Below are 284,018 nucleotides of genomic sequence, written 5' to 3'. Positions count from 1 at the left end.
CTCAGTACCGCCGATCAGGGTGCCTGAACAGCAGACGTGTTTTCTCGCACAGATCCAGAGGCCAGAATTGATGGTCAAGGCGTGCTGACAGCGCTGGGCCCCCCAGGCCTCTGCCCTCAGCCTACAGGAGGCTGCCTGCCTGCCCAGCCGCCACACACACACACTCTGGTGACCGTCCCTCTTCTTATCGGGACACCAGTCAGGTTGGATTAGGGCCCCACCCTAATGGCTTCATTTTAGCCCTTTAAAGGCCATGTCTCCAGATCTATTCTGTCCTGACGTACTGGGGCTCAGGGCTTCAACATGTCAATTTAGGGGGACACAATTCCAGGAGCAAGCCCAGCCCAGGCAAGGTTTGTGGAACTCTGAACTGGTCGTTTTGGAGAACCTGCCTGAGAAAAATAGAAGGCTCAGTTCCTGTCCAGTTCAGCCTCTTTGTCTGCACGTATGAGTGGAGTGGGGGCCACAGACCTCATCCCTGCCCAGCGCTATCTGTCATGTCCACTGGGTTCAAGCAGCTGGGAACCACCGATGGGCCTGCGTCGATTCCTGAGCTGGTCCAGGAGCTCCTTCTACTTGATGCTGGTCAGCACCTCCTGACACTCAAGCGTTGTTTATCTTGGGTCCCTTCCAAGGACCAGAGCCAGGCTCCTAGCACTGGAGCTGTGCAGGGGGCAGCCTGCCCTGGGGAGATCAGAGCCTGGCTTACTCAGCCCAGATGCCCCGAGTGCCCCTCAGGCCCCTGGAGCATGGAAACCCTGCTCACAGGGTCAGGGAAGGTTGTTGTAACCTAACACCCTTTGAGGGTTTCCTCGAATCAATAGCTGCCCAGTGGGCCCAGCTGACTCTGATGAAGTTGGAGTCTCTGGAGGTCCAGAGCCCGGGAGCAGCCCTGGGGACCTGCGCCTGACTTTTGCAGCCAGTTATGCTCAGCCCTCTCCAGTGGACGGGGAACCACGGGCAGCCCCACACCTGAGCTGGGCCCTGAATGCTGAGTGGTCCAGCAGGTTCTCTCCACTGGGTGGTGGGGCTCTCCGTGGGCAGCGCGGGGCTGGAGGAGCAGCCGGCTCTGGGCTCTTCCTGACGAGGTGTGGCTGGTGGAGGAGAAGGTGCACCAGCCTAACCTGTGATCAGCGGAGGGACTTGGAGGGGAGCTTCCAGCGGTGGCCTGGACTCCTCGGCCTGACGTCCAGGGCCGTCACCGTGCGACCCCATCTCCCTGATGTCCCGGCCTCCCGCCCTCTCCACAGATCTCCCTGGCTCCCTTCACACACTGTGTCCCCCTGAGGCTCTTGGGCGTGTTTCTCTCCAGTGGTCCTTGCTCCCTCCTCCCAGGCTACCACTCATTCTTCAGACCTCTCCACTTGTCCAGCGAGCGGGTGCTGAGGGAGACCTTGCGGGAAGTAGGCTGTTTCTAGAAGGAGCGCAGATCTCTCCTCAAATCCTGCAACAACCACCACCCCCCCCCACCATGCTTTCTCTCAAGGGTCCCTTCGTGATTGAGGCAGTTAATCTCAGCAGCTCTTCCCTCTTGCTCTTATTAGCTGAGCATTTGCTGATGACATTACCGTTCTCCTGGCAGTTCCCAAACCAGACCTAGATGCATACGTGTTTCTAAGAGTGAAAGAGCGACAAGAAAACATCCTGGTGGAACCAGAAACAGACGAGCAGAGGTGAGTGACGCCTGCGCTGCGGACAGTGGGAAACCGTCCCACCAGGGTTGCCGCCCAACTGGGCGGGTACAGAGTTCCCTTCCTTTTCCAGGGACTACGTGATCGACCTGGAGGAGGGCTCACAGCACTTGATCCGATACAGAACCATCGCACCCCTGGTCGCTTCTGGGGCCGTACAGCTAATTTAAAGCCGGAAGCAACTAACCGAGAAATGAGGCCGTGAGACCTTAGAAGACCCGTTTTTGGAAACCCTGCATGCTACCTCGTGCCGAGGACAGCAGCGATCTCAGCGGTGCCACGGGTCCCTGGAGCGTGGAGATCTGCTCAGAGCAGCCCCCTTACTTGTCCTCAGCTCTGCCCCTCCAGCCACAATCAGCAGATGATGCTGTGGCTGTGCTGATCTTGCTGCCAGAATCACTGAAACCCCCTTGGTGGTGATGTTTGAACTGAGGAAAGTAAGGCCGGGGCAGTTCGCAAAAAGCCATCACTGTCTGTGATGAGGGGACCCGTGGGCCCGACCTGACAGCGGCAGGAGCCTGCGCTCAACCCTCCTGGTAGGAGGAGTGTAAATAGCTTCAACCGCCTGGCCGCTCTTTGTGGAAGTCACTGACGTGTATAAACTTACCTTCTGGAACCTCTCCTCTTGGACTTGGAGCTAACCTGTGTCATGCTTAGCTGAGCCTCACAACCCAACCAATAAACTATTATTCGGTCTGGGTTTCATGGCAGAAGGAGCTGTGGGCAGTTCCCAGCATGTGGTCTGATGAGGTGCATCCTCCCCACAGCGCACCGCAGCCTCAGCAGGCCAGCCTGCGGGCCGTCTGCCGGCCTGGACCCAGTCAGAGCACCAGCAGCGCTCCTGTGACCAGCGTTCACTTTCTCCAGGGAAATGGACGGAATGAAACTCAGCGAATGGGCAGTGTCACCCAGGAAGGGATGTACAGACAGCAGATGAATTGTCTTCCCTTGAAACGTGATGCAGAGGAACTGGGTTCCAGCCTTTCTTGCTCCCCGAGAAGGCAGGTTTCCAGCTACGTGATGTAGCCTCGTCGAGTAACCAGTGCGATGTTGCTGCCATTTCCAAGAGAAGACGTTCAGTGAAAGGAGGGGAGAGTGTTTTTTATTCGTTAGTAAAAGCATTTTCTATCTCATGCAGTACTTTATTTTCTCCAGAGCATTCTCACCCTGCTCAGCCACTCATTGAACAAACCAGTGAGCAGAGTGTGCCGGGTACAGTCCAGTGCACTGGGGTTCTGCCCAGAACGAGAGGGTCGCTGTGACCCTGCTCAGGTGGGAACAGCGCCTCGTGGAGAATCAGAATAGGGGCTCACCAGCATGCTTCGATGGGGTACTCTGAGGGGCTGTCACTAATTTCAGCTGGTCTCACTCAGTCAGGCTGAGGTTTGAATAACAAGAAGGGGCCAGAGAGAGCTCAGAGGGAAGTGCTTTCCAGGCAAAGAAAAGGCAGCTTGTGCAAAGGCCCTGTGGCAGAAATGAATTCTGCCACAGTCAGTGAGGCTGGAAGGCAGTGGGCACAGTGGAAAGGGTGCAGGTGAGGTCTGAGAGGCGGCCTGGGCCCGGATCACTTCCCGCTTTGTGAGCACGGACCCCCTGGTCCTCCAGCATCCTAAGCAGGCAGGGCTGCTGGTGCGGTGCTGGGCTATGCTTAGTCGCTCAATCATGTCTGACTCTTTGCAACCCCATGGACTGTAGCCTGCCAGGCTCCTCTGTCCGTGGGGATTCTCTAGGCAAGAATACTGGAGTGGGCTGCCATGCCCTCCTCCAGGGGCTCTTCCCGATCCAAGGCTTGAGCCACGTCTCCCGCATTGCAGGCAGATTCTTTACCGTCTGAGCCCACAGGGAATACGTGGAAAAGAGGGTGAGCATCTGGCAGTGAGTCTGCACCCGAGTCTCCTTCCTCGGGGTCGCCTGCGCGCTCCTGCCCCACCAGTTCCGCTGCTGTGGAGAGGAGAGGATGGAGCTGTGTCGTGTTGTCCACTCCTTCCTGCGGGTGCCAGGCACACGGGAGGGGTACAGCGTGTGTTGCTTCACTTCCTAGGTCACCTCTTCAAAGGAAGACTGGTTTAGATAAGTCATTTCAAAATAAAGGGGAAGTTGAATTTCAAAACCAAGTATATGGAATCAGTGTGATTTAGTCTCTGATTTTTTCAACGTGTGGGGAGCATTTTGCTTTATAGGAAAAAGCGCATCACTGGAAGCGTGACAGAACACTGATTCAGGTGATGGCGTCACACTCTATTACAAGCTTGTTGCCAGCAAGGTTCCTGAGAAGTGCTTGCAGGTCCCTGTGTGAGTTTTCCAGCTGCAGCAAAAGCATGTATCAGCTGTGACCTTGCAGCAAGACCCCAGCTGTGTTCACTCTGCCCAACCACAGGCTTCCGCATCACCCTGCACACCCCCGCTGCCTCTGCGAGGGACACAAGTTGACCGTGAAGCTCTCAGGGGGATCTTCACCAGTACTTCAGCAAGCGCGTTATTCACCAGTACTTCAGAAAGACATCATATGGTGTCACTTATATGTGAGATTAAAAAAGAAAAAAAGAACTTATTTCCAAAACAGAAATAGACCCACAGGCATAGAAAACACAGGCCACCAAAGGGGAAAGCAGGATTGGAGGAGTGATAAATTAGGAGGCTGGTATTAACATATGCTTATTACTGTATATAAAATAGATAACCAACAAGGACTGACTATACAGCACAGGGAACTATACTCAGTATTTTGTAATAGCCTATTAGGGAAGAGAATCTGAAGAAATGGGTACATATGTAATATATAAATATACACACACACACATATATATATAACTGAATTGCTATGCCTGTACACCTGAAACTATCACAGTATAAAATACTTCATGTAATATTAAGTAGTTTATCATGGGAGGCTAAACATTCCAAACATTTGGAATTGTTGAAAATTGATTTTTTTTTTTGTATTGTGACAAGATACATGTAACATAGTTGCCATCTTAACCATTTTTAAGTGCACAGTTCAGGGATGTTAAATACATTTGCCTTGTTGGTATCTTATCACCTTCCTCCATGCCTGTGACTTTTCATCTTGCAAAACTGAAACTCTACGCCCGTCAAATAGTGACTCTTTGCCCCCAGTACTCTTGCCTGGAAAATCCCATGGACGGAGGAGCCTGGTGGGCTGCAGTCCATGGGGTCGCTAAGAGTTGGACATGACTGAGCGACTTCACTTTCGCTTTTCACTCTAATGCATTGGAGAAGGAAATGGCAACCACTCCTGTGTTCTTGCCTGGAAAATCCCAGGGATGGGGGAGCGTGTTGGGCTAACGTCTATGGGGTCGCACAGAGTCGGACACGACTGAAGCAACTTAGCAGCAGCAGCAGCAGCAGCAGCAGCCCCCAGTCCTTGAAAAACCACCATGCTGCCTTGTCTTTATGGTTTTGACTACTCTAAGTACCACCTTAAGTGGAAGCAAATAGTTTGTCTTTTTGCAACAAGTTTGTCTTTTTGTCTTGGGTTATTTCCCTTAGCATAATTTCCCCAAGGTTCATCCAGTTTGTGGCACGTGTTGGAAGTTCTTTCCTTTTTAAGGCTGGATAATATTCCCTTGTATGTGTAGACCATATATCTGTCAGTGGACCCTTGGGTTGCTTCCACATTTCAGCAGTTGTGAGTAATGCTGCTGAGAGCACAGATGTGCAAATACCAAGATCCTGCTTATCATTTTTTGGCTATACACCCAGAAGTAGAATTCCTGAGTCATAATGTAATTCTATTTTTAATTTTGTGAGACACCACCACACGCTTCCACAGCAGCTCTACTATTTTACAGGGTCTCCAGTTTCTCTGCATCCTTGCTATGCTTGTTTTCTACTTTTTTTTTAAATAGTAACCATCCTAATGAATAGGAAATTATATCACTGTAATTTTGATTTGCATTTCTCTAGTGATTCAACATCTTCTATGTGCTTATTGGCTCTTCCTATATCTTCTTTGGAGAAATGTCAAGTGCTTTGTGGCTTTTTTAATTGGGCTGTTTTCACTGAGTTTTAGGAGCTCAGTATATGTTCTGGATATTAATCCCTTATCAGATATATGATTTACCAATGCTTTCTCTCATTCTGTGGGTTGCCTTTTTACTCTGTGGATCGTATCTTTTATGCACAATCCTTTAAATTTTGCTCCTCTTTTTCAAGATTCTTTGGTTATGTGGGCTCTTTGAGATTCCATATGAATCTTAAAAGGAGAGATTTTAGGATGGGTTTTTTTCTCTTTCTACAAAAAAAAAATTGTTATAGAGATTGCTTTGAATCTGTAGATCTCTTTGGGTAGTATTAACATTTTGGCAACATTATGTCTTCTGGCCCATGAATATGCGATGTGTTTTCATTGATTTTGTCTTCTTTCTTTCAGCAGTGTCTTGCCATTTTCAATGTACAAGTTTTTTACCCTCTCAGTTGATTCCTAGATATTTTAGTCTTTTTGATGCTATTGTAAATAGAACTGTTTTTGTAATTTCCTTTTCAGATTGTTCATATATAGAAATGCAATTGGATTTTGTGTGTTGACTTTCTGTCTTGCTACTTTGCTGAATTCATGTTTCAGTTCTAACAAATTTTTTGTGGAGTCTCTAGGGTTTTCTATATATGAGGTCATATCATCTGCAAACGTAATTTTATTTGGTGGTAGCGGTGGTGGTTTAGTCGCTAAGTCATGTCCAACTCTTAACAACTCCATGAACTGTAGCCCACTCGTCTCCTCTGTCCGTGGGATTTCCCAGGCAAGAATACTGGAGTGGGTTGCCATTCCCTCCTCCAGGAGATCTTCCAGACCCAGGGGTTGAACCCTGGTCTGCTGCATTGCAGGCGGATTCTGTACTGATTGAGCCACCAGGGAAGCCTAATTTTACTTAGTCCTTTTAATTTGGATGCCCTTTCTTTTCCTTGCCTAAAGGCTCTGGCTAGAACTTCCAGTACTATGTTGAAGGAGTGAAGCCAGGCGTTCTGATCTTAGATGAAAAGCTTTCAGTCTTTCACTGTTGAATGTGGTGTTTGGTGTGGGTTTTTACATATGGCTTTTATTATATGGGGCTAGTTTCCTTCTCTTCTCATTTTATTGTGTGATTTTACTACGAGTGTTGATTTTTGCCAAATGCTTTTTCTGCATCAGTTGATAAGATGTTTTGTTTTTTCCTTCACTTGCTATTATAGTAATTGTAAAGTTATTGCATTGATAGTTTTCATATGTTGAGCCATCCTTGCATTCTAAGAATAAATCTCACTTAATTGTGGTGTTTAATCCTTTTAATATGCTGTTGAGTTCAGTTTGCTAGTATTTTTTTGAGACTTTTTGCATCAGTGTTCATCAGGGGTGTTGGTCTGTTGTTTCCTTTTATTATTATAGTTCGTTTACAGTGTTGTGTTAGTTTCTGCCGTACAGCAGTGTGACGCAGTTGTGCACATATATACATCCTTCTTTATATTTTTTTCCGTTATGGTTTATCCCAGGATATTGAGTACAGATCTCTGCTATGGTTTTCTTGTTGTGTCTTTGTCTGGCTTTGGCATACGGTTATGCTGGCCTCATAGAATGCGTTAAGAAGTGTTCTCTTCAGTTTTTTGGAAAAGTTTGAGAAGGATTGGCATTGGTTCTTTATGTGTTTGGTAGAATTCACAGTGAAACCATCAAGTCCATGGCTTTATTTGGTTGGGAGATGCTTGATTCAATCCCCTTAGTCCGTATAAAATCTATTCGTATTTTCTGTTTCTTTGTGATTTAGTCTTGTGGTTTGTGTTTCTAGGATTTTGTTCATTTCATCTAGATCATCAGTTTTAGGCACTCAATTATTCATAGAACTCTTAAGATTCTTTTGATTTCTGTAGAGTCTGTAGTCATGTCCCCACTTTCATTTCTGATTTTAATAATTTGAGTCCTCGGTCTTTTTTTCTTAGTCTATCAAGGTGCAGGTTTGTCAATTTTTTTATCTTCCTGAAGAACTGATTTTGGGGTTCATTGATTTTTCTCTGTCATTTTTCTATTCTCTATTCCGTTTTTCTCTGCTCTAGACCTAATCATTTCCTTCTTTCTGCTGACTTTGGGTTTAGTTTGTCCTCTTTTTTCTAGTTCCTTCGGTTGTAAAGTTACTTTGCTGATTCTCTTTCTTGTTTTAATGGAAGCATTTATAGCTATAAATTGCCCCCTTAGTACTGCTTTTTGTACCACAAGTTTTGGTGTGCTGTGTTTTTCTTTTCATTTGTGTCTAAGTATTTTTTTTTTAATTTTCCTTGTGATTTCTTCTCTGAGCTATTGTTTGTTGGAAGGTGTATTATTTAACTTCCATAATTTTGTGAGCTTTTTAAGTTTACTTTTGCTATTGATTTCCAACTTTATCCTGTTGTGGCCAGAGGAGATACTTTGTGTGTTATTTATCTTTTAAAATTCATTGACACTTATTAACTTGTGGCCTAACATGTGGTCTGTTCTAGAGAATGCCCCTGTGCATCTGAGAAGAAAGCGTATCCTGTTGTTGGGTGTCTTCTGTAGACGTCTATAGATCTAGTTGGTTTTCTATAAGTCTTCCATTTTTTATTTTCTGTTTGTTCTGTCCATTGTGAGTGGTTATTGGTGTCTTTGGGCTTCCCTGGTAGCTTAGCTGGTAAAGAATACTTCTACAATGCAGGAGACCCCAATTCAATTCCTGGGTCAGAAAGATCCCCTGGAGAAGGGATAGGCTACCCATTCCAGTATTCATGGGCTTCCGTGGTGGCTCAGCTGGTAAAGAATCCACCTGCAATGCAGGAGACCTGGGTTCAATCCCTGGGCTGGGAAGATCCCCTGGAGGAAGACATGGCAACCCACTCCAGTATTCTTGCCTAGGGTCCATGGGGTTGCAAATAGTCGGACCCAACTGAGTGACTGGGCAGAGCACAGCACCTTGGTGTCTTTACCACTGAGTTTGCTATTTAGCACGCACGCACATCCTAATGCCATACCGTCAGAATATATAAACCAAAACCCGACAGAGCTGAAGAGAGAAATAGACAAAAAATAGTTAAAGACATGGGTGTGCACGTGTGCTAAGTTACTTCAGTCGTGGCCAACTGCAACCCCATGGACTGTAGCCTGCCAGGCTCCTCTGTCTGTGGAATTCTCCAGGCATGAATACTGGAAGTGAAGTGACGTGAAAGTCGCTCAGTTGTGTTCAACTCTTTGCAACCCCATGTACTATACATGTCCATGGAATTCTCCAGGCCAGAATACTGGAGTGGGTAGCCTTTCCCTTCTTCAGGCATCTTCCCAACCCAGGGATCAAACCCAGGTCTCCCGCATTGCAGGCGGATTCTTTACCAGCTGAGCCCCCAGGGAAGCCCAGAATACTAGAGTGGGTAGGTAAGCCCTTCTCCAGGGAGTCTTTACAACCCAGAGATCAAACCCATGTCTCTTATGTCTCCCGCATTGCAGGTGGGTTCCTTACCACTCGCGCCGCGTGGGAAGCCGTTCGTCAGGGCAGTAAATGTTTATAATTGTTGTATCTTATTGCTGATAGCCATACCTTCTTTTACTAACTCATAATGTCCTTTGTCTTGTAAACCTTTCTGATTTAAAGGCTGTTTCGTCTGATGTTGCTGTAGTCCCCCCTGCTCTCTTTTGGTTGCTATTTCCATGGAATGTCTTTTCCGTCTTTCCCCTTTCATCCTCTTGTGTTTTGCATCTCAAACGAGTCTCTTGTAGACAGCATATAGTTGGATTATGTGTTTTTATCCACTCGGCTAGTCTCTGCCTTTTGATTAGAGTGTTTAATTCATTTACGTTAATTGCAGATAAGAAGGGACAGACTTTGGCCGTCGTGTTGTTTTCTCTATGTCCTATAGCCCTTTCCCCCCTCATTTCCTACATTCCTGTCTTTTCTTTCTTGTTGATTTTTTGTTGGGAAGTGTTTAAATTCCTTTTTCATTTTCTTTTGTGTGTCCTCTAGCCATTCTCTTTGTGGTTATCGTGAGGATAACATGGTAAAGTTTTAACACTTCAGTTTGAATTTATATCAGTTTAACTTCAATAAGTTTTTTCTAATGAAACTGCTCCTTGGAATGTCCTTGGTGGTCCAGTGGTTAGGACTCTGTGTTTCCAATGCTGGGGACTCTGGTTCCATCCCTGGTTGGGGAACTAAGATCCCCACAACCTGCAGCAAAGCCATAACAAACAAACAAACAAAAAAATACTACAATTCTGTCACCACCCCTTTCAGTGGTTGATATTGTAAAATTGCATCTTCATGCACTGCATGCCCAAAAGCATAAATTAAAAAGTCATTTAAATGTGTTAGTCTAGATTTAGAGTTACAAACTAAAGTTACAGTAGTCTTAGTTTTACACTTGTAAGTGATGTGATTTTTTTTCTTAAAAATGTATAGTCTCTTAAATCATGTAGAAAATAAAAAGTATAGTTACAAACCATTGTTACAATGATACTAGCTTTTGTAATTGCCCATGTGTTTGCCTTTATTGAGATCTATATTTCTTCATGGGACTTTAAATTACCGTCCGCTGGCCTTTCATTTCACCTCAGAGAGCTCCCCTGAGCATTTCTGCTGTTGTGATTGCTGTCTGGGTGGAGAGACGGATTCCTGGTGCTTCCTGCTCTGCCATCTCACAGAATCCTCTGAGAACTGATTTTTTAATGTATCTAGTCAACTAGACCTGAAAGTACACTCATCTTGTCAAAAAAATAAAATACTTCAGTTTCTTCAAAAACAATATTGCTATTCTTTAATATTTAACAGATTTGAATTCAAATAACTTTGCCCTTTAAAAAAAAAATTGAATCTCCCTTCCACAGCAGAAAAACAAATACTAAGATTTTCAAAATAATGCACTATAGATATGAAGACAATAATAATAGTAATATCTAATGTTTATCACTTATTTACTGTGAATCAGATTCTCATATTCTTTAAGTAGATAACCCTGTAAATCTTTACAACAACCTATGCAAGCAAAAACTGAACAAAAGAGATTACCGGATATCCTTTCAATGGGATGCTTGATCCTTGTAAGGTGTGTCCGTGTATTTGAATAGGCTATTTTACAACTCTGTAGAGGTAGAAGTTAATTCATAGAAAACCGATAGTAATGTGAATATTTCCTAACAATTGCTATGCAAGTGATTCCTATCCATGGCAATGCAATTGAATTTTGTTCTGCAGAGAATAAAGCCAAATCCTTCTTTGAACTGGTTCTAACATTTTCCTGGTTCTCTCATTAAATAATAAGTTAAATGAAATCATTGGCATGTGTTCATTTTATATGTCCGAGAGTCAACAGTTTCTACTATTAAGTACATTTTTAAATATTTTGTATATTTGTAAGGTAGGTAATATTGACATCCCCATTTTATAGATGAGAAAGCAGACTGATCCACTGAAGGCCACATCCAGCTACTTCATAAAGGAGGTGCATTCAAACCCCAGTGAGCCCAGAGTTCCAGATTCCATCCTCTTCATTCCCTCCACAAAAAGAAAGAAGATCCAAATATATGCGAGCACTGGTAACTTCACTGGAGTGAATGCAAGTCTTCCAAAAAGACTCCTTGAGGGAATGACTCATACTGATCGGGGTTCTTGGCCTTCTCCAATCAACTGAAATTGACCAGAGGCCAGACAAGGAATTCTGACAAGACTTTATTGGAGCCCCCTGATGCAGTGGAAGGTGGGGGAGCCAAAGCGAGTAACAGGTTCCTTTGCTTGTTTCCAGAGTAGGGCACAAGCTTGTTCCTTAAATGGGGTGAGGGTAGGGGTACGTCTGGGCTTCCCTGGTGGCTCAGTGGTAAAGAATCTGCCTGCAAATACAGGAGACAAGAGTTCACTCCCTGGTCCGGGAAGATCCTCTTGAGAAGGAAATGCAACCCCATTCTGTATTCTTGCCTGGGAAATCCCATGCACAGGGGAGCTGGCAGGCCACAGGCCACAGGCTGGTAAAGAGTCCTGCAAGACTCAGCGACTGAACAACAGCAACCACACTGGGTACGTCCACAGGTCAGGCTGGGGGGCGGCTTGGGTGGTTTCCCACCCCTTTGTGGTGCTGAGTGCAGGGGCAGGCACAGTACCCTCCCTTTGCTCCCAGGACTCAGTTTTCGCTCCCGGCTCTTCAGAAATGGCAGTTGGGTTTTGTTTTTTTTGTATCTTTTGGTCCAGAATTTGCCCCAGCTTCTCATGCATCTTGTTGTTTAGTCCCATCATTTCTTCGCACTTTGTAGCTCGAGGAGAGGTATGTTCAGCTGCACACATTTGCAGCACTGCAGCAAAGGGCCCAGACCTGTCTCATAACCACTACCGTTCGCATTCCTTTAGAGGAGATGGCATGTTCTTAACATGGGAGTATTTTCTGCTTTAAGCAGAGCATGTTCTACACATCACGATGCTTACATATTCTCCTGGCTTGTTAAGGAAAAATATCCAATATCAATTCAGCACACGTTTACCCAAGCCTGGCTTCTTGTTCAGTTCTATTAGGTTCTGTGAGAATGATGACAAAAGTAAACGACTATTTCTGCCCCCAAGGAGTTTGCCTAAGAAGGCTTCCTAAGTGAATCTGAAAATACAAGATAGGCTCAGAAAAAAATTTGTCTTAACAGCCACGACTACAAAGATTGAAAGGAAATTATTTTCTTAGATTCAAAGCTTTTATGAGAGACTGTTGTCAGCCTTTTAAGTGAGGTACTGCTCGAGATCCGAAGTTTTTCCAAAGCTCAAATGTAAATGTTTTAAAAGTTCAAACAACTGCTTCTGTTATCTCTGAACCTACGATTTTCCTCAAGTGTAATTCTAACCATGTCATTGCCTCTCTAAAAACTTCTGTGGCTACGCGTTGCCTGCAGATGAAGTAGGTAAAGGAGACTTAACTTTTATTTTTTAGGCTGTGGGATCTTAGTTCCCTGACCAGGGATCGAACCTGCCCCCTCTGCAGTGGAAGTGTGTATTCTTAATCACTGGACCACTAGGGAAGTCCTAGGAGATTAATATTTTTGAGCATTTGTGTCCTGGACAGTGAACTGATTGCCCTCCATAAGTTAATTTGTTTAATCCTCGTAACCTATAAAGTAAGCTCTAGTCTTAGCATTGTACTCCAGCTTCCTGCTTAAACTGTCCTTTCTCATTCCCTGCTGCTGCTAAGTCACTTCTGTCGTGTCCGACTCTGTGTGACCCCATAGATGGCAGCCCACCAGGCTCCCACGTCCCTGGGATTCTCCAGGCAAGAACACTGGAGTGGGTTGCCATTTCCTTCTCCAATGCATGAAAGTGAAAAGTGAAAGTGAAGTCGCTCAGTCGTGTCCGATTCCTAGCGACCCCACGGACTGCAGACTACCAGGCTCCTCAGTCCATGGGATTTGCCAGGCAAGAGTACTGGAGTGGGTTGCCATTGCCTTCTCCTAAACGGTTCCTAATTTCTTTTTCATACTTGCATGTTTACTGGTTAATCTTTATTCAAGTTCCACCAGAATTCTTTGGGCAAATTAAGTAAGATATAAATAATTCCACAGTAATTGTGTTGCAGAGAAGAAGCCAGTTCTGACCCCATGTTGGAACTGTTTCTTTGACTTGCTTTTCATTGCTTCTGTTATTATAATCATACAGAAGGGCCTGCCTCGGAGAATCCTGCCCCTCTGCCTGACTGTTAAAGTGCCTTTGTTCAGAACCCTGTCCACCTGTAGATGGCAGGAAGGAAGGGATTAACACATACTCCTGCCTGAGGCCTGCCATTCTAGGAGACGTTTGCAAGACGAATGGAAACTTTACTTTGCTTCTTTACCTGCCCCCCCATCTCTGATCTATAAAAGAACCTGGCATCCAGACCCCTCTAAGATGGTTGTTTTGAGGCACTAGCCTGACGTCTTCTAGGTCGGCTGGCTCATATTTAAGTCTCTTCCTTCCTTCAACCCCTTGTCTCTTGACTTCATTGGCCAGTTGTGTGGTGAGCAGAGTAAGTCTGGACTTGGTAACAATAGCGCTGGTGCCAACAAGATGATTTGGGCATGTTGTTGTTCAGTCCATCAGTTGTATCCGACTCTTTGTGACCTCACGGACTGCAGCATGCCAGGCCTCCCTGTCCTTCACTGTCTCCCTGAGTTTGCTCAAACTCATGTCCATTGAGTCGGTGATGCCATCCAGCCATCTCATCCTCTGTCGTCCCCTTCTCCTCCCGCCTTCAATCTTTCCCAGCATCAGGGTCTTTTCCAAGGAGTCAGTTCTTCTCATCAGGTGGCCAAAGCATTGGAGTTTCAGCTTCAGCATCAGTCCTTCCAATGAATAACCTAAATGAAAAATGGCATATGCTTCACCTGACTTCATTTGTTAACAAACAGCAATAGCTTAGCTCTGTGTGCAGCCTCTCTTGAGGCTGCCCTCAAGACGGAGTTGTTGGTCTTCGGTCTGAATGAGACTGTAGCCTCCCTCCTTTATTTTAATAAAAGATCGTAAAATCTATCATCTTCTAGTATCTAAGACTTTTCAATCTCCAATCAACCACTTCAAGTCTGCATTTTGTGGACTCAAGTCATGAACAGGCTGCTAGCCACGGCATATCCACAGTTTAATAAAGGAAACCAGAAACATATTAAGGGCAGTGCCATCCGTCCATCTCTCTTGCTTCTCAAGTTTTATTTCTGTATCTAACTAGATCCCAGAAAGCAATGGTTGTTGTTTAGTCACTTAGTTGTATTATTTCTGGCCAAAGTCTTGGCTTTCTCTGCCCACCGAAGCCAAATAAAAAATTGCGGAGACAGGGTTTGGAGGAAATAGAAAGGTAGCTTTTATTCTCAGCTGGCAGAGAGTGGAACACAGAAGGTTCATGCCTCAAGAACGTGTGCCCATCTCCATGAAAAATCTAGGGGCTCATATAAGCAAGGGCTGGCTGTCAGGAGTTGGTGATGAAGAACAAAGGTGATAAGATCTTGATTTCTTGCTCTTGTGCTGTTTCAAAGATAGTCATAAACATTCGTTAGTCAACATTTCATGTTGCTAATGAAAACATGCATTTGCAGGTGACATGCCCCCCATTTGGAAAGCTCAGCAGTGGCCACAGGACTGGAAAGGTCAGTTTTCATTCCAATCCCAAAGAAAGATAATGGCAAAGAATGCTCAAACTACTGCACGATTGCCCTCATGTCACATGTTAGTAAAGTAATGCTCAAAATTCTCCAAGCCAGACTTCAATAGTACGTGAACCGTGAACTTCCAGATGTTCAAACTGGATTTAGAAAAGGCAGAGGAACCAGAGATCAAATCGCAAGCATCCATTGGAGCATCGAAAAAGCAAGAGAGTTCCAGAAAAACATCTGCTTTATTGATTACACCAAAGCCTTTGACCATGAGGATCACAACAAACTGTGGAAAATTCTTAAAAAGATGGAAATACCAGACCATCTGACCTGCCTCTTGAGAAATCTGTATACAGGTCAAGAAGTAACAGAACCGGACATGAAACAACAGACTGGTTCCAAATTGGGAAAGGAGTATGTCAAGGCTGTATATTGTAACCCTGCTTATTTAACTTATATGCACAGTATATCATGCAAAATGCCAGGCTGAATGAAGCACAAGCTGGAATCAGGATTGCTGGGAAAAATATCAATAACCTCAGATATACAGATGACACCACCCTTATGGCAGAAAGCGAAGAACTAAAGAGCCTCTTGATGAAAGTGAAAGAGGAGAGTGAAAAAGTTGGCTTAAAGCTCAACATTCAGAAAACTAAGATCATGGGATCTGGTCCCATCACTTCATGGCAAATAGATGGGGAAATAGTGGAAACAGTGGTTGACTTTATTTGGGGGGGGGGCTCCAAAATCACTGCAGATGGTGACTGCAGCCATGAAATTAAAAGACACTTGCTCCTTGGAAGAAACGTGATGACCAACCTAGACAGCATATTAAAAAGCAGAGACATTACTTTGCCAACAAAGGTCCATCTAGTCAAGGCTATGGTTTTTCCAGTGGTCATGTATGGATGTGAGAGTTGAACTGTGAAGAAAGCTGATCACCGAAGAATTGATGCTTTTGAACTGTGGTGTTGGAGAAGACTCTTGAGAGTCCCTTGGACTGCAAGGAGATCCAACCAGTCCATTCTAAAGAAGATCAGTCCTGGGTGTTCATTGGAAGGACTGATGCTGAAACTCCAATGCTTTGGCCATCTGATGTGAAGAACTGACTCACTGGAAAAGACCCTGATTCTGGGAAAGATTGAAGGCGGGAGAAGAGGACAACAGAGGATGAGATGGTTGGATGGCATCACCGACTCAATGGACATACGTTTGGGTGAACTCCGGGAGTTGGTGATGGACAGGGAGGCCTGGCGCTACAGTCCATGGGGTCGCAAAGAGTCAGACACAACTGAACGACTGAACTGAACTGAACTGCCCACTATGGGGTCTCTCCCAGATAAGCCTGGCCTGAAAGTGGGGGCAGAAGGCCTGAGCCTCAGTGTCCCCTTGTATAAAATGGAGGACCAGGTACCCCCTCAAGTGAGCACCTGCTGTGTGCCAGGCAGGCCTCTCTAGCACTCAGGACCCAGCAGGGGACAAGAGATGACCTGGCCTGGAGGAGTAACCGGTGGGTGCTAGTCGCCAAGATCCCCCACCCTCCACAGTCTGGTAAAGGGAGTGGTTACTGTCTGGCATCAGTAATTGAGTGTGGCAGTTGGGTGGCTCCGTGGCCTTCTTTCTGATATGTAACTACAAGGGGAAGGGTGTTGTAAGTGTAAACACCAGATAGGGGATATATTTAGCATAGAGTCAAAGGCAAAAATGTGAATTGTATTTCCTGCAGAGTTAGGGGGCAGAAAACCAAACTTACAGACATGCAAGTTTTACACATTTTACAGTTAAAATAAAAACTAGGAAAATTCAGCCCTGCTCACTCTTCTCTTTATCTTCTTTGTTCTCAGGAAAGAGAAAGAGAAAAACTCATTCCTCTTTTTTCCTTTTCACTGCCAGAGTGTCTGACTCTTTGCAACCCCATGGACTGCATGGAGCCCTCTAGGCTCCTCTGTCCATGGGATTTCCCAGGCAAGAGTACTAGAGTGGGTTGCCATACCCTCCTCCAGGGTATCTTCCCCACCCAGGGATCAAACCCGTATTTCCTGCATTGGCAGGTGAATTCTTTATCACTGAACCACCAGGGAAACCCAGAGAGCAACATCCCTGAGCTAATGTATAAGTTCCTTGCTTTCAGCAAAGATGCAGCCCTGTGGACAACATCTTCCTGTCTTCCGAAACTTACAATTGAAGACACTGTCAATCACATGCAGAAGGACATGGCAACCCACTCCAGTATTCTTACCTGGAGAAAACTCCATGGACAGAGGAGCCTGGCGGGCTATAGTCATGGGCTTGCAAAAAGCTGGACGCAACCGAGCGACTCTCACTCAGTCACATGACCCTTTCTTTTCTTTATGAGGATCCATGTGATACATTTTTCTTAGAATTTAGTGCCATAAACGTTTGCCTCTTCAAACGGATATGTTTCTTTTGTTAATCACACAGATAAGTCCTATCACTTCCCCTTTCAGCCTTCCTAACACGGAACTCAGAGGCAATTCCTGTTTCACTGTCTTACCTCAGCTTCCTGTAACAGTGGCCTGGATATTTCCCTAAACACTGATCTCCTTTTCATACCTCCAGCTTTTCTATTTTATTTTGTCTTAATTTAAAAAGCGACCCCAGGGAGAATTAAGTAGAGGATAAATAAGTGCAGCGTAGTCATTTGGCCATACATGAGCAACCTCAAGTTCCTAATTTTCAAAATACCTCTGTGAGGGGGCTTCCCTGGTGGCTCAGTGGTAAAGAATTCTCCTGCCAATGCAGGAGACACAGGTTTGATCCTTGATCTGGGCAGATCCCACTTGCCGCAGAGCGACTAAGCCCATGAGCCATAACTACTGAGCCTGTGCTCTGGAGCTGAGGAGCCGAAACTGCTGAGCCCACTTGCCGTAACTACTGAAGCCTGTGTGCTCTGGAGCCCATTGTCCACAATGAGAGAAGCCACCGCAATGAGAAGCCTATGCACCGCAGCTAGGGAGTAGCCCCTTTTCTAGAGAAAAGCTCTCTCAGCAATGCACAGCCATTAAAAAAAAAATACCGTATGAGAGTGAGCCGTTTCACAGAACACAAACCCCTAAGCGAGGCACAGGAAAGTGGTGATAAAGACAGAGTTGCCAAGTCCTGTCTCTAGAACTCTGCTGCCGAGTCACCTCAGTCGTGTCCGACCCTGTGTGACCCCATAGACTGCAGCCCACCAGGCTCCCCCGTCCCTGGGACTCTCCAGGCAAGAACACTGGAGTGGGTTGCCATTTCCTTCTCCAATGTGTGAAAGTGAAAGTGAAGTCACTCAGTCATGTCTGACTCGTAGCAACCCCATGGACTGCAGCCCACCAGGCTCCTCCGTCCATGGGATTTTCTAGGCAAGAGTACTGGAGTGGCTTGCCATTGCCTTCTCCGCTCTAGAACTCTAGAAAGAGGGAATAGGTCAGGTCAAGGAGGCAACACATATAGTAGTTGCCAAGTGTAACTCCGTTCAGTCAGTTCATGAACCCACAGGGCCAGACGCTGGGGTGTGTAACCCACTTGTACCCTTGTGCATTCAGAGCAAGGACGCCCCATGACCTGATATAGCCTATGGTCTAGTGAGACAGACCAACCAGAGTGAAAATCACAGCTGATACGCTTTTACAAACACAAGAACGGGCAAGCAGCGTTAAGAAAGAGCATAGGAAGACCTCCAAAGATGAAGAAATAGCAAAAGTTTCCCAGAAAGGGGTGATGCCTGAGCCAGGACTTGAAACACTCAAGGAGTTAGCCAGGCCAAGGGGGGACGAGGTGATGGCTGTTTCGGGTGGAACTGCCATGTTTAGAGGCACAGGAGCCTCTAAGCACACAGATCATTCTGGGCCCCAGAGGAGTGGGGCTCAGCAAGAGCATAGGATGAGAGCAGGGGTGCAGCAGGAGAGCGTTCGTCTTACAGGGTCTCCTAGGAGACCTGTAAGACTTATGTGACATAGGAATCTTACAGGGGTCTGGTTTACTGTTCTCAAAAAAAACCTGAATTTTTGTACTGAAACATCTGGAAGCCTTTGAAGTACTTTAAGAACTGATATGATCAGATTTACATTTTTAGAAATCTGATCTGCATTTAGAAAAATCCCCCTGGTGACTGCAGAGAATGGAGACCAGACTACAGGGTTAGAAGCCAGTGGCCGTGCTGGCCATCCCGGTGAGGAGACTAAGGACCCAGCAGCCCGTAAAGGTGGAGACACATGGCGATGGGCCAGCATCTCTAGGGTCACCTCTCATGCTGAAGACAATTTACAGATTAGACAAAATAGAGAAAGCATTTTTCTCAAGACATCAAATGGCTAATGAGCTAGTGAGGAATTGTTGCACAAGATTGGTCAGGGCGGGGGGAGAAGCAGGTCAGGACAGGTGAGTCCAGTGTTAACAAGGCAATGCGGTAGCTGTCAGACAGCAGTGCTTCTGACAGCAGAGGCAGGGACCCTAAATCTGGGGTTCATGAACAGGTAGCTCAGGGGTCCATGAACCTGGTTAAGAAGAAAATTTCGACTTTCTTTTCACTCATCTCTAAATGAGACTCGGATTTTCCTTCTACTGTGAGTCCAGGCCGCAAGCCTCATGAACGTTTGTATTCCTGCAATTTTGTCACCAACAGAAATCAGCTATTTTCACACTATATTTATAGCTGCCCGTATCACAAAATGTCATTTACATTCATCACTATTTCTAAATTGTAGTCACTTTTAGACCCGCTGCTTGAACTTGCTGTTTAATGCTTTAAGAAAGAAACCCATGTATGACTGTCACAAGGTTTTTTTTAAATGTTTTGATAACTCTATTCAGTGTAATGGGCTTCCTTTGTAATGTCATATATTTTAATTTTCCCCCCTTTGATTTTTTTCTTTTTTTATATTTTGTTCTCTACATAATTCAGGTTTTTAAAAACATTTTTTTGAGAAGGTGTCCACAGTTTCATCAAATTGCCCAGGGGACAGAAAAGGTTAAGCAGCCCTGGCCTGGTAGAACCAGGGTGAAAAATTGGGCCTGTGAAGACAGAGTTCTGGTAAACCACCCTGGGCTCAGGATCAGTCTCTAGAAGCACAGGTGAATTAGGACACCAGCCCCTGACACGGAGACTTTAGCAGCTTGGAATCCAGTAGATGGTCCTGAAAATTTCAAAACTGTAAATTATATTAAAGCAATCCAGGCACCTGACTGCACTAAAATAATCTCCGAGGAAAGAGAATATTCTAGGCCTTAAATAATTTCTATGCATGTATGTGTCACTAAGTCACGTCCAACTCTGCAATCTCGTGAGTTCTAGCCTGCCAGGGCCCTTTGTCCATGGGATTTCCCTGGCAAGAATAGTGGAGTGGGTTGCCATTTCCTTCTCCAGGGATATTCCAGATCCAGGAATCAAACCTGCATCTCCTGCATTGGCAGGCAGATTCTTTACCACTCTGCCTCCAGGGAAGCTGATTTCTTTGCATGATTTTTATTTAAAAACATTTATTGATTTATTTGGCTGTGTTAGGTCTTACATGTGGCATGCAGGATCTTTCATTACAGCCTACAAACTCTTAGCTGTTCCCTGACCAGGGACTGAACCCAGGCCCCCTCCATTGGAAGCATGAAGTCTTAGCCACTGGACCATCAGGGACGTCCCTATGCACAATCTGTCAAATACAGTATCTAGCAGAGATAACTGGGCATGTAAGGATGAAACGAATAGAGGGAACAGGTAACAGAGATTCACATCCTCCAGATGGTGGAATTAATAGACTGGAAACCAACCATCCTCATGGGGATAAGAAAAGATGAATGCAAACCGTCCAGAGAGGATCTAGAAGGAATAGAGAGTAATGTTGGAGATTTGAAAAAGAACATTAGCAAATGGCAAGTCTAAGGCAGGGGGATGAGCACTTAGATTGGAAGTGGGCGGAACTAGAGTGAAAAAAAGAGGTTGGCTACCCATCTGATCTGGGTAACTGTGAAAACAATGCCATTCAGTGATACAGGATGGATAACATTGGACAGATTTGTAAGGCGGAAGTGAGTAAAGAAAGTGATGCCGTGAACATCAGGAGCTTGATGATTTCATGGGATATGAAAGGGGAAGATGCTGTAGGAGCCTGAGTGTCTGGGATGGGATTCAGGAAAGAGATCTGATCTGGAGTAGGATATGGAATTCATCAGCACTCAGGTGAGGCTGACGTTCTGGGATGGATGAGCTAACCATGAGACAAGGGTAGAGAATAGGGATTCTTGTTGTAAGTGATAAAAGTCACCCTGAATTAGCTTGAGGAAAAATGAGATTTGCTGGCTCCTACAACTGAAAATGGCAGCTGGCTTCCAATGACCAGCAAGGTCCACAGATTCCAACACTACATTGAGAGGTGTGCGCATATGTGTTTCCCTCTGACTTCTAAGACTGTCAGATTCCAACCGTGTGTGTGTTTCTTGCTTGCCTGTCCTTTCCTGTTAGTCTGTAAATTTGTTTCAGTCCTAAAATCATACTGATAAAATCGGTATCAAAATGATAAAATCATATGAATAGCTTTTAGTTTTTAAGTTTAATTATTTAAATTACTAAACTAGATCTGATGACCCAATTTGATCCTGGGTTTTAAGGGGCAAATTAGTTTTGTGGCATAAAAATTCAGGAGGAAGTGGTTAGGAAACGAACTGAAAAGAGAAGGAAGGAATTAAGCAAGGTTTTTTTGTTTTGTTTTGTCTTTTTAATGAATGTTAAATTTTCTAATAGTATGACCGTAGGAGGAAAACAATGGAGTCTGGTAAAAATCAAACTGCTTGTCTAAAGCATGAGGTAGCATGCTTGGAACATATATAGAGCTGAGTCAGGACAATAATATAAGCCCAACCTAGGTCTTTCATGAAAAGGAAAGAGACCTATATCGTGTCCTGAAGAAATGACCTTTTCTCATACAGTTAACTGGAGCGGTCTGGAAGGTCACAGAAGCTATGATCTGGGAGATGCCAATGAATAGATGTTTTTCTGTCCTGAAAGGTATAAATATTTGCTCACCTAACACTTGCAAAAGACCAGACTGGAAAATATGAGTTGCCTTCCAGTTTTCCATCTGCCTGCAGCCCAACAGTCCTCTGCAGGTTTTGTGTCCCATACATACCTCTTTCAGAAAAGCAATATAATTCCTTACATCTGCAAGGTGCCTTTTGGTTTTCAAAAATGATCCTGGGCAGAGAGTCAGAGGCAAGATGGCAACGTAGGAGGACCCTGAGCTCACATCTTCTCACGAGCACACCAAAATTACAATTAACTGCTGAACCACCATCGATTAAAAAGAAAAGTCTGGAATCGACAAAACAAACAAAAAGATATTCTACATCCAGAGGCATACAGAAGAAACCACAAGATGGTAGGAGGTGTACACTTGCAATATAATCAAATCCCATGCCACCTGGATGGGCCATCAAGCTAGAAGCATTAGCATGGAATTTGCAGTTAGAAAACTAAGCTCAAGCCCTACATACGCACTTTTATTAGCTCCGGGATGTTGGAGAAATGACTTCCTTATCTGTAAAATAGGGATAACAAAATAACACCATAACGAGGTTGTTGTAAGGAAAAAGTAAGATGAAGTACGGAAGGGGTTTTGAGAATTCCAAATATGGTTGCACGTAGAAATGGTTAATCAGTTATTGCTTTCTTGTTTTAAATTTATTTATTTATTTTTGGCTATGCTGGGTCTTCGTTGCTGCTCTGACTTTTCTCTAGTTGTGGCAAGTGGGGGCTCCTCTTCATTGCAGTGTGCAGGCTTTTCATTGTGCTGGCTTCTCTTGTTTCGGAGCACGGGCTCTAGGGTGCATGGCTTCAGTAGTTGAGACACACGGGCTCAGTAGTTGAGGCTCCCAGGCTCCAGAGCACAGGCTCAACAGTTGCGACACACAGGCTTAGTTGCTCCGAGACATATGGGATCTTCCCAGACCAGGGGTTGAATCCGTGTCTCCTGGGTTGACAGGTAGATTCGTAACCTCTGAGTCACAAGGGAAGCCCTGCCTTCTTCCTGTACATTGTCACAGGTGTCACTGCCCCATTGGAAGATGTATCGTGGTTTTTCCATAATCAACAGGAGGAGGTTTGGCCAAGACTGGAATCCAGCCCTTCGACTCAGAATTTCTCTTCCCGACTGATCCCGTGCTGCTTGTCCACTGGGTTTCTGCTCTGGCCTCCTGCTCTTCAGGCAGCTCACACACAGGCTGTGCTTCCCCGCTGCCCCGAGGAAAACCTGTGTTGAACAGTGAGGTCGCTTAGTGTGTAGGGCTCTTTTCCAGTTCTCACTCTGGTTGAGTATCTCCCTCCAAGTCAGGGTCTCTTTGTGGGTGAAGGATTTTTAGAATCGTTAAGACTTTGGTATAATCGTGTATGTGCAGGTGTGTTTCTGTGTTGAACAGATATAAGAGGTCTAAGGCATGCAGGATAAATGCACGCAATCCTGATAAAAGAGGTCTGTATAATTGCCTGTGAAACTGCTCTTGCAATCTAACTGAGCTCTGATAGCAGTGCCAGGATCATGCTGAGCTAGATGCTTGGCATCAGCCAATATAAACAGAGAAAAACAAACTTACACAATATAGGTCAACCAAAAACAGAGCTTTCTGAAAGTGCAAGAGAAAAAGAGGTCAAATCTAGAAAAGCACAGTCCGACTGCTTTCTGTTCCCTCCAAATAACTCAACATTTAACACAGTGGAAAAGTGGATAATAGAGAAACAAAGCTGTAACAGACTGATACTGACAAAGCAAAACAGAAGTACCAATAGCGTTGTCAACACAGACTGCAAGGCAAAAAGTACTAGTTAGGATAAACAGGTTTATCATCGACTGATATGAGATGAAACCACCAAGAAGATATGTCAGTGCTTCATACACCAAATAAGATACCGTCACAAAAATAAGAGGCCTAAACTCTGGGAGAATATTTGAATTTGAGAAAAATACGATTATCGCAGGAGACTTAAACTCTCTTTTCTCAGAATCTGAAGATCAAGTGGAGGAACCTATTTGAACAAACAGAAAACACTTGCTTTTTAAAGAAAATTTGTTCACATACTAGCCAACAAAGAAAATTTTAATAAATTTCATGTTTTCTGCATGCTAGAAATTAAGCCCCAAGGTGATCAGCAACCTTGCCGGTTTTGTTCACCTTTGTACTGGAGCAGCAAACACATTGTTTAGCACACAGTAGGGATCCAGAAATATTTGTTTCATAAGGAAGAAAGGATGAAGGATGACCCATGACACAAAAGCAACATGAAAAGTTCATCCTCACCCCAATATAATCCCTTAGAAATTTCAATTACACTCTTCAAAACAATTCTTGTATCAAAGAGAAAACTGAAGTGGAAATTAGAGCCTATTTAAAATTAAATGGCCATGAGAGTACTGCACATAAAAATGTACCGGTTTTTCTGCGAAAAATGTACACCCAAATGCATTTCTTGGAAAACAAAAAAGATGGAAAATAAATAAAGTATTCCACTGAAGAAAGTAGAGACAAAGTAGAAAAAGAAAGGGGGAAAATCATAAAATGAAAACCAAACATCATGAACAAGACAAAAAGAAAATAACTGCCTATAAAATTTAAGAAAACCTCATCTGATCATGAAAAAAGAATAGAAAACACAAGTATATTAGGAATAATAAAAGGACTGCAGAGAACTTCCCTGGTGGTCTGGTGGTTAAGAATCCGCCTGCCAATGCGGCAAGCAAGAGTTTGATCCCTGGTCTGGAAGGCTTCCATACGCCACAGGGCAGCTGAGCCCATCCCCCACAACTATTAAGCCCACACACCACAACTACCCGAGCACCCTAGACCTGGTGTTCTGCCACAAGAGAAGTCACAGCAACAAGAAATCTGTGCATCGCGACTAGAGAATAGCCCCTGCTCACTGCAACCAGAGCAACCCCTGCTCATTGCCTGCTAGAAGCAAGGAAGACCCAATGTAGCAAAAAAAAAAAAAAAATTAAAATAAAATAAAGGACTGCAGATAATGTGGAACTTTAAAAAAAAATTAATAAAGCATTATGCCTAACTCATATCGTTAAATTTAAGTTTAAAGTTTAGAGGAAATAGCTGATTTTCTAAGAAAATCAGAATTGAACCTGACACAGGAAGAAGTACTCTAACCTTGGTTGGTCAAATATTTCCAAATACATTTTACTAGTCTTTTGTTCTGTTGATTTTTTTATGGTGTCATTAGCCATACAAAATTTCTCACACCCCAAAACTATACAAATATTCTCCTATAATTCTTTCTTATAATTTATAGCTTCTGGAAAAGACTCTGATGCTGGGAAGGGTTGGGGGCTGGAGGAGAAGGGGACGACCGAGAATGAGATGGCTGGATGGCATCACCGACTCTGTGGACATGAGTTTGAATGAACTCCAGGAGTTGGTGATGGACAGGGAGGCCTGGCGTGCTGTGATTCATGGGGTCGCGGAGAGTCGGACACGACTGAGCAACTGAACTGAACTGATATTCTATTTTGGTGTGAAGTAGAGTTCTACCTTTATTTTCCTCCAGCTAGATAGCCCACTCTGACAATATCATTTATTAATCTAAGAGCTACTATCACTTAATCTAAAAATATACAAATGATTTACTAGAAAAATTGGCCAGAGATTGGAATATGCATTTGATTGAAAAGGAAATGGCCAATAAATCATGAGAAAATACTACTACCATTTTTGTTTAATCAAAACAATCATGAGATTTTTCACCTATCATATTGGCAAGTATTTAAAGTTTGATCATTTTTAGTGATGGTGAGGGTACAGGAAAAAGGCAATTCAAGGTTATTGGTGGAATTATAAATTTACACAGCCTTTCTGGAGGCAATTTGGCCATATGAACAGAATTTTTTAAATGTACCTTTGGGCTTCCCTTGTGGCTCAGCTGGTAAAGAATCTGCCTGCAATGCAGAAGACCTGGGTTCGATCCCTGGGTTGGGAAGATCCCTGAAGAAGGGAAATGCTACCCACTCCAGTATTCTGGCCTGGAGAATTTCATGGACTGTATAGTCCATGGGATCACAAAGAGTCGGACACGACTGAGCGACTTTCACTTTCACTTTGAATTAACAGTCTTCATTCTAAATATCTGTCATGAAGAAATTCTCACACATGTATACAAATTTATGTATACAAGACTGCTGGTTGGACTATTTTATTAGCCAAAAACATTGAGAATCACTTAAATGTCTGTAGTAGAGTTTGGTAGACTGAGATGATAGAATCCCACTCACTAGGGAGAAGGCAACGGCACCCCACTCCAGTACTCTTGCCTGGCAAATCCCATGGACTGAGGAGCCTGGTAGGCTGCAGTCCATGGGGTCGTTAGGAATCGGACACGACTGAGCGATTTCACTTTCACTTTTCACTTTCATGCATTGGAGATGGAAATGGCAACCCACTCCAGTGTTCTTGCCTGGAGAATCCCAGGGATGGGGGAGCCTGGTGGGCTGCCATCTCTGGGGTTGCACAGAGTTGGACGCGACTGAAGCGACTTAGCAGCAGCAGCAGGGTGAAAAATGGGCTATATCTATACTAATATGAAAAGATGTCCGCTATATAGTAAGTGAAAAACGCACATGGCCTATATATACTCTCAGGCTGTTTTTGTAAGAATAAAATCTCCAAGCTATTTTATAATTAACAAACTCCTTCCTTTAAACAAACAAACAAACTTACAATTGATTGAAGTAAAGCGCATACACAGAAAGTTACACAGGGGGCATACCTGAGTTACCACCCCCCAGATCAAGGAGTGAATCACGCACGATCTAGGAGTCTGGAGCGCAAGAGGAAGTTCCAGACTAAAGGCAGAGACTTGGGAGTTAGCATAGGAAAGCAACTGGATATTGTCAAAATGGGATTAGGACATTCAAGGAAAAGGTAGAAAGTCAGGGCTTGGGGGGGGGGGCAGGAAGGTATAAAGTGGAAAATGTGAGGGCTGAGGACTCGGGGTACATTAAAGCTTAAGGGGTAGGGACAGCATACTGGGTCTGCAAAGGAGACTGGAAGGATACTCAAGGTAAGAACCCGGAAAGAGACAAGATAGTGGAGTGGAAGGACGGGAGCTCACCTCTTCTTACGAAAACACCAAAATCATAGCTCACTGCTGGACAACCATCGACTGAAAAAACCACTTTGTTGTTATTGTTCAGTCACTGGAACCTACCAAAAATGATATCCAACTTCCAAAGACAAGGCACAACAAGATGGTCAGAGGGGCACAGTTAAGTTCAGTCGTTCAGTCGTATCCAACTCTGTGACCCCATGGACTGCAGCACGCCAGGCTTCCCTATCTATCACCAACTCCCAGAGCCTACTCAAACTTATGTCCATTGAGTCAGTGATACCATCCAACCACCTCATCCTCTGTCGTCCCCTTCTCCTCCTGCCTTCAATCTTTCCCAGCATCAGGGTCTTTTCTAGTGAGTCAGTTCTTCTCATCAGGTGGCCAAAGTATTGGAGTTTTAGCTTCATCAGTCCTTCCAATGAGTATTCAGGACTGATTTCCTCTAGGATTGACTGATTGGATCTCCTTGCAGTCCAAGGGACTCTCAAGAGTCTTCTCCAACACCACAGTTCAAAAGCATCAATTCTTCAGCGCTCAGCTTTCTTCACAGTCCAACTCTCACATCCATACATGACTACTGGAAAAGACTAGCTTTGACTAGACGGACCTTTGTTAGCAAAGTAATGTCTCTGCTTTTTATTATGCTGTCTTGGTTGGTCATAGCTTTTCTTCCAAGGAGCAAGCATCTTTTAATTTCATGGCTTCAGTCACCGTCTGCAGTGATTTTGGAGCCCCCCCCCCCCAAAAATAAAGTCTATCACTTTTTTATTGTTTCCCCATCTATTTGCCATGAAGTGATGGGACCCAGATGCCATGACCTTAGTTTTCTGAATGTTGAGTTTTAAGCCAACTTTTTCACTCTCCTCTTTCACTTTCATCAAGAGGCTCGCAAAGGAAAAAAGGAAAGATGTACCCATTTGATTGCAGAGTTCCAAAGTATAGCAAGGAGAGATATGAAAGCCTTCCTTAGTGATCAATGCAAAGAAATAGAGGAAAACAATAGAAACGGAAAGACTAGAGATCTCTTCAAGAAAATTAGAGAAACCAAGGGAACATTTCATGCAAAGATGGGCTCAATAAAGGACAGAAATGGTATGGACCTAACAGAAGCAGAAGATATTAAGAGGAGGTGGCAAGAATACACAGAAGAACTGTACGAAAAAGATCTTCACGACCCAGATAACCACGATGGTGTGATCACTCACCTAGAGCCAGACATCCTGGAATGTGAAGTCAAGTGGGCCTTAGAAAGCATCACTAGGAACAAAGCTAGTGGAGGTGAATGGAATTCCAGTTGAGCTATTTCAAATCCTAAAAGATGATGCTGTGAAAGTGCTACACTCAATATGCCAGCAAATTTGGAAAACTCAGCAGTGGCCACAGGACTGCAAAAGGTCAGTTTTCATTCCAATCCCAAAGAAAGGCAATACCAAAGAATGTTCAAACTACTATACAATTACACTCACCTCACACGCTAGAAAAGTAATGATCAAAATCCTCCAAGCCAGGCTTCAACAGGATGTGAACCGTGAACTCCCAGATGTTCAAGCTGGTTTTAGAAAAGGCAGAGGAACCAGAGGTCAAATTGCCAGCATCCACTGGATCATCCAAAAAGCAAGAGAGTTCCAGCAAAACATCTACGGCTTTATTGACTATGCCAAAGCCTTTGACTGTGTGGATCACAACAAACTCTGGAAAATTCTTAAAGAGATGGAAATACCAGACCACCTGACCTGCCTCCTGAGAAATCTGTGTGCAAGTCAAAAAGCAACAGTTAGAACTGGACATGGAACAACAGACTGGTTCCAGATCGGGTAAGGAGTATATCAAGGCTGTATATTGTCACCCTGCTTATTTAACTTATATACAGAGTACATCATGCGAAATGCCTGGTTGAATGAAGCACAAGCTGGAATCAAGATTACAGGGAGAAATATCAATAACTTCAGATATGCAGATGACACCACCCTTATGGCAGAGGGGCACAAAATCAAATCCCATCCCTTCCAAATCATCAGCCTACAAACTAGATTCCCAGGAAAGTACGAGGGTTGAGGACTTGGGGTACATTAAAGCTTAAGGGGTAAGCTTCTGGGGGTCTCTTCACCACCTGAGACAATCTGAGCCCGTCCAGCAGAGGCTCAGAGTCCTAGAGTACCTAGAGTCTGGTACACAGGTGGAATGCCTTATCCATATACTTTGTATCCCAACACCCTATAACTCTGGCCACATGTGCCTGAACCAGAGGTCTTTGCCCAGGTCTCTGTGCCAGCTCTCGGTATGGGTCCAGGTGTGGTCTCCTTGAAACACACACACACACACACAATTACAAAGTAGTAGGTCAACGGAGAATCCAACACGGGGAGAGAAGTCAGTAACAGAAGTGTGACTGGGAGGAAACCGTGGTGAAGAAAGCGGGCAGCTTGAGGAAGTCTAAGGAAAAGGCAGCGAGGCTGACTCGGCCACAGAAGCGGCGAAGAGTGCGGGGGAGCCCTGGGCAAGCCTCCCATTCCTGAAAGCCCATCTGTTTACAGCCCAAAGGGCTCAGTCCCTTCACCGGGCGTATCGCCTTCCCACAGGTGACACTGAGCCTGCCAAGTCAGAGACGCAGTGCCATCGCCTGGGCACAGTGTCTGAGTCACGCTTGCTCCTTGTCACATCCTTGTCCATTTCCCCCTGCGTTTGACACGAAAGGCTTTTCTGATAGGCTGCCTCCACGGTGGCCTCAGTACGGCTGACTCTCTGGGGGTCAGGATTGTATAAATAGTTGCGGCGGGGGGGCACCCGGTCTCAGACGGGAGAAACGACACCTCCGCGCCAGCGCTGCTGCCCGGTCCCGAGGCGGGGTAAGCGCTCCTGACCGGGACAGCTAGCTGGGCACGCCGCGCTCTGCCCGGCTCTGCCCGACCCTCTCCGTGTCCAGTTTCCTCCGACGCGGGTGAGCCGGGAACCCAGCGCGGGGAAGGCCGGTGGTGGGACGAGGGATCGAGGGCGGCGGGCTGCAGTGGGGAACGGCTGGCCCTTCGGCCTGTCGTCAGAAGGCCTTTCCCCTCTCTTTTCAAAGGTCCCGGTCGCCCGCGCGCCGCCCCATGCACCTCTGCCTCGGCCGGCGCGCACCCCCGCCGATCGGCCGCGGGGATCCGCGGTCCCGGCCGGCCTTCCGCTCCTGTCTGGCACCACCTCCCGAAGCCCGGAGGCCGGGGAAGCGGGTGGTGTTCGCAGACACCAAGGGGCTCTCGCTGACGTCCGTGCACAGCTTTGAAGATGCTGTGGGCGCAGACTCAGACAAGGACTTCTGCGGTGGGTCCAGGGGCGCGCGCCCCGCACCGCCCAGCTCGCCAAAGCAAAGACCCTCGGTTCCGGGCCGCCCGGCCCCGGGCAGGACTCCGGGGTCCCCCGAGGCGTCTGCAGACCCCGCGGAGGCCTGGGGCAGTGCGCGCGGCCGGGGCCCTCCAGCGAGGCGCCGTGCGGGCTCGAGGGCTAGGTTTCCAGAAGGTGCCGCCCGTGCGCATCGCCCTGGGTGCCTGGGGCTCCCTCCTTGAAGCGCCGCGACTCACGCGCCCGGTACCGAAGGAACCGGCAGCTTCGTCCTCTGCTCGGGGTTGCCGCGAGGTCCCCCGAGCTGGGGGAACCATCCAGTTGCGCTTCTCTTAAGAGTGTGCTCAGCCGCTTTCAGCGGACGGTGATCAAGGTCAAAGTTACTGCTTGATGCCCAGTTCACCGCCCTGCCCATCAGAATGAAACTGAACTCTTCGAGGGCACACACACTAGCGGGTTACTTTCTCTGCGTCAAGCGAGAATCCCTGGCCCAGGGTGTGAGCCTTCGCGATTTCCCCTGGAGCCCGTCTCGGACTCTTCCAGCATCACTATGGGGAGATGCTGCTGTTGCTGCTGCTGCTAAGTCACGTCAGTCGTGTCCGACTCTGTGTGACCCCATAGACAGAAGCCCACCAGGCTCCCCTGTCCCTGGGATTCTCCAGGCAAGAACACTGGAGCGGGTTGCCATTTCCTTCTCCAATGTGTGAAAGTGAAAGTGAAGTCGCTCAGTCGTGTCCGACCCTTAGCGACCCCACGGACTGCAGCCTACCAGGCTCCTCCATCCATGGTATTTTCTAGGCAAGAGTACTGGAGTGGCTTGCCATTGCCTTCTCCGATGGGGAGATGAGAGGAACGCAACTCCTAGCTCCCCAGCAAGCCTTGAATGCCCTGCATTCTTATCTCTCAAAGAAAGATGCTGCCAATGGCGCCCGGCCCTCTTCACCCTCTGCAGAGAAGCCAAATGTAAACAAAGCTTTTGTATATAATTATTTCGAAGGCCTGGAAGAGAGTGTCTGTAAGCAAGGTGCTGGTGGGTAGGCCGGGATGAGGACGGGAGAGGGGACTGAGGGCAGGAATGGGCTCTTTTACTTCCCTCTCCTTTTGGAAAGGGCTCATTTTCTGGTGGTTTCTTAAGCTTTTTCTTTTGGCCAGCCCTGAGGCATGTGGGATCTTAGTTCCCCAGACCAGGGATGGGACCTTATCATTCCCTACACTGGAAGTACAGAGTCTTAACCACTGGACGGCCAAGGAAGTCCCTTGCTTCTTCAACTTTTGCCAAAAGAAATATTTGTTGAAGCATTTTCAAGATGTGAACAATTGACCTTTCGCCTTTTCAGCAGATAAGAGTCTGGGACAAGTCTGTCTACCTCAAAATAGGCACAGTTAAAAAAATTAATGGTTACACCTGCAATGCAGGAGACGGGGTTCCATCCCTGGGTGGGGAAAATCCCCTGGAGGAGGGAATTGCAACTCATTCTGGTATTCTTGCCTGGAGAATCCCATGGACAGAGGAGCCTGGCAGGCTACAGTCCATGGGGTTGGCTACGACTGAGCAACTAAGCATGCACCTTTTTTAAACTATAATTTACTGAAGCCAGAGGGCTGACCTTTGCTTCTGTGGACACCCACACTTTCCCTATTGTATTTACCACCCTGTATTGCAACTGTCCACTGAACTGTCACCTCTGTAAAATAAAGAATGCTGCCCACCATCTGGTTCTACAAGAATCAAGTCGTTAGTTACTACAGTAACTGGTCTACAATGCATCCTGAAAGGAATTCAGGGCAAAAATCAGGATGAGGTATTCTGTGCTCCAGGAAAACAGGCCAGATGAGCCCTTAGAAAGTTAGAAATATTCAGGAGAAATGTTCTACGAACCTGGATTCTTGCATCTTCCTCTACTTAGAAAAGCACTAAAATCATTAACTGAGATACACGAGCCTCGTGACCAGCAGCAACATTCCACTGAGACATATGCTTGAATGCATGTATCCCTTTGCCAGAATCACATAGCTACTGAACTGATCTCTTCAGAGCAGTTCCTCAGAGCCATCTGAGAGGCTGTCTCCCCGGCTACAGTCCTCAGTAAGTTCTCCGATCAGGCTGAAACGCATGGCTCTCACATGGTGGTTTTTATCTCAGTCAACACCTCCCTCAGGTCTGGAAAGGCTGCTATGTACACTGCTGGCCCCCAGACTGGCCACCCCTGACATGCTCAGAATGTGTGCATTGGTATAATACATGAATTTTTAGTGTGTGCCAAGTATGCTTCTAGCTTCAGTTTACAAAGGTCTGAGATCTTTAGTCTTTGGAAGACTTTACCCTCTTTTCAGAAGTTGTTCATTCTCTCAGATTATTGTTCATGGATGACAAATTTTAAATAAATGTGTCTAAAAAAAAAACCTTTAGCTCTTCTGATCCTTGATTTCTTAGGTTACAATTGTCTGTGCCGGAGGCAGGCTATATAAATGCAGTGATAGTGGTTGAGCAAGAAGCATGTTCTTTATTTGTTTTTCTCCCTAAAGGGCCTGCCCCAGCCAACTCTGTAAAATAACCAGGTGCTTAACAGCGTAAAGACAGAGGCAGCAAAACACACAGGCTTCCAGAGACAGTTTAAACACAGCTGTGGCTTCCTCATCCCAAAAGGGAGGCTACTGTAACCACGCCAGATTCCTCCCAGTCTCTAAATCCTCCTCTAGTCCTGACTCCTTTAAGTAATCAGGAATAATGTAAGTGGTCCCCACAGAATGTGTTGTCAGGATTGGGGGGGCACTTTTTGAAATTAAAGTTAGTAAGAGTTGTCCATGAAAAATAGTCAATCTAAGAAAAAAAATGGAAATTTTCATTTGCACCAACCTGAAGATTATAACCCAGGAGACAGCCTTTTAGAAGGCTCTGAGGACTCTTTTGTAAAGGCAAAGGAAGAAGTCCGTATATAGGTGATTTTGGCAAGTGGTTTTCAAGCACTCATCTTGGTAGAAGGTTACTGCTGTTCTCAAAGAACAGACATCTTTCTTAGTGGTTTTCGTGCTTCTCTAACTATGGGAAGATGCAAGATGGATTCATAACATTTTCTCCTTGAAAATATCTGACTATCTGAGGGCCAGTTCTGCCAGTTTTCCCAGAGCGAAAAGTGCCTCATCCTGATCTTTGCCCAGAATTCCTTTCAAGATGTCCTGTAGGTCAGCAGCTGCAGCGGCTAGTGACTTGATTCTTGCTGCGCTGGATGGTGGGCGATATTCTTTATTTTATAATCCCTTCCCTTTCAGTCTTAATTTCAATCAAGGTTTGGGAAGCATTTTGTGACTAGTCTGTCCCATGGCACTTGGAATGCTCACTCCCAGGTAAGACGAGGATTTTGTTGAAAGGCCTCTCAATGAGCTATCACTGCATTTGGCCCTGTTAATAGAAGGTCAAAGGCTCTGGATCGCCAGGCTTACTAGTCTCTTGTGGTCCAGAAATGTTTCCTTCTTGCTGTTTCCTCCTTTACCTAGAGTTATAATATATTCTAATCATTAATTTATAGAATTATATATTTGATCAAGGGCTTCCCAGGTGGCACTAGTGGTAAAGAACCCACCTGCCAATGCAGGAGATGTGAGAGATGTGGGTTTGACCCCAGTGTCAGGAAGATCACCTGGAGGAGGGCATGGCAACCCACTCCAGTATTCTTGCCTGGAGAATCCCATGGGCAGAGGAGCCTGGTGGGCTACAGTCACAGGGTTGCAAACAGTCAGACATGGCTTTAGCCCACACACACGTATTTGATCAATCCTTTCAAGTCACCTAATCATCAATTTTATTTGAAACTCAGTCACACATTTGCAAGAAACAAGTCTTGTAAAATTAGCAGAATACAAGTACTATCACTAGTGGCATGAATAAGGTCATAGTAGGTATTAAAGAATGTCCATTAGGTGTGACCCAGTATCTCCCCCGGTCATCTGACCAGTCTGTTCTCACCAATTTCTGTCTTTAAGGGATGTGATCTCTTGGCATTGGACAGAAAGCTCACCAAAGATGTCTGTAGGTGCAAGGTGAGCGGTGGGTCATTGTGATCCCTTACAAGACTGAGAAAGGAATGTTGTCATCTAAGGAATGTTATCTTCTGGCTGGAGCCAGGAAAAGAAAAATAGATCTTGGCTGAGCAAGTATTTCTGCCATTGGAGAGGTCTGGTTAATTCATAATGCAGATGCCCAATGCACACTGGAGGGGAAAGAGGAAGCCCCAAAGGACAGATTTTATAGCTTTTTTATGTTTAAATTTTTGTTTATGTTTATGTATGTGTTATGTTTATTTTATATTTATGTTTATTTTCTAGTTTATGTTTTATTTTATTTTCATTTTTAAAATTTAAATTTCTCTTGTCTTGCCTAAAAATGTGAATCTTTATCTCATCAGTGTCAACAGGAAAAATGAGTAGCCAGCTATAATGGTGACTTACCCCTACAATGTGCTGTAATATTCATTTCAGCTCAGTTCAGTTGCTCAGTTGGGTCCGACTCTTTGCAACCCCATGGAGTGCAGCACACCAGGCCTCCCTGTCCATCACCACATCCCAGAGTTCACTCAAACTCTTGTCCATTGAGTTGGTGATGCCATCCAACCATCTCATCCTCTGTCACCCTCTTCTCCTCCTGCCTTCAATCTTTCCCAGCATTAGGATCTTTTCCAATGAGTCAGTTCTTCACATCAGATGGCCAAAGTGTTGGAGTTTCAGCTTCAGCATCAGTCCTTCCAATGAATATTCAGGACTGATATCCTTTAGGATGGACTGGTTGGATCTCCTTGCCGTCCAAGGGACTCTCAAGAGTCTTTTCCAACACCATAGTTCAAAAGCATCACTTCTTCTGCGCTCAGCTTTCTTTATGGTCCAACTCTTACATCCATACATGACTACTGGAAAAACCATAGCTTCGACTAAACAGACCTTTGCCAGCAAAGTAATGTCTTCACTTTTTAATATGCTGTCTAGGTTGGTCATAGCTTTTTTTCCAAGGAGCAAGCATTGTAATCTATTTGTAATGAAACTAGATTTCTGAAACCTCATCAAGGAGCCTCTGAAAAAATGCCACTCATGTTAAGACCCACCACTGGGGAGGGGACGTCTGTAAGACTGTGTGGGTCAGGTCTCACAATTACTGGGGTCTGGAATCTAGACTTCGGTATTATCTCCAGTGAAGGAAATGGCAACCCACTCCAGTATTCTTGCCTGGAAAATCCCATGAACGGAGAAGCGTGGTAGGCTATAGTCCATGGGGCCGCAAAATGTCACACACGACTGAGCAAGTTCACTTTCACTTTTTTTTCCAGTGTCGTTATGCATCCAACCACAGCTGTAGCTAACAGGATTGATAGAAGATGCTACTCATCATTGTCTTTGAATTTCACAAGCCTGTATTGCACTTTGAATTCATATTTGATATTTCTATCAAGTTTTATTGAAATGGAGCAGTACCCTCTGGTCCTCGCCGTCCGCGGCCCCATCCTCCAGCTGCCGTTGTCTATGGAAAAATTTAGCCAGAGAATAAGTTTAATCGGGGAAGTGAGGAAATGCAGAAACAAAGGAAAACAGCCCAACAAGAGTAAACGGTAGTGACAGCTTAGTCGATAAGCATAGTTAAAGACCTGCCATTCTGCTCAAGGGCTATATTCTGAGCCATATCCTGAGCGCCGTCTTGTAGCTACTGAAACCCCCACCAGGTGGAAGAAGTTAACTACACGATGACCAGACTGTGGCCATGACATCAGCTGCCACAGTTACAAGAACTGACCTCAAGAAATGGAAACAAACTGACCTTGGAACTGAAGAGTAACTGGACTTACAACAATCAAGATGACCCTGGTCAGACCATCGATGACCAATTTCAAGATGACGGTCAGAGCTGACTGTCCTGTAGCCCACTCCCTCAGCTTATAAAAGCTCCTGTCCACTGGTTGGAGGCAGGGAGCCAGCCTTTGGCTAGGAGTCTGCCACTCCTCACGTTCCCCACCACCACCAGCTGCCAGCATCCAAAATAGAGCAACCTTCCCCTTCCACCAGGCTGGCATCTTTTTTGACTTTCGAGCAGCCAAACCCCACTTTGGGCTACATTAGCTTGTAAATTGGAGAAGGCAATGGCAAGCCACTCCAGTACTCTTGCCTGGAAAATCCCATGGATGGAGGAGCCTGGTAGGCTGCAGTCCATGGGGTCGCTAAGGGTCGGACACGACTGAGCGATTTCACTTTCACTTTTCACTTTCACACATTGGAGAAGGAAATGGCAACCCACTCCAGTGTTCTTGCATGGAGAATCCCAGGGACGGGGGAGCCTGGTGGGCTTCTGTCTATGGGGTCACACAGGGTCAGACATGACTGAAGTGACTTAGCAGCAGCAGCTTGTAAATAGCACAGCTGTTTATTGCCCTCTTTTTCTATTAAAATTATTAATTTTGGAAATATATGTGTACTATATGTCACAACTGTAATCCCATAAAGTTTTTTCTAGTGATAATCTAAAAAAAAAAAAAAGAAAGTGGCCCAGGACTCTTTTGACCTTGGAAGAATCAAGACTAAGATAAACTGGCCTAATCTATAATGCTCTTTCTGTCTGGGTAATGTGTCCATTCACTGAGCTCTGGTGTTTTTCCTGTTAAAAACCCCTTTTACTATTTTCCCCTATACATAATATGTATTGCCTACCAAATTTCATGCATTCAGTACTAGTTCATTTCATGATCTCATTAACTGCATAAATAATTTGTCAAGTTTCTGCTAGTTACACTGTGTAGTTTTTACTCATTTAACAAACATTGATTTTTGAGCAACTGCTATGTGCCAGACTTTATATTCACTGTTAGGAATGGAAAGATGAATTTTAAAAATTCACAGCCCAGCTAAGGAAGCCAGACACATAAGGAGATAACAAAAAAAAAAAGAATAGGGAATTCCTTGCTGGTCCATGGTTGCTGCTGCTGCTGATAAGTCGCTTCAGTCGTGTCCGACTCAGTGCGACCCCATAGACGTCAGCCCACCAGGCTACCCCATCCCTGGGATTCTCCAGGTGAGAACACTGGAGTGGGTTGTCATTTCCTTCTCCAATGGGTGAAAGTGAAAAGTGAAAGTGAAGTTGCTCAGTCGTGTCTGACTTTTCACGACCCCATGGACTGCAGCCTACCAGGCTCCTCCGCCCATGGGATTTTCCAGGCAAGAGTACTGGAGTGGGGTGCCATTGCCTTCTCCGTCTTCATGGTTAGGACTCCCCAATTTCACTGTTGAGAGTGCAGGTTCAATCCCTGGACTAAGAGTGTTAGGGACACTAGCAAGAAATCAGAGAACGTGTCCTGTTGGAGTTGACTGCTAACATGAGTCTCTAAAAGGTGACCAGATGTTAGCCAGAAATTGCATTTTAGTTAGCTTAAACTAAACTCCTTTTTGAGTTATTATTAAACCAAATGAAGTTCTCCTTTTCTTTTCTTTTTTATTTTCTTGAGACTCTCAGAAAGGCAACTTAAAGGAGGTGGTAATGACAGGTGGGTGTGAATGTTAGAAAACAGAGCTGGATGAAGAGAAGTAGTTTCCCGTATTCATCCAAGAGGATGCTCTGCTCAGCCAAGGTTTTCTCAGCCACGTGGCAGGTAGAATGCTGTACAAGTAGGCTTTGGGCGCGGGTGTATCCAATTGCTAGAGCCTTTAGAGTCACACATTCCATTTTTCTTTTCTTAAATTTTATATTCAACAAACAACTATTGATGTTGGTTTAGTTTCCCAAGTAGATTTCCTGCTACTAAGAGTATGAACAGACCTATGGATTCTCTTATCCCAATTCTATTATTATCCTAATTCTAATTTAGCATTTTCAGTTATCCAGCTAAATTAATGAATGAGCCTTATCTTGTTATCAGACACTCCTGTAGGTTTGATTACTACAAAAATCAGTACCGAAAGCCAGATCATCCTAATGTGAATTGGCGAAATCAAGTTCATGTATTTTCATACTGAGGACCACAAATACAAACTGAAAAACTTGTCTTCATTTTGCTCTTACCTGCAAAGTCCTACTGAAGTCCGAATGTTCTTGTATTACTCTCATCCAAAATTTGTATCATCCATATTCTGATGAGTCTCAAATTTACATCACAAGCTTGGATTTCTCCTCCCAACTCCAGACTCATGTATCGAAGAATAACATCTCAAATGGTGGTTCCCCTCAAAATTAAAAACAGAACTTAACAGTACAAACAATATAGCAACTCCATTTAGGGGTATATAAATAAGAGAATTAAAAGCAGGATCTCATCTGTTTGTACACTCATATCATACCAGTATTATCCACAGTATTCAAAAGACGGAAGCAGCTCAAACGCCCACCAATGGACGACTGGGTGAAGAAAATGTGATCTATACCTACAATGAAATATTATTTAGCCATAAAAAGGAAGGAAATTCTGGATGAAGCTGGAGGACATTATGCTAAGTGAAATATGCCAGTCACAAAAATACATGAATCTTCTGACTTCATTTACATGAGGTATCAGTATGAAGTTTGAGTATCAAACCCACAGAAACAGAGAATGGTGGTTGCCTAAAGCTGGGGAAAGGGGGAATAGGGAGCTTTGTTTAATGGATATAGAGTTCTCTTTTTTTTAAGATGATAAATTTCTGGAGGTTAATTGCCCAACAATGTGAATATACTTAACACTACTGAACTGCGTACTTAGAAGTGGTTAGGATGGTCAATTTTATGTGTATTTCACCACAATACATTTTTTAAAAAGAACCCAACTTTTGCTTAATTTGACATTTCCTCTTGAGGGTTGGAAATCAATGTTTCTAGTTGAGGATTCACCTCTCAATAAATGTCAAAGGCTTTGCACACACAGCAGGTGACTTGAATAGGAGGAGAGAAGGTACACAACACACTTGCGGGATGTTTGTACTGGAGAAAGAGTATCTTTTCAAAGAAGTATTTTCCCAGTTCACAGAACTGTGTGTCACACACACAGCAAATGCAGTGATTGTAGAGGCTCATTTTGGGAAATGAAATCAAACTTAGGATGGTGTGTGAGATTATTAAACTTCCCACTGAGCCCCTGAGCCCTGTGATCCCCAACTCTTAAAGGACTATCCTTCATCAGGTTTCTAAAATTACTCTTGTAGTTTTCGTAGTACGAGAGTATGCTCATTCTAGGATGCGAAAATACCTTTAATCATAATCTAAAAGTATAAATTCACAGTGACAAGGGGTTTGCTGTTGGATATAAGCCTGATCATGCTTTCGGCAACAGGTGTCCTCTATAGGTAAACCTACTTTGTGTCTAATTTTTCAAGCATCCCTTGTTCATTTCCTTCCTCCCGTTTGTATTCCTCCTGCCTAGAAATAGCCATGACAGAGATGTGCCCGGATTATCGGCCTTTGCAAACAAAACTTTGGAGCCTAAGAGAATTATATTAACCCAGTTCTTATTGGCTTCCTCTTTGGAATGAAGTTTGATTACCTTCCTGAACTCAAGAGGTTTAGAGACAGTCCCAGGGAATGTGTGTGCCTATTCTCACACGTGTGTGTGTATGTGTGTGTTGATAACCAACAACTGAGTCTACTATTTGGTTGGGCAAAGAATCGATCAACAGCATTTGTGTTCATTCTCTAGTATGTGTAAAATATTTTTAAATTTCAGAATTACTATGCACAAAGAACTGCAGTGTATGGTAAGAATTGTGAAGAAATTTAAACGTGAATACATATGAGCAAAGCAAGTGAATGGACGATGTCTACATTTTGACTGATCCTGGGTCAAGAAAGGAGAGCAGATGTAAAAATCCAAAAAGCATTTATGATGGTGGTGGCCACTTTAAAGCCCGATCCCTGACACTGATGATGTCCAGTTTCTTCTTTCACAGAAGTTAATCTAGTTGAAGATTAGACATAGCCATGCATTATTCAGCTTTGCACCATCGGGACCAAAGTTCGTTAAACAAATGGATAAATGATTGAGTTTGTGAATTCGGGAAAAGTCCCACAGGTATGGTAGCATTTAGCATGAGAAGGAGCAGCCCAGTGTCTGGGAGCAGAGCCATCATTCTTATATGTCGATTTTGAGGTCTAAGAATGTGGACATTACCCTCAAGACCTGCTGTCAGATCATTTAGTGTGGACTGGCAATCTGACAGCAGTGCGCAGAATAAACTAGGAGAGAGGGCTTGACCTTTTAAGAAGGAAAGGGCTAATTTTTTTAGAAGGAGGATCAACTTTAAGACAGATGATATAAACTCGGGTCAGGCGTTTGAAGTTTGAAGACATGGTGAGAAAAACACGTGCAAACTCCAGCAGGCAGTAACCAGACTTTAACAGAGGTTGGTTCCAAGTTGAGGTAGACATTGGAAAGTTGCACCTTCGAGGGGACTCGGAAATGCCTACCCCAACTCTTGTTCCTTGGCTTTTCGCTAGCTGGCAAAGGAGACTCTGATGATGGTGGTGGTGGTGGTGGTGATGTCAGCTAGCATTCATGAGCGTGCCGACCGCAAGCGATCTGTATCTCAGTGTATACTCACGACGGCCCCAAGATGACAAAGCCGTTTGGTGACTCCAGCCTCTTTTAGCTAATCAGGGCTGATTTCACTCTGTTCAGAACCTACAACGAGTGTTCCTAGGGCGAAGCAGCCAGGATTCAGGTCCTGGCGCAGCACAGAAGCGTGGAGACCCGTCTTTAGGAAATGGCAACCCACTCCAGTTTTGTTGCCTGGAGAATCCCATGGATGGAGGAGCCTGGTGTGCTACAGTCAACGGGGTCGCGAAGAGTCGGACACGACTGAGCGAGTTCATTTTCACTTTTTCACTTTCCCCTTATTAGAGCAGGAGTCTCGGGGAGGCACGCGCCAGGAGCGCCCAGGGTGCTCAATACTGGTCTCTGCAGCAGCTAGCCTTAGCCCTCCAGCTGGCAGCTCCGCAGCTCCTGGGCGCGCCCACAAGGAGCAGGCGACGCGGCAGCCCGCCTCTCCGCCTCCCGCACCGCCCCTCGGCTCCCGGCTCCCCGCCTCCGCTGCCCACCACTCGGCGCCTCGTCTGCCCGTCTCTCCGCGCCCCGCCCCTCGGAGCCCCGCCCACTTCTGGGCTCCGCCCCCGGCCCCACACTCGGCTCCCTGTGTGTCATCTCCCCGCCCCCCGCCCCTCGGCGCCCCGCCTTCTCAGCCCCGCCCACTTATGGGCCCCGCCTCCCCGGCCCACCCCTCGTCCGCTCCTCTCCCGGCGCCCAGCCCCCTATTGCCCCGCCCCTCTGGGCCACGCCCAGTCCGGCCGGGCGCGCGCCGGCGCGCGAGTGCGGGGCGTGACGGTAGACGGCGGCGGGCGGGGCTGGGGCTGAGACGCGAGGGTCACGTCAAGGCGGCGTAGACAAAGGGCGGGCGCGCGCACGTCCTTACGCACGCCTGGGGCTGGCGGCGGCGGCGGCGAGGGCGGGACGGACGGTCCGCGGAGGGGTTTGGCGCCCGGAGCCTCGCGCTGGGTGAGTCGTGCGCTGCTGGCCGCTTCCTGAAGGTCACGAGCCTCCAGCGGGGCCGGGGGTTTGGGCGCGGGCCCGCCGCTCGCTGCGCCGCCCCGGCGTCGGGAGGCGCCGCTGCCGCGGCCGGGCGGGGGGTTCCGGGCGGTGGCGTGGCCCGCCCGTCCCCGCCGCGCCCCCGCGCCCCCGGCGTGTGAGAGGTCGCGGGCACGCGCCTTCGCCGGATCGGCCGAGGCGGCCCCGGGGTGCCGGTTTTCCGCCCCTGGGACCCAGAGGAGCCCCGTTTTGCTGTTCTTGGGGATTTCTCAAGCCTCGCAATCCTTGCCTTTCCGTTTTGAGTTCACGCCCCGCGAAGCATCCTCTCACCAGAGGAGTTAGTGTGTTTCCTGGCTTACCGTGTCACCGAGGGCTTTTAACTTTTGCCGTTGAAAAGTTAGGGAAAATGCCCACCGTGTGACACACCACACTTCTGTGGAAAACAGCCGCGCACCGGACCTTGGTGCCTCGCCGCCCGGGGAAGGCCTCTGCGCCGTGTGGACCAGCTCATGAAGAACTTTATTGAGGTCCGTTGAGGAATTTCCCTTTCTGGTTCCTTTCCCTTAATTTTGCTTGAAGTTCGAGTACCTCTGCTTAGTTCCGTGTCGTGTAGATTCTACCTCAAACCAGGAGAAATGGCATGAAAAGCAGTTATCCTTAGACCAAAGATTGTAGAAAAAGAGCCCTGTGTTAATGCCAGTTCGATATTCTTTTCTCATTTTCACAACGATTTTTTTTTCAATCTTGTATTGTGTAGAATTTCAGACAGAGAAGTAGATAGAGCAGTGAACCAGCGTGTATGCCTCATCCACACTCACGAGCTCACCTATGACTGAGCTTGTCTCATCCCCCTCACGCCACCCCCATATCTCTGGGATAAATCCTTGATGTCAAAAGTAGCTTGAGAGTTAGGAGAAAAATCTTACTTTATGACTTTGCGTTGGGACTGAGCCACTTCCACTCAGAAACACATCATGGCATTGGAGAAGGATCGGAAAAGACATCTAAGATAATTAAGCGGCTGAAGGACAGGTTAAATCAAAAGGTGGGGGTGAGAGCTTCCAGAGCATCCTGTCTTAGCTTCCATTTCTGATGAGCCCTTAAGACCCAGAGAGGTTCAGTGACTTGTCCCGATCTGCCGGGAGTGTGAGAGGTTGAGCTGAGACTGGAAAAGACATCTCCCAAGGCCGCATCTAGTCTTCCTCCTGTACCATGCTGCTTGCCTTTGGGCGTTTTCTCTGGAAAAGAGAAAAGTGTGAAAGGGCTGTGATTGAAAACTCTTCCGATGAAGGGCTAGGGTGGGCAAATATGATCCTTTCTGCCAAAATCTGGAATAACGAAACTTTGGGATAGGCCTTAAATTATTTCTTAAGCTTGACCTGGGACAAACTGAGGAGTTCTCATCATAGCTTTGAGGAAACATAGGAAGATGCTGACCTTAAAAGTGGAATTCCACACTGAGAATGAGAACAAACTTGAAGATTTAGATTACACTCATAGCTATTTAATGAAGCGTGACTAAGAGAAACTGGAATGATTTTTAGGGGGGATTTACCCTTGGCTTCCCTGGTGGCTCAGAGGTTAAAGTGTCTGCCTGCAATGCGGGAGACCCAGGTTCGATCCCTGGGTTGGGAAGATCCCCTGGAGAAGGAAATGGCAACCCACTTTAGTATTCTGGCCTGGAGAATCCCATGGAGGGAGGAGCCTGGTGGGCTACAGTCACAAAGAGTTGGACACGACTGAGCGCCTTACTTACATTTGATGATATGCAACTTGGTATCATTGAAAACAATAGCACCCTCCATAAAACATCCTTCCTTGACATGAGCAGATAAGAATCCAGCACTATGTTCATTATAGGTTAAACTTTCTTCTTTTAAACCATATTCTGCATTTTCTAGCCTACTTTATCCAATTAAGTTTCCTTGTCTCAAGTAAGACAGGTAAATTCAGTACCTGGGCCTTAAATTTCTTTTTACCATTAAATGCTGCCTGAGGGGTGCTGTGAATTCTTGTATGTAGACTTCTCTGAGTTTGCTTATAAGTTCAGTTTGTACGATATGACATAATTGTTTATAAATTTGCTTTCAGGATGGACTTTTCTTCTGTGAGTCTGTGGCCTAAATACAGTAGTTGTCATGCTCATCTAGCTTATGGAAATGCGGCCCCAGTGAACAGCATCTGGGTGTCTCGGTAAATTATTACCTCTGAAGACATGGGGTGGTTGGGGAAATTGTTGTTTTTTTTTCTTCTGAGGGGCAAAGGTGGTGTGTGCTGGAGAATATGGTCCTGGTCAGGCTTGAGCTGTACTGCAGAATTGTTCCCTTAGGTGAAACAGAACTTCATCAGGGCAGGTCGCTTACTTCTTACTGTATCATTAGGCTCATGGTGGGGTGCGTACCTGAGCAAGTGTCATCAGTGCCCTGCATAATAATGCTTACTGTAGCATGAGGAATGAATTTTAGAGTTAGGAGGAGCTTTCTCAGTGCTTGGGGCTCCTCATAAGTCCTTTAAGGCGCTCTTTCCTATAGAACATGGACATGCACACGCCACCAGCCATGTGGAGGCTGGCCTGCTCCATTGGGGTGCTCTTTTTATTTTGTCACGCATAAGAATTGTTAGGGTGTTTGCTTCCTATTAAACGGTGAGCTCAAGATCTGCAACTCCAGAAAAGTACTTTGTAAAATGTAGGCATATAGTACATTTCTATTGACATTTTAACTAGAAAAACCAAAAAACCAGTGAGGGAACTTCAGTCCACAGAAGGTGAATGACTTATTGACGGTCACACAGAGCAGAGATTAACAGAGCTGAGCATCCAGCTTCAGGCTGGACTACTGAGTCCAGTTCTTAGCCCCTTCCATTGCACAGTTCTCTTCGCACCTTAGAGGACTAGGGAGGGGAAGATACTATACGTGTGGATGTTTTTCCTTACCCGTTGGAGAATTCATTATCTTCGGCTGCTGCTAAGTCACTTCAGTCATGTCCAACTCTGTGTGACCCCATAGACGGAAGCCCACCAGGCTCCCCCATCCCTGGGATTCTCCAGGCAAGAACACTGGAGTGGGTTGCCATTTCCTTCTCCAATGTGTGAAAGTGAAAAGTGAAAGTGAAGTCGCTCAGTCGTGTCCGACCCTTAGCGACCCCACGGACTGCAGCCTACCAGGCTCCTCCGTCCATGGGATTTTCTAGGCAAGAGTACTGGAGTGGCTTGCCATTGCCTTCTCCGATTATCTTCGGGGTCTGCCTCAAAAGTTTGTGGTCAGTGCTAAGTAAAAAGAAACAGGTGAAAATAATCTTGATAATTTAACCCAAAGTATCCAGACTCTCTTCAACATGTAATCAACATACAGTCCCTTTGTTAAAGTATCTGTTTTTAATTGGAGGATAATTGCTTTACTGTATTGTGTTGGTTTCTGCCATGCATCAGCATGTGTCCCCTCCGTCCTACCTCCCACTGCATCTCACCCTTCTAGGTTGCCACAAAGCGTCAGACTTGAGCTCCGTGCATCATACAGCAAATTTCCACTGGCTGTCTAATTTTACATACAGTAATGTATGTGTTGGGCGTCCCTGGTGACTCAGAGGTTAAAGTGTTTGCCTCCAATGCGGGAGAGACCCGGGTTCGATCCCTGGGTCGGGAAGATCCCCTGGAGAAGGAAAAGGTAACCCACTCCAGTATTCTTGCCTGGAAAATCCCATGGACAGAGAAGCCTGGTAGGCTACAGTCCACGGGGTCGCATAGAGTCGGACACGACTGAGCGACGGAACGGAACGGAATGCATATGTTTCAGTAACATACTTGTTCTTAATGAGATCTTTTACATTCCTCTTTTTTCACCCTAAATCATTGAAATTCCAGTGTCTGTTTTTACAGCTCATTTCAATTTCAACTGTCCACATTCCCCAGTGCTCAGGGGTTATACGTGGTTAGTGGCTGCTGTGTTGGACAGCACAGAATCACTGTCAACTGAACACAGATGAAAGAGCATTTTATGTTCCTGGTAGAATGCAGGTCTGAGGTTAGAGTTGTTTTTCCGTTGCACTGGGTCTTTATTGTGTGAGCAGGCTTTCTCGAATTTGGGTGAGCAGGGGCTGCTCCTCATTGCAGCGCACCGGCTTCTCACTGCGGTGGCTTATTTGTTGCGGAGCGTGGTCTCTAGAGCTTGGGCTTCAGCAGTTGTGGGGCCCAGCCTTAGTTGCTCCTCAGCATGTGGAATCTTCTCAGACCAGGGATCGAACCCCTGTCCCCTGAATTGGTGGTCAGATTCCCATCCACCATGCCATCAGGGAAGTTTGTGGTTTTGGTCATGAGGCTTTTTGTTTTTCTTTACTGTTTCAGTGATTTCTCTTTGCATATTTAGGGTTGTTTCAACCTTGTGGCAAGTTGAACAAAGAAGTCCGATGTTTCACAGATTTTGCTTTTGTGATGAAATGCTTTCTCATTTTAAGTAAGACTGCTTAGTCATAGGGGTTGAGGGAGCTTGACTTTTAAAAAATGGCTAGTGACAAAACTCAATAATAAAATGACCCAGTAAAAAATAAAGATTTTCACACTTAACCAGGGAAAACTTACAGATAGCCAGTAAGCACACAAAAGATGCTTCGTATCGTTGGTCACGAGGGAAACACAAAACTGTGAGATAAACACCTCACATCCATTAGCCTGTCTACAATTAAAGAGATCGATCGTAACAACTGTTGGTGAGGATGTAGAACAGATGGAACTTTCAGACACTGTTGGTGAGAATTAACACACGATGGTCCAACCAGTTGAGAAACCGGTTTGGCAGTTTCATCAAAAGCTAAATGCTACCTCATTCCACTCCTAGGCATTTGTATTTACCCAGGAGAAGTGAAAGTGTGTCCTTACATGGCTGGTAGGTAGCGGCTCTATTTGTAACAGTCCCTGCCTGGAGGGACTAGTTGCTGGGTGAGCGGGTAAGGAAGCTGTGGCCTCTTCCACCCGGGGCAGCAGCTCAGCAGCAGGGACTGACATGGGCAGCAGCTGAATAGTTCTCAACGGGATTATGCCAGGGAAGATCAACCAGACACAGAGGTCTTGAAAAAAGAAGGACAGGAAGTTGCTTCCAATTACACATACAATGCTCAGGTATCAAAGCACCAATTTTGAAATGGAGTTCTGAGAGCAGTGTTCAGGGTCTTATAGCCCCAGCAAATTAAATTGTCCTTTCTTCAACTGATGACCCCAGGATAGCAATGTGTCCTGTATCTTTGTCCTTTTTTTCTTCTCCGGTGATGTTGCTTTATGTTGAACTTTGTTCCACGTTACTTATTACCCAGATCCAACTCACATGAGGCTTTTCTGGGCAAGGAGAAAGTATTTAGGCCTTAACTGAGGTCCTCAGTTAAGGCAGTGGCCCTGAAGCTGACCATATTCCTGTCTTCTTCCCAGTAAGTTGAATCATCTTTGAGCCTGACATATCCTGGCTTTGACTCAGACCATCTGTTTTATTCAGGATTGCTGTCGGCTGTAAGCGTATCCCTGGATTTTCAGCAGTTCAGGTTTGCTTCACCCAGCAGCTCTGGGCTGCCCATCTCCTTGGAAATGTGTTTACGCCTTTCCTCCTGAGCAGCAGCGTCCTACTCAAGCAAGTTTCTTACCCTCCACTCCTCTGACATGCTCAATAGCAGATTCACCCCAGTGTATATTTCCTGTGTGCGTGCCTTTATTTACTGTCACATCAGAATGGGGGCATTTGCTGGTCTGTGGCCTGACCGAGTAAACTTGGAAAAGTGGATACCTGCCCCAGAGCAACGGAGAGGCCAGGGCACAGAAAGACCCCTAGAGGAGGCGTGGATCTGAGGTGTAGTCCTGCCTCTCTTACGGGCCAGCTTTGTGGCTCGTCTCAGTCACTTAACTCTTCCAAGGCTCAATAATTTAAGCCGTTAGAAGAGCTTGGATTAGAGTTCTCAGTGATTGACTAATAAAGTTGTGGCTTGCTCTAGCCGTCTTCGGGGTTGTAAACACCTTCCTGCAGCAGCAGTGTCGAAAGCAGATTTCTCCTTAGTGTTACGTCATGACTTCTTGGGAAACACCTTCCAGAGAAGCCCCTTCTCTGTAGTAACAGGAACTTAGCACAGTAGTAGTGATGTGTTTTGAACATTTCCCTTGTTCTTGGCACTGTGAAAAGTGAACAGTGTTTTTGGTAGGTGGTATTGAACAGAAACTTAAATGTAGGTAATTTACCCAAAATAACAGACTGGGCTTCCCAGCGGGGTGAGTGGTAAAGAATCTGCCTGCCAGTACAGGAGACTGGAGTTCGATCCCTGGGTTGGGAAGATCCCCTGGAGGAGGAAATGGCAGCCCACTCCAGTCTTCTTGCCTGGGGAATCCCAAGGACAGAGCAGCCTGGTGGGCTGTAGTCCTCGGGGTCACAAAAGAGTCAGACTTGACTGAAGAGCAGAGCACATATATACGCACGCACACTCAGACTAGTAAAGTGATCAAGTTAGGATTCAAATCCTAATGTCTTTCTTTTGATTCCTGTCTGCAGACATTACCAAATAGTCCCAAGGTGGGTAGAATCAATTGTCCCAGGTTGAGAACTACTGCTCCAGTTTATGTGTAGTAAGAGTTTAGAAGCAGAGATGCTGGACCTAAGGTTATATGTAATTTAAATTCTGACGGTGATTACCGAATTGTTCTGTGTAGAGGGTGTACCCTTGTACCTGCTGGTCAGCCGTATTTGAGGGTCTTTTCTTTTTTTCACCAATAGGTTGGGTTATCAGAAACTTTTTTGCCACCTCACTGTAGTCTTCATTCACATTTCTTGACAGCTGACCTTTGTCTGAGCTCTTAATGCTTGCTAGGCACCATGTGGTAGCTTGTGGTTTGTGGATTTTGTGACGTGTTTTGAAATGCCTTCCCCCCCATCCAGCCTCTTAAAGTGTGGTACTTAGCGTTGTGGACAGCGCTCAGGGTGTCCTCTGATCATAATGGAGTGATCACAGGTACAACACTGTGCTTAGTATGCTTTAAAAATATACTATCTCTGTGTCACCTAAGCACTTATTTTTCATACAGTGGCGTGTCTTCTTGTTTCTGAATGGGTGTGTGACATCTCCCTAGACAGCAGGTGTGGTCTCCTGAAGTGTAGTGTGTCATAGAGCCACGGAGAGCTGACAGAAAGAAGTTGCTGCAGCTGGGAATGTAGTAGTCCCTGCCTGGGCTTCCCAGGTGGCGCTAGTGGTAAAGAACCTGCCTGCCAGTGCAAGAGACGAGTTCATCCCTCGGTCCAGAAGATCCCCCAGAGAAGGAAATAGCAACCCACTCCAGTATTGCCTGGAGAATCCCAGCGACAGAGGAGCCTAGTGGGCTGTAGTCCATAAGATCGCAGAGAGTCGGACACAACTGAAGCAACTCAGTATGCACATGCCTGGTGATCGAGTCAATTGGTTTAGAAACCCCAGTTTCAATTTGTAAGATCCCTGTTATTTTCTTTCAGGGCTCTTTTTTATATATGTATGTGTGTATATATATATATATATAAATTGGAGTATAGTTGATGTATAATATCATATGTTACAAGTGAACCGTATCGTGATTCATAATTTTTAAAGGTTATACTCCATTTATAGTTATTAGTATTGTAGAATATTGACTGTATCTCAATGGTGAATAGTATATCCTTGTAGTTTATTGTATACCTAATAGTTTATACCTCTTAGTCACTTACCCTTTATTACCCCTTCCCTCTCCCCACTGGTAACCACTGGCTTGTTCTCTGTATCTGTGAGTTGGCCTCTTTTTTGTTACATTCCCTAGCCTGTCTCTGCCTGACTTATTTCACTTGGCATAAAGCCCTCCAAGTCCATCCACATTGCTGCAAATGGCAACATTTCATCTTTTTACGGCTGAATGGTGTTCCGTTGTGTGTATACCCCACATCATCTCTCTGCATTCATCTGTTGATGGACACTTAGGGTCCTTCTGTATCTTGGCTATTGCAAATAATGCGGCCAGGAACATTGCGGTGCATATATCTTTTTCGATTAATGTTTTTTGTTTTCTTTGGATATATGCCGAGGAGTGAGATTGCTGGATCATATGGTAATTCTGTTTTTATTTTTCTGGGGAACCACTATATTGTTTTCCACAGTGGACACAACAGTTTACATTCTCACCAACAGTGTATGAGAGGTCCCTTGTCTCCACCAAGGACTCTTCTTGTTGACAGTCTTTGAAGTGTGAAGTGATGACTGTGTGTGTGCCTTTTTGCGGAAAACATGCCTGTAGGTGTGTTTGTTTACTGCGGCATGCTTTCATCCCTAACGTGTGTTTCTTGCAGTATGTGCCCTGAGCTAGTCACCCTGAGAAGTGAGAAGCCCTGAGAAGTGGCCCATTTGGGGGCTCTGGTTTGCACCCCAGGGTTGAAGAGTCTTGTTAGCTTAGTGGTGGACTGTCAGCTTCCTAGGATGAGACCACCTTCCCTCCTGAAAGGCTCAGAACTCGTTGGTTCTTAGGGTTTCCTTGGACTGGCTGGACTCCTGGGGAAACGTTGGTCCAAGTGACTCTGGATTTGGCTGAAAGTGGGGGAGGTGAAGAGAAGGAGTGACTGTTGCTTTTAGTTGATGACTTCCCCTGCTTCCTGTCAAGGAGTTGCAGTTCTGTTTATGTGAAGCAAAATGGTTGCCTTTCCTACAAGAGCATTTATCTAGAAACTGGTGTGACAAAGTTCTGATGTGAGCAGTTTGCCATATTTCCAGAGACTGAAGTCCGTGTTAAGGGATCTTAAGGCACCAGCACCGCTGGCTGTGACGGCTGCTCCGCGATCCAGCAACATGTTTGGGGGCCCGTCTGATACCCACAGTTTTCTTACCTTGTCCCTACACCTAAGAATCCACAGGAGGATTGTTGAGCGTTGGCTACAGAACTTGTTTGGCTAGTTGCTATTTTGTGTTCTGGAGTGTGGTATTCCGGGTTAGAGTCTGGGTAGGGGGCTAGGGACAGCAGGGCAGTTCGCTGCCTCTGAGGGGAGGAAGGAGCAGCGGGGTCAGGGGTCTGCAGGCTGCTGATGTGAAGGGTCGCCTAGTAGATAGCTAAGGCTTTGCAGGCTGTGGTCCTGTCACATTATCCTTTTTCTTAGAACTGTGTATAAAGATGTGAACACTGTTCCTAGGTCATGAACCTTATCAAAACTGGCTCAGATTTGGCCCGGGGACCTGGTGTGCCCACTTCTGAACTAGATGAAGTAATTAGTTTATTGCTAAATGGGTTTACTTTCATGGTTTGAGGACATAAACCCAGAATAACCTTGGGAATTCTCAGTTGGTTGTGGTCCAGAGTAAAGAGATCTAAGCTCTGGCTTGGGAAATCAAAGTCACCCTGGTGTCTGTCACCTTGGGCCCATGGATGTCAAGGTGATCAGGGCTCATGTGACAACAGCTATCCACTGGAACGGGTGGGCGAGTCGGATGGAGGTGTGGCCCTGGGATTAGGCTGGAATTTGACAGGTTTAAGGAATACAGTGGGCTTCCCTGGTGGCTCAGAGGTTAAAGCGTCTGCCTCCAGTGCGGGAGACCCGGGTTCGATCCCTGGGTCGGGAAGATCCCCTGGAGAAGGAAACGGTAACCCATTCCAGTATTCTTGCCTGGAGAATCCCATGGACGGAGAAGCCTGGTGGGCTACAGTCCACGGGGTCGCATAGTCGGACACGACTGAGCGACAGAACGGAACGGAAGGAATACAGTGAGTCAGCAGATTGCCTTGATTTTAGTCTCAGAAATAGATCTAACTTCCTGAATGTCCTTTGGGGCACTGTTAGAAACCTGGCATGTACCGACAGCTTGACCAGTTTATAGAAATGGGCAAACAGGTTTGTACTTTGGATTCTGAGAACACCAAATTCTGCTACAGGAGTCCAGATTTGTCTTGTGCCTTCTCCCTGGTCACAGGAAGTTCTGCGCAGCTGGCCCGGCATGGAGGAAGTGTTCGTGTAGCTCGGGTGCTGGAGAGGTCAGAGGGCCTGGGGGTTACAGAGCGGGGCTGGAGAGGTCAGAGGGCCTGGGGGTTACAGAGCGGGGCTGGGAGGTGCACGCGCCTGTCCACCTGCCTCCGCTGCTGGTTGCAGCTGTGCAGCCCCAGGCAGCTTCAGCCTCTCCGCTCTGCCCCCTCAGCCACCCACAGCAGGGGTGATAGAAGCCCGCCACAGGGTGCGGGGGGTCCAGTGAGGGCGGCCGTGGGGGGCGCTCACTGTGCGCTCAGCGTCCGTCTCGGTGGTGGTGCCTCGGCCTTAGCGATGACCGTGTGGAGCGGAGGTGCAGGACCACTGTCATCCAATTAGATGACATTCTGGGGAAAAAATCTAACTGGAGCCAGTGAAGAGATCGGTTATTTCCATGGGTTGAGGGCAGATAGGATGAAAAATCAGAGCCCAGAGGATTTTTAGAGCAGTGAAGATATTCTATACGATACTGTAATGATGGGTATATATCACTGTACACTGTACATTTGTCAAAACCTTTAGCATGTACAACCCCAAGAGTGAACCCTAATGTAAACAGCCTTTATAATAAAAAAGTGGGTGGAGCGTCCCTGGTGGTCTAGTGGTTAAGAATCCGCCTGCCAATACAGGGGACACGGCTTTGATTCCCCAGACCGGGAAGGTCGCACCTGCCGCAGAGCAGCTAAGCCCGCACACCACAGCTCCTGAGCCTGGGCACAGAGCCCTCGAGCCAGGCGCTAGTGAAGCCTGTGTGCCTGGAACCGTGCTCACAGCAAGGGAAGCCACCGCAGTGAGGGGCCCGGGCACCTCAGCTGGAGAGCAGCCCCTGCTCACCGCAGCCAGAGGGAGCCTGAGCGTGTCAGCCAAGACCAGCATGGCCAAAACCAGAAACAGAATAATAAATCTTAAAAAAAAAAGTGGCCAGAGAGGCTGCAGGAGTTAATTTACGAAGAAAATGTGACGGTATCTTGTAAAACTAAAACTGTACTTCCGGGAATTCCCTGGTGGTCCAGGGGTTAGAACTCAGCACTTCCACCACAGGGGCCACAGGTTCGAGCCCCTGTCGGGGAACTCAGATCCCACAAGCCACACAGTGCAGCAAAAAACCCTGCATTTCCCAAGTCAGAAGTGGAAGACAGATACGGTATATTCTCACATAAATGTGGCATCCAGAAAATATGAACTTGCAGAAACAAAAGAATGGTGGTTACCAGGGGCCAAGGGATAGGAGAAATGGGGAAATGTTGGGCAAAGGGTAACTACTTGCAGTTATGAAATGAGAACGTTCTGGGATAATGATTACAGTTGAAAGTTGCTGAGAGGGTCGATCTTACCTGTTCTCACCACATACACAGAAAAGGTGACTGTCTGACAACACTGCTACTGCTGCTGCTCAGTCACTTCAGTCGTGTCCAGCTCTGTGCGACCCCATAGACGGCAGCCCACCAGGCTCCCCCATCCCTGGGATTCTCCAGGCAAGAACACTGGAGTGGGTTGCCATTTCCTTCTCCAATGCGTGAAAGCGAAAAGTGAAAGGGAAGTCACTCAGTCGTGTCCGACTCTTTGCGACCCCATGGACTGCAGCCCACCAGGTTCCTCCGTCCATGGGATTTTCCAGGCAAGAGTACTGGAGTGGGGTGCCATTGCCTTCTCCGGATTAACACTCTGGATTGTATTAAATCCTGCTTTGGCTCTGCAGAGTCGCTCAGTGTTAATGTGTCGGTTTTGTCAGTTCAGTTCAGTTGCTCAGTCATGTCCGACTCTTTGCGACCCCATGAATTGCAGCTCGCCAGGCCTCCCTGTCTGTCACCAACTCCCGGAGTTTACCCAAACTCATGTCCATCGAGTCGGTGATGCCATCCAGCCATCTCATCTTCTGTCATCCCCTTCTCCTCCTGCCCCCCATCCCTCCCAGCATCAGGGTCTTTTCCAATAAGTCAACTCTTCACGTGAGATGGCCAAAGTATTGGAGTTTCAGCTTTAGCATCAGTCCTTCCAATGAACACCCAGGACTGATCTCCTTTAGAATGGACTGGTTCGATCTCCTTGCAGTCCACGGGACTCTCAAGAGTCTTCTCCAGCACCACACAGTTCAAAAGCATCAACAGTCCAACTCTCACATCCATACATGACCACTGGAAAAACCATAGCTTTGACTAGGCGGACCTTTGTTGGCAAAGTAATGTCTCTGCTTTTTAATATGCTATCCAGGTTGGTCATAACTTTCCTTCCAAGGAGTAAGCATCTTTTAATTTCATGGCTGCAGTCAGCATCCACAGTGATTTTGGAGCCCCCCAAAAATAAAGTCTGACACTGTTTCCACTGTTTCCCCATCTATTTGCCATGAAATGATAGGACCAGATGCCATGATCTTAGTTTTCTGAATGTTGAGCTTTAAGCCAACTTTTTGTCAGTAAATCAGGGGAAATAAAAGCAAGAGTTATTTTTTTCCTTTAAACCTAGATTTCCTTTTCCCCTGCAATTCCATCTCTAGGAGGTTATCCTGAAAATATATTTGCACATGCATTTTGTATGCTAAATCACATAGACAGGTTCATTACATTGTTTATAACAGAAGGGTAGAAACATTGGTGTCCACCCTCAGGAGAGAGCCGTTAACCGACTCACGGAGCATTCTTTCAGCCAAGAGCTGTGCACCTGTCTACAGGGAGGACGCTCCGTTGGTGTGGAGGCAGCAGTGTCCCGGGACGTGTCGAGCTAGAAAACAAGACAGAAAGCAGTGTCCAGCATGGGCCCTCGCTGCTGCCTGGGCGGCTGGGGCAGGAGTGATCCCTAACGGTGTCCCGGGGTGTGCGGGAACATCTCAGCAAGCATCCGGAGCATCCTCATGTTGGGGCTGCTTCTGTGGCCCAGAGCTCCGAGCAGTGGGGGACAGCAAGGAGGCCTGTCTTCTCCTCAGAGTGTGTCCTCTTTATCTCCTGAAAGGTGTCTTGTGTTCATACATTCTTTTTCCTTAATTCATTTTTAAATTTGAGGCCTGTAATAATTTTTTAATTGAAGTATAGTTGATTTATGGCATTGGATTAGTTTGTGCTGCGCAGCAAAGTGACTCAGTTTAAACATAAACATTCGTTCTTTTTCATATTCTTTTCCATTGTAGTTTATCAGGACACTGCATTTGGTTCCCTGGGCTGCACGGTAGGATGCTGTTGTCTGTCCAGTCTGCATGTAGTAGTTTGCATCTGCTAAGCCCAGACACACGTGTATTTCCTATCAGAAAAGTGTGAGTGGCCCCGGCTAGTACTGACGCCAGCGGGGCTGGAAACTGGGTGAGACGCCCGCGGTTTTCGTCCGCGCCGTGCGTGCCGCCTGTCTGCCCTGCCTGGTCCCCTTGACCTTGGGAGGAGAGGAGCTGGCCCCCGCCCCCGCGCGCAGTGGCGTCCCTCCCCCGGCGCTGCTTGGGTCACATGCCTGACAGTGTTTCTGTCTCCTCCTCCAGCTTCAGCGGCATGTAACCAACTTCTCGCCAAGAACCCGGGTCACCGCTGAGAAGAGGGCCTGAGGGAGGAGCATCCAGAGGAGCCCAATGCCAGGCGCATCTGGGATTACACTCCCTGCGGGCAGCATGAGCCGTTCCCTGCCAGCGCCTCTGTGCCCCTGGCAAGGCCTGTAGCTCTCCAGGGAGGAGGGTCCTGGGAGCGGCGCGCCAGGAGCCCCCCAGAGGAAGGATGGGGCCAGGTGTGAACACAGTTTTCAGCTTATGAAGGAGTTTTAAGGAAAACAGTTATTTAATTTCCACTTATTCACGTTGACAAGACTTCTGTGGGAAGTGCCAACCAATCCCACCCCCACCACCACCCGCTGGAGTTTTCAGGCTTTTTCTGGCAGCACGTTGAACTCTTCTTGGTACTTCTGGCAATGACAGACCTTTGGGACAGATTTATCTGCTAAATGCTCTTGGGCAGGAGATAGAGGGAAACTTCTGGAAGCAGTGCCAGCGGAGCAGAGCCCAGAGCGCACCTGGGCCACTCACTGGCCGGGCCGCCCCACCTGGCCTGAAGACTGAGCCCGCCCCGTCTGCCTGCAGCCTGTCTCCTCCAGGGAGGCCCTCGGGGCCCCCTTCTCTCATCCTCTGCCCATCTCTGTTCCGGCCGTCGAGGGATGCGAACTTGGGAATGGAGTTGGCGCCCCTCCCCAGGCCAGTGCTGACAGAGAGGACCATCTGAGGCCAGCTTTGTTCACGGGGAGGAGGGCACTGGCGTGGCCTGCATCCCCCACCATGTTCCTGCTGCTGCCTTTCGACAGCCTGATTGTCAACCTCCTGGGCATCTCCCTGACGGTCCTCTTCACCCTCCTCCTGGTTTTCATCATCGTCCCCGCCGTTTTTGGAGTCTCCTTTGGTATCCGAAAGCTCTACATGAAAACTCTGTTAAAGATCTTTGCGGTGAGTATGCTGCCTACAAATGGTTGTTTCCCTGAGGAGAGGAGCAGTGCCGTTAGCCAAAAAAAAAAAAAAGAATTGTTTCTGTCTGGTTGGTTGTGAGCTCTTGGAGGGACGTGGAGAGTGTTGGTAGAGTGGGAAGGAAGTGGTGTTTTGAGCAGAAAGGATAACCAACATGCGCTTGTGAAGCCTGCAGCAGTCTTTTCCTTTGAGCTCAGGTACTTGCATGTTTGGTCCATCTGAGCAGAGGGACCACACCTGCCCTGTATATTTCAAAAGGAGGGACTTAGAAACAGTCACCGACGGACATCGCCTGTGATCATGTAACAGATACTGAAAGTCAGAGCTGCAGCTCGCATGCTCCTCACTGATAAGTGTGGGAGGGTCTCTCTTTTCTGTTTCAAACATTTATCGGTTCTTAGACTTCAGGCAAAAAGGAGTCACAGAAAAGGGCATTTGAAAAATTGTGCTAGTTTCTTTAAGATAGAAGAGAAGAAAGTTTCCTAACATATGTCAGAACCTAAATAGTTAGACCGCTGAACAGAACTGGTCATGGGGTTAAGGAAATGGGCAAGAAGTGGTATTTCCTGGAAGTTGATCTGTGCCATGAGCTTTTTAATATCTCTTCAGAGATTTGGTAATTGATGAGCAATATCTGTTTTCAGTAGTCACCAGATCTTCAGGTATTCTTTTCCACAGCTGAGACCATGTGTAATTGGGGAAATGCACTCGTAATGGTGAAAACAGTGCAGGTGCATTTGTTCAGATAGTATCTTATAGTTCAGAATAGTTTCAGCTGCTGTCCTTTGGTTCTCTGTAGTTCTGCAGTGGACCAGGGTGTCTATCAATAATAGATTTTATCAGTGAAGAAATAGTGATTCAGAAAGATAAAGTGAGCCAGATGAAATGCTACGTTACAGCAAAAAATATTTCTATGTATATTACTGAATCTTGTGTTTTGATATTTAATATTTGTGTAAGAATATAACTTCTTCACGTTTAAAAAATTGAGGTGAAATTGACATTACAGAAAATTAACCCTTTTAAAGGGAACAGTTCATCGGCATTTCCCGTAGTTACAGGGTTGTAAGACTGCCACCTCTGTGAAGTTCCACGGCCTTTTCATCACTCAAAAGGAAACCCCATGCTCATTAAGCAGCTGCCTTTCTGTCTCCTCCCCCCACCCCCCGGCATCTGGCAACCATGAATCTGTGTTCTGTCTCTGGATTTACCTGTGTTCTGTCTCTGGATTTACCTGTGTTCTGTCTCTGGGTATTTCATATTAACGAAATGATAAACATGTGCTCTTTTGTGAGTGCTTTTGTTCAGCATAACTTTGTAACACGCGTCAGTACTTTGATTTTCGTGGCCAAGTACTATTCCACCATGTGTCTGTACTGTGATTTGCTTGTCCACTCATCTGTTGAGTTCTCCACCTTTTGGCTCTCGTCCATAGTGAGCTCTGCCATGCTTGTACTTATTGGAGCACTTGCGTTTGGTAGGGAGATTTCTGAGCACCCTGTATGGTCTCTGGGAGTGTCTTTGCTACTTAGAGAATGCTCTGAGGCCAGCAGCTCAGTGTCGCCTAAGACATTGGAAATGCAGGGACAGGCCCCTTCAGACCATCCAATTACGAGGCTGCACTCCAAGCAGCCCAGGTGTGCAGTGAAGCTTGAGCAGTGCCAACCCAGTCAGGCACTAGTATTTGTTTTAATCAATTATGAAATGTAATTTTCTTGAACTTTAGTCCAAGAAAATCTTCAGTAGAACCCAGGGTTCCTGTGAACCAAGTACTACCCACGCCTGCTTGCTGCTGGAAACTGCATCAGTATGGAGTGAATAGGACAGCTGATAAACTTCATGGTGATGGCTAGCTTTTATTCACGTTTATTTAACCAAGCAGTTAATTCATAGACCTATGGGAATCTGTACTTTTCGAACAGAAAAATAAGAGTAATCAGATCAGAGTCCTTTTGTAGTAGCTAAATTCTTAAAATTTGGGTCACTTTGGATGAAGAAGACCTAGAATCTATGTACATTCCCTATTCCATTTTGAAAATGTCTCTTCAAATCAGTATTTTAAAGTTTCCATGGGACAGGTATTCTTGAGCCATCAGAGACTGCTGACTACATCTTGAAAATCACTGGAAATGGAAGTTGTGTATGCGTGTCTGTGTGTACGCGCGCGCACTCATTGGTGACCTCGATTTCAGATTTCAGGATCTCAATTTGTACCTCGTATTTCCTGGAGGTGTGTGTCAGGCACTTGGAGGGTTCTGGGTATCCCATGGCTCCTGTCCTGTTGAGCTTCCTGGATGATGACAACAACTTGGCTGTGAGCCCAAGTAAGGGGTGGGTGAGGAAGGGCTGATGCGTACCAGCAGGGGCAGAGGGTGGTTCTGCAAGAGTGGTCGTTTCTCACCATCTGAGCAGGGTTGTTGCTCTGATATGATCTTGGTGGACATTAAGAATTGAATGCCATTTTTATCAGCAGTCGTACGAAATGCAAGTTGGATTTGGCTAAACTGATTTCAGATCTTGGAGATACATCTGTGTACCCACGTATACATCTAAAATACACCTAAACTTGTGGGTGCCTTTAATAAGGACAGCACCTTTAGTTTGCCTTTTTTATCATCTTCCTCCCTTCATAAACTGGGTGCTCTATGTGATTTTGCAGTTGGAAGGAGGCTTAGAGACCATCTTCATTTCGTGGGTCTCTTCCTAGCTAGAGATCTGAATCACCTGCTGCTGCTGCTGAGTCGCTTCAGTTGTGTCCAACTCTGTGTGACCCCATAGATGTCAGCCCACCAGGCTCCCCCGTCCCTGGGATGCTCCAGGAAAGAACAATGGAGTGGGTTGCCATTTCCTTCTCCAGTGCATGAAAGGGAAAAGGGAAAGTGAAGTCGCTCAGTCGTACCTGACTCTTAGCGACCCCATGGACTGCAGCCCACCAGGCTCCTCCATCCATGGGATTTTCCAGGCAAGAGTGCTGGAGTGGGTCGCCAGTGCCTTCTCCTTGAATCACCTGGGGAGCATTTAAAAAATAACTTGTTTGGGAGCACTCGACTACCCCCTGGAAATTCTGGTCTGACTGGTTTTGGTGGGCATTTTTAAAAAGCTCCCCCAATGACTCTTAACATCTACCATCACGGGGTGGAGTCTGATTGACTTCCTCTAGAGTGGGGCCCTGCCTTGATGAATGTTTCTAACCTGCAGAACATGGTGGCCTTGACTCTGTGTGACCTGTGAGGTTAGGGTGGGAGCGACAGCACAGCTTCCATCTGACTCTGGAGACTTGCCCGTGGCACCCGGCCACCATGTCAGGAGGAAGCCCAGGCCCCGTGTGGAATTCCAGCTCCCAATCCCGGGGAGGCTGTGACAACAGGCTGATGAGATCAGCTGCCACCCTTGGGAGCTCGTGGGCCTTTGGGGGGTTCCAGCTCCTGCCTTCAGCCTCCACCAGCCCATGCCAGATGCTGTGCGGTTTGCAGATTCAAGAGCAGAGTAAACGGTGGGGGTATTTTAAGCCAGTGAGTTAGATACAGGTTGGTCTGTTCCACAGCTGTAGGTAACCAGACAGATAATAGTAGTTTTGTGTTATCTTTTGGTTGTGGTTATATTTTACGGCGGTCTTAACAGCCTGTGCATATAATTTTATGTCTACGTTTTCTTTTACAATCTTATCAGCCAGTTGTTTTGCACATTTTACTAGATAGTCTTCATAAAAATGACTCAGCTGGTCGTCTGCTGGTCTGCACAGTGCATACGCCGTGCTTCTGGAGGACCTGAGTCAGGGCAGCTGCTCTCCCATGGTCGCTCGCCTCTCCGCAGACCGTGGTGCTCCCGCCCAGGGGTGGAGGCATGGGTAGTCAGTGTCCTTCCTCCTGGAGGACAGCTTGCAGGTCCTGTTAACGCTGAGCTGAAATGCTTTAGTTTTCTTCATGTTTGTGCTTCAGGTTTATTGCACAGCACAATGGTGGTGATATTGTTTGGGGTACAGTTCCTAGAAATGGACTTTCAATTGAGTTGGGAATGATTTGGGAACGGCGTGAAGAAAGCCTGTATATAAAGGAGAAAGATGGGGGTAGGGAAATAACTTGAGTTTTTTGCCCGATGTGAAAAGGATTGATCAGAGGAGGCAGCTGTAATGTGCTTTGACGTCAGACTCCACAACAGAACTGGTTGGAAACCAGTGATGGAGGTGAGAAGGTCAAAGAGGCTGAATCGGCGGTGGCATTGTGGCGGGTAGGCGCAACCCTTTTGAGAGTTTTCTTACCAACTGTGAAACTTGGCCTAAGTCCTCAGAGCCTGCAGTCTGCTTCCTCCAGGGAGTGGGAGCGATTGTGCCTCCTTCACGTGGTGCAGGTCCAAGAGGGGATGTGCGTCAGCAGCACCCCCTTCCCACCCCCAGGGGAAGGGTGATTCCAGTGTGACTGGAAGGAAGTAGCTCAGAGGACTAACGGAAGGAGCTGAGAGTGAGGGTACGGGGGGAGGGAGCTCAGAAGTGGTTTTGGAGACCTCGATGAAGAGAAACCTCGGTCATTGGTGAAGTAAGCCCAGTCCTTCCCGACTGCCTACTAAGTGCCGCGTGGCGCTCGATAGGTTCCGCTGCCCCGCACGTCTGGGTGGGTTCTGGCTCCTGCCCACTGAGGCAGCTATAGTTGAGTAGGAAGGACCAATGTCTGCCTCAGAACTGATCCAGAATGTGACACCGGTTAAAATATGCGGGTGGGGATGAGCTCAGACTGCAGGAGTCGGGGAGGGACCATGTCATCTAAGATTTGGCATTTGAGTGGATTCACAAAGGAAGCAGCGCTCTAGGGATGCAGTGGGTAGAGGTGAGAAGGGGCAGTCTGGTTTAGAGACAGTGCCTGGTTCAGGAGAGGAGAGCATCGGGTTCCTGGAGGGGCTGAGGTAGCTTATAAAACCAGCTGTGCTTTAGGCTTTGAGAGCCGCTGAAAAGCCCCTGAAGGCTCAGGCCAGGGGATGAGTCCAGTGTGCGGCATTTGGCTTGGAGGGAGGAAGGGGCAGGGTGGGCCCTGCCGCACCTGTGCAGGTAACGGAGGACGGTGGTAGCCTGACTCAGGCAGCTGGGGAGGGAGCGTCCAGGGTGGACTGAAAGGACTGGGTGAACAGACGGGCATCCCAGGAGCTTGGGGATCCCAGGAGGAGGGCCGCGTGAGTGGGAGCATGGAGGGGTGCTGGCACGTGGGCACGACCAGTAGGTGATCGGAAACGTGAGGTATGAAGTCAGGATTGTGAATTTGATGGCAGCTACCGAGGGATTCCCTCATAGCTCAGTTGGTAAAGAGTCCGCCTGCAGGAGACCCCAGTTCAATTGCTGGGTCAGGAAGATCCGCTGAAGAAGGGAAAGGCTACCCACTCCAGTATTCTGGCCTGAAGAAGCCCATGGACTGTATAGTCTGCGGGGTCGCAAAGAGTCGGACACTTTCTCACCCACTGAGTGATTGTAACCAAAGCAGGGAGGAAAGAGAGACTTGTTAAAAGATGCTGTCTGTGCTGGGGAAGTGGGAGAGGATGGGGTGCTGGGAGCCTGGCTTCTCTGGGGACTGATTCTTCAGCATCCACAGTCCGGTCGGGGAAGGTGCAGTGCAGGCCGTCTGGAGAAGAGGGGCGGTCTCGCTGAGACGAGGCTGCAGAGGCTGTCTGGCCTTCCCCGGGTGCTGGGTTTCGGAGCAGCAGCACAGCAGAGTGACAAACCAGCAAAGATGCCCCCGTCGCCCCGCCCACCTTCTAAGGGTCTGGTCTGCCTGTCACCTGCTAAGAGCTGTCTTGGGTTTAGTCTGCAGGACAGCGTGTCTGTGCCCCTACCAGCCTCTCTGCAGGGGAAGCTGAGAAGGGAATAATTAAGTAATCTGACCCTGAACAGGGACTTAAGTGGCATGTTGGATCAAGGGAAGGAAGAGGAGATTTGGGGGAAATGAGCTCTGGATCTGGGGCTGTCACTTTTATTCTGGATATCTACACACGGTACTTCTTTAAAGTGAGGCTCAGAGAAGCCAGGCGTACCATTCTCAGACGTTGCTGATGCCAGCACCCCCTCCTGAGTCCCTGCGTTAGGCGAAGCAGCTGGTCACCGGGTGCCAGTCCCCGGCGGCCCCCACCCCGCCCTCTGCCCCTGCTCTGCTGACTTCATCCTTCACAGAGACGCATTTTGTAATGTCCCCGAAGTTTGGAAGAGCAAAGCTAGAAGTACAAAGGAGGAGGACAGGAAGATGTTTACCATGGAGCCAGAAGCCACTGTCTCATTGCCAGCATCTTTCCAGTTAAAGCAGAAACCACAGCCTTCTGAAACTCTCCGTCCTGAATCGGTGCTCACAGATGTATGTTCTGGTGCTCCAGTGGCCTGAAGGCATGTGCTCCCTGCCTCTGACAGTCGAATCCACACATCAGAACCGAGGTTCTCTGACTTGGTGCTTGCAGCACCAAGGCAGAGTCTTGGCCAGAATAGAGAAGTTCTGGGCATCGAGCTGTGTCTTTGTACCAGGCTTGCCCCTTAATCACCTCTACCCTAGATGGCACTCCCAGATAGGAGTTTGTCTTCCTGCACTGCAGCACTTATGTTTACATTTTCTTCTAGAAAAAAAGTTCCTCGTGCCAGAAGCCATCAGGGGGTAAGAACCTGACAGGGGTCGTGTGAGCTTTCCCACCTCAGACCTTAGCGTGGATGACTCTGTAAGCGGCCTGTCTTCTCTGGACTGTGACATCTGAGAGGTTTCCACACGCAGTCAGATCGCAGATGAGGCGCACATTCTGCTGCCTGCTCCGCCTCCCTGCTCACACTTCAGGCTCTGCCAGCAGGGTCTCACAGAGGCCCTCGCTCCTGCTAGTAGGAGCCGCCCAGCCCCGGGCTCTCCTGTGGCACTTAAAAGGGTTCTGATGAAGGGCAAGAGGCTCTAGGAAGAGACTCTTCCCTGCAGTCCATGTTATTTCAGTAAAATGAGGGCACTGGGAGTTTGCAGTTTCCCAGTCTGTCACACACAGCTTCTTGTGTCCTCGTGAAGGGGAGGTTGATGTACCTTCATCCAGTTTTGTGGATAAAAAAGACCAGCATGATGGGATGATTGCTGAAGGCACACAGCAGAACTCTCGAACTTGGGATTTGAACCTAGTTTTTTTTTTTTTTTTTTTAATTAACACTAAGCTACTTTCAAGCTTTTTGTGTCAAATTGTGGCATTTCCTGTTAGAGGTTACTCAGAGGGTGAATGGACAGTCCACATATACATAATATTTAAATCTTTTATCAACTCAAAAGCTAAAATCGTTGCTTTCTTGGAATAATTTGGAAGGCAGGCAGGACCTTCCCAGACACATGGCTTGGCAGTTCGCGAAGAGCTGTTGTTTGGCAGAAACGAAGGAACCAGTGGGGTCTGTGGACAGGCGGCCAGCGGGCCTTCGTGACTCGGGAGGCAAGGGGGGCGAGCCCCAAGCTCTCCCGGCTTCTCAGTTTGCAGCTCTTGACCACCGACGATGAGGCTCTCAGTCCAGGTCATCAGGGACGGGTCTGCCCAGAGGAGAGGTCTCCGAGGTTCCCCAGAACCGGCGCTCCCCGGTGCAATCTGATCTGGGGTGACTGGGCTTGAGGCTCAGAGGCCGGAAGTGGAGGAGTCCCCCAAAAGGGGAAGGGCTCACCCTGTGTGTTGCTGTTCCCCCTGCAGTGGGCTACCTTGAGGATGGAGAGAGGAGCCAAGGAGAAGAACCACCAGCTTTATAAGCCCTACACCAACGGTAAGACCGGGCCCCGGCGCCCCCCGAGCTCCATGGCACCCCGACCCTAACCCTACACCAACAGTAAGACTGGGCCCCAGTGCCCCCGAGGTCCGCAGCACCCCTAACCCTAACCCTGAACATTCCTGACACCCTTCTCCTGGCAGACCACCTGATGGGGCTGTTCTCTCACAGGAATCATTGCAAAAGACCCCACGTCGCTAGAGGAAGAGATCAAAGAAATCCGCCGGAGCGGGAGCAGTAAGGCCCTGGACAACACTCCCGAGTTTGAGCTCTCGGATATTTTCTACTTCTGCCGGAAAGGAATGGAGACCATCATGGACGACGAGGTGACCAAGAGGTTCTCAGCAGAGGAGCTGGAGTCCTGGAACCTGCTGAGCAGGACCAACTACAACTTCCAGTACATCAGCCTGCGGCTCACTGTGCTGTGGGGCTTGGGCGTGCTCATCCGGTACTGCCTCCTGCTGCCGCTCAGGTGAGGCCGGGCCCCTGCCCCGTACTCCCACTTCAGAGGAGGATGGTGGAGTCCTCCCATCGGCCAGGCCGTCCGGCTCTTGGAAGGGTGCCTGGGGTTGTCCTTTAGAAGGGCCCTGGGTTGTCTGCATAGCAGACAGAAATAAGTAGTTGAGTTTCTCAAAGACAAATGGCTTGTCTGGACGGACTAAGCTCAGGGACGGGAGCACGGTGTTCTTCATGGACCCCCTCCCTGGGCCTGGCTGGTCCTTTGCTGCAGCTTCCTCTCCAGGACAGAGGCGGCGTTGACCTCCTGGGCTCTGTGCCCTGTGCTGCTCTGAGTAGGCCTTGCCGGCTGCTGGCACCTCTGGACCCTACTTCCTGCTGCTTCACAGAGAAGCTGTGCTTTTGCCAGGGGTTAAAGCCAAGGGGAAGGGTGAGGACGCAGGACAGCAGGTGCCTGAGGGCAGCACGGCCAGCCATCGGCTGCCCTATCTTTCTGGCCACTGCCCAGTGCCTGAGGAGGGGGTGTCTGTCAGCTGAGAACCAAGTCCATGGTGCCCTGTCTTGGGACAGCGAGCGACCCCGGTTCTGATCGCGGTGGGAGCCCTGTGTGGGCCAGTGATCGCATCTGGCTTTTTCACACATTCAGGTCTACACTCGGGCAGGAGTTTGTCTGCTGTGTTGTAACTTGTCTTCTCGTTACAGGATAGCTCTCGCTTTCACGGGGATCAGCCTCCTGGTGGTGGGCACAACGATGGTGGGGTACCTGCCAAACGGGAGGTGAGCGGAGCGTGGGCGTCGGACTCTGCGGGTACCGCAGGGGGCGGGGGCCGCAGCCCAAGCCACGGGCTCTGAGATTGAGTCAGTAACTCCAGGGTAACTGACTAGGCAGCAGAGCTCTGCTCCCCTCACTGGTCTTACCTGTGACTGTTCTGTTTGCCCTCCAGCCCTCGCATTCTTCCATTTTAAAGACAAAACAGAGAAACCACAAAATGGTAGTGTCCGGGGCTAGCAGGCTTTACAAAGCAAGTAGTTGAGTTTTGAGCATTCTCCTGTGTTGATGAATTGTTGAGAGGGTAAGAAGTGTAGGTAGGTGGGTCCTTTTTGTTTGCTTTTTCCTTTTTTTTTTTTTTTTAAAGAAATGGGCTCCTTCTGGGAAGTTCTGGGACTGGCAAACCTCTCTTGTGCCCCAGCTGGTGGGGAGGTTTGACTTCCTGGCCTCCACCTACCTCTAGCTGTCACTGGCAAAGAATCTAGGGGACTCACCTTTGCTGGAAATTCTCGGGCTGAGAATTCTGAGTCCATCACCCGCGGTGAATGTGAGCCATACTCATCATTTCTCCCTTTGTCTGTAGACAGAAAGATGCTAATACTTAGCGTAGACACTAATGATTATGAAAATACTTTTATGTACAGTTGTGAAGGGCGTGGGCAGCGATGGTTGGATGGTTAGGCTGGGTGCCTTTTGCTGATTCCCTGTGTGCATGTGAGGTAAACGCAGAGCTCTCTGTCCCGTGGCCGCAGGTTCAAGGAGTTCCTGAGCAAGCACGTCCACCTCATGTGCTACCGGATCTGCGTGCGTGCCCTGACGGCCATCATCACCTACCACGACAGGTGGGGGCTCGTGGGGCTCGGGGTGGCTTGGGGCGGCGCTGCCGGAACTTGGGGGGTTGGAGTCGCAGCAGATGCGTGTTCCAGATGCATCATCTCACGCCGATTCCCATTGCTTCTTGTACCTTGTGAACAGGAAGAACCGGCCTAGAAACGGCGGCATCTGCGTGGCCAACCACACGTCTCCCATTGACGTCATCATCCTGGCCAGCGACGGCTATTACGCCATGGTAAGGCCTCCCTCTGAGATTCCTCTAGCTGGGCAGGGCCAGGAGCTCTTTCTCCAGGGGTGAGCGGGTGAGCGTGCGTTCACTCGGGCCCCAGCCTCGGCTGTTGCCTTGGTTTCCATGGCCTCGGGGGCTCCTTGGGACCTGGGTGCTGTGAGCAGAGTGGCTGAGTGTGCAGGGACAGTGGGGGTGAGCAGTGGAAAGGGGCGTGATGGTGGGGGGTGTTTTCTTTTTTTCCTGACTTTGCACATTTTATTTTGTGTTGAGGTGTAGCTGATGAACAGTGTTGTGGTAGTTTCAGGTGAACAGCGAAGCAGCTCAGCCATATACATGTATCCGTCCTCCCCAAGCCCCCCAAGAGGGGGTTTGAAGGGACAGGCGCAGAGGCCTTGGAGAATCCACGCGGGGGGGAGCATTTGGACACGGGGGCTCTGCTTCATGTTTCTTTGTAGGGTTTTCAGTTGCACATGTGCTGTCACAGGTTAGCAGGAGAATTTAAATTCAGAGTCTAAAACTAAGGGTGGTTTCTGACCAGGAAGGAACCGCTGGTTTCCAGTGAAGCTTAGGGGAGGGAGGTTGGGAATCAGCGACTCTGTGTGAGGACGGCCTCGCTGCCCTTGTCGCTTCCTCTGCAAGCAGGTGGGGCAGGTACACGGTGGCCTCATGGGAGTCATCCAGAGAGCCATGGTCAAGGCCTGCCCCCACGTCTGGTTCGAGCGCTCCGAAGTGAAGGACCGCCACCTGGTGGCCAAAAGGTAAACGAGCAACACAGACACACACACACACACACACACAGACACACACACACACACACAGACACAGACACACACAGACACACACACACAGACACACACAGATTTTAGGGGAAGTCGTGCCTCAAGCCTTCTCCACTGAGCCCAGCTGCTGCCATATCTGAAATGTGGAATATAGAAAGTATGAAAACTCTAGTTTTGTTAACGAGTCAGTAGTGTTTTTAACCTTTTTTAAATTTAATTCCTTGAACCTGTTGTCATAAACAACCTACGAACTTTTAGTGTGCTTTCAAATCTCAAAATGAGTTCACCGTCGCACGGGAAAGCACACTTACAGCAATAGAATAAAGCGCAGCTCTGTTTTCAAGGAAAATAAAAGGCAGACGTGGCACAGGTGTTGGTGAGAACTTTGCTGTAACTCGAGTCGAGGCTCCCTGAGACCCGCTCCCCAGGGCCAGTGGGCCGCCCTGAGTTCCCCGCACTGCGTCTCAGGGCTGCAGGTCCACCCAGCATGGCCCTAGGAAGCTGGGGCAAGCATTTCTCGAGGTTGTTCTGGCAGGTAAGCCCGTTAGGCAGTCTCAGATCAGAGCCGCAGCCTCTACACTCAGACTCACACGCTTCACTCAACAGCTGTTCATGTTAATAGTAATCAACCCGGGTTCCCGGTCCTTAGGCCTTCTGTCTGTTAGATCATGGGTCTATAAAAGGTTCGTGTTCCTAAGCTTGCCTTCACACCGCACCCAGCATCACATCTAGACAGGGTATTGACAGACGGATGGACGGTGGCGGACGTGCGGCTGTCTGGCCCTCCCTTCCGTTTCTCTTCTGCAGGCTGACCGAACATGTGCAGGACAAAAGCAAGTTGCCCATCCTCATCTTTCCGGAGGGTGAGCTGCTGTGTGGGGCGGCCGGGCAGGCAGGGGGGTCCAGGGCTGTGTTGGAGGAACCTGTCTTCACCGCCTCAGCTGGGTCCTGGAACTGAAAGCTCAGGGGCCTCAGTGTGGACTGCGAGTGCTGTCGTGTGGCCTCCTCAGTGCAGGAGTGCTTCCTGCGTCTTTGTCCACAGGCTGCTTGAGCTTGTGGCACAGTCCTTCCTGGGCCTTCCCGACTCAGCGGGGGCTCTGGGCTCCCCTCTGGGCTCCATGGGACCTCGGGAGATGGTCTGTAAGAAGGGAAGAGGAGGCAGTGCAGTGGTCTGCTCACCTCTTTCCAGCATGTGTTCCCAAGCTGGGGAGATGATAGGCTTATCCTCTGGGAGGAGCGGTCAGAAGGACTTTTACTATTATATTTAATCCATAAACTGTTACAATCTCTGGGGTAAAGAACCGAAAAGAAAAGCACTTTGCCCTCTTCTGCATTTTAGGAACCTGCATCAATAATACATCGGTGATGATGTTCAAAAAGGGAAGTTTTGAAATCGGAGCCACAGTTTACCCTGTTGCTATCAAGGTAGGAGCCCTCTGGGGGCCAGTGGTCATCACTGCGGCCGCTGCTGAGAATGGGAAGCTCCAGCCCACGCCACAGAGCCTTCGGGTTTTGGCAGATCTCCCCACGTGTTCATAAACCCAACAGCTCGGAAGGCACTCCACCTGAAGGGGACTTCCTGTAGGGTGGGGGCGCCTGGGGGATCTGTGTGTTAATGCTTGGAGGTGCGGGTGGGTGGGCACAGGACGTGTGTCCTTGTCACCGGAGAAGGAAACGGCTCCTCTGCTTTGGCTCACGTGGCCACTCGTGAAAACAAAGGTACCTTAGGAGCCTGTCCCGTCTGCCTCACCTTGCAGGAACTTGAACCTCTGACCAGACTCGCTTAGAAAGAAGGGGCGCACTTTGCCAGGTTTCCTTTTTCATCCTTCCCTACCTTCATATCTCTTTGCTCTTATAAGTAGATGTACGTTATTATTTCTAAAAGAATGCTGTTACATTACTACTTCTAAAAATACGCAGCCTTTGTCACTATGTTTAAAGTATTTAGGTTGACAGATCAGGGTAGTGGTAAGCTTGAGTCAGAGTGGTGTTTAGGATTTCACAGGCCTCGGTCGTCTGTAGGAATGGTCCTTGTTTTCACCTGGCGGCAGCTGGTGCAGCTGGGGAGATGGCTTCCCCTGGGGAAAGCATAGGCTCCCAGGCCACGCCGCTTTCTCAGGGAGGTGACAGGCCAGGGCTTGTGGAGAACGAGTGGCTGCAGGGTGGCTAACAGGTCCTCGGACCAGGGCCGCAGGGTGTTGTTGATGCTGGTCTGGAGGAACCGGAAAGGCTCTGTCGTGGTGTGAGAATGGGGAGCGTTGGTGGGCACGCATGCCATCCCGCAGTGTAGCATCCTGGGGGCTCAGGGCCTCCCCTGGGTGTCTATTAAAAATCAGCTGCTGCGCTGAAGCCCGTCTTCCTCACCCCAGAGTGTTGGGTGTGTTTTTCTGGTTGTTCTGGGCGGGCTTTCTCTCGTTGTGGTGAGTGGGGGCGGCTTTTCCCTGCGGTGTGCAGGCTTCTCAGTGCAGTGGCTGCTCTTACTGCGAGCACAGGCTCTAGGCGCACAGGCGCAGTAGTGGAGGCTCCCAGGCTTAGTTGCCCCGTGGCACGTGGGATCTTTCTGGACCACAGAAGAGTCCCCTGCGTTGCCAGGTGATTCTTCCCCACGGTGCCTGGAAGCCCTAGCGTTGGGTCTTGGCAGCTGCGTCAGTATCAGCTGGTGGGGCTGTGAGCATGCCTGTTGCTGGGCCCCACGCCTAGAGTTTCAGAACTTGCATTTCGACCCCATCCTGGGTGCTGCTGGTGTTGCTGGCCGGGAATCTCAGTAGGAAGGTGCCCTTGGTGTTTTCAGAGTGTGGACCCTTGGACAGCTACATCCTCTTTGGAACACGGGCATGTCCATTTTTCTTCCATCCGAGGCTGAGGAAAACCCACATGTGGTTAAGAACTTCTGCCTCCCAAGTAGTTTTCTAGTTTTTGTGAATCCGTCGTTGGTAACCAAACTTGCGTAACCTCAGCGGTTTACAAGCTCTCCCTGCATTTCCACCAAAAGGAAGCCATTGTCTGATCTGGAGGAAGGCATTGCTGATCTGAGTGCTGGCCTTGCTTTTCTGTCCGTGGTGTATGCCCGGCGTGGAACAGAGAGCCAGGCCTCAGCAGAGGGCTCGCACGCGTGAGGCCAGCGTTTCCCTCCGGTCCTGCTGCGTGAGCTGTTCAGTGTTTCCTTCCCTTCCCACATGAGCTGCTGTCTGAGATCCATTCTCCCACGTTTCCTGGTGGTGGGGTGACGTGAGCCCAGACTGCCTTCAGGGCTGCATCTGAGTTTAGTTTCTGTGTGAGCCTGAGTGCCTTCACTCCTGTAGTCGGGTCTGCAGTTAGGCACAGTCCCCTCAACTTTTACCGTGAGAGTCATGGAGCGCAGGCTTGAGAGCCCTAAAAGCGCGCAGCTCAGACCCAGCACCCCAGTGTAAGTCCTAAAAGCGCGCAGCTCAGACCCAGCACCCCCAGTGTAAGTCCTAAAAGCGCGCAGCTCAGACCCAGCACCCCAAGTGTAAGTCCTAAAAGCGCGCAGCTCAGACCCAGCACCCCAGTGTAAGTCCTAAAAGCGCGCAGTTCAGACCCAGCACCCCCAGTGTAAGTCCTAAAAGCGCGCAGTTCAGACCCAGCACCCCCAGTGTAAGTCCTAAAAGCGCGCAGCTCAGACCCAGCACCCCCAGTGTAAGTCCTAAAAGCGCGCAGCTCAGACCCAGCACCCCAGTGTAAGTCCTAAAAGCGCGCAGCTCAGACCCAGCACCCCAAGTGTAAGTCCTAGAAGCGCGCAGCTCAGACCCAGCACCCCCAGTGTAAGTCCTAAAAGCGCGCAGCTCAGACCCAGCACCCCCAGTGTAAGTCCTAAAAGTGCGCAGCTCAGACCCAGCACCCCAAGTGTAAGTCCTAGAAGCGCGCAGCTCAGACCCAGCACCCCCAGTGTAAGTCCTAAAAGCGCGCAGCTCAGACCCAGCACCCCCAGTGTAAGTCCTAAAAGCGCGCAGCTCAGACCCAGCACCCCCAGTGTAAGTCCTAAAAGCGCGCAGCTCAAACCCAGCACCCCACTGTAAGTCCTAAAAGCGCGCAGCTCAAACCCAGCACCCCAGTGTAAGTCCTAAAAGCGCGCAGCTCAAACCCAGCACCCCCAGTGTAAGCGGCTGCGCTCGGGCGTTTTGGCCAGTGTCCCTTCCCGAGGACTCCGGGGAGGTGGCCGCCGAGTCTCGTGGGGTCTCCTTTGGTTTTTCACTCGGGTCCTGGGTGCTTGCGCTGCAGTCACTGTCCGTCTATCGTCGCATCTGGGAGAGCCCCGGACCCCGTGGCAGCTCAGCCTGACCCTTCTCAGACTCTCTCCTCGAGGACGCAGCCCCGCTCGCTGCCTCTCTTGTCACCTCCCATCCCACCCGCCCCGCTGCGCTTGAGTTTGGGAGAATGTGGGTCACAGCGGTGGCCGCGTCGCTGGGCCCCTCACCAGAGGGGCAGGCAGGGGACAGCGTCCAACGGGCACTCCCCCGGGAAAGCCTCTGTGCCTGGCCGCCCGCGCGGCCTCTCGGCTTCTCACAGTCAGCAGCCCTGTGAAGGGTCAGGATGGAAGCAGAACTTCCTCGTCGTCTGCTCCCAGGCCCGGGCCCCAGAGGTGGGCTTCAAAGGCTGGCCGTCGTGTAAGGAGGCCTCTCTCTCTGGGGAGCTGCATGTTGAAGTGCTTGTGAGTGTGTGACGTGACGGGAGTGGGCTGCGGGTGCGAGTGTGGGCACTCTGGTGATTGTTGGCTTCGGGCTGGGTCTGTGGAGCCGTGGTCCTGTCCTCTGCGCCCGGGTTGGCTTGAGGACCTAAAGAGTAGATGCCGGACACCCGTGAGGGGACAGGACGTGGTGGGGGAGAGCCGCTTCCCTGCTCTGTGAGGGGGCAATGCTGTTGGAGGCCAGCGGGGCCCTGGGGCCGCTTGCTGGGGAGTGTCTGAGTCGCGGGGTGGGGAGCTGTGTCCTCCTGCTGAGCTCACCCCGGGGTGGGGGATGGTGTTCGGAAAGGTTGCTGTTGACACACACAGACACACACACACACTGTTGATACAAACACGCACGCACACACGTGGAGCTCTGTTGACTCACACACGTAGAGCCTGTTTACAGACACACACACACATGGGCACACACACAGACACACACACACTGTTGATACACACAAACATGCACGCACACACGTGGAGCCCTGTTGACACACACATGTAGAGCCTATTCACAGACACACACACTGTTGACACACACGGGCGCACACAGACACACATGTACACAGACACACAGAGCCTGTTGACACACCCATGCAAACGCACACTGTTGACAGACTGACACACTTTTGCATGTACACACACACACACACACACACACACAACCTGTTGCCCTGCAGTACGACCCGCAGTTCGGGGACGCCTTCTGGAACAGCAGCAAGTACGGGATGGTGACCTACCTGCTCAGGATGATGACCAGCTGGGCCATCGTCTGCAGCGTGTGGTACCTGCCCCCGATGACCAGACAGGTGGGTGCCCAGCCCGCACCCAGGGCCCCCGCGCTGTGCCCCGCACCCAGCTTGGGAGCTGGCACGCTTCGTCTCTTGCAGGCGGAGGAGGACGCGGTCCAGTTTGCCAACAGGGTGAAGTCCGCCATTGCCAGGCAGGGCGGCCTGGTGGACCTGCTGTGGTGAGTCGGGCCAGGCTCTGCCCGCCGGGTCTGAGGATGGGATTTCTGAGGCAGGTGCTGCCGGTTCACTCCGTCCACGAGGAAGCCCCCTCCCTGGGTGTGGGGGCCACACAGCTGGCCGGGGGCGGGGTGGGCGTGGGCCGCTGCTCAGGCGCCCAGCCCTGCCGTGCTCTCGTCAGGGACGGCGGCCTGAAGCGGGAGAAGGTGAAGGACACATTCAAGGAGGAGCAGCAGAAGCTCTACAGCAAGATGATCGTCGGCAACCACGAGGACCGGAGCCGCTCCTGAGCCCCGCCGCCTCCTGGACACGGGACTCCAGCCCGGGCCACCCCGGGACGAGCTGCCTCCATGTCCTTTTCCGCTGAGTCCATTGGAGGAATGCCATTAAAGTCCCTCCCCACCAAGCCCATGCGGCCTGAGTGCTGGGCGGGAGCCCATGTCCCCTCGGGGGCCTGGGGTGCCGTCTGTCCAAGGCCCGTGTGCGGAGAACCTCACCGGGAAGCGCTGCCCCAGGAGGGCCCGGCCTCAGGGCCAGACTCACGGGAGAGACTGTCTGCAGGACCAGGGCAGTGCCGTTCTCCCCACGGGGCCGGTGGGCTGTGGCTTGGTCTCCATGCTCGGCTGCAGCAGCCACGCTCGGCCACCCCCAGACCGGGGGGTGGGGACGCCTGCCTCCCTGGGTTGTTGTGAGGGAAGGGTGGCCAGTGTGGTGGTCCAGGGCTGGGGGGCGGGGCGGGCGAGGAAGAGCCGGACCTGCGCGGGGGCTTGGGGTTCGTTCCTGTGAGTCAATAAAGTTGTCTTTGATGCTGACTGAATCGAGGGGTTTTTTCCCTTCACGCTCTCTCCCCCGGCTGTGACCCTGAGCAGTGGGTTTCTCACCAGCGTTACGATTATCTGAGTTAACCACCACGGGGGCTAGGCTTCAAGAATGGGGGCTTGTGGTGTTAGGAAGGTGAAGCCCCCCTGTCAGATGTCTGTGCATCTCTGGGTGACTTGGAATCCCCAGCACTGTTGAGATGGCATTTCCCCCCACGTGGGTGCCGTGGGATTAAAAGTGTGTGACGTTGCAGGTAGGAGACGATCTGGAAGTACGGATGGGGAAATCCATGTGGAGGTCCGGGCGCCAGGCGGGAGCCGGGGTGAGCAGGCATGTGGTGCCCCGCAGGCTTTGTGCAGCCAGAAGGAAGCTGTGGTCCCTTGCCCACCTGCGGTCACTGGAAGGCAGGTCCAAAGCCAGGCACCTTCCCAGTGTCCACGTCCAGACTTGGCTGGATTCAGAGCTCTCAGGACAGAACTGCCTCTCCCCCCAACTCGTCCGTCTGTCCGTGCATCTGTCCCCTCTCCCTGCACTGGCACAGCAGCCCCCACACCTTTGGGGATCTCGCAGCAGCTATGGGAAGTGTCCCCTGGCCGAGCCATCCTCTGGATTCGACGTGGGGAGGTGGTGGCCGCAGAGCCTGGCTCGGGGGAGTCCTGACTGACAGCGGTGTCTTCTGTGACCTCAGTCTGACTCAGCCTAGCTGCCCCCTTCCTCCCTGAACAGTCTCCCGTCTCCTCCCGCACATCCCCCACCAACCAGCGAGGAATTCTCTTTCTACTCTACTCTTCTCAAAGCAAAACACTGTTTTAACAGTGAGAACATCCTCTTACATCTGTTTTACAGAATGTGCAAGAATAAACAGTGATTTTTTAGACTTTTTATAGGCAGTACTGTTTGGTGATTTAAAAGCTCTCTGGAATGATCTTCGCAAAAATCAAGTTCCCTTTTGGAAAAGCTTTCTGCTATTTAGTACGTTTGCTTCATGATTTTCATAGGTACTTCGAAACATGCTGGCTTTCGTTTTCTCATGTTTTTTTCGGCACATTAGTTTGTTGCTGATGACACAACAGAGTATTATAGGAACCTGATCTAGAATAGCTGTTATGTAAAGAAATACTTGAGACTAACGATTATGTTTATTTTTCCCAACTGAGAAGGAATGGGAATTACATCCCTATAAAAAGAAATCTGTGAAACTTCTATATAGTGCTTGTTATAAGCATACAGACTCATCAGACTGCTCCATCCTTTTAATCTGGGGACCCTGCTGCCCCCCAGGCAGTCCTCAGGTATTCACAATTGATTTGGGGTAACTGAGTCAGTCAGTCATGTGGGAAGTCAGACAAAACCTCTCGACAATTGGGAATGACAAAAGAAACACGTAGAGCAACGTGATGTACAAAATGCACCCACTCCTTCTGGGACGCTGGCAGCCATGAGGCCCGTCTTGGAGTGAAACCTAGTGGTCCTATCAGTGGGATGAGTGCGGCCAGCTCCGAATCCCACCTGTGGAGCTGCTGCCGCTTTGCCATTTGGGCCTTACTCCTATGTGTCTGTTCTGACCCAGAACTAGGGACTTGGGCTGGATGACCTCTAAGGCCCTTCCCGTGTCTGAAATGTAATTTTTAAATCCGTGACTCAGACTTCGGCTCTGAGCTCTGAAGCCGTCTAGGTTCAGTCATAAGTGAGCTTGGATCCATTTGGTCCGTGCAGAACATTAGGCTAGCGAAACTCAACCCCTTTGGAGAGTGTCACACGTGTCAAGGAGGGTCCCAGGGTTTCTGGTGGTCGTGGGGCTGGGTGGATTTGATTGTGGATCTTGGAAAGATTTTTTTCACTAAAATGTGAGAGACTGCTTCCTCAGCTGTTTGGAGAAGGAACTTTGTGAAAAGGCAAGCAAAATCCCCATGAGGGGAAACCCCATGTAGAAGTCTGTTTCCAGGCCAGGCAGGGCTCAGCGAGCAGTTTGGGATGTCCAACTTGGGGACCTGATTCTTTACTGGGTCGGACCCCACTCTGGGTTGCTGCCCTGCAGCCTGATGTGAAGGGGCGGGGCGGGGGACTGCTCCACAGAACCCTGAGTGCCCAGACCAGGCAACGACGGGCCCTTGGGCATCACCCCGGCTCAGCCCTTCTCAGCAGCATCTCCCCATGGCACTAACCCTGCTGTCCTGCGGAAGTCTTCTGGGTCCATACACCCTGTTTCCTGCCTGAGTTGACCCAAACCTCAGGATCTGTGGGACAGCGCCTCCCCACAAGTCCATGATGACCAGATCCACCTGGGGTGCGTCCCAGGCAGCCAGACCTGATTTCTCGGGTTGCCCTCGCCCCGAGTGGCTGGACGCCCGGGCTGGGAGGGCAGTTGCCCATACCCCGACTGTGGACGGACTCAGAGACGACCATCCTGCCATCCATCTTGCCCCACGCTCACCCCCTCTCCCCCCAAGTCAATACGTCTCTCTCCGATGGGAAAGTTAATAAATTTTGCTCTAGATTAAAAGTATTGATCATTTCATTTGTAAACGATAAATAAAAAGGGAGAACTTTTCATTGCACCAGGGGTAGCGTCTGGTCTGTGTTGCGAGTGGAATTGCGCCGGCCGGCCGGGGGGAGGGCTCCTTGTATGCATCCCGGCCGGCCGGCGCATCGATTTCCTATTAGTCTCCCAGCACCACCCAGTACCACATCATTCCATACCTGCTATTAATGGTCTTTTGATAAATAATCACTTGTAAGTCAATAAATTTTTATTAAACAGTGTGGCTCTCTGATTTATTAAAATCCGACCGTGTTTGTCTGGGAGAAAAGGGATGCTGAATTGAAGTGGGGGTTTTCATACATCTTCCTGACGGGCGAGCAGTCACGGCCACCCTCCAGAGAAAAACAATTGCATTTTAACAGAAACAAAACAGCCTAGTTTGGAACTTGGGCCCGGGGAAACTTTATCTCCGTCAGCCTGAGGCTCACTCTGCAGGGAGAAGCTGCCAGCACCGGGGGAGGGGGGCTTCTGAGTCCGGAAGTTTGTGTTTGCTTCCAGGAGGAGTGAGGTGCCGGGGCTGGGCCTCCCTGAGATTGCGTCTGGACAGCACAGACCCTTCTGCTGTAGACGGCCTATGTGCGCCCTGGAGTAGGCGCTCTCAGCAGACAGACTGAGATCCACGAGATCGCAGTCTTGGGATCCACGAAAAAGTTGGGTGGCGTCTTCGCTTCCTTCCTGGCCAGATCACGGAAGTCACAGCTTGTGGCAGACTCACGTCTCCGTCTTTCACATGGAGATCTGGCTGTACAGATTGTCTTAGAAAGTGGGCCAAACTGCTGAAGATTGGGATCTTTTTTGTCTGAGACTGTATGCTTTTTGTCATCAGCATACAGTTCGCTGGAGAGAGTTTAATTTGTGGTAGAGGGCTTGGCAAGTTTTCACTGAGACTAGTATGGCCCCTTGGAGAAGGCAATGGCAAGCCACTCCAGTACTCTTGCCTGGAAAATCCCATGGATGGAGGAGCCTGGTAGGCTGCAGTCCGTGGGGTTGCTAAGGGTCGGATGTGACTGAGCGACTTCACTTTCACTTTTCACTTTCACACATTGGAGAAGGAAATGGCAACCCACTCCGGTGTTCTTGCCTGGAGAATACCAGGGACCGGGGAGCCTGGTGGGCTTCCGTCTATGGGGTCACACAGAGTCGGACACGACTGAAGTGACTTAGCAGCAGCAGTATGGCCCCAAACAGACTTGGGTCCAGAGAGGCCCAACCACGGGGTGCAGAACCAGAACTCCCAGCCCAGAGGGAAGCATGAGACTGGGAACTCCCCGCCCCGCCCGCCCTGACTCACCCCCTCCCCTCACATCCAGCGTGACCTGTGTCAGCAGGAGGGGGTTCTGAAGCAGGGATGGCTAGTAAGTTCCTCTGAGGGCTTTAATGTTTTTAAAACACGTTATCAAATCTTTAAATCACGTATTAAGATGTCCTAAAAACTGAATGGTTTAAACCTGCTGTGAGATTTCTCTTGTTGCTTGAGTTCCTCTTCTGTTCCCGTCTTGGGGGCGACACCTTGTGGCCTCAGGGACAGTGAGGGTGGGCGGGACAAGCGCACGCAGGGGACGAGTGTGCGGCCATCCTGCTGGGTGAGGGGGTGGTGACACGGCTGTCCTGGAGCACAGCCCGACCTGCCCCCTGTGTAGGGGGTGCCCGAGGACCTCTGGGGCCCGTGCTTAATGCTCGGGTCCCCTCCCCGCAAGGGGGGCATAGAGGTGACCCCAGGCAGGGGAGCCACAGGACAACCTTCTAGGACATGGCTCACAGTAAGTATACTCTGCACTTAAGTGTGGAAGTGTTAGTCCAACTCTTTGCAACCCCCATGGACGTTAGCCCACCAGGCTCCTCTGTCCACGGAGATTCTCCAGGCAAGAACACTGGAGTGGGTTGCCATGCCCTCCACCAGGGCATCTTCCCTACTCCGGGATCGAACCCGGGTCTCCCACACTGCAGGTAGATTCTTTACCGCCTGAGCCACCGGGGAAGCCCATTCTGCACTGTACCACGCGCACAACTCGAGTCCACTTCGGAGGTGAAACAGGAGACCTGGGCCTTGCTTCACCTGGGATTCACCTCTAGCCTTTGTTCATTCTCCCTCTCTTCCCTTCCCCCATCCTTGTTCAGTCCGCTCTGCGTTAGGGATACCAGAGAAGATTCATCTTGGGGCTCCTCCCTGAATCTACCTGCAGGAGATTCTGAGTCAAGTACATTACCTCGGGAGAAGGTGAGTCCTGCCGTGTGGCTTCTGTTAACTGCTGCCAGCGGTGGGGGCAGGGGGAGTGAGTGAGGTTGGCACGCGGAGTTACAGGGACATCTGGGCAGTGCCAGGCAGGTGCTTGCACCACCTGTAGGCAGAACCAGGCAGGCTAGTGGACAGAGTGGATGGTGGACAGGCTCTGTCTCTTGAGAATAAGGGTGGAGGCCTGAACCTTCTAGAATGGAGGACCTGGTGATCCCAGAGTCCAGAGTTCTCAAGCTGCAGACTCAGTGCAGAGTGGCGGGCGGGGACTGGGGTTGGGAGGCGAGCTGGTCCCTTTGCATCTGATGCCATCCATAGCCCTGAGCCTTGGTGTTCTGTTCCCCTGACCCCTCCCACCCTCTTTTGGGGGGTCTGGGCAGACCCTGCCCCTCCAGAGCTGAGGAGCGTCTCTGCAGGAGGGCCCTGGGGGGGAGGCCCAGCTCTTGGGGCGCCGGGTTGGGCGGCTGCAGCCAAGGCTCGGGAAGGGCTGCGAGCACTCAGATTGATCCCCCAGCCGTGATCTGTCATTTCTGCGAGGCAGGCGCTGTTTTCTCTTGCTTCAGGAGCCCCTTCGACACCTGCTTTATTTTTCTTCCTGCGCTGACGTGACGGGAGACAGGTGTTAAACTACTTAATCACTTTAAAATTGTTTTAATTTTCTGTTTTTTATTGATCTCTCCAGCACCAATTAATCAGCTCACTGGACCAGGCAGTTAGTACATTAAAAATTGTCAGGGAGGCCGTGCATCTTGCAAAATGTCTAAAAAATATTCGGCTGGCAAATTTCGTCTTTCTTTGGCGTGCAACAGTCTTCAGGCGGCAGAACTCCCACTCAGGAGGGGCCTCTGCCTCGGGCTCACGTCTGGGAGTATTCAGGGTACAGGGGAGCTTCCAGAAGGCGGTGACCTTTTCATCCCTGATATGCGTCTTTCCTTCCACTTTTGTTTCCAGCATCCCAAGAGCTCCTTCCCCCCAAGAGCATTGGGAACTTTCAGGGAAGGGGCTCTTGCTCGGAGCCTCCCTTCCTGACCGCCATGCGGGCAGGACCTCCCCATCTGTAACTGCACTTGGGACTGACCGGGCACCAGGCCCACAGTCCGGTTTCCTCTCCCTGGGATGTCGGCACTTTTAACTTGTCCTGACGGTGCCAAAGCCAGCTCTCTGGGGCAGGGTCACTGCTAAACTTGGTAAACTCTGTCTGTTGGCAGGTGGCTGCGTATCACACTGCACTGTCCCTGGCACCCGGCGATGCGCCTGAAGTCTGTCCATGGAATGTTCTGGACGGCCCCACCCACGCAGTCACGCTGTCCTGTGTGGCAAGCCCTTGCCACTTGTCTTTATCACCCCTCTTGAAAATGATTAACTGCTTGGCCGTACTTTCAAGTTTTGATTTTATTGAAGTTGATTTACAAGGTTGTGTTAGCTTCAGTTATACAGCAAAGTGATTCAGTTATACAAATCCATGCACACACACACACACACACACATATATATTCATTCTTTTTCAGATTCTTTTGTACTTTCTGAATTAAATAAAACCTGGGCAGCATAACCAGGGGCTTCAACATCATTTCTTGGGGGTAGCAATTTGTTTTCTGGTTTTCCCATTGATTGTTTTGCATTTTTTTCCGATCACTTTTGTATTTTGTGTGTGTGTGTGGCAAGTGAACTCCCAAGCAGCCTACCTGAGCTGTCTGCTTCCTTCCGGAGGGCTCCATGCCCGCTCCCTCTCTCATCCACCAGGCCCTCTCCCTTCGCTCCCCACTGGCTGAGGGAAGCTCTGTGCATCTTCCCCGCCAGGCGACACCGTTCACTCCAGGCCCCCAGCTCTGGAACCAGGGCCAACAGCCCCCATCTGAGCCGCGGGGTGGGGGCAGCAGACACGGTCAGGCCCTGCCTGTGGCCGGCAGGCTTATCTTCCCCTGCACCCAGCGCCACCCGCCCTTATTAATTGGTATACGATGGGGCTCAGGCATATAATCTCGTATTGATTTTCTCTCTGGACGCCACAGCTTTATTTGCTCACATCTGCCTTGTGTTTAACAGGCGCTTTGCTCTGGAAACGGGAGACCTTATCGGGCAGCTTGGTTTCTTTTCCTGGGGCACACAGGCACGCACACACCCTCACGCTCTAGTTGGTGGCCCAGCCTGGCCTCTCCCTGACCCTCCCTCAGCGAGGCATTCCTGGGGGGAGGCCCGGGGTGGGGGTGGGGGCGGGGATGGAGGATAGTGACCCGGAAGGGCCTTCTCCGAGACTTCCTGTCTTTGCACTTGACCTCAAGCGCTGGGTCTGACCCTGCCTGATGCGAAAGTGCCTTTGGCTTTGGGGGTCAGACCGGGGTTCAAGCCCACCTGCTCTCTGCAAGTGGCCTTGAGGCTGACCGATTGGCATTGTTCTGCACTGCAGTATCTCCTTAAATTAATGAATGAAGCTTATATTTTTAAGTTGTTTATTCTGGGGTGCTCTGGGTCTTTGTTTCTGTGTGCAGACTGCTCTCTGGCTGCAGCGAGTTGGGGGGCACTCCGGAGTTGCGGTGCACGGGACTCTCATTGCAGTGGCTTCTCTCGTTGCAGAGCGTGAGCTCTAGGGCGCTCAGGCTCCGTAGCTGTGGTGCATGGGCTTAAGTTGCCCCAAGGCATGTGGGCTCTTCCCAGACCAGGGATCGAACCCGTGGCCCCTGCACGGGCCGGCAGAGCCCCAACCACTGGACCACCAGGGAAATCCTAATCTTACTGAAGTATAGTTGATTCACAATGCTGTGTTAATGTCTGCTGTACAGCCTGCAGGATCTTCTTGATCTGAGAAGAAGACAGCATACCTGCTTTTAGGACTCTTAGGAAACGAGGCTCAGGCACCATGCACAGTGCCAGGCACTTAGTGCGTGCTCAGTAAGCAGTGGCCTCGGTCAGCCCACGCTGGCATGAGAGATCACAGCCTTGTGTGCTGGGGAGAAAAGGAAAAAGATACCCTGGCCGGCCACTGTGTCCCGTGGGGTGGGGAGCGCAGGTCCCCAAGCCCAGGGAAAGAGTCTGTGCCCCAAGGCACTTCTGTTTCTGCCCCTTCGTCTGAGCCCCACCTGCCTCTGGGGGTTTTGATTTTCTCCTCTGATTGCCATCCTGCCTCCAGGCTGGTCCGCCCTGGGGTTTTGGTAGCAAAGGGAAGGCGCAGAGGCCAGAGGTAAACACGAATTTCCTATTGACACAACATTAATTCTCCTGCTCAGACAGGTGAATGTGCTTCACTCACTTTACCAAGATTAATGATGTGTGTTTGCCTCACTAAGAGAGGCCTAATGGGGGGTCCTGAATGCGGGCCTTCTGGGGGACTCTGCGGAAGAGACTGGCAAGCTGCTCCACGGGGGAGGGACCAGCCCCTCCACTACTTCTAGCGTCATCCTTCCCCCTGGAAGGAGCAGGAGGAGAGAATTGTTGGTTAAAAAATGTGTCCTGCCCCTGGGAGACTCTGACTGAGGTGGAGGCCTTCTCCCCAGACCTGCACCGTGAGGTCTGGAGGTCAGATTATATGCCCACCCACCCCCTTGGCTGTCCCCTGAAGCTCTCTTTCCACCTGTGCAAATCGAGGGGTCCTCACCTCCGCTCACACCCAAGGCTGTCGTCAAAGGTCGGGTCCGTCTCTGGTGCATTGCTCTGAAGAGTGACAGAGTATTAGAGTGGACAGGACAGGCCATCTGAAGTGGGGCTTCTGATAGAGAAGCATCAGAACCACCATGGGAACAAGGTTGGACCCCAGCATCTTCTGTTTTGTTACTTTGCAGGTTCAGTACAAATCTTCCCTAGTAGCGCAGTGGTAAAGCATCTGCCTGTCAAGCAAGAGATGTGGGTTCCGTCCCTGGATCGGGAAGATCCCCTGGAGAAGGAAACAGCAATCCACTCCAGTATTCTGGCCTGGGGAATCCCATGGACAGAGGAGCCCGGTGGGCTACAAGCGATAGGGTTGCAAAGAGTTAGACATGACTTAGGGACTGAACAACAAAGGTAGGTTCAGCACAGCTCAAACACGGCAAGAAGGGGCCCCCGGCTCCACTCTTTGCAGCCAAACAGCTCAAGACAGACAGAGGAGGCTGGGGGTTGGGGAAGGAAATGGAGGAGGTTGCTACTCCAAATCCTGGACTGTCAGGGTACCCTGACGGTGTCCTCAGCCTTGAGGGTAACAAACAGACCAGGCCATCTCCTCCATGGCAGCCTGAGTCGGCAGAGCCCCCCAAGGAAGCCATGTCGCTCTCCACAATGAGGGCTGGGCCCTGCTCTCATCAAGAATTGACCATGCCTGGGAATCCCAGACCACCTGACCTGCCTCTTGAGAAACCTGTATGCAGGTCAAGAAGCAAAAGTTAGAACTGGACATGGAACAACAGACTGGTTCCAAATAGGAAAAGGAGTACGTCAAGGTTGTATATTGTCACCCTGCTTATTTAACTTCTATGCAGAGTACATCATGAGGAATTCTGGGCTGGAAGAAGCACAAGCTGGAATCAAGATTGCTCGGAGAAATATCAATAACCTCAGATATGCAGATGACACCACCCTTATGGCAGAAAGAGAAGAGGAACTCAAAAGCCTCTTGATGAAAGTGAAAGAGGAGAGTGAAAAAGTTGACCTGAAGCTCAACATTCAAAAAACTAAGATCATGGCATCCGGTCCCATCACTTCATGGGAAATAGATGGGGAAACAGTGGAAACAGTGTCAGACTTTATTTTTTGGGCTCCAAAATCACTGTGGATGCTGATTGCAGCCATGAAATTAAAAGACGCATACTCCTTGGAAGAAAAGTTATGACCAACCTAGATAGCATATTAAAAAGCAGAGACATTACTTTACCAACAAAGGTCTGTCTAGCCAAGGCTATGGTTTTTCCAGTGGTCATGTATGGATGTTGAGAGTTGGACTATAAAGAAAGCTGATCACTGAAGAATTGATGCTTTTGAACTGTGGTGTTAGAAAAGACTCTTGAGAGTCCCGTGGACTGCAAGGAGATCCAACCAGTCCATTCTAAAGGAGATCAGTCCTGGGTGTTCATTGGAAGGACTGATGCTAAAGCTGAAACTCCAGTACTTTGGCCACCTCATGTGAGGAGTTGACTCACTGGGAAAGACTCTGATGCTGGGAGGGATTGGGGGTGGGAGGAGAAGGGGACGGCAGAGAATGAGATGGCTGGATGGCATCACCGACTCTGTGGACATGAGTTTGAGTGAACTCTGGGAGTTGGTGATGGACAGGGAGGCCTGGCGTGCTGTGATTCATGGGGTCGCGGAGAGTCGGACACGACTGAGCGGCTGAACTGACTGACTGACTGGAGCTAATAAACACCTGAGAAAGGGAAAGTGAAAGTCGCTCAGTCATCTCTGACTCTTTGCGACCCCCTGGACTATACAGTCCATAGACTTCTCCAGGTCAGAATACTGGAGTGGGTAGCCTTTCCCTTCTCCAGGGGATCTTCCCAACCCAGTGATCGAACCCAGGTCTCCCGCATTGCAGGCTGAGCCACGAGGGAAGCCCCAAGAACACCAGAGTGGGTAGCCTATTCCTTCTCCAGTGGATCTTCCCAACCCAGGAATTGAACCGGGGTCTCCTGTATTGCAGGCAGATTCTTTACCATCTGAGCTATGAGGGAAAGACATAACACCAGGGATGGGACGTTTACTCCAGTTTAACCCAGTTCCTTTCTGTCACTAAGGATGGTCCATTATCCGGGGGCCAGAGCCGAGAGAAGGGAGTGGGGAGTAAAGAGAGGAAGCCTGGGAAATTCGAACCCTTGCCAGCTCCCCTCCGTCCGTCTGTCCCCTTGTCCCCTACAGGCTCCGTGGCAGGGCCAGCCTGTGCGCCAACAACAGGGTTAACAGAAGCATTTTCTTGCTGTATTTGCATTCTTTCAGCTATAAATTTTAGAAACCCAACTCATCTGACTCAAGACACTAGGATGTGTCTTGTGTCCTGAGAAGGCTAGAGGGACACCACGCCTTGCTGAAAAAAGCGCCTCCGGTCCAATTCCACTCTCTCCATCTCTCAGGTGCCCCTGGGGTGGCCCCCTTCCGGGACAGGTGGAAGGCGAGACCACAAGGTGCTGCAGGTAGAGCCGGAAGCCCGCGCTGCCAGAGCAACCCGGTCCTTCGCTCATTGGCTGGGACCGAGCCGCAGGCCCATCCCTGGACCGACTGGTCACACGACCAAGGAGGTGGCTTTCGCTGATTGGCTCAGGGCCGCGTCACTCATCTGCACCTGGAGATGTGGGTGAGCCTGCCCACCCAACAGAATCAGGCAAACGTGGCAGGAGGGTTGTTCTCGGTGGAAAATCAGGGTGGCCTTATCAGAGGCCGCAGGGATCCGTGCCCGGCGAGCCCAAACCACAGAAGCGCGTTCCTCCTTACAGGAAGGAAGCTGCCGTTCACCGGGCAGGGCACAGAACTGTGTCGCTGCAGACCCCTGCCCTGGCCTGTTTCCTCCATGGTCCGTGGCGCCCAGGCCAATAGGCGCTGGAAATGCGAGGCCGACACTGCTTCCTCGCCCAGAATCTAGTGGTGGCGGGTGAGCAGATTCCTCAGTTCGAGCAGGGTCTCTCGCAAGTATCCTTGGAGGTTTGAGTGTATCCGACCTTCCCACAGAATCACAGCCACAGGGCTGATGCTGGTGACGGCGGAAAACTGGAAGGGTCCTGCCATCCCTCTGTCTTTCCTGGGGTAGAGCATCTTTTCTGTTTACACCCTGGCTGCCCTCCGTCACTATGCGATTCTCTGTCCCCTGGGCAGGAAGGGAAGGCTGCAGAACTCTTTGAGGGTCACCGAATAACTCAGGGAGAGCCGAAACTCGTGGATGTAAGTCAAACTGGCTGTCGAAGATCACCATTTGTGAGGGACTTCCCTGGTGGTCCAGTGGTTAAGACTCCACCTTCCCAAAGCAGGGGTCCTGGGTTCCATCCCTGGTTGGGGAGCTAAGACCCCACATACCTCAACTACAGAAGCCCTTGCCCCACAAAGAAGAGTCCCATGGCAGCAAAGACCCAGCACAGCCAAAATCAATCGAGAGCTAGATAGATTAAAATGTATTTGTTAAGATCACCATCTGCCAAATTTGTCCACTCCCAAGTCTTGGGGCACTTGGTAACCAGGCACATTCCAGGACCACAGCCACCTGAGGGGGAATATCCCAGAAGAGCCCTACGAATCTGTATCTCTGGCAAGTCCTGTGGTCACACAAGCTTGGGAAACTGTCGAAATGAACATCTCTGGCTGTGGTGTGTCTGCTCCACCCAGGACCACTGGACGTCAATTATACAACAGCAGAAACCATACAGAGGGAAATGGTGTACGCTGTAGTCGGGCGCTGCAGAGCATTTGATAGTGAGCCTTTGATGAGGGGACCTCACCGAGCCCTCGCAAGTCCTCTGTAGCTTTTGGGTCCTCATACACCTGCAAGCTGACACAGCCCTGGCTTTCCAGGGTGGCTCAAAACAGTAAAGAATCTGCCTGCAATGCGGGAAACCTGGGTTCAATCTCTGGGTCGGAAAGATCCCCTGGAGAAGGGAATGGCTACCCACTCCAGTGTTCTCGCCTGGAGAATTCCATGGACAGAGGAGCCTGGCGGGCTACAGTCCGTGGAGTTGCAAAGACGAGTGAGCCACTTTCATATACCTGCGAGTTGACACAGTGGAAGTCAAGGAATTTTGACCTTGGGTAGGTAGATCCACAGCATTTGAAGCCACGTATTAATAAAACAGGAGAAGGGAATGGCAACCCACTCCAGTATTCTTTACTTCCAGTATTTTCCCAAAGGAAAATCCTTTGGGCTACAGCCCATGGGGTTGCAAAGAGCCGGACATGACTGAGCCACTGAACAATAACAACAGCAATAATAGCTGATTCACTTTGCTGTGTGGCAGAAACTAACACAACATCGTAAAGTAGAGGTATTCTTAATCAAAGTAATAATGAATGTTGTTCAGTTGCCAAGTCATGCCCAACTCTTCGCGACCCCATGGACTGCAGTACGCCAGGTTTTATAAATAAATAATGTATTATTTAAAATAAATAATTTGCTATTTAAATAATAAATAAAAGGAGGAAAAAGGAGAACGGGGCATTACAGAAGCATAGGCCCCCATGGGCATTTGGCGATACAAAACTCAGCTTAGGTCAGTGCATCTCTTTGCGTCTAAGTTTTTTGGTTTTGGTCACACTGTGTCTTTGTTGCGTTGTGCCTGCTTTCTCTCTGTTGCAGAGCATGGGCTCCAGAGCACACGGGCTTGGTAGTTGCAGCCCGTGGGCCTCTCGAGTTGTGCGGGTTGACTTGCCCCAGGGCACGTGGGATCTTAGTTCCCTACCCAGTGATGGAACCTGCGTCCCCTGCCTTGGAAGGTGGATTCTCAACCGCTGCACCACCAGGGTAGTCCCCTGACAGTTTTTTTTTTGTTGAGCTCCTCACTTGGGCCACGCTGTGTGCTCTGCGGAAAGAAGGGCTGTCTACACACAATTACATGGTCATACCCACCCTCAGTCTTCTCACACTGCCGTCATGTTCCTGCAGACCAACTGGAGATCTTGTTAGAAATGCAGACGTGGATTTGGGAGGATTGAGACAGGGCCTGAGAGCCTGCCTTCCTGACAAGGTCCCAGCTGAGGTCACTGCTGCTGGAGTGTGGACCGTGTCCAGGGTATCCAGGCTTCAGAGCAGGATGGGGATGGAGCAGCAAGGGATGGAGCCTGTGGGGTCCAGGCCCAGAGATGTGCCAGGAAAGGGGGGACCACTCACTGGATGAGGTCTGCTCTGCCTACGGACCAGTTAAAGTTTCTATAAAAGGCACAGTTCTGTTCCAGAGAAACATATCTGAAAGCTGAATCCAGCCCTCGGCATCTGGCTTGGCTCCCTGTCCCAGAGTCCAGAACCACAGGCTTTTATTAATAGCAGGTAAATAGATCTGGTCACACCAAGCCTTGCATAACCTCTATAGATAGCAACTGACTTGCCGGCGCTTGCGTACTTACAGGAGTGGGTATCTGTGACTTTGAATCTGCTGTCCCCCTGTAGAGAAGACCCATTTAGGATGGACTCTGCCACTTCCTGAGCTTCGCAGGTGGTACTAGTGGTAAAGAAGCCCCCTGCCAATGCAGGAGATGTGAGAGACACAGGTTTGATCCCTGGGTCGGGAAGATCCCCTGGAGGAGGGCAGAGCAACCCACACCAGTATTCCTGCCTGGAGAATCCCATGGACAGAGGAGCCTGGTGGACTACAGTCCATGGAGTGGCAAAGAGTCGGACACGACTGAAGCGACTTAGCACGCGTGCACTACCACTTCCTGGTGGTCTGAATTTGAGGAGGAAGGAGAGGGCGTGAGCACACTGATATGGGCGTGCCCACTCTTTTATACCTTGTAGGTGATTTCAATACATCTTCGGCTGGATCTTGCTGACACCCATGTCAGCTTCACTTTACAGACTGGATTTCAAGAGGTTGCCTGACTTGGCCACAGTGACCCAGAGACTACTTGGTGATGTGGCAACTCAAACTGGGGACTGTCAGGGTCCACATCCCTCTCGAAATAACATAGCAGATGCTGCTGGGTGTCTGTACAGGTCAAGCATGCCTGCCAGCTGTGTATAATTAGTCCCATCTTACAGAGGAGTAGACTGAGGCTCATCCAGGACACACAGTGGTGGTGCCAGCATTTGAGCCCAGCTCTAACGGAACGCAGTTCCCTCTGCCACACTCAGGGAAGACTCAGGCTGGCTGATGTCTGGGGCAGGAAGAGGGGCTGCCAGCGGTGTGATTTTAGTTCCCAGTCTTCTCATTGATTGTCACCATTGGGATATGGCCACTCAGAACCTGCTAAGATGCTCATCCTTACCTTCACCCTTACCCTACTCGGGACAGGCAGGTCTGGGTTCTTTCTACACTGGAAGCCACAGACAGGAGGGCTGTGGATGGGGCAGAGTCTTGCCTGCTTGCAGGAGCCTAGCCTGGGCTGCTGGCAGGGCAGGACTCTGTTACTCCTGGGAGCCCAGGCTGAATTGCTTTCTCTTTGTTCATCTCCAAAAAGCTTGTCACGTGGTCAAATTGCAAGAAGCATGAATATTCTAAAAGTTGTGTTGTTTCTTTGACTCAGCATATACAGGAAGGCCCTTTGTGACCAGAAATAAAAAGGGGAAGTGAGGGGCAGTCTATGGCTCATGATTCCTTTATGATGGATGAAGCGAAACAGTCCTGAGCTCCTCCCGGCTACACACCACACACGCGTGCGCGCACATATGCACACACATGCATCTGCAGAGGACGAAACTTGTCCCAGGTTACCCTCAGCCATCTGGGCCATTCATTCCTGGCCCTTCTCCTCCTTCAGACTCCGAATCTGGTCCCTGGATGAAGCCTGAGCCATGCTTCTCCGTCACTTGGCACCTGTGCTCGGGAGCAGGGGTGCGGTAGGGGGACGCCAGAAAGGCTGGACTCCTTGGTCCTGAGGCTCCAGGGACAAGGCCCCCCAGAATTTGGACACTGGAGAAGATTTTGTTTAGTTTAGCAAATGTTTCCCCAGTGGAAAAAAACTTTCCCTGGGTTTAATACTGACCCCAAACAGCGTGGACTTCCCTGGTGGCTCAGAGGGTAAAGCGTCTGCCTGCAATGCGGGACACCTGGGTTCAATCCCTGGGTTGGGAAGATCTCCTGGAGAAGGAAATGGCCACCCACTCCAGTATTCTTGCCTGGAAAATTCCATGGATGGAGGAGCCTGGTAGGCTACAGTCCATGGGGTCACAGAGTCGGACATGACTGAGCGACTTCACCACACAGCGTGAATCAGACACGCAAGAATTACAGCTGTAATAGAGTGTTAGGATGGTCATATACTTACAAGGAGAGCAAGAGTCTGCTTCCTTGTCCCTGACTGCTTCCTCCGTACCTGCCTCATGACTTTGCACCTGTTGAGAGGGGCTTCCCCAGTGACTCAGCGGTAACGAATCTGCCAGCAACGCAGGAATTGCAGGAGACACAGTTTCGATCCCTGGGTTAGGAAGATCTCCTGGAGTAGGGCATGGCAACCCACTCCAGTTTTCTTGCCTGAAGAATCCCATGGACTGATGAACCTGGCGATTAACAGTCCATAGGGTTGTAAAGAGTCAGACATAACAGAATCGACTTATCATGCACGCACGTATGCATATGTTGCGAGTCTCCTTCAGGCGACTCCTCCTCCCAAACTCTCTGCAAAGTGGTCAGGAAATCCAGGGCCCCTCACTGGCCTCCAGAGCTTTTTTCTGTGACTGTGCCCAGAGGGTCCTCAAGTCCTCCCAGTGGCCCCACCTGCTGCAGCTCAGTTTCCCATGTTAGCTTGTGGCCAGGAGCACACAAAGGGAATATTTGCTTATTTCCTTCCCACCTCACAAGGAGAGAAACTGAGCACAGCCTCATTGCAGAGTGAAGGTTACAGCTCAAAAGCATCCGAATCTTCTTGTCACCTTCCCCCATCCTCTGGGTCCACTTGGGTTACAGTGAAGGGTTGGTACCTCCGTTTCTGAGAGGCCCCAGAGCTGGGGTCTCCCTCCTGCTCCAGGCTGACTCTACCAGCTCGATTCTCCCACCCTGGGGGCTTGAGGGATCAGAGAAGGTCTTGCTGGGACAGCAGAGGGGGCCAGGCTACTTACAGATGGGAGGCCTTGCTGCTGTTGGCCCAGGTGGTTACAGCTGGAAGGTGCTGAAAGCACGTCTGCTCTCACCCCAGGTTTTGCAGGAGGCCGTGAGTGGCATCAGCTCAGGTGGCCCTGCCCACTTCTGGGACTTGGTCTAGGGACTTTCTGGGTGTCTGTTTTCCCATCCCAGGTTTCTGGTGGGGTCATGGGAGACGGTCCAGGCCCTCCAGGTGGGAGGAGTTGGTGGTGTTCAGTGGGGTCCGTGCTGCTCTTCTCTGCTCTGGGATCTTTTCCTGAAGGCACCTCGTTCCCCACAGATAAGTTCCCCCAGGAGGAAATTCCTGGGGAAAGTCCTGGGAGGACTCTTGGGAGTCAGGGACCCCGCTAAATGCCCTCGGGTTTCTCTCCCACCATGTTTTCTGGCCTATACTAGCCAGAGTTCAGGTTGCCCAATGCCCTGCAGGTTCCCTGGCTCTGGAAGCAGAAATGCTGTCATCAGGAGGGACCACCCCCCAAGCCAGTACACCTGGGACCCCCACAGCCAGTTTCACAGAAACACATGAGCCTTGGGGAGGGTTCTGGGACTTTTATTTTTACTCTTTATATTTTAAAAGCCAGGGAAGATGGGCCAACTCTTGGTCCCTTTTGCTGCTGCATGCCTCTAGGGCCACCCCCTCCCACCTCCCGAAGCCCCAGCCCCTCCCACCTGGTGGGCAGCGCCCCCCTCTGCAGCACCCGCTCCAAGGCCCTGCCGCAGGGCATCCCAGGAAAGTGAGGGTCGTGGGTTCCATGCAAGCCTCGGGTGCCATCCTCCCCTCTCCTGCGGGGGTACCCCACCGGAGGAGCAGGGGTTCTGAGGTCCCTTCCAGCCCCAAGTGTCCCCCCAGGAAGGATGCTCCTCTTTCTCCAGGGGTCCCGTCCTTGCTCTGGCCCCGGGGGCTGCCCGGTGGGACAGGACGCAGCATCGCTGCCAGGAGTCTCTCCTGTTTTCTCTGCTTCTGTCCACAACCTTCCTCTTTCCCAGCCAGTGGGGGCGTCTAATTCCTCCTGTCCTGGGTAGAGGGGGGATGCCCTCTGAGGCAAGATGGAGAAAGGATAGCAGGAGGACAGCTCCCTTCGGGGGTGTGATCCTTAAGTTGGGGTGTGGGGGTGTTCCTTGTTGGCTAGACCTCATTTCCCCGCCCCTAGTCGGGGGGGGGGGGTCCTCCAGCCTGGGTTCAGCATTTAGCTGTTACATCTAAGGTGGGATCCTTCTTGTGCCAGGGTCTGGGGAGAGGCCCTGGACTTGCCCGCTCTTCTAATCAGCCTAGAGGGAGACCCCTGACTGAGCCAGGGAGGGAAGGCGCCCCCCGCTCCACCCCAGCTACCACGGTGGCGTGTCTGGGACCCCGCGGCCAGTGTCCTGGCTGCAGAGCTTGGTCGTTCTCATCCACCTGTGCTTGTAGAGTCTGCAGAGCTGGCGAGGCCAGGCCTGGGCCCACAGAGGCGCAAGAGGGCGGAGGGGCCAGGCTCGCGTCTCCCTCGGCTCCCTCTCCCCGCCCCCCACCTGGAGGAGGGCAGGGCACCCCACTCCAGATTGGTGCCTGGAGAAGCCCCCTGGACAGAGGGGCCTGGAGGGCTGCAGTCCATGGGGTCGCCAGGTGTCGGACGCGACTAAGCACGAGCTCCCCGGGGGCTGGCCTTTCCTCCCCTTCCTCCTTCCTCGCCGTCGCCAGCTCCTCTCCCTCCTCCGCGTCCCCCTCCGCCTCCTCCCCTCCCGATCCCTCCTCCCTCCGCCTCCTCCCGCGCAGCCCCCCGTTAGCCCGCGCGGGGACCCCGGCGGCGGCGGCGGGCGGGCGAGGTCAGACGCCGCCGTGCGCACCCAGGCCGAGCGCCGAGAAGGCGGCGCGGTGCTTGCGCAGCAGCAGCCGGATCTTCTCGTCGTCCGAGTCGGGGTCCAGGGGCTTGTTGTACTCGTCGTCCTCCGTCTCCGAGGCCGCGCGCTCCCCGCCCGCTCCCGCGCCGCCCGGGGCCCGGGGCGTGGACGACGAGGGCTCCAGGGCGCTCTTCTTCCGCCACTTGGTCCTCCGGTTCTGGAACCAGACCTGGGACGAGCGGGCTCTGAGGGTGGCGCGCGCCCCTCCCGCGGCGGCAAGCCCTCTGCATCCTGCACTAGGCTCAGCAATGGACAAGGTTGTTTTTTTTCTTTTTTGGAGGAGGGCAATAAAATGAAAGCTGAGTGCAGCAGCTTTTTCGGCTTCCCTGTAACCACCCTTCCGAGTGGTATACATCCTCTCCTTCGCCATCTGGGTATTGGGGTGGAAGGGGCTGAAAGGCTTTTAACTTCCTAGACGTGCACTGAACTTCATGAATAATTTCTCCAACAATAAAACTAATACATGCTTACTGCTGGGGATAGAACCCTGCAGAAAGGACCCAAAGAAACAAAGTCATGTGGAGAGGGCGCTTCCTCTGCAGCAGCCGCTGAGAAGGCTGTGGGGGTGGGAGTGGGGGGTATGGGGGTATGGGGGATGGGGGTGGTCTTGGGGCCCTGGGGGAGCCCAGACCGGGTCCCCAGCTGCCCCTGTGCCTCCCACTGCACTCAAGCCCATCACTTTGTCACAGAGCTAGGCAGTTCCAGCACAGCTCAGAGCTAGCGGGAGATGGTGCCCTGACCCAAAGCTCCTTAGGACACAGTGAGCCTCAGAGTTGCCAGGGTTGCCCCAGGAGCCCGAGGAAGCAGAAGCCCGCATACTCACTTTCAACTGGGAGGTGTGCAGTGGGAGGGGGTACCCCCCGCTGAGCCTTGCCCCACCCCCCCCCACCCCCCCACCCCCCCCCACCCCGGCTGGGCAGTGAGGTTCATGGGTAGTTGTGGGGAGGAGTTATATTCACTTTCAAGTTCTTTAAATTTATTTTATATTGGTGGTGAACCAAGGCCAAGGCTGCCTAACAGAATAAGCCTGAAGTGAGTGCTGATCTGGCCCAGAGGCTGCCATCAGCTCTTGAAGTTTCCAGCCTTGGCAGTGCAGGGGCTGGGGAAGGCATAGGGTTGGAGCCCTGTAATCCAGGTTTGACTCCCAACACTTAGTAGCCAGTTACCTTGGGCAAAATACTTGGCTGAGTTGGTGGGAGACTCAGACAGTAAAGAATCTGCCTGTTGTCAAGCAAGTATCCTTCAATTAAAAAAGTAAATACATTAAAAAAAAAAAGAATCTGCCTGCAATGTGGGAGACCTTGGTTCGATCCCTGGGCTGGAAAGATCCCCTGGAGAAGGGAATGGCAACCCACTCCAGTATTCTTGCCTGGAGAATCCCGTGGACAGAGGTTATAATCCATGGGGTTGCAAAGAGTCAGACTTGACTCAACACGTTCACTTTTCACTTTCAAGTTGGGTAATAAGACCCCACCATTGCCTCCCCACCCCCACCCTGGCACACACACACAAGGTTGCTGTGACGTTTAAATGGGCAGTTATACATTCGGCTCTCAGAAGAGGGTGCCACGGACGACAGCCATCGGGGTGATGGTCACTATTGCCATCTCCAGGTTTGGGCAGCCAGGCGGTGCCCACATACCTGGACAGCCTCCCACTGAGCTGCAGTTGCCACGAGCACAGGGCTGCCTCCCTGCCAGGCAGTGGCACCCCATCCCGGCAGGGTCCTCACTGCCATACAGACAGCCTCTTCACCCGCCTGGACTCACCTTGACCTGCGACTCGGTCATCCCCAGTGAGTACGCCAGCCGCGCCCTCTCGGGGCCAGCCAGGTACTTGGTCTGCTCAAAGGTCTTCTCCAGGGCGAAGATCTGGTGACCCGTGAAGGTGGGCCGGGTGTGCTTTTTCTTGTGGATGCTGTCGCTCAGGGGGTCCGGGGCTGGAGGAGGAAGGAAGCGTACCCTTAGTGTGTGTGTGGGCCGTCCCAGCCCTGCCCTGCCCTGCCTGCCCCACAGGGCGAGCGCCTCTACCTAGAAGCCACTGAGGTTGCGGGGTCATCAGGGCACCTCTCACTTGAGCAGCCTGCCTCTGCCTTGTCTGGGTGGGCAGGGACCGCAAGCATACCTGCCCCCAGGCTGTAGCTAACTGTGGCCCAGAGGGTGCTTAGAACTGCGTTTCCCCGTGGAACGTCCTTGCTACTCAGTGATGCCGCCCCCCTAAGGGGCAGGAGAAGCCTCCTCTGGGTCTCCGGGATGTCCCTTCAGGTCACCGAGAAACAGATTTGATGCCTCTACCAACGGTCAGGGTCCCAGGGGCCTGGGAATTCCTCCACTTTCTAGCTCTTGGGATCCTGTTTTCCAGGTTTCTGGGACAACCAGAGCCTTAAGCCCCAAGTGACTGCCTGGTCCCCAGGCCTGGGAGCCATGAGGCTTCCACCCCACTGGAGAGTCTGGAGGCGAGGCCTCAAGAACTGAGTCCTGTGTCACACAGCAGCTTCCTGCCGGCTCTGTTTAACGTGTGACAGTCCGTCAGTACCGTTTCGGACACAGGGAGTTCAGCCCAGTGACTACCTAGAGGGGTAGGATGGGGCGTGGAGGTGGGGCGGAGGCTCAAGGGGGGAGATACATATATACATATACTTATGGCTCATTCACATTGTTGTACAGCAGACATCAGTACAACAGTGTAAGGCAGTTATCCTCCAGTTAAAAATGAATTTTAAAAAATACCCAAAAAAGTGAGGGAGGGGGCTGGGAGAACTGACCCCTGCCCATCCAGGGCAGCCTCTCAGGAGCTTGGCAGGGGGAGGAGAGGGGAGGAGAGTGTGGATGGGCCCCGGGGAAGCAGAAGGCCCATATGTTGGGCCTTGTTCAGCATAGTCTGACCCCCACATCCCACGTCCTCGGGTCACAGGTGAGGAAACCGAGGCAGAGACAGGATAGGAGACCTCCCGAGAGACTGTCCCCTCCCCTTGAGTGAATCCAGCCCCTGACTCTCAGATACTTTGCTGTGTGTGTGTGTGCATTCGGGGTTGAAGGGCAGGGTGCAGAGAGGGCTGTGTGTGCAAAGGGGGACGTGGAGGGGAAGGTAAAGCACCCCCAAACCAGCTGTAAGATAGGCCCCCTGTGGGCCCCTCTGTGTTTCAGGCTGATGGGGGCCGTGGGGACCCCAGGGCACGCAGGTGGGAGGCAGATGTGCTCCAGGCTTTCCTGGGCCGCCCCAAGCCCCTGCCGCAGTGGAGGCCCCCCGAAGGGGGACAGAAGTGGATGCCCCCTCTGCTCCTGCCTGATGTGGGCCCGGGGGTGGCTCAGACAGCCACGGCCCCCCCCACCCCGTGCCTCCCGGGTGAGGCCCCCCTGCCTCTGCACGACCTGCCACCTCCCCCAGGCCCTGACTGGTAGCCTGAGGCCCTGCACCAACTCTCTGAAAGCCACAGTCTGGAGAGGGGCGGATGAGCCCCCCACCCCCAACAAGGAGGGCCCAGCAGGACGGGGCTCAGCAGCGCCTCCCGGAGGCTGGGCGGCCTGGCTGCTGCTGTTGACCTGAACCTGCGCCCCGCCGCCCCCCCAGGAAGGACACCGGCCCCCTGGATCGCAGCAGGACTGAGGTGGGGTCGGGGTACATTCGTGTCCCTGAGTGCTGCCAGGCCTGGGGAGCTCTGCGAAGGTGATGGGGGGCAAATTCTCTTCCCTGGGGTGAGGTGGTGACACGGCTCTGGATGGGAGAAGTGAGATGCGCAAGGCCTCACAAAGGATGGGGTGGGCCGTGTGGTCCTCTCTGGACCCCAGGCTCCCCAGGAGGGCGGCTGGTAAAAGGGGTGGAGGCAGGGGTCAAGATGCCCATCCGGGCAAAGCCGGGGCGGGAGAGGGAGGGGAGAACGTCACGCCGCCCCGGCTGGAGGGACAGACCCGGGGTCTGCCCCAGGCAGTCCAGTGGCCGCCAGGGGACCCCCCCGCACCCCGCGAGTCCGCGCGCCTCCGGCTCCCGGTACTCACTGCTGCGGCACTGCCGCCCGCCTCGCCAGTCCTGGCCCGGGTCCGCCCAGCAGTTCCGGGTCCGGGTGGGGTACTCGCTCCCCGCCTTGGAGAAGCTCCCCACCTGGGGGCCGTAGTAGACCCCCTGGGAGCCGAGGCCACCGAAGCCGGCCACGTGGGGGTAGCCGGGCAGGAGGCTGCTGTTGGGGGCCGCCACGGGCCTGCTCAGGATGTCCGTGATGCCGTGGGGGGTCCCAGCCGGCAGCTGGGGACCCAACCCCGGGGGGCTGAGCTTGTAGAAGGAGTTCTGCACGGAGTACTGGCACACTGGTGCCTTCATCTCCGAGAACTGGGCCAGTGGCGCGTTGTTCAGCAGGAAGGGGCCCTGCAGGTTGGACTCCATGGCTCCCCCCACAACAGGCTGAGGGGAGGCCGGAACCCCAAATCTGGGCCCCTAGAGCCCCTGAGGTCCAGCCCAGAACCCCATGGCAGCTCCTGAGGGTCAAATCGGCTCAAGCCCCGGGCTGGCCTCCCCCCCAGGCGTCCGGCCCAGCCCTTGCCTGGGTCCTGACCACGTCAGACACGGGAAGTCAGGTGTCCCCAGGCAGGTGCCAGCATCCCCCCTTCCCCAGCGCTCCTGCCTTCTGCCCCTGCCTGGGGAGAGGCGGCTCCCCACGCCTCAGCTCAGGCCCCTTCTCTGCTTCGGAATCCGGGGCCCTCCATGAGAAGTTTCCAGTTCAGAGAAGCAACATTTCCCTGATAAAGATGGGGCCCATTAGAATACAGACCCGAGACTGGCTGAGTGGCTGGAGTCGCCTCGCCATTGGTGGAAACCCTCTCGGGCCTCACATTGGCTTTTCCTAGACAAATTGCACTTTGAAAGATTGACTGTAAAATCAGCCAGTGTGTGTGCGTGTGTGTATGTGTGTCAGAGAGAGACAGAAAGAGAAAGAGTTAGTGCTTAGGAACCTCTGTTCATTCTGAGAAGGTCTACCTGCTCCTGGTTCAAGTGAGCATCTAAGGAAACGTGGGTACCTGGGAGGGTTGCCTCTGGGGCAGCTGGGGGGCATAGCGCCTCCCCTGTGTTCTTGGGAGATGCTACCCTGAGGTGCCCAGGCCCCTTTCTGTGCCGATGCCCAGGCTTCTTGGGGGTGTGTGCAGAGTGGACACAGAGGCTTGGCCCTCCTCCTCCATGCTGGGATGGGTAAGTGGGGAGGCTGGGCTTTGGGGCCCGAGAGCCTGCAGGTGGGAGCCTGCCAGGCAGGCTGGGCTAGGGGGTGGGAGTGGGACCCCCCTGAGGGTGCTTCCTGGGTGCTCCCCAGGCTCTCGCTCTGCCTCTGACTCTCCCTGATCCCCTCTGTCCTCCTCTCCTCTTCCAAGGACTCATTTGTGCTTCTGCCATGTTCTGCCTGGCTTGGCACCTGGGTTGAATGGGTTGATGGCTTAAGATGGCCATTGATTCAGCGATGGGTGCCTGTGCCAGCTTTTGGTTGGTGCTCAGTAAATATTTGATGGGTGAGATGAGATTGAATCACAGGGCACATATATGCCTTTTTGTTTTTTTCTTCCTAATAAATTTTTCCAACATACAAAGCTTCACTAGGGTCTCTCTCTCGTTTTACAAATAGGGAAAACACAGTAAGCAACTTGGGTCATTTCTGCATGGAACAGCATCCTTTCCTGCAGTTTATTTTTATTACTTTCTTTTTTTAATAATTAAATTTGTTTATTTTTAATCAATGGATAATTGCTCTACAATATTGTGCTGCAGTGTTAGTCACTTGCTGCTTCTGCTGAGTCACTTCAGTCGTATCCGACTCTGTGTGACCCCATAGACGGAAGCCCACCCGGCTTAGTTGTGTCCAATTCTTTGCGACCCCATGGACTGTAGCCCACCAGGTTCCTCTGTCCATGGAGTTCTCCAGGCATACTGGAGTGGGTTGCCATTTCCTTCCCCAGGGACAATATTGTGCTGGTTTCTGCCAAACGCCAACATCAGTCAATCATAGGTATACCTAAGGCCTCTCCGTTTTGAACCCCCCTTCCACTCCCTTGCGTCTGTAGTTTATTTTTAAATGCCCATCAGCATGTCGCTGGTTTGGACGTGCAACATGACAGGGAACATAGTGGCTGCCAGACAGATGGACTTGTGTCCCTTCTCTGCCTGGCAGTCCCAGAACCCTTTCTTTCCAGTCCAGGGTTGCCCTTTGGCAGGCAGGGACGGGCCTGCTCCTGGGTTTTCAGCAGGAGGCCCAGGGCACAGGTTGTAGGAATGGCTCCCCTTTCAGAGAAAGCTGGCTCTGCCCACACTTGTATTATCTGCTCGGGCTGGAACTGGCTGTGACCCTGTCGCACAAGTGACGCAGGTTAAGCACAAGAAAGACCTCACAAAGGCTGTGGACCTTGTTTTTCTGGAAGTTTGGATTAAACACAAGAGAAAAGGTTTTTTGATCTGTCCGAATTGGCTGGGCTACAAAGCTGTCCATCACCACCCTTTGGGAGACCGTATTCCAGTTCCCCGCGTGGCCGCCGGAACCCACCTTGGCAGTTTTGATTCTGAACCTGTGTCTTAAAATCCCCCCGCGTGATGGTGGTACACAGCACGGTTGGCCGCTTGGCCTGGACACTGAGAGAGATGCTTCAGAATCAGATTGAGGCTGGGGGCGCTCCTAAGACCCTATGACTGTGACTTGGCTGTACAGCCTGCCTCCTGCCCCTGCCAATGATGCGAACTTAGGAGGAGAAGCCAGAGTACATAATTTCTTACTTCACACCAAGGTTGACAAAGGCGTTTGTGTTCAGTGATCCCAGGATGACAGACTGCAGAGACTTTTCTACTTGCTTGATCCCTTCCCCCACTTGATGGATGAGAAAACTGAGGCCAGCTTGGTGGCTAGCCTTGCAGGAAGTGTTAAGAAATAGGATCAGAGCCATTTGGTTGGAAGTTCTTAAACGTTGGCACTGAGCGCAGGGATCAGACACCTTCACGGGGGCGCTGGGGATCCCCCTTAAGTGGATGCCTGCTGTGGGCTTACCTACCTACCTTGGCGTTTGTGGTTCCCTCTGACCCCCTCCAAAAATCTTGGACTTGCCCCCATCGCATGGTCATTATGGGGTGGGACAGCAATCTGCTCTACCATCTGGGGGGGTAGGGGGGCCTCTCCCAGAATGGGTGGTCCTGATTAAGGGGCTGCACATGTTTCCAGAAGGTGGGCAGGTGGGGTGCAAGCCTCCCTGCAGACTGATCACCCCCAGACTCGCTCCCCCCCACCCCCAACTCCCTAAAGATGAGCCGAAAGGAGAGAGGGAGCCTGTGCCATGAATCGATTTCTTTATTAATTTTGACATTTGTTCAGCTGGTGTAGGGAGAATGGTCTATACATCAGAGAGGGGTGGGTAGAGGGGAGATTCCCTCCAGAGAACAGAGCCGTGTGGGAGAGTCGAGAAAAGAATGATTTTCATAACAATTTAAAAAAATCAAGGTAATTCCAAAACTTCTAAAAAGCGTCTAAGGTGCAGACTGCAGCATTCTCTAGGCATCGTGTGGCGACCCCAAACCCCTCCCCTACAAGCTCCTACTAGCAGCGGACGCGGCATGCCGCCGAGGGCCGGGGCCGGAGCCGGAGGGCCAAGCAGCCAAGCCAGACAGAGCGAGGGGCCAAAGCGCAGCCGGGGCCGGGGCCGGGGCTCTACGGGGGCTACCGGGTCGGGGCGCCGGGGCGAGGCGGGGGCCGATGGCGGCGGGAGGCGGCCCTGCGCCTGTCTTCCTTGGCCTTCAGCAAGTCCAGCCGGCCGGGGGCGCTGGGCGGGTGGGAGGCGCCGGGCCGGGCGAAGGGTCAGGCCGGCGGCGGCGAGGATGCTCTGCGCGCCGCCCCGCTAGCTCGGGGGGCTCCCTCTCCCCGCGCGCCCCTTGGAGGCCGACCGGACCCCGCCGGGACCCACGGGAACACGTGTGCTCTGGGGCCGGCCGGGCCCTGGGCGCTGGGGGCTGGGGGGCTTGCTCTGCCGTCGAGGGAGCTTCTGTGCTACTTGGAAGGTTCGGATGTGTTCGGAGGACACCGGCAGAGCGGCGGGGAAGACGGGGGCTGGACATCCACACACAGTGTGGCCCTTGGGCGGGCGAGAAGAGCCTGCAGTCTCTCTCCCGGCCTGGAGGGCGCCGCGGGGCGGGCGCGTTGTGCTGATTCGGGCCTCCCTCTGCCGGGGGTCGGGGTGGGGGGCGCCGGTGTAACTTTAAGGCTCTTCCCTGATGGCACCGAGGCGAGGAACTTCGTCTCCTTCCTGCCCTGACGGCGGGGGCGCCCTGGGCCGGGAGGGTCTCCTTCCTGGCGGGGGCCTCCAGGTGGTCAGCCGTCTGTCTCCCTGCGCTCCGCCCGCGCCCCGCTGCGCTGCCTCTCCAGGAGGCGGGGGCGGGGGCACCTTGACCGACCGGCCCGGCCCGCCGCCCCCCCGACCCCCCAGCCCGCCGGCTGCCTGGACTTACAGCACCAAGTTCGCTCCGGGAGACCTCGGGTGGCGGCTGACCTAAGAACTGGGCAGGTCCGTATTCGCTAGCCCTATGAACTTCCTTCCTCTTTCACTGAAAGACAGGCTGTGGCGTTCCTTCTCCCGCAGCCTGGAGAAGTCCTCCGGAGCTGAGCTGTTTGTGAGTGCTCTGTACATACTGCTAAAGTGTTTCTATTGGTTTGCATAGTATTTATTGTTTTTCATATACACAAGGCTTGATTACTGTACAGTTTACACTTTGAACACAGACTAGGATATAAGTGCTTGAAGGTATAGAAAACCTCTTCTCTATTGAACATGCTGGTGCAATCCTGGGACAGCCATCGGCCCTCCCCCAGCTGAGAGCAAAGACCCTTCTGGATGGGGCGCTGGCTCCCTTGGAGCCCTGCAGCTAAGCCTGGCGGGGGGTCCTCGCCTCAGATTCTTAAGTACCTGACACAAGAAACCCCCGAATGCATTCTGAAGGTAATGATTTTCCATTGGAAGATGATTAATACTGGCAGAGAGAGAGAGAGACAACATAAAAAAAATTCCAGTTTATCCACAGGAGAGTCTATACAGCCTCGGACATCACAGTAAAATCTGTGTGTATACTGAGCAGAGGAGGGAGGTGTGCATGTGTGGGCGTGTTTGTGTGTCCTGATGCCGTGTAGCACGTTCTGGAAGGTTCTGGAAGGTTCGGTCCACTGGCAAGGATGGTCACACGTGGAGCATGGAGGTGTGTGGGTGCGGAAGGCTGGCGGATGAGGGCAAGGGATTAATGGTGTGGAACTGATTTCATGTCTAGTTTTTTTTTTTTTTTTTCCCTTTCCAGGAAGCTCACATGAATTTCCTACAGAATGAGGTTGGGGGGAAAAAAAAAGTACCCTGTAAGAAGTTGAAATTGAAATGATTAAAAAGAATATCTCATCCCAGCCGCAAAAGAGCCCTTGTTTTGCTGCTGCCTTCGTGCTCTCCTGCGCAAGCTTTGCGTCCCTCTCTCTCTGCACACCCCCTCCTGCTGCTTCCGTCCACGTTCCCCACAGAGATCCACCGTCGCCAGAGGCAGGATTGAAGACTGCAGGTCATGCGTCTACAGCCGTTCATGCGAATAGGTGACTAAAGGAAGTCCCTTACAGAGGTCATGCCGTCAGCCTCCAGGGATGCGTGCGCGGGGCCTCCGGGCCAGCTCTCCTCCTGGGTGCGTGGCAGAGTGTGTGGAGTTCAAGGGTTGGGTGTCGAGGTGTGATCCTGGGGGACACACAGAGAGAAGGAGTCACTTAGAAGAGGCGCAACTCCCAGCAAAAAAAAGAAAACAACCCGCCATTCTGAGCTTTTGCGCTGGTGGCCCCCAGGCAGGAGTGAATCAGAAAAAGCGGCCTCCCCAAGCAAGGCAGGAGCTGCAAGGTGCTGAGCCCGGCAGGGACCTTCCTGAAACCCCGGCCAGCTTGCTCCCGGACCCAGAGGCTGCTACTGGCTCCATGCCCTCCGATGAGTTCCCTGAACGGCACGGTCACCTGGGGAGAGGGCCCCCCCCCCAACCGTGTACCCAACCCCCAGGAGAAGGGCTGGGCTATGCAGCACCGCCCTGGCTCGTTCAGTTCAGTCCAGCCAACAGGCACGGGTGTCTCCTGTGTGCCAGCCTGCACGGAGCGGGCATGGCCATGGGAGCTTGTGGCCTCACGGGACCTCAGTGCCGCTTCAGTTCCATGACTCTTACTGTCAGTGGCCTCTGGCTCCTCTCCCCATGTCTTGTGGATGGACTGGGGCCAAGCGGTCTTTGAAAACCAGAGGCCTTCTCCCCAGGAGATGAGGTGCATCAGGCTGGAAGACGGCAGCTGTGCCTGCCGAGGGAAGCTGAACTCTGCGGCCTACAAGTCACAGCCACATGGCATGCCTGCCAGCCCGTGGGGCCTCGTCTTCCAGCCTGGGGGGCGGGGCTAAAACTCCATGTTTGCAGGATCGGCCACCCGGGGTTCTATCTGTAGGAATTTAACATGAAGAGGAGCCGACAGCCTCCTAAGCGGGGCTGGAAGTGATACAGAAAGGCAGAAACTCATCTGAGGCACAGCTGTCTCCAGGCAGGGAGCTCCTCGTGGGTCCTACAGGAGCCTGGGTTGGGGAGGAGACTGGAGGTGACCAAGGGGAACTCAGCCCCGAGTGGCTCCCCAGGGATGGAGAGTGGGCTTAAGCTCCTCGCCAGGCCTGCTGCCGCTGTGGCGTGGCGAGCTGTCGCCCTGGAAGGGGTCCCTCCACCATGGCCCGTGTCCCTGTTAGAGAAGCCACCTCCTCGGAGTCCGAACCCCCGTGCCCGCTGCTGCCTGCCTCCCCTTCTCTCTCGCCTCTCGTGTCACTGCCTGGCATGTAACGAGCAGTCTGGTTAAGAGCATGAGCTCTGAAGCCAGGCTGCCTGCACTCATATCCTGTCTCTGCCGGTTTCCTGCTGTGTGAAGTTACTTATACTGTCGGGGACTCGGTTTCCCTCGCTGTAAAACGAGGCCAGGAGGAGGACGCAGCTCGTTTGACTCTTGTGATGCTGGACAGCTAACCATCTATGGAGTGCTTGGGACACTGAGCGGTACTGGACGCTGCCGTGGTCAGGATCTGGAAACGCTCCATCCTGTCTGTCCTGTCTCTTGTCTGCTTATCTCCCTGGCTGGAGTAGCAACACTCTGAGGGCAGTAGCCAGCCTTTACTCTTCCTGTGGGGGGCTTCCCAGGTGGTGCCAGTGGTAAAGAACCTGCCTAACACAGGAGATGTAAGAGGCTTGGGTTCGATCCCTGGGTCAGGGAGATCCCCTGAAGGAGGGCATGGCAACCCACTCCAGTGTTCGTGCCTGGAGAATCCCACGGACAGAGGAGCCTGGCAGGCTACAGTCCATGGGGTCGCAAAAAGTTGGACGTGACTGAAGTGACTGAGCATGCACGTACATACCCTTCCCGTGGGCGCCAGAGCGCCTACCCGAGTGCTGTGCACACCTCTTGTAAGAGACCTTACAGAATCCTGAGCCTGGGGAAGAGAAGCTAGGATCTTCCTCCCACTCTTCAGCCCTGACACAGAGCAGAGGAGAAGGTTCAAGGCAGAGAGGGATGATTCTGGGTTAACCGCTCTTCCTGTCTCTGGGTGAGTTCAGCTCCAGGAGGCGTTGGGACTGGCTGGCAGCGGCAGGGGTGGCCAGGGAGTGCGGGCCTCCGGTCGCCACTGCCCTGGGTGCCACTCCAGAAAGGTCTCACCCCTCAAAACGCTAAGACAACAGCTTCCTGCCTCTCCAAGTGGCTGGGTAGGTCAGGCTCTTTCCCTCATGTCATTTCTCTGTATGTGCCACTGGCCCCCACCCCTCACAGTGTCTGGGAGTATCTCCTCTCTCCCGCAGGCCCAGGCTCCAATACACCTGCGGAGGCTGGGGGTGACAGTGAACTGTCACTTAAAAGAGGAAAGTAAGCAAAATATGACCTCAGCCCTCCTTGTCTCCTCCTACGGAGACTGTGCTGTGCTAAGATGCTTTAGTCGTGTCCGACTCTGCGACCCCATGGACTGTAGCCCTCCAGGCTGCTCTGTCCGTGGGATTCTCCAGGCAAGAATATCGGAGTGGGTGGCCATTCCTTTCTCCAGGGGGTCTTCCCGACCCAGTGATTGACCCCGAGTCTCTTAGGTCTCCTGCTCTGGCAGGTGGATTCTTTATAGGTTAACTTTCACTTATTAAAATACTCTGGGCTTCCCTAGTGGCTCAGACAGGAAAGAATCTGCCTGCAATACAGGAGACCTGGGTTTAATCCCGGGGTCGGGAAGATCCCCCAGAGAAGGAAATGGCAACCCACTCTAGTATTCTTGCCTGGGAAATCCCATGGACAGAGGGACGTGGTGCGGGGTCGCAAAGAGTCAGACAGGACTGAAGCGGCTAACGGTTACTTATTTACTATTAAAATACTCTCTTTAGTCAGAGCTAGCAGAAGGCCTTGCAGCCACAGTGTCTGAATGAAAAGTGTCTCTTGAAAAAGGAAACAAAAAAAGCAACAGCTATCCTATGCGTGGCACTGCCCAGCACCCAGCTGGGCACCTCTAACCTAGAGGGCATAGGCTTCCTGCTCCCTGCTGTGCCCTGGCAGCGTTGACACCCTGATTCTTGGACCTAGAGCAAAACCCACCAGCTGCTACTTCCTGCTGCACACTAACCAGGCTTGACTCCACAGCAATTATCTAGCTGCTTCAATGTGACTAGAAAGCGCCCTCCCCCACCTGCCAGAACTCATGCAAAATCCTTCCCAAGAGCAGGCGGGATAAGTGAGGAATTGGAGTGGGCACCAGGGATCGGGGTGTTCTGCCCTCTGGGCTGTTCCACTGCTTTGAACCAACTGTTGCCATCTCATCTCAGCTCACCTTTTAGGCGTCAAGTCTACAACTGTGCCACAGGATCTCTGGGCAATTTGGGAAGAAAAACCAGAATGGGTCCTAATAACCCACTCTTCAGTCTGCATCAAAATCACTGGAGCTTGCCCCAGTCCTGAGCTCCAGGACTGTGGTTCAGTAGTGCCGGGCAGGGCTGCGAGTCTGTGCTGTCACCAGGCGCCCGGATGAGCGTGACACAGGGATGCGGGCAGCACTCTGAGAATCAGTGGACTAGGACCAGACAATTTAGAAAACCCTTTCACGAACGAAAACCCACAGATCGCCATAACCACCCTACAAGGGGAAGATGCTTGGATGCACCTGAGGCTTGGAGAGGTCAGCTGACCCGCCTGGGTCACGCTGCACATAAGACCTGCAGTTGGTTGACTGCCAGGATGTGCCTTGTATACTCCTTTCTCCTCACAGTTGCCCTCACGGCTACCATGGTTATTTTTAATCCTAGAAGGAAACGGCAACCCACTCCAGTATTCTTGCCTGGGAAATCCCATGGACAGAGAAGCCTGCTGGAGTATATAGTCCATGGGGTTGCAAAGAGTCGGACACAACTTAGTGGCTAAACAACAGCAGCACTGGAGTGACACGCATTCAGAGGGAGTAATTTCATCCTCCCCGTAGGAGACGGAAGCTTGAGGAGCAGGAGGAGCCATGCCTGGACCCTGGACCCCTGCCTGGCTTCCACTCCCTTTCAAACAGTCAGTTCTCATTGTCTGCAGGGGGCATGTTCTCTCGAGTCGCCAGGACCCCTCAATTAGCCAGGCCTGGACCACTGCTCCCCAGCAAAGTGCTGCTCAGGGTTCCTGCCAGCCTCAGTCATGACATGTTTTTCAACCTATGAACACACAACCCTGTGTATTTCTGATCAAAGACAACATATTTAATGTACCACTGACCCTTGAACAATATGGGTTTGAACTGCATGTACCCACTTATACGTTAGCTTTCTTTTTCAATAAATAGAGTACTTGCATTTTCATTTCACAGGATCTTTAAATGAACTGAGGGTGGGGACAAGTTTGTATTGGATTACAGATCACAGCACGGTAGAGTTGAAAGAACCAGGGTTTGACCCCAGGATTCTATCCAGATTGTTCCAGCTTCCTGCCCTGGGGGTGAGTCATTCATCAAAACCTTTGTTTTTTTAGGAAGACAGAGCAGTGCTGAGATTTTTCAACTGCCTGGAAGGTCAGTGCCCCCTAAGTCCCAAGTTGTTCAAGGGTCAACTGGATATTGTTGCATTATTAATACTGAACTTGTGTCCCGCAGAGCTTTAACTCCTGACTGAATGAAGCTCATCTAACACATGGATTTCCTCCGCATGGCCCATCACAGCCCTGCTGCTCTTAGTGACACTAGACAGCAAGGCCATTTATAACAGTGAAATCACCCACCAACAGCACAGAGATGCAGAAAAAAAAAAGGTGACACTAAATAGACACCAAAAGGACACTGGATCTGAGTGTGATCTGAAAGAGGGACAAAGCAGACAGTCGCCTCGTTTGACTTCTGCTGGGAACAGGCCCGCAGGGAACTCTGCTTCATCCCCTGTGCTCCCTGAAAGGCCCTGGGAGGGAAGCGCTGGGTGTGCTGGGTTTGGGGGTGACAATGAGCTGGAGCTAATAGGTGACTGTGCAAGTCAGCAATTATTGGGAATCCGTGAGCCCCGGGGGCCTGTGCAAGCTTGCAAGTAGCAGGCAGCAAAGCATGAAGGACTGAAAGCCCTCAGCCCCTTCCCCATCTTGTCTGCAGTCTGTCTTGCTCAGCGGGTAGAGCATTGCAGGCTGTCCCCTGGGTTCTTGGGACCAGACAGGAGCCTCCTCCACACTGGCCCCCGCACTGCACACTTCCATGGCCTCTTCCTGGCAGAAGCCTCGGCGGTAGCCTGGCCACTCGGCACCCCACCACCCACGCCCGGGGGTCTTGGACCTGCATCTCCCGTGTGTGAGTGTGTGTGTGTGTGTGTGTGGCGGGGTTCAGCCACTTCGCAGATCTACAGAAAAAAAAATTTCCAAAATGTCACGTTCCGTCCTTCCCCTCGCCTGCGGTCTGGGCCACCTGTTCAGGAACACCAGCAGAACCCGAGCCAAACGTCGCTGCCCTACGCAAAATAAGGCTCAAGGGTGTCCTCTGCCTTCCGCTCTGCCTTCTCAAAGTATTTGCACCTCTGGATCATTTCCAGGACTGACCACAGCTGATGCTCTAAACCAGCAGCTCGCTGGGACCCTGGCAGTGTGGGGGTTAACGCAGTGACCTCCTTAAGCTGCTGAGAAGTCAGGTCTAATTTTATCCTGTGACTGGATGGGCCAGACTCTTTTTTTTTTCCCCCCTAAGTGCTGAGGGAAGCCCAGAGTCAGCACTTCTGGGGGCTCGGGAGACAGCGGCCCTGTGTTTCTTTCTTTTTTTTTTTTTGCCAAGTGCAGAAAGTGAGCCTGCTGGCCGCGGGCCCAGAGCCAGGCCCTGGGGGTGTAAGTGACAGCAACCCGCTGCGCCAGTGGGCGCCGGGGCCACGTGCTTCCTGCTTCCGGCCGACTCCCACCCCGACGCGCCCGGTACTGAGCTGACCCGAGCTGGGCACAGCGAAGGGCCTCGGGGCAGCTCAGTACAGGACCCGTCAGGGAGGACGCAGGTCCAAGCTGGCCTCGAAGCCCCCCGCGCCCAGCACTGCTCAGCCCACTGGAGAGCCTTCGCCGCGTCTTCACGGCCTCCTTCCCTCCCGCACTTCACATCACGCCCGGGCACCCCCCGCCCCCAGCCACCGTCACCCCTACAGCCTCCTGTGGTTAACTTTGCCTCTTCCTAGAAAGCCAGGGAGTCACATGCTTCAGGAAACACCAAGGAGGATGGAAGCCTTGGATTCCGGGTTCAAAGCACAGCTGTGTTCCAGGCCTCTCCCCGATCTTCCTGGGCCCGTGCACTGAAACCTCACAGCTAGCGGACCCCACTGCGCCCTCTGAGGCCCTGCCTGCCCCCTACCCCAGGCTCCCTTGCTGGGCTGGGCTTCCAGGAAAACGATCCTACGGAGATGCACCGAGTGCTTCTCACTCAGGGAAGCACGAGTCCCGCATCTGTTTCTGCACTCCCGGGGAACGGGCCGGCAGAGGCTGCGAAACGGCTCAGAGGGCACCGTTAGGAAGCGGGAGTCTGAGCTTGGAGGCCACAGCCGCGCCTGGTCCTTGCACTCCATGCTGGGAGAGGCGGGAGCTGGCGGAAGGAGAGGGATGCGAAGTGCGCGGCCGCGGCGGGAGGCTGGGGGTGGGGGTGGAGGGAGATCGGGCCATGCAGAAAAGACCGATGCCCGTGTTACCTCCAGAGAGGCCACTGCACAGGAGGGGCTGGAGGTCACTGCTTCCCCCTTTTGAGGCTGGCCCGCTTCACTATCTGAGCCCCCTTCCTGCCCTCTATCAGGTCCGGCTGCAGGCCACTTCCTCTCAGCTCCACCTGGAGACAGCAGTTCAGACAGAAGGCAGGACAGATCACACAGAGACGGCGGGAAGGCCAGAAAGGACAGGCACCCTACAGAGGCGGCGGGAGCGGGGCCACCGGCCCCAGGAGGCTCGAGGGGGAGCCGGCAGACAGGTGAGAGGAGAGCCCCAGGCGGGCTGGTGCAGGGGGCAGCGGAGGTCACGGGCGGCACCTCGGAAGGATGAGGGCCTGGGAGGCCGCGGCCCCGGCAGTACCTTGGCGTGAGTCATAAAGGAATCAATGTCCGCCTCCATCTCACTAGGGTCCTCCAGGGGCCCCTCGGAAATCACCTCCTCGAGCTCCTGGGTGTCATCGGCTCCAGACGGGTCTATCTGGCGAACGACTTTGCGAACGATCTGGAATAATGAGAGGCAGGGCAGGAGGGGGCTTGGGGAAGCCGTCGAGGAAGAGCTTGAAAAGGGGCAGGTCCCGGAGGGCCGTGGGGTGGATGCAGGCTGTGACCCCAGGTGCCCTTCCCTGTGGTCAGGTTGGGGGCAGCCTCTGACCCCCCTGGTTGGGTGGGGAGCCCGCAATGGGCGGTCTCTGAAGCCCTGGAATTTGTGGGGGGTCTCAGCGAGGCTCAGGGACAAGCGGATCTGACCCTGTGACTTCCATCTCTAGCCCACAGGGTCCATGCTGCCTGCTGGTGTGTGACGGGTGTTTACACTGTCTTCCCTGCACGACGGGGAGGCCCTGACGGGGAGGGCGTGTCTGTCCCTTCGACCGTCTGTTCCCTGGTCACATATCTGAATATGCCAGTGACGGTCTGCTCTGCACCGACCGTGTGCAAGGAGTGGGAAGGTGAGAACGTGCACAAGCATGGAGCTCGTTGTGCGAAAGGGAAGACCGGGCCCTGCTCCGACCGAGCGTGTCCACTGGAGCCATGCGGGTCAGCCTCACCCAGCCCAGCGCTCGTCCGGCAGAATCAGGGCTCCCGCTGTAAACCTGCGGCGGGTCAGCCTCAGCCAGCCCAGCGCTCGTCGGCAAAATCAGGGCTCCCGGTGTAAACCTGCGGCCAACCCCATGCTCTCTCGCATCCTTTTATCTCAGGAAGCCCCGTGGGGACCCCCATGCTGCTGTCACACAGCTCTTTTCAGGGCCAGGTGTCACAGGACTAGGTTTGGGCTGTATCCGCGGGGCCCCGTCCTTCTGGAACACAGCCGCCCCGGCTGAGCTCAGGCTGAATCAGGCAAAGGACGGACCGCCACGTCTGGAACTGCGGCAGGTACCTGAACCGTCCCATCTGAGCTGGGCTTACCCTGCTGTTAGGGCGGCAGCAAGAAGCTGAGGGTGAGCCCAACGCCCTCTGCCCGGCTCAGCGGGGACTCTGCACCCACCTTCTTGGTGACGATGTTGCCCTGCTCATCCGTGAAATGCTCTTCCGTCACCTGCTCCCCTGGAATATTCTGAAGCTCATTCCCCTGGAATCAGAGGAAGGGAGAAAACTCGAGATGGATAAGTGGGGATGAGATGGAAAGAAAGGGGAAGTGAAAGTCACTCTGATGGGTCCGAGTCTTTGCGGCCCCAAAGACTATACAGTCCGTGGACTTCTCCAGGCCATACGGAGTGGGTAGTCATTCCCTTCTCCAGGGGATCTTTCCAACCTACAGATCGAACCTGGGTCTCCCACATTGCAGGCAGAGTCTTTACCAGCTGAGCCATACAAGAGAAGCCCAAGAATACTGGAGTGGGTAGCCTATCCCTTCTCCAACGGATCTTCCCAACCCAGGAATTGAACATGGGTCTCCTGCATTGCAGGCAGATTCTTTACCCACTGAGCCATCGGGGAAGCCCAATAAGGAAATAAAGTAGCTGTAGCAGCAGCAGCCAGAGTCTGATGAGATCCCACCCTGGCAGGAAACCGCAACTCAGCAAGAAGTGAGTTGGACAGACCAGCGGCTGCTCCAAGTTGAGACGGGTGGGGGACACCTCCGGGGGCTCTGGGCCTGAGGTCGGAAGGGGAGCCCAGGCTCATAGGAGCGCTGAGTGACAGATCCCTGCCATCATGCCCCAGAGCGGGCGAAACAGGCGCTGCGATGATGCGGCTTGACGGAGGAGCTCCTGGGAGAGGGAGGGAGACCCTGACGTCTACTCCGATGGCACTTTAAGGGGAAGAATGCCCTGGCCACAGACGCTTGTGCCCCGAGGTGGGGTCTTGCTACCTCCCTGAGCTGGTTGTGGACAGAAGCAGGAGGAGGGCCAGCCTCCTGAGTCCCAGAACGGAGCCTTCTCGACCATCGTGGGGGACGGGGGGTGGAGAGGGCGAGGAAGTGCCGCCCAGCTCCGGCCTGCACATCCCCAGCGCCCCCCAGCCAGGCCGCCTGACCTCTCTTCCTGTGGGGCATCCGGACCGGCACCCTCCGCGCCTGCCCCTACCCCGGATTACCTTCAGGAGGACCCGGCGCCGGACCACCCTGGTGGAGATGGTCTCCTCGTCGTCACTCAGCCCCTCACTCTCCCCCAGCTCCTTGTCCAGCTCCTGGTGGACGTGCTTGAGCACGAAGCCCAGGGAGCCCCGGACGATGTGCGCCACGTTCTGGCAGCTGACCAGGAAGAAGCCCAGCAGCACCAGGGTGACCAGGAGCTGGGTGATGAAGGTCCACATCCTCAACTGTTCACCAGCCCAGGCCTCCAGGGCCTGTGGAGCCAGGGCGGTGGGGCCTGCCACTCATTCTCCCCGGGGACTCCGGAGGCCCCCCGGGACTGGCTCCATTCTCCCCCGTGCGCAGGAGGCTGCAGGGCCCCCACAGTGGAACTGCCGCCCAAGTGCCCGCCCGGCCGAGTGCCCGCCTCTGCCCCCGGCCTGGCTGACGTCAGGCCCCAGTAATTCTAGCTCCCGAGCCAGCTGCCCTGGGCTGTCCGGCAGGGCCGAGGGAAGCCGGCAGGTGTGCGCGTCCCAGGCACCGGACGTGCGTGTTAAAGGGCGTTGTGAGCAACGCCACCCCCACCCACACCACTGAGAGCCCGCCCCTGTGCCAGCCAGAGGCAGCTTTAGCCATGCCCAGGAAAAGGGTCCTGTTCAGGACTTGGGAAAAAAATCAGATGTCTGCAGAATACAGTTCCTGGTGTGTGTCCTGGGCGGCTACCACCAGGACCATGGGGATGTCCACCCGCTTGCTCGTGGAGTGGGGCCAGCTAACACCCTGGAGGGTGCAGGGTTTGTTTCAAAAATAGCACCCTCCCGGGTGAGTGGTCAGCCCCAGGGGCGCAGGTGTCCAGCACTGGTGGCAGGGGCCTTAGGAGCCTGTGTGATTTCATGAGCCCCGCGGCCCTCGGTGGCCCCCCTGCCCTGCCTTAGGCAGCACAGCCACCCTAAATGCAAGCGGGTCCCCAGTGTGTCTATTTAAGGCCTCTCCTTCACGGCTCTTCCCCGGGAGGGGCTGGCAGCACCAGGGCCAGGAACCAGGTGTCTGCAACTCGCCTCTGCAGGCCTGGCTCCCCAAGGCAGCCCAGCAGCTGAGGTTCAAAGGAGTCCTGTTTCCAGGACGGGGCTGCTCCTCTCTGGGCAGCAGCAGGCATGCCAGGATGAACCGGGATCAGGGCTGGCACCCCGACCCCACGGAGACCTAGCGGGGTGGCTGGAGGCCTAGCGGGGTGACTGGGAGTGGGGGGCGCTCCTCTGGGCCTCGGTTTCTCCAGCTGTCAAGACAAGGGGTGTGGGTGTGAGCCCACCCACCACTAGGGACCGTGATGGCCCTCACCCCGCACGGCCCGCTGCCCAGGCGGAGCTCTGCATGCCCTTCCAGACATCAACTCGGCTCCATTAACACCGTCATGTTTCTGGTGTTCCCACGTCACGCGAGGGCAACGGAGGCGCAGAGAGGTTAATGGCTTGTCTCATTGCAACACAGGAGCGCCGGAGACGCAGACACAGCACGTGCAGGGGGCCCCGGAGCCCTGGGTCCGAGCCTGGGCCAGGAGCCCAACGTCAGATGCTCCCACCAGGCTGAAGAGAGGGCTGGCTGCCTTCCAGGTTGAGGTCCCTAGTTACAGTAACCACCGCCCACCCTCCAGCCCCCACTGTGCTTTGAGGCTCACTGAAATACCAGTCAACAGGTGCTCTGCACGCTGTCACATTAAACAGGCCTCTCGATCATCCCCCGGGGCCCCAGGAGACCGTGAGGAGACAGTTCGCCCACCCTCCCATCCAACCTAGACGGGAGGCGCGGGCCCTGCCCGCTCCTCGGACCCGGGACTGGGAGGTCTGGGACTCTCCCCGCCCTGACACCGGGCCTCCTGGGACTCAGTTTCCTCATCTGTAAATGAGGCAGCTGGGCACAGTGACCCTGGAGGTTTATTTCTCCAGGATCCTGCATTCTCTCCAGTCCTCCCCCGCCCCACGAAGCTGAGCACAGACCGGCTCCTGTGCTGTGTCCTCCCAAGGACTTGCGGTGGGGCGGGGGCGGGGCACAGACCCAGAGTGGGGGTGGACCTGGTGCTTTGGGACAAGTGTGCACGACCAGAAGTGGGTGCAGTCCGTCCACCAAGAACGCACGGGGTGGCCTGGGGTTAAAAACGGGTGCAGCGGCCCGGCCATCGGAGGCATGTCCTTGGCAGGGACGCCTTCTAAATAAAACCCTGTATGATTCCTGGCACCTCCTGGCAGCCAGCAGCCCCGGCCATGGTGGAGCCCGCCTGGCCCTGGGGTCCTCGGAGGTGCCTGCGAGGCTCGAGCCGGGACAGGGGCGAGGGGAGAAGCCGGCAGTGAAGGGGAGGGCGGAAGAGGACCTGCGTACACGGAACACGAGGGACCAGCGGGGCGCGGAGCACACGCTGCGCTTGCGCTAAAGGTATCGCTGCACGTTTACGGAGCAGGGACTCGCACTCCACACAAACAGAGTAAGACGATGTCAAGGACTTCCCTGGTGGCCCTGTGGATAACGCACCTGCCAGTGCCGGGGGCACGGGTTCGACCCCTGGTTCGGGAAGATTCCGCCTGCCGCGGAGCAACTAAACCCAGTGCCCCACAAAGACTGAGCCCGAGTTCCAGGGCCCGTGAGCCGCAACGACTGGCACCCGCACGCCGGGAGCCGGTGCTCAGCAAGAGACGCCGCTGCAGGGGAGAGGGGGCCCCGCTCGTCGCAGTCAGAGAAAAGCCCGCGCCAAGCGACGAAGACCCAGCGCAGCCAAAAGTAAACAAATAAATGATGTCAAGATCATAAGGGGCTTCCCAAGTGGCTCTAGTGGTAAAGAATCCGCCTGCCAATGCAGAGAGGAGGGATGGATCCCTGGGTTGGGAAGATTCCTTGGAGCAGGAAATGGCAACCCACTCCAGTATTCTTGGGCTTCCCTGGAGGTGGTAAAGAATCTGCCTGCAATGTGGGAGACCTGGGCTCGATCCCTGGATTGGGAAGATCCCCTGGAGGAGGGCATGGCAACCCACTCCAGTATTCTTGCCTGGAGAATCCCAGGGACACAGGAGCCTGGGGGGCTACAGTCCATGGGGTCACAGTCAGACATGACTGAAGCGACTGAGCATGCGTGCAAGATCATGAGACATCTGGGATTAGTTTCAGGATAACGTCGGGGGAAGTGTGTGTGCGCTGGAAGGTGACAGGCTATCCTATCTGGTTTCGTATCTATTTGTAATTTTTCACAATACAAAAAGGTTTCAAAAAACACGTTGAAACAGATGTCCACAGAAATGGGGAGTCAAGACAAAAGGAAATAAAGTGGCGGAGACTGAAGGGAGGGTGGAGGCCACAGCCTGTGCGGGGGTCGCCCCCACCCCTCCCAGCCTGTCCCCACGGGGGTCCACCCGCGTGGGCACAGAGACCCCAGGGAACCCTGACGACACTTTCTCTACCCCATTTACACAAGGGAACCCAGGGGCCAGGACAAGAGCAGCCGGTTCTTGGCCCCAAAGACAGGGTAAGACCCAGTTCAGCCAGCGGCCAGGCCTCTGGTTCTAAGCCCTTCTTCCTAAAACATGACAGAAAAAGAAAACAAACAAAACCAGCCCTCCAAAGACCCTGATGCTGGGAAAGATAGAAGGCAAGAGGAGAAGGGGGCGACAGAGGATGAGATGGTTGGATGGCAGCACCAACTCAATGGACAAGAGCTTGAGCAAGCTCTGGGGGAGATAGGGAAGGACAGGGAAGCCTGGTGTGCTGCAGTGTGTGGGGTCACAGAGTCAGACACGACTTAGCAACTGAGCAACAACTGCAAAGCCCCCCTCTGACCCTGTGACCACTCTGGGCATTGAAGGGAGGCCGGCAGGGGGGAGCAGGAAGGGGGCACCGTCGGTGTGAATGGGAGTCTCTGGACCCCCATCAAGGAGAGCCCCTCCCTGCCCTCAGAAGGGTCACGGAGGCTGACAGGTGGGCAGACAGAAAGAGAAGCCACCGCCCCAAACTTTAAAGACACAAACCACTCCCAGCAGGGGTCTGAGCAAAAGAGCAGATGCTAGGGGCCCTGGTCCTCTGGGTGGAGCGTGAGGGGGGCCCTGCCCGAGGGTGCCCACCTTTACCTGGAGGGAGAAGGTGCTGCCAGCCTCCTGCGTCCACTCTTGGGGGCCGGGTGCTCTCCGCTCCCTGCCGACCTCAGACTGCTCAGCCGCAGGCCCTGGGCCCTCCTCGAGCTCCGGTGAGCCGCCGACCGTTCTCTGGAATGGGTGTGGGCCCAGCGGGGCCTCCTCCGGCCAGGAGCCGTGTGCGGCCTCTTGCAGGTAGGAGACGATGGAGCCTTCCGCATCCCAGTCATGCACCCTGGCCCCCGGGAAGAGACCCAGGACACCGGTCACCCCCAGCCTCCTCTCTCAGGGGTCCTCCCTGTCCGGAGCCTGCCCTGCCCTCTGGAGGCTGGGAGGGCATGAGCCATCACACAGCATCTGCCCCATCCAGAGAGACGCGGACACCAGTGCCACTGGGCCCTGTCCTCTGAGTGGACGGCTCAGCTCCTGCGGCCCCGTGATGGTCCGGTCATCGGGGGTCCCCACACCCACCGTCCAGCCCCCGCATGTTGCTCCCAGTCCACAGCCCTCACGCCGGACTCCGCTGGTGAGATGACCCCACCCCCTCGAAGCAGGCTCTCCCGCGGCCTCGGGGACACACGTGCCTGCTCCTACCTCCCTCGCTGGCTCTTCCTTCTCACTGTCCTTTGTCTCCCCTCCCAACTTCCCCAGCACCTGACCCTGGAAGGGCCCAGGCTCAGTTCTCAGACCTCTCTCCCCATCTATACCCGCTTCCCAGATGAGGTCATGCAACCCGTGGCTTTCAGCCCACCAGCGGGTCCCCAGCAGCTCTTCCCTGAGCTGCAGGCCTCTGTGTCCGACGACCTCCTTGACACCTGCCCTGGAAGTCTCTGATGGGCATCTCGGGGGCTCAAATCCTCACCGAGGGGCTCCTCCCCAGCTGTCTCCCCACCCTGCAGTAGACGGCACCCTGGGTCCTTCAGGTGTCAGCTCAAGGACACCTGTGTCCTCTGGGACACCCCCTCTTTCTCTCAATCAGTACATCTTATTTGCCAGCAAATCCTTGGGATTCCACTTCCAAAAATACATCCTGAGCACGACCACTCCTGGCCAACCATCTAGGTCCACGTCGCCGTGGACTCTTTCCTGCAGCTCGTCTCCCTGCCTCTACCCCTGGCTGCATCCGGCTGTGGCCCGATCACCTCGGATCTCTGCTCAAAACCCTGCGACAGTTCTCGATCCCACCCAGGAAGTGCCACAGTCCTTCTAGGGCCCCCAGGCCTGCCATGTCGGGCCCCACCACCTCCCTGATCATCCTGCTCCTGGCGCAGCCAGCTCCTCGCTGTCCCTGGAGTGCAGTGGGTGTGCTCTGCTCTTAGGCCTTTGCACCAACAGGGCCTCTGAGGGCACCTCTGCTCAGATGCTCACAGGGCTCGTCACCTGAATTCCTTTATGCCTTTCCTCCGAGTTACTCAGGCGTCCCTGGCCGCCTTCTCTATAACCTCCCCCTTTCCTGCTTTCTTTTTTCTTTTCAGCACTCGGCCCTAACGAGCATTTCTTTTTTTATAATTACTTTCCATTCCATTTACTTTATCTGTTTATTGTCAGCTTACCCCCCTAGAACAGGGGTCCCCCACCTCCGGGATCCAGTGCCCGATGATCTGAAGTGGAGCTGATGTAATCATAATACAAATAAAGGGCTCAATAAATGCAATGCGCTTGAATCATCCCCAAACCATCCCTCCCCCCACCACCAGCTTCGAGGAAAAACTGTCTTCCACGAAATCGGTCCTTGTTGCCAAAAACGGTTGGGGTGGCGACTGTGTTTTGCTTAAGGCCACATCCCTGGCTTGGAGGCACTTGCACAGGGGCCTGGCACACAGCTGGCCTCAATACACACTGTTGGGTGAATGAATGAAATCCATCTGTCCCCACGGGAGGGCTGGCCCAGGTCACAGAGCCCGCCAGTCATGCTCTGAGGCTTGGCTGCCAGGCCCCTGGTCCCCGTCTAGGGACACTACTGTCACAGCACTGCAGCGGCCAGCACACACAGGCATCCAAGCCGTGCTTGTTGAGCAAAGGGCCACTACAGATTCTTGGGAGGCTGAATTTCACCTTGGACCCTCACCACTCAGCCTGCGCAACTTTCCACATGAATCAAAGGGTTCATCTGGGGCACTGAATGAATCCTGGCTATCCTGTCTCCTAAACGGCTTTGTTTTCCGTCCTGCTGGGGGATGGGGGCCACACTGAGCGGCTGCTCCCTGGGGAGGCGCCGTCTGCCGGGGCTTCTGGGAGGGGGACACCGGTGGGAAGGGGAAAGGGGAGCAGGTTTCCCACGGTCCGGCTGGACCTGAGCTCCATGGGGGTGGCCGTGGCCTCCCGGCAGCACAGGAGCCATGCGCTTTGGGGAAGCTGAGGAGCAGAGCAAGAGGGAGGAGAGGGCCTCGGCCACGCCCTTCCTGGGCCAGCCCGAGGCCACGGTGAAGCCTGTCACTCGTCTGTCTGTCTGTCTTGCTCTCATCCCAAGTCTCGCTCTCTGCTCTTAGCCCAAGCACCAGGGTGCGGCGGGATGTCCATCGCACGGATGTGGCCTGGACACTCTGTGTCCACCGAGGCGCACGAGGCCCTTCCTCCTGCACTGCCAGCCTGGCTGGGTCCCAGGCCTTCTCACGGCGGGAAGCGTGGCCAGGAGCCACCCAGGAGAGGAGCCATCTTCAACGGCTGAAGCTCTGTCCCGCCCAGATAAGCCCAACTGGCCTCAGTCCTCCAAAGAGGCATAACTAGAAAGGGCAGCTTTATCAGCTCTGTCACATGCAGGCCCTGTGACTGGCCACCCGCTCGCCTGGGCCCTGGAGCTTCCAGGTTTCCATTTATGGTTTGCTTTCAACAATCGAAACAGAGTAGCGACCAGGGCCCAGGGCCCCCGGCTCTGCTGTACTGTCAGGGCCGTGGCTTGTGCCAGCCTGACAATCACTCTCCCCATCCCAACACCCCCAGCCTCTCTCCTGGGGGCTGCACAGAAGTTGGGGGGGATGGGGAAAGACTGGCCTTTGCAGACGCAGCTCCACTCTTTATCACAACAGAGAGGCCTGCGTGCTGGCTGAGAGGCGCAGGGGCGAGCTGGCACCTTACTGAATTATTTCCTCCAGGGCGTTCGGCACACAAGGTTTGGGGGGCAGCAGCATATAAAAGTTCCCCATTACTCACTGCTAGGCACAGGACCCCCTCCCGGAAGCCCGGGATGGCAAAAGGCACCCCGCCTGGCAGCCCAGCCCTTGCCCTTACCTGTCCTGGCTCGAGTCCGTCGCCCAACTCACGGTGGGGGTTTCTGAGACACGGGCGTGTACCCTCTGCTGGCCTGAAACAAGAGACACTTCACGCTCTGAGTCCTGCCCTGCACCTGCCGAATCCTCCTGCCTCTCTTGACCTGGCAGCTTCTCTTCTGACCTCTGACCTTCCTCCTGGTCAAGCAAATCGATAAGGCCATTTGTGGCATCTGAATCCACCGTGTCGTCCTCCACGAGGTCCAGAGAGCCCAGCGTGGGGCCCCGGGGTCCCTCGGAGAGCGCGCCCTCCAGCTTCCACTCGTGCCCGGTGGCGTCCGAGTCCTCGGCCTTGCTGCACTCCAGAGAGGAGTCCTCAGCAGTGACCAGCGAGGGCGTGAGGCCCGCGGACCACACCTGCATGTCAGACATCTCCAGCAGGGCGTCATGCTCCGTGCCCGCCAAGGGGATGGCGTCTAGGACGGCCACCTCGTTCCAGTACTGGTCTGCGCGCAGCGGAGAGGGGAGCGCGTAGTGCAGGGAGGCGGGGGACAGCAGCTCGTCCTGCAGCGACGAGTAACCTGGATGGGCAGACAGAGGACGACGTGCTCCAGCGGCGCCCTCCGTCGCGCGCGCGCGCGCACGTGCAGGGCCACTTGCGCGCACAGGCTCGGCCACGATCGGGCATGCGCATTCCGGGGCGGGGCGGCCCAAGCCTTGCCGCTGCTGCCCAGGCACGTGGGCAAGAGGACAAGGCTCTGGGGCTCGGGGTGCGGGGCAAGCCGGGGGCGGGGGCTGGACGCCAAGAGAAGAGGATGGAACGCTCGCTCTTCCGAGGCCAAAGCAGGGATCAAGACGCCTTGATCCAAAGGCTTGCGCCCGAGCCTTCCGACAGCCGCGCAGAAGAAGCGGCTGCTCTCTTGTTGTACCCACGTCCCTTGGGCACAGCTCTGGGCGGGGGGCTCTGTTAGGGAGGCACCTCCAAGGGAGGGGGCAACCCCAGAACCACTGTGGGTGACTGTGCCCTCGCAGGGGGTGGGAGCGGGGGTTCTGGCGAGTGCACAGAGCATCCGCCGACCTCGGTGCAGCGGTCAAACGGGAAACCCCGAGGAGGTTTGGGATGGGGTCAGCCGTCTGCAAGCAGCGGCGTGTGGATTCCAGGAACTGGGAAGGGTCTAAAGTGGTACCGAGGTTGGCTGGGGGTCCTCCAGGGTTAACAGCGGGAGGCCGGGTCAGAGGGCCCACGAGGTGCCAAGCACATCGCCGCTCCCTGGGAAGTCTGCCTGCTCCGGCCGGGTCAGCCGTGAGCCCGTGGGCGGGGAGCCAGAGGGCCTGGGCCCCTGACGCGCAGCCTGGTCCCTTGCCTGTTCCCTGGGGACGTGCCGGGACCCCGACCTTGAACAGTTTCCTGATTGGGTCTGGTGTGCAGATGTCAGGATACCGTGGGGGCGCAGGCTTGAGTGTGAGATCGGTGTGTGTGTTAGGAGCCTCAGCCCTCCTCTGACTGCGGTGAGGCAGGGATCGCTGCCCTTGCTTTGGAGCGGGTGCTGATCCACAGGCGGGGGAAGGGCTAGAAGCCAAGATTCTCCACTGGGTCCAGCTAGTCTGGGGCCCTAGGAGCACGCGTGTGCCCACAACCTCTGAAGATCCAGCAGAGCCCAAAGGGACCTGCGGCGTGGGTGGGGCTGCCCTGCAGGGCCTCCAGGGGCCCCTCCCGCCAGTCCAGAGAGGCCCCTAAGGCAGTGTCCACACTTTCCATCCCACCACTCGATCGACCGTCACTCGGCCCCTTCCACTGCGTCCAGGCTTTCGGCTGGTCTCCTGGCCAGACCGGCCCACCTCACGCCCAGCTGGGCCTCAGCTCCTGCCCTCCAGCTGCTTGACTTCTGACAGCTCAGCTGGCCTCATCCACTCACTTCTACCACCAAAAAATACTGAGGTCTGCTTCCATGGCAGGCCCCGACCGAGCTAAAGGGCTGGGGACTATAAACACACAGGCGCGCGGGCGCACACACGCGCACACACACACACTCGGGCAGGTTCTCTTCATCCTCTTTCTTTCATGACGTTTTCCCAGTAACTCCAGCTCACCTGGATCCTCCTTGGTAACTTTCTCTCAATCAGTAGCTTAGTGTCGTTTTGTTTTTTTTTTTCCATTTTTTTGTAGTGCATTTTGAAGGGCAGAAGTTTTTGATGAAGTCCAACTTGTTGATTTGTTCTTTTGTGGGTTGCGCTTTTTGGTATCGCTTATAAGAGATCTTTGGCTTATCCAAGATCTCTAAGGTTTTTTTTCTTTCTTATGTTTTAATCAAGAAATTTTATAGTTTCAGGTGTCACATTTAATCTATGATCCATTTTGATTTAATTTTTGTATATGATGTAAGGTATGAATTGAAGTTCATTTCTGCACATAAATGTCCAACTGCTCCAGCATGATATGTGGTAAAGATGATCCACTGAATTATTTTTGCTGAATATCAGTTGTTCCTCTATGTGTGGTTCTATGTCTGGACTCACTGACTTATCTATCTTTATGGCAATACCACACTGCATTGGTCACTGTAGCTTTGTAATAAATCTTGTTCAGTCACCAAGTCGTGTCTAACTCTTCTGTGACCCCCTGGACTATAACCCCCCAGTCTCCTGTGTCCATGGGATTGTCCAGGCAAGAATACTGGAGTGGGTTGCCATTTCTTGAAGTCACTGTAAATCCTTCAACTTTGTCCTTTTCCAAAGTTGTTTTGGACGTTCTAGGTCTTTTCCATATAAATTTTAGAACAACTTGGTCACTTTTCACAAAAAAAGCCTACTGGGATTTGATTGGGCTGCATCAGATACTTAGATCATTTCATTCAGATATTTAGATCAGTACTGACAACAGTACTGAGTCTTCTGGCCGTGAGAACAGTGTATCTACACTTATTTGTTGTTGCTCAGTGGCTGAGTCATATCCAACTCTCTGTGACTCCGTGGACTGCTGCACACCAGGCTCCTCTGTCCTCCACTATCTCCCGGAGTTTGCTCAGGTCGTCTTTAATTTCTCTCAGCAGTGTTTTGTAGTATATCTTCCACATCTTTTATCAGATTCACCTCCAAGTACTTCTGTTTTTTCAATGCTATTGTAAAGGCTATTCTTTTTTCAATTTCAGTTTGTACTTTTTCACTGCTAGTGTATAGGATTCGATTGACTTTTTCATATACTGAAATTGTATCCTGCAACCTCACCAAACTCATTTGTTAGTTTCCATTGGATTTATATATATATCATGTTGTCCGTGAACACAGACAGTTTACGTCTTCCTCTCTAATCTGGCTGCCTTTTATTTCTCTTACTTGCCTCATTGTACCAGTAGCATCTCAAGGACAGTGCTGAACAGAAGCAGGGGTAGTGGGACGTCCCTGGTGGTCCAGTGGCTAAGACACCTCACTCCCAGTGCCGGGGGCTGGGGTTCCATTCCTGGTCAAGGAACAAGATATCGCATGCTGCAACTAAGAGATCCCACACACTGCAAGGAAGATTGAAGACCTGAGTGGCCTAAGATCAGGTGCAGCCAAACAAATAAATATTTTAAAAAAGAAAACAAGCAGCCTGAGGAGGAGCAGACATGATTGTCTTGTTACTGAATGTGGGAGCAAAGCACTCAGTCTTTCAAGGGTAATGTTAGCTTCAGGTTTTTTTGTAGATGCCTTTAGGTCTCAGCTCCAGTAAATTGCAATTCTTCATCTTCACCGATCAGACTGTCCGATTTGGGGGATAGTAATTTGCCCTAAGTCCTCACTTCTACAGATTCTAGAAGAGTTGCTGATTTTTCAAAGTGTTTAGCCTTTTACTTGTTGTCAGCATGGTGTGGTGACATCCACGCTCCTTACATGCAAAACCAGATGCTGATTTATTTTTGAATATTCAACTATTTTGCATTCCTTGGAGGAACCCCACTTGATCATGATGCACTGTCCTTTTACATAGTGTTGGATTTGGATTTGCTAACATTTAGAGTTACTGCATAAATGCTCACTCCTTATCAGTCTGTAGTTTTTCTTTAACGGCTTTCTTTCTTTCCTTTTCTTTTTGACCAAAAATGTAAAGCGGCCCTCATAGGATGAGCTGGGAAATATTATGTCCTTTAAAATTTTCTGAGTGAGTTATTTCTTCCTTAATGTTTGGTAGCATTTGCCAGTGAAGTCATCTAGGCTTGGAGTTTTCTTGGTGGGAATGTTTTCTTTTTTTATTAATTTGTTTTATTGAAGTATAGTTGATTTACAGTGTTGTCTTAATTTTCACTGTGCAGCAAAGTGATTCAGTTTTATATATATATGTGTGTGTGTGTGTGTGTGTGTATTCTTCATATTCTTTGCCATTCTGTTTTATCATAGGATATTGAACATAGTTCCCTGTGCTATACAGTAGGACCTGTTGCTTATCCATCCTGTATATAGTAGTTTGCATTTGCTGATCCCAAACTCCCAATCCATCCTTCCCTCAGCTCCCTTCCCCCTTGGCAACCACAAGTCGTTTCTCTGTGTCTGCGAGTCTGTTTCTGTTTCATAGACAAGTTCATTTGTGTCATATTTTAGAGTCCACATATAAGTGACATGACATGGTAGTTGTTTTTCTCTGTCTGACTCACTTCACTTAGTATGATAACCTCCAAGTCCATCCATGTTGCTGCAAATGGCATTATTTCATCCTTTTTTATGGCTGAGTAATATTCCATTGCATATATGTACCACATCCTCTTTATCCATTCATCTGTTGATGGACGGGTTGTTTCCATGTCTTGACAACTGTACATAGTGCTTCATTGAACATTAGGGTGCATGCATCTTCAAATAATAATTTTCTTGGGATATACACCCAGGAGTCGGATTGCAGGATTACATGGAAACTAGTTTTTTGAGGAACCTCCATACTATTTTCCATAGTGGCTGCACCAACTTACAAATTGGTGGGAATGTTTTAAATTATGCATTTAATTTCTTTCATATATTCAGAGTATCTTTTTCTTCCTATGTGAGCTTTGATAGTTTGTATTTTCCAAGAACTTTGTGAATCTCACTTATGCTTTCAAATTTATTGGAATAAAATTATCATAATATTATCATCCTTTTGCTTCCTATAGCATCTTTAGTGATATTACCTCTTATTCTTGATATTGGTAATTCTTTTCTTCTCTTTCATGATCAGTCTGGCTGGATGCTTATCAATTTATTGATCATTTCAAAGAACCAGCTCTCGGTTTTAACGATTTTCTTTAGTGTTTTCTGTTTTTAGTTTCATTAGTTTCTGCTTTGATCTTTATGATCTTCCTTCTGCTTACTTTGGGTTTAATTTGTTCTTTTTAGAATATCTTAAAATATTACAAAGCTGAGATAACTGACTTGAGAACTTTTCTCTTGTGTAATGTGGATGTTTAGTGCTATAAATTTCTCCGTAATACTGCTTTGCTGGCATTCCCTACATTTTGACATGTTGTGTTTTCATTTTCATTGGATTTAAAAATCCTCCCTAATTTCCCGTTTGCTCTCTTCTTTGACCCTTGGGTTACTCAGAAGTGTATTATTTAGCTTCCAAATGTCTGCGAGTTCCTATATATCTTTTGGTTATTGTCTTGTAATTTAATTTACTGTGGTCAGAGAATATACTTTGAATGACTTAAATTCTTTGACATTTATCAAGACTTTCTTTATAGTCTAGGAAAATGATCTGCAACCTTTTTGGCACCAGGGGCCAGTTTCGTGGAAGACAATATTTTTCATGAACCAGGTGCAGGAGATGATTTCAGGATGATTCAAGAGCATTACATTTATTGTGTTCAATTTACTGAGACTCGAACACCACGGTCACTCTGACAGGAGGTCCAGCCCCGGCAGTGATGCGGGTGTTGAGGAGAGCTGTAAATACAGATGAGGCTTCGCTCACTCGCCCACCACTCAATGCTGCTGTTCCTAACAGGTGGACTGTGGCCCAGGGGTCGGGGACCTCTGGTTGAGAATATGGTCTATGTTGGTTTGTTCCAGAAGCAGTTGAAAAGAGTGTGTATTCTGCTGCCATTGAGTGGAATGTTCTATAAATGTCAATCAGGTCAAGGTGAATGACTTGTTCAAATCTATTTGGGTACTCATTTTTCTACTTGTTCTATCAATTAGCAAGATGGGGGTATTGAAATCTCCCACTATAACTGTGATCCTATCTATTCCTCACTGTGGTTTTCTCAGATTTTGCTCATGTATTTTAAAGCTATGTTACTGGTGCATTAACATTTAAGATAGTGATGCCCTCTTGATGGACTACTTATCCTTATGAAGTTATTTTCTTTATCCCTGGTAATAGTCTTTGTTCTGAAATCTACTTGTTTGATATTACTACAGCCACTTCAGTTTTCTTTTGATTAGCGTTAGCATAGTTTATCCTTTCTCACCCTTTGACTTTTAAGGAATTTGTGTTTTTATACTTAAAGACATTTCCTGTAGGCAGCATATAGTTGAAATTTACCTTTATATCTGCCTTTAATTTTTTTAGATCGTTTACAATAATGAGATTATTAATATGGTTAGGTTTAAATCTTTCATTTGTTAATTTCTACTTCTGTCCCATCAGTTCTTTTGTTCTCTTTTCCCTTTCTTTAGGCTTTTTTTTAAAGAAAATAATTTTATTTATTTATTTTTGGCTGTGCTAGGTCTTCACTGCTACACAGTCTTTCTCTAACTGTGGTGCAGTGGCTTCCCTTGTTGCAGAGCACAGGCTCTAGGGTGCTTAGACTCAGTAGTTGTGGCTCCCCAGCCCCAGAGTACAGGCTCAGTAGTTGTGGTACATGGGCTTAGTCGCTCCATAGCATGTGGGATCTTCCCAGATCAGGCATCAAACACGTGTCTCCTGCACTGGTAGGTGGATGCTTTACCTCTGAGCCACCAGGGTAGCCCTCTTTATGCCTTCTTCTGGTTTAAGTGAAAGATTTCCATTTCATCTCTTTGGATGGCTTATTAGCTATGATTCTTTGCATATTTTCATAGTTGCTTCAGGGCTTCTAGCATACATCATTAAACTACCCCAGTCTACTTTTAAGTGATACAATAACACTTTGCATATAAGAACCTTACAATAATATACTTCCGTTTTTCTCTCTCAACTTTTTCAACTTTTGTACCATCATTGTAAAACATTTTACTTTCATATAACAAACACAACGTTATATTATTTTGTTTGAACAGTTATCTTTTAAAGGGATTTAAATAATGAGAAAATTATGTATTATCCTTATAGTTAACATTTTGGGCACTGTCCATTTCCTCATGTAAATCCATATTTCTTTCTGGTGTCATTTTTCTTTTGGTCTGAAGGACATTTTATGAAAAAAAAAATTGCTTGTAGCAGTCACTTCCTGTTGACGAATTCCTTCTGCTTTTGTATGTCTGGAAATGTCTTTATTTGCTTTCATGTTTTGGAAGTTATTTTTGCTGGGTATAGAATTCTAGCTTACTTTAGAGATGTTCTGCTTTAAGGATGTGTTCTACTTTAAAGATACTGCTCTGCTGTCTTACTTCCACTGTTCCCAGTGAGAAATCTGATGTAATCCTTATCTTTATGTCCATATATAATGCATCTTTTCCCCACCTTTGGCTACTTTAAAACCTTTATCACTGGATCTAATTTGTTTAAAATATGCCTTGGTATAGTAGACTTCACGTTTCATGTGATTAACAGAACTTCTTGGATCTGTGTAATTATTGTTTTTGTCAACTTGGAAAATTCTGGGCTATTAATTCCTCAAATACTTTTTCAGCCCCTTTCTCTGTTGGAAACTAATTTCACAAACATTAGGTCACTTGAAATTGCCCCATAGCTCACTGATGCTTTTAAATATCTTTGTTGTTGTTGTTGTTCGTGTGTTTCATTTTGGGGAGTTTTTATCACTATGTTCCCAAGTTCACTTTTTATTCTTTAATGAAATTTAATTCAGTGTATTTTTCATCCTATATCTTGTAGTTTCATCTCTAGGGGGTTGGTTTCAGTCTTTAAAAAACATCTTCCAAGTTTCTATTTGACTTTGGAACATCTGAAATACCGTTAAAATAACTGTTTTAACATTCTTGCCAACTAATTCTAACATCTGCATCAGTTTTAATTGATTGATTTTTCTCCTTATTGTGGGTTTTGTTTCCCTGCCTCTTTGAATGTGTGTCTGAGAATCTTCAATTGGATTATTTGGATGTTAGACACTGTGACTTTTATCTTGCTGGGTGCTGGATTTTTTGTATTCCTGTAACAATTCTTTAGAGTCCCTTGGACTGCAAGGAAAGCAAACCAGTCAACCCTAAAGGAAATCAACCTTGAATATTCATTGCAAAGACTGTTGTTGAAGCTGAAGCTCCAAGATTTTGGCCACCTGATGTGAAGAGCTGACTCATTGGAAAAACCCCTGATGCTGGGAAAGATTGAAGGTAAAAAGGAGAAGGGAGCAGCCGAGGATGAGATGGTTGGATGGCATCCCTGACTCAGTGGACATGAATTTCAGCAAACTGGGAGACAGTGGAGGGCAGAGGAGTCAGCCTCTGGGGTCGTGAAGAGTCAGACATGACTTAGCATTGAACAACAACAACAAATGATTCTTGAGCTTTGCTGTGTTACGTCGCTGAGTTACTTGGAAACAGTTTGCTCCTCTTGAGTTTTGCTTTCAAGGTTAATTAGGTGGGAGCATTGATCAATCTAGGGCTAACCATTCGCCATTATTGAGAATGACCATTCTGTGCTCCCTATGCAACGTCTGTGAACAATCAGTCTGACTGTTGGAAATAGATGATTAATAATCAACCAAAATTTGTGGGGGACCTTCTGAAGCTCTCCAGAGTGCTGTCTCTGTGCAGCTCTCTCTCTAGGGAATTCCAGCTGCCCTGATCTCCTTGGACTGCCAGCAACTTCTCCTTAACCAGGGGGTCTTCTGGATTTCTCTTCCTTTCGCCACGACTTAGAAACTCTTTCGAGGCAATAATCCAGGCAATTGTAGGGTTCACCTCATTTATTTTCCACGTTTCATATATCACTGACCTTTACTGCCTGATGGGAGTGTCTTGAAAACTGCTGTTTCATATAGCTTGTCCGTTTTTTGCTTGTTTTAAGCAGGAGGGATATGTTCAGTCCTTGTTGCCTAAGATAAGTTGCTAAGATAGCCAGAAGTGGACTGCATCTCAGACAGCTCCTCAGATATGGTTGGATAAATATTCTATCACTCCTGGGAATCTCAGAAAGATTTGATTAAGGGTGAGGGAGGGTAATAACTCTGCCAGTCACAGTATGCCTGAGTCTCATTCTTGGTGACTTTACCACCTTGAAACTTCCTGGGGTTCACATAAATGGAATTTCACCCAAATGAAAGTGTGTCCACAAAGAGACCTCATGCACGCCCTTCCTCGGGACTTCTTTCTGCCTCGTGTTTATCCTAGAGACCCTTCCCTGATTGCAGGGTTTGGGGGCTATGCTCTCTGCCCCTCACAGTCTCCAGAAGACCCCACTGACACCCCCCCACACCCCCACAAGCATGGATCTGAGGCTGTAGGTGGCCATACTCAGTGGAGTGGGGATTCCTACTGAGCAGAGGCCATGCTCAGTGAGGACCATCAAACGTAGTCTGGGTGGACCGGAGCACAGAAAGATTGGCTGAGTCCTCTCTGGTTGAGATCCAGAAGTGCCTGTCTCTCGAGCAGTCTCTCGTGATCCTGCCATACCTGGGTCACCAGCCCACCCCTCTGTCTAGAGCTGTCCCCTAGGGGTTGTATTTTGGGGAAATCAGGTAATAGGCAACCAAACACAGCCTTGGGGCAGAACAATCCAGTAGTACTCACCCACTGATTCCAGCCCCTTCATATCTCAGCTGTCACCCGGGGTCTCTCTTAACCCAGACATAGCGATGACCCTAATAGTTTGATGTCAGCCGTAGACTAGACAAGGGGTGGACAGACAACCTGACCTCAGACGGAAGCCACACTTCCCCAGCTGTGCTAAGAGTTGAAAGAAACAAGACATATAATATTTCCAAGCAGACACTGTATCCAACCCATGAAATCAAATGAAGTTGACTGAATGGGATCTGAGATGTCCATCTTTCCCTTTCATATGAGAAATCTATTTTATTTTTAGGAACACGATTTTTGGGGTTTTTTTTTGGCTCTATGGGCAATTTTTTTCCTTCATATTTATTCCCAGGGTCTGGGGTAGTTCCCTCCTGTACAGGAGAAGCAAAGTGGCCCTTCTGCCCCGGCCAGTCCAGACAAACCCAGCAAGAAAAGCCAGGAAGGAGGGATGCGAGACCACAGGTTCCTATCTTCCTGAAACCACAGAGCAACCAGTCACCGCCCTGAGTGCCCACAGTGGCTGAGGGAGGCTCCATCGAGCAGAGGGCAGGGAAGCACAAAGGAAACAAGGGAATGCCGTGGCCATCAGCGTGAGGGCCGGGCTGGCCCGGGGACAGAAGGTCAGAGGAAGCGCAGGGGGCAGCCGTCTGCCTGCTCTTCCACCTCTTGATCCTTCCTTCTCCTCCTCTCTGGGCCAGAAGGGCATGGTCTTCCCGGGACAGGAAGTGAGAAGGCAGGAAAAACACACAGAAGCCAGCTCTGGTGCCCCGAAAGGCCAGGATGGACCAAGCGGATGTCTGAGTGTCTGCTCCGGCCTGGCGGGAGTGAGCACGCAGGGCACATGGCCCACGTCTGCCAGGACACCCGCGGGACGAGGGGTTCGGAAGGGCTGACAGGTGACAGAGCGGCCAGGAAGCACAGAAGCATTCAGAGTGCGTCTGCAATCAAAGCGGGGAGGACCCCTGGTCAACTCGTCAGATCTCGGGACTCTTCTGCTCCAGACCGGCCATGGCTCTCCATCGCCCTCCCAGTAAAACCAGCGTCCCCACTGCGGCCTGGAGGAGCTGGCCTCCTGCGGCCCCTGCCCTCTCGTCCTCCTCTCTGGCCCCTCCGTGCTCTGCAGATGCACCAGGCTCACCTGCTCGGGGCCCCTGCCCAGGCTGCTGGTCGGGGCACTCTCTCCCCAGCTCACATGTCCACCCCGCCTCTCCCTCCAGCTTCTGTTCACACGCTACCCGCCCCCACCCCAGTATCTAACCCCTCAATCCCACACGCCAACCTTGCTTGACTCCAATTTTTTCCCATCACCCTGCTAGCACATTATCTAACTCACTTCCATAAATTTTTGTTTGCCTGTCCCAACAGAAGGCAAGCTCCATGAGGGCCGAGTTTGGGGCTTTGCTCCTTTTGGGGTCTGTTTGAGAACTGACTTATCTGCCTGGCTTAGAACTACCTCTTGCAGGTGACAAGTGTTCAAAGAACATTTGCTAAATAAGCAGCCCAACTGGACTGCCTTTCCACAGTTAGGAGGCACGGGGCCCAGACCCATGGGGGTTAGAACTCTTTGCTCGGGCTTTAGAGTCTCCAGGCCGCACAGGAGTCCCAGGGCCAGAAGAGACATTCATCAATACTTGGGTATGTAACTGCCCTTAAAAAAACTTTTTTTTATTGTGATAAGAACACTTGGCATGGGATCTGTCCTCTTGACAGGTTTTTAATTGTTGTAATTGCCTTGTTTATCCTCATATAATTCTAAGTGCCCTGTGTCCATAGATTTGGGGTACAAAACCCCCAAAACTTGCTGCCTTGCCTTGACTGAACCAACTCTGGGTTTCTGTTAATAAACCCAACCGAGTGACTGGTTATCTCATTATAAAAGGGAAAGGTGTCTTATCTCTTGATTTCCCCCAGTTTGCAGCGTTTCTCGGCCATTCTCCCTCGGTCTTTGGGAAAGCAAGTTGGTCGCTTAGCGGTCCCCGTCATGTCCAACCAGTCCTGCAAGGGGTAGGGAGAGGGCTGGTCTGGGAGTCCTGGACGCTGGGGCTGAGAGCGCGCCTCCTCTCCGGGGACAGCCCGGAGCTTGCACACAGGCCCCGGCTGGAGGAGCAGCCCCTGCCAACCCAGGGCAGGCCGGGGGTCCTCGGGAGAAGCATCTGGGGAGGCTGAAAGCCCTGAACCCTGGCTGCCGGGGGTGAGGCAGTGAAGGCAAGCAGTGCGGGCAAGAGCAGCAGCCCAGGTGAGGTCAGAGGCAGAACAGAAAGGCCGCAGGATGCGGTCACCGGATGAACCCTGCGCCAGGGGGCGCTGGACGCCAGGTTTCGGGGAGAGAGACCAGTGTGAGGGGCGCGTTCACTGTGGAGGCCCCTGCCCCCTGCCCCCTGCCTCCACTCTCTCACAAGCTCCAGTCATAGGGGCCCGCATGGGGGCACCCACGTGGGAGTGGCCGGGATGGCTGGTGACCTAGGAGTGGCGGGGGGGTCGGTGGGCAAGCTGGAGGGGTGGGGGGGCATACCCCGCACCTGGAAAGCCGGTGCCCAGAACCAAATTATTTTTCGAGGCCTCTAAGGAACCTCAGGTCTCTGATCCAACTTGTGAATTTTAAAGAGATTGATGGCCCAGCACGTGGAGTCAAGAGATCAAGAGGAAAGGAAGAGTCCCAGCTCCCACCATCCCAGCAGGAGGTGGCCAGACCCGCCTCTGTGCTCTGATTCCAGACGCAGATGGAGGGGAAAGGGGGTCTGGGCCCTGCTCCCACATGGCCCATCCTCTGCTGCAAGGAAGGTGTCCTAAAGGCCGCAGAGGGGTGTTGGGGAAAAAGGTCAAGTCCCCGTGGAGCGGGGTCACCGGAGGAGGAGGGGCTCTGTGCCAGGCCAAACCTCATCCAAACAAGTGATCGGGAAGGGATGGGGCGAGAAAAAAGAGACAAAAGAAGAAACCCGCTCGAAGGAAAGAGCTCGCTTAGCCCCAGAGAAGGGGTAGCCCGAGGGCTTAAGGACACCTCCCCGCTGGTCCCCAACGGACCTGCGCCAGAACCTCGTGCCTAAGGACAGAGGCGGTCGCAGGTGGGTCTGCGCAGAGCTGGAGGGCGCAGCAAGCAGGGGAGCGGAGCGAAGGCGGGGCGGCGGCCGCCCCTCCTATCCTGCTGGGCACCCCCCGCCCCCGGGACCCCCATCACCTCTGCTCTCACCACCGCCCATCCAGCGGGAGACTGACCTCCGGCCACCGGGCGAGAAGGTTCCAGGGAGGGTCAGGCGGCGGCGGCGGCTCGGCCTGCCCCCCCACGCCCGGGGGACACTCACCATTCATCTGGGAGGGGGACGACGAGTAGTCCCGGTCGGCGGGCCGGCGGTCGGGCTTGAGGCTGCGGCCCTGCCTGCCCGAGCCCTCCAGCATGTTCACGATCTCACCGCGGTCGATGTTCCGCAGGGCTGCGTACAGGTTCTCCACTGCGGGCAGAGCGGAGGAAGAGGGCGCTTGCGGGCCGCTACCCACCGCGGGCCACGTGGGCCGCCCGCGCGGCTCTGAACTCTGGGGCGTGGGGGGGATTGCAGGCCCCTTCTTTTCTAAAAGTCCAAACAAACTACCTCTAGGAGAAGTCAGGCAGACCTGGAGCTGATGCAGTTTCCCTCCACACTACGCAATAAAGCCAACAAGAGCGAGGAACCAAACTTTTGATTTTCCAGGGCCTTCCCTGGTGGCTCAGATGGTAAAGAATCTGCCCGCAATGCAGGAGACCCAGGTTCGATTCCTGGGTCGGGAAGATCCCCTGGAAAAGGGAATGGCAACCCACTCCAGTATTCTTGCCTGGAGAATTCCATGGAGGGAGGGGCCTGGAGGGCTTCAGTGGTGGGGTTGCAGAGTCAGCCACTACTGAGCAACTGATACACAGTGCCTATGAAAGTTACATTTACACCACTCTAGTCTATTAAGGGTGCTATAGCATTGTGTCTAGAAAAAAAACAAGGTACATATCTTAGAGGTATTTTATGGCTAAAGAAGGCAACCTCTCCTCTGAGCCTTCAGTGAGTCTTCGTAGTCACATAAGGACCCCGATCACAGATCAGCGGGACAAATGCAGTCATCATGAGAAAATGTGAAACGCTGAGAGAATTCCCCAAATGTGACAGACACAAAGTGAGCAGATGCTGCTGGAAATTGGCACCAGCAGACCTGATGAATTTGGGGGGGGGGCGGGAATGCAGCAGCAGCAGCAAAGTGAAGGAGGCCTGTGTTTTGTTATCCTTTAACAGATCTTTTCCAAACCCCAACAGTGGTGAATTTCAAGGCATGGAAAGACTGTTTTTTTCTTTTTTTTTTTGTAACCCAAAAGGAATACTGGGGCTTCCCTGGTGGCTCAGCCGTAAAGAATCCACCCGCCAATGCAGGAAACATTGGGTTGGAAGATCCCCTGGAGAAGGGAATGGCAACTCACTCCAGTGGTCTTGCCTGGAGAATCCCATGGACAGAGGAGCCTGGTGAGCTACGGTCCATGGGATTGCAGAGAGTTGGACACAACTTAGCAACTAAACAACAAAACAATAAAAAGAAGAATACTTTAAGAAAATGAGAGTGAGAAGAACTGGATTCTGTCGTTTGGAAATCTTTGGTCCTTGCCAGTTGATTTGAGATGCAAATATAAACACTCCGTTTCCTCTTAGTGTTTTGTGTTCGGGAGTGTGGTTGGGGAGCTGAAAAGAGTGAGTCACATCTTCCCTGCAGGTTGAAGAAAATCCTGGGGGAACAAGAACTACATCCGAGGGGAATCCTGGCTGGGCTCTGAGGGGACAGTCCTCGTTGGAGAAATTCAACCCAGAGGCACACACCCTACACAGATGCAGGCTTTTGGGGGTCCTGGTGTGATTGCAAACTCATCCTGAGAATGGGAAGAGGTCATGGCCAAGGTTCTGATGTGCCCTCCTGGCGGGATTGCCCAGAAGACCAGGGACCCTCAGAGGTGTGTGCATGCGTGTGTGTGCACTTGTGTATGTGTGTGAGAGAGACAGAGTGTGCAGAAGAGATTGGTTCCAAAGGTCAACAGCACCCCGGGAATCTGGAGGGAGGACTTCTGGGGAGAACTGCTTGGGGAGCTCCTGGCACAGGCTTTGGGGAGAGAAGGGTCCCAGCTGAGCCCCCACCCCGGTACTGACTCTTGGCGTCTTGGCCTTCACGGGTGACCCAGAGGTTCAGCAAGGCCAGGCTCTGCTCCAGCAAGGAGTTGGGGTTCTCCACGCGGATCCTGTTGATGTCGTCCACACTGAACTGCAGCTCCCGGGCCAGCTCTGCACGCAAGGAACCAGGACCAGGGTGAGACCAGCTGGAGCCGGCCCCGGCCCCAAGCCCGAGTGTGGAGCGGGGCGCCCCGAGGGATACCCTGAGATAGAGAACAGTCCCCTGTGGACTTGGAGCCGCCTTCCCAAGGATGCCTAGTGTAAGGTGACACCTGCCCTGGAAATGCACCAGGAGGAGGCGTGATCACAGGAGAGTACTAAGGACTGATTGAATGAATGAACGGACACTCTTGCTGTTGTCACTTGGAACGCGGGTGATGAGGCTGAGCCACGGAAGGTCGCAGGACCGCTGGGGTCCCCGGGGAGGGCCGAACAGCGGATGCCCTCAGCACTGTTGGTGAGGCAAAAGCCGCCGCCCTTCCCTCAGGAAGCAGTCATAATGGAAATGCATCTGTGTATTTGTGTTTCTTCAGGGAAAGGCGCTGCTTTCATTTAAAATGGGAATACAAGTCCCCATCTAAATGCAAGGCACCGGCGCAGAGGGCGAGCTCTTCCTCCCCCGCTGGCTTCACGGCTGTTTCTCGCTGGTGCTTTAGGTGAGAACACAGGAGCTGAGTCTCGTTGCAGGGGTGAGGAAGACCAGCATGGAAAGCCATGGTGAGATCAGAATGTGCGTGTGCCACACACACAGCACACACAACATGCCACACACACACCACACACACAACACGCCACACACACACCACACCACATACACAACACTCCATGTACACACACAACACGCCACACACACCCCACATACACAACACTCCATGTACACACACCACATACACGCCACACACACACTACACACACAACATGCCACACACACAAAACACGCCACACACACCACACACACAACACTCCATGTAGACACACCACATACACAACATGCCACACACACACCACATACACAACATGCCACACACACAAAACACGCCACACACACCACACACACACAACACTCCATGTACACACACCACATACACAACACGCCACATACACACACCACACACACTACACTCCATGTACACACAACACATACACACCACATACACACCACACCCCACACACACAACACTCCACGTACACACCCCACATACACAACACTCCACACACACCACACACAACACGCCACACACACCCCACACACACAACACTCCATGTACACACACCACATACACAACATGCCACACACACACCACACACACAACACACCACATACACAACATGCCACACACACCACACACACACACAACACGCCACATACACACACCACATACACAACATGCCACACACACACCACATACACACCATGCCACATACACACACCACATACACATGCCACACACACACCACACCACATACACAAAACTCCATGTACACATACCATACACACAACACTCCATGTACACACACCACATATACAACATGCCACACACACACCACATACACAACACACCACACACACCACATACACAACATGCCACACACACACCACACACAACACACCACACACACACCACATACACAACACGCCACATACACACACCACATACACAACATTCCACACACACACCACACACACAACACACCACATAAACACACCACATACACACCACACACACCACACACACCACTCCATGTACACATACTACATACACAACACGCCACATACACACCACACCACATACACAACACTCCATGTACACATACCACATACACAACACGCCATACACACACTACACACACAACATGCCACACACACACCACACGCCACACACACACACCACATACACAACACTCCATGTACACATACCACATACACAACACGCCACACACATACTATACACACAACATGCCACACACACACCACACACACACACCACATACACAACACGCCACATACACACACCACACACACTACATTCCATGTACACACAACACATATACAGCACATACACACCACACACAACACACACAACACTCCACGTACACAACCCACATACACAACATGCCACACACACACACCACATACACAACACACCACATACACACACCACATACACAACACGCCACACACACACCACATACACATCACACCACATACCATATACACAACACTCCATGTACACACACCACATATACACCACACACACACCACATACACAGCAATCCATGTACACACAACACATACACAACATGCCATACACACATATACACTACACTCCAAATACACACAACACATACACAACACATTGCATACACAACACGCCACATACACACACCACATACACAACACTCCATGTACACACAACACATACACAACACACCACATACACACACCACATACACTATACTCCATGTACACACACCACATACACATCACACCACATACCATATACACAACACTCCATGTACACACACCACATATACACCACACACACACACCACATACACAGCAATCCATGTACACACAACACATACACAACATGCCATACACACACAGACACTACACTCCAAGTACACACAACACATACACAACACACCACATACACACACCACATACACTATACTCCATGTACACACAACACATACACATCACACACACATCACACATACACCACTCCATGTACACACAACACATACACAACACACCATATACATACACCACATACACAATACGCCACGTACACACACCACATACACTACACTCCAAGTACACACAACACATACACAACACACCACATACACAACACTCCTTGTACATACAACACACACACACAACACACCGCATACACACAACCCATACACATCACATATGTATCACATATACATACCACACATGCACACACACATCAGACACATTACACACCACATACACACCACACACACACTCACATCCACAGAACACATACCACATATACAACACACACAAACACACACATTGCATATACATAACACACACACACTCACAAACTAGACACACAACACATACGTAACACACACAGGACACATATGCAACACATATATACCACACACATCACATACACAACACACACAGCACACATACACAACACACACACAACACACACACACACACATATGATCATACACACTCACAAAACCAAGAAGCAGCAGCAGAGGGTTTTTGGGCTTGCCTTTCCTCCTTGCCCTCAGCAAAGGCCCTTGCAGGACAGATGGCGTGTGGTGTAGGGACCGGTGGGCAGGCAGTCAGGACACACATTTTGTGTTTGCTTGTGTGTTCTTGGTTTGCTGGTCTTTTCAGGGCTCTATCAATAACTCGCTGCACAACCAAAGTCACCCTTGTCAGTGGGATCTCAGCCGCCCCATCTGTAAAATGGGCAGACTGGGCGCACCCGAAGGTCTCCTGTAATGTCAGAAGTCGATTCTCTCAAGAGGAACACTAGAGAGACGTGGGGAGGGAGGGAGCCCACCTCCCCTGCTGCCCACGGGCTGTGGCTGGGCAACAGCCCCAGGTCGGGTGTACAGTGGGTGGTGGGAGGAGGCTTAGAGACACTGCCAGCGCTGCTCTTCAGAGGGGAGGCGGTGCAGAGGGCGGGGTGGACAGGCAGCCTGCCCTCTGGCCCCGATTCTTGACTCACCGGCCCAGCTGAGGCCCAGGTGGTCTGATATGAGGGTCATCTTCATGTCGGCCCGGTCTGTGCCACCAAGGAAACCTGGGGGGCACAGTGTTCTGGTTAGTGGCCGTGGCAGGACACAGGCCCACCCAGCACGGGTGGGGCCTGGAGAGCACTCAGGTCACACTCTGTGTCCCCCTGAGTGGCGGCTGAGCCTGAGAGGGCCAGAGGGGGCCCCAGCCGAGGGCAGAGCCGACGGCGTCCACTCGGGGCGCTCCTGGCGCCGTGACCCCCCTCGCTGCCCCCTGGAAGGGAGTGAGCACAGAGAGGTGTGTACCCATTGTGGACTCGTTGAGAAGGCTGTATCTCAGGGCCAGCGGCGTCAGCATCCTCCTGCGTTCATCGGCGCCGCTGCCCTGCAGGAGAGAGACCAGGAGGAGGTGCTGCGGGTGTGGGGAGGACAGCCTGGCGACGGGCAGCCCCGTGACACGCGGGCTGCATACGGGGGGTGGGGCGAGAGGGAGTCAGTGAGGTTCACGAGCTTCATTTCCAGTGATGATAATACGCTCGTGCGTGCGTGCTAAGTGGCTTCAGTCATGTCTGCCTCTTTGTAACCCAGCGGACTGTAAACCGGCATGCTCCTCTGTCCATGGGACTCTCCAGGCAAGAATACTGGAATGGGTTGCTGTGCCCTCGTCCAGGGGGTCTTCCCGACTCAGGGATTGAACCAGCGTCTCCTGACTTGCAGGTGGCTTCTTTACCACTGAGCCACTGGGGAAGCCCAATAATAAGCTCACACAGCCCTAATCACGTGCCAGGCCCTGCCTGATGGTCAGAGCTGCCTGAGGCAGGTACCATCATTCTTCCCAAGTCACCAGCCCAGAGGCTGGGGCAACCCACCCAAGGCCACTCAGACAGTAATCAGTGGAGCTGGGGTTTGAATTATAAAAAAAACAACAACGAGCTTTTCTTTCTGAATTCCTTTCTGCTCAAAAGACCTGTTTTGATGCCCAAGCCTTTGCATGCTGGCCCTGTGGCCAAGCAGCAGGGTGCTTGTTCAAGGCTTCAGGAGCCCCTCTGGTGAAAAAGAAGTTGGTTCCCCCTCGTCCTTAGTCAGGAAAGAAAACCAATCTCGACATTTGGATGTGGCCTTGCTTGTCTTGTTGGGCATGAAAGCCTGATGATGAAAACACCAGGAGTCACCAACATGGGAGAGGCGGCCCCTCCATCCTGGGTGCAGCCTGGCACTCCCTGGAACTGGTGACGCTTGGTCCTCAGGCCTCCGCTGAGCTCAGAGCCCCAGGCGAGAACCGGGCTGAGACACCAGGCTTCCCTTCTCTGTGGGGGCCTGGCCCCTGAGCAAGTTCAGAAGAAAGAGGCTCTGAAGAAGCCCTGCTGTGCCTGGGACAGCTTCAGCCACCAGCCATCTGGTTCTCAGGCTTTGCCTTCCAACATCCCGGAGGGGGCATCCTGGGGAGCTCGGGGCCTCGGGGTGAACACGGGTGTCACCCTTGCACCCTGACGCTTGTTCCTGAGCTTTGCAGGAAGGACTGGGCCACAGCCTGTGTCAGAGGATAGCCCAGGGCCTTTCTCCACCCCGGGGGGAGGGGGTGGGGTCTCAGGCCGTCTGCTGCCCGAGGGCCCCAGCCGGGTGCTCACCTTGGTGCAGGGCGGCATGGTGATGTTCAGGTGGCAGAGGATGAGCTGCGTGTCCTCGTACTTCATCGCCTTGCGCAGGAAGGACAAGGCCCCTGCTGGCTCCCGACTGCTGTCCCTCACCTGGATTCAGTCACACAGGGTGGAGGGTCGGGGGCCGCCCTCGCCCCGCCGAGCGGCCGCCAGCCCGGCCAGCCCAGAGGACACCGCCGCCAAGACCCCGGCCACCAGCCCGGCCGGCTCAGAGGCCATTCCCCCCAACCCTGGTCACCAGCCCAGCCGGCCCAGAGGACACCCCCGCCAAGACCCTGGCCACCAGCCCGGCCAGCTCAGAGGACATTCCCCCCAACCCCGGCCACCAACCCGGCCGGTTCTGGGGCCTCTGCCTTCCGAACTTCCAGACCCCGGCAATGGGGGGGGCAAGAGGAGGGCGCACCTTGACGGGAATGGCCAACCGGTTCTCCCGGAAGGACTGGAAGAGGAAACTCCGTTGCTGAGCGGCCTTCTTGACGGGCACCAGGTTCCCCGAGAGCTCGGCAAAGAGGGGCATGCCCTCCAAAACCTGCGGGAAAGAGGGAGCAGGTGGGAACACGCAGATGCCTGGTCCCACCTGTCAGCCCTGGTTTCTCCCTCCCCACGACCCCAGAGGCTGTGCCCTGGGAAGCCCCATGGAGGGTTTTGGAAAGATCACAGCAGATGCTTCTTTACTGCAAAGGGTTTCTATGATAAGCAGGACTTTCCATGTCTCCCTGTGTGGTTGATCGACACTGCTTATCAAAGGACTCCAGAACTCCACTAGCAGATCATAATACGGCTTCAGAAAGCATTTCTCTCTTTTAACACCCATCCAACAAGATTTCGTTTATGCGAGTGCCAGAAAGACTACGCGGTATTTTAATCTCACCCATGGTATAACAATCCCTGCTAAGCTGCTAAGTCACTTCAGTCGTGTCCGACTCTGTGTGACCCCATAGACAGAAGCCCACCAGGCTCCCCGTCCCTGGGATTCTCCAGGCAAGACTGGAGTGGGTTGCCATTTCCTTCTCCATAACAGTCCCTACTATGTATATAATACTTTCCACGGAGAAGTTACCAGGAACCCATTTGACAGATAAGGAAACTAACGCCCAAAGAGACACAATCCTTTGCCTGGTTAGTGCCCCAAAAGGCATTTGAGGCAGGTCCCAGCCTTGGGCCTCTCCTTCTGGCCCATCAGAACCCCCGGAAGGCTCAGGACAGCCTCTGAGTCCAGACCTTGGGCAAGGTCCTTGCTTGTTACACATCCTAAGCCTAGTGAGGACTCCAGGATGGGCGACAGCTTCACACCAAGGCCCTGCACAACATGGCTCTCCTGTTTGCCCAAGCTCTCCCCTGCCTCCCTGTCTGGGCACTACCCAAACGCTGGTGTGGCAGAGAGAGTAGGACAAGTCCCTTCTCTACCATTAACTCAGCTGTGTGACCTTGGGCAGGTTACCTAACCTCTCGCAGCCTCGGTTTCCTCATCTGTAAACTGGGAATTAGGAAAGGACACTCTGTTGTAAGAATCAGGGGAGATGATGTCACTCTAGTCTTTTTATTTTCTATTTTCAAAAAAAATTTAAAAGTTTTTTTTTTTTGTCTTTGATGTGAACCGTTTTTAAAGTCTTTATTGAATTTGTTACAATATCTCTTCTGTTTCACGTTTTGGATTCTGGGCTGTGAGGCATGTGGGATCTTAGTCCCCCGACCAGGGACTGAACCCATGCCCCTGGCGTTGAAGGGTGAAGTTGTAACCACTGGACCACCAGGGAAGTCCCTCAAGCACTTTTAATAGCACCTGGGAGGTGAGAATTTTAATGAACATCAGCTTTTAGTACCACTGGGCTGACAGCCTGCTGCCTCCCTGAGACACACAGGGCGGTGTCCTCAGCTTTGGGGTGTCCTCCCAAGGATGCTTTTCAAGAGGGATTCAGAGAGACACGCCCAGGAGCTGCTCTGCAGAGGCCGCCCTCCTGAGGCTTGGGGTTCCAGCGCCACCTCCCCCCAATCCGTGGCCCTGGAGGTGCCGTCTCCCCTTGAGGCACGAGCCGGGGGCGGGGGCCCGGCCCTACCTCAATGTCCCTGCTCCGGGCCACCTCCACGAAGTTCTCATGCTGCTCCAGCGTCTTGTCCACCTTGTCGTCCGTCATGCAGTAGCATCGCAGACGCCCTTCCCGGGGGTCATTCATCTTGGCGAAAATGACAAATTTGGCCATGTAGGGCACCGCGGTCAGTTCCTTGTACAGCTGGGTGGCAAAGTTCACAGCTTCAGCCGTCCGGGGGCAGTCTGACAGCCAGAACCTGAAAGGAGGGCAGCCTTGAGCCTGTCCCTAAGTGTCAGGGGTGGAGGTGTCCCCTCCATCCAACAGGATGGCCTGTGAGCAGGGTAGTGGCCGCTCAGACAGCCCCGGTGGGGGTGGGGGCGGTGCTTTCAGATGGGGAAGGGGAGGGACAGCGGAGGATCCTTGGGTACAAGGTCAGCCTGAGTGCGGCCGCCCCCAGGGACTGCGCCACCCGCCTCGTGCAGGGCCCGGGGGACCACGGGATCGGGCCGCAGGGCCGGGGGTCTCACCTGGCAGAGACGTTGGTGGTGAAGGTGGCACACTCGTTGGCGTAGACGAGCTTGGTGGTCCCCGTGATGTCTTCCCACTGGGCCTGGTCGGTTCCTCCTGCCACAGGCGTAGACAGGGCTGGGGGACCGTCTCCAGAGGCCGACACGGGGCGTGCACACCTGGCTGAGGCCCTGATCCCAGCCCCCCCACCCCGCCACCCTGCACCCCGTGACCTCGTCCCCCCTGGGAGGACCCCCTCCTCTGGGGTCTGGGAGCTCTTGAGCGACAGGAAGACTCTACCCAGAGACAGAAGCGCCATCCCTCTGAGGGCCCCATCACACCCCAGCTCCATCCCCTCCCGTCTCCCCAGACGGCAGGACCAGGACAAAGGGGGCGTCCCTCACCAATGACGCTGCAGAGCAGCCGCAGGCTGGTGGTGTCCCCCTCCCCGCTGTCCCGGGGGTTGTCCATCCAGGATGGGGGCAGAGGGATGCGGAGGCCGATGGGGCGGTGGAACTTCCGGCGCCTGGGCTCCACAGTGACGATGGGGCTGAACGTGGCCTGGTTGCCCAGGAGTTTGGTGACCAGCTCATCAGGTACAGGCTGGGCCTGCGAGGTGTCCAAGGGGGACGCTCAGCCCGGAGCAGCCGAGGGGCTCGTGGGCGGGGATGAGAGCGGCTGTCCCAGCAGGTTCGAAGGTCCCCCGGGGGTGGGGAGGGGGGCCATCCTGCTGATGCCCTGCCCAGCTCCCCTGTCTGAGTCCCCACACCCGTTTCCCTGCTGCTCCCCACTCCTTGGGGCCTTGCTCGGCATTAGGCACCTGTTCAGGGAGCCACGTGGCTTCCCCTCAATGCTGACCCAGTGGTTTAAACACATCATCTAGGGTTTCCCGCAACTTAACAGAGCATCTGCCCTATCCCGGCCACCCAAGTCTCTTCTGAGCTTAAGGTCAGAGCTCTGCTGGGATTTTTTTAGTGGACCAACAGGTAGAGATGTCCTGGGGGGCATGAAGACTATCTCCAAGGAAGAAGGCTATCTCCGAGGGCCCTGACACCTTGAATCCGGTCCAGGTTGACGGGGCCCCAGCAGGCAAGGGGGTGCTGCATGCCTCACCTGCAGGGCCAGCTTCACCCTCTTGGTGACCGCGTTCTCGGGGAAGGTGGCTTGCACCAGGGGCACCAGCTTGCTCGTCAGAGAGCCGCCCTCGGGGCCGATGGTGTCGTAGTCCTGGTAGAGCCGTGACATGATCACGAAGTACAGGGGGAAGTCGGTGGTGACAATGCGGCAGACGCGCTTCTTCTCCAGCTCCTCCAGGCTCCCCAGTTCTGCAACCACACGCACGCGCCCGCCCACCCGCCGGTCACTATCGCAGGCCCCCAGGGCCTCTTGTCCTGGCCCCAGTGGCCCCCTCCGGCAGGGGTGGGAGAGAGTCCAGGCCCAGAGAGAGCAGCACAAGGAGACCAGGCTGCAGGGGGCCTGGGCGCCGGAGCTGGGCCGTCCCTAGACTCTCAGGGCGTCCCCCACCCCAGGAGGCCCTGCCAGCCCACCCCCAGCGCAGCCTCAAACCCCCTCCTCCAGGAGGAAGGCGCTGCGTGGCCCTGGGGCTCGCTCACCTTCGTCCAGCCCGTTGAGGATCTGGTCCAGGTAGCTCTCTTCGTAGCGGTTCTTATGTTCCTTCCACACAGAGCCGTTTTCACTCCTCAGCACCACGAGCTCGCGGTCCCCACGGCCTTGGGAGGCGAAGTGGGGGATCTCCACGATGACAGGGCTGGGGGTGGACAGAGGGGACGGGCTGGGGCTGGACGCAGGCATGTGTGCCGTGTGGGCGACGGCCGTGGGCTCGGGAGGCAAGAGCAGGTAGGCGGGGGGCAGCGGGGTCCCCCCGATGGACCAGTCCTCACAGTGGACAGACCTACCTCAGGTTCCTAAGATGCACTAAGATGACCTCAGGTTCCCAAGATGACCCTCTCAACAGGCCCAACCTCACTTTGCAGGGTGTGTCCTGCCATGGCCATGTGGCTGAGGCTCAGCAGAATAACCCTGACCTTGGCCCTGACCTTGAGAACACATCCATGTCCTGGACAGGGGACCAAACCCCTCTGAGCCTCAGCATCCTTCTCTGTCAGTCTAGACAGTGGCATTTCCTCAGGAGGATGGTTGTAGCCGTTGCTGTTATTTAGTTGCTGAGTCATGTCTGACTCTTTGCAACCCCACAGGCTATAGCCCACCAGGCTCCTCTGTCCATGGGATTCTCCAGGCAAGAATACTGGAGTGGGTTGCCATGCCCTCCTCCAGGGGATCTTCCCGACCCTGGGATCAAACCTGCATCTCCTGCACTGCAGGCAGATTCTTTACTGCTGAGCCACCAGGGAAGCTAGGACGGACTTTGAGCATCATATTTAAAGGGGAAATCAACGTGAAAGTTTACAGCTGCTCTGCAGTTGGTGGAAGAAAGCTGGGGATGGGGGACGAGCCAGGCCATGGATGCAGATGGGAGGTCAGGGCCTCCTGGGCCAGGCCTGTCTCAGCATGGAGCCCATGGTGCCTGAAGGATGCATGGTTGCCAGGAGAAGTGGGTCTGCTGCAGGAAAGGTGAGGGGGGCCTCCGAAACCATCAGTCTTGTCCTTGGGAACAAGGCTGCAAGGCTGTCTTCTAGGAAGACCGTTTCAGAACTTAACGAAACCCCAGGGGGGCCTCCGAAGTAGCCGTTTTCATCCCCTTCTAAGAGCGTCACCCAGGACCTGAGGGTGCTAAGCTCTCCCCAGGCACCAGCCTCCTATGCGTACCTAGGAGCCCAGGAGCTTCTAGTTCTGACGAGTCAGGACACAGAGAAAGCAGGTGGGGGAGGCTCCGGGCTCGCCTCCCCTCGGCCCGGGCATGGCAGGGACCGGTCAGGGGCAGGGGAGCGACCTCTCACCTCAGAAACTGGACCCCCGTGGGCCCCAGCGCGATGACCCTGCTGGCCAGGCCCTCCTCCTCGGCCAGCGGGGGTGGTGTGGGCAGCTTCTGGGGCTTCACCAGGCGGCAGGTGATGCGGGTGGGTGCTGCGCACGTCCGCGGCGGGACCACCACCCTCAGGCCGTTGTGCCGGCTGCCCCGCATGGAGCCCCCGCGGGCGTCCACCATGAAGCTCACCAGGAACCTAGGGCACAGCGGGTCCGTGTCGGCCTCTCCCGGGCGGGCGGGCGAGTGGGGCCAGGGCTGCCAGCCCCTCCCAGGCCACTCACCCTGTGTGCACGGGGCTGGCCACAGGGCTGATGTTGTCTGAGGTCTCTGTGGCCGGGCTGCTGGGGATTAGAGAGTCTTCATCGTACTCTTTGGACACCTGGGGACAGGGCAGGGGAAAGATCAGCTGTTACCACCCGCAGGCCATAGCTACAGCCGATGGTCCCGGCCAGTGAACCTCACGCAGAGGCCAGGGAGGCTCGGCCAGCCACCAAGGGCCCAGCGAAGGAGGTGCTACCCAGAACTCACTGACCCTTTGGGACAAAACTCACCCAGAGTCTAAAAGGGAGCACAGGCCTCCTGGGACCTACACAGCCTCTCCTCGGCTCAGGACCCTGGGCCAGGCTTCCAACGCTGGAGCGAGTCCTCCTTCCCATCCAGCCTCGGTCTCATCTCACGTGCCACATGCACTTCCAGCCTGCCCCCTGCCCTGCCTGCCCCGTGAACCCTGCCACGTGAGCTCCATGCAGTTCCTTTTCACATGCGAGTTGGCGCCGGAGCCCACGCCATCACCTACAAGCTGCTCGGCTCTGGGCAAACCACGTGAACTGGGGCATCAGGGGAACGAGAACAGACCCCCCAATCCCAGGGTGGGGGGCTTCCCGCTTCTTCCTCTGCAAATGGGATGGCCTCCCCTCCTCACAGCGATGCTGTCATTGCAGGACCTCAGGGCTGCCTCGGCCTAGGGCGTGTCCATCACAAGGACTCACGAAGTCTGTAGGTGCGGATCCTACCCACCCCCTCCAGCTTTGTTCTCAACTTGGCCCTCGCTCTGGCATCTCCATCTGCCCAGGCACCCACGTCCGTCTCCCTCACTGGACCACCCTGTGCATTGTCCATCTCGCCTCCTCTGAGAACCCTTGCCCTTGACTCTGTTCTGGAAGGGCTCCCCGCCGCCCCCAACGCTGCTGAGCCCTTGGGTAGTCACCCCCCTGTGTTCTGAGACCCTCCTGAGCTGGACCATCTGCTCCCACATCTTCCCACACAGAGTCCCTTCCAGGGCGCCTGGCAGGCCTCCGGGAACCCCCTGCTGACTCGGTTCATGACTTAGCAGGGGGTCAGAGTGCACAGTTGGCCAGGGAACGGCAGAACCCGGGTCCCCTTGGAGCTTTCTCATCGCTGTCTTTGGCAGCACCGGGCGAATGTGCCATGGCAGTGTCAGGGCCGTATCTCACCATATCTCCCAAACTCCCCCCATCCCCGCAGCGTGACACCACCATCACAGCCCTGTGACCTGCCCTAGGGTGGGAGGGCTGACCAGACCACGTCACAGCCATCCTCTCCCAACGCCACACTTGGGTCCAGGGCTTCCGCCGCTGCTTTCAGACACACATCCCTTCGGGGCAGAGGAAGAGACCAGCCTCAGCTGGAAAACTGACATGTCTGGCTCAGTGACCAAGCTCAGGGCAGCCGTTTCCAACCTCTAAACACTACACTGCTCTCTTCTAATCCCAGAAAACCCCTTTGCCCTGGGGAAAAAAAAAGAGTGCCAGCTGGCATAAAAATTAAATCGAGGAGCAGTACATTGTTTTAAACCATCCCACCCATTTGGGGGACAAATTCAAGCAGCATCAAGGGAAGCCACAAATAAGGTATTATAATGAGTAACAGCCACGCTGGGGACATCTCTCCTTGGCATCCCCTTTTCACCTGGACTGGTATTTTTAAGCTCCCAGTAATCCCTTGAGGAACGTGAGGCAGAAACTGTCCCATTTTTATGGATGTGAAACAAAAAGGTGCCGAGTTCTGGACTTGCCCGCAGCTCCACAGAGGTGCGGCTGCAGCCTGGGGCTCCCTCTCTGGTACCCGGGCCCGTGGCCCCCATGGGGGCAGACAGCGTGTGCTCAGGGCGTGTGTGCAAGAGAACACGGGCTTTGGAGCCAGAGCTTGTGCTGCCAGTTCTCAGCCCCGCCGAGCCAGCACGAGGGCGTCCCAGGCCCGCTCGGGCTCTCGAGACTCAGATCTTCGACAGTTGGGTTTATATGAGTGCTGGGGGCACAGCTGCTGCAGAAGACACGTGAAACCTGGGATCCGTGGGGCTTGGTAAGTGCGGGGAGTTTTATGAATTCTTCCCGTGCTTCAAGTCATCTCAGAGCAATCACTGCCCGGGGAATCTGTTCCCCGCCAAGAGGAGGTAAGAGAAAGGACGCGTCTCACCTGATCTGGCTCTTCCGCTCTGATCACCACTGTCTCAGGTGTGACGCAGGGAATCCGTGGGATGGCTGGGGATTCCACCCTGTACGCCGAGGACATTGGGACATCAGGGCACAATCCTTCTGCATAGCCCGTCATCTTCCTCTGGGCGCCTCAGAGAGACATTTCTGTACCCCCAGGATCACCTATCCAATCCGATCCTGCCCCCTCCACCATCTGAACCCCACTGGCACAGGCGCTACATCCTGGCCTCCCCCCTCCACCTGTAAGCCTTTCCGCAGAGCCTGTCTTGAGCCCGAGTTGAAAGACTGCCTCCTCCAGGAAGTCTTCCTGCACACACCACCCCAGTTGTGTGCCCTTAGTCCCCTTGTTGAGGGAACTCTTGCTCTGGCCGGAACATCTTATTCTGCATCATGGTCTGACCACTGGTGTGTGTTTTCATCCTACCAAATACATCTGCAGGTTCCCTGTGGTCGAGGTCTTAGTTTTGTGTTCCTAACTGAAGTGTTCTTGCCTGGAGAATCCCAGGGACAGGGGAGCCTGGTGGGCTTCCATCTATGGGGTCACACAGAGTCGGACACGACTGAAGTGACTTAGCAGCAGCAGCAGCAGCAGCAACTGAAGTTCAGTAATACTAATCACAGGTTCCCTTCTCCTTGGTCCATGGCCCTCATAAGCCCTGGGACCAAGCCGGCACATGTCTGTCTTTTCAGAAAACCCCAAAGGGTTCAGTGTTCTTACAAAGTTGTCGCTTTAAGATTCATTCACAGAATCCCTGTGTGCGCCAACACACGCGCATGGGAACAGCTCACCGCATTCCCGGAGGAATGAGAAACACGTACCAGGCAGACACAGGCCCTCTGTGGACTTTCCCTAATGGACCGACCAGCTGATGGAGGGATGTGGCTGGCCTGTGAGCTCAGCTCAGCAATAGTTTTTTCCTTATTATTTAAATTTCTTAATTGAATGAAAGGTTCTCTAAATTCTATGGTGCTGTACAATTTTCAAAATTTTACACATGTGATTTCATATAATCCTGTAATATGTGTGTGTGTGTTAGTCACTCGGTCGTGTTGGATTCTTTGCGACCCCATGGACTGTAGCCCACCAGGCTCCTGTGTCCATGGGATTCTGCAGGCAAGAACAGTGGAGTGGGTTGCCATGCCCTCCTCCGGGGGATCTTCCCAACCCAGGGATCGAACCTGGGTCTCCTGAATTGCAGGCAGATTCTTTACCCTCTGAGCCACCAGGGAAGCCCCATCCTATAATAATCTACCCCTTTTTTGACAACGGTTTCTAATGGGATCTCCCTCAGTGGATTTTTTTGGTGCGAAACTGAGAGTCTGAAAGGGGGAGGGGTGTGGATAGAGCACTGAGGGAGGGGAGGAGAAACAGTGGGAGGCAGGGACTCCAGAGAGGGTGGCAGGCTCTAGGGGAGACCTCTGCCCCCGCCTGGCAACCCCGGTGCAGGGCTGGCTTAGACACTGGACCAGCTCTCTGTCCAGGTCTGGCCTTCCTGGAACCTCCCTGCTCCAGGATCTTCTACCCTGAGTCAGGGGAGGGGGGACCTCCCCACGGGAGCAATTCTTACACTTGGTCCAGCTTCGGCACGAAATCCAGGAGCTCTTTCTCTTCATCTACATCCCTGGCATCCGGTCTCTCTGCCCTGGAGCCAAGATCCTCCCCTGAAATCACACAGGTTTAAGTGAGTGATAGGAAGGAGATACCCTCTTTCTTTTTAAAAAGTATTTTTCCTGCTCCTCCTCTCAACACTTGCCCCCACCGGGGCATGAGGCAAGGTCTCTGATGCTCGAAGGGGACCATAGCAACGTCTTCATCTTCAACCAGCCCTGTACCTCCAGCCCTGGAGCCGGGCAGCCAGTCCCTAACACAGTCCCAGTCCCTAACACAGTCTGCACCAGGCTTTGGAGAAGATAACAACTCAATCAAAAGGAACTTTCTTCCTTTGAGGGGGGGAGGGGTGGTGGCGTGCTTCAAAACATGTGGGATTAGTTCCCCAAAAGTGAATGTCACTCAATCGTGTATGACTCTTTGGGACCCCATGGACTATATGGTCCCTGGAATTCTCCAGGCCAGAATACTGGAATGGGTTAGCCTTTCCCTTCTCCAGGGGATCTTTCCAACCCAGGGATCGAACCCAGATCTCCCGCATTGCAGGCAGATTCTTTACCAGCCGAGCTACCAGGGAAGCTCTGACCAGGGCTCAAACCCACACACCCTGCTCTGGAAGTGCAAAGTCTTAACCACTGGACCACCAGGGAAGACCTGGAAGGAATCTTCTTTGCCTGACAAGTTCCACTTCAGAACAGCCCTTGTGAAGGGTGCTCTTTCTCTAAAGAGGTGCTTCTGTTCTTCTCCTCACCACATGCAACAGAAGAACAAACCCCCGTGGAGCAGAGCCCATCTGTCTGGAGAGGCGCTAGGGACTTGCGTAACCTCAGCAGCTGCATCCAGATTCCCGAAGCCCATCGCCGGGACATTCAACCTCTGTCTGCAACCCCAATTTTGCCTCTTTGATTCTCTCTCCTCCTTGCCCTGGAGTGGGGGTCCTGGACCTCGCAGGGTCCTTTCCTGCCCCTCAGCGGCCCCTTCTGGCCTTGTGATCAGGAGCCTACAGGATGGAACTACAGCAGCTCATGCAGTTATGACCGCAGACACAGTGGCAGGTGGCACGGACACAGACACGCACAGATCGGAGCCGCCCGCCAGGGCATGGACCTTACAGGCAGAAATGTCCTGTTTGAGCCAAGCTCCAATTGTTATGGAAAGCAGGGGTGGATTAGTGACAGCTTGGGTTGCTGAGGGTGAAATGCACTCATGAGAAAGGACCACAGGGAACAGAAAGTTTCATACCCATTATAGTTATATGAGCAGTTCCTGGAAAGCAAAGAAAGAGCCACGTTTAAGGAAGGACAGGATTGAAGTCAGGGAAAGTGAGAGGTGTTTCCTTCAAGGGCATTCAGGAGAGCATTTACCACCTACTGGGTTACCAAGATGGAAGGGGCCAGAGAGATAACCTGGTCCAGCCCCACCCTTCTTTATCACCAGGATTCTCTTCCAATTTAAGCGAGGAGACAGGTGTACTTGGGGCAGGAAAAGTGCTACGAGTACCCCGCAGCCCACAGCAGTGGAAAACACAGTCATTTCATAACGGATCCACCCCCAAAACCGACTGACCCACTGTGTGGTCTGAAGAGCAGCTGATGAAAAGGAATTCTTACGCATTTTAAATCAAACAGTTGCTATTCGTTCAAAGCACAAGGAATGCACCAGGTGGAATTTTACGACAGTTCCTTACGGCTCTGAGAGCTGATCTGAGCAGAATCATACTCCAGGTATGCTATATGCAAACACACGTGTGTTTATGCAACTTTCTGGGATTTTCTATTTTTAATCTCTGTGATGTAGATTTCCTTCTCCTACAATCACATTGAAGAAGCCCTTTCGATAACGGACAGCATCATTAGAAAGTGGTTCTTTCCAGCTGCGACTCTGATGACCTGGTGACCTGGGGTGGCAGCCAGAGGCCCCCTGAGTGAGTGTTCAGAGCCCCGAGTGCCCCCCTTCAGCCTGACTTGACCCACACGTGGTATGGATCCCAGCCTGCACCTTCATCTTCAGAGACATCCAGGATCTCATCCACCGTCTCTGGGAAGCTCATCCGGTGTTTGTCCGTGATCAACTGAAAAGAAAACAGCAAGGAATTCAACCCCAACACTGCAGTGGGCCCTTCTACCCAGCCAGCAGTTATTTGGTTATGACAGTGGAGACCGGAAGGAGATGAGAAGGGAGGATTGTCCCAAATGAAGAAAAGGACAGCTAAGAAGGTCTCTGGGGTCTGGCAGAGGGGGCGATGAATGGAACCCCAGCTTCTGGTTGCCTGGTCCCTGCCCTCAACTCCAGCTGGGCCGCCCCTTGGTCTGGTCAACGCCCCAACTCTTCTGGCCACCAGGTGGCAGTAAAGCCCCGCCTGATGGAGAAGGACCTCCCCCCTCCACCACCACACACACACTCCCCGCACCACCAACCCTCAATTCTTTGGGCTTCAAGCTTCCCTCGGGAATCCCAGGACTCCAGAACACGCGCCACTTCCTGAGGCAGCCCCTGGGGCACCCTGCAGGCCGTGTGTGTCTGAGGAGGGGGTGCAGGGGAGGAACAGACGTACCTCGACGCTGGTTTCCTCGGTCACAACCTTGAGCACGTCCGTTACAGAAATGTAGCCCAAGCGCTTGGCTATGGCCAGAGGCGTGGTTCCATTCTGGGGAGAAGAGCAGCCGGACGGCGTGATCAGCCCAGACCCACAGCCCAATCGTTCACACCTGGAGCAAGACCCTGCACACGTGTGCACCCAGATGGCTGTGGTTGGCGGTGCTTGAGGAGATGGGGTGCCGGGGTACTTAAACTGCCAGTGCTGGGTGTTCAGAGGAGATCTCGCCACCGAAGTCAAGTGCGGCCGAGAGGGAGGCAGTGGAAAGGCCGGGGTCAGGGAGACACCGGGTGGGGTTGCAGGAACAAGAGGGCCCCGGGCAGTACTGCCCACGGCTCCCAAGGCTGGTTCTTCGGGTGTCAGTTACTGAGCATGGACACAGTTCAAACAACCCACATACTTTGGTGAACTCTTTTTAGGCCAGCCGGAAATCACAAGTCACCAGAAGATGAGGCAGGGGCAAATTTCTACTCTGATTTTAAAGGGAAGAGCTAACTGAAATTAAATGGATAATGAGGCTTTCCTTCTTTTTTCTTTTTTTAACTTTTTGACTGTACCATGTGGCCTACAGGACCTCAGTTCCCTGACCAGGGATCGAACCCATGCCCTTTCCAAGTTCTCTGCATCCAGGGTCTACCCCACGCAGATTAGGCCCCATCCACAGCTGTGGCTTCAGCAACCACAGTGACAATCAAAGGTCCTCACACTCCGAGCTGGAAGCAGTCACGGAGATAAGCCAGTATTTCTGACAGTCCTATTGCCCAGGGAGGAAGTGCCTGTTGAACAGTGACCGCTGACGTGGCTGAAGACCCCAAGGCCCCCAAACATCAGGACCCACCCAAGACATTTGGTTCTGTTCACTCTCTTTGCACTGAGAACAGCTTCACAGATTTTAGCGGGGATTTTGCGAAGGGTTTGGACAACATTTAAATAAAAGGGGGAGGGTAAACGGTGCTACTAGGATAAGCTTCCACCTTCCGGAAGGAGGCCCCATGCCCCGGGGAGCCTGTTCAGGCCTCAGACACACTGGAGGCTGACCTGAGCTTCCCCAGTAAAGGGACGTCTCAGCGGCCACCGTGGGAGCAGGTCTCCAGAATCAGGGCCCCGGGCGGTACTCACCGAGCTGACCTCGTTTGGGGAAGCACCATGTTTGAGAAGCAGTGTCACGATGTCTGTATGGCCCTGTTGAGCCGCCTGGTGCAAGGGGCTGTATCCGAGCTGTAAAGTGGGTAGACATTTGGGAGGATGAGCTAGCGATAGAAAGGAACTAGCGCAGCCCACCCACCACAGAGCCTATGCTTTCTGTATGCAAAGTTAAAAAAAAAAGCATTTCCCCCATTTCTTCCTCCAGCATCAAAGCTGAAAATTGCGGCAGAGCCCCACGTGTGCCCAGAGTGATCCTAGGTGCCTCTGAATTTGGCACTGGTCTTGTTACTGACCAGGGTCCTTGGCTTTTCCAGTCAATAGAAATTGATCAGAGGCCAGACAAGAAACTCAGGCAAGGCTTTACTGGGGCCCCTGCTGCAGCGGGGCTGGGGGATTGAAAACAAGTAACAGGTTCCCTTGCTTGCTCCCCAGGGGGAAGGGACAAGCTGGTTCCTGACATGGAGTGATGGTAGGGGTGGCTCCAAGGGTCAGGCTGGAGGGGTGACTCAGGTGGTTTGCCTTTGGGTGGTGCTGCATGCAGGGGGCATCCACAGAACCCTGCTTTTGTTTCTGACAGCCTGTTTTTGCTCCCAGCTCTTTACAAGTGGCAGTTGGGTTTTTGGTCTCTGTATCTTGTCTTCCATGACTTGCCCCAGCTGCTCAGGCAAGCGGTTATTTTTAGCCCCTTATAGATTCTTTGTATTTTTGTTGTTGGAGGAGATGTTTGTCCCGGTGCAAGCCCTGCAGCAAAGGGGGGTGGTCCCAGCGTGTCTCTGTCTCCGGCATCCCCATACCTTGGTCTTGGCATTGACGTCTGCCTTGTGCTGTAGCAGAAACTTCACCAGCTTGATGTTCCCGTAATGACTGGCCACGTGGAGTGGAGTGTAACCCATCTGGAAGGTGAGAGAGGAGAGAGGGTGACTGGCAGGGCTTCTGGGGACAACACGAGTCACCCTGAGCTGGACGAGAAGGAAACTCGCATGGTAACGGTGGTAAAGGGGAGGATGGATGAGGAGGCCTTGGCAAGGTTGGCAGCGGCTCCCTGGGGTGAGCTGTCCAGGCTGTCGGAGGACAGGGGCTTGGGAGGGGCATAGGGCTTGGCCTCGGGCAAGCGCAGCGTGAGGTGAGCGGGGAGACTCAAATGGGGCGGGAAAGCGGGTGATGGGTAAACCAGCCCTGGGTCTGGGGAAGAGGGCCCGGCAAGGAGGCGCCTGTTGGTGTTAAGTCTTGGTGGTGAGCGAAGTTCCCCAGGTGAAGTATGGCAAGAAAAAAGTGGCGCTCACGGAACTGAGGCAATATTTAGAGGGATTTCAGAAAAGAGGGTGGGGAGGGGGCAGCAAAAGGAAGGAGGAAAGCCAGGAGAGATCCATGCTGCACAAGCCAAAATGGGTCACTCGGAGAGCGGGGGAAGCTGGGAGGGCAGGGGCCTTGCATGAGAAGGAGGTCCTTGCTGACCCGGACAAGACCTGCCTTGCCCTGCTATCTGGGCTACCAAGTGGTATAGTCATGCACCATGATGGTAGGAGCTGGCCATGGCTTGGAATGAGTGGACTTTGGGTATTTATTCACTTGGATTTTGTCCGCAGAGGAGGTAATTCTCAAGGAAGCTGTTCTGCTGAATATTTTAGTGCTCCCTCCACAGGCTGACAGGCCAAGGCTCTCTCGGCCCCTAAGTGTCCTGGGGAGCCTAATTCCAGAGACCATCTGGATCCAGACCCTGCAGGCTGGACCTGAAATGATGGGCTGGCTTTGAGATCTCTAAGGTCTAATAAAGGTCTGTCTAGTCAAAGCTATGTTTTTTCCAGTAGTCATGTATGGATGTGAGAGTTGGACTATAAAGAAGGCTGAGCGCTGAAGAACTGATGCTTTCCAACTGTGGTGTTGGAGAAGATTCTTAAGAGTCCGCTGGATAGCAAGGAGGTCACACCAGACCATCTTAAAGGAAATCAACCCTGAATATTCATTGGAAGGACTGATGCTGAAGCTGAAGCTGCTATGCCTTGGCCACCTGATGCGAAGAACCGACTCACAGGAAAAGGCGCTTATGCTGGGAAAGATTGAGAGCAGGAGAAGGGGGTGACAGAGGATGAGATAGTTGGACGGCATCACTGACTCAATGGACGTGAGTTTGAATAAACTCCAGGAGATGGTGAAGGGCAGGGAAGCCTGGTGTGCTGCAGTGCATGGGGTCGCAGAGTTGGACAAGACTTAGCGACTGAACAAAAGCAGCAACAAGTTCTAACTCACAGTATAGGCTCTCTCAGGGAAAGATGCCCAAAGACTAAACTGGGCTGGCAAGAGAACCTCAAAGATCCAGAATGTTCTTGGGTTTTAAGCAGGTTCCTGTAGAGGCTATAGGCAGTTGGGGATAAAATACGTCTTGGGTTTTTCTGGGAGCCTTTAACGTCACACTGCCGACTGGTGTTCCTGGTGGGCTCTGGAAGCTGGGGCTGGAGGGGTGTTGTTTTGTCTCTTTCATTTAATACACTTGCCTTGCAGTGAAAAGGAACAAAATGATGCTCTTCCAGGAAGCCTCCTTTTCCCACCAAATAGAAAGACCCTCTCCTCCCTCTATGCTCCCTCTGGTTCACTAGCACCCTCCTTGTACTGGACATCACACCCGCTATCCCTTTCTGCCTCTTACATCATCTGCAGGTGGCTCGAGGCAGATTCCACTGTGTGCTGGGCATCCCCCACCCTAGAAGGCACGGAATTATCCAGTGCGACCAGGGAAACCTGACATTTTGACACCTGGCTCATGTAAGACAGGGACTGCAATCATGACTCACTACAGAGGCTCAAAGGTTTAACCAACTTCTTACACTCCCCACTGGAAAGTGAGTCTGTTGGCCTGGGGCCCACTGCTGCCCCTAGGAAGTGGCAGACAAGAATGGGCCGCTGTGTCCTCGGGGTTTCCAAACTCCTGGGATGGACCAGTGAGGGAGGCCAGAACAGGCAGGCCCGTGGGCGCAGGGGGCAGGTGTGGACAGAATGTAGGCTGTGGGTCTTACCCGTGTGGTGGCGTCCACCGTGACACCGTGTTTGACCAGCACATCTGCCACTGGAACGTGGCCTTCTTGTGCGACCAGATGGAGGGGAGTGAGTCCACTCTGGGAAGGAAAAGAAGTTCATCAGCTTGCAGCCAAGATAGAGTTCTAGGTCACACTGGGAAAGCACTAAGGTTTGGGAGTCAAACTTGGCTCTGTAGCTACCAGCTGGCTGTTTGACCTCAGGCAAGCTCTTCTAGGCCCGCACATCCTTAGCGAAAACATGAGGTGGTTGAATGAAACCAGAGGTCAGCAATGGCTTCTGCTAAGGGCCAGCTCATCAATATTTTAGGTTTAACTCCATCAGTTATAGTGAGAAAGTGTGCGTGCCAACAGGTAAACGAATGGGCATGGCTGTGTTCCAATAAAACTTTATTTATACAAACAAGTGGGTGGGCCGGATTTGGCCTTCAGGCCGTAGTTTGCTGATATCTGAACTACATGAACTTTTTTGTCCATTTCAGTGGTAACATTTCTTATTTCCACGACTTGAGATGAGCTTCAAAGTCTTGGTTTGCTTATCGAGAAAACAGGGATTATCAATGACAGATCTCAAGGGCAAAGGAAGGCTCACTTGAGAAAACACAGACAAAAGCACGTTGTAAAGCAAGATGAGCCATTTAAATGCAGTCTGTGGGTCGCACACCCAGCCAGTGCTTCGCTGGAAAAAGGGGGGAACGATAGAAGATTCTGCTGGGACCAAAAAAAGCTGGATTCTTGGAGTTCTGGTCACATCCTTCCCATAGCACATAGTAGAGTGTTAGGGGCTCAGTCATGTCTGACTCCTTGCGACCCCGTGGAATGTAGCCCGCCAGGCTCCTCTGTCCACGGAATTTTCCAGGCAAGAATACTGGAGTGGGTAGCCATTCCCTTCTCCGGGGGATCTTCCTGACCCAGGAATTGAACCCAGGTTTCCTGCATTATAGGTGGATTCTTTACCATCTGAGCTACCAGGGAAGTCTGTCTCACAAGGATGGCAATACTCCCAAAATCCTGCTTGATACGTGTGCACTCACACAAAAATGCCAGGAAAGCCTTCTATCTGCTGTATCTGACTCTACAAGCCTTACTAACCGTGGGGCAAATGGAGCTGCCCCCTCTCCAGAAACTCCATTCGCCCTCCCCTGCCATCTGTCCTTTCCCCCTGGCTGACGGGAGGCCCAGAAGCAGTGCCCCCCACACCGGAGCCAGCACAAGTGGGCAGGGCTGCCCAGAGAAGAACAGGTCCTGGGTCAGCCCCAGCTACCAGGCGCCGTGCCTGACCCCTGGGATAACACAGTAGCCTGTCTGGTGATGGTGGATGTGGGTGGGTGGGCGTGTCTCCAGGGCAAAGCAATGCCATCCTGCCCCCGGTCCCTGACAGAGCTCACTTAAATGGCACCAGCAAGAAATGAATATAATGGTGCTGCCCTAACGGTTCCCTCCTGGGGGTCACCTGTCCAAACCTACCCAGAAAGAGCCAGTAGATCCCGTAGATTGTTAAAGAAATATTAAGTTATCCCTAAAATGCTTGTCCTTCTGAAACTGTATGATGTTCACGTGTCATCTGAAGAAGTGACTCTTGATAGCGTATGATTCCGTTTATGAGAAACGTCCAGAACAGCAAATCACAGTGACAGAGAGCAGACGAATGGTTGCCAGGGGACAGGGGTTTGAGGGAGACGGGGTGTGGCTGCTAATGGGCTTGAGGTTTCCTTTTGGGGTGGCGGGAATCTCCTGAAGTGAGGTAGTGGTGGTGTTCATTCAATTCTGCAAATATACGCCAAACCACCAAATAGTACAGTTCAAACCAGTGATGTTTATGGTATGGGAGTTATATTTCAATAAAACGGCTGCTCAATAAAAGAACTGACTCTTACAGACTTAGAGAACGAACTTATGGCTTCTGGGGGATGGGCTTAGGGAGTTGAGGATTGATATTTACACACTATTGTCTATTAAATGGATAACCAACAAGGTCTTACTGAACATCACCTGGAACTCTGCTGGATGTTATGTGGCCACCTGGAAGGGAGGGGAGTTTGGGGGAGAATGGATAGATGGATATGTAGGGCTGGGTCCCTTCACGGTACACCTGAAACTATCAGGACATTCTTAATTGGCTATAACCAAGTACAAAACAAAAAGCTTAAAAGTTACAAAACAAAACAAAAAACAAAAGAAGGGACTCTTAGCCTTTCTTGGGCTGTGCATTCCTTTGAGACACTAATGAAAACCACGGGCACGTCACCGGGGAACAAGTTCCCAGGTTCTCCCTCCACAGGTCACTACCCCAGGAGGGTTTTCTACTCACACGCCAATAGTCCCTGGACTGATCATCCCACTGAAGGGACAGGTCAGCACTGAGAACAATGCCTTCACTACAGAAAAAGAATACTGAGTTCCAACTTCACACATTCCTGAACGTAGAAACTGGCCTCTATGTGGGAAAGTGTGCGGTGGACTTCAACAGTGATCTCTGTGTGGGTTCTTGAGTCATTCTATTCAGGAAGGACCAGCTTTGGCATCAGGTAGGCATGGGGTCCTACAATCTTGGAATTAGCAACCTTTCTGAACCTGTTCATTCACTTATAAAACTGAGATAAAACCTACACAGGGCTGTTGTAAGGGTCACACACACATGCACACACGCACTCACACATACATGCATCACCTGATACAGAGCCCAGGCACACCACAGGTGCTCCCAGGCTTCAGCTGACCCCCAACGCAATCGAGTCTACAGGAACATCGCGGACGCGTGCTTACCTTGTTGCCCAGGTTACCGTTGGCCTGTTTGGACAGCAGGAGAGCCACCATCTCCGTGTGGCCCTCCTGAGCCGCCAGGTGGAGGGGGGTCACGCCTTGCACCGACTCCGCGTTTGCCGAGCCCCCGTACTGCAGCAGGCTGCGGGCCACCTCCAGCTGGTTCTGCTTGGCGGCGATGTGCAGAGGGGTGTAGCCGTTCTGAAACGGAAGGGGCCCCCAGAGCCTGCTTACAGGAGTGCTGAGTTGACAAGCTGAGCGCATGCCTTCCGGTTCAGATCCTCCGAGGTGGGGCCAGGAGGTCTGAGTTAGGGCTGGTGTCGGCCGGGAGGGCCACGTCAGTAAACAAGCAAACCGACCGAGTCCATTGGGTCTGGAGAGGCTCCCAGACCAGCAAAGCCCTGTTCCCGTTCTCTCCATCTGTGTTCTGGGGGCGAGTGCCCTGTCCCCAACAGATGCTAGGATTCAGCCAGGCAGCCTACAGAGCAACCGACAGGCTACATGCATGCAAAAATACAAGACCCTCTTTCCCGCCAGGAGAACAGCATCCCGGACAGTTCATGAAGGGGAAAGAACAGAGCTCTTTCTGGCTCCCTGTGCAGCTGGTCCAAGAGCTCCCCCTGAGCTCTGTGGCTTCAGGCGGGTGGTGTAAGAAAACAAGCCCCTGGCAAGGGACCTGGGGATGTGGAGTCAATCCTCGGCTCACTTTTATTTTATTTTTTATCAATTTTTATTGGAGGACAGTTGCTTTACAAGTCCCTGATCTACTTTGACCAGCTGTGTGACCTCCAGACTCCCTTTTGTACTTTTTTTAAGCCATTAAAAGTGGATAGTGTAGCTAGGACATGGAAGCAACCTAGATGTCCTTTGACAGATGAATGGATACAGAAATGGTGGTACAAGGCGGGGGTGGACCAATATAGTAAAATCCCAGTTTAAAGCACTGAGGGACAGGGCACGATCCATCTCCATAGTGGATTTTATTGGGAAAGGAAAAGTAGTCTCTTACTCAAAGAAGGAAACTGGATACCAAAAATCATTCTCTTTCAAGGAATCATGTAAGACCATGCTAGTGTTCCTCCTTTCAGGTTGGATTATGTTATGAGAAAACATTAAATCCTTTGGAGGCTGTGTTCCCCTGACAAGACTGGCATTTTGATTGTAGTAAAATTAATTAAACAAAATGAGTTTTGTACTGTATCGAGAGGGAGCCAAGGAAAGAGGCGGGGTTCGGTGGATCAGGTCTGAGATCTGGAGTCGGGCCCACATGGACAGCCTTCTCTCTGAGCATCAGAGAATCTTCTGACTTCAGAACGCAAGTGCTTTTAGCTGGAGCCCTGCTTCTCAAACTCGAGTGTATGAAATCACGTGGGATCTTGTTAAAGTGCAGATTCTGACTAGGCAGGCCCCAGATTCTGCACTCTGGAAAGCTCCCGGGTCAGGATGAAATGTGGTGAGGCTGATGCTCACCCAGGGTGCCTCACTGCAACCTGCGTTCCACTCCCTGCATGGAAGCGAGGATCAGGGACTTCCACTGTGAAGAGGACGGGAACTCGAGCAATTATTCTTGTTGGTGCAATCAGGAGTCCAGACCACTAGGGCAGACAGTGGAGGATGTCTGCTGGCAAGAACAGCATCCTGTCCTGGCAACGGGCAAGCTTGCCCTGGAGCTCAGGCTGCCGGGTGACCCCCGGTTAGGACCGAGATACAAGAGCAACTGTCTGTCTCAAATCAGGGGCCAGCCCCTCAGAGCTGCCTCCAAGCCACGACTACAGGGAATGCATGACCTTCTGTAGGTGATGAGACAAGGGGCAGGAGAGTCAGGGAGAGATGACATGAGCCGTGAAAGGCGCCTCCTTCCCCAGGCGGTGAGCTCGTCCAAAGGAACGCACACGCTGCAGAGAGAGCTGCCTCAGCGTTAAAACAACATCAGCATCGGAATTAGAAAGGGGAGGGTTTGGTTTGGGTGCAGAGAGATTTGCATGTGAAATTCTACAAAATTGCCAGACTACTTTGGAAACTATTTTTTGCCATGGAAACAAAACCCATCTGTACAGGGTTTATGTGTGGATAAAGCTCTCTTTAAATACCATGGGGCTGGCTCCGATTTCTTTTATATAAGGAGGGGTGTGAGGAGGAGGGGAGTCCAGCAGTTTTATTTTTAGAGGCAGGAGTAAGTCACGTCCCCCGCGGGGCCGCGTGCTGTCTGCGCAGCGATGCGGGCTCTTCTACAACAGCGCGGGGTTGGGGGGGGGGACTGCAGCCCAAGGAGACAGGGTGTCTGGGAGAGGCCGTGTGCTGTGTCTGCAGGAAGGTAGATTTCAGACGAGCATCCGATCTGAGCAGGGAAGGCAATCTGAAGGCCAGCACGGATCTTCCCTGACCTGTCTGCGTCCCCACGGGAGTCCACAGGGGATGGATGGAATCATACTCTGACCCACCTGAGACCCCTCCTGCTGAAGGGCTTAGCACGGGGGTTCGCTTTCCCCTCCCCCAAAATCCTTAAATTATCCTCACTCTCACTTTCCTTTCTTCTGAGTCTCGGCTTCTAACAGTGAGTGGAGAGACCGCGCGTGTCCTCTGCCCCCGAGCCCTGCTCCCTCTCCTCACCCTCCTCCGCTCGGCCACCAACCCCCAAGGACCCTCTGCCCTCACAGGTCTTGCCATCCTCTCATCTCACCCCGCAGAGGGGCAGCCTGGCCCCTCCGCACCCCCAGTGATGCTGGATTCCAGCTTCATCTCTGTGCCTTGTTCTGCCCCCTGCAGTCCACTCTAACAGAAGCCCCACCTGCTCCCGACACTCAGGGTCCCTCAGGGGTGATGTACCCGCGACTCTGAGCATTTCAGGGGCTGGCGTGAGGCTGGCCAGCAGCCACACATCCCTGTATAATGTATGTACAGGAGCACCGCTTCAGAGCCTGAACTCAGGAGGAAAACAGAGCTGGGGGGGGGGACTACCCGCCTTTAAAACAGGTTCCTTGCTTCCAGGTTCTGGCAAGTTCACCCCCCGCCCTGAATATTCTCCAGGGGGGACTGTGTCCCAGCATCAAGAGCACAAGATCACCCCCTGCCCTGAATATTATCTGGGGGAGTCCCTGTCCCAGCATCCAAGAGCATGAGATCACCCCCGACCCTGAATATTCTCCAGGGGGGACCATGTCCCAGCATCCAAGGGCACGAGATCACCCATCACCCTGAATATCTCCAGGGGAGCCTCTGTCCCAGCATCCAAGAGCATGAGATCACCCCTCACCCTGAATATCTCCAGGGGAGTCCCTGTCCCAGCATCCAAGAGCAGGAGATCACCCCCCCGACCTTGAATATTCTCCAGGGGGGCCCATGTCCCAGGACCAAGAGCATGAGATCACCCCCCACCTTGAATATTCTCCAGGGGAGTCCCTGTCCCAGCATCCAAGAGCACAAGATCACCCTCTGCCCTGAATATTCTCCAGGGGGGCCCATGTCCCAGGATCAAGAGCATGAGATCACCCCTCGCCCTGAATATTCTCCAGGGGAGCTCCTGTCCCAGCATCAAAAGCACGCTGTACACGCTGACCTCGGACATCAGGCCTGGGGACACATCTGTTGTGTGAACGAGTCCCCCCCTCTGGGAGGTGACCTGTGGTGGGAAGTGCCCCCGCCTCCCACCCTGCTCTGGTCCCCCAGCAGCAGCCACAGCCCACCCAGGGGGGTGACAGCAGGGCCCCAGGGTGGGACCCGGGGCGGGGGCCGACCGGGAGGCTTACCCAGGCGGGGCTGTGCGGGGAGCCGCCCCGGGGCAGCAGCAGCTTGACGATGTCCAGGTGGTTGTGGTGCGCGGCCACGTGCAGGGGGGTCAGGCCATTCTGTGGGGGGACGGGGACAGCCTTCACTCGGGGGACGGCCCCCTGGCCAGGCCCCAGGAGCCCCTGGGTAGCCAAGCTACCCAGGAAATCTGCACAACAGCCATCTCAGAGCCAGGCCACTGGAGAACACAGCCTGCAGAACCTGGGCCACCCTCTCAGTCCTGGGGGTCGCCCCTCAGTCCTGAAGGTCACATCCTCACTCCTGGGGGGTCATCTTCTCACCCCTGGGGGGTCACCCCCTCAGTCCTGGGGGCTCACCCTCTCAGTCCCAGGGGTCACCTCCTCACTCCTGGAGAGTCAACTCCTCAGTCCTGGGGCCAACGGGGCAATGCCCTCATCGCTCTGGCTCAGAGGGGCCACCAGGTCTTTCTAGAAGGGCGTGGCGTCATCAGGAAGATCAGTCCCCCCAGAGGCCACTCGTCCTGGGCGGCCGCCCGTTCACAAGGTAGAGATGCCACCACCTGCGGGAAGCTGCACCTCCTCCTGGCTCCACCCTGACCCCTGACCCCGGACAGACAGCGAGGTCAAGCTCACCTTCCCGGCGGCGTTGGGGTGCGCGTCGTGCTCCAGCAGCAGCTCCGCCATGCGCAGCTTCCCGTACTTGGCCGCCACGTGGAGAGGGGTAAACCCTTTCTGAGGAGAAACACCAGCCATCAGAAGCCTGAGGGCCCCCGCTATCCTCCCCAGGGAAAGGGCCTGCATGCGGCCAAGGAGGCGCCCACCCCGGCTGGCACGGAGACACAGGAAAGGGCGCAGAACGGACGGTCCCGCCTAGACACCCGGACCGGCAACCGGCCACCGCCTCCTCCCTCTCTGACGAGTCAGAACCGCTTGTGCTGTTGTTTGACGGCCAGCGAGCTGAGCCGGGGCTGGACCGTCATCCTTCTCTCACCCCAGCACCTGCCTGGATTGTTCAGAGCAGACCCGAGACATTCCATGATGAACGGATGAAGGCTGGGTGGGTGGATGAGAAACTACAGTTCAAGGCAATACAGGGGCGGGATGGCCCTCCCCTGCCCGGGACGCAGTGGAGACCAGCCTGCTGCTTCTGCACAACAGGAGGAGGAAGGCCGTACCTTGGTCATGCACGCCTGGGACGCCTCCTTTTCCAGAAGGGCCAGCGCCGTCTCCACGTGGCCCTCTCGGGCCGCGATGTGCAGGGGCGTGTGCCCGGCAGTGGTGGCCAGGTTGGGGTTGGCGTTATTTTCTAACAGGAGCTTTACCATGTTTGTGTGGCCAATGCGAGCTGCACAGTGAAGCGGGGTCTGGTCATCCTGGAACCCAGAGCAAAAACAAAGAACAGGAACGCTAAGGTTACCTAACCCAACTCTTCATTTTACACAGCAGGCAGGTGAGGCCCGGAGAGGTTAAATGACTTTCTCAAAGCCACATGGCTAGTAAGAGGAAGAGCTGAGATTCAAGTCTCCAAGTTACAGAAACCAGTATGTTCTTTCTCATTTAATCCTTATAACTCTCATTTAGTCCTATAACAACCTTTCAAGTGAGTTCTTATTCCTACTTATTTGCCTAAAGGCTTAGCCTTCCCATTTGTAAAATGGGAATAATGGTATTGACCTCACACGGCTGTGGTTAGGATCAAGCAGACTGCATATATAAGAAGTCTCACACTGAGTATGGTGTAATCAAGATTGCCTGGAGAAATATCAATAACCTCAGATATGCAGATGACACCACCCTTATGGCAGAAAGTGAAGAAGAACTAAAGAGCCTCTTGATGAAAGAGGAGAGAGAAAAAGTTGATTTAAAACTTAACATTCAGAAAACTAAGCTCATGGCATCTGGTCCCATCACTTCATGGCAAATAGATGGGGAAACAGTGGAAAGAGTGTGAGAGACTTTATTTGCGGGGGGCTCCAAAATCACTGCAGATGGTGACTGCAGCTATGAAATTAAATGATGCTTGCTTCTTGGAGGAAAAGTTATGACTAACTTAGACAGCATATTAAAAAACAAAGACATTACTTTACCAACAAAGGTCCATCTAGTCAAAACTATGGTTTTTCCAGTAGTCATGTATGGATGTGAGAGTTGGACTATACAGAAAGCTGAGCACCAAAGAACTGATGCTTTTACTGTGGTGTTGGAGAAGACTCTTGAGACTCCCTTGGACTGCAAGGAGATCCAACCAGTCTATCCTAAAGGAAATCAGTCCTGAATATTCACTGGAAGGAGTGGCGCTGAAGCTGAAACTCCAATACTTTGGCCACCTGACGTGAGGAACTGACTCATTGGAAAAGACCCTGATGCTGGGAAAGATTGAAGGCAGGAGGAGAAGGGGACGAGAGAGGATGAGACGGCTGGGTGGCATCACCGACTCGATGGACATGAGTTTGAGTCACCTCCAGGAGTTGGTGGTGGACAGGGAGGCCTGGCGTGCTGCAGTCCATGGGGTCCCAGAGTCAAAGGGGACTGAGTGACTGAACTGAGCTGATCCACTGTGGTTCTTCTCACAGGCAGACCTCAGAGACATTGTGGGTTTGGCCCCAGACCAGCAATAAAATGGGCTGTCACAGTAAAGCAAGTCACACAAACTTTTTGGTTTCCCAGTGCGCATCAAATTATTTTCATAAGATATTATTCTCTGTTATGTGTGCAGTGGCATTATGTCCAAATATATATATATATATATATAGCAATTGAAAAATACGTTATTGCTAGAAAAATGCTAACCGCTTGGCAACCTGGGTCGCCACAAACCTTCAAACAGTAAAAAACACATTATTTGCCAAGTACACTAAAGCAAAGGGCAGTTAAACCAGGGGATCTGTCCTTTCTGAGTGTCTGCTTGTCTTTCTGTCTGAAGGCTTCCCTGGTTTTCTCTACACCAAGGGTGATGGAGGGTCAGAACTGGGAAAGGGCAAGATGATTTTTCATCCCCTGTTCCCCTCCCCTCCCCGTTTCCTCCTGAAGTGGAAGCAGTCAGTGGGCCAGATCTACGTGTTATTGGGCCCAGGGGTGGGGGCTCTGTCACATGGTCCAAACCCAGACCGCAGTCCTGACACTCAACAGCACCTCTGTGGCCTGTGCAGTAGGGAAGCCTGATGGTGATCAAAGTCAGCCTGCAAACTCAGCAGCAATTCTTCCCCTTCACTCACAGTCCCTCCAAGATGCCTGTTACCACCAGGGAGAATCTTTCGTTTTCAGATTAAGTAATTACTGATTTTCGCCGGCAACACTTCCTTGAAAAAGTGGCTTCTCTTCTGATACTGTGACTGCAACCACCACGTATCCTTTCAGCTTCCCGAACACTGCTTCTTGGCCTTTTGTTTTCCTAAAGAAACAGCTCTGATGCCAGCACATGTCTGGCCTTCTCAGAAGCCCTGCAAAGCAGTACCTGAGCCTTGGGTGCAACCACATGGCCAGGACAGGGAATCTTGGCCCCATGAGCCCTGCAGCCTGGCCTCAGAGCTCCTCCTGCACTTTAAGGCTCATGTCCAGGACCACTCCTTCCTCCTGAACCCACCTTGGCCTTGGCGTTGACTTTGGCTTTGTTCTGGAGCAAATATTTGGCCACTTCCGTGTGCCCTGCTCTGGCTGCCATGTGTAGCGGGGTCTCCACTTTCTGGAAAACAACAAAATTATAGAAGTGTTAACTCGCGCTGGGTTTCTAAAAGGGCACAGAGCTCCACGGTGCCAGCTTGGGGGGTTTTCACCCAAGAGGTGCAGTTGCCTCAGCAAGCAACATCAGCCTTTGGCCTGCTGATGCCTGGGGTGTGTGTGTGTCTATGTGTGTGAGTGTGTGTGTGTGTGTGTGTGTGTGTGTGCAAGATACACTTAAAAGTAAGCCCCAGAGCAAAGGAATGCTTATAAATGCACATATATTCCCAGAATAACACAGAAGTTTCCGAATAATTGTCCAAAATAAAATCCCAAGACTTACAGACGCATAACAAGTTTCACTGAGATACAAACATTCTCCCCAAGTCAGAAGTCCCTGCTACTCTGAGATTTCTGCCTCTGTCCGGAAGAGGAGAGCTTGGGCTCCTCTGAGCCCTTGGTCCCCGGCAAGGGCTGACTTTGCCCACAGACTCACCACGTTGGAGACATTGGGCGATGCTTCCCGCTGCAGCAGGCTCTTCACGATGGGCAGGTGCCCCATGAAGGAGGCCACGTGGAGAGGCGTCAGGCCGGACTGGAACAGACCAGACGGGAGTGAGACAGGAGCCCTCTGCGTTCCTCCAGAGACACAGCCAGAGGGAGCTTAGGCTTTCCTGACTCTAGGTGCTTCGGAACAGTTTTCCCAGGAAAGGGAGTTCAAGGAAATGGATCTGCTTCCAGAGAAAGGGGGGCAGGCGGAGGAAATCCCACTGCAGGGTGATTCCACCCATATTCACAAGTCAGAATATTGCATCTGACCTTGGACAGCTCCCTGAGCTCTGACACAAGCTCTTATCCATCCCTGATTCATTCCTTTGAGAGTTCTAGACTAGTACACGTGCGGACATGGGCACACACAGAGGCAGCCACAAAAGACAACTCTGAAGATGGCTATTAGAAGAAGACCCCCAGAGACCTTTGGCTCGCCCATGGAGTTCCTTCCCCCTTACCTCGGTGACCGCGTCGATGGAGGCCCCCATCTTCAGCAGCAGCTCCATGACACGGATGTGGTTCTTCTTGCAGGCGATGTGCAAGGGGGTAAAGCCATTCTGCAGCCCCACACAAAGGGAGACAGACGAGCAGGGGCTTACCCGCAAGCCCAGGGAATACCACGACCACCTTGCTGATGAGAAGGTGGCCTCGGGCCCAGCCCATCAGAGGCTCCCACAAACCGGGAGAGGCAGGCGGCATGCACCGTGCACCAGGCATGGTCCTGAGCGTGTTGTCTGCACAGCTTTTTTTTTTTAATTTGGTCGTGTTTTTGGATGCACTGAAAGAGCCTGCTGTTTAAAGTGTCCATAACGGGAAATTTACAATGAAGAGAACTTCTGTGAAGCACATCATATTCTCTCGTCCCTGAAACCACTGATCAGTTTTTGGTCAAATGGATTCCTGTACCTCATCCCTACTGTAATGCGTTACGTGTGTTAGTTCCTCAATCATGTCTGACTCTTTGCGACCCCATGGACTGTAGCCCGCCAGGCTTCTCTGTCCATGGGATTCTCCAGGCAAGAATACTGGAGTGGGTTACCATGCCCTCCTCCAGGGGATCTTCCCGACCCGGGGATCGAACCCAGGTCTCCTGCACTGCAGGCAGACTCTTTACTGTGTGAGCAGGAAATACTAGGATGCAAACTCCACAAGGGGAGGGATTTCTGTTTCTTAGGCTTTGTCTTTCTGCTTATTTTTTCAGTGTTTTATCCCTTAGGGCAGCAGTTCTCAAGGTTGGGGGAGGGGAGGTTATCTCAACCTTTCCCAACCCCAGGAATATTTGTGAATATATAGGTGTTGGAGAGGACTCTTGAGAGTCCCTTGGACTGCAAGGAGATCAGTCCTGGGTGTTCACTGAAAGGACTGATGTTGAAGCTGAAACTCCAATACTTTGGGCACCTGATGCGAACAGCTGACTCATTGAAAAAGACCCTGATGCTGGGAAAGATTGAGGGCAAGAGGAGAAGGGGATGACAGAGGACGAGATGGCTGGATGGCATCATTGACTCAATGGGCGTGGGTTTGGGTGGACTCCGGGAGTCGGTGATGGACAGGGAGGCCTGGCGTGCTGCGGTTCATGGGGTCGCAAAGAGTTGGACACAACTGAGCAACTGAACTGAACTGAGAGACATTTTTGATTGTCACCGCTAGGGGAGGAGTGCTGTCTGTGCCTAGCGGTGGAGACGGGATGCTGCTAAATAGCCTACTATTCACAGGCCAGTCTCCTATTCATGCTCAGTCGCTTCAGTCATGTCTGACTCTTTGCAACTCCATGGACTGTAGCCCACAAGGCCCCTCTGTCCATGGGATTCTCTAGGCAAGATTACTGGAGTGGGTTGCTGTGCCCTCCTCCAGGGGATCTTCTGACCCAGGGATCAAATCCATGTCTCCTGCCTCTCCTGCTTTGCAGGCAGATTCTTGACCACTGAGCCACTGGGGAAGCCCAGAACTAAGAATATTGGGCTCTAAAAGTCAGTAGGGCTGAGGTCAAAGAACCCCGACTGCCCCAGACAGTGCCCAGCTAGTAGAAGAGCTCAGGGAAAGCTCCCTGACTGAAGGAATGAAGAGTGGACGAGCCATCCTGTGGTCCTGGAGGCTGTCCTGTCTTCTAGATTCTCCTCCTCTGGGAAGGGGCAGAGAGGGGATGGGGGCCATGGGCAGGCTCTGTGCAGTGCTCCGGCCCCACCAGGAACTTCCCTGGGAGCTCTCGGCCTGGGGCAAGGGAAGAGGAACCATGGTCCCAAGAGGGAATTTGCTTTAGGCTTGAGCACCCCTCTGTTTGAGCCCCACGAGCATTGTGTGTGTCCCTCGGCCTGTTATGGGGGCTTGGTCATGAGGTGCAGGAACACGGCAGGCAGGGAGGTCATGGCTGCCTGACCCCCTGGCCTCAGGACCCCAGCCCTCTGCCTGCCCGGAGTCTCCAGGGTGGAGACTCAGCCCTACAGCTCTGGCCCTCACCCCTCCAGCCCCTTCTCGACAGCCTCCCACTCACCAGGGCTCTGGAGTTGGGTTTGGCCCCTTTATCCAGAAGCACCTTGGCCACCCTGTGGTGGCCGCAGTGGGCGGCCACGTGGAGAGGGGTCAGGTGATCCAGGGTGATGTCGTCAATCTCTGCGTTGTATTGCAATAGGAGTCGGACACAGTCAAGGTGGTCTCCCTGAGCCGCCATATGGATCGGGGACAGGCCATTCTGGTGAAGAGGGAAAGCAAGCAATTGCAGAGGAAATGAACACGGACACTCAGGACACCGAGTCCAACCTCGCCTCCCATCTCCTCCCTAGCTGCGGGGCCTCCGTGTGGCTCTTGAGTGAGCCTGGTTCGTTCTGGCCTCCACACTCCTGCTGGTCTCGGATAGCAAACGTTCCCCTTCCCACCCGACTAAATCCTCCAGGCTTGGAGGTGGTGTACGCAGCACTGGGGTGGCCAGAAAGCTTTAGCCTCACCCAGGAAGATTGAGACCTCATATTAGAACTGATGGCCTTCTAGCCCTGAAAGGACTTTGAGAACAACTATCCTGTTTTCTCTTTAATATCATCCAGTCCACCCTAGGCTCTGAAGACTCCCTGACTGCTCAGTTTCTGTCTTTTCTGGAGCTCGGGTAAAAGAGACGAGGCCTGATCTAGAGCTGAACAGACAAATGACAGCCTGAGGCTCAAATCCAGCCCGCTGCCTGTGCTTGTCAGTAAAGTTTTATTAGAACAGGGCTGCTTGTTTACACATTATCCAGGGCTGTTTTCCCACCACAGGGACGGACTTGAATCATTATGACCTTGACCATGGCCTGCAAAACCTAAAAGTATTTAATATCTGGCTCTTTAGAGAGAAAGTTAACCAACCTTGATCTAGATAATAGAGCTGAGTGCCTCCCGTGTGCCAGGCATCAGGGTCAACATTGCATACAATGGCTAAGTTAGCAGTATTAGCCTTTCTGTTTCTCAGAAGTGGGATTCTACTCCGGGTCGGCCTGACCTGGAACCCTGCCTAAAAGATGCTCCTCACAGAAAGGAAGCCCACACCTTGGTTTTGGCTTGGATGGGTGCCCCGTGGTCCAGCAGGATCTCTGAGATTCGCAGGTGCCCATTCCGAGCTGCACAGTGGAGCGGTGTCAATTCATCCTTTAAAAGACAGTCGAGAAGAGAAAGCCCCAGAGGCACCCGTCAGAGGCTGCTGGAGAGGGCATCATCCTGGCCGCAGGGGCACATCGAGTCCTTAGGAACCAGCTTGATGGAGCAGTCTGGTCTCCGGCTGCCCCTGCGGGCTGCCCTAGAGGCTGGACACCATTCCCCCGCTGGCCACGGAGAGCCCACCTCCCGGAATGGGGCCCTGGCAGGTAGCACTGCTTCCCCTGGCCTCGCTGTTCAGCTTACTGGCACCCACCTTGGTCCTTGTTTCTATCTGGGCCCCGCGGTCCAGCAGGAGCCGCACCATGATCACGTTCCCCCTGCGGGAGGCGATGTGCAGCGGCGTGATGCCGTTCTGGAAGGAGGGACAGATCGTCAGGACGCGCATCCTCCTGGGGGGAGGGGCAGCTGCCCCGAGCCCCCCACCCCCGTGCCCCCACCCCAAGACAGGCAGCCAGCCTGAGCCCACCGCTAGGACTCTTCTCGCCTAAGAAAGATTTCCAAGCCTCTAAGGACAGGCCAGCATCGTGGTTCATCACTGCAAGATGGCCTGTATGGGTCTCCTGGCGAGTCAACAACATGGGCTGCAATCTCTTAGAAACCCACCTGCCAGGGGCCTTAACAGACTCCAGGCTGTACCACCTGCACTGCGAGGATGTCCTCGGTGCCACAAGAGGTGGAAGCACTGGGTTCTAGACCCTCAGCCGCTGCACGTGTGTGGGCACCCCCCACCTCCCGTGAGAGCCTCACCTGGGGTGTGAAGTTGACGCTGGCTCCACGGTTGAGGAGCAGCTGGGCTACGTTGAGGTTCTCGTAATGAGCTGCGATGTGGAGGGGCGTGAATCCCGTCTGGGGCACAATAGAGGACAAGCAGCGTTGTACTGCCGTGTATTGTCATTTCTACCCAGGATCAGCCCAGGCTCTGAAAAGCTGGCAGGACCAGAGGACCCCACACATGGGCAGATTTGGACCGAAAGGGTCATCAGACATCCCACGGCAAGTTACATCCAAAAGTGAGGTGCTGCCTGTAGGGGGCGCCCAGTCTCTGGGTTCACATGGACAAACCACAGATCTGGGTCACCTCCAGCCCTTCAGACGGGGCCCAATCCTCTGAGCAGCTTCTTCTGAAGAGATTTTCATGAATGAGAGAAGCATTATGGAGTTATGACTTTAATCCTTGGGAGAGTTTCAGCCCCAAAAGGGCTGCGATGACAGCCGGGTGGGCAAGGCAGACCTCTGACCTTTGGTGTGTCCCTTGCCATTATTCTGTCCCTAACCTTGCGCCACGACTAATAACCCAGGTAGGGTTTTCCAGATGGAACCCCATGACCTCTGGGTCGGGGGTAGGAGGGTTGCTTCGTGACTGACTTGGTGCAAACACATCATCTCCCCCTGGGAGGGAGATATTGGCAGCCTAAGCTTACAGACGGTGCGAACATCGAACAGCGTGGGCAGATGGCAGGCTGGCCAGGCCCCTGGGAGCCGCTCCAGGGTCCCCTCTCCATGTGGGGACCCCCACGTCCCTCTACCAGGGGATGGCCGGGGAAAGAGCTGGAATACAATTCTAACACACCACCAGGGGTCAGGGGTTAGATTCCAAAGCCCTACTCTGGTCAGACACCCCTCCTGTCTCTCTGGGATGCTGCTCTAAATGACCCAGCGTGTGTTTCTCGGCATTGCCCAGTGATTTAAAGCGGGCGCTCGTGTAGCTGCTGGAAATGGCAGGTTATGGCACGGCTTGCTTGGGGTGCACACTGGGGCTTCTCTGGTCTGAGCTGGTTCTGGGGAACTGGTGGGGAATGCATGGGGCCCCTGAGGCCTCCCGACCGGGGCCCCATGGTGCTCCCAGACCCGCCGGGCACCTCACCTTGGATAGCACGTCGGGGTTGGGGTCGTTCTGCAGCAGCACGGCGGCCGTCCGCGTGTCATCATTGCGGGCCGCAATGTGCAGGGCGGGCAGACGCACCTTGCCCTTAGTGCCGTAGTTGATGAGGTGTGCCACCACGTTCTCGTGGCCCTGCTGCAGGGCCACGGCCAGCGGGGTGAAGCCGTCCTGGCCGGGGCAGAGGAGAGACCCGTGTACACCGACCGTCCTGACCGCTCCGTCCTCGGGGCGGGACCGTGCTTCTGAGCTCAGGGCCCTCGCCCTCGGCCTGGGAGCACCTCCCTCCTCCACGTCCTGCAAGCTCAGCTTAGACGCCACCTCCTCCCCAATGCCTTCCTTGGCTCCACTTTCATTCTCTGCCATCTCACAGCACGTGCGATAACTCTCCTTTAGCACTTGGCTAATTTTTCCTTTGTGACTTGTTCTGAGCGCTTTTACTGAGCGCTTTGCTGCCCTGTCTCTCTGCCTCCCTCCCTCTCACGTCATCACCTGGTGTCAGGACAGGGCCCTGAATGGATGGCCAACAATCAGGCCTTCATTCATTTCACAAAGATTACTGAACACCTGCCAAACGCTGTAAACCACAGGCAGCACCGAGGTTTCAGTTCGGAGCTGCTGTTCTTAATCTCCTCAGTGTGCACAGGGGCACAGGGCCCCCTGAACTGGCGAAGCAGAATGAAAGCGGCCATCTAATCATTGAGTCGGCTGATGCTAAGAGTCAAGAGAAGCTTTGGTTTCGTCTACTCCGATTCCATCATTTCACCAGTGACAAAACTCAGGGTCAAGCGACTTGTCCAAGGGTGTTTGTGGGCTCAGAGCACACACCAGTCACCCACACGCAGGCATGCCCCCCACCCCTGCCCAGCCTCCAGTGTTGGCCACAGTGGTAATGACAGATTCATCCCTGCGGTCATTTCTCTGGTACGTGTCTGGGCATCCCACAACAGCCGTGACTTTGTCTCTCAGCCCCCTGCAGGGTTGGACATTGCCCTGGATGCTCATCACAACAGAGGATGCATCCCAAGCCATGTCCCAGGAACCCAAGCCCCCGTGACCCTGTCCTCCCCCCCAAGACATGTTCAGCCATGAGGCCACATCCCCAAGGTACTTACTTCTGTGGCTACATTCTGATTAGCTCCATTTTCCAGCAAAAATTTAACCACCTCCAAGTGATTCTCTTGTGCTGCCATGTACAGAGGGGTAAAGCCTTTCTGTAAACCAAGAGGAAAAGCTTTACTGACGGATGCTAAAACCGATGCAAAATCCTCCAAATTGAAGGAGGGCTCTTCCAACATCCTCTTTCCACCCAGCCCTGGGGGCAACATCCCCACCTGTGTCTCCAGCTGTCAAAACTCATGATACTTTGCAGTTGGCATAGCAGGGTTATTGGAAAAGGCCACCAGTTGGGGCAACCCTCCCCAGAAGTTTGCTTCTGCCCCTCCCAGAATGGTTAGACTCCTCTGTGCACACCCCCCCCACTAATTTCACTCCCTTCTTCACACTCCCCCCCACCATAATGCCCCTCCATACATAGACGAGCCATAGCTAAACAAGATATATTATTCAACTCCAGGAACAAGGTCCACATGACCCAGTCCACCCTGCTCAGAAGGCCCACTGAAGCAGGAAAAGGCAAGAAAGCGCTTGGAGAATACACCCAGACTCGGCCACACAGTGCGTGTACCCTCCCACACTCCCTGGGGTGAAGTGGAGGGGCAGCCCCCACCAGCCCCCGGGGGCCCGAGCATCACCTGCGACTGGGCGTTGACGTTGGCGCCATAGTTGACGAGCTCCCGGACCACCTCGTCCTGACCCGCCAGGGCCGCGATGTGCAGCGCCGTGTTCCCCTTCTGCAACACAGGGGCGCACAGGAGGTTCCCGGGGCCTGCCGCAGCTGGGGGAAATACGTGCCAGCCCCAGGCAGGCAGCAGGCTTCCTTTATGGCCCCAGGGGGCACACAACACACACTCGTGCACCCGACCCACCAGACCTCCTGAGCAGCACCGGAAGCCCGGGGAGGGAAACGCTTCCTGTTCTGCTGAAAAAAACATGCTCTGGAATAAGAGCGCCTCCTTCTCAGCTGATCGGCTGCACGCAGGCAGGCTCAGGGTCCCATCATCGGCGGAGACCCATTGAAGGACTGCCGGGCAAGCCGGCTCCTTGGATGACCAGCTCCTCGCAGGCCGCAGCTCTGCAGGACAGCGTGGAGCCCCGTGAGGCCCAGAGCTCAGGGACAAAGGAGGCTGCAGATCCCGCGGGCCAGCACCCTGTGTGGTGATGGTAACACCCACCGGCGGGAGGCTGGACCAGAGGCGGCAGGGGATCAGGGGGCAAAGCATCAAGCAGAAGTGGGAGGGTTGCTGTTGTTGTTGAGTTGCCTAGTTGTGTCCGACTCTTTACAACCTTGCAGACTGTAGCCCGCCAGGCTCCTCTGTCCATGGGATTTCCCAGGCAAGAATACTGGAGTGGGTTGCCATGTCCTCCTCCAGGGGATCTTCCCGACCCAGGGATTGAACCCACATCTCCAGCCTTACGGGCAGATTGTTTACCTCTGAGCCACCAGGGGAAGCCCGTCGACACAGGTAAAGGGGTGGGGGAGGTAATAAAACGGACTATGTAATACATGTAGAAAAGAAGAAAAAGTACGAAATTCAGTGTGTGTGTGGAGGGGAGAGAAACAAAATGAAACCTGGCAACAGAAAATCCAAAGAAAATACAGCGAGTCAGAGATCAGCAGGCAAGAGGGGAGAGAGCCCTCCTTTCTCGGAAGGAGCGCTGGGAAAGTGAGGCTCACAGCTGTTTCAAAGTCAGCTTTTCAGAAGGCTGCCTGTCTCCACTTCATTTAGTTGCTTTTCTGGGGTTTTATCTCATCCCTAAAACCTGGGGCGTACCTTTCTGCTTTTTCACACTGATTAACTTCCTGTAATGTGGTTTGGTTCTAGTCACTGTGGGACTGTGGTTCTTTCTTGCTTCTGTCTGCGCGCTGATGGAGGAGACTGAAGCCTGTGTAAGCTTCCTGATGGGAGGGGCCGGTTAAAGTAAACTTTTTAAAAGCTGAGAACTGAGAGCAGAGGCTGGGAAGCCAGGCCGGTTCTGAGAAGGTGGGGGGACAGGCAGGGTTTCTCATCTGGCTCCATCCTGGGTGTGTGTAACTGCATTCTGGACAGGCTCAGGTCCTTTTTTTTCCAGGACGCCGCCTCCCTGCCTGGACTCCTTCCTGCTTCCCTGTGAAGTCCCTCTTGCCCACGTGACTCCAAGGGCACCCCCGCTCCAGGAGGGGCAGGCACTTGACAATGTCCATCAAATAAGGACCACAGCTGCACCCACCTGGTCCTCTGCTACTTAAGGAGCAGAGATTTCTCATGACCTCACTTTTTCTAGCTCAGGCGGCATATCAGCTCAGTTCAGTCGCTCAGCCGTGTCCGACTCTTGGCGACCCCATGGACTGCAGCACGCCAGGCCTCCCTGTCCATCACCAACTCCCGGAGCTCACTCAAACTCATGTCCATCGAGTCGGTGATGACATCATCGAGTTGGTGATGCGGCATATAGTTTTTAACTATATTTAGTTTCTAATGAAACTAATCCACTTGCTAATCCATCTTGGGAAACCCACCAAACTGGGATTTCAAATTCGGCCCCAGCAATGGGGCCACTGACCAGTCACTAGGAACCAAGTGCCTCCCCTGGGAGTCTGAGCATCAAATCCAAGCGCCTGGGGGACAAGGGGCCCCCACAGGTCACCGCTGCCCCAGGGCCCCAGGGCTCAGGTTCTTGTCCCTACCACGTGACATGATTCAGGCAGGAGTGTCCCCTGGTTACCTCCTGAACTTGTCTTTTTGATTTCTCCTTTTTGATAAGCAAAAGGGTTCTTTCTCAAATGTCCATCAGAGAGCAAGAGCCAGAAATGAGTACATAGATGCTAATTAATCATTTTTCTTAGAAGTCCAAAGAGCCTACATTTAGAGGCCTGGGTACCTGGGTCTGACTCACTCCCTGTACCGAGAGGAACAGGGTATTGGCACCAGAACCTTCTCTGGGAATCAGGACTGGGACCTCCAGGCCTCCCCACCTAGAAGGAGGCACGCTGTGTCCCTCCGTCTATTTGCACAGGCCGGGCACATGTGTGCCAGGCACCGGGCCAGCTCAGGAGGGGTTATCAAATGTTTCTTTCCATCTGCTCCTTCCTGCCTGCCCCACTGCAATAGGGCTCAACTGTATAAACCCACGTAGAGGAAGCTGGCCAGGGAGGGCTGTTGGGGTTCAGCTGTGGGTCTCAGCCCGTGACATCTTCAGGATCTGGGCCGAGGGCAGCCCAGGTTGAGGAAGGGACCCCCCACCCCCATCCACACACTTGCATGCGCTGCAAGACTCAGGAGGAAGGCCCCTAGCCTCGGGTTCAGAGTCACAGGGAGATGGGTTTTTCTCTGCCCGTCCCTCGGCGTGAAGGAACATGCCCTCAAAGCAGCAGGAAAAATTACTTAGCTATATTTGGATCCACAAAGACCCAGTTTCTCCATTTCCAGGGAGTCCCAGAGCTCACGGCCGGGCAGGTGACTGCGGTGGGTGCTGAGTGAGGGCAGGGGTGGAGGAGTCAACGATGTGCGATCACCACCAGCCTGGATGCTCAGCTGGCCTCTGGAGGTGGAGGTGGAGGTGGGAGGCAGGGAACACGTTTGCTTCACGCTTTGAAAATCTCTAAGCACAGTTTAGGGATCTATATCGGCTTTGGCTTTTCAGTCGCGTCTTTTTTTAATCTTGCTCCTGCTTGCGACACCCATTACAATTTCCAATCTGCTGTGACTCTTGCTTTGCCCACGGTTTCAGCTTTACCCTTTTTTTTTTTTAAACTCCCTCTGTTGGGCCCTCAGAAACCATGCCAGCTTATACCATCTCTGTAAATAACAAAGACACACCAAGTGTTCGCTCGCAAAATACCAATCAAAGGGGGAGACTTGGAGCTCATAAAACGTGCTGAAGCACACTGTTTCTGCAGCTCCTGGGGGGATGCCAGAGAAAGCACAGCCGCTCCACCCCCCACAGCCAGTCAGATGGCCTTGTGCTTGCAGCCAGGTAGGCGAGAGCATCAGGAGAGAAAGAGCCCCAGACCCTTCACCCACAGAAGAAGCGGGTGGAAGCAACCAGTATCCATCTCTTGTTTGTTGTCCAGTTGCGAAGCCGTGTCTGACTCTTTGCAACCCCAAGGACAGTAGCCCACCAGACTAGCCTCCACATCTCCCAGAGCTTGCTCAAATTCACTCCATCGAGTCGCTGATGCCATCCAACTATCTCATCCTCTGTCGTCCCCTTCTCCTCCTGCCCTCAATCTATCGCAGCATCAGGGGCTTTTCCAATGGGTCAGCTCTTTGCATCAGGTGGTCAAGGTACTGGAGCTTCAGCTTCAGCATCAGTCCTTCCAGTGAATAGTCAATTTGCCATGGGGTTAGAGAATAAAATACCCTGCACACGTTCAGAAAGAGCAAGTCAGTCTATTTCACCCGTGAGATCTCTTCACCTTTGGGAAGTGACATGAAAATTACAGAATTCTACCTCAGAGATGATCCTACTTTCATAATATTTTGGTAGCTCATTTCATAACCATAAGTTACGTCTGCTCTCCATGTGCTGTTCTTGTTCTCAGCTCGCGAGGCAGCAAAACGCTTGCTGTGAGAAGCAAATCAGCGCTGTGCTCGAGGCCACGTTAAATAAACAGCAAATGAAAAATAAGACACAAAGGGGGCCAGCCAAGGGGAAAAGAAAACCACAGGATGTATGTAACAAAGGAAGAGGAACCAGTCCTGGACACGGCGACAGAGGTGACTGTTTGATTCAATGTTGTGTGTCTTTAAATGCTGGCTGAAGGGCGCTGAATAAACAAATAAGATGCATAAGAAATGAAACTGATTTCGCAACATGTATCAGTGTATCAATTTCATGATTGTAGTTTCTGGACTTGAGACACTGGTGTTTATAATCTACTGCTTTGGGGAGAAGCCGCCTGTTATGAGAGGTGTGATGCCAGCCATGCTTGGAGTAAAAGAGAACTCTGTTCATTGTTCAAGGGACCCAGTAAAGACAGGAGATGGGTTTGAAAGTGATCAAGGAGCAGGTTCTCGAAAGGATCAAGAAGCTGCTGGAGAAGGATGAATGGGAGGGATCTGGATTCTTCCGACGCCCTCACAAATGACATAGTCACCAGTACTTATTGATTTCTTTCTATGTAGACATTTTCTATATAGTGCCATGTTTAACTTTCATTCCAATCCTGCAAGTAACTATCAGAAGCCCCATTTTAAAGATGAGTAAACGAAGGCCTCTCACTGGTTGAGTCACTCGCTTAAGGTCACAGAGTATGAAGCACCTCAGCGAGGATTTGGACACAAGGCGCCTGCCTGCGGACCTTCCAGTGCTCTCAGCCTGGGACAGCGAGAAGCCACTGGGAGAGGGGCTGTGTTTGTCGATTGATAGTCTAGCGATGAGGATAAAGGCCCCCCGAATTTTTGTGGAAACGGGATCCTATGCTTTCCAAGTGACTTCAGGGGCTCCTAGACCTAGGAAGTGACGGAAAGAAGAAGAGAAATTCAGAAGCAGGACTGGGTTTCTGTCACGAAGGACTGGTTTCTACAGCTAGAGGCTTTGGGGCAATACATGAATTTCAGGGAAAGCTCTGGCTCCCCAACGGACGTACCTTGGTTGTAGTTTCCAGGATGATCTCTTTGTGCAGAAGTTCAACCACCATCTTCACGTGGCCTTCTTTAGAGGCCAGATGTAAGCCGTTCAACCCATTCTGTGGAGAGCAGAGAGGGAGGGAGAGTGGGGTTAGATGGTCCATGTGTCCTGCCGGTCCATGAGGCTGGACCGAGGCCCCTGCCCCCAAGGGGAAGTGAATGGGCTGGAAGGGGAGACCCGAGGGACCCCGGAGGGGTGTCTACTCAGGCTCAGGAATGAGCCAATCCGGCTCCAGAGCAGGGTTTCTGTAGTGAGTCAGATGGAAAGAAAGAGGGTGGTAACAAGCCCCCCACCCCCGGGTGTGAATGAAGTGTGGGAAGTGCTCATAATACCAGCAGCGACCTTGAAATTCACATCTTAGCCGGGTGCAGGCACCACTTAACTGGGATGGTCTAGCTTTAACCCCCTGGTTAATTTTCACAGCAGCAAACAGAAATGGCAAAGCAGCAACACCCGGGCCTCCTAAGCATTTGTAGAGCTAGATAACACATTTTGAAAGAAGGTCATCTGAAAACTAAATACCATCAATCATCTGGCTTTAAGAGTTCCTCTACAGAAGAGTTAGTATTAAAATAGCCCCTTGGGGGAATCCCCTGGTAGTCCAGCTGTTAGGGCTCCTTGATTTCATTGCTGAGGGTGCGGGTTCAATCCCTGGTCAGGGAACTAAAATCACACAACCCTTGCAGTGTGGTCAAATAATAGTAAGATAAAGCCAATAATTTATTTAAAAAATAGTTCTAGGGTATATCATAAGTCTGAGAGAAAAAGTATATGATATCATCTATATGTGAAATCTAAAAAATAATACAAATAGGCTCACAGACAGAGAATCAATGTATGGCTACCAAAGAGGAAGTTAGGGAGGGGTAAACTGGGAGTGTGGGATTAACAGATACAAACTACTATACATGAAACAGATAAGCAGCTGGGATTGACTGTACAGCACAGGGGCTATATTCAACATCTTGTAATAACTTATCATGGAAAATAATCTGAAAATATATGTAAATATATATAGGGCTTCCCAGGCGGTGCTAGTGGTAAAGAACCCATCTGCCAAAGCAGGAGATGTAAGAGAGGCAGATTCCATCCCTGGGTCGGGAAGATCCCCTAAAGGAGGGCATGGCTACCCACTCCAGTAATCTTGCCTGGAGAATCCCAGGGACAGAGGAGCCTGGTGGGCTACAGTCCATGGGGTCACAAAGAGTCAGACGTGACCGAAGCGACTTAGCACACGCTCATATATAACTGAATCACTTTGGTATATACCCGAAACTAACACAATATTGTAAATCAACTATACTTCAGTGAAATGAGATAGCCCCTTGGCCACCTTGGCATTTTAAACAGGACCAAAACTTGTCTGACAGTTAAATTTTAAGGGAAAAAAAAAACAAGCAAACAGTTTCCAGGCCCAACCATCAGTCCACAAAAGCAGAGCTCTCTCAGTCAATGCTGAAGCTCCAGCTGCCCTGGTGGAGTTCTCTGGGCCCTAGAGTCAGGAGTCAGTGCAGCCCCAGTGGTCCCCTCTGCCTCTGATTCTTTCACCCTTGAACTCAGATGTCTCAAAACTTCCTGGCAAAAGCTGACTTCAAAGAGAGCTACTCAGGGCACAGAAAAATGACGACGTGATGGCTGTCAGTTCCAATGGAGAAGGAGATCCCAGTTCCACATAGAGAATGGTTTTCATCAGTCAGTGATCTCCAGCTACCTCCTTCCCCACCAGCAATTCTCCCTTCTTCCCACTTTCCCCTTCCTGTCTCCTCTGCTGCTCAACCCCGTTCTCATACATCCCCTTTCAGGGGGTGCCCTGGGGCCACCTCGGGCTCTGGCCGATAAGAAAGACCCTTGCCACCAGGATGGAGGGACTTGGTTCCTGTTGATGCGAGCGGAGGGGTCTCTGGCTCACCCATCTTCAAACACCTGTGCAGCTCCACCTCAGGGTCCTGAAACACCCACTCTCACTTGGCATCCGGGCGTCATTTTCAGAAGATTCCAATTAAATCACAAATATTCTGCCTGGGAGTGGTAGTGTTCCCACCCATGAACAGATGGGTCCTGTTGCTTTGCTAAAACCACAGAGGAAAGTAGTGAGTGGTCACTGCAGGCACGCGACACAGGCGCCTCATGACGGGAGAGGAGACGGGAGAATAAAGACGTGTATAAGACCGCCTTTACGTCGGGGTCTCGGATGCGGCAAATACAACAGGTGCCTTGGGAGTCAGAAGACAGCCAAGAGTAGGCTCAAGGGCAGCTTGGGGCTGAAGTACACCAGCCCCCCTCAAATCATCTTGGGAAACACAAACTTGCAGAAAAGCAATTTGTCAGGTGACCTGCTGGTGGCCCCAGGAGCCACTCTCTCCAGCCTTGCATCCTGACTCAGTACTGGGGTGGGTCTTCACAGCAGAAGACTCCCTCCCTCCCCAGCACTGTGATCTGCAATCCCGTCTACACATCCAACAGCCACCTAGTCTGGAAGTTTTGGGGTGCTGAGCGCAGGCACCCTGTGGTTACGTGGGTACTGGGGATGGCGTGTGCGGTCACGGGAATCGCAGTCTGCTCACCGCAGGGGCCTCGGCTGTGGCTGTGCGTCTGCGTGTGAGTGTGTGTGTGTGTGCGCGTGCGTGTGTGTGCATGTGTGTGTGTTGACTGCTAGGGTTTCAGTGGTGCTGTGGGTTGCAGTCATCTTCCGGGGGCAGTTACTGGCCCTGAATATGCCTCAAAGCTGGGGAAGTGGCAAGTCTAGAAAGAAAACACTCATGTTTGCTGCTAAAGCCCCAGGGTGACTGTCCCTGCTCTTTGAAGCCACAGGGTCAGCGTGCTGTCTGCCCGGAGAAGGCTGATGTCCAGCAGCTGGAGAACCCTAGATGCTGAGGAAACAGAGGCCCAGAGCATTCAAATGACTGGCTCAGGTCACACAGCCTTTCTAGGGCACCGCCACAGACAGAGCTAACCCAGATTCCCCAGAAAAAAAGGGTTTGGGTTTTTGTTTCTTTTCAACCAGAGGAACTACTATGTTTCCTTTCGTAGATGATGAAAGCAGTTTCCCTTTGGGATGACCAGGCAGCCTAGAGGGACTTCCCAGTCACCGTAAGCATCCCTGTGGGGCTGGCCACGAGCGCTGTAGATGGTCCCCAGGGTTTCACTCGTTCGCTGCCCTGGTCCCGAGGAAGCCCCTCTGCTTCCCTCCTTAAGTCACATGCCCCTCCTGAAGCTGCACTCTGGCAGAAGACAAGGGATGGTCTGAATAGACCAGCATCTCCAATAGCTCTACGCAGCTTCCACCTCAGCTCCTGGTTCAAAGATGTCTTCTTGATGGCTTCATTTTTCTCACTTTCTAACACGGTCACCCTAAGGCACTTTCAAGTCCATTTCTGGGATGATCTGAATCCAACGCCTTCACCGGGACCCCAGGGTAAGCCCCATGTGGCACAGCTATAACGGGGGTGCAAAAGGCTCCAGAGTTTTGTGCCAAGTAAAATCACACAGGTCACGGCTGTGACAAACTCCTGTCCCAGCTATAGTCGCTTTAGGCCGAGCACACACTTATCTGCTTCAGCAGACATTTACTAAGGACCTGTTCTGTGCGTGGCACCGTGCTAGGGAGGCCTGAAACACAAACTCTGAGGCTCGAAGGACTCCGTTTTGTAGAGAAAAGAGATGCATAGACATAAATGCAAAGTCATGGGAAAAATGCCCCAAATGCAGGTATAGGACCACGTAACACAGACTTGAGAAAGGAGGTGCCTGGTTAAAGGGGTCAGAAAGCTTCACAGAGGTCTTTTCAGGGCAGCCTGCATACAGCCACGGGTGCACATCCGTTGACAATGGCAACACGAGTTTGAATTCCAAACCCATGAGCTCAAATACTAGAAACCATGTCCCCAGCCATTCTCGTCAAGCGCCCTCCTCTTTCTTCTGTGAAGCAGCTGAATACAAGGGATGCACAAACCCCCAGACCCACTGCAGCAAGTCTTCTCCAGCAGGTGGCCTCAGCGGGTGGATGACCGCTCACCTCCAGCAGCCAAAGTCACTGAAAGCCTGAAAATGATTTCACTGCACATGTGCACGAAGAAGCTTGTACAACTGACTTACGAGGAGGCTACTTTCAGTATTTCAAGAGTGTTTTACGAATAAACACCTCATTTCATACTACCTTTTTCTTTCAGCAGATTTGTTATTGCTCCAATCCAAAGAGGGAAATGGTGTGAATTCTGAGAGTTTCTTGTTCTTAGCTATAACTATGGACAGAGGTGGACTGTATTCTACCCCGCTCTTTAAAATCAGAATCCATGTCCTGTATTGGAGTTAAACTGAGGTTCAAGTCGTTCAGTCGCTCAGTCGTGTCCAACTCTTTGCGACTCCATGGACTGCAGCATGCCAGGCTTCCCTGTCCATCACCAACTCCCAGAGCTTACTCAAACTCATGTCCATCAAGTCAGTGATGCCATCCAACCATCTCATCCTCTGTCGTCCCCTTCTCCTCCTGCCTTCAATCTTTCCCAGCATCAGGGTCTTTTCTAATGAGTCAGTTCTTTGCATCAGGTGGCCAAATTACTGGAGTTTCAGCTTTACCATCAGTCCTTCCAATGAATATTCAGGACTGATTTCTTTAAGGATTGACTGGTTTGATCTTCTTGCAGTCCAAGGGACTCTCAAGAGTCTTCTCCAGCACCACAGTTCAAAAGTATCAATTCTTCAGCACTCAGCTTTCTTCACAGTCCAACTCTCACATCCATACATGACTACTGGAAAAACCATAGCCTTGACTAGACGGACCTTTGTCGGCAAAGTAATGTCTCTGTTTTTTTTAATATGCTGTCTAGGTTGGTCATAGCTTTTCTTCCAAGGAGCAAGCATCTTTTAATTTCATGGCTGCAGTCACCATCTGCAGTGATTTTGGAGCCCACCCCCAAAAATAAAGTCTCTCACTCTTTCCATTGTTTCCCTATCTATTTGCCAAGACATTGGCTTCGAGTATAAGGCTGCTGAATCTTCCTCGAACCCTTCCAGCTGGTCCAGCTAACCTGATAATGACTCCACTCCCTGCCGAATGGCAGCCAGGCTATTGAGGGGGATTGTGGGGAGAAATCACCTATTTCTTCACTCAAATAACTGGGTGTAGAAGATAAACAAGAAGGAGGTGGAGGGATATTAGAGGAAAAGGTTCAACTAAATTAGAAGCTGGGGAGCAAAGCAGTAGCTACTTGTGGCCGTTTTGTAACACGTGCCTTTCTCAGGAAAACGCCAGCTTGCCAAATTCCTCTTCTTAAAGACACCTGCTTCTGGGTCTCCACCTGCACACACATTAGACCAGCTGATTTTGTTCCACAGCCCTTGCCTACTCTGTCCTGTTTTTCTTTCATTACTCTTTTCCTCTCTTTCGTTACAGTTTCGATCATTTCTATACACTTATCATCAAGTTCTTTGATTCTTTTCTCAGCTGTGTCCAATCTACTCTTGGGCCTGTTGAAGAAATTCCTCATTGCCAAGATTGTTGTTTTTGTTTTTTTTTTAATTTTTAGCATTTCATTGGCTCTTTCTCACAGTTGGGGCTTCCCTGGTGGCTCAGATGGTAAAGAATCTGCCTGTAAAGCAGGAGATGTGGGTTCAAACCCTGGGTTGGGAAGATCCCCTTGAAAAGGAGATGACAACGTACACCAGTATTCTTGCCTGAAAAATTCCATGGACAGAGGAGCCTGGTGGGCTACAGTCCATGGGGTCGCAAAGACTGGGACAGAACTGAGCAACTAAGACCTTCCTACAGTTTTCACCACTCTGCTAAAACTTCCTCTGTTAGTGAATGGTGTCCATTTTCCCTACTGGATCCGTATTAAGCACAGTTAAAGTCCATCTGAGAGTTCCAACATCCAGGTCATCATCTCTGAGTCTGATTCTGTTGACGACTTTGTCTATTGACAATGCTTTGCTTTCTCTTACTTTGGGTGCATGTGTGTACTGTAATTTTTAATTGAGTGCCAGACATCATGTACAGAAGAACAGTAGAGACTGAAGTAATTTGTGTCTGGAAACAGACATGCTTCTTCTTCTGAGAAGCTGTTAGCACAGGAGCGGAGGTGGGGGAGCTGAGTCAATGCACTCGGGAGTTGGCCTGCGTCTGGGTGTTCTGTGCCCCCTGGCACACACAGCCTTTGGCAGGCTGCTGTCACCTTGAGTCCAGAGCTGGAGCTGGACGCCAAAGGCCTGCTGGGTGTTCCCGATCTCCCCTCAGCTTCCAGCCCATCCTGGCATGCCTGTGCCTCCACTGGGGTCTTTCTCCACACTCTTGCCCCCCTCCCTGCAGTCCTACGTTCTTCCTTGTTACAAGGTCAGAGCAAAGAGCTTCTCTTCTGTCCTGGGCCAGCTTCAGTCTCAGGTAGGCTTTGCTCTTGGACCTCAAAGGTGGAGGTTTGTTTTTTTTTTCATCATTTCCCCCCTTTCTCTGTAGCAGCAAATTTGCCTTGTTTCTATACTTGGTGTTGAGTGACAGTTCCTTGCTCTTCCTCCCCTAGCAGAAGCAGACCTCTGCTTTTTCTTGGTACAAGACAGTTACTGGCACCTTTCCCACCCTCCCTAGGGGTACAGAGGTTGTGCCCCCCCCCGCTTTCCTGCAGGGGTCTCTGCCTGTGTCCTGGGGCTGGAAGGTCTCCCACCCTCACCAAAAGCAGAGGCAGTGTGACTCTACTTCTCCCCTTGAGACAGGATTTCTGCCTGTGGTCCAAAGGGGAGAGGCTCTATTTTTGCTTCACATAAAGCAAGAGTCTGGAACGCAGGCAAGGCTTTGTCTGTGGTCCCCTCCACCCCGATCCCACAGTCACAGGCAACAACCGATCTCCTGTGGTGAGCTCTCTGCTCGCCAGGGACGCTCTCTGATCGGATTTACTCCGGTATTTCTCGGGAGCACCTCATGGAGGCCTGAGGTTCCAGACACACTGCAGCCACGCTGGCCTGTTAGCCAGGAATCTGTTAAGACTTCGGCTTTATGGCAACTGCTTTTCTCTCCTGCATCTACCAAAACTGAAACAGTGGTCTCTCCTAGGAGGGCTTGTCCCTTTTGAGAATTCAGCCAACCTTGCTGCCTTGCGATCTCAGCCTTCTGATGGGCTTAGGGGAAACTGTAATTCTTCAGAGTATCCAGGCGCTTTTTTGCTGTTAGGGTGGGAGCAATGTTCTTCGAAGCTTTCTACATCCTAGAAACTCTATCCTGAGTCTCCGAGGCCACCTGGCCGCCATATGATCTTGTCCCACGTGGTCTTAAGACGGCAGACAACCATTTTAGGATCTTTCTGGCAAAAAGATTCATGCCAAGCACACACACCTGGAGTTTTTCATCTGCCTTTGCTCTTTTTTTTTCAGGTAAAATGTCAATTTAGTAGGTTCTTCTGAGCAGCAATCTGTCTGATGGGAGGGAGAGGAGATCTCAGCCAGGCTGTGTTTCTTTTAACATTTTTAAGAAGAAAGGGGAAAAAAAATCATTCAGTCTGAATGATTTAATTTGCAGTATTTTCTTGTACCAACTGTGAAAAATTCCACTGGCAAAACAGACAATTCTAGACATTTGTTCTCAGTAAATGATCCCTCTGTTTCATGTCTCTGCCCCAATTACGCTAATTGATTTCTCAATGTACAAATACAGTAGATGTGTCACAGGAAATTCAAACTCTCTTTCTGTCCAGAGTAGAGAACTGTTCCAAATGGAGAGGCCATGGTGTCTGGAGACCCTTTGCCTCTTTGGAAACTCCAGGAACACCTCCAAGGCTGATGCTGGCGTGCTTGTGTGGACATGCTCTGTTCCACGCCTTTTTGCACACTTGGTGATTATTTCACCAGCACACACAGCCAGTCCTGCCCCCATGGGCACAGTTTCTGGCTGTGTCCTAAGGACCTCGTGCCCACCTGCCCCTCCCACCCCACTGCCCCCCAAAACTCATGATTCTAGCCCCTACCCCTTTTCTTTGAGCTAAGCAATGTCTGCTCCTGTAGCAACTGGGAAGCATGGCCTTTTTATTCATAAACACCTACTACCCTACTATTGATGGGGCTTATCAGATTAATTGGCTGCCCTACTGCCAGAGGCAATGGAGCCCTGGGCAGGGGAAGCTTTGATGGGGAAGGAAAGGAGTGGTGTCCTGGAAGAACAAGCCAGAGTAGTGGCAGAGAAAGCCAAGAAGCCAAGGACCCCAGAGGGGAACAAGAAGAAGCCCGGGAGGGGCTTCTAGGTAACTGGCCTTCAGGTGGTCAGCAAAGAGTGAGAGCCTCCCCCCTAAAGGACAAGGACATGCACACGGAGGACCATACACCTAGTTCTTATGTGTTATACCCTACTTTCCCATCAGTCTGCATCCTCTATTCGCTTGTTATATCTGTCCAGAGAAGGTAAGTATTCTTCTCTATGTTACAGAAGCTTAATTCCCCGAATAACAACCTGCTGATGCATTTGTGACCTCGGGCTTTGCTCTATTATTCGTTCTTATTCATGGAGCAAGATCACTGACGTTATATATCTGCAGGTCTGCAGCCCTGAAACAGAGCAGGAAATAAGAATCTGAACAGGGTGCTGGAGAGAAACAAAAAGGTTGAAATGGTGACCATCCCTCCTCTGAATCCTGAAATTGATGGGAAATAGAGAAAGGGTCAGGGAAAAAGGAGAGGCAGAGACCACGGAAACCAGAGGCCAAGGAGACGATCAGCAACCCGAGGTGATGGGGGAGGAGAGATGAGGCGACTGTTACGCTGGGCTCACGAGATAAGGGCTTAAACTAAGCTGCTGACAAAGAGATGACTACAGCAATGTAAATCTTAGGGCCTCTCCTCAAATTGTCTGCATTAAGTTTTCAGCCCAAACGGAAACAAAATCGAAAGGAAACAGGGATGTTCCCATCTTCCCTTTTCTTCCTCTTCCCTTCCCTCACCCTCCAGCCGGAAGATGCTGGCATCTGAGGATGCAGGATGGTGAACCAGAGCGGTGCCCTGCAGAGGCATCTGAGAGGGAGGCGGGGGGCTGCTCTGGAGTGCTTGGGAGGTGGGTACATAGAGCAAATAAAAATGTGTTTTGAAGGTGTTGCAAATCAGTGGAGTCAGGCTTCCCACTGTCTGAAGAAATTTAAATCCTGGAAAGGCTAGGAAGAGCCCTGATGTCTTGGATTAAGATCAGAAGTATTGGCCTGATCTCATGGGTTTTTAAAAACACACACACACAGAGATGTGGAAGTCGTCATAGATGTGTGCACCCACATGAAAGCAGTACCAGTGGGCATACTGAGTGACCAGATTTTGGTGTCTACACAGCAGGCTCCACTCAAAGGAAACAGAGGCCTTGGAAAAGTGACTGATTCAGGACTGGGGCAGGGAAAGTACAAAATGACACTGGGATAACTTGCACCATTAAGTAAAGAAATCAGAGCATGATGCAGACATGTCAGAGAACACAGAAGCCAGCTTATTGGAAAGCCCGCTAGTGGCCTGATTCAGATTTGAACATCACAAGTATCAGAAACTACAACCCACCAAATGAACCCATGAGTCTGAACAGGTATAAATAAATAACGAGAAAATGAATCAATAAGAAAGAAGGGAAAGCTTATCCTTCAGTGGAATATCAGCTAATAAACATAGAAGGAATGATGAAGATGGAGAAGCAGTCCTTGGAACCAGCACAGCGGAAACCGATGCAGGCAGAAGCTAGCTGTGTTTGCCAAGAATGGTGGCTGGAAGTCTGACGAGAAGCAGGATATTGGCAATACATGGGAATATTCCTCCCCAAGAAAATACTGAGCAACCACAAAGGGAAAAATCAATGATTTTACAGTAGAAAACTTGGCAGACACCAATATCAAGGTTGACATCCTTGGATATGGAAAGAGAGCTTGATTTCTACGGGATCCTGCCAAGAATGCATGGCCTCAGCCTGGTCACCAGGAAACGTCTGCAGACACAATTGGGGTTCGAAGTGCAGAATGGAAGACAGTCAGGAAGATGAGACGGGCCAAGACTTAGGAAGCATTCCAGATCGAAGGAGACCAATCAGATGTGACGAGTGAGCCCGAAGTGTACTCCTGGCGAGATCCTGTATTATGCGGGAAAGTGTCCTGACTTCCATACGGATGTTTAGCAGTGGTGGGGAATGACACCATCTCTGTACATCTTACACATCGACAGACAGGAAAGGTCAGAGGATCTGGGTGATGCAGGATTCTTTGTACTATTCACGGAACTTTTCTATAGGTGCGAAAGTTTAAATTTTTAAAAAACAAAGCCAGGGGCTGGGTACGAGGGAGCCACGGGGTAAGGATAGTAGAGGCTGTCGGAGAAGCTGAGGCAGAGCTGGGGGTGACTCTGGGAGCTAGCTATGGTGGGAGAGGATGGGCAGCCCACTGGGGTTCCTGCACATCTAGGACCAGAGACAGTGTGGGAGGCTGAGCACACACATCCCTGAGTTCCGCAGGCCCAAGAGGTGAGGCCTTTACCAGAGTCGAGAGACCATTCTAGGCTGGAAAACCCAGAGAGCAGCCTAAGCCCTGTGTGGGAACCAGCTGATGGGAGGGCAGGCCCGCCACCCGCAGCCTCCTCCTGACCCGGATATCATGTGACCGCTTGGTGGGAAAGGTCTGCTAAAAATACATGATCCTGGATCTAACGCATCGGAAGCCAGAAAGAGCCGACGTGATGGCTGTCACCCTGGCGGGAAATCACCCTTCGTCTCCTTTGCCAGCCTGTCTCTGGTCCAGGACGGGGGAAGGGAGGAGAAGCTCAGAAACAGGGAGGAAGGCGCAGGGCCAGCTCTGAGCATGCCCCTCCTCTGCTCTATCACAACCGGAGTTTATCTCCTGACCCAGGTACTGTTTATGATTCTGGGTTTACTGGATATTCACAAGGCGGGAAACACCCGAATGCTTTTCATTATCTTAAGAAGAAAAAGAAAAGAAACCCACACGTCTTTGGGAGCTCTGGGAGCAGATGCTTCAACCTGGTCCCTTGGCCGCTCTTTGCTGGACACACCTGGGCAGCCTCCCAGCTCAGCTGCCAGGCAGCTGCAGGGGCTGGAGGCCCCTAGGGACACACAGAAAAGTGTGAGCTCAGGGCAATGAGACAGTGGAACTCTGACAGCAGCTCGGCCGCTAAGAATACCTCCTATGGACTGGAAAGAGTGTCCACGTCCGAGATCTCAGCCTTCCTTTAAAAGGATAAAAAGAGCCAGCCCCTCAGAAGCAGAGCATTTGGGTTTAGGGGAAGGACATCAGACACCGAACAAAGGCCTCTCAGCTGCCCTCCTAACATCTAGACACGTCACTTCACCTCTGGGGTCTCTGTCTGTGAGTCTTAAAAATGGCAGGCCTGCTTTATTTTTTTTTATTTTTAAAATATTTATTTATTTGGCTGCAACAGGTCTCGGTTGTGGCATGCAGGATCTAGTTCCCTGACCAGGGATTGAACCCAGGCTCCCTGCGTTGGGAGCGTGGAGTCTTAGCCACTGGACCACCAGGGAAGTCCCAACCTGCTTCCTCTTAATTCCACAATTCCAAAATCAAACAGTTGTATGCACTCTCAGAAGACAATCAAGAGATATGTTTCTGCATGCAGAGATGCAGAGAAAGATACAAGACTGATGCCAAACTGCTCTCCGTGATCTGGGGGAAGTGGGGGCAGAAGGGGAGACTTACAGAAGACCGACTTTCTGTATTTCTATAAAGGGTGACTTTTTCAGCAACCACCCTGTATCCATCTGCTGTTAAAAATCACAAAACAATGAAACCTAGGAAGATGGTTCTCACAAATGCCAAAAACGTGCCTATTAGAGAATTCACAGTCGAGTGTCAACGATGCCAGGACAAATTCACATGCCTGGTCTATTCTACTGGGAAAGAAAACGAACTGTGTTTACATTTCCTCTGTTGGCCAGGGAGGTAAATCTTCCAAGGCCCAGATCCCATGTCATTCTCCCCTGTGACTTCCCTTATCCCTCTCTCATCTCCCCCTCTACACCGTATTCCCACCTCCCAAAGTTAGTCGCTCTCCTGACCATATCCCCAGGGCACTTGATGACTCTACCTTATCACTGCGTCTATCAGCTCTCCCGTCTGTCCCCAAGTAGGACTGTCTTCAGAGTCCCGCTTCTCCCTGTACCTCTGGTCCCAGTCTGGGGCCTGGGCACTCACTGTGTGCTCCCCAGGCACTGGCGGAACTGAACTCACACGCATGCAACCCGACACGCACACAGAGCTATCTTTCTTTTCAGTCTCTCGAAATGAAGATGGCACATCTGCTCTTCACATTATAAACTCAGAGCAGTCAAACCCTTGAGTGGACTTTGGAAGGTGTGCTTTCCTTGTGATGCATTCCAGATCATTCCTGATGATGCTATCAACCTTTCTAGTCTCTAGGATCCCGGAGATGTCAAGGGGGCATCTTTATTTGCTCGAAGCGGTCTGTTGAATCTTCCTTCACCAGGAGGGAAGGAAAATGAAAATAAAGCCAGCACAAGCAAGGCCGCCCAGAGAATGGGAAGGCCTGCTGCACAGTCAGCCCGTCCTCGGAGTTCGGTGTTGGGAGACCCCGGCTCCAGCCCAGGAAGACCTCTCTGCCGACTTTACTAATCGAGCACCTGCTCTATCATCCACCCCACAAGGGTGATGCAGGCCTTGAAAGTGGACATGCCTGGAGGGGCCTGAGAAAGCAGAGACACTGCAGAACTGAAACCTGCGATTCTAAAACACCAGGGGTCACTCTGACCCCCGTCAAGCAATCAACTTCCTTTCAAACGCTAAATTAGTCACCGCAATTAACAACATCAAATAGCTCATTTCTGCTGCAATGCAGAAGTAATTTACCTATTTAAAATACCTCAGGAGAAGGAGGTTTTCAGGTTCTGTCTTTTTCACAAACGTCTTTTTCTGGTGGAAACTGGAGCTCCAGGAGAGTCCCTGGAACTGGACGCGGGGGTATCTGGCACTCCCCTCATTCACCAGCACTCCCCTCCTCCCCAGGACCACCCCTCTCGCATTTAGGGGCTGCAACTACACATCCCTCCCCTCTCCTCATCACTCATCCAGAGCTGCACACTTCCAGAAGGCTTGTGTGTGTGCGCTCAGTCGCTTCAGGTGTGTCCAACTCTGCGACCCCATGGACTGTAGCCTGCCAGGCTCCTCTTGTCCGTGGGATTCTCCAGGCAAGAATACTGGAGTGGAGTATGCCCTCCTCCAGGGGATCTTCCTGATGCAGGGATAGAACCCAGGTCTCCTGCATTGCAAGTGGAGTCTTTACCCATGAGTCACCTGGGAAGCCCACCAGAAGGCTTAATGTGTTACCCTGAAATTACATGGAGAGGCTTTCTGCGTGAGTTTGGGGGTGGGGTACAGGTAGAATTAGGGGAGGATGTAGATGAACACAATCTTTATGCGGATCAGCAGTTCCTAAGCAAAAGATGATGCCAGAGGGGAATTCCCCAGGGGTTCAGAGGTTAAGACTCTGTACGTCCACTGCAGGGGGAGTGGGTTCAATTCCTGGTCGGGGAACTAAGATCTCATGTGCCACACAGTGCAGCCAGAAAAAACCAAAAAGATGAATCCAGAGAAGAGTAACAGGCTGCGTATCGACCTTGACCCAGACGCACCCTCCTAGCCTGACTGCCCCCATCCTGCCCTCTTACATTTCATTCCCCAACCTCACTCCCTGCCCGCTGCCCACGCCCTTCATTGCCCCTGCCTCTGCAGCAACCGCTCCTCCTCGCTACAATTCCCCGTGCCCAGTCTCCCTGGCAGACTCCCACTCTTTCTGCCGAGGCTTTCTCTGACTCACTGGCATCCCAGCCACCACCCCCAGACTGGGAGCCACGGGGGAGTCGACGCCAGGACTCCCTCCCAGTGGCCAGCACGTGGCTTAGCCGAGCAGCTTAAGAAGTGTGCGGAGTGAATGAATGAAAACAGCCTCTGTGTTCCCTCTGGAAGCTACTAAATGTGTAAGCTTCTATTTCCAAGCTGGGCTTCTTTACCAGCTTTCGAGTTCTTTGAGAGCAGGGCATGGATGAATTAAGTGTCTACCAACCTGCTGGGGCATTGTAAGCACTCGGTTTACGTTTGTAGAACTAGTATATGCAGAGTGGGTAAAGAACAAGGTCCTACTGTATGCACAGGGAACTCTATTCAGTACCCTGCGGTGAACCATAATGGAAAAGCACATGAAAAAGAATTTATGTGCATAACCAAGTCGCTTTGCTGTAGGGCAGGAAAGAACACAGCATTGTAAATCAACTACACTTCAATAAAATAAATTCTTAAAAAAGAAAAAAACTAAACAGAAAAAAATTTTAAATACATCCGAAATTTTTAGAATAAATGAATGAGCAGAGAAACTTCAGTTGGTCTTTGCCAACCCATCTCTCCAAATCCAAAGTCATAAAGCTCAGAAGACATTCAGAAGTAACCTGTGAACCTCAGCTTTCCGAGCTACAAAATTGAGAGTTGAATGCCCTGCTCTCCTCTAAGCTCTAAGACTGTAATTTGGAAAGGTAGCAATTATCACAATCACCAGAGCCCAACAAATCCTGATCAGAAGACTTGGCATTTGGCTGCTGCAGAAGAGATGATTCCGTGGCTCTTGTTCAGGTGTTCCACGTATCTGAAATGCTGAAAACCCTTCACCTTAGAGATAAACGAGTATCCAGCCGTGGTGGCCTGTGTGTGGAAGGCACACGTGGAAATTTAGGGAACATCGATGGAACTTGGATGGTTTTACACGCTCTCGTGGGCGGTGTTGGAAATTGTTTATGTTTTTGTGATTGCTCAGATGGTCGAGCTTCTGGCTTCGGCAGCAAATATTGCCACATATCTGACGCATGTGGCTGGTGCCAAAACCGCCATCCTGCAAGAGTCATTATCCTGAGAGTGACTATTTCATTATGCTCTTAAAAGCGGCAGTGCTTACATTTGCAACGATGTGGATGGACCTAGAGATGATCACGCTGAAGGAAGCAAGCCAGACAGAGAAAGACAAACACCATATGATATCACTTATATGTGAAATAAAAAGAAAAGACTACAAATGAACTCACAAAACAGAAATAGATTCATAGACATAGAAAACAAACTCATGGTTACCAAAGGAGAAGGGAAGGAGGGAGAGATTAAAATACACACACCATCATACACAGGGGCTTCCCCGGTGGCTCAGGGGTAAAGGATCCACCTGCTGATGCAAGGAGACTCAAGGGACATGGGTTCAATCCCTGGGTTGGGAAGATCCCCTGGAGTCAGAAATGGCAACCCACGCCTATGTTCTTGTCTGGAGAATGCCATGGACAGAGGAGCCTGGCGGGCTACAGTCCATGGGGTCACAAAGAGTCGGACACGACTGAGTGATTGAGCATGCAAGCACACTACCACATACAAAAGAGATAACCACCAAGGACCCACTGTATAGCCCAGGGAGCTATAGTCAATACCTTGTAACAGCCTATAATGGAAGCGAATATAAGGAAAGAATTATATATACATACATATATATATATATATATATATATATATAACTGAACCACTTTGCTGAATCCCTGAAATGAACATACCATTGTAACTACATTTCAATAAAAATGTACACATAAATAAATTTTTAAGACAAAGAATAGTGGCAGTGCATAGGTGGAGTCCCTTCATGGTCTAGGCACCAAACACATAAGCTTTCACCTTTCGTGGTGACAGCAGCCTGTACAGCTCGGGACTGAAATTATGAGCACCCACTCTGTGCCCCGCAGAATCCCTGGCAAGGAGCGCTGAAGAGAACAAAGTCCTTGCCCATCGGGGCGTCTCCACCACAGCAGGGAAGACAGAGTAAGAAGAGAAACAGAGCCCCGCAGTAGTGGGTCGGGCAGCTGTAAGGACCACGGAGAAGGATGACAGGCTGGGGGTGGAAGTGACTGGGATGCTCCAGGGGACGCCCTCCTAACTCTCTGCCTTGGGCCAGCACTGCAGACATGCAACTTGCTCCAAGGGTCTCAAGGAACTCTACTCCTATCAAGATGGCCAGGCTTGGTCAGCATCCGAAGAACAGAGGCAAAACCTAAAACAGTGAGGCTTTTCGTCCCTGGAGTTAGAGCAGGCTGTTCCTGGTCAGAGCCCTGGGCAGACCTGGCAATTCCAGGAGTTTGGGAGAACAGGGGACTTTTGACTTGGTCTCCTCTCATTCTCTTCATTGGGCTGATGGCGAAGTGCATACAGTCAATCATTTCATCCCAGAAAAGTATTATTTCACCTTGCTATGGCCGCCATAATAAAATATTTTAATTTGATACTGCAATCCAGCACCCATTCTGGAAACTGGACATAGGAAGCTGACGTTCAGTCAGTTCAGTTCAGTTCAGTCGCTCAGTCGTGTCCGACTCTTTGCGACCCCATGAATCACAGCACGCCAGGCCTCCCTGTCCATCACCAACACCCGGAGTTCACTCAAACTCATGTCCATCGAGTCGGTGATGCCATCCAGCCATCTCATCCGCTGCCGTCCCCTTCTCCTCCTGCCTGCAATCCCTCCCAGCATCAGAGTCTTTTCCAGTGAGTCAACTCGTCACATGAGGTGGCCAAAGTATACGATGTGCCTAATTATGCGGCCATTTATTCCGCTCAGTATTGACCACGTGACATGTCGTGTGCCAGGTGCTGTGGGCAGAGGCAGCCGTGGACTTCGCCCCCAGACACCCAGCGTCTACTGGGACAGATAAGACACGGCCACTCTGGGCAGCTGGACACTCTGAGCTGTGAGAGATACAGAGTGACCACGGGGGACAAAGCTTCAGGCCCTGGGATCCACGGGGTCTTCGTGGTGGCCTCTGAGTTGAGACACAGCCCAACCAGTCCAGTGCCATGTGGTAGCCCCAGTGATGAGAATGACATGGTCCTGGGCTGAGTGAGGGTCCCCAGGCCCCACATCCCAAGTGTCTTAGCCAAGGCGATGACCCTGTGACCCTGGGGAGGCAAGTCCCTGGGCTTTACCCTCTGTGCTGTCTACCCTTTATTCAAAGCCCCCTCGGGGTTCTGCCTGGCCCCTGCCCTCACACCCCACCATCTCCCTGCTTCCACTTCTGTGTCCCAAGACGATCCTGCACATGGCAGCCAGGGTGACCTCTTAAATATTAAGTCAGACGGAGCACCTTCCGAAGACTTTCCATCACCCTTGGAGTGAAGTCCAGGTCCTCGTGGTGACCCGACAGCCCGTCAAGATTCAGCCCCAGCAATGTCTCCCACCTCCACGCTCATGCCTCCCTTCCGTCTCTCCACTGCAGCCACCCTACTCCTGCTCTTCCACAAACAAACCAACCCCAAGCTGCCGCAGGCCCTTTGCACATCCTCCCGTCTTCCAAGACTGCTCACCTCCGGAGACCACATGGTTCTCCCTTACTTCTTTTCAAATCACCCCCTGAGAGAGGCCTGCCTTAACCACCCTCGAGATTAGACCCCTCACCCCCTCTCCTCCACGGGACGTCTCACTAGCAGACATTAGACATTAGATATCTGGTCTGTTATTGCCTGTCTTCTTCACCAGCTGTAACTGTCACGAGAGCACAGATGTTGTCCCTTTGGACTATCTCGCTCAGCGCCCAATACTTGGCACAAAGAAGGTGCTCAATCAACACAGGTGCACTGACCGCCACACGCGCGGATTAATGCTGGGGGGTTGGATCTGACACACCTCTCCATCTTCTTCTCATCAGCCAACGGCCAGAACTTCGCTTCCTCGAGTGCTGAACGGTTTCCAAATATCTGTCTTTGGGTTGGACCTCTTATCTGGGTTCCAGGCTCAGATATCCAGATTCCTCACAGACTCTGTAAGAGGATCCCCACTCTTTTCTCGTCTCTTCACCCCGATTCCACACACCAGCTCCTAGTTCTTGGGTCAGTGAGCAGAGGTCACTCCCACCTGCCCCCCGGCACAAGCCAGACATCTGAGGGCCCCTTCTGAAGTCTCCTCCCCCTTCCCCCACACCTGTCCAACTCATCCATCCCCACGGCCACGACCCTTTCCTGGGCCACTGACACGTCCCTCCCAGACCACTGCTGTCGTCTGAAAACTGGCTCTCCTGTATCCGCCCGTGGGCCCTGCCACCCACCGTGTCCACAGTGGGCACCCACCGCCCCTGCTCCTGTGCTTGAATCTGTGGTCGCTCCCCTCGGCTCTCAGGGTAAAGATCGGCGCCCCTCACTGGGTCTACAAGCCGGGTGGATGCTCTACTAGGACACGTGCAGGCGGTTGTGTAGGCGGTCAAAGGCTGAAACGCCTCCATCCCTCTCGGTCCGTCCCCCACCCCTGCTGCTCTGGCTGCTCCGGCCCCGCCCCGGATCCCCTCCTCCCTCTGCAACCAGAGGCTTCACGTGCAGCGGAGCAGGAAACACGTGGGCGCACACATGGCCACACGCATGACGCACACACGCGGCTCGGGCCCTGGGGCACCTGACCCAGTTGTGGGCCGCTATGACCGTCACCCCTGCCTCTCGCGTCCAGCCCCGAGGTCACCTCCCCTGCCTCATCTGGCTCCCGCCTGCAGGCACTCTGCCACCCTCCCCTCTAAACTCCCGGGGCTCTTCTCTGATTCTGGAATGTTCTTCCCTCCCTCCTCTCAGTAACCCTGGCTCACCCCTTAGCTCCGTGACTCATCCTCCAGGAGTCATCTCTGACCTCCTGCCCTACCCCGAGTCTCTCTTGCAGGCTCTCCTAACTCCCTGTGACTTTCCTCCTGGGCTCTTAGCATAGCTTGTCTGCAGATCTGTTTGCGTGATTACTCGATTCACAGCTCTCACAATCAGTAGACGATAGGTCAGAGTGGATGAGGAGGATGGCTTTTGTTTTTTAACTATTAAATCCCCAAAGCCCAGCTCTACGCTTGAGGAGGTATCCAGGAAAACATGCATGACGTGGGTTTGAAGCTTAAAAAACGCTTGGATGAATGAAAGAAGTATTTACGTAGAGATCCTGGCAGGGGCACGTGGAGCTGTGTGTCCTTGTGTGTGGATTTGTTCTTTTCTACAACTGTAATCATGGTGATAAAAGTCAGTAGAAAAATATCTATGCACCAAGGAAGCTGCCCTGAATGTTCACATGTCTCTTATAGAAGCCTCTTTCCACACTACTTAGTGTAATTATTTCCGATTATGGCAAACGACTCTCGCTCTTTCCACGAAACGTCCTCAGAAAGTATGTTACTTATGTAAGGATCGGCGTTTGTCCTATCACTGTGATTGCAGTCCATCGGCTCAAAGGTTCCGGCAGAAGCAAATTCTCAAGCTGTGACCCCAGGACAAGAGCCTGTGTTTTTCAATCTTCTCAGAACCGTGAACGTGTGCTCTAAAGAGAAGGCGCTCTCATCCCCTAAGGAGGACGGGTCTGTGCACGTCACAGAGCCAGGGCGCTGTCCCAGGGGTGCGCCAAGGCGAGCTGAGCTTTAGGTTCTGACCCACCTCGCGCCGGTCCCCGGTGGCCTGTCATCCTCTCCGCCTGTATCTCCACTTGCAGCAAAAGCCCGATCACCCTGTAACACGGGAAGGAGGCTCCCATGACACTGCCGGTCCCGCGGCGGCTCTGCAGCAGGCTCAGAGCAAAAGACGGAGGACCAGCAGAGCCCAGATCTGGGCGGGTGCAGCGGAGAAGGAGTCGCGGGACTAAGCCAACAGGAGGGCTTTGCGCGCTGGGGAGCCCTTCCTTTGACCACCAGCCCCCCTTCCTCGCCGGCAGCAGTTAGCAGTCTCCTCTGGCACTAAGCCTATCGGAGACGGCGCCCATAGCGTGCAAATGTGGCCTGGGCGCTGGCCGAGCCCGCGATGGACCGAGGAGGGGCCCTGTGGAGCGGCGGCCCAGGGACAGGCCGGGCTCGCGGGGCCACACCGCAGCAGCCCCGTCAGGAGACAGCCCTGCCCGTGTGCTCAGAACCTGCCTGGGGCTCAGGGCTCAGGACCATGCGGTTGCCCCCGATCCTGTTAAGCGGCTCCTTGGAGAGCAGGCCTCTTAACCCTTGGAGGGCCCCTGGGGGGACTGGTGCTTCTCACAGGGAGCTGCCATGCGAAGGGACGCTCAGCTGCGTTTCTGGGCCTGAACGAAGGAAGCTGGGAATTGGCCTCCTGGCCCCCCAGGAGTGTGTCTGCAGGTGCCCCCACCTGGAGGGGGCGGGGATACCACTACAGTTCACACAGCCCCTCTCCTGAGCCCTCGGACACCAGAACCCTCTGGTAGCCCCCAGACTTTGCTCCTCTGTCCCTTCCCACAAAAGAAATGGGGCCAGAGTGTCCATTTCCCCAAAAGCAACCTTTTGCGCTATCAATTCAGTTCAGTCGCTCAGTCGTGTCCGACTCTTTGTGACCCCATGAACTGCAGGCTCCCCTGTCCATCACCAACTCCTAGAGTTTACTCAAACCCATGTCCATTGAGTTGGTGATGCCATCCAACCATCTCATCCTCTGTCATCCCCGTCTCCTCCTGCCTTCATTCTTTCCCAGCATCAGGGTCTTTTCAAATGAGTCAGCTCTTCGCATCAGGTGGCCAAAGTATTACAGTTTCAGCTTCAACATCAGTCCATTCAATGAATATTCAGGACTGATTTTCTTTAGGATGAACTGGTTGGATCTCCTTGCAGTCCAAGGGACTCTCAAGAGTCTTCTCCAACACCACAGTTCAAAAGCATCAATTCTTCTGAGCGCAGCTTTCTTCACAGTCCAATGCTCACATCCATACATGACTACTGGAAGAATCATAGCTTTGACTAGATGGACCTTTGTTGGCAAAGCAATGTCTCTGCTTTTTAATATGCTGTCTGGAACCGCCCAGAATGCCTCACGTCTGGGATGTTTGGGGGGAGGCATGATAGAAGCGGGGGCTTGCTTCTCCCCATCCAGTCTGCACCCCAAGTCCATCCACATGCTTGTCTCCCCTCTGGAGTCCACTGCCACGGCTGCTGCTCCAGATCACCCTCCTACCTCTGTTTCCTATCCCACACTCCCCACCCCATTGTCTCTGTGCTTCCACGTATGGATTTAGACCACAGAAGCCCAACTGGATCCAAAAGGAATCTTGGCACGTGGTCCCGTGCACTTTATGTGGAGTAGGGGGCAGGGAGGCGAGGCTGAGGGGCCCGGGCCGCCAGTGGAAAACTTAAGCTGCATCCTGGGTGTTTCTTCTGCTGGTTTGTGAAAGTCACCCAGTCCAGCACCACACAGACAGACCTGGGGGAGCCCATGCTTGGTGAAATAAGCCGGTCCGCAAAGACAAACACTGCGTGAGTTCACTGCTAGGCAATTCCCAGAGACAGACAGGAGGATGCTGGTCAGCGGGGGCTGGGGAATTAGTTTTCTGGGTGCTGAGGTTCAGTTTTGCCAGATGAAAAATGAACTGGGGATGGCTAGTGGTGATAGCCATGGATGTAACTCAGGCCACTGAACTGTATACTTACAAATGCTTGAGACGGTCAATTCTACATGAGGTGCTTCTCACCACAATCAAAAACAGTTTTTTAACGGTTAGGATGGCTTTTTATGAAGCCGGAATGGGTCAATTTCTGCTCAATTAGAAACGGAATTGGCCAAGTAGCTGAACAACCCAACTGACTGGCAAAAACAGACAAACGAAACCAAAGGCGTGGGATCCACAGCCCTGGCCACACCCTGCCCTCGCTTCCCCAGGGCGCGTGCTCCTCTCGGTTCAGGCGGCGCCTCCAGCCTCGGGCCCCACACCTGCCCCTCTGTCCCCAGTCCGTCCCGCGCACCTTCAGTCTCCTCCCCACACAGAGCCCCGCCACTCAGCACCAGAAGCGTCAGAGAACCCTTTCAGCCGCCCTGATTCTCAGCCTCCGGCAACACCACACAGGAAATCCCCAGCACCACCCCCTTCTCAGCGGCAAACCCACAAAGGCCGCTGGAGGACAAAGGAGATGAACGTCGCCACCGACACAGCATCCTTCAAAGTCCTTCCGCCCCATCCCCGCGCTTCAAAGCCCACAAAGTCCACAACCGCAGCGGGCACCAGCGGGCACTTCTGAGGAGAGAGGCCGTGGGGGGTGGACAGGGCACAGCCCATGCTGTTGGGGCACCAGCCCTTCCCTGTGGGGCCCTGGGCCATCACAGGCCGGCATGCGCCCAGGGCAGGGCCTTCAGTGACAGGGAGCCCCGGGGGGTGTTTGAGGCCATGGGGAAAAAGGTTAATAGAGGCAGAGCCTTCAGGAAACGGCTCCAGGCAAGAGCCACTCTTCAGAGACCACATACCCGTCTGCCTCTCACTTACCTGGTTGCAGGTGTTAATGTCTACCCCATTCCGCAGGTGATCCAAAGCTTTGTCCAAGTTACCTGATCTGGCTGCCCTCAGAAAGCTGGTAGCAGCATCGGCCTGTGAGGACAGAGAGCAGCTGTGAGTGGGTCTGTGTGCTCAGGGGCTCATGGGCCGCTCGAGCCCAGGGCTGCGAACAGAACCGAGGGCCCGACGGCAGCCACTACCCCCTCCCGTTAAGTGCCCACCATGGTCCCCAGGCGTGCACGGATCTGGAGCCTCCCAGGACGAACAGCTCTTGGCCTGAGGGTGGGGCAGCCTTCAGAGCACAGCCTCCCTTCCTTCTGGAGTATTTATAAGCAAGCGATTTCGGCGGGGACCCAGGAGGGGCCACTTCTAGAGGGTTCCGTTCCACCCAGGAGACATCTCAGCAGGCCTGGCGTCTCCCTGCCTCGGGGCCTCCGCGGACTCCACCTTCCCACTCAGGAGCCCGGCCCCCATCACCCGGCCCCACCCACTGAGACAAGGCAGTGGCGTCACGGGAACCAAACACAAGCACTTTGGGGCTGTTTTGCGGGTTTTGTTTTCCTGTAAACAGCACACAGCACTTACTACATGCCGAGAGCCATTACCGGCACTTGACTATAATATGCATTTACACGGGGTGGGGGGTCGGCAGAGAGATGCATTTAGCCATTAAAGACATTCCCAGGAGGTAAGTACTCCTGCCATCCCCATTTCACAGACGCGGGAACTGAGGCCCAGAGAGCCCAAGTGACTTGTGCAGGGCCACAGAGTGGGGACGAGCACAGCAACAGTCTGGCCCTGCCCCCTTGACCTGGCAGGTGCCCCTCGCCAGTAAACAAGAGTAAAGCCCTTAGGGTCCATAGGCTGAGGCTCAGCCCCCACAGACGCAAGCAGGCCCTGCCCGGGACGCCAGCTTGTGTTAGGGATGAATGACAGCCAGAAAGGGAGAGGGGGTGAGAGAGCGGGAAAGGAGGTGGCATCAAGTCTAGCGTGGCAGATAAGTGCTGGGGCCTCCGAGTAGCTCCCCTACATCTAGGGGGTCCTACGGTCCGCAGGTACCTCCACGCCTGTGTTCTTATCTCTAAGGGGAGGGCAAGGCTTGTCCCATACCCTGGCTGTGAAACTGAATGGAAATATTACAGATTATAATGATTATAATGATTACATCAGCGTGAGTGCTGAGCACAGGGCTTGCACGTGGTGGGCACTCGGGGTGAGTTTATCAGGTGAGGGCTGTCACATGACAGGCCACGCGTGGAATGTTTAGGTTTGGTGGGGGGGGTTGTGCTGTTCCTCCAGAAGATCCATCCTGGGGTGCTCTGTCTCCCTGTTTCATGCTCCCCTCATCCGAGAACATGCTATCGTGGACTGAAGGGTGGTGCCCAAGATATGTCTGTACCCCAAACACTGGAACCCCAGCATGTGTCCTCTTTGGAAAGTGTCTTTGCAGATGTAATGATGTTATGGGTCTTGAGATGAGCGCCCTCGACACCCTGTGAGCTTTTGTGCTAAGTCACTTCATTCGTGTCCTACTCTTTGCCACCTCTAGTCCTACTCTTTACAGGCTTCTCTGTCCATGGGATTCCCCAGGCAAGAATACTGGAGTGGGTTACCATTTCCTCCTCCAGGGGATCTTCCTGACCCAAGGATTGAACCTACATTTCTTGGGTCTCCTGCATTGGCAAGCAAGTTCTTTACCACCAGCGCCACCTGGGAAGCCAGCCCTAAATCCAATGATAAGTGTCCTTATAAAAGACAGAAGAACACGCACACGCGCGCGCGCGCGCGCACACACACACACGCACACAAGATGAGGCAGAGATTGGAGTGATGCGGCCACAAGCCAAGGAAGCTGGCAACCAGCAGGAGCTGGAAGCACAGAATCTCTGCTGGCACCTCCAGAGGGAGCTCAGCCCTGACCACACCTTGAGTTCAGACCTCTGGCCTCCAGACTGTGAGAGAAGCTTCTTTTGTTTTAAGCCACCAAGTTTGCAACAGTTTGTTAGAGCAGATGATGGTCCCTAACCATGGAAGATTCAAACTCCACGGTCAACAACTGCAATGTCCTGCAATTAAACCAGAGCGGGGCTGCACACCTTTGCCAGTAAAACAGCTAATCCAAGGCAAAAAAAGGGTCTCCAGCCTTACAGACCTTCACCCCCGAGGGCTTCCCCCAGCTATCTCAGCCCTCCAGTCCTGCTGCAAGACTCCTGGTTGATACTTCTCCACTCAACCTCACTGTTTTTCCTAAAATCCTGATGTCCTGCCAGTCCTCCCCAACTCCAGGCCCGCGAGGGTCCCGGTACATAAGCTCAAAGCCAAGCCGTGAGTTTGCTGGTTCAAGACATACATGCATCTCACGCACCCAGCACAACAGGAGGAGGCGGGTTCCTCTCCCGTCCTCCCCCCATCCCCTGCCCCGGCATTCTCATCCTCTGTCTTCCGACAGGCCCACGCTCTGACGTGCTCTTGTTTGTTAAACCCAGGCTTGCCTTTCTTCACGGTCCACTCAGGCCCTGCGTCCTCTGTGATGATAACCTTGGATGCTCAGTCTTTACCATCATTAAATCTAGGAACAAGAGCTTGATTTCTTAATGAATTGAAAATGCATTTTCAATACACTTTCCTCTTTTATGCAAGTCTTGTTTTCCAAGGGCCAATTATTTGCTTCTTGGGTCAGGGACCAAATCTTCTATCTCTTTTGAATCCCTCAAAGCATGAATCGTCTGCTAGGCCAAGACGTCCCTTGACCTAAAACACAGGGCATCTAGTGTCCCCAGGCTTCTTGGCAAGGCATCTGTAAAGGAGGAAGTATTTCAGAAATGAGGACCAATCCACAGGTTCCCTATGAGCTGGATTCCCAGAGAAATCAGGCTCAAGGTTTAGTCCCTCCAAAAATGTCTGTGCCTGCTGGTTCAGAAGGCCTGTGTGGACTCAGCTGTCTAGAAAAATGCAGTATACTACTCCCCGAAAATAAGAGTATTAGAAACACATCTCCCACCTGCCCAAACTATCTTCTGCAGCATAACCAGAGCATTAGGGATGAAAACTAAGCGTGGTGGGTAAAACAGATGCAACACCAGCTAACAACACTGTCACTATTCAAAACGGTGAATCTAGGCAGCAAAGGCGAATATTTACACCAGACAGACAAGCAGATAAACAGAGGGCAGGGGAGGCCCGAACTAGACTAGGCTGAGGAAGGCTGAATCCTTTCTGTTGTTTATATAAGTGAACCGCGAAATTACAATACTTAACACCAATCACTGGGCAAGTATTGGGCTGGCCCAAAAGTTTGAGTTTTTCTGCAAGCTGTCAAGGAAAAATCTGAATGAACATTTTGGCCAATTCAATATATTACCAATATTCCATCTTTTAATCCTGATCACAAACTGCACTGTTGAGATTGGTGTAATGATGACGTCCATTTTAGAGGTTGGGGGAGGTGAACAGTTTGCCCAGGTTCTGCATTAGTTAATACTCGGGGATTCAGGCCACGACTCCCTGAACCAGCCAACACCTTCCTACTGCCTTTGATCCTGAGGTGCGTTCTCCGCAATTTCAAACCTGAGGGTGACCAGAAAGCCCGGACAGATGTAGGCGCTGGGAGGGGCCCATGCCTTTTCCAGTTAAGCAGTGAACCCACAGCAGAGAAAGGGACCTGGCAGGTCTCTCTACTCTGACCCTGGCCACTGCACTGAGGCCAAGACAGGCCTCTAGAAAGGAATCATCTAGTTTCAGTCCTTCCCTTCTCTGATGATAAAACTGTTGGCAAAAAGGAAGTGACTGGCTAAGGTCACCTAGATAATTAAAATGTGAAGTTCAGTTGCTAAGGTTTTTTCATGTCCTCTCTGGTCTTCTCTGGGCCTAGGGTAGTCAGGACCCAAGCAGGATCCCGGGGGTACCTTACAGGTGGATTGCAGGTAATAATGGTGTCATTTCACTGGGTACCCCCTCGGTTAATCCTATGAGTATTTCCTGAAGTCCTGTTGCAAGTCCAGGATCCTGCTAGGGCAAAGATGGAGAGAGTAGAAATTCTGCATGTAGGTCCTCGCCCTCAAGAGTTGAAGTGCAACGTGACAGAGTTAGAAAGTGACCCACTCAACAAACACGCAGTGGGCACCTCCTGGGTGCCAGGGACTATCTCAGTTGCAGAGCAAATGACCCACTTTGGAGTATGAGACCACCTCTTGCCAGCTCATTCTGCCAAGCCACTAATTCAATTACCTCCAACTCAATGACCTGTCCTGGGAGCCGCTTCCTGGTGCATCTAGGAACAGTCTATAATCCAATAGGGTGGAAGGTCAAAAGAATCCAATAGGCTCCATTTTAGACTGGTTACATGAGTAAACACCAACTAGAAAATCAACAGTGACAAATATGCACCCAACTGTCTTAGCGGTCGGACAGACTGGAGCAGAGTCCCTGGCCCTTCCTGAGTGCCCTGTAGGATAGCCTCTGAGTGGAGAGATCAGAGGGGCTAAAGAAGGCTGTTCCCTGCATCCAGAAAAGTCAATCCATAATGCTCCTAACCTCTGCATCACCCCCGAGAGCTGTCACCCCTCTGATCACCCCACCAAGCCTGCCTGCTTGCACCTCTGCTCCATTTTCATCTTGAGCTTTATTGAAATCTAATTTTTCTCATGAGAAAACCGCCAGCACTGAGGCAAGGAGGGGACACACACATCTCACGGTGTCCCCAGCCCCATCCCTACAGGTCAGCTCTTGTGATGTCCCTGAACTTCCTTCCATGACAACAGAAGTTACCCTTATAGAGCCCTTCCTCTGTTAAGCCGTCTCCACCAACAGATTCATTGGCTTCCCCCACTAATTTCTGGAGGCAGGTGCTTTTCCTTGTTTCCTCCTCACTGAGGAGCTAAACGAGTTCCAGGGAGGTTAAGCACTTTGTCCAAGGTCACACAGCGAATCCTGGCCGGGTCAGGATGTGAATCTAACCAGTGCTTCCTCACTGCCCACATGCTCCTGCCCAGAGGTTCCTCTCTGGCTCAGCTCTGGCTGGGTGCGGGGAGCCTTCTGCCCTCTCTCAGAGACTGTGCCTACTTCAGCCCTCCTCTCTGGAGGAAGGAAGTAGAGGGGAAGAAAAGGACCAGGATTCCTCCGAGGAGTCAAGTTCCCATCAGGACTGCTCTTCGGAAAAGGGAGGTGAGCCCTTGGTTACCTGAGACACCCGGACTATTATTAAACTTGCGCTTCCTGAGTGGGGCCATACGAATATAGCAATAGATAGTAGCCCAGGGGGCTCCAGTGTCTCCAGGAGGGAGAGCCAGAAGCCAGCTGCCAAATGTCAGCAAGCCCAGTGTCCGGGGGTTGTGGGGGGGCGTTGGAGAGGGGAGATTACATCTGGAGGTGGGGGAGGCTCCCCAAGACCAGAGCCCAACACCAGAGCGAAGCTGAGGTTTAGACCAGGTGGTGGGGAGAACCCATGGCCTCCGCAGGCTTTGCCTGGAGCTTGAGATGACCTGAGTTTTCCCAGGACGAATCATGACTTTTTCAAGGTCTTTCAGTGCAAAATTCTCATCTAAAACGATGACTGGAAACTGAGCTCTTATCAGTTTCTGCAAACAGCGGGAAGAGGGGATCTCCTTCCCAAAGGGTCCTGTCTGGGCAAAAGGCAGTTTCTTGGCCAGAGTCAGGGTCAGATCTCCCAGTCCAGGCTCTGGACCCTGTTCTAGGGGGCTGCAGCTCTACCAGGAGACCAAGTACAGCAGGGCCTGCGCGTGGGTCTAGCCCTCCAGTTCTGAGCGCGCTCCGGATTCAGCGCTCCTGGCGGTCCAGGTGGGCCTCCAAAAGGAAGGCGCAGCGCCCGCGGGCGCACAGCTGCCTGGCCCCTGCCTCAAGCCCACCGACTGCAGAGAAGCAGCCGTGAACCCCTGCGGCCCCAGGGTGCGTTTTCATTAGGTTCCTTTCCTTTTTCTCTCTGGAAAGTTGGACTGTTAAACGGGTCACTGACGAAACCAGGTGCGCAAGCTGGAGACCCCAGGGTCCTTTTCGAAGTTATCCACCCCGGTGCGAGGCATGGGGAAAATCAGCCTGCCCCTTCCTGCGCTCCTCTGGCAGCGGGCTCGGAGGCTGGGCGATGCCGGACGGGAGAAGAGCCACCTGCGGACCCTGACGGTGGGCAGCGCTGGGGGGGAGCCCCGCTCTGCCACTTGATGCTGTGCCTCGGACAAGTTCTCAATCTCAACGTTCCCACTGCTAAAATGGGGACAGCACACAGCTCTCCGGGGGGCGGGGGGTGAGGATGACAAAGGACAGGCGGCCCGGGCTCCCTCTCCCCCCATTCATTTCCCGCTGCTTCTGGACGTCCAGGCGCTCGCGTTCCTGAGGTCTAAGGGTCAGGCGCGCCGCAGGCTCGAGAGGTGGCCCTTCTCCAGCCAAGGCCAAGCCCAGGGCATCCCGGCGGGTCCGAGGGGGTTCCCACGAGGGGCGGCCGGGTGCCCCCAACCCCCGACCCCGTCGCCCAACCGCAGCCGGCCGGGCGGGATTCTCCTCCGGGCAGCTCCGCGCGCCAGCCCGTGCGCCCCGCTTTGCCCGCCCGCCGGGCACGCGTCCGGCACCAGCCCCTCCGCGGCGGCGGCCTCCGGGTCAGAGGAATTTTCCTCCGGTTCCGGCTGGAAGCCTCGGCGCCCGCGGGCGTGAGGCAGCAGAAGGGCGGCCGGCGCGAGGCCCGGCCCGCGTCTGCTCCCAAGCCCCGAAAGTTGGCGCCCGGCGAGCCCGCGGCTGGGGGCGCGGCGGCGGCGGCGGCGGGGACCCCGCGCGGGCGCGGCGGCCAGGCACTCACCGCGGCGTCCGGAGCCGACCTGCCCTGTCGCGCTGCCATCGTCCGGCGCCCGCGCGGAAACCCGAGCCCGCGCGCGGCTCCCCTCCCCCGTTATCTGCTCGGCGGCGCGCGGAGCGCCAGCAAGTTCCCCGGCATCCGGCTAAAAATACCGGCGCCGGCCGCTCGGCCGGCCCGGCGGGGCTCCGGCCCCGGCCCGCCCGCCGGCCCCTAGAGGGGTCTCTTCACTGTGTCCCGCATCCTCGCGGCTGCGGGGCAAGCTCACGCGAAGCGGGCTCCGGAGACGCGGCGCCTGCGGCCGAGCCCCGCGGCGCGGGCGCGGGGAGGCTGCGGCGGGCGCGCTGGCCGAGCGGCCGGGGCGGGCGGCCGGCGGCGGGCAGCGTCCTGCGGCTGCTGGGGGCGCGGCACCCACGTCCAATGGAGGTGAGGCGCTCCCAGCTGCATGGCCTGGCCGCCCTGCCTCCTGCCTCCCGGGCCGCCCGGGTGAATGGGCCGCGGGGCCGGCGGGGCCGGCCGGGGTGAGCTCAGCAGAGTCTGTTTATGCCATCGCCGCCCTGCGCGTTTCCAGCTCTCGCCCCGCGTGTGTCCTGAGATTCCAGCTCCTGCCGAGAGCGCGCAGCGGCGGAGGGAAGCCGAGAGGCCAGACTCTGTTACTACGTCTTTCTTCATCCTTCCAGGCTGACGCGGGGTTTAGGGCATTGTCACCCAGGGCCGGAGGAAGCGCCCAGATTCTGCTCCCGGACCATCCTCCCCTTCTCCCGAGGTCATTCCTGGGCGGGGGAAGGGGGCGATGTCAAAGGCATGTTGGGGAGGTGGGGGTGACACCAGGGATTACGCTGAGCGAGGCCCGCAGAGGCACCCCGGGTGCTGTCACGGCCGCTGGCGACAGCGCTTGCTCCAACATGCATGTTTTGTATCGTGAGCCCAGCTTCACGCTCTCTGCAAAGAGCAGTCCAGGTAGCACAGGCTCTTTCCCCACCCCTCCCGCCCCGAAGCAGGGGCACAGAACGGAGGGCCGTGTGTTTGGGAGGCATCAGCCCCTCCTTAAGTAGCTGTGAGCTGAAGGACATTTTGCCATTACCTCATTTAACCCTCGCAGCCACCTCTTAAGCCAGAAGATGCTACTGGAGTTGTATGGGTGGACAAGCTGCGCCCAGAGAGGTTAAGGTCAGGAGGTTACTGCTAGGAAACAGAGGGTCCAGCCGACCCAAAGCCCTTCCCTTAGCAGCACTGGCAAGATCCCCAATCCAAGTGCGCACAGTGCCAGGAGGGGACACCACGCTAGATGCCCTGAGGTTAGAAACACTGACTGTTTTCCAAGGTAAGGTGCTCTTGCAAATTGGTGCAGCCACTGTGGAAAACAGTCTGGAGGTTCCTCAGAAAACTAAAAATAGAACTACCATATGATCCAGCAATCCCACTCCTGGGTATTTAACCCAAGAAAATAGAACCGCTAATTTGAAAAAATGCATTCATAGCAGCATTATTTACAACAGCCAAGACGGTCAACCCACTCCAGTAATCTTGCCTGGAAAATCCCAAGGATGGAGCAGCCAGATGGGCTATAGTCCATACAGTCACAAAGAGTCGGACATGCCTGACTTCACTTTCTTTTAAGGCATGGAAGCAACCTATGTGTCCATCAACAGAGGAATGGATAAAGCAGATGTGGTATATACAATGGAATATTGTAGCTGTGGTTATGTGCTCACTAAGTCGTGTCTGACTTATTATGACCCCATGGACTGTAGCCTGGCAGGCTCTTCTGTCTATGGGATTTCCCAGGCAAGAATACTGGAATGGGTTGTCATTCCTCTCGCCTGAGGATCTTCCCAATCCAGGGATCAAATCAGCATCTCCTGCACTGGCAAGTGGATGCTTTATGACTGAGCAACTAAGGAAGCTCGCAATGGAATATTACTCAGCCATTAAAAGAATGAAGGTTTGCCACTGGCAACAGCCTGGATGGACCTGGAAGGTGTTACACTTAGTGAAATTAAGTCAGACAGAGAAAGGCAAATAACTATGCATTTTCACTTATATGTGAAATCTAAACAATAAAACTAATATAACAATAGAGAAATAGTTTCAACGATACAGAAAACTAGTGGGGCAAGAGGTCGGTGAGGGGGAAGATAGGGGATGGGGAGAAAATTAAGAGATACAATCCACTAGGCGTTACATCAATAAGATAGAAGGGTGTAATGTACAGTGCAGGGACTATAGCCAATATTTTATAATAACTTTAAATGGAGTACAATCTATAAATATTCTGAATCACTATGTCATACACTTGAAACTGAACACTAATATTGTAAATCAACTATATTTCAATTAAAAAAAACAAGTAAGGTCTTCTTCAAAGCTTTTTTCGACAATTAGGTGAAGGTCCCCAATAAAAGAGATAAATAAGGATCAAGAGAGAGGGACAGGATGATCCCAGAAAAGAGTGACTTGCCATGTATAAGGCAATGAACTCCTGTGTGGGTGACAACACTGGTGTTTGAAGACAGGGCATCAGAATTCTCCAGGCCCAAGACCCTCATCACCATCAGAGGACAGGATCCCTGTACCAAAGGCAGGTGCCCGGGTGAGGGGGATTCACCACAGGCCCTCCTTCAGGCACAAAAATGCACACATTTTAAAAACAAACATTATCTTTCAGGTCTTTTGCTCTGGTGCCCCTTAAAACTGCCTCTTAGATTTGCTAAAAGCCTCTACACAGTGAGCTTCAATTAATAAATGATGGTTACTGGAACAGCCCTGATCATAGCCCAGCGCAATATCTCAAGGGATTCCAAAGCACTGTTCCAACATTAATATTTAGAGAGAGAAATGCCCTACTCAAATGGAAGAAGAACAGTACTTATAGTAGTTTCAAAAACACAAATACAATTGACTCACACAATGAACTGAAAAACAGACCATTTTGAAGAGCTGTATTGAGGTATAATTGACACATTATAAACTACATATTTTAAATGTACTTGGTAAGTTTTTATACATAACCTTATAAAACCATCACTACAGCCAAGACAAGGAACCTCCAAAATCACCTCCAACAATTTACTCCTGCCCGTTTGTAGCCCATCCAGTTGGTCCATATCCTTGCTAATACTTGGTATTAGTTAGTCTCTCGGTCATGTCCAACATGTGACCCCATGGACTGTAGCCCGCCAGGCTCCTCTGTCCATGGGATTTTCCCGGGCAAGAATACTGAAGTGGGTTGCCGTTCCCTTCTCCAGGGGATCTTCCTGATCCAGATATCAAACCCAAGTCTCCTGCATGGGCAGGTGGATTCTTTACCATCTGAACCACCAGGGAAGCCCACCCCGAAGTTGACTGCAGCACTACTTACAATAGCTAGGACATGGAAGCCCCAACTTGGTGTGGACAGTCCCAATTTAGACATTCTAATAGGTGTGTAGCAGCATTTCATTGTGGTTTTAATTTGCATTTCCCTAATAACTAATGTCTTTTCAGGGGCTTTCTTGCCATCTACATATCTTCTTTGGTGATGTGTCTGTTCAAATGTTTTGCCCATTCTTTTAAATTGGGTTGTTTGTCATCTTATTACTGTTTTTTTCTAGACAGCACATCTATTTTTTAAAATTATTTTTATTGGAGTAGAGTTGTTTTATGATGTTGTGTTAATTTCTGCTGTACAGCAATATGAATCAGCCATACATGTACGCATATTTCCTCCCTTTTGAATTTCCTTCCCTTTCAGCTCACCACAAAGCATTTAGTAGAGTCCCTGTGCTAAAACAGTGTGTTTTCATTAGTTATCTGCTGTGTACATAGTATCAATAGTGTATATGTGTCAATGACAACCTCCCAGTTCCTCCCCAGAGCACAAAAACTGAGATCTTACAAGTGAAATATTCAAAGTTAAGCAGCAAAAAAACTCCCAATCCAATTCTGATACCCAAGGAATCTAACTCCGAAGCCCAGGGCTCTTTACAGCATAAATGCTATGAGTTATATATTCAATGCAGTCACAAAGAAAAAAAGATAGTGGAACCAGAAACTGAATCCAACCCACGGTTCTGCTCAGAATGGGAAAGGGCCCGAGATGTTATCAGAGGACTTGAGGACTCAGGACTGCCAAGAATTCTTGAGGTTGGTTGTGACCTGGGAAGGGTTGAGGTTTTTGCAACTTAGATATGCAGAGTCAGACAAAGCCCAAGAGGAGAAGGAAACAACTCCAGGCACATTACTCAATAAAGTCCGAGGTTAAAGGACCTGGGATGACTAACTCTAAAGAAGAGAAGGCACAGGACCTCCCTGGTGGTCCAGTGGCTAAGACTCTGTGCTTCCAATGCTGGGGGCACCGGTTCCATCTCCGGTCATGGAGCTAAGATCCCACATGCCACATGGCCAAAAACTAAAACAAGACAGAAGGCTAAAGAAGATGGCCTTTAAGATGTATGTAAACCCCTCCAGCACTAGAACGCAGATCCCAGGGTGGGACGAATTATATGGTGCCCTTTCCCCAGCTGCTGTGGCCACCAGGACTCGGCTATAAGCTTCCTGCAGGTAGAGACAGCTTGGCCCACGTGTCCCATATACCCAGTCCCTCTCCCTCACTTCTCCACACAGAGCTGGGTGGTGCCAAATAAATGCTTGCTGACCGATGTATGACTATTTCCATGGGTCATAAGGAAATTGTCAATCATGGGATTAAATGGATGCAAAGAAGGTTTAGATCAGACAGAAAAAAATTTTTCCAGTGCTAAGGGATGTGACATAATAGAATTCATTATTCAGAAAGAGCTGAATCCTTGCTGGAGGGGGGCGGTGTCTTTGGAGTAGCAGAGAAACATAACTCATCATTTGCTATAGCACATAGAAACGCGGGATAAACTTGATGACTTTGAAGGGTTTCTTTGGGCTCCAGGGATTCAGAAACATAAGCTCTTAATGGACTGTCCCTCTTCAACCTTCCATTACTCCCACACCCTTAGACAATAAGGAATCACACTGCTGCTTGCCCATTTCCTGTATATTTTCATGCCTGAAGGCTGCTTTTCTCAATGTGCCTTTTAAAAAAAAATTGGAGTATGATTGCTTTACAATGTTGTGTTAGTTTCCACTCTACAACAAAGTATATCAGCTGCATGTTTTATATCCTGGAGTTGGTGATGGACAGGGAGGCCTGGCGTGCTGTGATTCATGGGGTCGCGGAGAGTCGGACACGACTGAGCAACTGAACTGAACTGAACTGACGTATGTATGTATGTATCTCCCCTCCCTCTTGGACCTCCCCCCACCCCACCCCATCCCCCCCCCTAGGTCATCATAGAGCATTGAGTGGAGCTCCCTGTGCTATATATCAAGTTCCCACTAGCTATCTGTTTTACACATGGTAGTGCATTTACGTATTCGTTTTTATTACAGGTATTTAGTGTGCCTGGGAGATCTGCCAGGAGAGTCACTGAAATCAAAGCAAACAGCCAACGCAAAGGAGCAGAAAGGAACTGATGGGCTAAAGAAAAGATGAGGGCTGCTTGGTAAGGACCACTTGTTCCATCTTCCAGGTTCATGGCGTGTGCAGTTATTTCCCAGACGTGCTGAATATTTTACCAACTGTCTCTGCAGTTCCTCGCAGATGAGCCTAATGAGGTGCTGGAGGAGTTGTGGAGTTCTGTGCTCCGGGCCGCATCACTTATGCCAGGCAGAGACGGCGCGGGGAGAAGAAAGGCATACAGCTCCCGGGCACCCTGCCACAGAATCCCCTGTGAACCTTAGCTCCTTCCACAAACTGGGAGCATGCTTCCTTTTGCTCAGAAGCCTGAAGCAAAGGATCGTGGGTGCTTGAGGTCCTCGGATGACCGCCTCCCCAGAAGCCTTTTGGGGGAACAGGAAGAGGCGGCTTCTGGCAGGAGCCAGCCGTGACCCAAGCTGGTTCCTCTCTCCAGGGACATCAAAGCTGAGACTCAGGGCAGAGCTGGGATTCCAGAGATGGCCCTCCTGGCAACTCACACCTGGAGCAGTGACCACGCCTCTCCCCCTGCAGGGAACTGGAGGACCCATGGGGCTCCTGTCCCTCCAGTTTTAATCCTCCTCTGCAATCAAGCTAGGCTCAGTCCTCCCTGAACGGCAATGTCACAGTCACCATCTGCTTTTCCGGGCAGCTTTAAAATACTCAAAGTTAGCAGGCTCATGTACTTTTGATAAAGGGAAATAACTTTTCTAAGCATTCACATCCTCAGCAGTGAAATGAAAATAACCTTCCCTTACCCCCCAGGTATTGTGTGAATAACGTAAAAATGCCCAGCACCACCCCAGGCACGAAGTAGGTCCTTAGTGAATGGCAAGGATGCTCTTTTTCCTCCTTCCCTCCAGCTTCCTTCATGAAAGACTTGGTCAAAGGTCACCTCCTCCCCTCCCACCCTGAGACAGGGGTTATGACTGATTTGGCTTATACACTGGAAAATTAGGGCCCGGTCGCTGCTTCTGCAAGGTCAGAACAGCCATGGCTGGGAACAGGATCCCAGCACCCCCAGCACGCTGCTGTGATGCTGTAGCAGCTGCACCTCCTGGGCTTTCTTTCACTGCATCATTTTTCATTTCCATTTTCTCTGCAGCGGAGGACCAGGTCTCAGGGTACGCGTACAGCTGAAGCCCTGCTCCTGAGCCCAGCCTGGGGCCACAGCTCCTCCCCTGCTGACAAGGCTGGCTTTGCCCCCCGACCATTCTTCTATCAGCTGGGCCCCGCACCCACGCAGGGAGGCGCCCCGGCCCCGAGTCTCTGTCCAAGGCCGATAAGGGTGGGCGCCAGGGCTCCGCCCTTTACTGAGAAAGGCAGGCTGGCTTATCTGCACCTGGGGCAGCGGTCAGTCACCCCAGGACTCTGCGAACCGTCTAGAGCGTTGTTGCTGCTGTGGGGGGAAATGTCTTCCCTCTTGTGGACAGCATTGCACCCTCCCGCCCCGGCCCCCTCCCCGGTTAATTAGGGAGGGACATCACAGAACAGATGGCACAGCTGTCACGTTGAATGAACAGAGAAATCCAGTGGACTGAGAAATTCAGACCTGCAGAAGTGAGGAAGGCGAGCGAGGCGAGGGAAAGAGAGCCTGGCTTGCTTTCCTGCTGAACTTTGCGTGGGGAGCTCCCGGCAGTCAGTTCAGTGGCTGCAGGATCCGGAGTCTGGGGTCTATTTAGGGAGCTGATGGGAGCCGGGTGTCAGGTCCCACGATGCTGGCACTCTTCTCATCATGTTCCTTTTAAGAGGGTTGGCAGGCCTGGAGTCTATTTTTAAACCTACGAGAAGATGTTACATGGATTCCAGGGAGGGACAGTCTTAAACCCGAGCTCGCATGGGGGAGGCGGGGAGGGCGCAGCTGAACCAAGGATTTTCCGTTCACCTACACACAGGGGTTCCCCTCCGTGCTGGAACTAGAGGCCGACTGTCCATCACAGGCCCCTCTGGGACTTGACCTTGTGGAAGCTGCCCCCTCACCATGAAGCCTTGAGTTGCCTGCTGGGTCTGTGTTCAGTATTAAGGTTTTAAAAATATGCCCCCGCTCAGTGTGAAAAGTCAACCTGCCTTTATATATTTCAGTCATCTCCCTCTCTTCTGGTTTTCAGATCAGAACTAGAAACCCCCTCTCCCCCTGCCCCTTAGCCCTGCGAGCCCACAGCCAAGCTTGCCAACAGGAGGAAGCAAAAAAAACAAAAAACCCTGACTCCCCACCCTGGAAATCCTGCCCCGTGCTGGAGAGAAGGTGGGGAGGGGGCTCGAGGGGCGAGTCTGCGGGAGACGAGATTATCTTCCCAAAAGTGAGAAGCCGGCATCAGTTTCTCATCAGATAGCCAGACGAAGAGAACAGATTGTTTGATGTTCAATGACAAGTTTTGGCGCCAGTATCCACTTCTCTTTTTGGGTAAGACATAGATCCGGAACTCCTAAAGGATGAACTGCCTTGAGAACAAGCGAGTGCTTCTGCTGAGCAGTCCTGGGGCCGCCGGGCAGGGCGGTAAAGAAGCAATGGGGCATCTTCTCCTGTGCATCTCAGAACCCCTGTGCCCAGCATGGAAACAGGTCTCAGTACGTGTCTCAACTGAACGGGAGCTTTGGCCAGGCCGGGTCAAAACAAGACGTCAGTGTTAGCATGATTCTGTCCACACCCAGAGGCTCCAGGAACGTTAGCCAAATTGGAATCTGAATTGATCAGTTCAGATTTGCAAATGTCACATCAGTGAAAAAAATAATCAGATGTCCAGGGCTATTTGACCCAATTGTTCATTTCCCTGTAAGCCACGATGGTGCCTGTGGATACAGCCTTGGGACCACTGTGGTTTCCTGGGTGGGGAGGTTACGGTACCAGGTGGGCTGCATTGCAGACAAGGGTCCCCCACCCCAGCCTGTGGCTCCCAGCCCTTCCCCCCCACAATCTCCATCAGGTCTACATTGCCAGTCCGGGCCCCACAGAGCAACTCCACCTCCTCAGTCTCAGAGCAGGGAGTCAGACAGGTCCACAACAGTTCACATGTCTCTGTGGAGGCTGGGAGGGGGTGTGAGATGTCATGAGAGGCATCAGTGTCATTCCAAGAGCACCCCCCATCGGCAAGTGCACTGGCCCGCGTCAGAACATCACACTTCACTTTCTCCATGGTGTGAGGTGATAGCTCCCTTCAGATCATGTTGCCTGACTGCTGAGTGCAGAGCCCAGACCTGGGGCGGAAACTGCACACATTTCTGAAAACACATGTGTGATGCGATGTGATGTGCTGTCGGATGGTCCCGTTGACTAAACTATGCCCAGTGCTTCCTCACATCACAGAAATCTGCCCTGCAACCTGGGGGCGTGGGAAGGAGAGGGGGACACACTGGAGAAACTGCAACCACACTCACTTCTCAGGAGCACGTGCTAACGCGGAAGCCCTAGTTTGCTTTCACGTAGTGCAACGGGCTTGTCTATCAGTAATGAAACCCATCATACCAGAGTTTCAGAAGGATGGTCAAGTGTCAGCTCTGACAGCCCTGCATGGCTAGGCTTTATTTGAACAGTTCTCCCTAAAGAGACAGAGCCAGGAGGGGGTGGCCCATTGCCAGCTACGTGGAGACTTGCCTGAAGGATTCCAGAGTGGCCTGTGTCCCCTGAGTTTGTCCAGCCTGGGTAGCAAGGCTTTCCCAGCTTGGCAAAGACATCCACTAGGAACTGGGGCTTGGGAAGGTGATGCTGGGTGACCCCTTCCATGCTCCATGACCATGATACTTCACTGTCATGACAATTCTATACAGATGAAAAGGCAGGAGAAAGAAATGAGTCAAAAACAGTGACAGCTGAAATTTACAAACCAGGCACTATTCTAAGCATTTTACTTGATATGATGCCCTGGGTGGTATGTGGGGCAGAGTGAAGGCAGTTGCTCTGATTTTTGCTTGATTCAATGAGCCTAAGGTGTGTTTAGGGTTTGTGAGAAACACAAAATTCAGAATTTTCCAGAAAGAATTGTTCAACCCTGGAAATCTGAGTGCAACTAGGACCTGTCTATGAATGTGGCCATTCTCTATAATCAGAAAAGACCCTAGCCGCTGCTCCAAGATGTGTTCAATGCAGAAATGTTAGACCACTGTTTCTAGGAACCCAGGCCCCCAAAGCTTTTTTGTTTTATTTTTTCATTGAGTGTAGTTGAGTTATTAGTTTCAGATAGACAGCATAGTGAGTCAACATTTTCATAGATTATCCTCCATTTAGAGTCATTGTGAAATATTGGCTCTGTTTCCCTGTGCTGCATAGTGTATCCTTATCTTTAATTTATACACAGGAGTTGGCATCTCATAAGCCCCTACCTGCACTGCTAACCACTATCTTATTCTATGTGTCTGTGAGTCTGTTTCTGTTTCGTTTAAGGTTTAGTAAGAGGTGATTGAAACTGTCCTTCCCAGAGGGTTGGGGAAATGCACACACTTGAAACAATAAGGTTGACTTTAATCCCAGGCTCCCCAGTTGAGTTCTCTGGAATCATCACTCTGACTTCAGGGACACCCCCTTCCAAACCAGGTGAAGGGAGGTCCAGGCAGCAGGCGCTAAGCCTCCCCGGCTGCCCTGTGTGCTCAGCCCAAGGCAGTGCAGCCCTTAGGGATCCTCTGCGGTGGAACCAGCTTCTCACCCCTTCCATTCAGGCCCCGACGGCCAAATGCTGACCGAAAAGGTTTCCTCTCTCTCTTCCTGGAGCCGAAATGTTTCAAGGCAATCAAACCCAATTAAACTACCACCCAGCCCACTGACCAGCCCCTGAAGGTGGCTGTTTTTCACAACTTGACAACAGGAAGGCAGGCTCTGTCCTTTAAGATGCTCTTAAGCTCCTTTCAACAGGGTACTCAGCGGTTACCACTGAAAAGCACCTTGGCAACTGCCTTCTACTTCCCGGAGTTATTTTCTTTTAACTACCAAGGCAACAGGGCAGATGCTACACAGGATATGTCACATAGGGCTCATCATAGTACTCTTAATAATTGAATAGAGACCATTATCTCTCTATTTAACCCTCTTGTGAATTCCAGCTGGCTTCTCTTTCAAATATCTCTTCATACAGTATTTATATCAGTCCTTTTATGATCATTTAAATAAAAAGGTAAGGAAATGAGCTATAAGATATCAGGCCAATCTACCTTTCTCTCTATCCGACTTCATCTGCAGAAAGCCCCACCCACCATGGGCGAATTCTGAGATCTGTTTCTCACTTAGACATTTCTCATCTGGACAATGATGAAGGCTGACTAGATGGTCCCTCTCTGAAACCTTGACTTCATATCTTTTTAAAGAAATAAAATGTTATAGATGTTTTCATTCTCTTGCCATCTCCAAAATGTTATGACTTCATGAAGACCTCATTTCTTCTCTAAAATCACCCTTGATAGCCATTCCCTAGCTACTTTTCAACATGGCCTTTCTTAGCAACGCCCCCCTACCCCGCACCTTGAACCCCTAAATAAAGGTTAAGTATTAGAAAAAGAGAAATGGGCAGTGAATCATTTATCACTAAAACAAGTGTTATCATGTCTGTAATCCCTGAGCTAGTTCTTGGCCGTCAGAGACACATTTCCAGGACTTCTGAAATCAGATACCTAGAGGCCAAATCAGCATTTCCAAAAGAAAATCACTTGTCAGTATCCACATTAACCTTGAGTTCTGTGAGTGTTTTTAGGATAAGGGCGGCAGAGAAAAATTATCCATGCCGGGCTCAGTGGTACTCATAGATCTGCCTCTCTCATCCATTCCCTCTTCCGCTCTGAACCATGAACCGCCGAACTGCTGGGTGCGATCCGAGAACCCAACAGAAGACACAGAAAAGCACCTTCTGTGGTTCCTGGCCTTGGGAAGACTGCAAACTAGTGGAGGGGAAAGATACAGCTATATGGAAACTACAGAGAACATTACACAGGCCAAAGATTCAGCAAGACAGTAGCTCAAGAGACACCCCATGAGTGTCCGATTAAAAGGCAACGAGGAAGTCCTTCAACAGAAGAATGGATTAAAAAAAAAAAAAGATGTGGTACATATGTACAATGGAATGCTACTCGGCCATAAGAAAGAACGAAATAATGCCATTTGCAGCAACGTGGATGGACCTAGAGATGATCATATTAAGTGCAATAAGTCAGACAGAGAAAGACAAATATATGAGATCACTCATATGTGGAGTTCAATTTAAAAATGATACGAAAGAATTTATTTAAAGAAGAGAAACAGACTTACAGATACGGAAAACAAACGTATGGTTACCAGAGGGGAAACGTGGGAGGAGGGACCAGTCAGGAGTTTGGGATGAACATGCACACACCACTATATATAAGACAGATGACCGACAAGCATCTGCTGTGTGGCACTGGGGACTCTACTCAGTAGTCTGTAATGACCTATAAGAGAAAAGAATCTGCAAAAGAATGAATACATGTGTGTGTGTAACTGGATCACTTACTTTGCTGTACACTCACCATTGTAAGTGAACTCTACTCCGGTAATTTTTTTTTTTTTAAGGCAGTAAGAGTTTCCATCAAGAAGGACCAGGAATTCAAATTAAGAATTGAGATCAGAGGGGAATAAGGCACTCGGGGGACTCTTTCACCAAGCAGTGAGATTTGAACCAAACCTTAAAGGCTGCCAGTTTTCAGGCAGTTGCTGGGATCCGTTTCAACACCGATTTTATTTGAAGCCCCCTGTATGCTAGGTGTTCGGTTCTAGAAGATAAAGGGAATACACACTTCATAAACCGAAGGCAGGGATCCAGAAATACTTGTTGATTAAAAATATGTATGCTAGTCAACAAAACAAGCACGCCTATTCTAGGGAATGGCGTGAAAACTGCATAAAAGAACAATTTATTCCTAACGATAGTACAGCCTTTAGAGGTTGAAGCATCATGAGGCTGAAGGGAGTTCCCATCCCTCACAGAGACGTTATGCAAGAGGGAGATAAGATGATGGTTGTTAGATTTGCTTGTTTCCTTAAAAAGTATGTGTGTGCCTATTAAGCGTCAGGACTGCCTAGGACCCAGCGTGGCCTCAGACAGACAGACATCCTGCTCTCACAGAGCTTGCCTTCTGGTGGGGAGGGGAAGGGGATGAGGCACTAAGACATGTGTACATAAAACACAGCAGGACCCTGCGGGCCTCACCCCCGTGTCCTCTGCCTGCCTTTGGTCGGTGGAAAAGCTTTAGCCAAAGAATAAGCTTCATCAGAGACGTGAAAGCATGCAGAGAGAAAGAACAGCCAAAGGAGACCAAATAAGAATGTGGTCAACAGGCGCAGTCAGGGGCCTTTAGTTCCTTCTCAAGGGCTGTAGACAATACTCTGAGCCATATCCTGTGAGCGTCTTATAGATACTGCAACCCCAGGTGCAAGAGGTTAACTGCACGACGACCAGACTGTGCCCATGACATAAGCTGTCACAATTATGAGAACTGACCTCAAGAAATGGAAGCAAACGGACTCTGGAACTGAAGAGTAACTGTACTTAAAACAATCGAGGTGATGCTGGTCGGACCACTGAAGACCAGTTTGAAGATGACTGTCAGAGCTGACTGTGCTGTTTCTGCATGTCCCCCCCTCCCTCCATCTATAAAAGCTCTTGCACATGATTGTTAGTTGGGAGGGGGAGTCGCTTTTTGGACAGGAGTCCACCCTCCCCACATCTCCAGCATCCAAAATAAAGCAAACATCCCTTTCCACCAACCTGGCCTCTTTAATGGACTTCCCAGGTGGCGCTAGTGGTAAAGAACCAGTCTGCTAATGCAGGAGATATTAGAGATATGGGTTTGATCCCTGTGTCAGGAAGATCCCTTGGAGGAGGGCATGGCAACCCACTGCAGTGTGCTTGCCTGGAGAATCCCATGGACAGAGGAGCCTAGTGGGCTACAGCCCATGGGGTCCCAAAGAGTCAGGCACAACTGACTCTTAGCATGAAGCAGCAGACCCTGGCCAGGGGCCGACCAGGGAGGCTGAAGTCACGGACCTTTGCAGCCTCTTCCCAGGCCCTCCTGGGTCCTCACCTGGAGCCCAGCTGGCTAAGCAGGCCAGATCGGAAGCCCAGGTTCATCTCCTCTTCAGTTGGAGCCAATATCTTTCCACAACTTCCTCTTGGACTCTGGATTCATAAATAGCACCGAACATTTTTCAAGTGCCCGTAGGAGTTTGTTGAGTTAACCTGAGTGACTCATTATTAGAGCATCCAGCTTCTTCTTCTCCGTGGGAAGGATGACTCATCCTTCTACACCCAGTTCCCCCCCTCCCTCCAAGGGGAGCTGGGGAGCAGACGCCTACCTCTTACTAGATTCTTCCCACCCACGTGGTTGATGTTCCTTGGGCCACAGGGGCTAGTTTTCCTGGACTCTGAGGGCTGGGGGCTACATTACTTGTTCACTTGTTCAGGGATTATGTCTGTGCATCTGTGTGCATGCACGTATGTGCGTGTGTGCGTGTGTGTATGAATGTGGGGTCGTCACTGTCAGGGCAACAGCAGACCTGGAGACAAACAGGGGGTCAGAGGCCGTCGAGTCTAGGGCTGGGTGTAGGCCGGACGCTGAGGAGGGCCGAGGACCGCTGGGTTCACCGCTGTCTCTTCCATCATTTCTGTGGCCAGGTGTGTTACAGTTTGGGCAGAGAGGTCACTTCTAGAGGGCGCAAGCTGGTGGGGGTGGGGAGAGGCACACCACACACACACTGAAAACCAGAAGAGGTTTCAGCATTTAACTTCTCCCCATGCCTCGCTGGGAAACGGGTGAAATCCCTTACCAGCAATGCTAAAGAGAAATGTCTGCGCCCTGTGCTTCTACATTTGTGGGAAAATCTCCCTCCCTTGGAAAGAAAAGTCCCTTTGTGTTTTAACTGGGGACTCCATTTGGAAGGCTCGGGAGAGGAGAAGACAGACAGTTGGAAGTCGCGATGGGGAGCGGGGTGCCCGTTGCCCTCCAGCCTCCTCATCCACCTCCGCTGTCCCAGCCCTCAGCCAGCTTCAGGCCATCCGGAATTCACCAGCCAGGACTCCCTGCCAGGGGCCCTTCCTAACTGCTGTGCAATCCCCCTAATCTCCGTGTGATCCAAGAGATGCCTTTCAGGCTGGGTACCACAGGGCCCCAGCCCCTACCGACAGTGGTGTCTCCTGCCTTCTGCTTGGGGACCGCACCCCAGGGATGCCAGCACAGAGGGAGCTGGCAAGACCACCTTCCAGGCTCCCTGGCCCTGGTGTTCCGGCTCCGCTCTCGCCTCCTTCCTTCCCCGCCCTCAGATTATTCCCACCACACACTCTGCTGTTGCCTTCTGCCGAGGGGTCAGCGTGCAATCATTCGAAAGCCCAGCCAGAGTGGAAACCAAAACGCGACTCAGAGACAGCGGCATGCCCTGGATGAGCTGGAAAGGCACAGATTTGGGGACCCAGAAACCACCCTTCATCTTCGGGTCTGGAAAGACGGAGTGACCAGCTCAAGGTCACAGGTCATAGCGGTCGTGTTTACAGGACCAGAAGCCAAGTCTCCTCTGGTCCAGCACAGTCCACACCCCTGGGGTCTGCTCAGAAGGCCCCTTCTCCCTCCCCTTCCTGGGTGCGGGGCGTGCTCGGACACTGAGCTACAACCAACGGGAACCAGGAGAGGGGAGTGGGGGAAGGGAGGCACAAGGTTGCAAGGTCCAGAAGGTCAAGTTCAGGTCCCATCCCAGAGCCCAGGGCTCGGGAGGCAAGAGCAAGTGCTGGGGGCATGGAACAAATTCAGCAGGGGCTGCAGGGGCCGGTCCGTGGCTCTTACCACCTGGCTTGCATGAAGCAGCTGGGGCTGGCCCCACCGCCTGAAGGTCAAAGGCAGAGTGGTCAGAACCTCTCTGGCCAAATGGGGAACGGCGCTAAGAAACCCAACAATGCATATCACTGGGGTTTTAAATGACTGGTACAAGAACAGGAGCTCAGCCGCTGTGTGCCGAATCCTTGGTTTAGAGAAAATAGACCTTTCAGATGCCAGACACCAGCTTCTTGTGCCAGGCACCAGCCAAAGGGGGCCAGGAGCCCTGCAGCGCAGGGGTACGCCTGCCTTGCCCTCCTCCCAGATAGGAGGGCAGCCCCCAGCCCATCCCAGTTCTAGGGGGCTGCCTGATGGAAGACGGAATATTTCCTGGAGGGCTGTTACACAAAACATGCACTCTCTCAAGGTCAAATACAGGGCCAGAAAAAAAGTAGGGGATGTAGTAGAAATGCTCATCTGTGTTGATGAGGATGTGCCTGGTGTTCCCTGCGTGGGTATTTCAACTGGGAGAGCAAAAAACTGCCATCCTCCCAGCTTCCTCATATCACCCCCTGCATGTCTCCTTTGATCTGTTTGCCAGCAAGCAAGTCACCCAACCATTCCAGTCTCCACCTCCGCTAGATGAGATCTTATTTCCCAGCGGAAGCAGCCCTCCGCATCCTGAGTCACTTCTGCATCCTGCAGGGCTGTCCCTAAATATCTGTATGCCCCTCACCTGGGTATTTCCTAACGCCCGTGTAGGGAAGATGTTGCCTGCCAAGAACCATCTCTCGGGTGGTGGTCTCAGATCCTTAGTGAATCAAGATCTAGGCATCTTATTTGAATCAAGGGATAGCACATTGCAGCCATTAATCTTTACACTTGGAATCACGACCTCTCTCTCTCTAATCACCCATGCAAATCTACGTCAATAAGATGTCAGTCTGGATCCCCAAGTAGATGAGAGAATTCCATCCTGTTCAGCTTCCACAGTTTCAAGGATTTCATGGACTTGATCCCTAGACATCCGTGGATCAGAAAGTCCTAAGATTCTTAGCCACCATATATACTCAGTGGTAGAGGCACTCCAAAAATAGCCACACCGGAAAAAGCTCCTCTGATCATTCCAAATCCACTTGCCCTGATGGAATGGTTTTCTCATTTCCACAGAGAGCTATGAAACCAGCCATGCGAGTGTTGAGGCCCACAGACCCAGCAGGAGAAGGAAATTAGACCGGCATTTAGACAAGTCAACCCTCTAACAAAGTAACTGCGAACACAGCACACGGGAGTGTTTGTCAACTGAACCCCGCTTCCGGTCTGACCAACCTCATCATTGTTGTTCAAGGTCATCATTTCCAAGGTCACCTGGGTCCTCCTCCCAATCCATGGCCTTCTCGACAGGCATCTGACCGCATCCTTTCCTCTTTAGCAAGTTCTAACTGCTGGAAAGTTCTTTCTCATTCAAAATGGGGACCCTGCATATCCAATCATCGATGTCTGTCCTGAAGTGGAAATCTGAACACCACTCTCTCGTGGAACCTGGCAACCCCATTTCCCAAAGTGTGTTCACGGGAACACCAGCCCCGTGCAGCGTCACCCACTCCACCCCAAGGGCACACTGGGCAAGCAACCGTGGAAACTGCAAACTTCATCCTTAGAGAGCCACAGAACAAGGGGGCACATCAAGGCTGTGAGCAATCTTGGGCAAACCCTGATCGGAGTGTTTAGGCCAATGTACCATCAATGGCATTTGACGCTAAAACCGTTCATCTTCCCCACATCAGGAAAGGATGGTCACTTCACTCTGATGTCCCACTGGCTGAGCCTTGTAACACTTCAGTTCTCTATACCCCAGCCTCCTCCGCCCCTGATCTCTGCTTGGCCCCCAGGAATTAATGTAAAAACAAGGACTTCAGTGCAATAGCTCAGCTGGTGAAGAATCTGCCTGCAATGCAGGAGGCCTGGGTTCGATCCCTGGGTTGGGAAGATCCCCTGGAGACGGGAAAGGCAACCCACTCCAGCATTCTGGCCTGGAGAATTCCATGGACTGTATAGTCCATGGGGTCGCAAAGAGTCGGACTCGACAGAGTGACTTTCACTTTCACTTTCGATGCAATAGCAAACTGTATTTAGTGGATTCCTTCCTAAAACAAAACATCCTTTGGGGACGTAAAGAATCAATTCCATAATTGTCCTGTTTGGGATGTGTGGACTTTACTATATTTTCATTTCTTCAGTTCAGTTCAGTTCAGTCGCTCAGTCGTGTCTGACTCTTTGGGACCCCATGAATCACAGCACGCCAGGCCTTCCTGTCCATCACCAACTCCCGGAGTTCACTCAAACTCATGTCCATCGAGCTGGTGATGCCATCCAGCCATCTCATTCTCTGTCATCCCCGTCTCCTCCCACCCCCAATCCCTCCCAGCATCAGAGTCTTTTCCAGTGAGTCAACTCATCGCATGAGGTGGCCAAAGTATTGGAGTTTCAGCTTTAGTTAGACCTGTTAAAAAATTCAAGGCTACCATCCACATACATAATTTCATTTCTTCAGTTAGACCTGTGAAACAATTCAAGGCTACCATCTACACACAGATACTCTTTTAGATGGTTGATGTTTGCCATTAAATTCACGGACAAATATGAAAGGCAAGGAGAAAATTGGAAGCATTTTAGATACCTTCAGCACGTACAGTACATCTGAATCCATTCTGTTAAAGCTTTATTATTTTTATTTTGCCTTCCGCAAAAGTTTTCATATATAATAATTTCCCTAAGCACTTAGGAGCTAGTTACTTAAAGAAACCCCGTGGCGAAGCTTTTGCAAATTAAGTAAACATCCTGCCATGCATTTGTGCTTTGAGTTCAGATGGGGACGCGCTTCCTGAGGCGCTTCTGCTTTGGTTTATGGGGGGAGACCCCTGTGTACAGGGAAACCAGTATGGCTCCACTGAAGGGATGAAAAGTAGGGGTGATGGGAAGGGTCCGAATGTCGGGCCAGCACGATCCTGCCACAGGGCTACACCGTGTCCCTGGGGTCAAAGGTTTGGCTGGTGGGCTCGGGAGTTCCAAGGGAAATGCTGCCACAGGACCCAGTAGGAGGGATGCCAGCCCCCGCCCACCCCTGCCGTGCCTCCCAAGCCTCCTGCTTCAGTTGCTCTCATGAAAGCAGGAGAAGCCACTGGTTCAGAAGCCAGGCTCTGGGGCCAGCTGCCCTGGCTGCTTATCCCAGTTCCAATGCACACTTGCTGTCGCAGCTGTGAGCATTTTCACCTCTCACTACCTCTGTCCTGCAGGCCAGGACCGGGATCCTGTCTAGTCCTGAGAGCACAGCTTACGTGGGGGGCTCAGGAAGTGTCAGTGACAATTCCTGCCCCCACTTCCCATCATCACACACATCCACTGCTTTCCATTTCACGCCTCGAATCAGGGCTTTATCACTTCTTACCTGGACCACTCAGCAGCCACCTCCCAGGTGCCTCCACTTCCAGATTCCCTCCCGTGAAACTTACATGCTGGTGCAAGAGTCAGTTTCCTGAACCTTCCCGGCTCAGTGATTTCCAGGTCCTTTGACCACCCTGGCAGGTCATCCCCAAGCCCTTCCTGGTCCCCCTTTCAGCTGCATGTCTAGCCTGACCTCAGCCCTCCCTTCCTCTCCTGCCCTGAACTGACTGATGACGTGCCGCCCAATCCGGGCTGTCATCTCACTGTTCTCTCCCTCTGGGATGCCCTTCCATGCTCTCCTCTGCCTCCATCCTCAGCGCCTTGCACCAGACCTGTCCCTGACAGCCACCTTGGAGGCCCCATCTCCATGGAATTCCCCTCGGTTTCCTCTGCTTGCAGGATTTTCTCTCTTGGGAATTTCCAAAGCCTTTTATTCCTTGTGGCAAATTTCTCCCGCCTTTGGGATCTCAAGGTTTCTGGACACGGCACCCCAGGCTTCACTTCTGCAGGAGCTTGCCCGTCTCAGGAGCTCAGGAATCACTCACCAGCTTGAGTGAGTGATGCTCCAGAGTAAGACTCTGAAGGAACAGGAGTAGAAGCAGGGCTGGCTGGGGATGAGGGCGGGAGGAGGTTTTGGAGGAAGGTCTCCATGTGGGAAGGGCAGGATGGAAGGAAGTCTCCCGGCAGGTCACCTGGGGCCCTGGCAGAGGTGCCTCAGGAGGGGATCGGCTGGATTGTGGGGGACCCCAGAGAAGGCTCCCCAGCCCAGCCATCAGCAGTTGCTCTAAGCAGGACACACGTGCATTGTTACACAAACAAAACTAGACACCAACAAACCAAGGAAAGAGCTTTAATCAACAACTTAAGGCTGAAGATGCGGAGACAACCTAAGAGTCCGTTGACACGGACGGATAAAGAAGATGCGGTACATACGTGCAATGGAATACGTTGTATCCACGCAGACAATGGACTACTACTCAGCCATAGAAACAAGGAAATAATACCATTCCCAGCAACATGCATGGACCCAGATATTCTCACACTAAGTGAAGTAGATCAGAAACAGAAAGACAGATGACGTGTGATATGACTTACAGGCGGAATCTAAAGCACAGCACACATGAACTTCTCTACAAATCAGAAACAGACTCACAGACACAGAGAACAGACTTGGGGTTGGTTGCCAAGGAGGACGGGGTGGGTGAGCGCTGGAGTGGGAGGCTGGGGTCAGCAGATGTAAGCCGTTATACGCAGAATGGATAAACAGCAAGGACCTAATGTATAGCGCAGGGAACTAGATTCAACATCCTATGATACAGAACCGTGGGGAAGAATATTTAAAAAGGGAATTCCTAAGTGGTCCAGTGGTTAAGACTCTGCAGGGGGTGCGGCTTCAATCCCTGGTCAGGGAACTAAAATCCACGTGCCACACGGCATGGCCAAAAAAAAAGTATACATATGTGGAAGGGAACCACTTTGCTGTGCAGCAGAAATTAACACAACATTGTAAATCAGCAACATTTCAATTAAAAAAAAAAAAAAGAAGGCTGACACATGCACTACACGTTGTAAATATATCCCACTTATTCAATGTCTGGAGTCAGAATTCCCAATGGCCACACTGGGATGAACGGGGTAGAGAGAAAGTGCTAGGACAGGAACCCTAACCCCGGAGCATTTATTTGAATATCGCTCTGTGCCCAAGACATAAAGAACAACCTGCTAACACCAGCAGCTCCTGACACCAAACTCCCTCGTGGTCCTCGGTGCCAAGTGTATTCTTCAGATGGAGAAACAAGAACTTTCAAAATGAAGTGTTTTTACAGGAAGACAGTTTAGACGAAGATGTAGAATCCAAACCTCCCAGATTGTCAGTTCGTCACTCCATCTGCAAATACGTCTTAACCAAATCTGAGAAAGACTGCAGTTCTCCTAAAAGGCTGTTTCAATGAGGGAGGGAGTCATAAAGGAGAAGGAAAAAAGACAGCAGTGGAAACAAGTGCTGCTGAATAGTCATTCAGTGCAACAAACTCGATACACTGTTAAGTTTCACACACACACACACTCAGAGCTGGGTTCAATTGCTATTTTTAAATTCTGGGGGGCTGTGCTGGGTCTTTGTTGTGGCACAAGGGTTTAGTTGCCTGCTAGCATGCAGAAACTTAGTTTCCTGAACAGGGATCAAATCGCCTTGGAAGGAAGATTCTCACCATGGAACCAAGGGGGAAGTCTCTTGCTATTCACTTTTTTTTTTTGATGCCCCACCTATTTGGTGCCAGAGGCATAGGAAAGCAGAGAGGATCGCCTGGTAGATGAGGCCATGGCCTGGAAGGGTCAGGTTGGGGGGAGGGTGGCATGGGAGCTGGGGGGAGGAGGGACAATGGGACCCTTTCCTTCACAAAGGAGGGTGGCTTTGAATGGGTGCAGAGATGGGGTTGGGCAGACCCAGCCGGGAGGTCAACAGTCCAGGCTGGAAGGTGATTCTATCCAAAGCTTGGTTGAGGAAGTTGGGCTGGAAATCTCCATTCAAACAGGTGAGATGAGTGGCAACTCACACAGCTGGTGATGAGCTGACCCCCACTGCCATCACTTCAGGGCTGGGGGCCAGTGGGCTCCGTGCCTAGGTCTGTGCATGGACCCTGCCACTTGCTGGCACTCTCACGTGAATTTAACCCATGAACCTGACAGTCACAGCCAGGGGAGACAAGCAAGGTGGAACATGTGATATAATCTCACCCTCTGAGAGGTAACCAGCGAAATCCACACCCAACGCACGGGGCTGGTTCGCTTCTGACATCTCCTTGACAGACTGCATGTCTCTCAAATGAACAGCACTCAGAACATGGCTCATCTGATTACAGTTCGATGGAAGAAGAAAGAAAAAGATGGAAGAGTAGAAAAAGCAAAACAACCAGGGACCAGAAATGGCTGCTATAACCCTCCCACCAGTACCCTAACCCTCTCCCACCTGGTGCCCGGAAGACGCTGCTAATTCATCACAAACACTTTCCCATGAGCCTGAAAGTGGCTCCAGGCTCCTGCTCAGCACAGCATCCCAGGCAGCTGGTACCACTCGGATCAGCTTGGACATGGGCAATGAGACCCGTTTTCTATTCCTGTCTTGTTCAACCAGCCGTTTGTAACCAATGTGATGGTTCTGGCTGTGGCGTGTGAATAGCTCATCAGGCCTCCCTGCCGTCTTGATGACATCTTCTCCTGGATGATTTCACCCCTGTTTCCCTGACTGCACGCTCCCCAGACACTGCTCTAACCGACTGGCCACTTAGATTCTCTTCGTGGGGCGAATTCACTGGCCAGAGAACCCAAGTGGACGAGACAGCAGGACACCAGAGGACCACAGGGGACCTCCACATGAAGTTGGCCGGCCGATGTCCACACTAGGCTCCTGCAGGCTGGGGTAGCATGAAGTCACTTCCTAGACCTGCTGTCCTCGGGTGGTGCCTCCAGAACAAGTTGCTGGGCCTGAAAGCTAAGGACCAGACCCCAGACCACAGGGGCGCCCTGACAACGCCGCAGAGAGCAGCCTGGCTTCCTCGCCCCTCCTGGCTGCAATGAGACTCAGTTTCCTCATGGCTAACACGGGCAGTGATTCCTGGAGGGGCTGCTGTGAGTGTGGGCTGAGCTGAGCTGAGAGACTCCCACAGCGGGACGGCTGGTCCCCTCGGGAATATCAAAGATCTGCATCCCCCTAATCAGGACCTCACCTATGCTTGCCTGGAGAGGGCGACATTTTCCTAACTGGTTTCCACTCCCCGACACTCTGAAGACCCCATTCCTCACTCAATCAGAGGGAATGTTCTATAGTCATGACACTGTCCTACCCAAAACCCTTAGAGGGGGGCTCCCCAGCAGCTGGAAAAAAATTCGAGTCTGAAGCTGACGTTCAGAAATATTCACACTCCAGGGACTTCCCTGGTAGCCCAGCGGTTAAGGCTCCACGCTCCCAATGTGGGGGACACGGGTTCAATCCCTGGTCGAGGAAGATTCCACTCGCCGCGAAGCAATTAAGCCTGGGTGCTGCACCTACCGAGCCCACCGAGCTGTGATCAGAAGAGCCAAGTTCTGACCGCCAGTCGTCCGGGAGACATCCCATCTGTCAAGGAGGTGTCTCAGGGAAACTAGTTCAAGAGCATCACCGAGAAACTGGCAGGGAGCTTGGCGGCTGGACCACCGCAGCGTACCAGCCTTTGGTGATGCTGGGGTGAGACCTCTGCCCTGTCCAGCTTTGCGCCTTGGAATGCAGATCGGTGGGGAGACAGGCACATAAAATAATGGTTTCAGCATGACCAGGACGTGAAATGGAGAGAATGCATAACCTGTGAGCACCTACAGGGTGCTGGGAGACAGACAAGACCCAGGAACCTGGCTGTGGGACTTGAGCCAGTTAACTGACTGTGCAGCCTCTGTTTTCTCATCTGGAAAGTGGGCATAATAACACCCACCTCTCAGGGTGGCTTCCAGACCTCATTTAGATGAAGTGTGCAAAGCGAGTGCTACATGACTCTGCACGGATTAACATAATAATTCAGAACCACATTATTCTGGACAGCTCTTCAAAGTCTAGTGGAAGAACAAGGAGTAGTTTCCTGGGCTGACCCCATGACTCCCTGGATGGCCTGTGTACGAGGAGGGTTCAGAATCCGCACCACTGGTCCCTACTTGCACTTTCAGTCCAGCATCATTTAGCAAGTTCTACACTGTGACAGGCACATTGCTTGAAACCCACATCCCAGGACGTACAGATGCCTAGGGCTCTTGATCCAGTCGCTGTTCGGAGCAAAGTGACTTTTCCTTCCTACCCCTCTGTCCTCACCTCACCCCTCTGCATCCCCTTCTGTGACCCTGCCCTAAAGTCCACTCCTTGATTTAGCCTGATCCTCAGCTAAACCCACAAGATAAGAATTACTTCCTTGCATCTGTATGACTTGAGATCCTATTAGAAAGGCTTCAGTTCAGTTCAGTCGCTCAGTCGTGTCCGAGAAAGGCTTAAGTATATGCAATTAATAGAAGACTTTGAGAGATGAAAGCCCTTTTAAGAACCTAAGGAATGCTTTCTAATGGTGGAACATGGGGCTTCCCAAGCCTAAGGGTACCTTCAAATCACACCACTTAGAAATGCCAGGCAGCCCCCTCCCCAAGGGAGGGGGCGTTGCCAGGGGCAACCTACAGATGTCACACCCCAGCCATTCCCTTCCTCCACAGGAAAAGAAAACCACCACGGGTACACCCCGAATCCACCCCGCTGGGAGGAGAGGCTGCCAGAGTGGGAGAGGGAGCAGAGCCCAGACTGGGTTTTCAGAGTAGCTGGAGTTTCTTCCAATGTTTGCAAATCATCTTCACCCTCCATCCATGGCTGGACCAAAGCCAGCTTCTTTGCAGCTTTTACAGCACACGTTTTCCAAAGGAAACTGAAACCCGGCGCTCTTCCTGACAAGCTATGCGCTTCACAATGCATCATCCCGGAAAAGCAAGGCAGTGTTCTGACCAATATGGTCTTGGGGACGGGGCTGGGGGAGTGGGGTGGGGGGTGCGGAAGATGGGTGGGGGACGGGTGTGGGGAAGACTGGGAGGGTGGGGGTGTGGGGAAGAGTGGGAGTCCGGGGGTGGGCAAGACAGGCCTCCTTGGCCTCCTCCGTATCCTGGCAACTCTGATGCCTGTGGCTTCCTCGGGAGGGAACCTGCCTTCCAGGCCCCGGGCAGGAGAGAAGGTCTGGGGGCAGGGGTGCTTGGCCTTCAAGCGCGTTTCCCTTCAATCCATCCCGGCCGCCTGCAGCCGCCCACCTTCCACCGCCTCCTCCCTACACAGCGCCTTCCCTCCCAGCAGCGACGGCCAATTCAGGAGATGAATCGGCCTGGTCTCCGCCAGCCGCCGACGGTCCGGGATGAGCGGGAGGCCCAGGGCGACAGTCCTGTTTCCCTCTCGACCCCTGATTGACTGTCGCCGCCGGCGGGAGAGCGATGACAAAGCCCGCTCTGCCCGGCCGGCCCCGCGGGCCTCGCCACGCCGGGCCCCGCAGGGAATCGGGCCGAGCGGCTGCTGGGCAGCAGGTTGTGACTGCGGCTTCTGCGCGGGGCCTGCGGGAGACGGATTTATCTGAACAAACGCCCCCGATGCGTTCCTAACTCTCCGTCAGAGCTCACAGGGTGTGCAAGTAAAGGAGAAGCCAGAGTTCTGGCTCATTCCTGGGTTTTAAACGACTTCCTTTAACAAATATGTTTTTTTCTCAGTCCCACGTTCAAGACCTGGGTGGGTGCTGGGGAGAAGCACCTGACTCAGAGATGTGTAACCGGGCTGCACCCTCCCCCACCTCCCTGCCCGGGGGAGATGACATCTGTCTAAATAAATGGAAAAACGTAGCAGTAGAAAAGGACAAGAGTCTCAATGGAGGTTCCAGTAAAAGAACAAGGAGGGGGGCTTCCCTGCTGGTCCAGTCAGTCAGTTCAATCGCTCAGTCGTGACCCCATGGACTGCAGCCTGCCAGGCTTCCCTGTCCATCACCAACTCCTGTAGCTTGCTCAAACTCATGTCCATCGAGTCCATCCCTGGTGGTCCAGTGGATGAGCGTTTACCTGCCAGTGCAGGGGTCACAAGTTCGATCCCTGGTCCGGGAAGATTTCACAGGCCTAGGGGCAACTCAGCCTGTGTACCACAGCTACTGAGCCTGGGCTCTGCAACCAGAGAAGCCACGGCCACGAGAAGCCTCGGCCACGAGAGGCCACGGCCACGAGAGGCCACGGCCACAAAGAGGCCTCTGCCACGAAGAAGCCACGGCCACGAGAAGCCATGGCCGCAAAGAAAGCCACGGCCACGAGAAGCCACGGCAATGAGAAGCCACAGCCATGAGAAGCCCCTGCACCACGAGAGAGTAGCCCCCCACTTGCTGCAACTAGAGAAAGCCCCAGTGCACCAACAAAGACCCAGTGCTAAATGAACAAATAAATATTTTTTAAAATGCAGAAAGGGTTCAGAGGAAGCAGAAACAATCCTGTGAAGTTAAAAAAAAATCCCAAGAGCGGAGTGTATACAAAGTCACACACACAAACCACTAGAGCTTGGATTGCTGCCTTGTGACCCAGTGAGTGAGCAGTCATCGGTCATGAGGTTTTTTTTGCAAGCCACGTATTGTTCATTCATGAATGCAACGAGATTTCATGAATACCTGCTATGTGCTGGGCTCTGTGCTACATGCTGGGTAACAACAGTGAACAAAGCTTGCGTGGGTGAGGTTCACACATATAATAGAATAATTTCCAAGCTCAGCCGGTTGAAGGAGCTGACAGTTCTTCTGGAAGCACGGAGTGGGAAGCAAGGTGGGGAAAGATCGGCAGGCAGGGTGAGGAGGGTCTCAGAGAGGAGCCTGGACGCCATCCTAAGAGCAAGGTGAGGCCGCAGAAGGTCACAGCAGGGCAGTGACAGGGCAGGATGTGTTTCCTGCAAAATCACCTTGGTTGTGTGTGAAGAACGGATCCCAGGGAGCAAGGCCACCTCGAAGAAGACCATTTGTTGTTGTTTAGTCACTAACTTGTGTCTGACTCTTTGTGACCCCGTGGACCGTAGCCCACCAGGCTTCTCTGTCCATGGGATTTTCCAGGCAAGAATCCTGGAGTGAGTTGCCATTTCCTTCTCCAGGGGATCTTCCTGACCCAGGGATCGAACCCACATCTCTTGCATTGGCAGGGAGATTCTTTACCACTGAGCCACCTGGGGAGACCAGGAAGACCATTGTGTGTGTGTGTGTGTGTGTGTGTGTTAGTCGCTCAGTCATGTCCATCTCTTTGTGACCCCCTGGACTGTAGCCTGCCAGCCTCCTTTGTTCTTGGGATTTCCTGGGCAAGAATACTGCAGTGGGTTGCCATTTCCTTCTCCAGGATATCTTTCCGACCCAGGGATTGAACCCAGGTCTCCTGCATTAAAGGTAGATTCTTTACCATCTGAGCCACCGGAGAAGACCAAGAAGACCTTTGCTACTTTTCAAAACTTGGAACAAAGTCAGGCTTCTCCCTCTAGTGGCTCTGCTTCCTTGTGTCCATGCAGTGAACTTTCTGGACAGCTAACTTCCAGGAGCTCCATCCACAGTGAGCTCCACAGAAAACAATGAGCCACCAGCAACAGTTGTGATGGCAAACTGCTGTCCTGCCTATAAATTATGATTTTATAGTGGCTTCCATTTCCTTTTTAATTTTACAGATGGTAATTTTTTTAAGTCAAGAGTATCTGTGACACCATTTCCTCATTAAATTGCAGAGAGTAAGGGAGAGGGGGTTATCAATACCTGGGTGTGACTATGAAATTGATCATCCGTAACTATGTCAGCAGCCAGCCCTGCTCATCCCAGAGTTAAAATAGGCAGAGAACAATACCACGAGGGCTCAGCCATAACTCCAACTCCATACCTGGGAGTTTGGTTGCAAAGGCTTTGGAGGGCATAGGTATAGGGATAAGTCAAGTCATCCTATTTGTTCAATCCCAAGACTGTCTTTAACGCTTCTTATCCTTCTTAGGGTTAAAATAATGTCTTCATGCTGGTGCGCAGGGCCCCATGAGCTCTGCACCCGCCCCTCCCCCACCCTTCCTTCCAGCCTCCACGACGACCTCCTGCTGCTCCAGCCACAGGGCCTTGGCATCCGCCATTTCCTCCAGAGCCCTGCAGAGCCTCCCTCACCTCCTTCAAGTCTTTGTTTGTTTACACAGGAGGTATGAAAACTAATGGGCTTCCCGTTTAGCTCAGTTGGTAAAGAATCTGCCCGCACTGCTGGAGATCTGGGTTTGAGTCCTGGGTCGGGAAGATCCCCTGGGGAAGGGAATGGCCACCCACTCCAGGATTCTTGCCAAGGAGCCTGGCAGGCTACAGTTCACAGGGTTGCAGGAGTCGGACATGACTTAGTGCTATCTTTCTTTGTTCTTGAGAATATTCCTAACCAAGATCATCACGTCTGTCAGCGCTCAAAACACATTTAACAAGGTCCCCCACCACCCCGAATCATGACGGGCAAATACAATCCTCAGTAGTTTGATGTGAAAAATCCTGGCAACCCCAGAGAGAAGAGGCCTAAAACGTCATCCATCCATCCAGCTGGGCCAGCCAGAAAGTCCAGCACCCAGCCAGTCCCACTGGAGTCTGACAGCACGGCCGAGACCAGAATCACAAATTCTGCTGCCCTATCTCTAGGTGCCCCATCTCGACAGTGATGATGTAACTGAGAAATCCACAGCTTCCGACCGTCGACACAGTCTGATATTTAAGATTCTGGACAGCAAATTACAATCCTTTATTCATAGTCCTATGGAATCTAGCTTTGAAATACAAGGCCAAAGTCAACCTCTCTGAGGCCTGCTGAATGCCTGGTTTGATGGCAGAAGCCCCCTGCCTGCTCCCTGGCCCAGCGCCTCCCATCTTTGAATACATGAGCACTTGTTTATTTTGTTTCTAGCCCAGCTCCTTGTCCTGCTGGATGGTCAGCTGCACAGGACAGGGGAGTGTGTGTTTTGTTCACGGCCGCGTCCCCAAGGCCACCCCAGGACTGACCCAGCAGTACACGAGGAAGCCGGATTAAATGCTGAACAGACCTTGGAGACAGTCATTTTCAGTTACTTTGCCTTTAGAAACACTCTCTTATCTTTCTTCCTTTCTTTTATTTTTTTGGCCCCAGCAATAATGAAAAACCTGCCTTTCTCCACATGGTTTGCTTAGCTAAACCTCCAGATAAATCGGCTCGTTTTGCAAAGACGCTGGGGCGGGTAAGGCATGGCCACCTGGTTCTAGAAACTCAGTGTCTTTGACACCTGAAGTCAGGGCTCAGCTGAGCTTAGATGGCCCTGCTTATAAAGGAGGACACACTCGAGACTCGTTTCCTTTCCTAAGGTTTTCGCTTTCAGCCTCAGCGCAGACCCAGCTTCCAGAGAAGACCCTCAGCGCAGACCCACCAACCCCTGAGCCTGTGCCCTGGGGTCTGGGTCTGGCCTGAATCCACCACCAAAAGCAAGAACCTCACCCCGACCCAGGACACCTTACACAGGCACAGCCCGCAGGGCCACGACGATACCTCCTATCATGACGGGGAGAATCGGGGTGGGGTGACCCCTGAAATATTCCGAGGCCGCTCTAAGAACACCCTTGGACATCGTACCCCAGGGCCGCTTTCAGCCCTTCCTTCTTCGACTTTTCCCTCTCCTTAGTTAGCAACATAGGTCCAAAGTACCCCGTTTCAACAACAGAGCAGGCCGGACAACGCTTTGACTGGCTTTTGTGGGTCATTGAGAAAACAAGCCTTCTTCCAGACAGGGCTGACCCCAGGCCCCTGCAGAGCAGCCCCCAGAAAGCTGCCTCATGCTCCTCCAGGGACACAGGCTTGTGACCACACTCCCGGAAGATGCAGGATTCAATAGCATCAGAGGAAATCTTCTAGAGACTCTGCAGACAGACCAAAGAAATAGCATCCAGAGTCTCCTTCCCGACCCCTAACACAGAATATAATTCAGAGAGCCAGGTAGGCAGAACTCAAGTTGACAGCAAATCTCAGGCAGTAAAAAATATGAACTGGATTAATTGAGTCAAGCAGAGGCCACCTGCTCCCTTCACCGACAAAGAGAACGCGTGTTGATATGATTATAGAGCCCGGGGCCCAGGGATGCGGCCGGGTGAACGCATAATTCCGGTCCTCCCCGGGCCCAACCACCTCCTCTCTTTCCCATCGCCCCCTCCCTTCCCTGGAGTGGCTGCCCCAGCACTCACTCTGCCGAAGCCCGGGAAGTGCATGCCGTCCCTGGCTGGGTCCCCGAGGTCAGTCACCACGGGCTGTGGATACAGCTGGGGCTGCCGGAGCCACCGCGCCTCTGCGGGGCCCGTGAGGCTGGGCCCTTGGGGGCTTTATCAGCAGCACAGGCGCTATCGGGCCCAGGAGCTGAGCAGAGGGGAGGCGCCTGCCTGGGGCCTGCAGATTGCTGGGAAGCCCTTGCCCACGCTCAGCCAGGAGGCCTGGCCCCACTCCTTGGGCCCCTCGGGCCGTGAGTAGGGTGGGGGGCCACTCTGAGCGCTGGCTGCTGAGTTTGGGTGCTGGAGTCCTGCAGAGTCAGGGGGCTGCCTGGAGGAGGCATCCAATGGGGACGAGTTCCCCAAGTGAAGGTAGTTTCCCTCCCAGGGGCAGAGGGCTCTTCAGAGCCCCTGACCCTCCCTGCTTAACCAGTCCTGGGCTGCAGGGACACGGGGTCTAGGTTTCCACAGGCTTTCCCAGGGGGGCCCTGTCTTCATTCATGGCCAATTTGCAGGGAATCTGGGCACGATCTTAATAACATGGGGGCTCAAAATAACCATATTTCTGGGAACCAGTGGTGAGTCACCAGAAACAGTGCCTGGGAGGGAAAAGGGCCAAGAGTCAGGGCTGCTCAGCGGGTCCGGCCACCGCCACGCTCCTGAGGCCTGGCACACAAGGAGTCTTCTTTTGCAACATCCGCCCATCACTGACCGGATGAGGGGGCACCTGCCCCGAGTGGCTTTATGCGGTGAGGACACAGTGCCCTGGAATCACAGTCCGTGGCAGAGGGAGTGGATGAAACATGAGGCTTGGCGGGCGGCCTGCCCTGCACGGGACGTGTTACACGCTCAGGCGTAACACATCAGTGAGTTTGCTTCTCCACATGTATTGATGCTGCTGGGTTCTGTCCTGCCTGAGAAAAATCTCTCCAGCCTCTCTCCTGGCCCCTTGGCCGCTCTCTGCACTGAGGCTGGTCCAGGGGCCCCGACAGGCAGCCGTCTGGCCTCAGCTTTTCCGCAGATCCAAGCAGGCCCTGCTGCGAGGCTACAGCTGCAGTGAAAAGCCACCAACAAAGGCCGCTCCGGGACGCTCTGTCCCCACAGCAGCTGGAAACCCCAGTGGGGGCCGGGCCACCCCCAAGCAGACCAGCACTGAGGCGGGTGGGGAGGGCAAAGCAGGTTCCAGGGCACCTTTAGCTAAAAATACCCACCATAAGCATCATCAAACCAGCAACATTTAATAAAGGAAATCAGTCCCGATTGTTCTTTGGAAGGACTGATGCTGCAGATGAAGCTCCAATCCTTTGGCCACCTGATGCGTAGAACTGATTTATTGGAAAAGACCCTGATGCTGGGAAAGATTGAAGGCGGGAGGCGAAGGGGACGACAGAGGATGAGATGGTTGGATGGCATCACTGACTCAATGGACCTGGGTTTGAGCAAGCCCTGGGGGAGAGAGTGAAGGACAGGGAAGCCTGGCGTGCTGCAGTCCATGGGATTTCCCAGGCAAGAATACTGGAGTGGATTGCCATGCCCTCCTCCAGGGGATCTTTCTGACTCAGGGATCAAACCCAAGTCTCCTGAGGCTCCCACATTGGCAGGCAGATTCTTTACCACTAAGCCACCAGGGAAGCCCACAATCATTATAGACAAGAATTCAAAACAATGTCTTTAGCACAGAATTTTTTTTTACAAATGGGATTTTTTTTTGAGAGGCCAGAAAAGTGGAAAATGTCAAAGAAGCAGGTCACGTGAGGGTTGACTTCACACAACTCGACTGTAGGACAAATGGTCTTACTTGGTGACAGAGGCTGTGCCAGGCTGGTTCATGGTGGCAGGGTGCTGCCCACACCCACTGGGCATGGGACGGAGTTTGTAATTAGAGGAGCTGGCATGGTGGAAGTGCTCAGGGGAGGTTCTGGACTGACCGTGACTGTCACCAGCAGGGTGATGGGAGCAAGGAGCTGGGTCACCATCCCGGGAAGAACAGAAAACATAATAGTTTCCCCTTCAGAGTCCTTAGGCTCTGAAGAGAACGTGCCCACAGCAACTAAACACAGAGCGTAACAATAACTTAGAAAATGCTATAGTAGAAACTGTGACTTCAAATCTTTGGCAAGGGGACCATCAGACAGGCTGCGAGGATTCTGCGAGGCCATTGGATGGTGCTTCAGGTAACAAGTCAGATCCTACAGGCCCCTGAGCCTTGAAAGTCCAGCAGCTCTGGGTCTGCTGGAGCCCACCTGGGTGCCTAGGAAGTTTCCCCAGATCCAGCCCCTTGAGCAGTGCAAGGCTCTCCTCCTGCGGACTCATCAGGGGGGTAAAGGCCAGTGTACAAAGCACAAAACCAGCAACCAGGCTCAACTGGGCTCCAAAGTGCTGGCCTCGTGGCGCACTGAGGCCCTGACTTCCCCAGGGCGGGGCTCCCGTGACAACCATGATAAGGGACGGTGTGTTATCTGATGGGAAACAAGGTGACATTGTCAGCCCCTGGTCAGCAGGCTGCTCCCAGGAGTTTTTCACGCATTTTTCTGCCTTTGTTTCCTCTTCATCTCCAAAAGGGAACCATGGGCGCTGTCTCAGCCCAGGAAGTGCAAGGCCTGGTTATTTCAGGAACTTGAGGATCCCTCCAAATTTCAGCACTGCCCCCTCTCCAAGCCCCGCCCGCTTTGTTCCACTGACTTATGAATGTACAAGCTTATACCTGGGGCTTTCTATGGGCCAGGCTGTTCTAAGGACGTGACATTCACCTATATAATCCTTGTAACTGTCTCTGAGGCATCCGTAGCCTTAGGCGCAGTTTACAGAAGAGGACACTGGAGCACAGAAAGGAGCCTGGTGGGCGGCCGTCTCTGGGGTCGCACAGAGTCGGACACGACTTACACGACTTAGCAGCAGCAGCAGCAGCAGTATAGTCATTTTCACAATATTGATTCTTCCTACCCAGGAACATGGACTTTCTCTCCATCCGTTTATGTTATCTTTGATTTCTTTTATTAGTGTCTTATAATTTTCTGTGTACAGTTATTTTGCCTCCTTAGGTAAGTTTACTCCTAGATATTTAATTATTTTTGTTGCAATGGTGAATGGGATAGATTCCTTAATTTCTCTTTCTGATTTTTCATTGTTAGTATATACTACCAAATACAACTTACAGATTCAATGCAATCCCTATCAAATTACCAATGGCATTTTTCACAGAACTAGAACAAAAAGTTTCCCAATTCATATGGAAACACACAAGACCCCAAACAACCAAAGCAGTCTTGAAGAAGAAGAATGGACCCTGGAGGAATCAACCTTCCTGACTTCAGATTATACTGCTGCTGCTGCTGCTGCTAAGTCGCTTCAGTCGTGTCCGACTCTGTGCGACCCCATAGATGGCAGCCCACCAGCAGGCTCCCTGGGATTCTCCAGGCAAGAACAATGGAGTGGGTTGCCATTTCCTTCTCCAATGCATGAAAGTGAAAAGTGAAAGTGAAGTCGCTCAGTTGTGTCCGACTCAGCAACCCCATGGACTGCAGCCTACCAGGCTCCTCCATCCATGGGATTTTCCAGGCAAGAGTACTAGAGTGGGGTGCCATCGCCTTCTCCATCAGAATATACTACAAAGCTGCAATCATCAAGACAGTATGATACTGGCACAAAAACAGAAATATAGACCAATGGAACAAGACAGAAAGCCCAGAAACAAACCAATGCACCTATGGGTACCTTATTTTTGACAAAGGAGGCAGGAATATACAATGGGGCAGAGACAGCCTCTTCAATAAACGGTGCTGAGAAAACTGGACAGCTCCATGTAAAAGGGTGAAATTAGAGCACTTCCTTACACCATACACAAAGATCAACTCAAAATGGATTAAAGACCTACATGTAAGACCAGAAACTATAAAACTCTTAGAGGAAAACATAGGCAGAACACTCAATGACATAAATCAAAGCAAGATCCTCTATGACCCACCTCCTAGAGTAACAGAAATAAAATCAAAAGTAAACAGTGTGGGCAAGTGGGACCTGATTAAACCTAAAGTCTTCTGCACAGCAAAGGAAACTGTAAGAAAAGTGAAAAGACAACCCTCAGAATGGGAGATAATAATAGCAAATGAAACAACTGACAAAGGATTAGTTTCCAAAATACACAAGCAGCTCACACAACTCAATGCCAGAAAAACAAACAAACCAATCAAAAAGTGGGGAAAAGACCTAAACAGACATTTCTCCAAAGAAGACATACAGATGGCTAATAAACCTTTGAAAAGATGCTCAACATCGCTCATTACTAGAGAAATGCAAATCAAAACCACAGTGAGATATCACCTCACACCAGTCAGAATGGCCATCTTCAAAAACTCTACAAACAATAAATGCTGGAGAGGGTGTGAAGAAAAGGGAACACTCTTGCACTGTTGGTGGGAATGTAAATTGATACAGCCACTATGGAAGATGGTATGGCGATTCCTTAAAAAACAAGGAATAAAACCACCATATGTCCCAGCAATCCCACTCCTAGGCATATGCCCTGAGGAAACCAAAATTGAAAAAGACACATGTATCCATTGCTCACTGACCCACTGTTTACAATAGTTAGAACATGGAAGCAACCTAGAGGTCCATTGACAGATGAATGGATAAAGAAGTTGTGGTACAGGTAACAATGGAATATTACTAAGCCATAAAAAAGGAACACATACGAGTCACAGCTCTGATGAGGTGGATGAACCTAGAACCTATTATACAGAGTGAAGTGAGTCAGAAAGAGAGAGATAAATAAAATGCATTTGCTTTTGGCTGCACGGCGTCTTCACTGCTGCGTGGGGTTTTCTCTAGGTGTGCTGAGAATGGACTACTTTTTGTTGTGGAGCTTGACTTCTCATTGGTGCAGAGAAGAAGCCAATTCTGACTCCACATTGGAACTGTTTCTTTGACCTGCTTTTTGCTGCTTTTGTTATTATAATCATACGGAATGGCCTGCCTCAGAGAATCCTGCCCCTCTGCCTGCCTGTTCAACTAAAGTGTCTTTGTTCAGAACCTAGTGATGTAGATGACAGGAAGGAAGAAATTAACACATACTCTGCCTGAGGCTGGGCGTTCTGGGAGAGGTTTGCAAGATTCATGGCTTTTTTACTTTGCTTCCACCTCCCCTCATCTCTGATGTACAAGAACCTGGCATCCAGACCCCATAAGGTGGTTACTTTGAGGCACTAGCTGCCGTCTTTTCCGTCACCCAGCTCCCCGATTAAAGTCCGTTCCTTGCCTCAGCCCCTCGCCTCTCAGATTCATTGGCCCGCCGTGCAGCGAGCAGAGCGGGCCTGGACTTGGTAACAATTGCAGTGGCCTCTCGTGTTGCCCAGCACAGGCTCTAGAGCGCTCAGGCTTCCGTAGTAGCGGTACATCAGCTCAGTTGCCCCTGGGCATGTGGGATTTCCCGGATCAGGATCAAACCCATGCCCCCTAAATTGGCAGGTGGCTTCTTCACTGCTAGACCACCAGGGAAGTCCTATTTTGCCAGTTTAAACAATGTGACAGTTAATATCTTCGTGTTCTTGAATGCGATTATTCCCTTCTCATCTTTCCCAGACATTTTTCTAGGCTAGCTGGATCTGGAGCTTTGATGAGCACTGTCAGTTTTCCTCCAGAAAATGGGTGAACTGTTTTCAGGCACCCCATTGGCAATGGGGACTAATTATTCTTTCACTTTTAGAAAAGTGAAGTTCTTGAGGTAGTCTCATCACCCCATACCACTCAAGAAGCTGCAGGCCAGTCCTGCAAGTCGTGGTCTGGCCTGGGGGCCTGAGGTGGACAGCCAGACCCACCACACCAATGGGACTCCACCCAGGGCCTGCCTGAGGCTTTTAAGAACCATCCTTATTTGGGAAGCAACGCTGACCCCCCATGGTGATCCCACTCCTTACTACTTCTCTGCGTACATATTATAAGGTAAGGGCAGGACCACCGGTTGGGTAGTTACACATCCTGGTTTAGCAGAGATTTATTTATCTAATTATCCCAAGTGCCTGAGAGGCTGTAAATCAAACTCTGCATTTATGGCAAATGTACACCTTCGTGTTCAAACTACCGCACAATTGCACTCATCTCACACGCTAGCAAAGTAATCATCAAAATTCTCCAAGCCAGGCTTCAACAGTACGTGAACCTTGAACTTCCATATGTTCAAACTGGATTGAGAAAAGGCAGAGGAACCAGAGATCAAATGGCCAACAGCCACTGAATCACTGAAAAAGCAAGAGAGTTCCAGGAAAACATCTACTTCTGCTTTATTGACTACGCCAAAGACTTTGACCGTGTGGATCACAACAAACTGTGGAAAATTCTGAAAGAGATGGGAATACCAGACCATCTGACCTGCCTCTTGAGAAACCTGTGTGCAGGTCAGGAAGCAACAGTCAGAACTGGACATGGAACAACAGACTGGTTCCAAACAGGAAAAGGAGTACGTCAAGGCTGTATATTGTCACCCTGCTTATTTAACTTACATGAAGAGTACATCATGCAAAATGCCAGACTGGACGAAGCACAAGCTGGAATCAAGATTGCCGAGAGAAATATCAATAACCTCAGATATGCAAATGACACCACCCTCATGACAGAAAGTAAAGAAGAACTAAAGAATCTCTTGATGAAAGTGAAAGAGGAGAGTGAACAAGTTGGCTTAAAACTCAACATTCACAAAACAAAGATCATGGCATCCAGTCCCATCACTTCATGGCAAATAGATGGGAAAATAATGAAAACAGTGACAGACTTTATTTTTCTGGGCTCCAAAATCACTACAGATGGTGACTGCAGCCATCAAATTAAAAGTCGCTTGCTCCTTGGAAGAAAAGCTATGATCAACTTAGACAGCATATTAAAAAGCACAGACGTTACTTTGCCAACAAAGGTCCATCTAGTCAAAGCTATGGTTTTTCCATTGGTCACGTATGGATGTGAGAGTTGGACTGTAAAGAAGGCTGAGCGCTGAAGAATTGATGCTTTTGAACTGTGGTGTTGGAGAAGACTCTTGAGAGTCCCTTGGACTGCAAGGAGATCCAACCAGTCCATCCTAGAGGAGATCAGTCCTGGGTGTTCATTGGAAGGACTGATGCTGAGGCTGAAACCCCAATACTTTGGCCACCTCATGCGAAGAGTTGACTCACTGGAAAAGACTCTGATGCTGGGAGGGGTTGGGGGTGGGAGGAGACGGGGACAACAGAGAATGAGATGGTTGGATGGCATCACCAGCTCAATGGACATGAGTTTGAGTGAACTCCGGGAGTTGGTGATGGACAGGGAGGCCTGGCGTGCTACAGTCCATGGGGTCACAAGGAGTCAGACACGACTGAGCGACTGAAGTGAGTGAGTGAATACACCTTTGTAAAGAGCCTCCAGAGTCGCGGAGGTTCCCTCCTATAACAGCCGAGGTAATAACACACATTTGTAGAGCAGTGTGCAGACAGACTAGCATACACTGTGATGTGTGATCCACGGGACAATCCCAGAGTCTTTATTATGGTGAAAAGTGATGATTACTATCTGTTTTACAAATCGGGGAATGGAAACATGGAAAATCAAACTGAGTCACTGTGGTCCCACAGCTAATTAGTGATCAAGGCTGGAATCCACTCTTCCAACTAATCCCAGACTCACACCACAGGGCTTCCTCGACTTCATAAAAGGAAATCAGTCCTGTTGTTGGGCTTACCTGGTCACAGATGCTCTCTGGTCACCATTTTAGCATGGACCATATGTTACCAAAGGGCTTCCCTGGTGACTCAGATGGTAAAGAATCTGCTCACAATATGGGAGACCCGGGTTCAACTGCTGGGTCAGGAAGATCCCTTGGAGAAGGGAAAGGCTACCCACACCAGTATTCTTTCCTGAAGAATTCCATGGACAGTGGAGCCTGGCAAGCTTCTGACCATGGGGTCGCAAAGAGTCAGACATGACTGAGCAACTAACACACACACACACATCCAATGGACGGGGTCCTATGTTAGGGGTGACGGGTGGAGGAAAGAGAGAAGGGGCAGGGAAAGAAAGAGAGACATAGAGAATTTCCCTCGATCGCCCCCAGTTCTAGGTTTACCCTGGATCCAAGGATGATAACATTTCAAGTGTGGAATGTTCTGTCTGGCGGTCATTTTCCAACTGGGAGGGCGTTTAGACACCTTGATTCTCCAAATTATGCCTCCCGACACAGCACAGTTTATCTGATTATTTATCCCTGGTATTTCCTACATCTCGGCAGCGTTTGGAGAGGAAGTCAGCCATACTGACAAATGCTGACTGTCCAAAATGCAGCTGAGTAATCAGTGCTTCTAAAGTTTCACGTTGGACGATATAAAGGTTTGAAGGCTGATTTTTATTCCTCCCCTAAAAGGCAAATCTCAGGTCACAGCCACTCACACTGGTTCCCTCCACCCCTCGGGCCAGGGATCTGGCCTCTCTGGAAGAGAGCTGGTGTCCACGGTGAAGCCATCTGTGCTCCTCCAAGGATGCTACCCGGAGCCAGATCAATGTCTCTTTTACGGCCGCAAACCTGCCATCTACAAGTCCAATGTTTCACACATATCATGGAACTCAAAGTGGTAACAGCCCTTAAAGGTCATCTCGTGGAAGAATCTCGATGGGGAATGGGGCCACCTCCCCTTGACCATCCAGGAGGACTGTCCTGGGGTTCAGAAGCTCCTTCACATATGGTGGCTGCCACCCTGTAACTCCACCTCCTTTGGCTTCACCTCCTCAGGCTGCCTCCCCTCCTGGCCAGGCCCTTCCCCCAGTCCTGGGCAGCCAGGCAGGTTGGGGACCCTCTATTAACTTCAGTGTGTCCAGCTGTCTGGTGGGAATGACCATAGAGGCCACCTCCTGGGGCTTCTGTGAGGACTAATGAGATCACGTGTGTACAAGCTCACCAGCCACAACAGTGTGTGCTCAGGAAATGCAGCTGTTACTATCTTGTTATCTTTATTTCCTCCACATTCCTCTTCCTAGCCTACCCATGTTTCTCAAAGTCTTTCATCTGGAGAGCCTGATGGAATATTCTGGAATGTTCCAACCCAGGCAAGAGCAACTTTGCCAGTATCAAACACATAATGTTAAAAAAAATTAGAAATACGATATTTCAAAATAAATATTTTAGAAGTTCTAGTGTTTTCCTTCCTCTCTGAAATGTGTGGTCCTGCTGTCAGGATCACTGTCTCTAGATGATTCTGTTGCTGAGTCCTGGTCACATTCATTTATGAAAGAACCACATTGCTTATAACAGAACCGCTGTGTGGCACCAATGGGCTTCCCTGGTGGCTCAGTGGTTAAAAAAAAAACCCAGCTGCCAATGCAGGAGACATGTGTTTGATCCCTGGGTAGGGAAGATCCCCTGGAGAAGGAAATGGCAACTCACGCCAGTATTCTTGCCTGGGAAAAAGGAGAGGAGCCCGATAGGCTACAATCCATGGGATCACAAAGAGTCGGACAGGACTGAAGTGTTTGAACAACAACAAATGTGGCACTCAGTCTATTTTATTATAGATACCTGTGCACCTGTTGCTTTCCTTTATTAAAAGGAAAGCTCTTTGGGGGCAGAGATTCCAATACACTCATCATTAGATGTCATTCAAACATGAGATTTTAAGCCTACTAGATGCTCAGAAATTTCCTGTCAAGTGGACCATGAATTGTTTGCACACATGAAAACATGAATGAATTAACAGTCTCCCAATAAGCCACTGTCGAGGGCTGTGAAGGAAAGGAGCTCAGCTGGGCCGATGAATTCCTGCTGCACCCACGCTAGCTGCCAGAGACCATGATTGTTCCCCTAACCGGCCATTAACCATCTGCTTAATGTGCAAGTCACTCAGTCATGTCTGACTCTTTGTGACTCCATGGACTGTAGCCCGCCAGGCTCCTCTGTCCATGGGATTCTCCAGGCAAGAACACTGGAGTGGGTTGCCATTTCCTTCTCCAGGGGATCTTCCTAACCCTGGGACCAAACACGGGTCTCCTACATTGCAGGCAGATTCTTTACCGGCTGAGCTACCAGGGAAGCCCACAAGGACTCCCAGCGGGGTGGGGGGGGGCGGCGGGGAGGGGGGGCGGCGGGGGAGGGGGGTGCCTCACTCTGGGTAGGCTGCTGGAAACCACCAAGCTCCATCACTCATCTATAAAGCAGGAAGGCCGATACCTACATCTCAGGCTGTTATGAGAATTAAATGAGGTAACAGGTGCCTTGCGGGCACAAAACGGGTGCCCAGCCAACAACGTCTATACCCTCTCTCGTATGATGCATGATCTTTTTATTTAGAAGCTGGTGTCTGGAAGAAACAAAGCCGCTCAGATCACATCAGGAGCCCCCATCTTAATGCATGGATGTATTTTTCTTCTAGCCGGTGGTGGAAGATATAATTACTTAGAAACGCTGGAAGGCACAGTCGAGAAGTGGTTGGTGTAGATAAGAAAGGGAGTGAGAAAAAAGGCACCGACTTAGGGGAGAAACAGACATTTACTCAGCTTTCCCGCCCTCCAGTTTTTCTCCAGTGACGCCATCTTTATATGAGATATCTTTCAAATGTAGTTTTATTTGTATTTAAAATGTGTCCACATTGAAGAGATACTAAAGGAGACAAAGAAAAATACAACAGCTGTGTATCCAACACTCAGCTCAAGAAATAAAACATTGGAAACACTTAAATCCATCTTCTGCAACTTCCTCCCAACCCAGTAACATTAATTTGGTGTTCGTCACTCCACACACGTTTGCACACCTTTATAACATATGGATATATCCCGAAGCAGTGCCTAGTATCATTCCAAGTATATTTAAACTTAAAAACAAGTCTTCTCATTTCGTTATTATAATCACATTGCCTTGTTAACTGATCCACACAACAGACAGTTATAAAGCCTACAACACTCTTGGCACCGTGATGAATTGTGATACACAGGGAAATCCTTTCCCTACAAAGATGTCAGCACAAGCAACATGAAAAATGGTTCTTTGCAAAGTCATTTTCAGACTTTGGAAATTCCGATTGCTTCTATTCCACTGTCTCAAGAGAGAACCCACCACTCTGTTATGAGACAGAGTAAAGCTGGACTCTGCAATTTGAGAACTGGGGCATAAAAACACACCACAAATGCCTAAACCAGTTATCCTTCAAAAGGCAGGCAGGGTGTCCACGACGGGGGATGGAGGAGGAGTTCTATCTGGAAACCCCGCCTCCGCAAGGCTTCAGCTCTAGACATCAGAGTACAGAACAGAGCAGGATTCTCCTGTACTGGATCCCTGGGAGTTCAGTTATGGAGGCATCTGAGTAGCGTTGATGCTGAAAACACTCCTGGCCCTCCGGGTTCCGTCCACAGGGGGCTTCGTGTGCAGAGGGCTGGCTACAAACCCACTGTGGGGCCTGGGACCTGTGTTCCTTTCACAGACTCCAGCCATGCATCTACTCAACGGTGAAGACCTCAAGGACCCCCGCCCTCCCGCCGCCCTGTTCTTGCTTTCCATGGGTCAGCCATGGCCAGGCTGAGAACGGGAAGTCTTTTTCACCAGTTCCCAGCAGAGGACCCAGGGCACGCTGCAGCCAGTCTGGTTGCTTGTTCCCAGGGCTGCTAGGGTTCACGACCTCCTTGTCCTTGGGATGAGGTACACAGTAATTCTCCTGTGAACCTTAAGTGATCGATACACCATTCATCTTTCATTAGGATTGTTGGTAAGTTGCAAGACTCCTTCAGCCTCTGTGGCCCCAAGCACTGGCCTTGGGGTCACACTTTTAGTTAATCCCATTTATGCTGGGATGCTCACTGACCGAGCCCCTGCATTCTGGGTGGAAGGATCGCCTCCAGCCCCCCAGGGGATGGAAATCAGCAGCATTCACCAGGGAAAACCCAGTGTTTCTCAGGCCTCTGGATGGGTGAGTCCCGATCAGGTGAGCAGTGACGTTAGCGATGATTCTGTCCTAGGCAACACGTGGCCCAGGTTGCCCTTCCACACCTTGAAATGGCCATGCAGCACCCCAGGGCCCCCCTAGTACAGCTCCCGTGCTCAGGGCCACCTGTGTGGCCGTTGTCTCTGAGAAGTTGCCCTGCTGACAAAGTGCAGGTTCCGGAGTCCCAGGCAGGCACCAGGGAGCCACCATGTTTCCAGGTCGGGGTTTGGGACAGAGTGAAGGCCTCACACCCGGATCCTGCCTGCAAGTGACGGTCCACAGGCAGCCGCAACCCCTCAACCCCAGTCCAGAGGCCCAGCAACTCGGAAGTCTCACCACTTGCTGAAGGAGGGGCTGGGTCTCAGAGAGGGTGGCTCCCAAATCCCCATCCATGGCACTCTGCTTACTTTGAATTCAAGTTACTAAGAAATGCAGGGGGCATGGGTTCGATCCCTGGTTGGGAAACTAAGATCTCGCCCGCCTTGAGGCTCAGCCAAAAAGTACATAAATAAAAATAAATTAAAGTAAGCATTAAAAAAAAAAAAAAAGAAAAGACATATAAGAGGGACACTTTGATACTCCTTTCTGTCTCCCAAAAAGCAGGACATAAATCTCCTCCTCAAAAGGTGACCTCCCACATCTGGAGGTAGAAAACAGGGAATAACGGCACCAGTGCTGGGGAACTGGGGCCAAGAAACCTGTATGAACAAACCCTGTTACTTGTCTAGTTGATGACCCCGAGCCCAAGTTCTGCGTAGACTCATTACCTGAGCGCCCAAACCCAGTTTCCTTGTCTAAAAAGTATAAAAGCTGCCTGCTTGGGCCACTTCTTAGGTCCCAGTTTCTGTGTGACCTCCATGGGCACGAGCTCAGATTTGTGTCTTTTTTCTCCTGTTAATCCATCCCATGTTAATTTTAAGATCAGTCCAGCCACAAGAACTCGAGATGAGTCCTGGGGATTAGCCCTCCCTGACATGGGGCGCCCAGTCCGAGGGATGGAACACGTCATCTCAGGGCCCCTCAGCACCCTGGACAGCCCAGGGTGTGTTATCCTTCTTTTCTTGCCTGTGCAATTGCTGCATTTTTCTAGAAAAGGCTTTTCTGGCCAAGCTCATTCCCTCAGTGTTCATGACCCACGAGGGCCAGGTCTCGTGCTCTCTTGGGCCTGAACCATTCACTGTAATGGCCTCTGCGCTGGTTCCCTCCCACCAGGCCCTCTCCACTCCCCACTGCCGGATAGTATGCAATGCAGCCCTCAGGGTACCACCTGCCCCACAGCACCCACGGGCCCTCACCCCTCACCGCTGCAGCCTGCCACGTGCACATCCGCCCAGCACTGTCTGTGCGATCCCAGGCACACCCTCCCTAGGTGCCGGGGTACTGGGCACAGGCCCTTGAGTACACCGGCTTCCCAGGTGGTACTCGTGGTAAAGAATCTGCCTGCCCACGCATGAAACGTGAGAGATGTGGGTTCAATCCCTGGGTGGGGAAGATCTCTTGAGGGAGTCATGGCAACCCACGCTAGTATTCTTGCCTGGAGAATCCCATGGACAGAGAAGCCTGGTGGGCTACAGTCCATAGGGTCACAAAAGAATTGGACATGGGAAGACTCTTGAGAGTCCCTTGGACAGCAAGGAGGTCCAACCAGTCCTTCCTAAAGGAAATCAGTCCTGAATATTCCTTGGAAGGACTGATCCTGAATACTTTGGCCACTGATGCAAAGAACTGAGTCATTTGAAAAGACCCTGATGCTAGGAAAGATTGAAGGCAGGAGGAGAAGGGGACGACAGAGGATGAGATGGTTGGATGACATCACCGACTCAATGGACATGAGTTTGAATAAACTCCGGGAGTTGGTGATGGACGGGGAGGACTGGCGTGCTGCAGTCCAAGGGGTCACAAAGAGTCGGACACGACTGAGCAACTGAACTGAACTGAGCGTACACACACACACACACACCACACATACACACACACACACCATGCACACACACACACACACAAGTATACCTTTCTTTTCATAAGGAGCAATGGGAACTTACATAGTAATCCAGTGGCTAAGACTCTGTGCTCCCAATGCAGGAGGGCTGGGTTCAATCCCTGGTCAAGGAATTAGACCTTACATGCTGCTAACGAAAGATCCTGTGTGCCAAAGCTAAGACCCAGCACAGCCAAATAAACAGATATTAAAAAATAAAAATAAGGAACCGTGTGTTATTTTTCCCTCACTGTAAGACTAAATCATTATAAACAAACAAACAAAAAATGCCAAGAAGTAAAAAGGAGAAACTAAAAACCACCCATCATCCCTCCATCATTCGACAAGCAGGGTTTATATTTTGATACACTTGCTTGCAGTTTTTTCTTGCATATGAATAAAACATATTTTTTCAAAATTGGATTTAGACCATGTATAATAGTTTGTACACTGTGATATTTTTCCAGCCTCGCTCCAACAATAAACACGCCACTCTTATTCTTGCCTGTGTAGCTCAGGCGCGCTGTTCACAAATTCTCATCCCTTTCCTCCATCCATTTAAATCTCCCCCTACCTTTCATTCCCAGTCCTGCCAAGCCTGGCCTGATAATCCCAGTTGGTATTAATTTGGTTCCTGTCAATATGTTCCACCTCTGCGATACAGACGGCACAATTCAGAGCTTCATCTCGTGTCTTATCTTTTCTAATTGAATTGGTCTTTTGTCCCTGGAATTAACGTGAGCCCCTAAAGGTCAGCAACTGTGCCTTGTGTATAGTAGGTGATGAGTAAGTACTGCTAATTTTCAGACAGTTTCCTATTTTGTGAATTCTGTTACTCCCCCTGCCCTCTGATGTTTGCGGAAATTCTCAGAGAAGTCGCCAGAAGCCAGGAATAAAGACCAATCTCATGAAAAGTATGGGGCTCACACCTCGTGTTCAGCCCCTCCCTTGGCGGGTGGAGGAGACGCAGCCTGGTTCTCTAAGAACTACCCTGGACCTTCCTGGGTCGGAGTTTACCAAGGGTGGACCATCCCACAGTCTGACCAGTTCATCAAACAAAGAAATAATGAAATGCAAACTCTCCTTCTGACCCTTTCTGCGAAACTTAAATAGGAGTAAAAAGGTCTTCCAAAGAAAATTTAGGTTCGATGGGATTGCAACTTAACAAGTTATTCGCTGACACTGAAGCAGCTTTTTTTCATTCATTCACTAGACATCTGCTGCTTTCTGTCAGGCACTGTTCTAGACACTGAGGATACAATAAAGACACGTTAAAGCAGCATTCTTTTCTGACACTATTTTGCAAAGGCTTTTCCCTCCACTCCCACATACAGACCTGACCCCCGCCCCCAGGTGGAGCAAGAAAGAGCCAGCGCCCCACTCTCTGCAACTCACTTGTTAGTAATATGGACCAAGATCATTCACGAGTTCAGCGCAGTCCCAGGGTCACAGAATCTAAACAGGACATTCCGCCCTAGATCAGGTTGTTAATTCCAGACATCTACTTGGAGTTATAAATTCTTCATTACCTGATGTTTGATGTGGCCTTCCCCGGTAGCTTAGATGATAAAGAATCTGCCTGCAATGCAGGAGAGCCGGGTTCAATCCCTGGGTCAGGAAGATCCCCTGGAGAAAAGAACAGCAACCCACTCCAGTATTCTTGCCTGGAGAATCCCATGGACAGAGCAGCCTGGTGGGCAACCATGCATGAGGTCGCAGAGAGTCAGACACGACTGAGTGACCAACATTCGCTTTCACTCTGATGTTTGATGCTCAGTCTCACAGTGAAGGCTGTGTGCCGGGGACAACGCAACAGGAAATCTGGGTGCCCCCTCTTCCCTCCAGACCCCCCCCACTCCTCCTGCGCTCCCCACCCTGCCCGGTCCCTGCTTGGTTAGCTGTGTGACTTGGGCAAATCGCTCTACCTCTCTGATCTCCGTTTCCTTTTCCATACAGGCATGGTTGCCTCCCTCCTGCTCCTGGGTCCAGTGTTCTATGGAAGAACCTTCTGCACCTTCCCCATCTCATGTTCCAGACTTCAAAGGGCTGTGGAGTCATCTGACATGGGCAGAGGAGCAGGTGCCACTAGAGGCCACCAGCCTCTAAGTCCTGCCCACGCCCCTCCCTGAAACAGCGGCCCAGCTGTCGCAGATGTCACCTCTTCCAGGAAGCCCCTCTTTCCTTATAATTATCACCCGCCCCGTCACCAGATGGAGCATCTCCTGTGTGACCCAAAGGTGTTTTGTTTGCTCCTCTGTTTGAGTCTTATACCCACTCTGTGTCCTTGAAATATCACTGAAATGTCTTTGAATGCAACTATTAACTGAATTACTCCCGCTTACAGGGCTGGGCAGAGTGCACTTGTAACCAAAGCACGTCCTGTTCCTCACACCTGCCCCGCCATCCAGGACACTACGGTAGCGTGAAAGTGAAAGTCGCTCGGTCGTCTCTGACTCTTTGTGAGCCCACGGACCGTAGAGCCCATGGACTTCTCCAGACCAGAATACTGGAGTGGGTAGCCTTTCCTTTCACTAGGTGACCTTCCCAACCCAGAAATGGAACCCAGGTCTCCCACATTACAGGCGGATTCTTTACCAGCTGAGCCACCAGGGAAGCTCAAGAATACTGGAGTGGGTCGCCTATCCCTTCTCCAGGGGATCTTCCCGACCCAGGGCTCGAACTGGGGTCTCTTGCATTGCAGGCAGATTCTTTACCCACTGAGCTATGCGGGGGACACTATGGTGGGGCAGGGATTTTTTTTCACTTCCCTTTAAATGTTCCATGCAAGGCTGCAGACTTTGGGGGAAAGCTTTTGGCAAAAGCGCTGGGGAGGGAGAAGGTGTCGGCAAGCTGTCCCTCCTCCTGGAGAACTCTGAAAACGAGCCGCGAGGAGCGGGTCCCCATCACTCCACCCAGCAGAGACCCAGAGCCCCGTCCCCGCTTCGGTTCCCCGGTGCCCCCCGCACCGGCGCCCCCTGGGCCTCGGAGGGCGGACTCGCTGCTTAAATATTAACACATACACGTATAATCTTGGAGAAGGGAATGGCAGCCCACTCCAGTATTCTTGCCTGGAGAATCCCATGGACAGAGGAGCCTATGGGCTACGGTCCACGGGGTCGCAAGAGTCGGACACGACTTAGTGACTAAACCAATCATATGTAGAATCTAGAGAAAAGGGTACAGATGAACCTATGTCCAAGGCAGGAATAGAGATGCAGACGCAGAGAAGGGACATGTGGACACGGTGCTCGAAGGGGAGGGTGGGATGGATTGGGAGGCCAGGATTGACAATATATCACCGCCGCGGGTAAAACATCCAGCCAGTGGGAACCTGCTGTGTAGCCCGGGGAGCCCAGCTCAGGGCTCTGCAATGACCGAGGGGAGGGTGGGGGTGGGAGGGAGGCCCAGGAGGAAGGGCATACATGGATGCATACGGCTGATTCACTTCACTGTACAGCAGGAACTGACCCAACATTGTAAAGCAATTATATTCCAATTAAAAAAGGTCAAACGCAAGAAATGCTATTCTGACCCGACTTTACAATGGTTAGACATGGGTGGGCAGGGTGGCGCTCACTGCATAGCCTGTCACCACGTGCTCGAGTCTCCTCCGCTCTCCTTCACCCGCTGCGGGGACCACTGTTGACACAGCAGGGATGCCGGGGAAACACCTTTCCAGATCTACTAGCTGGTGTTTGGATGCTTCCTCCACAAGGCTGCAAGGCAAAACCTCAATTGCAGCGTTTTCTAGAAAAAAACCTCTGAGGTTTCTTCCTGTGGCTTCATGACTTTAGGTGACATTTTCGAGGGTTGCAGGTATGTCACTCAATCTTCACAGTGATTTTATGAAGGGGGAGACCATCATTACCACCACTTGCAGGTACAGAAGTTGAGGCTCAGAGAGACAAAGTGCTAAGGCTACATGAGCAGTGAATGGAGCTGGACTTGAACCCAGGCACTCGGACTCCAGAGTCCCAATCCTCACTTTAAGCTCTGCTTTCTCCTGGTCTCACCCTCTCGCTAGAAGCTGGAATTTATAGTTCCCTAGCGATGGCAACCCACTCCAGTGTTCTTGCCTGGAGAATCCCAGGGACAGGGGAGCCTGGTGGGCTTCCGTCTATGGGGTCGGACACAACTGAAGCGACTTAGCAGCAGCAGCGAAGCATACATCATCTTCCAAAATTCAGATTCTCTTTCTGATTCTCCAAGTGCACGAGGAGACCTTATTCTTTATAAGCCTGCCATCCCCCTAATTGACCTTTTACAAAGAAAAACCTGACCTGCCAAATCTTTTCATTTTTCAGGTTCCCTTACCTTTGCCCACATATTCCGCAGATAATATAAATGAAAGCATCTAGCATGTTTTGCCTGGCACACGGGAAGTACTCAATATTTGTTGAATCTGGTTTTTTGCCTGCCTGGATGCAACTGGAAAAAGCCCACTAGGCCTCGCCTGACTTCTCGGCTTGAGGAACATGGTGGATCCCTGTGTAGAAGCCAGCGGGTCAAGCTAGAATGGCCAATCTCTGTCCCAGTGCTCAGCTGCCAGGGAACCTCTCCTCTTCTTCAAAATACACACATTTCTTCAAAGCACACAGCCTACCATATAAGCAAGTAGTTGCTCTCTGGGGTCATCTGTTCCTGATGAGAATTATTAAAATAGGAAACTATTTTTAAGCTAAATCATCAATCAAAAGTAGTCTCCATTCTGGCATGGCTGCTTTCCACAGATAATAAAAATCCCATCAACTGCTCCAAAGAAAAAATGACCTACATAACAATGACAGTGTGATAATAATTAATCCTCCGTGGAAATGTTCAAAAGCTGGGACTGTGGTCAAGGCAAGATTCCCAGGGAGTATCAGGTCCTGCCGTCTTGATTCTGAACTTGGAGCAGATACAGGAGGTGCGGGCTGGGGCTCGGACTTTCAGGGGCAGGACACAAGTCCCAGATGGCAGTCAGGCACTGGGGAGATGTAGTCAGACCCGAACAAGAGGAAGCAAACAGTCACCAGCAGTTTGAGGGGCTCTCAAAGAATAATTGGGTAGATGAATCGCAGAAGAATGCCTTTGTAGGTGACGCCACCGAGCCGACCACCCAGGGCCAGGACTGTGTCTATGGTCCTCTCTTTAAAGACCAGTTCGGCACATCAATGGGGCTGCGTTTAAGCCACTTGACTTCCTCCACCCAATGGATTAATTATTTTGGTCACATTCCCCTTATCAGTGGATGGAGAAGCTCCACGGTCATTGCCACCATGTCCCCTAAAGGACACATCAAGACTACACGAGCAGCGAATGGAGCTGGATTTGAACCCAGGCACTCGGACTCCAGAGTTCCAGTCCTCACTTTAAGCTCTGCTTTCTCCTGGTCTCACCCTCTCGCTAAGAGCTGGAATTACTTTGGCCACCTCATGAGATGAGTTGACTCACTGGAAAAGACTCTGATGCTGGGAAAGGTTGGGGGCGGGAGGAGAAGGGGACGACCGAGAATGAGATGGCTGGATGGCATCACCGACTCTGTGGACATGAGTTTGAGTGAACTCCGGGAGTTGGTGATGGACAGGGAGGCCTGGCGTGCTGTGATTCATGGGGTCGCGGACAGTCGGACACGACTGAGCGACTGAACTGAACTGAACTGAGCGGGATGAGGGAGCCTGGTGGGCTTCCATCTATGGGGTCACACAGAGTCGGACACGACTGAAGTGACTTAGCAGCAGCAGCAGCAGCGAAGCATACATCGTCTTCCAAAATTCAGATTCTCTTTCTGATTCTCCAAGTGCACGAGGAGTCCTTGTTGTTTATAAGCCTGCCATCCCCCTAACTGACCTTTCACCAAAAAAACCTGACCTGCCAAATCTTTTCCTTTTTCTAAGTGAGTTTCCCTTACCTTTGCCTACATATTCTGCAGATAATGTAAGGACAGAGTTGCAGCAGGAGCTGATGAAGGGGGATGTAAGAAGCATCAGAAGGGTGACCTGGGAGAGGCCCCTGATGCGATCACTGGTCATTGGACCTCCCAGGCCTCCGTCTCCCCGTCTGTAACAGTGCCAAACAGGGCTATGGTGCCATCAACTGAAAAGTGTGGGAGGCCTGGGTGTCCACCGGTTTCCCCATAACCCTCAGGCCCGGAGAGCGTCTTATAACATCAAACATAGACTCAGCACGTGCTGGCAGGCCCACCGGTGGGTATGTGTCCAAGTGAAACCCTACGTTCACACAAGACACCTGTACATGAGTGTTTACGGCGGCTTTGTTTATAATCGCCCCAAACTGAACTCGACCCAGATGTCCTTGGCGGGCGAGTCAATGAGTCCTGTCCCATCCATGCAGTGGGTCGCTGCTCAGGAATGAACCACGGATTCAGCCAGCGACTGGGATGGCTCTCGGATGCAGCTGGCACAATCCGAGTACAGGCCATTCGGGAAGAGGCAGAACCGGGGCTGGGAACAGAGCTGTGGGGCTGGGCGGGGAGGGTGTGACTAGTGAGGGGCCCCCTGAGAGAATCTGGGGGCCTGATAGAAGCGTTCAGTCTCCACTGTGATGGACGTGGCTCCGTGCATTCATCATAACTCACAGGACTGAACAAAAGAGGTGGATTTCACTGTTACTGCTTTTTTTTAAAGTTAAAAACTGCTTTAAAACTCAAGCCCAGATCCTCCAAGACTGAGAAGAGAGGCAGACTCCCCACTGGGAGGAAAGAAGTGGTTTCCAAGTGAACTCGGTTCCTGGGAGGCCTACCTCCCACACCTGCCCGCTGGGCCTCCGTGGACACTGCTCCCCCTCAGGGACAACACCCTTCCCCCAGGCTCACGGGCCTCCCGCAAAAGGCTCAGGGGTCCAACAAGGGAGAAAGAAACCCAGAGGTTAAGGCCCAGCTCACGGGTTCCCTGCCTAGCTCTGCTCAGCACCAATGGGAGGGGGACACTTCTCCCACTACCATGTGGTCAAAGACCTGGAACCCCAAGAAAGTAAAGCCAAGAGGAACGGCTTTGGTACCCAGGGCCCAGCTTTCCAGCTCCTCTTCTCCTGAAGGAGGACTCGTCTCCGGACTGATTGACACTGGGAACACCCACTCCCTTCAAGGGAGCCACCTCTACCAGGGTTGCCAGAGAAAAGACAGGAAGCTCCATAAATCAGAATTGCAGATAAGTAAGGAGTAAACGTGTCAGTATAAGTCTGTTTGCTGTGTGTCCCATGAGATATGTGCACGCATTTTTTAAATTGCTGGATTCCCCAAGTGAACTCTCGGGGCAGCCCTATCCTCCCCCACGGCCCCCACCACGGCGGGGCCCCACCTACCATGCGTCAGATGGAGGCTTGTTATGCCTTCATGCGTCCAAATCCACACACACACACATCACTTGCCTCCTGGCGCCTCCCCTGAGGACTACATAGCTGGGCCTGTTAGGAAAACCTCTCTACAAACGGGGCCCCAAAGCAGACTGGGGTGCTGGGGAAGGGGCAGAAAAGGCCAGCAAAGGACATACTCTCTTCAACCTCTACTGCCCGCTGGAAGCTGGACCCCAGGGCCACATGGGCAGGCAAGTGGGTGGGAAAGGGAAACCCAGCCTGAGACTCTGCTCACAAGCAGGCTGGGCAGAAGACAGCCCTTCCAGGATGCATCAGACCCCTTGAAAAAGACATCAGGGGTCATCCTTGAGACCCCCCCCCCACACACACACTCAGATCAACTCTGCAATCAGCCTGGGTCCTCCCAGGTCACCCCTAGGGACTCTCACTGGTCTCTACACTTTCCAAGGCCCCGTGATTGTGACAGGTGTCTGGGGGAGGTGTCACCCATGGGCCCCCACCATGTAGGGAAGGGGGTGTCACTTCTCTTCTTGGGCTTTTTTTATTTTGCCATTAACAGAGGGCAAATTGGTGCAGAATTTGTATTAAAAGTCCCAGTAGGCTCGAAGCAGCTGCTGTCCATCTGCAGGGGTGGATGGAACAAGGTTAAACTGAAGAGCCTGGGACTTGGGTTCGATTAGATCTCGGGAAGTTCCAATGGCCACGGAGGGAATGGGCCCCGCTTACGATCGGGTCCTCTCCTGTTCCTGGCTGCCCCAAACTCGGGTGAGAGCTGCCCTGCGTGGGGACCGGGTGTGTCTCAGCCTCATCCAGCCCTACCTACCAGTCACCTGTTGCTATGATGACCACGCATCTCCCGGCGCCTCTGTGTTCCCGCGGATGTGCGAGCACTGCGCTTACACAGCCACGTCCAGACGGTGCTGGCACTCAAGGAGGTCTCATTCTGGGGGCATCCAGCACCCAACAGGGCTGGTCCCAGCACGTGGGGGGCTGCAGGAGGGTCGGCAGGGTTTCCTGGAGGCCACATCTGAGCTGACTCTGGGAGGACTGGCAGAGTTGGGCCTGCAGGAGGTGGGGAGTGGGGGGCTCGCGGGGGTGGCGCTCCAGGCGGGGGACCCAGCTTGGCCAAAGGCCTGGAGGTAAAAAAACAAAAACAAAGCAGAGGGTGTACAGGGAACAGTGTGGCAGGAGACGGGAGTGGAAGGACAGGCTGGCCTGGCCACTGACCCTGGTGACCGGAGTCTAACTGGATGCTGAGAGCATGAGGGAGAGAGGACCAGGCCCGGGGGCATCTTAGGAGGAGCGCTCAGTGGCAGAGGGGTGGCTGGTCCAGGGTTAGGATGCCAAGGTCTTGAGCAGGAGACAAGTTTGAAAAGCACGCAGGAGGCAGTACAGCAGACTCGGGGATGAACTGGAGGTGGGCGGTGAGGCAGGGGCAGGGGAGGGGCCGGTGAACCCAGCTTCAGATCTCGACACCAGTCAACTAGCCAGGGTGACAGAAAGGAAGCGGGCCTGATGTCAGGGGGCAGTACTGGGGTTTCATTCTTGCAAAGTCCAGGTGCACTCCCAAGCGCCTGCCCGGCCACTCAGGCCCGGCTCCAGCCCAACAACGGAGTCCGCACTGCAGTCTCCGCCTGGCCCGGCCCCGCCCCAACAACGGCAGCATTGGTGCACGGAGCGGCTGGACCTGGACATGCAGAGAGGTGATCCGGTCCCAAGTGGACCTTTAGTAGTCCCCGTGGGGATGTCCTGGAGGCATCAAAGAGGTCACCCAAAGTGAAGGAATGTGGCCCAGTCTTGGAGGAAGCAATGTGGTGGATGGAGCACCGGCCCCTGCTCCGGAGCGCAGCAGACTTGTCTCCATCTCCTCCAGTGATGAGGATGCAAAGGCCAGGGCCCTGTTGGGTCTGAGGCTCTTGCTGAGGGTGAAATTAGATAAAGGCGGCTCGGTGCTGCCCCCTACTGCTCGCCTCCTGCCATTGCAGACACTCGGCATCACTGAACACCTGGGCCCTCCCAGGGCCGGGCTCTGACTAGGATGGTCACTGAGCCCCAGGGCCGGGCTAATTCCCAACAACGGAACGTCTGATCTGAAGACAGCGAGAAGGTGGGCGTAGCTAGAAGGCAAGAGGTGTCTTGGAGACCAAGGCCACTACCAGTGAGCCTTTTCACATTCATTAGCAAGAGTGATGATGGCTGATCGCTGCTGGGAAGACATTCAGGCTGGGGCTGGACAAACGCCTGGTCCAGGGTCATGGCGGGGGGAGGGAGAGGCTTCAGGAGGCAAGAATAGGAACATAGGCTAGATAGGGGTCTGCAGACTGTGGCCCCCAGGCCAAATGCAGCCCCTGGCTGATTTTTGTACAGCTCACAAGCTAAGAATGGTTTGTTATTTTTTTGCATTTTTAAGTGGTTGGAAAGAAAAGATCAGGAATAACAGTTGTGACAAAAATTGCACGGTCTGCAAAATCTAAGGTATTTATTTGCTGTCTGGCCTTTCACGGAAGTTTCTTGACTCCTGGCCTAGGGACACCCGAGGTCTCTGCCACCTGAGATGTTGAGTGGGGGGCCAGGCTGCACTGGGACATTGTCACTCAGAGGTTCTGGCTCCGCCGAGCAGACAGACCCCCACACGCCCTGGGACCCTCACACACAGCATCCAGTCTCCTGGGAGCCCCCACCAGGGAAAGGGGAGAGGATCTGCTGTCCGCTGAATGTGGGAAGGGCAGGAGGACTGAAGAGGAGCAGCTCGGGTCACGCGCCACCCCCCAGGGCACTCTGCGCCCCGCCCAGCTGCTCCAGTGGAGGGAGTCATGATGCCCCGTGGACCCGGTGGGGATGACGCGGCCCTCTGAGCCAGCAGTTCTGGAAGGCCCAGATGTGCCAGAAAGTTCCCCTGCACCCAGCGCAACTCACAAGACTTGTCAAAATGACCTCCTTTCGTGCTGCAAAGCCCTTCTTGATGAGGAAAACTTGCTGACGGTTCAGTTCCTTTGTTAACAACCCCAAATCTTTTTAAGAAGGGGGGGAAAAAAAAACCTCAGTTCTTGCTCTTGTGGAGGGGAGAGGAAGTCATTAGTAACCTAAGTGAATGAGGCAGGGTTTTCGCCCTCCATTGATGCCTGCTGTCTCCCGTCTGCAATGTTAGGGGCCGTGTGATGAGAGCACCAATGCCCGATGACCAGTCCTGCGCCATGAGCACAGCCCACGTGCCGGACGCCATGCCAGGCCCTTTGCTGACAACACTGTCGCAGCGGCGCAGGCAGGCTCCTGTCTCCCCATCCCCCTGGGGGTGGTTTTAGGGGGCTGAGCATCATGTTGTCCTAGGCCAAGCTCCGTTTCTCAGCGCCCCAGCTTTGAATGCTGTCAACTCAGCCTGGGCTAAGGACCACGAGGGCTTAGGACTCCAGGGCTCTCTGGAAAGGAGGGCAAGGGGTCCCCGGGGCAGCACACGGGCCTGGGGGTCTGGATGTGGGTGGAGGCCGTTGTCCTGGCTCTCTGCAGCCTGCTGCCACGGGACACCTCCTCAGAGTCCACTCGCGTGGCTTAAACACGCAACACGTCCGTCTGTAGAACACCCTGGGTCAGTGTTCATTTCCTGTATATTTCCTTGACCCGGGAGCTGGCGATTACATTACCAGCCTCTCTCCCTCCAGGTGGTTCTGAGGCTGGGACCGGCTGAAGGGTGCAACAGGGCTGTAAGCGATAGTCATGTATTCACTCAGCAAGCACTGATCACACCCTTACTCCGTGCCACTTCCTGGACTAAGGTGTAGGATGAAGGTGACAAGGCAGAAACAGCCCTTGCCCCCTGGGAGAGATTTAAGTCTACTTTTCATAATGAGGGTGCTGTGCTTTTAATTACTGGGGCCCACGCTGTCTGTGCTCAAGCGTCATTGGGAAGCAAAAGCAAAGACCCATGGGCTTCCAAGTCCATTGCCAACAGTCTTGAGACCTGTGGATGGATACATGAGCCTCTGTTTTTCTATCTGTAAAATGGGATAATATTTGTGAAAATTGAGTAAAATCATATGTATGAAAGCATGGAGCGTGGCCTGTGGACAGGGCAGAACTTTAAAACCGTTACCTTACTCAGATGATGCCCCAATAAACAATATGGGGTGGCAGAAACATATTCACCTTAAGGACTGAAGCCATGGGAAAAGCGTGGATAATCTGAGTCCCCAGTGGAGAGGCGACGGGACCTCAGAGGCCACCTCTTGCACACAGACACGCTTCCCACTACTGGTGATCTCACCTGAGCCCCTGCACAGTGCCTCCCACAAAGGCTGTCCCCGCAGATGTGTTAATGACACTCATCACTCCCCTTTATTGCGCACTTACTGGATGCCACGCCCACCATCTCATTTAACCCCGACAGTGCTACAAGGAAGTGCCACTGTCATCCCCATTTTACAGTTGGGGAAAGTGAGGTGCAGAAAGGTTGGTGAACTGCCTGAGATCACGCAGCTGGCGCTGAGAGTGTTCCTAGTCTGGGTTCCTGGCCTTCTACGGAACTCCAGATTATGGTTACAGCAAATATTGATCAGAGGCCAGACAAGGAATACAGACAAGGCTTTATTGGGGCTCATGCTGCAGTGGGGGGCAGGGCAGGGGGCAAGAACAAGTAACCGTTTCCCTTGCCTGCTCGCCAGGGAGGGCGAGCTTGTGCCTGATATGGGGTCAGGGTAGAGGGTGTGTGGGGATCAAGCCAGAGCATGGCTTAGGTGGTCTGCCCACCCCCTTGGTGGTGTTGTATGTAGGGGGTGCACAAACCCTGCTTTTGCTCCCAGCACACTGTTTTGTTCCCAGACCTTCAGAAGGGGTAGTTGGGTTCTTGACCTTTTTGTATCTTCTGTCCATAATTTGCACCAACTGCCCATGCAGGCAGTTATTTTTAGTCCCTTATAACTTCTTTGTACTTTGTTGCTGGAGGAGATGGTCCCAGGTCCCAGCCTGTCTCCAGAGCAGCCAGGATTTGAACCCTCATGCATGTGACCACAGAGCGCATGGGTTACCCTCGGGGCTGTAGGACTGGGATCACCCGGGAGGGCCAGGGGGCTGGCGACAAGCCCAGGTGCCAGCGAAACACACCATCCTGACATTTGTATAGAATTCACTATGCGCCACACACTCCTGCGCTGTGTCTTAAAGGGATCTTGCAAGTATAGAACCAGCCATACCACCTGGGCGCTGCGGAAGAGAACTCACTGGTCTCCCTGTCAGTGGTCTCCAGTTACCGCGGGTACCGACGTCAGCACAGCCGTGGCTGCCCAGCGCTCACAGGTCCAGGCGCTCTGCATCTGCACCAGCTAACCAAGGCGGGTCTCCGTCACTCTCCCACCAACCGAGGCGGGGATGCAGAGTCACAGGCAGGGGGGTGGCTGCGGGGGCAGAGCTGGAAGCAGACCCAGACTGTGGGGCTCCTCTCAACCCCCTTCCCACCCCCGCCCCCGAGCCTTGCAGGGCGCACGACAGGCTTGGCCACCCCCTTCCCCACCCTGGATGCGGCTTCCACCTCCAGCTCGCACAGATGGGTGGGGTGAGAATGCCTTTGATTGAAATTTTGCCCGGGAAAATTGGTCTATTTAGCTCCAAATCCTCACCCACGACAGGAACTTCCCAACGTAATATTTGGACCACTTCAGCAGGGACCTCGCCTTCCCGGGGGAAGGAAAACAGCCGATCGGCCAAATGACATCCTAGGAAACCAGCGGGTATCACGGCTCCCCAAACTGTCAACATCATCAAAAACAAGGGCAGTCAGACACTGTCAGAGGAGCCTGACCCTTGAGGACAAGACGTCGCGTGGTGCCAGGGGTGTGTCCTGGAGCAGGAGGAGGGCGTGACGGGAGGCCTAGGGAAGCCTGAACAAAGCGGAACCTGGTGGAAAACCCGTGTCACCTTCGGGTCACTGATCATTAACACGTGTACCACGCTGAGATGCTCACAACAGGAGAGGCTGGGTGCAGTGAGTATGGGGACCCTCTGTACTGTGTGTGCTGCTGCTGCTGCTGCTGCTAAGTCGCTTCAGTCGTGACTGACTCTGTGCGACCCCATAGACGGCAGCCCACCAGGCTCCCCCGTCCCTGGGATTCTCCAGGCAAGAACACTGGAGTGGGTTGCCATTTCCTTCTCCAATGTGTGAAAGTGAAAAGTGAAAGTGAAGTCGCTCAGTCGTGTCTGACTCCTAGCGACCCCACGGACTGCAGCCTACCAGGCTCCTCTGTCCATGGGATTTTCCAGGCAAGAGTACCGGAGTTTCCGCAAATCTAAAATTGCTCTAAAAATATAAGACACACATTCTCATTAGGGGTAGTGCTTAAACCTCCAGCTGTCTACGTTTCCACATTTCAGTTTGTCTTATTCAACTTGGGCTGCCATCACAAAATACCTTAGAAGGGTAGCCTGAACATAGGCACTGATTTTCTTGCGGTCGAGAGGCTGAGAGTCCAATACCAAGGTGCCAGCTGACACGGTTCCTGCTGAGGACCCTCTTCCTGGCTGGCAGGTGGCTCTTTTCCTGCCATGGCCTCACACAGCTGAGGCTCTGCCGTCTCTTCCTCCTCTTAATTACTCCCATCACGAGGGGTGCACCCTCACAACTTCATCTGACCCTATCCATCCCCCAAAGGCCCCACCCCCTAACGCCATCACACTAGCGGTTATAACTTCACCGCGTTAACTTGGGGAGAACGCAAACATTCAATCCATAACACAACTGACTTTAACAGCAGTATGCGTTCGTGGTAAGTCACTTCGGTTGTGTTTGACTCTCTGGGACACCACAGACTGTAGGCTGCCAGGCTCCTCTGTCCATGGGATTCTCCAGGCAAGAATACTGGAGTGGGTTGCCATGCTCTCCTCCAGGGGATCTTCCCCATGCAGGGATTGAACCCGCATCTCCAGTGGCTCCTGCATTGCAGGTGGACTCTTTACCACTGAGCCACCGAGGAAGCCTCAGTAGCAGTGTACGCATGCCGAAAAGGAAAAAGTGGCCCACTGAAAATCAGAGTGAGACTTCCTGTCGCTTCACACTTGTCAGGATGGCTGTTATCAAAAAGGATAAGAAGCGGGGGCGAGGGGGTGGAGACACTACAGCCGAGTTGGTGGGCATGCGAAATGGCGCGACTGCTTCCAACACTAGTGTGGAGGTTCCTAAAAAAATGCAAAACAAGACTCTCTTCTAACCCAGCAACCCCCTTCAGGCTGTATACCCGGAAGAACTGAAGTTGGGCTCTCAAAGAGATATTAGTGACCCCATGTTTCTTGCAGCATTATTCAAAGAATCAGTAGTATGGAAACCACTCCACATCCCTCAACAGATGAATCGGCAAAGCAAATGTGGTTAAGCCTTAAAGGAAAGGAGATTCTGCCTCTTTTGACAACATGGATGGACCCGGAAGATATGCTGAGTGAAGTCAGTCAGTCACAGAACAAACACGGCCTGACTCCACTTATACGGGGCACCCATAGAAACTTGCAGGTGCAGATGATGGGTCTATGGTTGTCAGGGACTGCAGGCAGGGAAATGCAGCCTGGATGTTTGGTGGATACAGAGAACGATTCAAGATGAGTAAGTTCCAGAGAGCTGCTGTACAACTCTGCGCCTACAGCTAACGATTCAGCATTGCACCCTTCAAAGTGTGCTAAGAGGGTAGATTTTATGCTGCTGCTGCTGCTGCTAAGTCGCTTCAAGTCGTGTCTGACTCAGTGCGACCCCATAAATGGCTGTGCCATCCCTGGGATTCTACAGGCAAAAACACTGGAGTGGATTGCCATTTCCTTCTCCAATGCAGGAAAGTGAAAAGTGAAAGTGAAGTCGCGACCCCATGGACTGCAGCCCACCAGGCTCCTCCATCCATGGGATTTTCCAGGCAAGAATACTGGAGTGGTTTGCCGTTGCCTTCTCTGAGATCTCATGCTAAGTGTTCTTAAACAGGAAAAAATTACCCAAACTATCAGAACAAAATAAAGGGATGCAAGGAAACTTTTGGAAGCGATGAATATGTTTACCACTATGATGATGGTGATGCATAACAGACGCATGTGTGTGTCCAAAGTCATCAGATTATACACATTAAACATACAGCTTTTAATATATCAATTATGCCTTGATAAAGCTGAATGGAAAGCAGGAAGGAAGGGAGGGAGGGAGGCAGGGAGGAAAAGTGATGCTTCCCACCACTCACCCGGCCCCCTCCTCCCCGGAGCGTGCTCAGGCAGCTCCCGTGGGGCAGACAGAGCAGCCCACACCCCTCAGCCAGCCGCTCTTGTCTCCTGGGAGCATCACTTCCAGAACAAATGGACTGGGATCCTAGAGCCGAGGTGACGGCCACGCTCTGAGCTGGGTGGAAGCTAGAGGGCGCTGTGCCTATTGCTAGCCCGGCCTTGGAGCCAGAGGAGCCCCTGCAGGTGGCGAAGGGGCCACAGCTCCGGGGGCAGAGGGCAGAGAGAAGGAACGCACAGGGTGGCCTCTTGGATGCGCTGTGGCTTTCGGGTAAAGGCAGGGAGGTGGGCCATGGCTTGGCTGTGTCCCAGCTCCGGGGACCCTGAGGAAAGCACGTGTCTCCTTTAAGACTCAGTCTCCTCATCTGTAAAATGGGGACACTAGGAGCAGCTGCCCCGCGGGACTGCGGTGGAGACTAACGGAGAACGTGTTAATATCAAGAAAGGAGACAGCCACCCAAAGACGCGCACTGAGAAGCTGTTAAAGACGCTTTGTTGGGGGCGGGGTTGGATGAGACGGGGTGGGGGCGGGGGGACTGTTGCCTTCAGTGAACCATGTGCATCCATCATTCGGATAAAGTGAGAACGTGCAGGCAAAGCTCGGCCCTGGGTCAGCACAAAGCCCGCACTTGGCAGTGATGCGGACCAGGTGGCCGGGCTCACAAGAGTCGCTCTATCCTGTGGGGTGGTCAAGCCCTGGGCCTTCCTGGAGAGGTCGAAGGACGATGTGATGGGCGTCCGGGGACTCTCAAGGAGGGGGACCTGGGGATGCGGACCTCACCAAACCCCAGACAGCCAGCAAGGGACCCCTCTCGAGATTTGAAGGCGGTGATTTAGGAATGCATTTCCAGCAGCTTATACGTGTATGGAGCTTGTTAGCCCCGGACACAGTGCAGTCTGGCAACCAGAGAGACGGAGGTGGAGAGGGCTTCCCAAACCCTCCCGTCGAGACACCGCGGATTTGTCACCGCGGGAGCCAGCAGCTGTGGCCGCGTCCCTGGCCTTCTGAAGTTGGTGTCTCAGAAGCCAGCTGTGCCTGGCCGCTGTCAACCCTCCACCTGCTCAACCCTGGCACCCTCTCGGGAATGCCCACAGGCAAACCACGGGTGTGACCTGGTCTCATAAGGACAGCTGGACACAGGTGCGACATTGAAGCTGCAGGAATCCAGGCAGGCCCGGGGGAAGAAGGCAGATGGACAGGCACCTGGCAGCCCACGATGAACGGACATAGACGACAGCTTCCCCCACCTCCATCGCCCCACACCCTACACACACAGGACGCACCCCACCACACACAGACACACTCCAGACACAGCACGGCGCTCTACACACAGAGACACACACAGACATCCCATCACACACACCCCACGCCCCCCACCCCTCACAGAGCTGCCCTGCGGGGGCAAGCACAGGATACAGTGCCTGTGGGCATGCTAAGTCACTTCAGTCGTGTCTGACTCTTTGCAACGCTATGGACTGTAGCCCACCAGGCTCCTCTGTCCATGGGATTCTCCAGGCAAGAATACTGGAGTGGGTTTACCATGCCCTCTTCCAGGGGATCTTCCCCACCCAGGGATCGAACCTGCGTCTCCTCTGTCTCCTGCATCGGCAGAGGGGTTCTTTACCACTAGCACCACCTGGGAAGCCCACAGGATACAGAATCAGTCTCTACTGGTCCTAGGCACGTCACTTAACCTCCCCACCACTCGAGATACAGACCTACCAACAAAGAGACTCGACAAAGAACAAACGAGGGGAAAAAAGTCTGAAAGAGCTGTGTCATTTATAAGTCGGATTGCAAAGGTAAGCTGCTGCTCTCATTAAGTGGTCAAGTGAGGCAGTTCCAGTGGGGGTGGGCAGGGTGGGCAGGGCTGGGGAGGGTGGGTCAGAAGCAGGAGTTTGGAAGGAGCCCTTGGATCAGCTTTCTGGAGCCCCCTGCACCTCCCCGGGCAGAGACCAGCCCTGGCACCACCCATGGGATCGCAAGAAAGAAAAAGGAGAAATCCTTTTTCTTACTCAACTAATCCACCCGTTCATTTTTATTCTGAAAGAGACACTTCACCCCCCGAAACAGCAGGGCAGCCGATCTCATCACACGAAGATGGGAATGTCTGAGCCAGTGGGCTGGCAACTTCTTCACTCAGTTCTCATCCTTCGGTGGCCTCCTGGCTGGAGTTTTGCTGCTGGGGCTGCTCCCGAAAAGGCACAAGAGACCCTGGATGGGAAGGTGTGAGCCTTGGGGAGCAGGGGTTGAGACTTGGGGGGTTGCTGGTGAACCGGTGAGTCACTTCTGCCCTGCGCACCTCCCGTACCTCCGTTGGGGGGCGGGGGGTGGGGATGATTAACTAGGAAATCGCTCGCCAAGAGGAACATAAACCGTGCCTTCCCACGAAATAATCCGCCCAGAGTCAAGGCAAAAGGAAATTGCCTTTCTGTTCCTCTTTCCCATCTGCTTTTCTCCCTCCCCTCCCACAACTGTCTTAAATATACCAACACGATTTTAAGCTTCCACAGGCAAAAAAGTATATGTCACTGCATACATTACAGAGACGTGCGGAATGTTTATATACTGGGCTCACCAACAAGTCCTGCTTTCTTCCATCGCTTCTCCCTACCTCATCCCCAAACTCAGCTCCACTATCTGGTCTGCAAAGGGAGAGGCTTCCAGGTTCAGGGTTCACTGTCCACAGCCCCCAAGGCTGCCTGTCTGTGGGACATGGACTGATGAACCAGACTGGAAGATCCAAGAGGGCAGGGACAGCACCGGGACCGTCTCCCTGGGTCTGGATTTGGACAGACAGGTGCCCCCTGGCCACGGCAGGGGAGAGAAAACAGGCCCAGGGCATGGCTGTATTGTGGCCAAGTTCACACAGCCGGCTACTGACACTTTCACACTGCCCATCACACCAGCAAGCTTGCCCCCGGGACCGGCTCACCTTCGTGCCCCAGAAGCCCCTCTTTGCAGCAGTATTCACCCACAGAACAGGATTGCCAGAAGAGCTGGGCCCAGAGCTAGGACAAGGCTCTGCCCAGGCCCATGTGGGCCGAGGCACCTGCAGGCACGTGTCACCTGCCCCCAGCCGAGCCGGCTCTGGAGACCGGCGGCTCTGAAGGCTCGCGGGGCCTGGCATTCGTCCCAGGAACAGGGGCCAAGGGCAAATCGCTCCTTAATTACCGCTTACAGTGCAGGTTTTCTGCTTTGGCCTGGGCAACGGCCAGTCCCCAACAACACATCCAGTCTCTTATCAGCCTGCAGTGAATTGATCCTGGGAACTGAGCCTTGCCTGACCCACAGACTCTCCTGAAACTCGAGAAGTGACAGCAGCCATCTGCAGACGGAGGCTCCTCTCTGCAGCTGGCGGAGGCTTGGAAGCCCTCTTTCCGAGCCCTTCTCCCACCCACCATCCCTGGCCCTCCCGGAGTCCGAGGCCAGGCTCTCCTCTCAGGAGCCTCACTACCCAGCCTGGCCAGTACCGCATGGGCCCCTTCACAGCCCAGAACAATTTCACAATCATCTCTTATTGGATTTTCCCATATGGATTCAGGAAATGATACATTAGGTTGATTATCACATCAGCGCTGACAACAAACAACCCCCAAATCTCAGTGGTTCAACACAGACTCGTTCACTTTTTGCTCACGGCACCGTCAAATGTGAGTTGGGTGGCTTTCTGAGTAGACGTCCTCTGAGACACGTTTATCTAACATTCACCTGGGGAGATAAACATGAGGAGGATGGCGCAGGTAGATAGCACTTCTGCACAGAGTTCGTCAGCCAGAGCCGGCCGTGTGACTGCCAACTGCAAGGCAGGCTGGGAAATGTAGTCTTCCTGTGGGACAGGAAGAGGAAATGGACAGGTGAGCATCCAATCGCTCGGCGACGGAAGGGATGATGATACTGGCTCTTCTCCAGGGGGTTCTCTGTGCCATGCGTTGTGATGGCAGCTACATACCCATTAGCACATTCAGTCCCCACGACAGCTCACTGAAGACTGTGTGTGTGTATGTGTGTGTGTGTGGCCCAGTCAAGTCCAACTCTTTGCAACCCCAAGGACCGCAGCCCCCCAGGCTCCTCGGTCTGTGGAATTCTCCAGGCAAGAATACTGGAGTGGGTTGCCACTCCCTTCTCCAGGGGATCTTCCCAACCCAGATATCGAACCCGGGTCTCCCACATTGTAGGCAGATTCCTTACCATCTGAGCCACCAGGAAAGTTAACTCATCTTCATTTACACATGAGGAGACTTGAAGAATCCAGTGCTCTAACTCCAAATTCCCTGCTCTGACACATGAGTATATTCTCCCCAGACGAAACTGAAACAGCATAGAGAAGACTAGAAGCTTTTTGGCCACCCTACCTTCCATCCCGGATTTCCCCCAAATGCATGGCTGTTATCAGTTTGATGTGCAACTCGGTGGATCTTTGTGTGCATGCATTTGTATGCATGAATGTACTCACAGTGATTATCCAGGTGATTTGTCATTTTCTTTAAAAAATAGATCTATACTACACGCAGTCCCTTGGACCACACGGAGATCCAACCGGTCCATCCTAAAGGAAATCAACCCTGAATATTCACTGGAAAGACTGATGCTGAAGCTGAAGCGCCAATACTTTGGCCACTCAATGTGAACAGCCAACTCATTGGAAAAGATCCTGATGCTGGGAAAGATTGAAGGTAAAAGAAGAAGGGATTGGCAGAGACTGAGATGGCTAGATATTATCACTGACTCAATGGACATGAATTTGAGCTCCAGGAGATAGTGAAGGATAGAGGAACCTGATGTGCTGCAGTCCACGGGGTCGCAGAGTCAGACATGACTTAGCAACTAAACAACAACATCGAACTACACACATTATTTTGTAACAAAATCTAATACACACCTCCTGATAAGTATCCAGTATTTTATCACCAGATCTCTCAACCTCCCAGATTTCCATCAAGGAGCAGTTCTCTTGGCATAAGGTACAATCTCCATAAGGCCTTGGCTAAAATGCAATTACCTCCCAAGAGAAGTGTAGAACACGAAACACCAATAGCCACTCACCCCTTCGCTTGACATCGTTTGTCTCTGAAGAGCCAGACGCAAAAGGACAGATACATTAGGTTGATTATCACAGGCCCAGGGCCTGGCTTGGAGACACTCATATCTGTGCCTGAGACTCTGTCCTATGTCGACTGTCTCTCATCAAACCACCCAGGGTATCGGGGGCCGCAAAAATGGGTCCCTGGGGGTGAAGGGGAAACTCACCCTTTTGAAAGTCGGATTAGATGAGACCAACTTGCAAACAGCCCGAGTCTGCACAAATGAATATACTGTGCCCTCAAGTCATCTCGTAATCCTCCCAACAATCCCTGCCATGTGGAGGGTTTGGTTACTCCCATTTTACAGCTGGAACCCCCAAGTCCAAGCAGGGAGGTAGATTGCCCAAGGCTGGCTGCTAAATCCTTCCCCCACCTGCATGCAACCCAGCCTCCAGGCCTGGGGCCAGCAGCCTGCCCTGAAGCTTTATTTAATGGGCTTCTTCTCTCCAGGGCCAGACAGGGACCCAGAGATTTGAACCACACCTAAAAATGATTTAAAACTCACTAAACTCTATGCACTTTGAACCGAACTTGACATCATTGCATTGACCTCTGAACCATATTTGAGGGACTTTCTCTATCTCTTGCACATCCTTAGAGACTGAACAGAAACCCATCTATCAGAAGAGGTTGGTGATGGCTCTGCCTGAAGGGATCTCTTCTCCTCTGACCTTGGAGCATTTAACATCTGCACCATTAACGGCCGATTAATCCACTTTACCTCGTGTCAGCTCTTCCTCAGTGTGGGGCTGCTATTTAAATAATACTTTTCAGGCTTCAGCAATACGTGAACCGTGAAATTCCAGATGTTCAAGCAGGTTTTAGAAAAGGCAGAGGAACCAGAGATCAAATTGCCAAAATCCGCTGGATCTTGGAAAAAGCAAGAGAGTTCCAGAAAAAACATCTATTTCTGCTTCATTGACTATGCCAAAGCCGTTGACTGTGTGGATCACAAGAAACTGTGGAACATTCTGAAAGAGATGGGAATACCAGACCACCTGACCTGCCTCTTGAGAAACCTGTATGCAGGTCAGGAAGCAACAGTTAGAACTGGACATGGAACAACAGACTGGTTCCAAATAGGAAAAGGAGTACGTCAAGGCTGTATATTGTCACCCTGCTTATTTAACTTATATGCAGAGTACATCATGAGGAACGCTGGGCTGGAAGAAGCACAAGCTGGAATCAAGATTGCTGGGAGAAATATCAATAACCTCAAAGATGCAGATGACACCACCCTTATGGCAGAAAGTGAAGAGGAACTCAAAAGCCTCTTGATGAAAGTGAAAGAGGAGAGTGAAAATGTTGGCTTGAAGCTCATGGCATCTGGTTCGATCATTTTATGGGAAATAGATGGGGAAACAGTGGAAACAGTGTCACACTTTATTTTTTTGGATTCCAAAATCACTGTGGGTGCTGATTGCAGGCATGAAATTAAAAGACGCTTACTCCTTGCAAGGAAAGTTATGACCAACCTAGATAGCATATTAAAAAGCAGAGACATTACTTTGCCAACCAAGGTCCGTCTAGTCAAGGCTATGGTTTTTCCAGTGGTCATGTATGGATGTGAGAGATGGACTGTGAAGAAAGCTGATCGCCGAAGAACTGATGCTTTTGAACTGTGGTGCTGGAGAAGACTGAGCGACTGAACTGAAGTGTCACAATTTATCAGGAGATTCTGTCGTGTCTCCCCCAAACAGAGGATAATCTCTTTGAAGGTAAAGGCAAATGCCTGACCTTGACCGTGAGCCGTGAGCCCCCAGAATGCGCAGCCTGATGCCTTGCACATGGAAGGTCCTCAACCCACACGAGCGGGTTTTACATCAGCTCAGCGTTTTCATACTTTCATATTTAATATATTATTTTCACTGAACGGGATGACGCCTCTTCCAAGCGATCTCTTCACTTCCTTTCACTAGCACATAATTTTCTCTCATCTCTTTTTCATCAACCATGTTTAAATACAACAAAATGTATCTCACCACCCCATAATCATCAGCATCACCACCATCATCACGATCATGATTACCACCACCATTATCATCACCACCATTATAATGATCACCATCAGCGCCATCAGCACCATCATCTTCATCATTACCCTCGTCTACTGGGGGGCCTCTGCTATTGGTCAGGCAGTTGCCACGAGCAACCAGCATCGCAACCACGACCCCGATGGCCCCTGGGCCCACTGGCACTATGCCTCCCCCATCACTCCGCCATCCTTTCACTGAGTCCTCCCTGCAGCCCTGCGTTTGCTCACGGGTGTGAGGTCCTCCCCACCCTGCGTGCAGGGCCCTAAGCACAGTTCCTGAAGCACAGGATTCAGTCCTCTGCACTGAGGCAAGTACATTTCCCCCATTTTGCAGATGAAGAAACTGAGGTTTAGTGGGGCTCAGCAACTGATTTCAGGTCTCACAGCAACTTCTCCAGCACACGTTACGGTGCCCTGTAATGGGGACGGCGGTTAGCAAAAACTCTTCTTCTGGGTGTATTTGACGTTCCTCATAATAGAAATTTAAAATAAAGTGACCTCCTCAAGCAAGAAAAAAGGAACATTGTTAAAACGGCTGTCAGACTTAACTTCTTCACTTGTGTATTCCAAGCACCCAGTATACATTCGGTGCTCAATAAATAGTTACCGAATGGGAAACAAATAAATGCAAACCTTGTGCCATATGCCAGGAAGGCAAGCGGCTGAGCTGGAGCCAAACCCCAGTGGGCTGCACTCCAAAGCCCACTCGCACATCCCCACGCCAAGGGGATGAGCCGCCACCTCAAGGAGGCCCTTCAAGAAGAGTCCAGAGGTCTCTGGAAGGGAGGTCCCCTCCACAGGAATCTCAGCTGTGTCCCCTCACTCCAAAGGCGTTCCAGCACTCAAGCTGGCCGGCATGCCCACCTTCTGAGAGGAAGACGTTTTCCTTTTCAATTCTACTGCTTCGGGATCAATAGTGGGGCCGCAGAGTGCACAGACGGAAATCGATCGAATCTGGATCGATGTTGACAGCACGGCACGGTCATCAGCTTGCTCAGCGGCTCCTCCTGCTGTCTCCCTGTCCTTCTCTCTCAAAGGCTTCGTCAGGTCCAAGAACGGCCAGGGCTCTTACAGAGTCAACTGGAAGCCCAGGGTCTGACCTGCCACCAACTGGACCCAATTCTCTGAGAGCCAGACTCAAGGCACCTGGAGGCACAAGAGGGTTCTCACGAGGCTATCCCGACGTGGAGGGCCCTGCACGGGTCCCGGCGCAGGGCAGGCTCTCAGTCACGTCCATCCCCTCTGTCCTTCCTGGCTGCATTTCTCTTTCCTCAGACTCTCTGCCTCCAGGGATGGCTCCTTTGCCTCCAAGTAAGGAAAGCTTCTGCCAAATGCAGATAACATGTGCATGCTCAGCTCAGACAACTCGGAAAAATAACCAGGACTGGGGGCTCTTGGCACGATGATCCTTGGTCTTCGGGACCTTCTTAGTCAGATATCAGCACCCTATTCTGTGGTTTTAGGATGAAGGCAAGTGGACCAGGCTCTCCGTAGGTCGTTGAGCCCTGGCCACCTTCCTAGGGGAAGAAATTCGAGTGGAGGGAAGGAGAGCAGTGTTAGGGATGCGGAGCCTTGCAGGGGAGGCTGGAGGGCCCATGGCCGCCTTGGAACAGCATCCAGGGTCGGAGAGAGGAGGCAGGAAATGCACAGAGAGTCGGGGCTGTTCTGAGCCATTAGCCGTGAGACAGAGAGCAGGTCAGTTAAGAGCCAGGAGCCCCCTGAAGGTTCTGCCTTGGGCAGGGAACGTGGAGGCAGCAGGTTGGTATAAAAACTAGATGGTAAAGGACTTCCCTGGTGGTTCAGTTGTTGAGACTCTGCGCTTCCAATGCAGGAGGCCTGGGATCCATCCCTGGTTGGGGACCTAGATCCCACATGCAGCAAGTAAGACTGGCATAACCAAATAAATAAATAAAAATAAATATCAAAAGGGGCTTCCCTTGTAGCTCAATCGGTAAAGAATCTGCCTGCAATGCAGGAGACCCGGGTTCAATCCCTGGTTCGGGAAGATCCCCTGGAGGAGGAAATGGCAACCCACTCCAGTATTCTTGCCTGGAGAATCGCATGGACAGAGGAGCCTGGTGGGCTACAGTCCATGGGGTAGTAAGAGTCGGATGCAACTTAGCAACCAAGTCACCACCAAATATTAAAAAAAAAGAGAAAAAAAAATCTAGATGGTGACTGTGACATTCTGGTTACATTGTGAGAAACTCTGATGATTGATCATGGCCTCCCCACACAGATCTCAGAGAGAAAGACCATCCTTAGGAGACGGTAAGAACAGCTAAAGTAGCGACAAGAAAGAGAGAAGTGTGGAAAACACAGGATGTCCCCGTTGAGCCAAGGGACTCTGCACCAAAACACCCCATTGCTGTTGTTTAGTCGCTCAGTCATGTCCGACTCTTTGTGACCCCATGGACTGTAGCCCACCAGGGTCCTCTGGCCATGGGATTTTCCAGGCAAGAATACGGGAGTGGGTTGTCATTTCCTTCTCCAGAGAATCTTCCCAATCCAGGGATCAAACTCACGTCTCCTGCATTGCAGGCGGATTCTTTACCACTGAACCACCTGGGAAACCCAAAAATACCCCAGAGCCCTCCCTAAACGCAGCTACCGCTTACGGAGCATCTGTTGTTTGCTTGGTGCAGTCCTGGCTCGCCCCCCAGCACTTTCTAAGGGAAACAGCTTCATCATAAACTTGAGGAACTGTGGGCATTGAGGTCAGATGAGTTTTCTAGGACACAGCTGGTGGGTGACAGAGCCAGGAGCCAAACCCAGGTTGGCCTGGCCCCCTGCCCGGCACCCTCACCACCTGGGACGTGGGTTCGTCCAGCTCCTGAAGACCTTCCATGTAGAAGGCTGCTTGGAGGACCCCTGCATCTGGCCTGACTCTCTGAAAGGGTCTCCCAGCCTGGACCCCGCGGAGTGTGATGAGACCTTCCCTTCTCTTTTCCACAGGTGGTCCCTGCTCTGAGCAGACAAAAGATACGAAATTCCAGATCTAGAGGAAAAGTTTTAAATGGCGAAATGAGAGTGAGAGAGAGAAAGTATTCATTTAACCAAAAGGGTTCTTGTTTTTATGGGATTCCCCTAGCGCATTCAAAAATAAGACTCAATTTACAAAATTCATGTGATGCTCAACTTTTCAGGAACAGGACCATCATCAATTTACAAAAGAACAAAACTGCTCTCTTTCCTGGCTTTCCTCCTGATACCAACATGCCAAAGAGAACCAGGGTTTGCTGAAAAATGATTTATTCTACGAAAATGTTCTGGCAACTTTGCTCACAATATCTTTTTAGTGCAGTGTTCAAATAAACTTTTGGAATTTCTGCATTGTGAAAACCAGCAAACTTAAAAGTGCTCTGATGAGATCAATGAAATATATTTTAGATTTCTTCCTTCTTCTGGGGCCCGAACACTTCATGTTTTCCTTCCTCTGGGTCATTTTTCACCTTGAAATTTTAGTATTGATTGTGCTCCAGGTGAGGCTGATGTACCGCTTTTACAAATCACATTTATTTTGATTTTTATTTCTTAAAGAGAGTGAAAGGATGAGAGTAGAATAAAGGGCTCCTTGTCTCCTCTCAGCTCAATCCCCTCACACCCCTACCACCTTGTAACAGACACTCGAAGAGGACGGGTGTTCCCAAAACAAGGTCACCACTCCTTGGGTTAACACTGGATCAGTTCATGAAAGGGTACCACGCTCAACCTTGGAATAGGATACAACATACCCTTGCTTCAAAAAGGACAGATGTACCTCTGTTAGGTTGACATCCTTAGCAACCCAAGACAGGATTTTTTTCACTAATTAACCTTGGGTTAAATGTTTGGCTATTTAATATGGCTGCCAATCTTGCTGATTAGTTAAATAGCAAAACCACGTCTCTCTGCAGCAGGCCGCTGTTCCCTGGGTGGTTTGAGGTCCTGTGAGTGATACAGGGCCAGAGTAATCTCAATATCACAGGGAGCTCTACTCAGTATTTTGTAATAACATATAAGGGAAAAGAATATAAGAAAGAACCTGATCTAACTTTAAATCAAGATTAAAACTTGAATCTTCCAGCATCCACATAACTCAGCTTGGCCCCGATTCCACTGGGTCAACCAGGTGGCCAAGAATACCTCCAGCATCAGCATCTACATCACTCAACTGTCTTGAAACCCAGCAAGAACAAACATTCTATTTGACAGGTACCTTTATATACACTAAAGAATCTGCCTGCAATGCAAGAGACCCAGGTTCAATCCCTGGGAAGATTTCCTGGAGAAGGGAACAGCTACCTACTTTAGTGTTCTTGCCTGGAGAACTCCATGGACAGAGGAGCCTGGAGGGCTACAGTCCATGTGATCGCAGTCAGACATGACTGACTGACTAACAGTTTATATACTGGATCCTCACGATAATGCTGAGAAGGTGGGGGACACATTAAGGACCTCGGAATCACTTGCTCCCAGGCCAGTAGCATCAGCACCACCTGGGAGCATCTTAAACACACACAGCTCTGGGTTCAGACCCACAACTCAGGCTCTGCCTTTTAACAGGATTCCTGGGGATTTGTCTGGACGCTGACATTAAGAAGCACCGCTCTAGTATTTAGAGCTTAGAGACTATGTTTTATTTATCTTCGCATTCCCAATGGCAGTGTCGGTTAATAGCTCACACTCAAGAAATGTTAGTTGAAGAGATAATAAATGATAGATGGATAGACAGCCAAACAGATAGGCAGATGCCTGGACAATTATGTAAATAGACAAGATACACTGTGATGGGACCCAGAAAACGAGAAGTGATCAAAATCACAGAGGTATGGACCCCGCAGAATCCAGGTCATCTCTAGATTCATCCTCTTCCCATTTTTAATTTTGAAGTGAAGAAAGTGGGCTGCAAGGCCTGAGATGAGCCCTCCATTTGGACCGTGCATGGGCAGAGGACAAACCACACTGCAGAGAAGGCATCCTTCTTCTGTCAACATTTCAGATCACTGGGTCATGTTTAGAGAGTATTTTTCACAGTCCAACTCAGTGAAAGAAGCCACTAGATGTGCGGAAAAACCCACAGAGCCAATGTTTTCTGGCCATGTTGGAAATCAAATTATTCCGAGTGAGAGAAGTCAAGAGGAAGCGCTCTGCCTTACCCGAGATAACGGACTCTATTTTTATAAACGTGAACACCACGATGACACTGAATCATCCAGAACTGGACATTATGCTGCGGTGTGTCCTGCAGCCTAGACACATCTCTGCCCTCCGTTCCCCTGGCATCAGCAAGTCCGCTGGAATGCATTAACCTGGGAGGGCAGAGCCTCCCTCGGAACCTGACCCCGCCAAATGGAAAATCCTCTAGGTCCTGGCTCCCTACCATCCACCTCCTGTCACATCCCATCCATCACCCAGCCTAGGACGGGCCTGGAGTCTGCAGGCTCCTGGATGCAGAGCCAGGACATCTCGAATCCAGAGGTTCAAAGGGGCTTGGGGAGACCCTCTGGCACTGACTCCCTCCCGAACACACGTGAAACTCTGCCAACGACCCAGGACAACGTCGCCTCCATCAGAAGTCTACAGATGAACTCTCCTTTGGGAATCTGTTTCCTGTTCCTCTAAACTGGAAGCCCTTGACCTTCTTCTGAGTCGTGAAACCTGTGAGAAGCTGATAAAGGCCCCTTTCCCTCTTCCAGGGAAAATGCACATGAATACAGTTCTTGCTTTTAATTTTAAGGGAACTTCTTAAGAGCTATTTGCAGAATCTCTAGGGTCCAGAAATTCTAGGTTAACAACCCCTGATAGAAATGTAAGCTTGAAGCCTTTTGCTCCGGTTTTCTAACATGCCTGAACCTTATCAAATGCCGACACCGATGAGAATTGACTTAAACCTTTGGCCTAAAGGTTACTTAAGAAATTAGAGAGAAAAGGATTCTTGCAGAGTGGGAACTGTACAGAGTCTGATCAGAGAAAACCGGCCTTGAGTCCCAATTCTGCATTAAATAGCTCTGGGTATTGGCAAAGCCCCTTCACCTGAGTCTCATTTTCTCATCTGAAAAGCAGGAATAATAACAGTACCTCGTAGTTTTCAGACAACACATTCAAAAAGTGACTACTATGTATTACACTTCGGTGCTTAATACATATTATTTCACAGTCTCTCCCTCTCCTTTCCTTTTCCTTAATGAGAATTGACAGATTCCCCAAGAAAGCTTCTCCCCCTCACACACCTTGAACCCCCTCTTTGACTGATCCCTTTATACTAAGACATTGATTGATGAATTCTGCTAAAAATCCGCCTGGGCTGGGGGGGTAACACTGACATCAACTGTCAAGAAACATTTTTTTAACACTTCTTTCCATGTGAGTCACCGGGGTAGGTACTGTGGGTGTGGCCCTTGGGGTGTAAGTTGAAATGAGCACAGTCCCCTAAAAAAGACAATATGACTTAAGGGTCATGGCTGCCAAGAGTCAGGTGAGCCATTCAGACAGTAAGTGCAGACCCAGGGGGCACCTGAGGGTTTGGTGATCAGAGCTTGGGCTCAGAGGGGCAGGCAGACCACGGTTTGAATGCTGTCCCCCTGACGTACCACCTATAAAACACAGGACAAGGTCACCTTAGTTTCCTGGTCTGAAAAAACAAACAACCGAGAAGGACAATAATGAAACCTACTTCACAGGGCTGTACGTGGATTAAGGGACTTGCTTACATAAACGCCGAGTCTGGGATGCCCCTTAGGGCACTGAACAGATCAAGGCTATTCTCAACGCCTGTGTGGGGTGACAGTGACGGAGGTTTCTAGGGGGAGGGAAGATAACGGGCAGTGAAGAGCAGAGAGGATTCAGAGCAGGAAGGGAGGTGGGAGTGAGAACAGGGGTCACCCAGGAACTTGTCACCATCATCAGAGATGGTGCCTAGCGGAAGAAGAATGCTGAACAGGGGACCAGAATCTGACATCAGAATCTGGGTTACCACTGGGTGGTCCCACGGGGAGGGGATATCTGAGACCCCACGGGGCTCCATGAGAGCCTAGGCAGGAATAGGCACGAGGGGATAGCAGGTGGCTGGCTCCGCGGGCTGCGGGCAGGAGGGCAGTGTGGGCCGTCAGCACCTAGAAGGCTGTTCCCGGGGCCGGGCCCTCCGACAAGAGCTGAGTTTCTTAAATCCAGATTGCTTTAGCATCTACTGTTTTAGACAGTTACAGACTACGTGCTCAATAAATAACGTATTGATGGATTTCTTCTTTGGCTACTGTTGCCAGGAATGAAACTACCTGCGCAGCAGCTCAGGCACAGGGTTATGAATGGCTGGCTTCCGACCTGTAAGGAACCGGAGTCTGACAGGTCCAGGCGGGGGTCACCGGGGCCGTGGTCACACAGGGCAGCTCGACCCTGGCCCCAGTCACCCGGCAGAATTAATGTGCCCACCGCCCACATTCCCTGGAAAATTGCTGCTGTCGTGCCTGCCTCCAAGAGGTCCCTTGCAGTGAAGAAGGGAACGTGAGGAGCCAGATATGGTCAGAGAGACGGTAGGGTCTGCAGCAAGGACACCACCCTCGTAACAGCTACATCAGCAAACCAGACGGACGCAGACAGAGCCTGCTCAGATACTGATGACACGGGGCCGAGGGGGCAGGGCAGGCCTGCGCTTCTCACGGACTCTTTAAAATTCTGCACAGTCTCCAAAGCCCAGAGGAGCCAGGTCATTAAAATCTTGTCTCTGCAGGCCAAGAATAGCTCAAGATTTATGCCCCACGTTGGAGAGTCCTGCTTGGCCTGGTTGCTGCCTATGGGTAAGAGGAGCAATCTTGCTTCGATCAGCTCCAAGGCTGGGGCTCATGGGCCAGGCTTCCCAAGGTATAAAGGGGCCAGAGCCCCACCACCCCCACCCTCAGAGAAAGAGACAGGGCAGTCAACAAACAGTCGAGGCCAAACCTAACACCCAGAGTGAAAACGTGGCCGAGAGCAGACCATGACACCCTCCTCCCGAGAAGGCACTCAGGAGACACCGGATGTAAGTGCCACGCTCAGGGCTGTGAGTTGCAGTGGATGCACGAGCTGTGTGACCTGGGCAGGTCAGTTAACCTCTCTGAACCTCAGGATCCTCATCTGTAAGGTGGGAACAAAGAAGGTCCCCTTCCAAGGACTGTGGTGAGGGTCAGTACAGGCGATGCTCACAGGACAGTGCCTGAAACCAAGTAAGCAAAAACAATTGGGACTGTTGTTTTTCACGCAGGCATCTCTCTCAAGTTCAGGGAAAACACATACGTGAAGGAGAATCCAGGTAACTAAGAACATTCTCCAGGAAGAGGCTCTCCTAGGGTGCTCTGGGGGCCAAATGAGAGACAGGCTGAGGGGGGTCCTCGGAGCACCAACCCATGTGCCCAGAGCAACGCCCGAGGTCAAGTCAACATTTCCACAACCAAGTTGCTGTGCTGCCAGAAAAGCGAGACGGATGGGCCACACGTGCTCACCTGCCGCTTCCAGGACCCGCCCCTGTCATCTCAACAACCTCAGAAACGCTCTATCCCAGGAACACTGGGATGAGGGGCTGAAATACTAGCCGGGGACCTGGAACCACAGCTTCACGGGAAAATCAACAGGGGCCAAGGTCTCCGAGTGCAGCTGAGGAGGAAGGCTGTCTGGTGAGATGCTCTTGGAAGAGACAGATCGGCAGATACCAACCTCGTGGGGAATTAAGTCTCAACAAGCTGAGCAATGACACGCGCTAGATAAAGCAAAACTCTCCTTCCGATGAGGTGGTGGCTGCTGTGCACGTCTTATGAGGTGCAGACTTTGACAGTCTGCATGGAATCCCAGGGAACCGCACTTCCCAGAGTATCCGTGGAAACCATCCTGGAATGTGCTCCATTTTTAAAAGGTTCCGTGCTCAGAGGGTTCGGGAACTCTGCAGAAAGGAACCCCCATCGTCCATTTGCAACGCAGGAGAAACGGACCAAGAGGCCCTGCAGTTTGTCTGAGCCTGGAAGTGTTTGATTTTGCGGTAGAACCCACGGAACACACCTTGTGGGGGGTGCCATGGTGGAGCTCTGCTATGGAAGCAAAGGCAGGCTGGGGGGTCTGACCTCTGCTGCTAAGCCAGGGGTCGCTTCCCATCCCTAGGACCCCACACTCATAACCCGCCAGCCCCCCAGTGAGCCCACCAGCAATAGCCAGGCCTGATGACACCGGGGCAGAAATGAACACACGAGGAACCCCGGGGTTGAGGTAGGGGCTTGCAGCCACTCTCTGGATTTCTGCCTCTCTTGCTAAGTCTTCAGAGAGACTCGTATCCTACTTTACTAACATGCCTTCTTGGAAAAATCATTATAATCTCATTGGCTAAAAGTAATTTTGAAACTGTACAACTTGGTGACCATCTTCCTAGGCACGTGGGGTTTGCAAATATTTACTTACTGACCAAAAGAACATCATGCAAGTTGTACTGCTTGGTACATCTTGCTTTTTTTTTTCACGAATTCACATTGATAGATGCATGCTATAGTGTCTATTCATACATAATACACAAAAAGACATTTTTGCTTTTAAAAATGTTCATGGAATCTTAGTATTGGGTGTGAAGGCCCTGGCCGGGCTAGCTGAAGAAATTTTCCAAATAGCAGCCCTTGTCAGTGAGGTGTTATTAACCCCATTTTGAGCTGAGACTCATAACGGTGCCTGAGGAAGCTCAGACAAGCTGTAAGAGGTGGACTGGGGCCCAGAGCTGAGGCTTCCTCCTTCCTACAGCAGCGAACAGTCTTCCTTTCAGGCTGTGCCTGAGAGTCTTGGGACTGAACAAGCGCCAGAGGTCAGTTCAGGTTTGTTCTGATTACATAACACCAGGTGCAAAGAATGAGTCGGCTCTGTGCTGTCTTTCTTTAGCCATTTCATCCAAAAGCCGACTGGAATAGTGTTTCTCCCACTGGATTATATATGAAAAAGCCAACACAAAGGTCTCCTTATTTGCAGCCCCCAGATGACTGTCCGAGGCACAGGGGCCGCAGACAGCCTGTCCTGTGGAGGCAAGGCACTGGCAGGTATGCCAGACGGTGAAGGATCCATCTAAGCCCCAGGCCCTCCCCACCCGGAGCTCCTCCTTCCGTGGGAAAAGGCCTTGCGTCGGAGTGCAGGATTTACTGTCTGGTGACCATGCTGGGCTACATCATGAACAACAGCAAACCGCAACCACTTGTTTGTCATCGATAAAATCAATAGAAGAATTTAAGGAAAGGTAAGCCCTTTGGGCGGAGACGGCAATGGCACCCCACTCCAGTACTCTTGCCTGGAAAATCCCATGGATGGAGGAGCCTGGTAGGCTGTAGTCCATGGGGTCGCTAAGAGTCAGACACGACTGAAGTGACTTAGCAGCAGCAGTAGAAGCCCTTCGGGAGATTTGCATGGGAAGAGTGAAGCAGAAGGGGAGATCACTCGGGGCCCTCCAACACCTTCCCCGTGGGGGTCACTGAACCCGTGGATGCGGAGTGTGTGCTGAGTGGTCCAGGACCGCAGGGGACCCGTCTCCCTGCCTCTCTCTTGCAGGCACCCCTGGTCCAAGCTGTGTGCACGTGAAGCTGAATGCCTAGGTTCGTATTTGGTGTTCTTTACTCAACCCTCACCCTGGAGGAGGGCGTGACAACCCGCTCCAGTATTCTCACCCAGAGAATCCTACGGACAGAGGAGCCTGGTGGGCTGCAGCCCATGGAGTCGCAAAGAGTCGGGCACAGCTGAGCATGCCTCCAGCAACATCAACTAAACCTTCCACAGCCCAAGCAACCCCTCTACGCCTCCAGGAAAGGTGTCTCTGGCTGGCATGTGGACCAGCCTGATCCCTAGCGGATGAGAGGGGCATCCAGGCAACTCTCTTTCAGGGAGGCTTGTGCCCCCAGGGGCCCAGGACATCGTGCCCATTCCTGCCACCCAGTTGTGGCCTGGTTGTGAGTTCTGAGTGCGGGCCTGGCTGCAGACATCACCAGGCTCTGTCCCTCAGATCCTCCAGCCTCCAGAGACCCCATGAGCTTAGGATCCATGGGTGCAAACAGCCTGCTGCCCCAGTGTGGATCTGTGAGAACAGAGGCCCAAGTTTGTCAGCCAGGACAAACTCCCTGTTTTAATCTTGGCAAAAAAAAAAAAAAACAAACAAACAACCCAGAACTTATAAGGCTGCCAACTCCTGCACTGCTGGGGGCTAGCAGACTTCACTCCCATAGACTCACACATTACAAACTCAGCCATGGGCTTCCCCGGTGGCTCAGCAGTAAAGAATCCACCTGCCAGTGCAGGAGACACAGGTTCGATCCCTGATCCAGGAGGATCCCACATGCCTCAGAACAACTAGCCTGTGCGCCACCACTACTGAATCTGTGCTCTGGAGCCCAGGAGCCACGACAACTGAGCCCGCGTTCCCTAGAGCCCGTGCTCTGCAATAAGAGAAGCCACCGCCGTGAGAAGCACCACATCTGGAGATGTGCTTGAGCACTGCAACTAGAGAAAAGCCAGTGCAGAAATGAAGACACAGCACAGGTGAAAATAAATCAAATTTAAAATAAAACTCATTAAAAGAAACAAACAGACTTGGCCACGTGCCCCAGGGGAGTCCCTGATTTATAGGAACCGTGTGGCCTATTATGAA

The 284,018-nt window shown here is 51.9% G+C and overlaps 5 protein-coding genes and 3 long non-coding RNA genes across 23 annotated transcripts in view; 6 read left to right on the top strand and 2 right to left on the bottom strand.

The window, feature by feature from the left end:
- The window catches only part of GINS4 (GINS complex subunit 4), an 11,710-nt gene extending 9,281 nt beyond the window's left edge, over positions 1 to 2,429 (top strand). Inside the window, exons 7-8 of the mRNA XM_055416641.2 lie at positions 1,583 to 1,673; positions 1,765 to 2,429. Of these exons, the coding sequence (XP_055272616.2) occupies positions 1,583 to 1,673; positions 1,765 to 1,861 (188 nt within the window). The 3' untranslated portion in view covers positions 1,862 to 2,429. The remainder of the gene's footprint in view (positions 1 to 1,582; positions 1,674 to 1,764) is intronic.
- A 27,124-nt stretch (positions 2,430 to 29,553) lies between these two features.
- On the top strand, positions 29,554 to 33,041 carry LOC129549240 (uncharacterized). Of its 2 annotated transcripts, none has more exons than XM_055416280.2 (2): positions 29,554 to 29,697; positions 29,916 to 33,041. In XM_055416280.2, exon 2 carries the CDS (start codon positions 29,941 to 29,943, stop codon positions 30,391 to 30,393), a length of 453 nt encoding a protein of 150 aa, XP_055272255.2. In that variant the 5' UTR covers positions 29,554 to 29,697; positions 29,916 to 29,940; the 3' UTR covers positions 30,394 to 33,041. The 2 variants fall into 2 exon arrangements, with proteins under 2 accessions (XP_055272255.2, XP_055272254.2); XM_055416279.2 differs by having other exon boundaries at positions 29,556 to 29,789.
- Positions 33,042 to 41,502: 8,461 nt separating this feature from the next.
- GPAT4 (glycerol-3-phosphate acyltransferase 4) lies at positions 41,503 to 73,303 on the top strand. Of its 6 annotated transcripts, none has more exons than XM_088832720.1 (13): positions 41,503 to 41,652; positions 55,111 to 56,055; positions 63,736 to 63,805; positions 63,980 to 64,280; positions 64,967 to 65,041; positions 65,786 to 65,875; positions 66,009 to 66,102; positions 66,736 to 66,854; positions 67,596 to 67,738; positions 68,215 to 68,300; positions 72,243 to 72,371; positions 72,453 to 72,532; positions 72,712 to 73,303. In XM_088832720.1, exons 2-13 carry the CDS (start codon positions 55,891 to 55,893, stop codon positions 72,818 to 72,820), a joined length of 1,461 nt encoding a protein of 486 aa, XP_088688846.1. In that variant the 5' UTR covers positions 41,503 to 41,652; positions 55,111 to 55,890; the 3' UTR covers positions 72,821 to 73,303. The 6 variants fall into 6 exon arrangements, with proteins under 6 accessions (XP_088688846.1, XP_088688850.1, XP_055272618.1 ...); XM_088832724.1 differs by having other exon boundaries at positions 66,739 to 66,854; positions 72,712 to 73,301; XM_055416643.2 differs by having other exon boundaries at positions 67,683 to 67,738; positions 72,712 to 73,299.
- A 3,214-nt stretch (positions 73,304 to 76,517) lies between these two features.
- LOC129549424 (uncharacterized) lies at positions 76,518 to 79,676 on the top strand. Of its 2 annotated transcripts, XR_016036511.1 has the most exons (4): positions 76,555 to 77,246; positions 77,839 to 77,917; positions 78,010 to 78,109; positions 79,333 to 79,676. It is a non-coding gene; the product is annotated as an uncharacterized LOC129549424 (long non-coding RNA). The 2 variants fall into 2 exon arrangements; XR_016036510.1 differs by having other exon boundaries at positions 76,518 to 78,109.
- An 11,793-nt stretch (positions 79,677 to 91,469) lies between these two features.
- NKX6-3 (NK6 homeobox 3) lies at positions 91,470 to 96,048 on the bottom strand. Its single transcript, XM_055416282.2, has 3 exons — positions 95,667 to 96,048; positions 93,441 to 93,610; positions 91,470 to 91,840 (listed from the first exon to the last, which is right to left on the bottom strand). The coding sequence occupies exons 1-3, from the start codon at positions 96,046 to 96,048 to the stop codon at positions 91,598 to 91,600; spliced, it is 795 nt and encodes a 264-aa protein (XP_055272257.2). The 3' UTR covers positions 91,470 to 91,597.
- A 2,913-nt stretch (positions 96,049 to 98,961) lies between these two features.
- ANK1 (ankyrin 1) lies at positions 98,962 to 206,746 on the bottom strand. 9 transcript variants are annotated; one of them, XR_016036506.1, is made up of 45 exons: positions 206,407 to 206,739; positions 199,596 to 199,697; positions 177,310 to 177,408; positions 172,373 to 172,471; positions 171,734 to 171,832; positions 170,604 to 170,789; positions 169,487 to 169,585; positions 168,993 to 169,091; positions 168,632 to 168,730; positions 167,608 to 167,805; positions 165,575 to 165,673; positions 165,061 to 165,159; positions 164,491 to 164,589; positions 162,083 to 162,280; positions 161,541 to 161,639; positions 160,908 to 161,006; positions 157,165 to 157,362; positions 154,381 to 154,479; positions 152,164 to 152,262; positions 151,343 to 151,441; positions 150,182 to 150,274; positions 149,626 to 149,698; positions 148,870 to 148,893; positions 147,587 to 147,680; positions 145,999 to 146,077; positions 143,844 to 143,941; positions 143,534 to 143,758; positions 142,229 to 142,383; positions 141,729 to 141,940; positions 141,020 to 141,224; positions 140,636 to 140,732; positions 140,136 to 140,364; positions 138,482 to 138,607; positions 138,049 to 138,168; positions 136,727 to 136,805; positions 136,414 to 136,488; positions 132,668 to 132,799; positions 130,820 to 130,966; positions 117,697 to 118,255; positions 114,466 to 114,703; positions 109,334 to 109,417; positions 108,212 to 108,352; positions 107,839 to 107,972; positions 100,129 to 101,381; positions 98,962 to 99,970 (listed from the first exon to the last, which is right to left on the bottom strand). XR_016036506.1 is itself a non-coding variant. In XM_055416647.2 (44 exons), the coding sequence occupies exons 1-43, from the start codon at positions 206,443 to 206,445 to the stop codon at positions 107,874 to 107,876; spliced, it is 5,691 nt and encodes a 1,896-aa protein (XP_055272622.2). In that variant the 5' UTR covers positions 206,446 to 206,739; the 3' UTR covers positions 98,962 to 101,381; positions 107,839 to 107,873. The 9 variants fall into 9 exon arrangements, 8 of the variants coding, with proteins under 8 accessions (XP_055272622.2, XP_055272624.2, XP_055272623.2 ...); XM_055416647.2 differs by having other exon boundaries at positions 98,962 to 101,381; XM_055416649.2 differs by having other exon boundaries at positions 98,962 to 101,381; positions 117,697 to 117,769.
- Positions 172,668 to 176,396, top strand: LOC148773734 (uncharacterized). Its single transcript, XR_016036507.1, has 3 exons — positions 172,668 to 172,901; positions 173,032 to 173,203; positions 176,263 to 176,396. It is a non-coding gene; the product is annotated as an uncharacterized LOC148773734 (long non-coding RNA).
- Positions 206,747 to 211,153: 4,407 nt separating the features above from the next.
- On the top strand, positions 211,154 to 212,579 carry LOC148773733 (uncharacterized). Its single transcript, XR_016036512.1, has 3 exons — positions 211,154 to 211,640; positions 211,804 to 211,916; positions 212,005 to 212,579. It is a non-coding gene; the product is annotated as an uncharacterized LOC148773733 (long non-coding RNA).
- The last annotated feature ends 71,439 nt before the right edge of the window (positions 212,580 to 284,018 follow it).

The sequence above is a fragment of the Moschus berezovskii genome, chromosome 26 (genome assembly GCF_049115385.1).
Source record: "Moschus berezovskii isolate FMDL1 chromosome 26, NW_MosBer_1.0, whole genome shotgun sequence".
NCBI classification, from domain to species: Eukaryota; Metazoa; Chordata; class Mammalia; order Artiodactyla; family Moschidae; genus Moschus; species Moschus berezovskii.
This window is presented reverse-complemented; position numbering and strand designations above follow the sequence as displayed.

Excerpts from the sequence above, each read along its gene's own strand:
- LOC129549240 (XM_055416280.2), top strand. The coding sequence starts at position 29,941 with ATGCACCTCTGCCTCGGCCGGCGCGCACCCCCGCCGATCGGCCGCGGG.
- GPAT4 (XM_088832720.1), top strand. The coding sequence starts at position 55,891 with ATGTTCCTGCTGCTGCCTTTCGACAGCCTGATTGTCAACCTCCTGGGC. Across the intron at positions 63,806-63,979 it reads TTATAAGCCCTACACCAACG|GAATCATTGCAAAAGACCCC; the intron begins GTAAGACCGGGC and ends GTTCTCTCACAG. Across the intron at positions 65,876-66,008 it reads ATCATCACCTACCACGACAG|GAAGAACCGGCCTAGAAACG; the intron begins GTGGGGGCTCGT and ends CCTTGTGAACAG.
- NKX6-3 (XM_055416282.2), bottom strand. The coding sequence starts at position 96,048 with ATGGAGTCCAACCTGCAGGGCCCCTTCCTGCTGAACAACGCGCCACTG. Across the intron at positions 93,611-95,666 it reads CGGGCGGCAGTGCCGCAGCA|CCCCGGACCCCCTGAGCGAC; the intron begins GTGAGTACCGGG and ends TTCCTCCTCCAG. Across the intron at positions 91,841-93,440 it reads TGACCGAGTCGCAGGTCAAG|GTCTGGTTCCAGAACCGGAG; the intron begins GTGAGTCCAGGC and ends CGCTCGTCCCAG.
- ANK1 (XM_055416647.2), bottom strand. The coding sequence starts at position 206,445 with ATGGCAGCGCGACAGGGCAGGTCGGCTCCGGACGCCGCG. Across the intron at positions 172,472-177,309 it reads TCCTGGAAACTACAACCAAG|AAGGGGAACACGGCGCTGCA; the intron begins GTACGTCCGTTG and ends CCTGTGTTGCAG. Across the intron at positions 108,353-109,333 it reads GCAACATCGTCACCAAGAAG|ATCGTTCGCAAAGTCGTTCG; the intron begins GTGGGTGCAGAG and ends TCATTATTCCAG.